Source organism: Arachis ipaensis, chromosome B8 (assembly GCF_059453495.1).
Source record: "Arachis ipaensis isolate K30076 ecotype BB chromosome B8, ASM5945349v1, whole genome shotgun sequence".
Classification (NCBI taxonomy): domain Eukaryota; kingdom Viridiplantae; phylum Streptophyta; class Magnoliopsida; order Fabales; family Fabaceae; genus Arachis; species Arachis ipaensis.
The window spans coordinates 262269-499333 of NC_142443.1; the positions used below are offsets into that span (position 1 = coordinate 262269).

The 237065-nt window shown below is 36.2% G+C and overlaps 38 protein-coding genes and 2 pseudogenes across 53 annotated transcripts; 17 read left to right on the plus strand and 23 right to left on the minus strand.

Annotated features, from left to right (window-relative positions):
• The first annotated feature begins 1435 nt into the window (after nt 1–1435).
• On the plus strand, nt 1436–5678 carry LOC107619242 (uncharacterized). Its single transcript, XM_016321498.3, has 5 exons — nt 1436–1964; nt 4168–4218; nt 4609–4671; nt 4762–4830; nt 4952–5678. The coding sequence occupies exons 1-5, from the start codon at nt 1662–1664 to the stop codon at nt 5216–5218; spliced, it is 753 nt and encodes a 250-aa protein (XP_016176984.1). The 5' UTR covers nt 1436–1661; the 3' UTR covers nt 5219–5678.
• Nucleotides 5679–7114: 1436 nt separating this feature from the next.
• On the minus strand, nt 7115–7817 carry LOC107614619 (ethylene-responsive transcription factor ERF084). Its single transcript, XM_016316761.3, has one exon. The coding sequence runs from the start codon at nt 7815–7817 to the stop codon at nt 7155–7157; it is 663 nt and encodes a 220-aa protein (XP_016172247.1). The 3' UTR covers nt 7115–7154.
• A 2877-nt stretch (nt 7818–10694) lies between these two features.
• Nucleotides 10695–12535, minus strand: LOC107619307 (RNI-like superfamily protein). Its single transcript, XM_016321561.3, has one exon. The coding sequence runs from the start codon at nt 12332–12334 to the stop codon at nt 10937–10939; it is 1398 nt and encodes a 465-aa protein (XP_016177047.1). The 5' UTR covers nt 12335–12535; the 3' UTR covers nt 10695–10936.
• Nucleotides 12536–13841: 1306 nt separating this feature from the next.
• Nucleotides 13842–15011, plus strand: LOC107618885 (transcription factor bHLH18). The gene is made up of 3 exons (XM_088496700.1): nt 13842–14342; nt 14414–14734; nt 14815–15011. Exons 1-3 carry the CDS (start codon nt 14157–14159, stop codon nt 14884–14886), a joined length of 579 nt encoding a protein of 192 aa, XP_088352826.1. The 5' UTR covers nt 13842–14156; the 3' UTR covers nt 14887–15011.
• A 6900-nt stretch (nt 15012–21911) lies between these two features.
• On the minus strand, nt 21912–24298 carry LOC107614618 (transcription factor bHLH18). Its single transcript, XM_088496699.1, is given in 4 exon segments — nt 21912–22068; nt 22070–22558; nt 23312–23836; nt 23966–24298. Coding segments are annotated over 4 exon segments (1080 nt in total). The 5' UTR covers nt 24002–24298; the 3' UTR covers nt 21912–22038.
• A 5092-nt stretch (nt 24299–29390) lies between these two features.
• On the plus strand, nt 29391–30420 carry LOC107614617 (transcription factor bHLH18-like). The gene is made up of 3 exons (XM_088496701.1): nt 29391–29666; nt 29751–30059; nt 30143–30420. Exons 1-3 carry the CDS (start codon nt 29391–29393, stop codon nt 30278–30280), a joined length of 723 nt encoding a protein of 240 aa, XP_088352827.1. The 3' UTR covers nt 30281–30420.
• Nucleotides 30421–31056: 636 nt separating this feature from the next.
• On the minus strand, nt 31057–36259 carry BRIZ2 (zinc finger (C3HC4-type RING finger) family protein). 2 transcript variants are annotated; one of them, XM_016320247.3, is made up of 12 exons: nt 35561–36259; nt 33763–34193; nt 33579–33687; nt 33388–33502; nt 33199–33296; nt 32855–32961; nt 32510–32756; nt 32374–32427; nt 32134–32277; nt 31940–32004; nt 31628–31682; nt 31057–31472 (listed from the first exon to the last, which is right to left on the minus strand). In XM_016320247.3, exons 2-12 carry the CDS (start codon nt 34080–34082, stop codon nt 31326–31328), a joined length of 1461 nt encoding a protein of 486 aa, XP_016175733.1. In that variant the 5' UTR covers nt 34083–34193; nt 35561–36259; the 3' UTR covers nt 31057–31325. The 2 variants fall into 2 exon arrangements, with proteins under 2 accessions (XP_016175733.1, XP_088352748.1); XM_088496622.1 differs by having other exon boundaries at nt 33763–34188; nt 35561–36029.
• Nucleotides 36260–37313: 1054 nt separating this feature from the next.
• Nucleotides 37314–40623, minus strand: LOC107618465 (3-isopropylmalate dehydrogenase 2, chloroplastic). Its single transcript, XM_088496597.1, has 10 exons — nt 40255–40623; nt 39917–40158; nt 39763–39838; nt 39572–39660; nt 38978–39064; nt 38538–38654; nt 38310–38417; nt 38111–38164; nt 37871–38023; nt 37314–37739 (listed from the first exon to the last, which is right to left on the minus strand). The coding sequence occupies exons 1-10, from the start codon at nt 40472–40474 to the stop codon at nt 37662–37664; spliced, it is 1224 nt and encodes a 407-aa protein (XP_088352723.1). The 5' UTR covers nt 40475–40623; the 3' UTR covers nt 37314–37661.
• Nucleotides 40624–42223: 1600 nt separating this feature from the next.
• LOC107614616 (uncharacterized) lies at nt 42224–43095 on the plus strand. The gene has a single exon (XM_016316758.3). The coding sequence runs from the start codon at nt 42342–42344 to the stop codon at nt 42957–42959; it is 618 nt and encodes a 205-aa protein (XP_016172244.1). The 5' UTR covers nt 42224–42341; the 3' UTR covers nt 42960–43095.
• Nucleotides 43096–43613: 518 nt separating this feature from the next.
• Nucleotides 43614–45658, plus strand: LOC107616851 (Major facilitator superfamily protein). The gene is made up of 2 exons (XM_088497326.1): nt 43614–44879; nt 44970–45658. Exons 1-2 carry the CDS (start codon nt 43690–43692, stop codon nt 45433–45435), a joined length of 1656 nt encoding a protein of 551 aa, XP_088353452.1. The 5' UTR covers nt 43614–43689; the 3' UTR covers nt 45436–45658.
• A 1862-nt stretch (nt 45659–47520) lies between these two features.
• On the plus strand, nt 47521–48362 carry LOC148546956 (uncharacterized). The gene is made up of 2 exons (XM_088497327.1): nt 47521–47700; nt 47772–48362. The coding sequence occupies exons 1-2, from the start codon at nt 47650–47652 to the stop codon at nt 48234–48236; spliced, it is 516 nt and encodes a 171-aa protein (XP_088353453.1). The 5' UTR covers nt 47521–47649; the 3' UTR covers nt 48237–48362.
• A 214-nt stretch (nt 48363–48576) lies between these two features.
• Nucleotides 48577–53664, minus strand: LOC148546957 (uncharacterized). Its single transcript, XM_088496816.1, has one exon. It carries the CDS (start codon nt 53662–53664, stop codon nt 48577–48579), a length of 5088 nt encoding a protein of 1695 aa, XP_088352942.1.
• A 706-nt stretch (nt 53665–54370) lies between these two features.
• On the minus strand, nt 54371–55702 carry LOC107619679 (Sterile alpha motif (SAM) domain-containing protein). Its single transcript, XM_016321975.3, has one exon. The coding sequence runs from the start codon at nt 55385–55387 to the stop codon at nt 54785–54787; it is 603 nt and encodes a 200-aa protein (XP_016177461.1). The 5' UTR covers nt 55388–55702; the 3' UTR covers nt 54371–54784.
• A 4487-nt stretch (nt 55703–60189) lies between these two features.
• Nucleotides 60190–62275, minus strand: LOC107619145 (Transmembrane amino acid transporter family protein). Its single transcript, XM_016321376.3, has one exon. It carries the CDS (start codon nt 62144–62146, stop codon nt 60686–60688), a length of 1461 nt encoding a protein of 486 aa, XP_016176862.1. The 5' UTR covers nt 62147–62275; the 3' UTR covers nt 60190–60685.
• A 14433-nt stretch (nt 62276–76708) lies between these two features.
• Nucleotides 76709–85571, plus strand: LOC107617485 (topless-related protein 1). Its single transcript, XM_088497150.1, has 26 exons — nt 76709–76973; nt 77450–77587; nt 77701–77880; nt 77963–78076; nt 78159–78317; nt 78629–78806; nt 78904–79048; nt 79165–79274; nt 79386–79551; nt 79670–79779; nt 79875–79944; nt 80047–80120; nt 80227–80322; nt 81609–81716; nt 81824–81951; nt 82066–82300; nt 82384–82545; nt 82624–82710; nt 82939–83085; nt 83376–83486; nt 83580–83759; nt 83845–83973; nt 84056–84151; nt 84330–84518; nt 84602–84768; nt 85088–85571. Exons 2-26 carry the CDS (start codon nt 77508–77510, stop codon nt 85296–85298), a joined length of 3432 nt encoding a protein of 1143 aa, XP_088353276.1. The 5' UTR covers nt 76709–76973; nt 77450–77507; the 3' UTR covers nt 85299–85571.
• A 20-nt stretch (nt 85572–85591) lies between these two features.
• Nucleotides 85592–89856, minus strand: LOC107617486 (uncharacterized). Its single transcript, XM_016319255.3, has 15 exons — nt 89533–89856; nt 89321–89449; nt 89108–89249; nt 88783–88929; nt 88281–88355; nt 88086–88157; nt 87834–87905; nt 87523–87594; nt 87324–87395; nt 87081–87152; nt 86797–86868; nt 86507–86650; nt 86345–86416; nt 86082–86228; nt 85592–85969 (listed from the first exon to the last, which is right to left on the minus strand). The coding sequence occupies exons 1-15, from the start codon at nt 89665–89667 to the stop codon at nt 85782–85784; spliced, it is 1611 nt and encodes a 536-aa protein (XP_016174741.1). The 5' UTR covers nt 89668–89856; the 3' UTR covers nt 85592–85781.
• Nucleotides 89857–90179: 323 nt separating this feature from the next.
• Nucleotides 90180–92475, plus strand: LOC107616762 (DEAD-box ATP-dependent RNA helicase 35). Its single transcript, XM_016318692.3, has one exon. The coding sequence runs from the start codon at nt 90278–90280 to the stop codon at nt 92048–92050; it is 1773 nt and encodes a 590-aa protein (XP_016174178.1). The 5' UTR covers nt 90180–90277; the 3' UTR covers nt 92051–92475.
• A 5304-nt stretch (nt 92476–97779) lies between these two features.
• Nucleotides 97780–98279, plus strand: LOC107617090 (VQ motif-containing protein 11). Its single transcript, XM_016318899.3, has one exon. It carries the CDS (start codon nt 97805–97807, stop codon nt 98240–98242), a length of 438 nt encoding a protein of 145 aa, XP_016174385.1. The 5' UTR covers nt 97780–97804; the 3' UTR covers nt 98243–98279.
• Nucleotides 98280–98848: 569 nt separating this feature from the next.
• LOC107618341 (protein REDUCED CHLOROPLAST COVERAGE 3) lies at nt 98849–106917 on the minus strand. Of its 2 annotated transcripts, none has more exons than XM_016320373.3 (22): nt 106539–106917; nt 106342–106409; nt 106156–106248; nt 106009–106081; nt 104993–105259; nt 104848–104912; nt 104625–104756; nt 104497–104538; nt 103946–104404; nt 103710–103864; nt 102986–103499; nt 102736–102798; nt 102550–102651; nt 102117–102437; nt 101946–102038; nt 101731–101832; nt 101543–101647; nt 101311–101444; nt 100908–101223; nt 100679–100791; nt 100508–100592; nt 98849–100353 (listed from the first exon to the last, which is right to left on the minus strand). In XM_016320373.3, the coding sequence occupies exons 1-22, from the start codon at nt 106606–106608 to the stop codon at nt 99139–99141; spliced, it is 4587 nt and encodes a 1528-aa protein (XP_016175859.1). In that variant the 5' UTR covers nt 106609–106917; the 3' UTR covers nt 98849–99138. The 2 variants fall into 2 exon arrangements, with proteins under 2 accessions (XP_016175859.1, XP_020968141.1); XM_021112482.2 differs by having other exon boundaries at nt 103013–103499; nt 106539–106903.
• A 1497-nt stretch (nt 106918–108414) lies between these two features.
• Nucleotides 108415–112177, plus strand: MMH-1 (MUTM homolog-1). 2 transcript variants are annotated; one of them, XM_016319132.3, is made up of 10 exons: nt 108415–108768; nt 108865–108916; nt 109248–109305; nt 109776–109844; nt 109930–110055; nt 110141–110191; nt 110715–110792; nt 110879–110978; nt 111401–111435; nt 111521–112177. In XM_016319132.3, the coding sequence occupies exons 1-10, from the start codon at nt 108540–108542 to the stop codon at nt 111893–111895; spliced, it is 1173 nt and encodes a 390-aa protein (XP_016174618.1). In that variant the 5' UTR covers nt 108415–108539; the 3' UTR covers nt 111896–112177. The 2 variants fall into 2 exon arrangements, with proteins under 2 accessions (XP_016174618.1, XP_016174617.1); XM_016319131.3 differs by lacking the exon at nt 110879–110978 and adding an exon at nt 111032–111134.
• Nucleotides 112178–112530: 353 nt separating this feature from the next.
• LOC107617370 (zinc finger BED domain-containing protein DAYSLEEPER pseudogene) lies at nt 112531–115487 on the minus strand (annotated as a pseudogene). 3 transcript variants are annotated; one of them, XR_015896529.1, is made up of 2 exons: nt 115245–115487; nt 112531–114770 (listed from the first exon to the last, which is right to left on the minus strand). The product of XR_015896529.1 is annotated as a zinc finger BED domain-containing protein DAYSLEEPER pseudogene, transcript variant X1 (transcript). The 3 variants fall into 3 exon arrangements; XR_015896531.1 differs by having other exon boundaries at nt 114973–115486; XR_015896530.1 differs by having other exon boundaries at nt 115227–115484.
• A 324-nt stretch (nt 115488–115811) lies between these two features.
• Nucleotides 115812–120032, plus strand: LOC107617369 (PX domain-containing protein EREX). 2 transcript variants are annotated; one of them, XM_016319126.3, is made up of 10 exons: nt 115812–116173; nt 116296–116406; nt 116641–116739; nt 116868–116954; nt 117025–117133; nt 117256–117941; nt 118442–118606; nt 118690–118932; nt 119165–119380; nt 119515–120032. In XM_016319126.3, the coding sequence occupies exons 1-10, from the start codon at nt 115955–115957 to the stop codon at nt 119791–119793; spliced, it is 2214 nt and encodes a 737-aa protein (XP_016174612.1). In that variant the 5' UTR covers nt 115812–115954; the 3' UTR covers nt 119794–120032. The 2 variants fall into 2 exon arrangements, with proteins under 2 accessions (XP_016174612.1, XP_016174613.1); XM_016319127.3 differs by having other exon boundaries at nt 115846–116173; nt 116649–116739.
• Nucleotides 120033–121532: 1500 nt separating this feature from the next.
• Nucleotides 121533–125304, minus strand: LOC107617368 (signal recognition particle subunit SRP54 2). The gene is made up of 9 exons (XM_016319125.3): nt 124806–125304; nt 124427–124526; nt 124087–124240; nt 123433–123583; nt 123202–123350; nt 122780–122880; nt 122469–122626; nt 122250–122364; nt 121533–122148 (listed from the first exon to the last, which is right to left on the minus strand). Exons 1-9 carry the CDS (start codon nt 125034–125036, stop codon nt 121823–121825), a joined length of 1485 nt encoding a protein of 494 aa, XP_016174611.1. The 5' UTR covers nt 125037–125304; the 3' UTR covers nt 121533–121822.
• A 2859-nt stretch (nt 125305–128163) lies between these two features.
• On the minus strand, nt 128164–133559 carry LOC107618490 (Molecular chaperone Hsp40/DnaJ family protein). The gene is made up of 11 exons (XM_016320585.3): nt 132922–133559; nt 132669–132737; nt 131906–131998; nt 131516–131637; nt 131196–131391; nt 130676–130851; nt 129838–129967; nt 129175–129335; nt 128978–129066; nt 128694–128814; nt 128164–128578 (listed from the first exon to the last, which is right to left on the minus strand). Exons 1-11 carry the CDS (start codon nt 133219–133221, stop codon nt 128533–128535), a joined length of 1503 nt encoding a protein of 500 aa, XP_016176071.1. The 5' UTR covers nt 133222–133559; the 3' UTR covers nt 128164–128532.
• A 420-nt stretch (nt 133560–133979) lies between these two features.
• LOC107618469 (uncharacterized) lies at nt 133980–136737 on the minus strand. The gene is made up of 5 exons (XM_016320559.2): nt 136125–136737; nt 135857–135989; nt 135392–135624; nt 135053–135226; nt 133980–134413 (listed from the first exon to the last, which is right to left on the minus strand). The coding sequence occupies exons 1-5, from the start codon at nt 136296–136298 to the stop codon at nt 134327–134329; spliced, it is 801 nt and encodes a 266-aa protein (XP_016176045.1). The 5' UTR covers nt 136299–136737; the 3' UTR covers nt 133980–134326.
• A 2386-nt stretch (nt 136738–139123) lies between these two features.
• SUS2 (Pre-mRNA-processing-splicing factor) lies at nt 139124–150137 on the plus strand. The gene is made up of 24 exons (XM_016318902.3): nt 139124–139663; nt 140170–140293; nt 140426–140518; nt 140598–140988; nt 141242–141728; nt 141855–142731; nt 142998–143180; nt 143319–143633; nt 143738–144042; nt 144113–144567; nt 144656–144782; nt 144951–145192; nt 145270–145393; nt 145475–145664; nt 145775–145882; nt 146010–146263; nt 146552–147168; nt 147248–147354; nt 147545–147799; nt 147923–148396; nt 148592–148753; nt 148854–149051; nt 149132–149653; nt 149745–150137. Exons 1-24 carry the CDS (start codon nt 139392–139394, stop codon nt 149937–149939), a joined length of 7077 nt encoding a protein of 2358 aa, XP_016174388.1. The 5' UTR covers nt 139124–139391; the 3' UTR covers nt 149940–150137.
• A 338-nt stretch (nt 150138–150475) lies between these two features.
• Nucleotides 150476–152958, minus strand: LOC107617102 (Protein kinase superfamily protein). Its single transcript, XM_016318903.3, has 5 exons — nt 152654–152958; nt 152312–152527; nt 151837–151984; nt 151380–151642; nt 150476–151304 (listed from the first exon to the last, which is right to left on the minus strand). The coding sequence occupies exons 2-5, from the start codon at nt 152353–152355 to the stop codon at nt 150674–150676; spliced, it is 1086 nt and encodes a 361-aa protein (XP_016174389.1). The 5' UTR covers nt 152356–152527; nt 152654–152958; the 3' UTR covers nt 150476–150673.
• A 1507-nt stretch (nt 152959–154465) lies between these two features.
• TMM (Leucine-rich repeat (LRR) family protein) lies at nt 154466–156264 on the minus strand. Its single transcript, XM_016318855.3, has one exon. It carries the CDS (start codon nt 156214–156216, stop codon nt 154759–154761), a length of 1458 nt encoding a protein of 485 aa, XP_016174341.2. The 5' UTR covers nt 156217–156264; the 3' UTR covers nt 154466–154758.
• A 767-nt stretch (nt 156265–157031) lies between these two features.
• Nucleotides 157032–158763, plus strand: LOC107619760 (SNF1-related protein kinase regulatory subunit gamma-like PV42a). The gene is made up of 2 exons (XM_016322050.3): nt 157032–157759; nt 157920–158763. The coding sequence occupies exons 1-2, from the start codon at nt 157209–157211 to the stop codon at nt 158635–158637; spliced, it is 1269 nt and encodes a 422-aa protein (XP_016177536.1). The 5' UTR covers nt 157032–157208; the 3' UTR covers nt 158638–158763.
• A 4872-nt stretch (nt 158764–163635) lies between these two features.
• Nucleotides 163636–164193, plus strand: LOC107617208 (pseudo histidine-containing phosphotransfer protein 6 pseudogene; annotated as a pseudogene).
• A 5689-nt stretch (nt 164194–169882) lies between these two features.
• On the plus strand, nt 169883–170980 carry LOC107619585 (protein LURP-one-related 5). Its single transcript, XM_088497066.1, has one exon. It carries the CDS (start codon nt 170060–170062, stop codon nt 170708–170710), a length of 651 nt encoding a protein of 216 aa, XP_088353192.1. The 5' UTR covers nt 169883–170059; the 3' UTR covers nt 170711–170980.
• A 2555-nt stretch (nt 170981–173535) lies between these two features.
• Nucleotides 173536–175270, minus strand: LOC107616791 (Glycosyl hydrolase superfamily protein). Its single transcript, XM_016318713.3, has 3 exons — nt 175076–175270; nt 173962–174989; nt 173536–173878 (listed from the first exon to the last, which is right to left on the minus strand). Exons 1-3 carry the CDS (start codon nt 175143–175145, stop codon nt 173810–173812), a joined length of 1167 nt encoding a protein of 388 aa, XP_016174199.1. The 5' UTR covers nt 175146–175270; the 3' UTR covers nt 173536–173809.
• A 447-nt stretch (nt 175271–175717) lies between these two features.
• Nucleotides 175718–179542, minus strand: LOC107617890 (uncharacterized). Its single transcript, XM_016319767.3, has 2 exons — nt 178964–179542; nt 175718–176894 (listed from the first exon to the last, which is right to left on the minus strand). Exons 1-2 carry the CDS (start codon nt 179273–179275, stop codon nt 176100–176102), a joined length of 1107 nt encoding a protein of 368 aa, XP_016175253.1. The 5' UTR covers nt 179276–179542; the 3' UTR covers nt 175718–176099.
• A 1933-nt stretch (nt 179543–181475) lies between these two features.
• LOC107619668 (G-type lectin S-receptor-like serine/threonine-protein kinase SD2-5) lies at nt 181476–184553 on the plus strand. Its single transcript, XM_088497233.1, has 2 exons — nt 181476–181758; nt 181871–184553. Exons 1-2 carry the CDS (start codon nt 181535–181537, stop codon nt 184272–184274), a joined length of 2628 nt encoding a protein of 875 aa, XP_088353359.1. The 5' UTR covers nt 181476–181534; the 3' UTR covers nt 184275–184553.
• A 694-nt stretch (nt 184554–185247) lies between these two features.
• LOC107619024 (uncharacterized) lies at nt 185248–186662 on the minus strand. Of its 2 annotated transcripts, XM_088497235.1 has the most exons (4): nt 186604–186662; nt 185951–186560; nt 185678–185850; nt 185248–185504 (listed from the first exon to the last, which is right to left on the minus strand). In XM_088497235.1, exons 1-4 carry the CDS (start codon nt 186660–186662, stop codon nt 185357–185359), a joined length of 990 nt encoding a protein of 329 aa, XP_088353361.1. In that variant the 3' UTR covers nt 185248–185356. The 2 variants fall into 2 exon arrangements, with proteins under 2 accessions (XP_088353361.1, XP_088353360.1); XM_088497234.1 differs by having other exon boundaries at nt 185248–185512; nt 185951–186639.
• Nucleotides 186663–189528: 2866 nt separating this feature from the next.
• Nucleotides 189529–190018, minus strand: LOC107614615 (EPIDERMAL PATTERNING FACTOR-like protein). The gene is made up of 2 exons (XM_021111354.2): nt 189937–190018; nt 189529–189821 (listed from the first exon to the last, which is right to left on the minus strand). Exons 1-2 carry the CDS (start codon nt 190016–190018, stop codon nt 189595–189597), a joined length of 309 nt encoding a protein of 102 aa, XP_020967013.1. The 3' UTR covers nt 189529–189594.
• A 2103-nt stretch (nt 190019–192121) lies between these two features.
• On the minus strand, nt 192122–195129 carry LOC107618876 (uncharacterized). Of its 6 annotated transcripts, none has more exons than XM_088497071.1 (7): nt 194923–195061; nt 194665–194803; nt 194279–194404; nt 193619–193854; nt 192794–192884; nt 192582–192648; nt 192122–192466 (listed from the first exon to the last, which is right to left on the minus strand). In XM_088497071.1, exons 4-7 carry the CDS (start codon nt 193716–193718, stop codon nt 192413–192415), a joined length of 312 nt encoding a protein of 103 aa, XP_088353197.1. In that variant the 5' UTR covers nt 193719–193854; nt 194279–194404; nt 194665–194803; nt 194923–195061; the 3' UTR covers nt 192122–192412. The 6 variants fall into 6 exon arrangements, with proteins under 6 accessions (XP_088353197.1, XP_088353196.1, XP_016176537.1 ...); XM_088497070.1 differs by having other exon boundaries at nt 193619–193859; XM_016321051.3 differs by lacking the exon at nt 194279–194404 and having other exon boundaries at nt 193619–193859; nt 194923–195129.
• A 592-nt stretch (nt 195130–195721) lies between these two features.
• On the plus strand, nt 195722–201048 carry LOC107618304 (diphthamide synthesis DPH2 family protein). 3 transcript variants are annotated; one of them, XM_088497067.1, is made up of 11 exons: nt 195722–196175; nt 197343–197472; nt 197716–197939; nt 198273–198381; nt 198616–198949; nt 199110–199179; nt 199269–199336; nt 199550–199665; nt 199749–199855; nt 200044–200189; nt 200548–201048. In XM_088497067.1, the coding sequence occupies exons 2-11, from the start codon at nt 197392–197394 to the stop codon at nt 200799–200801; spliced, it is 1509 nt and encodes a 502-aa protein (XP_088353193.1). In that variant the 5' UTR covers nt 195722–196175; nt 197343–197391; the 3' UTR covers nt 200802–201048. The 3 variants fall into 3 exon arrangements, with proteins under 3 accessions (XP_088353193.1, XP_088353195.1, XP_088353194.1); XM_088497069.1 differs by having other exon boundaries at nt 197348–197472; XM_088497068.1 differs by having other exon boundaries at nt 195774–196175; nt 197310–197472.
• A 1999-nt stretch (nt 201049–203047) lies between these two features.
• Nucleotides 203048–203952, minus strand: LOC107616553 (cytochrome P450 family protein). The gene is made up of 2 exons (XM_016318505.3): nt 203575–203952; nt 203048–203476 (listed from the first exon to the last, which is right to left on the minus strand). Exons 1-2 carry the CDS (start codon nt 203717–203719, stop codon nt 203247–203249), a joined length of 375 nt encoding a protein of 124 aa, XP_016173991.1. The 5' UTR covers nt 203720–203952; the 3' UTR covers nt 203048–203246.
• Nucleotides 203953–207269: 3317 nt separating this feature from the next.
• On the minus strand, nt 207270–211456 carry LOC107617626 (phospholipase D alpha 1). The gene is made up of 4 exons (XM_016319437.3): nt 211157–211456; nt 210867–210966; nt 208022–209921; nt 207270–207926 (listed from the first exon to the last, which is right to left on the minus strand). Exons 2-4 carry the CDS (start codon nt 210954–210956, stop codon nt 207493–207495), a joined length of 2424 nt encoding a protein of 807 aa, XP_016174923.3. The 5' UTR covers nt 210957–210966; nt 211157–211456; the 3' UTR covers nt 207270–207492.
• Between the last annotated feature and the right edge of the window lie 25609 nt (nt 211457–237065).

Consider the following 237065-nt stretch of genomic DNA (forward strand, 5'->3'; position numbering starts at 1 on the left):
GTATTAATTTGTAATAAATCGTGCGCCCGATGCTGAATGGGAAATAGGAATATATAATGAATAACTAATAATACAATTACAAATATATATATTTGCATAGAAATAATATTTAAAAATTATTCAATAATTTAATATATTTTTTGTTAAATTATTCAAAATACTCTATAATCAATTAAATTATACAACACAATCCATCTTTCTTTTTTTCTTATCTTTTTTTTTTTATATTGTCGTCACCACCACTATTTTTTTTCTCCTCTTTATTTTCTCATTTGATTTTTCTTAATTAAATATTACATAATTAGTTTAACAATAATATCCACATCATCTAGTTGGAAGTGATACATAATTTTTTTATGAATGACATAAAAATTTTTAGTAAATGACACCAAAATCTTTAACGGATGACACAAAAATATAAAATATATTTAAATGTGTTTTAAATTTAAATAACACATCAAATTATTACAAATAATATATATAAATGATTAAATCTCTTATATATTAGTTTAAACTATTAATTCGATAATACTAAAATACATCATTTAGTTAGAAATGACACGTACATTTTTGAAAAATGACACAATAAATCTCTAAAAAATTACAAATCCAAAATTTTAACTTACGCAACTAACAAAATATATTTAAATATGTTTTAGAATAATAAAATATATTCATTTATTGTAAACGAGATATAAATGACTAAACTTTTTATTTATGAATTCAATAGCATCCAATTAGTTTAATAATAAAAAAAAGTGCATCATTTAGTTAGAAATGATAAAATTAAAAAATTTATATGTTACGATTAATTTTTGGCGTTAAAATTAAGAAATTTTATATATCACAATTAAAAAGTTTCGGTGTTATTTTTTTGATAAATTTTACATAATTTAAAGCTTTTTCTCTTCTTCTTTCACATTTTTATAATTTTTGTTTCACTCTCTTAATAAAAATATATGTCATAATTAAAAAATTTTAATATCAAAATTAAAAAACTTCGTATGTTATATATAAAAAATTTTAGTATTATTTTTTAATAAATTCTCATCATTCAAAACTCTTTATGTGTGATTCATATGTTCGTTATGTGGGTTGTTTTTATTAAATTTAAGCAAATTTAATTGATTAAAATTTTAGATGTGTAATAGAATCGTAAATTATTTGTGTATAACAAATTATATAATAAATAATAAAAAAAATAAAAACTCACCTATAATTATTTAGCATCTAAGTCTTTAAGCAAAGAAAAAAAAAAGTAGTGGTTGAGGTTTGACACGTGTGCTAGAAGGTGGGACCAGAGACGCGATAGAAAATAGGGACGATCTACAGAATACAACATCTGTAAGGATAGACAATTACAAAGAGAAAGAAGAGCAAGAGGACATTTTGGGGTTTTCCTTTCATAAAAAAGATCATCCGTGTCTCTCCCCACACACACACTCCCTTGCTCATGTAAGAAGCACCGAGAGATGAGAGACCGAGGGAGGCACATCATTTCTCTTTAAACCTTCTAAAATCCACACCTCCTTTTTCCTTTATTTTATTTTTTATATATATATATATTTAACATTCCAACGACACCCACCCTCCCCATATCTCCCATAACACACACCACCTCTTGTCTCTTCCAATCAACCCTCTTCCACGCTCCACAAGACATGTGCCATGATAACTGGGTTAAGATCGCCATGGCCGACGATTCTCTCGTCGTCGACCTCCTTCTCCGACTCCACCAAGCCCAACAGCCGCCGCCACCTCCCTCTCTTAACCTGCAGTGGAGCGTGCGTCAGCGCCGTTCCAAGTGCGTTCCCCGCCACAATAAAGCGGAGACAACTAGAGCCAGTCCTACCACCCCTCTCTCTTGGAGCGCCACCACCTCAGCAAGCGGAGGAGGCGCCACTCTAGATAGCTACGAGGAGTCCAGCCGCCCGACCAGACACCTGCATACCTCGAGATCTAAGGTTCCACGCTTCATCTCTCTCTCTCTCTCTCTTCCTTTTTGTTAGTTTGAGTTCAGCCGTATTCCTTGTTATGTTTTTAATTCTGTGGGTATGCTGTGTGCATGAGGTGCTCGCTAAACGCAGTGCATAAGTTGAAGGGAAGGGAAGGGAAGGGAACTGACTTTGTCTCTGTTTCTTTTAAAAGTTTTCTTATTCTTTTACCATGTTGGCATCCAATTAAGTGCCACTCGCACTTTATATTTTTTTGAATCATGGATGGACGAAAATGCCATTCACCACTCATCAAGCTCAGCTCAGCCTTTGGTCCGATCGCGCCTCTTTGCCTTTTTTTTTTCAAATAAAACCATTTTCGGAGCTGCCTTTATTCACCTTATCATCTTCTCAACACAGATTTGAACCGGTGCCTCCCTACTCTCGCAGGACACGCCGTGTTATCATCTTCTTTACCTTTATTCCTCTCTCTCTCTCTCTTTCTTTCGTCAGGAAAGTTCAACCTATTACCCTTTTGTAACTGTTAATGTATTTTATATTTTATTTCTTAATTTTGGAAAGGAAAGGAGAGACTTTGATTCAACGCAAGGAGTCAGAGACTTGAATGACTCTTATTTTCACGTTTTTTCCTCGCCGCTCTTCATCTCAAATTACGCAAATGACCTTCCTTCTCGAGGGCATTTTCGTCTCTCGGGGATATGTTCTGGCCGTGTCCGGAGATGGTTAAAAAATAAAAAAGGTTTGTGGGATTGTGAAGTGTAAACTGGGATGTTATTGTTGCAGTGTGGCATTCGTGGTTTGATAGGGAGGTGGATAAATATTAAATTTATGAGGGGTATTTATGTAATATGAGGAGAGCAGCAGCACCACAAGTGCATTTTCGGTGGCGTGTTTTCGTGGGAAAGGCAAAATAGCTCTTGCGACTGCTGCTTGTTTTGTAGTGGTTGTGCACTTTGGAATGCTCTTGTGTATTAGGTTTGGAGCACTCATGTGGTGTCACCTCCCCTACTGTAGCTTTACCTGCGGCCGCACCTTCTCTACTTCATTTAGGGGTCTGCGTCGTCGTTTCACATACGAGAGACGTTTGTTAAGGTATCTGCATCACAGCTTGATCGGAACCCTATGTATTGTCAATTAAAAATATTATTAGTATTATGCATGGGCAAAAGTCAAAAGTAGCAAGTCCTTATTTTTTTGATTGGGAACTGTTATTCTATGAAGAAAACATGGTGGTATATTAGTCCTTTTATGCTTGGTGGGGTAAGGTCCAAAAGGGGAGAATCTGTGGTTTTTTGGGATCGAGACGAACATGTGGTTAACAAAATGAAATTATGACTTATCTCTTCTCTTCTCTCTCTAAATAAATGGGAAAAGAAAAAGAAAAAGATAAAGGAAGGTGGGGGAAAATAGTAACTTGCAAACCATTACAAAAGGAGGAGTAAGTTAAATTGGAGGAGAGGAGATAGGGATTTTGGTAGCTGAGAAACGAAGAGCGAGGGGGGGACCATAGTGTCACTGCCACCAACTAAGCTGGCTGGTTAGTTATTGGCGTTTATTAGTCACCGCTCACCGCTATCCATGGAATCCATCCTTTCATTTTTTATATTATTATAATGGATTATGGATATGCAATTATGCATTACGCCAATACCTTCATTTATTTTTTGTTTGTAGAGGCAGATTGTGAGCTCACATACTTTTCTTACACACCAAATCATCAATATATAACACAATACACACGCTCTCTCGGTCTCAATGTATGAACCTGTTTTCCTGCTCCACCACTCGGATGGAAATACGTGCTTGGCTGGCATGTACTCTATATTTACGTGATAGTAAGGAGCCACCATCACACTGGGGACTGTGGAGGGTGTCATTGACATTTTCATTCAATACCTCAGACCCAGTCTCTGTCTCAGTCTGCCACTTTGCACTTCACAGAAAGAGAGAAACAAATATGGCACGCTTACCCTCACTACTCCACCCTTTTTGGCTTTACTTTAACGCCATCTTTTCTATCTCCTTCCACTCTCTCCTTATTATTTATTATTATAATAAAAATCATCAATGTCGATTGCACAACTGCACCCTCCTATCCTACCTAAATCCTAAACATTGGTCCGCTGCCTCACTTCACTCCATTTTTTTTTCCTTTTCTGAGAATATGATACAATGTTTCAAGTCCCTAAATTCGGTATTTTATATATTGCAGGTTGCAAATCCAACCGAAACAGCTCTTACCAAAAAGTCACGAAGGAAAAAGGTAAATGTTGATACATATATATATATATATTCTCAGATCTTGTTTTAGTTTAAATGTGTCATGTACAAGAGGATCGAATGATACGAATATGAATTAAGGATTGGGCATAAGATATGATATTAATGAATAGAAGAGTGAAGAATTGGTTGCCCATGGCATTCCATCTAAAATACAAGTTGGTGAAGGATTAGGTGATCTACTTGGGAACTGGAAACTGCTGTCAAGTGTTAACCGAATAGAATAATAAGCTATTTTACATGTTTTCATTGAGTATATCGAAAGCAAAGTGCTAATGATTTCTATGTAAAATTGAGTTTGTTTGGGCCTCCAACCCAATAGAATAATGAGCTAGTTTACATTTTGACTTAGTATTTGTTGATTTGTTTGCAGACTTTAGCTGAACTAAAAGAGGAGGAGACTTTGTTGCTCAAAGAAAGGAGAAGCTTGAAAAATGTACGATTCAGGCGCATATTTGTCTACTCTTCTGATTGAAGATATACTTGTTATGGTTTGTTTATAAACGTTATTTCAATATTTGAACAGGAACTTGCATCGTTGCGTCTCACACTTGAGAAACATAGAGCCACAAATGAAAGCTTAAAGAGATTAAAGGTGACCTTCCCATGTTGTTCTGAATCACTTTTTCATCCATATTTGAAATCTTACAACATTTTTTAATGAGGACAAATGTAGCTAGATACATGTTAATTATGCACTTGATATTTTGCAACAGCTTGATTTGGAGTCGCAACGGAACTCTGAACCAACTAAAATCTGCGAGGAGTCTAAGAAAGGTGTGGTTGACCTACCTCAGTGCCATCCATCAACTTCTCTGTCCCCAAAAACTGTTACACATAAGGTTATTGATGGCCATTCATATGTTTGTCCACTAAATTCTCGTTCCAAATCACAAGAGATGAGTAAAAAAGAATCTACCTTGGTGCTTCCTGATCTAAATTTACCTGTGGATGTGGATTTGAGCTCCAATTGCATGGACTGAATCAGCTAATAAGAAACCGGGTCGCTGCAGAATAATATATGTACTATGATGCAGCCTAACAATTTAGGTTTGTGCTAATGTAATTGTTCTAGATGCTGAAGAGTAAACCATTCATGTTCGTTGGTCAACATTCACGTGGAAATTGTTTCCCAGGGTAGCTTAGAAATCCTAACAGATCAGGCTTAGTATTTCACTATTTTCATATTTTTTTCGTTCCATTGTTTTCTACAGCGTCCAAAAAAAAAACCCTGTATTCCTTCTCTTCATTTTTATAGAAAATATTTACTGATAAATGTAATTACGTGTTCTATAGATGATTCAATAACTTTGGTTAAAGGTTGTCCGTAACTGTATGATTTGGTTGTATCTTGGGTCTTACAAACCAGAAACACTCAGCATGGTTTTTTTTTTTTTTAATCAGATGAGATGGTATATTAATGTTATCCATCAAAAGCATTAAGCATCTCTTTTTTTTTTTGGACAGAAAGCATTTCTTTGACTGTGACTCCTATATATGTATGGGCTTTATTTTTTGGACATCTATTGGGCTCAAGCTCTCTACCCAACCCTTCATACAAAAAAGAATATTACTTGTAGTGCTTTTTATGATATATCTTTTGTTACCCTTTCTTAAAATAATCAACTCCCAATATTCAAAACGCTTTATTATTTCAATAGAAATAAATAAAGAGAATTAAATACTATTTAATATTAAATAAATATATTCTTTAGTAATCATCATTTAGAGCTAAATGTTGTTTATTATGTACCATTTAAATAAACAAAATTTAGTTCTCGATGAACATCAATCAACTAGTAAATATGAAGAAACAATGCATGCATTTTCTATATCTCTATATATTTTCCTTAGTGTTTTCTGTAGTCTTCGTCAAGCATCGTGCTACGTGGAAGATCTAAGAGTGCATTGCTTTCGTCACTATACTTGAACAAATGCATCATTGTATGTAGGCTGATGTGAAGAGAAGGAAGGAAGGAAGGATACACTGGAACATTGTTTTCTTTGCGGTAATATGGGTGTTGTGGTGGTGCTCACGAGCCTGAATGAGGTTCTTTTCTGGAATGCAAAGGTATGTTTTGATGATTTATTAAACAATTGCATGTTTAATATACAATTATGGAAGAAAGAAAATATGTATAAATTAAAGTTTAGATCGGAGAGACAAAAGCTATTTGAGTCATGATGAGGCTGTTGGTGTTAGTTGTTTCGATTCTGAGTCCTTTATTACTGCTGCTGATGGCTTGCCGAAACATGTAAGGTGTGAGGAACTTATGCTAACAATTTCTCCAACGCACATATGAACATAAAGTACTGCCAAAGATTCAATGCTGTCATTATCCTAGGATCTTCCCTTTCCAAGTCCTTATGTGTGTTAAGATATAACAAGATTCGCAGAATCTTGGGCCATCATTTTCCCTTGTGTAAAAAATAATTTCTGAAATCTGTTGAGTCACAATGATTAATACTCGATTAGACATCAATACAAGTTTTGGAATTAGACACCCACAAGTAGCTAGATTCATCTTAGATTAGTTAATGAAAATGTGCATTATATATTTTGAAGTCTCAAGTAGTTAAAAACTTAAAACTGATGAAAATAAGCCTCTCGGAATATATTTATTTAAAAACTGAAGCATCACATGACATATAAATATATATATTAGATTTACATGGAAAGGGAGTAGACAAATACATATTGATATAGATATAGTGATAGCTAGGGCCTAGGGTCAGCATTCAGCAAGCTCACTTAAACTATGGCGGATTTCCGGCTCCGTATTCACTATTGCTGTCTCATTCTCCCTGCACTCAATTACTATTCATTCAACATACATGGATTACATATTCTATTGTGTTCATCCCAATTGCATGCATGCACTGCTCTATCTAAGAATAATACTAATACTGATTCTAATACTAACCTACAGAACCATATATAACATCATCAGCAGCAATGCTCCCATTCTCACTCCTCACACCAAGCTTTAGCTCAAGCGCATCAGGCACCCCAGAACTGAACAATTGTGCAACCGAGGTAACCACCGAACACTTCCTATCGCCACCGCGCGCCCCTTTCCTCTTGCGGATTCCGCCACTGCTCGACGACGATGACGACGACGCCGAAACCGGCAACACCGACGGTATCTCGAAGTTGGTTCGAGCCTTGGACCCTCTCAGGCGCCTAGCCGCCGCATCGTAGGCACGCGCCGCCTCCTCCGCGGTGTCGAAAGTGCCAAGCCAGTGGCGGCACCTCCCAATACGGTCGCGTATCTCCGCCGACCACCTTCCCCAGGGCCTCTTCCTGACCCCTCTGTACCTCTTGGTGACCGGACCATTCTCCGTCTTGTTATGTTCCATCATTTTGTGGTGGGTGGGGTTACTGTCATTTTTTGTCCCAAAGAGGACGTGTTCTCCAACAATAGCAGCGATTCCTTCGAGTGTTTTTTCATGATTTCTGGTTTGTGGAGGGTTTTGAGTTTCAGACGAGAAGAAGCGGGTTATGCTTTGCGGATCCATGTTAACATGGAGGAGCCATTGGGGTGATTCTGATGGTGCTGGTTTGGGAAGGAAAGTGGCCATGCCTGATGCCTTGTGATTTTCTCACAAGTCACAAACATTATTTATACAAGAGTTTGATGGAGTAAAATATTGTATATTTATTGGTGAGATTTCATTAATATTATTAATGGAGATATGTGAAGATATTGGCGTCAAGTACAGTTGGACAAGACCGTAATCCCTCATACTTACACGCTTGTCTTTCCTTTGAGACTTGAGTTGAGATGAGAGGGATCAGGGCTTCAATCTCATTGCCTTTTTACCTACATCATTCAATCCCTACGTATTCATTCGTATAAAAATACTACCCACCTAGCTACTATACTATGTATATGACACTGCCCGTAATCAAGGGTGACTCAAGTACCGAGACACCATTGATGAGATGAGATCACATACTTCGTCGTCATGGATAAGATTGTTTCCTTTGACTACCATTTTCTTTTCCTTTCTATATGCATTCATCCTTTCATCTTCACATACCATACAATTAATCATATTTTTTAATTAACTTTCAAATTGAAATCCAAATCATTTCTCAAAATATAATAATTCATTCCATTTACTTTAACAATTACTACATACCTATATATTATTTCAAGTTAAACCATGGATATATACAAATAAATAAAACTGCATTGTATTCGCCTTCATTGATTACCCCCTATTCTCAAATCTAGCTCAATACACGTAGTACTCTACTAGTATTACTATTCACAAAATCTTATGTCACAAATACTCAGATGCGAACAAGATTTGATTGCGTTATGAATGATGACAGAGGTCTTTCTCAGGTCAAGAATTTAATACGCATACCTGATAGATTAGACAGCCCAACAAGCACCTCTCCCCTTCTTCCCTTGGGGTTCAAAGTTCAAACTAAAACTTCAATTCCTTTGCATCAAACACTCCCATTCCACAATGCCAACATTCCCTACTAAGTACTAACTATGCATTTTCTATATTATTGTTTTATTTATACTTTTTCCCCTAATAATCATATCATTGATTTTTTTTGGTTGAAACTGTGGCAATGGCCAGCTGGCTGGGCAGTGGATATACATATGCTGTTTTCCGCTTTTTTTTTTCTTTTTAATTTTTTTTTTAAAACGAAATGTTTTTGTGACATACATTTTGTTAAGAACCATTTTTTTTGGTTACTTAATTCCATTTATTAAATAATTGTTATACGAATATGCTATTAAGAAAAAAGTGAAACATAAAACATTTAATCTAGAATTCATATACTCTGCTTTTGTCTTTTCCTTCTTTTACTAATGCTAACCATTTGGAAAACTATTTTCTTAAAATAGTCAAAACAATTTTAAACGAAAATGTTTAGTGCTGCTTAGTATTAACTATTTTCTTAAAAACTATTTTCTTATTAGTCGATAATCAGCCAGTTGTGAAAATTGATTGTTTAGTTGTGTTAAGGCCATTGTATTAAGAAGGACATTGTATTAAGGCCCGGCCCTATGTATAATCTAATCCATATTTTAATTTACATATGTATAATCTAATCCAAATTGTGCAGGCACCGCCGTTGATCTCACAATCGCCACATATATCTTCTCATGTTATTAATTAATTAATTGTTAAGCTTTAATTTTGGTTTTGGACACACATACTTAGTAAACTTTAAACTAAAGTGCTTCAGTTTGAGAATTTTAATTTCTAATTTGGTATGTCCACAACTCGTGCCTCTCTCTAAGCTTACAAGTCAATGCTGTAAATTTAAAGAGTATAGAGGAAAGAGTGCATTCAAAGACGCACGCACAAAGATATAGATGATGTTAGAGCTACATGTGTAGGTAGCTAGTTTTGAACATTTTCCAATGCGAGGTGGCTTTGTTTGTAGCAAAGTCGTGTGTTTGTGTGATATTTGGAGAAACATTCCGTAACAAGAGCCACACCATGAAGAATGTCGGTCTATAAGCCCCAAGTAAACCCCTAAACACAAAACATTGGAGAGAGATTTAAGCGGTTTGGGAGAAAGAGAAGGGTGCGTTTGTTTTCCCAAGGGGAGAGACAGTGGGGGGAGGAGGAAGCACGCGAAGATTTTGGGGTTTGCACAGTGGTGCTCTCACTCTTTGGACCAAGAGATTTTATTTGTCTTGCTTTGCATTTTGCATGGAGAGAAGAGTAGGACCAAACAGACAAACAAAGTCTCCCTTAATCATATCTTTATCATTTTCCTACTCTATTCATGGATTTGTGGCAACTCTGAATCTTTTGCCTAAATAATGCAACCTTTTTGTGCCTTCTCTTTCCTTCTTTTGAATATTCTTTCGTATCCTTCTTTCCTTTTCATCAAAATGGCACTCGCTCTCTCTCACTCTGTTACCGAGAGATATGGGATTCGGACTTGGAAGAGTCTCAATTCAGTAAAGTTGATTGTGACCATCTCTCACTAACATGACACTCAATTCCTCTTGTACTTCCTCTAATGCTATTATGCTAATGCACTACACACTATTTACTTTTTATTTTTTGAGAGTTGAGTTCTTTCTCCATCCATCTTTCTTTTATTTATTTTAGGGCTAGAATAATTATTCATTGGTTGGAGTTGGACCAAAAATAAAAAAGTTATTAAGATAAGTAATTGGACAAGGATTTTTGGGTTCAACTTCCTCTACACTGGAAACCATTCCAGCCTTATTTGGAGAGAGCCCAAAACTAGTTTAAGTCCAATTACAATTTTTTGTTTGTTGCTTCCTTTTACTTGAATTTATAGATCGATGTTGGATATATGGAGATATACATTCCTGTTCAGATGGGAATTTCTTATGTATAATTGATTCTAATAAACCGGAAAAGTATAAGTAACTTTACAATATTAAAACCTAGTGTATTCGAAAACTGAAGCAGCACAAAATATAAATCACAATCACAATGAAGTAATGAACAAGAATATGGACTTTAGGTGAGATATCAGATATTGTTATTCATTATTGTGACTCTATCCACACGGTAATGAACATGGGAAAGCCTTGATAAAGAACCAGATGCTGCTGGGAGTTGATAACAGAATATATGTACACAATAAATACAGCAACATTAAGCTAAGTAAAACAAGATGTACAACAATAAATACAGCAACAGTAAGCTAAGGGTGGATGATGAGAGTGCAGAATTGAGATTCAGCACATCCAAGATAAGTCTAGCCTGTAAGACACAGACTTTGCTGCTCCTTGAACACCTCTTTCCGAAATCTGGGGACAATCTTCAACGGCCAAGAAATCCAACTTAAAGGATCCCACAAGTGGCTTTAGTCCATCATCTGAGATCCCCAAACACTTGCTTAAGCGCAAACGGCACAAACGGGGACACTGACTCACAAGCTGTAGACCCTCATCAGTTATCTCTTGGCATCTCACAAGTTCAAGGTTTTCAAGATATTGCGACAAGCAAAGAGTTTCCATTCCAATATCATTGAAGGAGTAAACATGGTCGAGAGCAAGCTGCCTAACGGGGCACTTGTCTAGTAAGCAAAGTATGCCCCTTAATGAGAAGGAGGTGGAGGAAGGGAACTCCCCATCCGAAAACGATATCCTAACTGATTCAAGCCTTGAGCAGTTGTGAGCCAAGGCTATCAGGCTTTGATCTGTTAATCTCGTTAGGGAAAAATCACAAGGAACTCTCAAGGAAACTGATTCGAGTTCAATTGATGTTTGGGATAAAGAAATAATGTCAATGTCCCTTACCCCAACACACATGTCCAAGTGAATTTTCTTCAAGTTGTTGCACCTGGGCAAGACGCAAGCAAGGCCTCTGCCAGGGCTGATGATGCAATTCACGAGGCTTAGTTCCACCATACTGTGGCAGGGGACATGTTGCTTCTGCCATGTATCCACGGATAGCCGGTCATACACCTTCATATAGCGGTAGTTAGCGTCCACCTCAAACTGCAGGGTCTTGAGGTTTTGCCAGCCAGGACCCAGCTTGATCAAGTCGCCTTCGCCGATGGCTCTGCAGTTTTTGATGGAGAGATGGTGGAGGGTGCCAAGCCTGCCGAGGTATTCAAGCCACTCAACGCTGCTGACATTGAGGCATCGAATGAGGTGGAGGGAGGAGAGGTTCTTGCAGCCCACAACAAGAGAGAGAATGCCGCAGCCGGTGATCCTGGGGGTGAAATTCAAGCTGAGGGAGGAGAGGTGGGAGCAGGAGGCCAAGTAGCGGAGGCCGACATCGGTGATGAATGTGCAGTAGCTGAATGAGAGATCTGAGAGGGAAGGGCAGTGGTGCGCCAGGATGAGGAGGCCGCTGTCATCCAACTGCTTTCCAAGCTTTGACATCCAACCGGAGTAGGTGATTTCCACTCGAGACAGATTCCCAAACCGCCTGCACAGAGATCTCAAACCCTGCTCCGCTGGGTTCATTCCGCACCCAACCTTCAGCGTATGCCTCTGCGCCATGTCCACTTCATAAAGCCGTTTACACGAAAGGGAAGCACAATTCCTGTCACTGCTTTTCTCTAACCTCCCCAATATCTCCCATATTATATGCTCCGGCACTTTATCCATCTCAATTACTCGCATCTCACGCCAATTTCAAGTTTCAACCTATCTTGCATGCTTTCCCACACATCTAATCACTGCAAACAAACATACACCAATACAATTACCTGCTCTCACGCCATCGCAATTTACATCCTCTCACCAACAATCCACATATTCTCATCGTTCACGTATTTCCCCCCTTCCTCCTTCTTCTTCTTCTGTAATCTTCTTCCTCTGGTATTTTTATTTTCTTTTATTTCTTTTTTTTGGCCTCAACTGTATTGTTATCAAAGTTAATCTGGCCCATAGTAGCAAGTGGCCCAAAAGAAAAGAGAGCTGTTTGGGCTATAATTTACGTTATTGTCAGACAAAAAAAAACAAATTGGCTGATTGGCAGAGTTCAGACTTCAGAGTTTTGGGGATAGGGTAACGCCAATGCCGTACCAAAAAGCTGCAACATTCCATTTACAAGTGGTGTGCATGGCATGCATATGATATGATCCGATATATCACTCAAAAGAATCCAAGCCCAAACAAGTGAACAACTTATTAATTTTGTCATGTATGGTTTTGGTTACGGGAATCCTCCCTTTTGGACATGAACAAATAAAAACACATGCATGATATCTGAAAACAGCATCAAGGGGGAACACTATCATCTTCATAAGGCATGCGGATTCCGGATGGCTAGGCCCTCCTTCTAGAATCTAGACAACTACACCAGTCCTCCACAAAAAAACATCTTATATTGCATTTTTATGAGGGCAACATTCACAACTTGGACCTTTCCCCATTTAAAGTTTTAAACTCCTACCTGACAGACAAACACGTGGTTTATGTTATATCTATATTGTCTTTACATATGTATTATTTATATCTTTTACTTTTGATATTAAAACTGATGTAAGTAAAAAATAAATAAATAAATAAAGATTACCTCAAATTTAGTCAATCCCTATTTTTTACATACACTTATTACTCAACTTTATAATAATAAATATATGTGAATTTTGTATATAAAGAGATAGCATATAAAAAGGATGCCAAAAATTTAAAAGTTAATAACACAGAAGAGGTTAGTATAATTAATAAATTGAAGAAAATAAATAAACTTTCTCCATAGGGTATATGAGTATAATATTATAGGGGCCAAAAGATGTATGTCTATAACAGTAGAGGTGAGGTCGAAGCAGGTCAAGTCTGGATCTACTGTGTGCGTAGTACATGCATTAACTAGCCAGATACATCATTGCTAAAGCAACGACAAAACGAATTAATGATATAGCCATCTCATACCCCAATCATTCAGAACCACAATATTGAAAGCATTTCCCGGCCCCCTCCTCTTTTGTATATGGATATAGTCATATAGACATAGTATTATATTTCTTTTACCGAAAATGCTAGCTGCACCTTTCATTGAATTAATAAAATAGATCGTCGGGTAAAATGTCTAGCTTTGCCTGATAGGGACAATATTTAATTATTGTTGGAAAAATAAGAAAAGAGATAGAGATATATCATATATATGTGGTTAACAAATATGAGTAGAAAACATCAGTGGTCCGTCTCTTAAATGTCTCAGAACTCAGAAGTCAGAAGTCATCACCACAGATTGATGGAAGAAGTTGAAATCCATGTATCCAACGGTGCAAACATGGTGGCATCTTTCAAATAGCTTTTTTACTTTGAGAAATTTTAACAATAATATTTCTATTGATTTAAGATTTAGAATTTGAAATTTAATTTATAAGTAGAAAATACATTTAGGAGTTGGTGTAATTGATGAGACAATGAGGCGGGCAATAATGGAGGTGGCGTGGTACAAGAAGTCGGAGAGAGATTGAGTCTCCCCAAACTGATGATGATGATGATGATGAGCAAGAGCAACAGTTCCAAGTCCATAGTCAATGGTGGTAATATCGCAAAGAAGGCAAGAAGAAGCTCTTCGGAGTGCTTAGACCACATCATGGCGGAGAGGAAGAGGAGGCAGGAGATCACCCAGAAATTCATAGCACTTTCTGCCACCATCCCTCACTTGAAAAAGGTCGCTCTACTGCATGCTTTCCTTCATTTGCTTTTATTATTTCAAGTTACATTAATTAATTTGTTGGATAGATTGACAAGGCGTCAATTCTTAGTGAAGCAATCGCTTATATCAAGCAACTCAAAGAGCAAGGGAAGAAGCTAGAGGAGGAAAGCAGAAAGAAGAACAGAACAGTAATAGAGTCGGTGTCGTTGGTGAACAAGAGGCATGGTGCATATGAACTAGTTGAAGCAAGGGCGTTGGAGAAGCAGGTGTTGATCCGGATCCACTGCCATGGCCACAAAGGCGTGCCCCAAGTATTCAACCATCTCACAAATCTTGATCTCTCCGTTGTAAGCACAAGTGTCTTACCCTTTGGGACCTGTGCCCTTGATATTACCATTGTTGCTCAGGTATGTACCACCGCACCTACCTCTACATTCAATTCCAATTTCAATTCTTACAGACTCTGATTCCATCCACTGCCTCGCAGATGGGTGAGAAATACAGCGCAAGCATGAAGGATCTAGTTCAAAGCTTGAGACTGGCGATACCACTCTGTTAATCAAAGGATTTCCACGCCATTCCATGCATCTTTGCTAGCTTGCTTTTTATACATCAATAAATTAAATTTGATGAAAAATAGTGTCTATATATACATAAATAATATTTTATGCAATTCTTCCGCCACTCTTGGAGCGTCACAATATTTTATTCCAATTATTTACTATTTAGCAAAGTATATATATATATATATAAACAACCAGCGCAGATGCATGCAATATATAATGAATGATGATCATTAAGTTTCAAAACCCTAGCTAACAATAACATGATCAACAAGGCCTCCAGGTAGGGATATATAACATTTTCATAAGTGATAGTTTCCTTCTATTTAATAGGCCAAATATGTAAGGGTAGATCGATGACAATAATGATTGGTCAATCAAGTCCAAAATTCATTCAGAGACTAGTAGTTCCCCAAAAGATTCCCAAAAGACTGGTATTGTAACTAAAATTAGTTAAAAAGCTGTTAGATCAGAGTAGGTTATTGTCACTTACCTCTCTTCTCTTCAATTCTCTTGTCATACAAAGAGCTGTTGTAAGGATATTTAGTAACCTGCAAACCTCTCCTCTCTTAACAATATCTTTACCGCAAAAAAAAAAATTACTAAACAGAATAGAAAAAAACTTTCATATACTCTTTAAGCATCTAAAAAATTAGTTATTAAATTACTTACTATATATTTATATAAATATATATATATATATAATTTAATTTATAATATATATTTTATATTAGTTACTAATTTTAGTGATTAATTTTAATATATTTTAAAAAAATTCTAATTATAGATTTCGTTAGAGTAATATTTGACTTGTAACATCCTTATTCGGTAAGAATATTTTAATTTTACCGATATCTTTATAGCAGTTATACTTCCATTGAATTATTTAATTTTTTATTCGTTCATAGTTTCAAATCTGTTTTGATGATTTTTCAAAATAAAATATTAATAATTGTTTTGTTAGGTAGATAATGAATTTTATAAATAATGTGAACAATGAGTTCTAAAATTGATCTATTAAAGTAAAAAAATATTCCACCTCCAAATTATCTTATAAATCTTAATATTATAATAATCATCTATACACCTAATAAATTGAATATCCAACTATTATTAACTATGTATTAATAAATCGAATCAAGAGAAATAATCATCCAATTAAAAACAATTAACATAATCATCTACATCCCTATTAAATTGAACATCCAATATATTTATTATTCACATTATTTAATATTCTTATTATCTACCTATATTAAAAATAAACATGCTAGAGTTAGTAATTAATAAGAAAAATTTCCCAACAAAGAATAACGCTACTACTGTAATACCCTTTTTTTTGTAATGAAATACAAACTATTAGAAGTTTATCTTTTAATTCCATATAACGTAACAAGTTTTAACTAATAAAATATAGTACATGCGTCAAATTTTGTAAAGATTCAAAGCATTGAAATTATATATTTTTTTAATAGATATGTGATAAATCAAATTGTATTGTCCGTAACAAGTATTATCTAGTTAACCTATTTTGTTGCTGGGTAAAACATGAATCACGCATCCTTATCCGCTTGATAACTAATGATTGGAGTTTGTTAGTAGATAATAATTTTGGTAAATAATGTGAATAATAGATTTTAAAATTGATTTAATAAAATAAAAATATACTACATTTTTAAATTATTTACCTAAATTTTAATATTAAAATAATTATCTACACATTTAATAAATTAAATATTCAATATATTCATTTTTTATTTAGTATTTTTATTGTCTACTCATACTTTTTTCCAATGATTATTGTTGCCCTTTTTCAACCAACAACGTTGGCTATTTTGGATTTGGGGAAAATAACGCAAGTCATTTTTGGACTTTGTCGTTGATTTATGCATTGCGAGACATCAATGAATTAGGAATATTTGCATGCATTTCGTATCGTTGATTATATTATTGGTTCCATCACATATCTGATGGCTGAATTTATGTATATTTTTAAGATATAGCATTCGAAATCTTTTTGGATATATAACTAAAAAATAGATAGAAATTAAAAGAGAGAGGGGTTGTGAATAGAAAATTAAACATAAGCTAGCATAAAATCTCCGAATGATATTGTTGTATTTTTTAAAAATGAAAAACAAAATAATGTTGATTATTACATATGTTTTGGCTTATTGCATTTTAATTTTAAAAAGCTACGCGTCTAATGTAAGTGATCCCATTTGACCTTTTCCACCTTGCAGTAGTTTTCCAGATCAAAGTGGGGACAGATTTGTAAAATAAAGAACAGTACAAAGACAACACAATCTATAGTTTTGTAGACCTTACATTTGGCATTTTATCTTGCGGTGGGAATCTCATACAAGATATATACGAGATTTGTCTTGCACCTGTAAAAATCGGCCAAAAAAATTTGGTACCAAGATATTTTTACGTTATGCCTCAACATGAAACTGGAGTGTTATGTCTCGTTATAGTGGGTCAGACTTTCTTACTAACTACGAAAAGGTTAAATATATATTTTTTAAATTAAAATAAAAGTTTCTCACATAGAGAGAGAGAGAGGAGATTTAAATTTTTTTTAAGAAATTCTGACAACTTTTATCACTAATAGTGAGAAAGCTTTTTTTAAAAAATAAATAAAAGCAATCTCCTTAGTTGGAGAAGTTTAAATTTTTTTCTCCGGTTAAAAAATGAATATGCATAGTGTGAGAAGAAAGTGATAGGATATTTTTTTAGCTATTCGAAAAAAAAGCAAAAAGTTCATTTTACCAGGATGATTTAACATATTTAATTTTTTGTTATAGGTCAAATAGTAATAGTTTAATATTATTTACATCTAAATTTACTGTTTTGTAGCGAAAAATAATTAAAATATTATTTTTTCTCTGTATAAAGGATTACACAGCAGAATGAAAAAACTAAGACACTTATACTTTCTTTTTTTTAGAATTGTATTTTATAGTATTTCTTTCTTTCTTTAACTTCAACGTTACAGAGATTTTTAGTTTAGATAAGTGTAATAATTTTTTTTGTAGGAGTAATACAAGGCAGAACTTTTTCTTTTTAATATTGTATTACTAGAAGTGAAATCCTTCATCATGAACCAAACTATGTGTTGAGCACAACTATGGCCATTTACAAAACGTCAGTGACGTTTTGTGTTTCTTCAATTAAAATAATATTTTTTATTACAAAACGTCAGCGACGTTTTGTTCTTTCATGATTAAAAAATTTTTTTTATCGCAAAACGTCAACGACGTTTTGTGTTACTACCACAACCGTGTAGAACACCAAAATGATCAAATATTTTTGTATTTCACATTAAAATTATTCATATATAAAAATTTTAGCCATACAAGGCAATGTGAATTTAGTGGTACATTTTGATAATGAAATTATATCATATACAACTAAAGGTGTCAAATTTAGTTTGGTGGCGGTGTTGGATAGTGTGCTAAATAATATAGTGGGAGAGGTGAATACTGTGACAATGACGGAGACGAATAATGCAAAAGATAGTCTTGTGGTGGAGGTAGATAGTGCAGTGGGTAGTGTGGTAATAGTTTAATTTGGGGCGAATAATGTTATTGTGGTGGTGGTTGTTGTGGCGAGGTTGGTTGTTGTGCATCAAACGGATTAACCTAAACTTTATCACATACAATCAAATGATTATCAAACTATCCTCTATACTAACCAGTGTATTTAGTAATGGGTGAATAAGAATCTGTATAAAAACTATCAATGATATAATGGTGTCGGTTGACACCTACTACCTTGTGATTCAGTCGCTATATATATAATATTTTCTCTGGTCGATGTTTTGTTCACCGTACAATCTTATGTTATGATCTTGCTTCAAATCTTTTGTCAGGCTTGATATATGTTGTGGATAGCCAAATTGCCGACGAACTTAAACAATTGATTCTATTCTATGATCTCAAAGTTGATCAAGGGGTCAACAACGATCCATATCTATCTCATGATGATCGTATATATATTATATATGACACTTCATATTGGATTGAATGTACGAAAGTCATAGAAACTACATTAGAATGTTACACTTAATAACTACACAAGGATATTAATTGTTATTATAATTCAATGTTCTTAGTTATTACCACACTAGATTGCATATCATCAAACATCTACCTTACACGTGCTACTTTCAATGCTCTATGATTCTGGTGTTGCCTCCAATTATTTCACCTGAAAATATTAAGCTCCCTAATTAGAAATATAAGAAAAAATTATTTAACATATAATATACAATTTATTGATAATAATTATATTTTTCACGTGAAAATACAATTTTACTTCCGTGCCAACAGAAAGACTCCACCTAGAAGAATGGGTGCGGGAATCAGAGCTAGTAATGACATTCGTTCCCATATACCCAGACACGCAATAATATTAGTGGGTCATCCATCTCCTTCGTATCATTTCGCGAGATCTGACGACAAGGACTTATATAGATATGCTAAACAGACCGATCTCCAATTATAAAACCTGATTTTCGAAAAATTCCTCAACAGGGAGCAAGTAGTATTTGCAACTCACCATTGACGTTGACTTGTCAAGAAACAAAATGATCCCAATCAGGCAAAATATGTGACATCGGACATATCATTGCATAGACTCTAGAGTGTGTAATGCCTCCGTATTACAGATTTGTCTGATTCATAATAGTTTGATCGCACTAAATACATGATTATTTTCGTCTAACGATATCCTAAAGTTGGCCACGTATTCGTCGACCAAGTAAACAAAATTATTGTTCGTTCTTCTACTTACAGTACAACCGTCGATCGAGAGACCAAAGATGTGTGCCGCATCTTCCTGTGTGATTGTGCATTCACTAACTAGAAGCTAAGATGAAATACGTGTCTCAGATTGCCATCTGTATATTAATGTTATTATTAGGGGTGATTTACATTTTACTATTTCTATTTGAGATAAGTAATAGAAATTGATTTTCTGTAATGCATCAGTCACCAAATAGTTATACCATTATGATGGAACCAATTTTCTCAATTTTAAAATTCTCGTCGCCTGGATATGAATCAAAATAAAAAAAATTAGACTAACATACAACGAAAATTATAGGAATTATATATTTATATATACTATTAATATTAATTTTATTATAATACTATATTCATATTTATATACGTAGTAAATTTTATATAACAATATATTTAGCATAAATATATTAATATAAGAGAAGTGTTACACATACAAGTTATTTTGGTTTATAAGTCATACAAGTTGGGCCAAACCCAACAAAAAAAACGCTCACCCATACGAGCGTGTCAACACGCGCGCTACTCAATGGTTTCCGTAGCGCGCTTCGCATTCTTCCTCCTCCTCCTCCTCCTCCTCTTCCTTCTTCTCCTCTTTCTTCTTTGTGTTTCTGCTCCTTTTTCTTCACGTGTTTCATCTTCATTCATCGTCGTTTTTTTACTACTGTTATTGTTGCTGTATTTTTTTCCCTTCTTCTCTTTCTATTGATTTTGCAATATTATGTTTTTTATTTTGTTTGATTTTTTCTCCCAAGAAGAATTATGAGAATATAAAATAAGAAGAAGAAGAAGAAGTAGCAGAAAATGAGAAAGCGGAAGAGAAAGAGTTTTGAATTATGCACAGAATAAAAATACATCCAAATATTCGTGCTACACCCAAATATCTTTGTGTTACACCTAAATTTGCTGCAAATACAGAAAAATATTTCTTTTAATGTTACATTTTTTTCTTCTGAGTTGAACCACACCTCAGCCACTTGATTGGATTCAAAGCAATAATCAAGTTCGTTCTAATCCAATTGATAATCTAAACTTGAATTATTCATTATCTTCAACAACGAGATAATTGATGATGGAGGAAAAAGAGAAAAAGAAAGGAGGAAAAAAAATTTTAATGAAAAAAGAAGGAAGAAGAGGAGGAAGAGGATGAGGACGATAACGAAAAAAAAAAGAAGTGCAGTAATAATAAGAAGAAGAACGTGTAATAACCATACAAAGTGCGTGAATATAACGGTTACAGGTAGAGAATAATTCTTAATATAAATATATTTTATTAGCATAAATATATAAAATATTTTAATATTAATGAATATAATAACTTTTATATTCGGTAACAGTTTAATATTGATTTAACATATGCATTAGTATTCAAAATTTATTATATTAATACTAATATCATATTTTTAACGATCATAATAATATATAATATTTAGATTATTACACATAATAATATTAATATAATTAATAATATTAATAATAGAAAAAAAATACTAGTGACATACTACAAAAAAGGACAAATATTTGAATTATATATATTACCTACTAATATTAATATTTAGGATACATGTAATTGGAAAATTATTCTAATAATATATATGGTTTCATAGTTAATTATTAGTATAATTTATTAACATTAACATTAAAAATAGTAATTTTTTTTTAAAATTTATCCAAAATATAATACAAGAATAAATATATACATGTCATTACTTACATTATATAAAAAATAAATCATTATAAAAACCAAATTATATTAATATTAATATGATATACAATAATGTTAGTTACTTAGAAAGAAAAAAAAAGTACATGCATAAAAATACATTGCTCATTGAGTCATAGAGTTATTAGGATATATTCTTCATGTTTTTATATGTCAATATGTCATACAAGCAAATGAGCAAGTTTTATGGGAGATGTGCGTGTCTAATGTCTGACATGATAAAATCACTAATTGGATTTACGAGGTGAAGTTGAGCATGATGGATGGTATATTATTGAGTGTATTCAAGTTGTTTATGTAAGTTATCTATTCAAGTTATGTCGAATGATACAATATAAAAGAATATTTATAGTGGCTAGAAGAATCGTAATAATAAAGACGTAATATTCTATAATAAATATTCAGATATACTAAATAATTCTAATTCATCCTAATTATATTCTAACAACACATATGCATACAAATAAATAGAATGCTTTATTTGAACGGCATGATCAGAAAATAAACATGGTACGTACTTATGGTGATTTTATTTGACAAATTAAGGGATTATTGTACTGATACAATAATTTAAAAAGAAAAACACGGAGCAGATACAAGTTGCAGGGTTTGATGATACACTAGTACGGATCAGTAGTGTTGTTGATCAATATTCAATAGCAGTTGGCGTAAATTTGTGAGGAGATCATGGAGTGTCATGGTGTAAGCATCTCCCATCTTGGCAATGATGGTAATACCCAGAGTCGAATTCCCAAATGGCAAAACGCTGCTCCCGGTCACACTCAGATGAAGATTTTCAAGCTGCTCCAATATCTTCACCTCAATTCCATTCTCCTTTTCGCAGTGGATCTCAATCAGCACCTCCTTCTCCTTCTCCAGCATTCTTGCTTCAACATCTGGGAGCACTTGTTTTTCCTCCTTGCTACGCCAATCCTCCACTTCTTCCTCCTCCTCCTCCTCCTCCTCCTCGCTGGTGCTGTCTTCGTTGTTCCGACACAACAGCTGAGTCTTGTTGAGGAATATGACTGGCTCTGTTGGGCCCCTCTTATTATCATTGTTCCGCTTTTCCAGCTCCCTCACACGTTCTTGAAGCTGTTTCACGTAATTGATGGCTTCCCCAAGTATAGAAGCCTTGTCCGTCTACACATACATATACATAGTGATCATGAGAAATTACTAGCTAGAACTAACACTACTTATCTATTGTTAAGTAAGGTGATCGAACAACGTAGCAACTACTAACTACTATCTAATATATTAATACAACATGATCTACTTAATTAGTCCGCTAATAACCTGTGATAGTATCTCTTTGGTACAATTTATTATATTATATTATAGGGCGTCATGTCGGGTTATGTTATCTGGCACATGTGATGTGATGATATTATTCTTACTTTTAATAATCCATTTTTGTTTTATTCTATCTCTACTCTCTAGATAGTACATTTTTAACATTTCTGCAACTGGTCTTTTGTTGAAAATAGCAAGACCCGCCGTCTTGATGCTTGTGAAGATCCAGAATATGAATTCCATTCTCTTATGGTGCAACTTATATGGAATTTTAAATTTTAATGATGCCATTTAATTTGAATTTGCGAGTTTTAATCAACTATATATATATACATCTAATAAACAATGATTATATAAAACAACTAAGATCTCGTATAGTATAGTAAAAGATTTGGATTCGTTCAATGCTGAGAGCTTAAGATAACAGGATCAAGTATATTTTATGATCTTTAAAATTTTTAGTGCAGTTTGGTTCTCTTTGTTTCCAATTTCGGTAAAACAATTAAGAGTGATGCATGTATATATATCCGATTTGATTTAGGCGAATTATAGGAATAGGTAGGTTGAAATTGAGTAAGTGATGGGATAGTTATTAGGTACCTTCTTCAAGCCAGGAATAGTGGCGGAGAGTGCTATGAACATCTGGGTGAGTTGCTGTCTTCTTTTTCTCTCAGCCATGATGTGATCCACAATCTGAGAGTCGTTTCGACTCTTCTTTGCTAGTCCTGGCTGGGGGTGGGGGACGGGGACGGGGACGGGGACGGGGACGGGGATCCTTGCTTGCTGCGGCTTCTGAGGAAGGTTCCGTTTCTTTGATAAGGAGGGCGAAGGGGTGGTAGTGGCAGCACCCGAACCCGCACCCGCACCCACCCCCACCGGTTGTTGTTGCTCTGCTATGGCAGGTATTATGGTTGAGTTATCGAAGGAGAGAATGAATGTTCTGGGCCTTTTTTCCTCCGTGCTCTCCGCCGTGCCGGTGGTGACGAGATCCACAGTAGAATGATTGTCACTAAAATCCGGTGGCATCTGCAGGATTTCTCTGAGGAAATCGTCATCATAATCAGGTGGCTTCTGGCACTGCTCCAATGATAAGAAGAAATCTCCATCATCATGGTGCTCTATTTCCTGTACGTATATATGTGCTTCTTATTAACAATTACTTTTAACAAATAATAAAACTATATAATACTAGCACTTTTCTCTTAGCTTATTATATTATACTATACTAGTTCTAGTTCAGTTGGTTGTAATTACCGTGTGTAGAGGCCAGTTCTCCCAACACTGCTCCATTCTTATTTTTAATTACAAGAAAGTGAGTGTGTTTGTTTTGTGGTATGAAGGGAAGAAGAAGAAGGATGTAAAGGAGGGTAGAGAGAATGAGGATGATATATGTGGAGAGGGAAGGGAGGGAAACTCGTTTATGATGCAGTATGATGAGGATGGATTCGGTGAAATGATTGAGGAAGGCAGGGGTCTGTGGTGGGGGACCATGCTTGTCATGTAAGAGGCACTTCATTTAATCAAAAACACATTAAGAGACCACATGGGACCTCTTCTTCCTCTACACACACCAACCACGCCCCCCTTTATTACTTTTCTATCTCACTCAGTAACTATTACTTTTCTTTTCTGAATCAAACACACACACACACTCTTTTTCTAGGGTACTTGCATCCAAGGATCGTTATTCTTGAAAATAAGCAACAAGTTACAAGGCTACAGTGGACCATCATTAATATGCACATCGCGGTGGACGAGCCTCACATGGGAGCATCCCTCTCCCAAAATGCTCTGTTTTAGTTTTGTCTCATTGGATATTTTTTTTATTTATATAAATAGAAAGCCAAAATGAGTAGCATTCACAGTTCTGTCAGAAATAAATAAATAACACAGGTGACCAAGTCCCGGAGTAGCATCTTGTAAAACCAGTATCCCTCTAACTATATATAAAATTCACTTCATTCATGAAAAGATTCACCGTTATGCCACGCACTGATGAAGTAATATTCTAAGTTTCTATTTCTATTTTAAACTTATGGTAAGGGCTAGTGCTTTTTATTAGTTGTGTATCTTCATGGACTACTAGTAATGAGTACATGTAGATATTCCTATATGGAAAAGTTTAACTTATCCATTCATTCAGATTAACACTCTCTCGTTCTCACAGTTATTGTAATCTAGCTGTAGCCATCTCTTGTTATACTTACGTTTTTACATGGTTAATTGGAAAACATCTTATTATGAGGCAGGAATATATATTGAAAACAGTAGTTTCTCATAAAAAAATATATATGTGAAAATGGTTGGTCACCACGAAAAAAATATGATTGAATTGGAATATATAATATATAGAGAACATATGTGAACAAATAAATGGAATAAAATCCACGCGGAAAAAACAAGGAAAGAGACGACGAGAAGAGTAGAAGGGACCAAACAATGAGATATGAGATAAAAGAAGATAGAAGTATATGTTTTGGTTAACAAGATTACAAGAACAAATAAAAAGACAAGAGAAGGTACTTATCTCCTTATTGACTCCTCAGTCCTCACCTCACAGGCTGTAAATATGCAGCCATTATTGAATATTTCTTTTTTTTTTCTTTTTTTTTTTTTTAGGTTTAATCACTACCTATATAGTGTATATATAATTATATACTAGCTAGCTATGATATTTTATTTGCTTTAATTTGTGACCATTATTACTCTTGTCTACAAATCAAACTTACCATGCAATTGTTGTTATTCGTACATAATGCAGACTTGCAGTATTTATTTATAATATATTAAACAGAACTTAAAGTAGTTTTTTAATCTATTTTTTAATTTTTTAATTTTTTATTATATTATGTCAATTTAAGTGGCTAATTATCATAATTTATTTATTACTTATGTAATTGAATTATTTTTGTTTTTAATTGAATTATTTTTAAACTTTTTTTTTAAATAAATACAATTGAAAACAATAAAAAATTTGTTAGTTCTCATAACATAATTTATCAAAAGACAATTAAAATCAACATAATTGTCTATTATATAATGAATCACTATAACCGATTACAAATAAATAATACAACCCATCACAACACAAATAATATAAATTTTAAATACAATTAATACCAACATAATTATCTATTATGTAATATTATAATGAATGATTTATAACGACTACAAATATCATAGAACAACATAAATATTTGTATACCTAAATAATGCATATTTTTAATTTTAAAATATCCACTCATATTCACAGTATAACTATTTTTAAAAAATTAAATTTTTATTTTTGTGATCTTATTACATAATATATTAAAAGAGATACCAAGAAAATTGAGAATTATTCTCAAACATTTAACTTTATTTCATATTTTTTCACAATCATAAGTTATAGTATAAAGAATGAACTATTACATTTTTATCTAAGATGGTTGGCATAGTCTAAATTCATTTTTTTATACTATAATTTAGGATTTTTTTATTTTTCTTCTCACTCTTAGGATATATTTTTTTAAGTTATTCAATAATTTTTATATTTTTTTATTCTTTATTTTTATATAGAATACTGTATGATTTTAATGTTAATATTATTTTTTTTAGTAAATATAAATTGAATAATAAAACATTTATCTTCTCCTTTTATATCCACTTTTTTTTTATATTTACTATATAAAATTATAATTTAGGGTTTTTCTTCATTTTTCTTCTTGCTCTCGACATCTATTTTTTTTTAGGTTACTCTATGCTTTTTTATATTCACTTACTCTTTATTTTTATATAAGATACTATATTCCTTCAATGTTAATATTATTTCGTTTTAATAGGTATAAATTAAGTAATAAAACATAATTTTTTTTTCATTTCATATTCACTCTACTTCTTATATTTACTATATAATTCACTTTACATTTTTTTTATTTTCTCTTTTTACATAATCTCATTTTTATTTATTTATTTATTTATTACCAAAAATAGAGAGATTCGAACTCGCGATCTCTTAGATGAGTATGTCATTTAAACTAACTCATATAATTTTATTCTTTTTTCTTTATTCTTACTAATAATATTTTACATAAGTATTTAAAGAATATAGTTGATGACTCTAACTCTTTTTTAGTTTGGTAAATGTGTATATTAAGTGCTAAATTCCTAAAACACTAGAATATATTGTCTCCTTTGTAGTTTTTTTTTTTTATTTTTAATCTAATTGTATTCATTAGATATATAATATATATTACTTTTTTTAACAATTCATATTTTTTAGTATTATTTAGTTATAATATTATTAAAATATATGATATTATTATGATTCATAAAAAATAAAATTAAAAAATTGAATATTAATTTTAACTATTGAAATATCATTTTGTATTTCATCTAAGAATTTTATGTTTGTATGGTAGTATTTAATAAAAATATTATTTATACACTAAAATTAATTATTAATATATTAATATATATATAAACACATTACACATGCAGTTTAATTTATTAAAAAAAATTATACCAAAAACAAAAAAGCTATACCAAAACAATATCTATTTTGCTTCTGCCCATCACGCGAGTCCAGATCTACTCATTGAATCATTTTACCCCGTACGTTTTGGAGATGGAAATCCTGATTTTCTCCACCCAAATAGTTTTGATTTTTGAAGATAAAAAGCAGTCAATTGAATGACAAGTGAGATAGCCTTGCACGGAATCTATATATATTATCTCACTCCTTCAATTAAAGTCGGTTTTGATAATACAAAAACGTCAAACTCTTTCAATTATTGCGGGACCATCTACTACTTAATCAATGAAACGGGGTACGGTTACAATAATTTACCATAACAGATGTCACACATTATAAATTTAAATTATTAAATCAATTGTTTTGTTTATGTGAGCAATAAGATACCCTTCACTAAAACACGCTCCGTTTTGCATAGAAGTACACTGTACACGTGCTGAATTTGTTTGGTTAGTTTAATTTGAGTGATGAAAAATTGTAAAAGCAGCTCTTAAATGTATCGTACTCGCGTTGTTCTACTTTTCAGCAATCATTGACCTCCTATGACAGTGATGTTCTTAAGTAAAACATTTATTAAATAAAGTAGCAACTTCAAGAAACATACATGCGTTGTACTTGAAATTTATTAGAGTGTGAATTAATGGTTGAAGTTAATAAGGTGAAAAGAATGTGAGCTATGTACCATGCACCCTTTCCCTGTCCCTAAAGTAAATTATAACTCAGCAAGTAGCAACTATGTAGAAATTGTTAGATTAAGAAAGCCATAAAGAGGAAGGGACAAACCGTTAATTATTGGCCATCGCAATTTCAATTTTTTTTTTCTTTTTTTTTTTGTGTCTTACATTACACACACTCATACAGACTAGAAGTAGAAAGATTTCTATATTCCATTGGGCTGCAATTCTAATTCTTCTTGAAGTTAGTTTATTTTGGACAATGGTTTGGGGTTGGGTTGTTACTCTGCCCAAATCTGAGCCACGTTAAATTCTTTGATCTGGGCCGACGGAGACGGCATTATATATTTTGTTTTTCTGTTTTAAAGTGATTGTGAGGGGAGGGCTAACATCCTGGCCACAAACCCACAAAACCCTTAAGCCAATTGTTCATCCATGTTACTAATGGACCACCTTTAATTAATTTGCTTTAAGCAATATAATAAGGAATGAAGTACAAAGCCATCGACCAAAAAAAAGAAAAAAAGGTACAAAGCCTGTTCCTATTAAGGAGCTAGCTAGCTTGGAATGAATGAAATACAAATACTCATGCTAAAGCAAGCTCTATCTTATCCAAGAGTCCATGACCAAAAAAAAAATCTTATCCAAGAGTGGAAGTTAATATATTTTTACACAGAATGGAGAAAGTTGATACAATTCGAATTAAGTTATTTATTAGCTTAACTAAAGAGGGATAAAATAATTAATAATCTAAGATCTACACTCTACATCAGTTAGTGTGTTGTGTATACAATAATCATTTGACATGTCTTGCATTACTCTGCATGCAAAGAAGGCCCGTTTTGGTGTGAATAATGAATGAGTATTGGGGCTGGCTCGCTGCTTCATGCCTTAATACAATTAGAAGAATGCTAGGGCCAGCAACTTTTGAGATTTATAACCATCAAATAGCTATCAATGAGGCTTTTAATGGTGTGAGATTAGTGTGAGATTTCATGCAATGGCTCACTATTCTTTGCTGGTTACATGCTGACCAGAATTTGATAAAGTTGCTGACTCCTAGATTTTTCCATACAATTATATTGCAGATGGCGGAAGCAAAGTCGATAGACGACAAGCGTTTTCATCCAAAGTAAAAGGAGGAAATTAAAGCGATGGAATCAATGAAAAAGTGATGTACGGGTTTTCAAACCCCTGTATATATCTAATATCTTCCTTTTCGTACCTCCTCTACAGTCACTTTTGGACCAATATATTGTATGATTTTCTTATCCCGTTTCATATCCTTAGAATGATGACGATATGTCGTTGCTTTTAAGTGCTGGAGAAGGACAGAAAACGAAAATGCAACATGTGTATATGTCCCTACTCCATTCATGGATCATGGATGGAATCCTGTAAAGTGTGAAATACTTGACATACACGCATCTCTAGTTAGCAATATAACAAACTTAACTTCGTTGCTTTTGGAATTTATATTATTTATTAGAAAATGGATGATGAAGTGAATGAATGCCTTTGCCGCACCAACAACTTTGATGAAGATTACCTCCTGAGAGATATCCTCCAGCAGCCGCAAGAAAGCAGCCAGACGGCCATCGGAAATAGGGCAACAAGTTCCTATATACTGTCTTTCGATAAATCGGCAAGTAAGAGGAGAAGAAGCGCTTCAGAGACGGCGGATCACATAATGTCAGAGAGGAACAGGAGACAGGAACTCTCTAGAAAGTTCATTGCACTTTCCGCAACTATACCTGGCTTGAAGAAGGTCACCTCTGATCTATCATCATCACTCTTCTAGTTATATCTATCAATGCACGCATGTAGTTGTGATTTATTTATTATTATGTAGACGGAGAAGGCGCACGTACTTGAAGAAGCCATAAAGTACGTGAAAGAACTAGAAGAGCGTGTGAAGGTGCTGGAAGAAGATGGCGAGATAAGCATAACGAGATCTCGTGTGTGCGGGTGCGGCGACGAGACACTTCCAGAAGTTGAAGCAAGAGTATTGGGGAAGCAACTGCTCATCAAAATTCATTGTGCCACTCAATGCGGCGTTCTCATCCAAATACTCTCCCAACTTCAACTCCTTCATCTTTCCATTTCCAGCAGTAACGTCTTGCCATTTGGGAACACTCTTGACATCACCATTATTGCTCACGTACGTAACCGATCCACAATTCTATATTCTCTTCTCTTCATTACTCACATTCACAACTACTCCATGTCTCCATCGTTCTACAGATGGGTCACAAATTCAGCTTCATAGTGAAGGATCTAGTCAAAACCCTGAGACAAGTGGCTATGCTCAAGGAAGAAGAAATCAGCACCTACCAAATATACCAGCCAAGTGCACTCATTAAGACTACATCTCATGTATGAATATTATTTTTAAGTTATTCAGTATAACTGAAATTCATATGCTTCGACTCTTGGAGTAACGTTACTCTTGTCTACATTCTTTGACCTCATAGCTGTATTACATGGACATGATATCCCTGTATACAAATAATAACATTACTTCCAACATTTTCTTTTCTTGTATTTGAGTCAACACTAATTAATATTTTATTTTTATTTACTAAAAGTGTTGATCTAATCCCCTAACATTTTACTCTTCTCTTCACAAATAACATCATGTCTTTTGTATACGATATGATATGACGGCGAATATTTTTCTTTACTCTCTAGCCAGTAGCAACAGTGTCAGAAAAAAAAAATAATAAATAAAGACAATAAAACATTTTGGAAAACAAGCTTCACTATTGGTCAAAAGGTGAACAAATCCATGTATCGTGAATGTATCATCTCGTTTTACTTAATTTATACGTAAAAGCTAATATATACAAATAGAACTGAATGCGATCCGAGTTGCTCGACTTACGAATAGCATTAACGTGTTCATGCATTACATAATACACTAAACTGTGATGGTAATCTCGAACGACATTTCTTCAATTGAATATTATATCTCCACTCAGCTTCGTCATTTCATGTGACTTGCTAGTTTTACATTTTATCCTTAGTAGTCAAGTCAAACAGTTACATAACATTGAACATTTGAACTCGATCAACAGTGTCAAATAATAATAATAAACTCATTAACTTAATCAACTAACGGTTAATCTTTTTTTTTTAATCAACTTGCGCAATATGTATCCGTCATAAAATTTATCTGCAATTTTATTGACTTTGCCATACCTTCGTTGACATGATTTGTCGTTTGTCTGCGTTTTTATGGCATCAATCCAATATTAGTACTCTCTATTTACAGAACTGAATAGATTCAAGATATACACCACAGTTCGAAACAACAAAAATTTCAGGTTGAAACATCTATACTAATGGATCCATATGCACAATTTTTATGAACATAACACGAATGATTCAAATCAGTGTGAGGACTTTAGCCGGATGATTCTTGTATTTATGGATTTTTGCCAACCTGAGAGTTATTAGTTGACGAGGATTCCTTTGATGAGGCAGACACAAGCCCATCTTTGATTTCGTTATGCTCAGGCAACTGTTGCTGTTCCGGCTTCACATCATCTAGACAAGTCATGAGATATCTAAGCTGCAGAGTTTAAGACAGTATCAAATAGCCGATCCATTTGGGTTGTATGATAAGCATAAGTATGTCACCCCTTATAAATATTAAATAACTACTGTACAAGTTTAACTCCCACATCAACCAATATAAAAATATATTAAGGAAAACGGTATTTTAACCTGCTCTTCCAGGTTTGCTACTCTCTCCTCCGACAGTTTTAAGAATTTTCTTTCCCTGGAAATAAGTCACACCATACAGATTTCAGACCTTTGGACCAAATTTCCAACCACTCAAGCTCAAGTAATAGGAATCAGTAGCACCAGAATTACATAATCGAAATTGCTAAAATTGCCAAACAAACATGAAAGCAGCAATTATGGACATTTGATTTAATCATGGAATCCTCATACTAAATAAGTAGTACATAAAGAGTAACTATTTTACAAAGAACAAATCAGGCCATAAGAAAGATATAAAAGATAAAACAATACCTCTCCTCAATCTCAAGCAACTTTGCTTTCCAAGCATCCTCATTTTTAACAAGATTCTCATTAAGCTGCAGACACAAAACACATAAACATTTGCAATACAATTTCCTGTCCTTATGATATATTAATGAGGTCCTGTGATTATGGAATGGGAATTTTTCATAAGAAATTCTTAACAATGGATTACAACTTATTACCTCCTCCAGAAATTTCTTCTCTTTGTTACATCTGTCAATCTTGGCCTGAATCTTCTGTTGTTTAAGACTGACAGCCTTCTGAACAGCTTTAGAGATTTTTGTCTCAGTTTCTTCTTTTACCTCTTGTAACAATGACTCAAAATACTACAATTAACACATAGAAAAGTGAGCAATTCGGGTATGTTGGACATGATGCAGCCTCAGCAGATTCACTGCAACTGACTACTAGAATCCACTTACAGATTTTTGGTTTTCAAGTTGAGTAGCAAGCAATTCATTGTACTCATTGACAATCTGCAAATGTAAAAAATAAAATTAAACTTACAGAAGAAGCCAAGATTTCAGAAAAATAATTTGACTAGTTTTGCAACATTACTGCTTCAACTTTACTATTAAGTAAAGCCTCGCTCATAGAATTATCTTCACAGCTGCAACTTCCACACCCATTCTCTGCATGAACACAGTGAGTGTTCAGCTCAACCAACTTCCCATCGGTTTTGGACTGAATAAGTCTATGAACATAGTTGTCTCCCGCAAAATCCCACACACGCTTAGTTTCCACATCTAGGGCATAGCAATGCTGTGTCTCTTTCCAGTGCATGATGGCATGTCCTGCTTTATATCTGAGACACCATTGTCTCGGGAATAAGATACATATGGCTGGGATACATTCAGCAAAGAAGCAGTATAAAAAACAAGGGTTGAAGACAAATTCCCTCACCTTCCACAGCCAACAAATCCGCATATAACACATATCCAAAGGTTCTCAGTGGTCCGACAAACAGAACATATCGATTTTTCAGCTTGCTGTTGGCAATAGCGGCACACCTGAATAAAATAGCGGGAAATTACTAAGCAGACAAGTACAGAGATTCAATAACTAGCACTACATCAAACTTATTTAGACATGCGAGCTAAATTAATGAAAAGTCCGAAAAGAACAATGAATTCAAACACCCAACCAGGCAAGCACGCAAAATAGTTCAAACAGCACAGTCAAGTGTACGCTATGTACATGTTAATGAATGTGACGCACAGAAAGGGATTGGCTCTGGAGGGACTTACAGGACAAGAAGAATCAGCCCATTTTGATATGCACGAACAATGAAAAGAATGATTACATATAGTGGTGAGAATTCCACTGGTGTCTTGATCTAACCGCTCTGCAGACAACACAAAACATGGATGGAGTCATAGATGATGGATAATATAATAGTGAGAGTGGGCAATGCATATCTAAAGGGGAGGTTGTACCAAGGCAAACTGGACATGTGGGCTGTTCAGTGGAGGTAGCATTGGATGGTTGGGCATGTTCAATGGAACCAGTGTACTGCACATCCAACGTGAAAAGAACACGGCAAACCTCAACCTACAATTGAAATAAGAAGAACAAGTAAGAGGCGGTGAGAGAGGCAGCTAATGGAGAAAAGAGAATGGAGAAGGACCTCCAGAGAGGAGAAACGGCGGCCATTGTAATGCTTGAAGAAGCTGTCGGTGGAGTCTTGATCGTCGAAGCGGATCAAAACGCTGTACTGATCTTCCGTTCCATCCATTCTGAAACAAGAAGGAAAGAAAGTGAGAGAGAGCAGTGAAGGGAAGAACAGAAGGGGGAAGGAGGGAGGGTAGTACCTGACAATGCGCATCTCAAGGATGTGGTGAAGGAAGGAACCACAGAACTGGCAGAAGTCGGCGTAGGTCATGTGATTGGGGACGCCGACGACGCAGACGAGGGGTTTGCGTCCAAAAGGGAGGGTAGAAGGGGGATCTTGGTCGGGGAAGAGATGCATGAGGCCGCGGGTCTCCTCGATCCTAGGGTTTCCGGAGGAGAAGTTGAAGACGGAGGTGGAGAATGATGAAGGCTCCTCGTTGGGGATTGGAATTGGAATTGGAATTGGAATTGGGATTGGCGGTGATGAAACGGCAGTGCTGGAACGCCAGCTAGTAGACATGGCTACACCTAATACTCAACCCTACGCGCGCACACACGTCTCTTAATCTTAATCACCTTTCCCTCCTGCTCCTGCTCCTGCTCCTCCCCTTCTCCTTCATTCCCCGCTTTCCTTAAAAGTAAATAATATACTCTTCAATTCACTATTCTACTACTCAATGTTTTCATAAATCATAATCCATTTCTTTTTCCTTTAAAAAATTTCAAAGGAAAATAAAGCCAATCTATATCTAATAACTGATTTTTGTTTTTTAAAAAAACTTTTTGAGTTTAAAATTTAAATAGTTCAGTTTCATAGTAATTTGTTGGATTAAGTAAGTTAGGTTATGAAAATTGAACCGGTCATTGAACTACTCTAATTACTGATTTATTGGTTTATTAATTTAATCGATTTAACCGTGGTTCAATAAAAAAACCGTTTATAAAAACACCTGATTCTGTAAAAATTCAATAAATAAAGTAACTGGTTCTATACTTCTATACACTCTTTTACTGCATTTTATTACTTCAAAAGGGGACATAAACAACTAGTTCTATGAATAAACAAACTACAATGATATGCAATGCCAAAAATAGGCCAATGATGAAATAATAAAGGATTTCTCTCTTCAATTCTATGTTCAAGCTTGTAGCAGACCAGAATTAGAGTAATACCTAGTCTTCCTTCTTAATTCTTATATACCTCAAAGAATTTTCTACAAAATGAAAATTAAACAAAATACACAGATTTAAAACAAAAACAAAACAACACTCAGAAATCAATCACGTCTTCCAAACACAGCCTTAAAACAAAACAGAACAACATTCAGAGTATGAGCATTGATCACAAAAAATTGATTTCTGAAACAAAACAAAAACAGCAGAACAACATTCAGAGTTTGAGCATTGATCACAAAATATTGATTTATGAAACAAAACAAAAACAGAAGAACATTCAGAGTTTGAGCATTGATAACAAAAAATTGATTTCTGAAACAAAACAAACACAGCAAAACCAGCAGAACAGCATTTAGAGTTTGAGCATTGATCACAAAAAATTGATTTCTGAAACAAAACAAACAATCAACAAAACAATGAAAACAGAATATTTTTTTCCTTCAGAAGAAGAAAACAATGAAAACATGAAACACATAATAAATCAATGATCACCAATTTCCAGAAAGAATCTCAAAGACAACAATAAATACACAACAATTTAGCAAATAAACAAGAACAAGACCTAAATAGAAAATCCAACAAATTAAATCGCAGAAACCTAACAATTTAGCAAATTAAAACAACAGCAGCCCAACAATTTAGCAAATTATCAGTCTATGAATTCAGTTTATTGTATACTTTAATTCAGTCTATGAAAAAAATCCAAACCACTACCAAATCAAATAGTTACTTATTGTAATAGAAATAAGAAGTTGCAGAGTTTGAAGCAGAGTATTGGTGTTGTGTGAGTGTATTGTCTGGTGGCGGGTTTAGGGAACTCACGGCGGCGACAAAAGAGAGCAGTTCGACGGCTAGGTGGAGCGCGCGCAGAGTTTGAAGCAGAGCAACGTGGCTTCCAGACGAACGCGAATGCGAACCCGAACGGTTAACGGCGAGTGAACGCGAACGGTGAACGCCGAGCAAACTTGAACGGCGAAGAACGCCAACGAAGACGACGGCTGAACGAAGACGCGAACGTGAACGGAAAACAAACGGCGGCGGAAGCGCGGCTGAGCAGACAAAGACGACGGACGCCGAGCTCGAGGAAGCAGCTGCGATCGGTGACAGCGAACAGGGGTTGAAGACTTGGAGCACGAGCTAAGCTAGATAGACGGACGGACGGCGGCAGTATGCCACTCCTTGCGGCGGTGGTGTAGGCTTACAGTGCTAGGGTTTTTTGGCCGAGTTTCTGGGAATGAAAGAAAGGGAGGGAGAAAGGGAGAAAGGGAGGGGGAGAAACGAAGGAGCTTCAGAACCAAGAATGAAAGTAAGCCAATTTTGACAAAAACGACACCGTTTCTTTTAAACCGGCCGGTTTACTGTCCGGTTCAACCGGCCGGAAACCATCCGATTCGGCGGTTCTTCTTCGATTTTTGGAGAAACGGTTTTGGGGCAAACAGGTCCGTGATTGCTGCAGGTTCGGCCGATTTTCAGATATTGAAGTTTTCAGCTAGAACAAAACCTGCGATTTTTCATTTCGGTGTTTATTATTACTTTTTAAATTGTTAAAAGTTATTGATTTTTCTTTGTGTTGTGGGACGCACGCCGACTTACTCAATATTTTGAGTTAAGACCGAGTCAAACTAATCTTTAATATTTAGTAACAAGGTTAAAAACACAATAGAAAATAAATTTGGGTGGAAAAAATATTTTATTTTTAATATTTTATACACTTACAACTCAAATTTTTACTCTTTATTTATAGCCATTCACCTCGATTAGGATTAAGATTTAATTTGGATAAATAGTTAACTAAATTTCTTTTAAAAAAATAGCTCAAACAATAAATACTTATATTAAAAGTAGTTTATAAATAAATTATTTTATATTTAATTTTTTAATTTTAAAAGTACGTATTTAAAAAAAATAATAAAAAAATTTTTATTATGAGAGAAATTATTTTTTTAACTTCTCTATAAATATTTAAATAACTTCTTAAAAAATTACAATTTAATAATTTACTAATTTTAAACTTCTCAAAGGCCTTAAATCTAACCAAGATCCAGATAGAGTGTCAAAAATATTCATTACAAATATCTAATATATTATATTTTATTGTTTTTGTAGATACTTCTAGATTATTTCACACTCTTCTTTATACTTTTATATACATTCACTCTCTTTTAGAATATCCTATGACTTTTCATAATCTTTCAGAATCTTCTAAAATATTTCAGGACCTTTTAAGATATTTTAAAACATTTTAAAAGAATATTATACAAATACAGTTAAATATAACATTTTAAAATTTATTGTGACATAATGCCTAAGAGAGTATGTCATCGCTTTTATATTCTACAAAGGGCCTAAACCAAAATTTTATCTTGTTTTAAAAAATATAAACAGATTGAATTTGAAAACCTTGTTAAAATAATTAATAAAAAAAAACTGAACTTTCATTCATTATTAGTTAATATAAAAAAACAATATAGGAGAAGTAGTGAGAAATGTTCCAGACGAATCGGCTACTGCTACTCTCTTACATTGATGAGAATTATCAATGGAGGTGCTGTAATTTATGATATCAACTATGGTATTTAAGAAATAAGATACTTTTAACTTTCGCATATTGTGCTTGTAATTGTTACAAGTAAATGAAGCCTCGGATTTCAAAAAAGAAAATAAAATACCGCTAGTTATTTCACCGTTACAAGCAGTTTCCAACGACTAATCATAATCCTGGGTAAAGAAAAAGGAAAATTGCCACTTTTCAACGATAAAGCACATATACGATGGGTAGGATATGAAACCAAAACATATAATGTAGGAGAAAGCCAAAACTCTGGAATAGGCAAATTCTTTCGGCTTTGAAAGTCATTTATCACCCACCAGAAAATAGAGATCTCCGAGCCAAAGCAGGTACTGAAATGAACTGGTCTACGTATCAAACTGCAGCAGCAGGAATGTGTGATTCTACTGACTTCAGTATCTCTTCACCAACTTGTTTGCATCCAACCAGCTTCTGCATAACACAATCCAAACATCAAGTTAGTCACCAAGGAGAAATTCCCTGGAGTGAAGTTTCATTTGCTTCCATGTCCATTTTCGTTATATAGTGTCAAGTGTTCAAAATAATAAAACAGAGATGCATACTGTTCCAGCAGAATATATGTCCGCAGTTCGAAATCCCCTGTTCAAAGTGTCCAGAACTGCTTTCTCTATTCTTTCAGCAGCCCTTTCTTCTCTAAGGCCATATTTCAAAAGCATAGCAGCACTAAGAACAGTAGCAAATGGGTTTGCCTTGTCCTGCATATAAATAATTATCGTGGTAGCAACTTAGTATCTGTGTTTACATGAAGGGAAATGAACAACATGAGTGTACCGGAAACCAACCTGTCCAGCAATATCAGGTGCAGAACCATGTATAGGTTCAAAAAGTCCAGGTCCCTGCTCCAACAAAAATCCAATAAACTCAAGTTGAAGTGGAAATGTTAACTTGCCCAAAAAATAGTCCAAAGAATTGCAGGATAAACTCAAGAAACATGCTCATCATCATCTATATTCTAATTCATTAAGAATACTCTTTTCATACCGAAGCACCAATGCTAGCAGAAGGAAGCATCCCAATGCTTCCAGTAATCATTGAAGCCTCATCCGATAATATATCGCCAAATATGTTGTTTGTTAAAACTGTGTCAAACTGCAAGATTCAGAGTGAGATATTATATCCCTTACATTTATACATATTTCTTTTGTAAATAGAAAATTGCATTACAAATAAATGAAATACAGATTATGCTAACTTGTTCCAGAAACATACCTGCTTTGGGTAGCGAACCAGTTGCATTGCGGCATTATCAACATACATGTGTGTGAGTTCGACATCAGGATATTCCAGTGCTAGTTCTGTAACTATTTTCCTCCAGAGCATTGATGCCTGAAGATTTAAAATATAATTATATTGTCAAATCTATCTCTTATGGCTTAGAACTATTAAATATACCATCAGAACTCAAGGCAAGTGACTTATACTTATTTGTCAAGGTTTCTGGGCCATATAACATAAACAGATTGTTAAAAGATGACAAATGATACAATCTTCCGGATTTCAAGTATAAGCAAGTTATGGCATGCAGCTTACCAATGAAAGAAAATGTAGATCATCTTAAAATATTCAGTATATCAAACCAGACTCAAGAAGCCGTGGACATTTCACAAAATTTCGCGGTAAGTGTTACGGCTAAAACCAGCACCACATACCTCTAATACATTGGCTTTGTCAACAGAACAAAGTTTTCCACGCCGCTTCCGAGCAATCTCAAATGCCAGACGAGCTATCCGATCAATCTGTCATATATATTGATGATCATGATCAGTAATTAATTAGAAGATCATAGATCCATTGAGAATGTACAAAATAGTTATAGAGACAAGAAAGGAACAACTTCTCACCATAAGAGAACTACAAGCTACTTCAGAGAAACCAAGAAAAAAAAAGTGCAAACTGTAAGCAACACATTAACTTAGATGTCCCTTCCACACAATCTTTTTTCCATCCTTCTTTATGAAAGAAACCCCTCCAACATAATCTCACATCAAACAATTGTGAAAGTTCTGAATCATTGGATATATTTTTCACAACATGTGTTGGCTCAATCGACTATTCTGAATCATTGTATAATAATAAAATCTGTAATCAAATAGTGCACATGAATTCTCTTCCACTTAAGTATTCAACCAAGGTCAACAACCTTGACAAATTCTATTGCAACCATAGCTTTTGTTTATATTTCACTCACAAATCACAAGCATGTTATAATTCATGCAGAGAAGCATGTCCAATTAGTAAGATACCTCATGAGCAGAGTAAATCTCAGTGTTAAATCCAGTCTCCTGGCCATTTTCATTGGTCCCAAAGCCCCTGGGTTTTCCAAAATATATACCTGAATAAGCAGAGAGCACGGACAAGAAGATTTAACCCTACGAATCAGGGGACAGCAACTAGAAATTCAGTATAATGAGTGGGGAACCGAAGGAGGACTGACCGCCAGTGAGTTCCCTCACAACAATGAGATCAACACCTTCGGCAACCTCTTTCTTAAGGGTTGAAGCATCCACCAACTAGAGGATAACCAGCACAAATTAAAAGGCATGCAGATTATTTCCATGTGAGAAGAAGCAGCAAGAGCTGATTAGTACCTGTGGGAAGACAGTGGCTGGTCTGAGATTTGCAAAAACTTGAAGGCCAGACCGGAGCTGAAGCAACCCAGTCTCTGGCTTCAGATGTTTCTCGTTTTTATCCCATTTATAGCCTCCAATGGCACCAAGAAGAACAGCATCGGATTGCTTCGAAACAGAAAGGGTCTCCTCGGGCATGGGGACTCCGGTGGCGTCCAATGCAGCGCCACCCAGAAGCATCTCTCGGAACTCGTATGTGATCCCTGACGCAATAAGGGGGGGGGGGGAGTTGGGAAATTGTGGGATTTTGAAGAGTAAAAGAGTGGATGAAGTTGGGAAAAGGGAAATGGGGAGGATACCTTCGAAGGAGCCGGCGAGGACAAGAACGTCTTTTGCGACGGAAATGACTTCGGTGCCGATGCCGTCGCCGGGGAGGAGGGTGATGGTGTAGGAGCGTTTGGAAGGAGGAGCGGCGGCTGCAGAACACCTTACGGAAACAGGCCTTGAGGAGGTGGATGAGAAGCGATTGAAGTGCGTGAGGGGCTTCGGAGGATGGAACAACTGCAGAGAAGGCGCCATTATTTTTCTGGGTTTCGAGCTCGACTCTTCTCCCACTCTCTTTAGTCTTTACTTCAGCTCATTGGACAATGGCCGACGCCTCCGCACTAACCTTTTCTTATTATCTTTTTTTTTTTATTATTCTTGCTAAAATTTTTTTTTGGTGTCTTAATGTTTTTAATTTTGTGGTTTATTATTTTTTTTTAAATTTTGGAGTGAGACTCGAATTCGCGACCTATAAATGGATATGGAAAAATTATTCCATTTGAATTATAGTTCGTTAGCTAATATTGACCATATTATATATATGTATATAAAATATAAATCAACAAATTAGTTATAGTATAAAAATAAATTAAATATTATATTATAGCTCAAATGGTATAGTCTTCTCGTACTTAATTAAGAGATTGCGGGTTTGAATCTCCTATCCTTAATAAAAAAATAAGTATATGAAGCCAATGAGTTATAACTCAAATGACATAGTCTCCCCATACTCAATGAAGAGGTTGCGAGTTCAAGTCTTCTATCTTTGGTAAAAAAAAAAAGATTAATTTATCAACAATAATACTTTGTGTATAAATATATATATTATTTTATATAACTTTGATGTTTTATATTTAAATCATCTAATTATTAAGCAATCTTTTTTAATGTAAAAAAAATTAAGATTTATAAATTATACCATTAAATACAATAGTCTCACTTTATTTATATCAGTCATAAATAAATCTTAGTCACACAAAACAGTCATACATAATCATTTCAAACTCCTAAAGATTTTCATAAATAGTGACATTTATCTAATCACAAATTCACAAGTTATTTTATCTTGACTGAAGCAAGAATTGGAGTGGTTTTGTGTGTGATTGTTTAGGTCCAGTTTGAAAAAATAGTTTAATTAAATTATTTTTAAAAAAATAATTTAAATAATAAATTATTATATTAAAAATAATTTATAAATAAGTTATTTTGTGTTTGAATTTTTAATTTTAAAAGTGTTTATTTTATAAAATATGATAAATGGTAATAATATTACGAGAGAAGTCATTTTTTTAATTTTTTTACCAACTTAAAAAGTGGAAATTAAATTTTAAAAATTACACCAGATATTAATACTACTACTTTTCATAAGTCAAAAACTCAGAGCTTGTTTAAAATGCTAAGAATTAAAATTCACTCAAAAATTGAATTCTTTTTCTTACTTTGGAATAACTAAAAATAAATGATTTGAATTACTTTAAGAATTCCAATTCTCATTTTTCTTTCGTTTGTAAATCAGAGATCTGATTTCTAAATCCACTCACACACTTTTTAAATTTGGATTCTATTCTATTAATATTCTATAGTCATTCCAAATTGAAATTGAGTTTCAAATAAAAATAAATTCTTTTTTTAAAAGAAATGGAATTCTTTTTCTCTTATTAAATAATTTCCAAACAAGCTCTCAAAAAATCTAAATGTCACACATTTTATAAGATAAAAAATAATTTTATATTTTTCAATCTTAAAAAATAAATTTGTCTTCGAATTAAAACATCAGAAATTTATTTATCCTTTTCTCGTATAAGTATATGTATACCTTTTTGTTTTATAAATTGAAAAAATAATAAAAGTATATATTGAACAGTATACCATGCCGCAAAAAACGTAATTCATTGTGTATAAAAGCTGAATTAAGGTTCTATCCGCAACTGATTCCCGTATACGACGCTCCCAAAAGATAACGAACTTAACAAACTTATAAGTTATAAATCCTAACAGGTATCTTTCTCTCTTCTCATTTCTCACTGCTAAATGCTCATGAAAAATCGCACACACTCTCTTTCTTTCTTTAGTTTCTTTCTTTACACCGTTTCAGCCACATCCAATTCGAATCAATTCAACAATGGCCGCTGTGGCTTCACCTTCCTCCAGAAACCAAACGCCGTCCTCCTCGCGCTCATTTTCCTACCCCTTCGCTTCATACACCTCCGCCAATTTCGCTCCCGGAGTCTCCCCCATCGTCCCCACGCGCTTCTCCTCCTCCTTTGGCCACCATCGGCGTTGTTCTTCCACCTCTTCGCCGCCGTGTCCAGCATCCGTGAGATTCTCCTCGGAGCAACCACCAGGTTCCCCCGGGCAACGCTCCACGGCGATAAACAAGAATCAGAGGAAAACCGACGCGATATCATCTTCGACGTCGAATCACCAGAGAAGGACGTGCATGTGTTCACCTACGACGCACCCTGGCTCCTTCCGCTGCTCCTACCACAAACGCCTCGCCGAACAGCAGCAGAAAACGGCGTTGCTTCATTGTGCTTCTTCTTCGAGTGGTAACACCCTAAATCTTCGAAGATTGGCGATGCAGAACTCGCTGGTGCGAATCGGAGGAGTGGAGGGCGAGCTGGTGAAGAAAGCTCTGTGTGCTCTGATCAGACCCTCCTCCCACAACCGTCGCCGCCGTGAAGCCTTTCAGCCAAGGCCGAGCCGCCTCTCCGTCATGTCCAAGGCAGAAGATTACTGACATTCTCTTCTTTTTGTTTCTTTGTTGATCAAATCATCCTTTTAATTTTTTTGCAAAAGGAGGATGCATTAAAAAGAAAAAAAAAAAGGTTCTATTGTGTGTGTTCTGAATCTGAGGCATATTGTTACTCTCTTGGAAGACTGGGAACCTTTATTTTTTTGGTACGCCCAGTGGAAAATTAGGACAGAGTTACCTGTAAAGTTAAGTTGAGTAGTGCCTGTGAATATTTTTTTTTGCCTTGTGATTGTGATGTTGAATTTGTGAATAGTATTTCTCTTTGAAAAGAAATAAGAAGGAAGACGTTCATGTTTCTAGTTTTTCTCTTTCAATTTTCGTTGAATAGATTATTTGTTTTATTTGTAGAAGGTAAGGCTGAGCGTGCAACGACAAGAGTGGATTATTGGGAATCTAGCATTGTAGTAGGTCAATTTGATTAGATAGATTAGATATATTATGATTATGATTTTGGATTTCATGTCCCACATTTACTTATGGAATGTACAGAATTCGACTTGAGTGATCCAAGTGTATGAAAATAGTAGGTGTTTTTGGACATCCAGAATCCTTGTCCTATAGGCCATTGCTACCAAGTTGTGAATGGCAATGGGGCTTGCAAAAGATTTATCTAAAAACCAAGAAGGTTAGGTTTGGACTGTTTGGTAAACTGAAATTCTTATCAAGACTGAGATTGAGATTGGTTGAAAGAAAGCAGTAACGAGAAGTAAGAAAAATGGTTGTGAAAGAGGGGAGCAGACCACCCTGGGTGGGTCTTGGCGCCGCTGCTTGGGTCCAAATAGCTGCGGGAAATGCCTACAACTTCCCGCTCTACTCCTCCGCCCTCAAATCCGTCTTGTCCCTCAACCAGCAGCAGCTCACCATCCTGGGCGTGGCCAACGACGTGGGCGAGAACGTGGGCATCCTCCCTGGCATTGCATGCAACTTCCTCCCTCCTTGGTCCCTCCTCCTCATTGGTGCTCTCCTCTGTTTCTTGGGCTATGGAGCTCTCTTCCTTGCTCTCACCGGAACTCTCTCTACCTTCCCCTATGTCCCCTTATGCCTTGCTCTATGTGTTGCCACCAACAGCAATGCATGGTTCGGGACTGCTGTTCTTGTTACCAACATGAGAAACTTCCCTCTCTCCCGAGGCACCATCTCCGGCATCCTCAAGGGCTATGTCGGGATCAGCGCCGCAGTCTACACTCTCATATACACCTTGTTGCTCAAACACTCTGCATCAAATCTTGTGCTCTTTCTCGCACTTGGAGTTCCCATTGCATGCTTGCTCATCATGTACTTCATTCGCCCCTGCACTCCTCCTTCTGGTGAAGACTCTTCTGTCCATTGCCATTTCCTCTTTGTTCAAGCCGCCAGTGTTTTACTTGCCACCTATCTTGTTACAACCACAATACTCTGCGACATCTTTTCTATCACTGGTGCTCTCTCTTATGTCCTAGCTGCTATAATGCTTCTGCTTCTCATGACTCCCCTTGCAATCCCTCTCAAGATGACACTATTCCCTTCCCATCCAAAGGCAAACAATGATGATCTTCATCCTGTTACCTCAAATCAAACCGATCCCTTGCTGGCACCATCTTCCTCGGCTGCCAGTCTTGTTGACGAGGATGCTTCAGATATTGAGACACTTCTTGCAGAGGGTGAGGGAGCTGTGACGGGTAACAAAAGGAGGCCCAAGAGGGGAGAAGACTTCAAGTTCAGAGAAGCCATAGTCAAGGCTGATTTCTGGCTTCTCTGGTTTGTTTACTTTTTTGGGGTTGGTTCAGGAGTAACGGTTCTCAACAATCTCGCTCAGATTGGAGTTGCTTTGGGAGCCAATGACACAACCATACTGCTCTCACTCTTCAGCTTTTGCAACTTTCTGGGTCGTCTTGGTGCCGGTGCTGTTTCTGAACACTTTGTTAGGTAAGACTAGCAGATTTTTGTGCAGTATTGTATACCTTTCGTTAGATTTTTAGCACAGCAACAGCGTCAAATTGTTGTAACATTTGACAGGTCCATAGCTCTGCCTCGAACAATTTGGATGACATGCACACAAATAATAATGATCATAGCATTTTGCCTCTATGCTTCAGCTCTTGACGGCACTCTCTATGCTGCAACGGCCTTGCTTGGGGTATGTTATGGGGTTCAGTACTCTATAATGGTTCCAACTGTGTCTGAGCTCTTTGGTCTCAAGAACTTTGGTATTACAAGTAACTTCATGATGCTAGGGAATCCAATTGGTGCCATTATTTTCTCTGCTTTGCTTGCTGGCACTGTGTATGATGCAGAAGCTGCTAAGCAAGGAAGCTCAACATGCTATGGTGCAAATTGCTTCAGGCTCACTTTTCTTATTCTTGCCGGTGTTGTTGGACTTGGTACCATCTTGAGTATCATTTTGACTCTCAGAATTCGCCCGGTCTATAAAATGCTCTATGCTGAGGGTTCATTTCGTCTCTCTCACACTTCAAGTCACTGAGGCTGCACAATCTTGCATAAAAAAGTTCCACTGCCATTCTTCAATAAGCATACAGCAACTACTACATCATGTTGCTACCCCAATCATCCTTTTTTTGTGTTACTTTGGCAAAAATTAGAGCATTAGGGTCCTTATTTTTGGATATGAGTTTCATGTATTCCACTTTATACGTATCAAATTAGCTTCCCTTTCCCCAAGGGGGGAAAAATATCGAATAGAATCTGTTCCGTCTGTGATGACCGAGGTTGATGATCTCCGGCCGAGCACTTGGATGCGTGGCTAGATTATATGTTGTCCTCGAGCAACGACGTGAGTTTAACCTCGGCCTTCTGAAACACGGCAGCGGGAGCACCTGCACAAAGCACTCCGACGCTCAAGTAAGTGGGAGAATAATTAATGAATAAAGAGTAAATAACTAGAAGTGAATGTGGAACCTGCCCCTTTCTGAATCAAGGGGTAAGATTTATAGGCTCCTCGAGTTTGCTGGTGAGCTCCTGTTAGTTCCGATATTCCTGGTCAAGTGCCGTTATGGATATCTTGTGAAGAGACGTGATTGAGTGGCGTATTCTGTTTCGGAGATAATTTATAAAGTTTGTTTGTTCAGTTCTGCTCGGTTCCGATTTTTAAGGTCAGTCTGCCACTGAACCTCCATGCCGATTATGGTGTGGTACGCATCATAGCCCCCCAGGTCGGCTAGCGTTCCGTATAGGTCGGTAGGCGAGCTTTTTGTTTTTCATACGTGGCTAGGTTTTGTTTTGAGAAAATTTGAAAAGGGTTTAACTTGTCTCTTCGCGAATCGTGTCATCTTTTATTGTCCATTATTGCCGTTTCGGTTTCCACGTTTGTTAGTGGGCATGAATTAATTTACCCACTTTGTTAGTGGGCTTGCAATAATAGTTATTTTCATTGTTTTGGAAATTACGCTGTGTTGCTCCTAGTCTTCAAGTCTGCGCTATGTCTTCGAAAGGTAAACGTTTTCTGACTCTTCTTTGACTGTTCGTTTCTGCATACTCTGTCATGGCGGGAGAGAAATTGAAAGAAAAATTGAAGGCTATTGAGGATAGGGAAGACGACCCATATCACTGGGTCCAAGATGATGTGAAGACACGTTCATCTTCCTTCATCAGCGTTGAATCCCTTTCTGATTTGAGGGGCATAGATTTCGTGAGGGGGGGTTCTGGCGTCGTTGTCGAGTTTCAGCCCTGTTCTAGTAGTGATAGGGTTTGTGAGAGGAGGGGTGACTGGGAGTATTTTTATATGTATACTCCATGCATGGTTGAACTTGGAGTGAAGTTTCCCTTTTCTTCTTTTGAGTGTGACGTCCTTACTCAGCTAAACTGTGCTCCGTCACAGTTGCACCCAAATTCTTGGGCGTTCCTTCGCGCATTTCAATGTCTGATGGAATTCCTCTCCTTCCCTTGTTCGCTGTCTTTATTCTTTTCCTTTTTTCAGGCAAAGGGGGTTCGTAAGGGGTTGTGGGTTTGTTTCAGTAGCTTTCCGGGTCGGTCTGTATTCCTTCTTTATAAGTCCTCTTTCAAGAACTTCAAATCTCTTTTTGTGAAAGTCCGCTCGGCCGAGTCTGAGTACCCTTTCTATTTGGATGGTGAGTTGAGCGAGAAATTTCCTCTCTACTGGTGTTCTGAACCGACTCAGATCCTCGAGGCTTCTGAGAGGAGTGAGGAAGAGGAGTTTGTGATGAACTTTATTGTGGAGAGTGTTGCTGCTGGGGAATGCTTGTCCATCCCTGAAATTTTGCGTTTATATGATTTGGGTGATAATGAGGGTCTTAGGGCTTACATAGGTAATGTTTTTTGGTGTTTTGTTATTAAGTATTGGACATTTGCCGAGTTTGTCTGACATTTGGTGGTTTTTTTAGGTGGCCGAGTTCCCTTGTTGGACCCGAACAAGCTGCAATCTTTCTTGAGTAAGAAAAAGGAGAAAGGGATTGGGAGTGCTGGTGATCGGAAGGATGCGGGCGAGCAGGCTTTCTCGTCTGTTGCGCATCCTGCGTCTTCATTTAAAAGGAAGAGAGACGATACTTCCTTAGAGGTTATTTCCGAAGGTGATCGTGAGGTTGTAGGTGGTGGCGGAGTTGCCTTTGATCGGCAGAAAAAGCTTCATGGCTTCATTGCTGGTTCTAGCTCGCACTCCCTTTGGAACGAACAGTTTAATTTCGCGGAGCTTTCTGATAGGGCCTCGCAGTATCCTGGGGACATGCTTATGACGCGCCGAGCTGGAATGGAAGCGCTCGGTAAATTTGTTCAGGTATGTTTTGTTTTGTGTTTCTTGTTTTTTTCAACCTTTTGTATTGTTCTCATGCTACGGGTGCTCGGTAGGTGGTTGCTTCTCGCTTACTCTGCGTTGGTCGGACTGTTGAGTGCGTTGGTGCTGATCAGCAAGAAGCTGTGAACAAGGTCTCTTCCATGGAGAAGTCATATACAGCTCGGATTGCTGATTTGGAGAAGGTTGTAAAGGAAAAGGAAGATGTTGCTACCAGTGCTGTGGCTAAAGCGAAAGAAGCTGAGGATGAGGTGGTTCGTTTAAGAGATCAAATCCGTTTGTTGCAAGCTGAAGTTATGGAGCACGACGTGGCCAAAGGTCGGCTTACTTCCCGTGTGCATGAGCTAGAGGAGGCTGGGATGGAGATGTTCTCTTATGGTTTTGATCGTGCTGTTAGTCAGATTGCCCTGTTAGCCCCTAATTTTGATTGTGATAAGCTCGATATTACAAAGATAGTTGTAGGTGGAAAGTTAGTTGTGGATGGTACTGTGGAGGAGCACGATGAGAATGCTCCTTCTTAGTTTGTTTGTATTTGTGGCTTTTGTTTTGACTGTCTGAGCTCTAGACTGTTAATTTTTTGGACTTTGTATGGTATTTGGCCGATGTTAGGCCGGTTTGACTATTAGGTGGTGGTATTTGGCCGACGTTTCAGGCCAGTTTGATAATATAATATATTTATAGTAAGTGTTTTTGCTTTGTTATATTTTGTCATTGTCAGGCTTTATTTGAAAAGAATTTATCGCTTTTATTTGGATTCGGGGGGCGTCCGGCCTCATTAAAACCCTCCTTAGGCAAAACCCTTTCGTTGGGAAAAAAGCTCTAAGGGGGAAAAAGAGTACCTTCATTCGCATTTTGTACAAACTATGACATATACATTTTGAGTGATGAGATGTTCCAGTTTCCTGGGATGGCATTGCCTTGTAATGTTTGGAGTTGATATGCCCCCTTGCCGAGTACTTGGGTAACACGGAAGGGGCCTTCCCAATTTGCGGCGAGTTTGCCATGAGCTGGAGGTCTTCTGGCTTCCTCTGTTCGCCTGAGCACAAGGTCACCTTTGTTGAATATCCTCGGAATCACCTTCCTGTTGTATTTTCTTTCCATTATTCTTTTCTGGGCCCTTTGTTTGATAGCGGCGATTTCCCTGTCCTCTTCGGCTAGGTCAAGCTCGGCGCTCCTGGCCCTTTGATTTTGTTGTTCGTCGTACAACTCGGCTCTTAACGTTGGTAATCCGACCTCAATGGGGATCAGTGCTTCTGAGCCATAGACCAACTTGAAGGGTGTTTCGCCTGTAGTGTTATGTATTGTGGTGTTGTAACTCCACAGTACTTCGGGAATGAGCTCGGCCCATTCTCCCTTTGCGTTGTCGAGCTTCTTCTTTATTGCCTGCAACACAACTCGGTTAGCAGCTTCGGCTTGCCCATTAGTTTGTGGGTGTTCTACCGAGCTAAAACGATGTTGAATATTGAAATTTTTTAGAAATAAACCGAGCTTATTGTCTGTGAATTGTCTACCATTGTCTGATATTATTTCTTTTGGTATCCCAAAGCGGCATATTATATTTCTCCAAATAAAAGATCGTACCTTTTCAGCTGTTATCTTTGCTAAAGGTTGCGCTTCTATCCATTTTGAGAAGTAGTCTATGGATACCAAAAGAAATTTTACCTGTCCTGGTGCTGTTGGGAAGGGGCCGAGGATGTCAAGCCCCCATCTGTAGAAAGGCCAGCTTACCTCCATGCTGTGCAGTACTTCGGCTGGCTTGGTTGAGATCGCCTCATGTTTCTGGCATTTGTCGCATGTTTTGACCTTAGCTATGCAATCTCTCTTTATGGTCGGCCAATAATATCCTGTTCGGATTATTTTTGCGGCGAGAGCTCGTCCTCCTATGTGGTTCCCACATACTCCTTCATGGACTTCATTCATTACTTCTTTGGCCTGGTTTTGGTCGAGGCATCTTAATAGTGGTTGTGAGAAACCTCGTCTGTATAGTTCTCCTGATATTTTTGTGTAGAAGCTTGCCTTACGTTTGAACTGTTGAGGATGGAGCTCGTCTCTGGGTAATGTACCTGTACATATGTATTCAAGAAAAGGTTTCCTCCAATCGTGGAGGTGGTTAATGTTTTCAATACATAATAATTCAATGCTCGGTTTTGTGAGTGTGTGCTGTGATAATGTTGATGTTTGTGTGTCCGCTCTGGTGGCGGCGAGTTTAGATAGTATATCTGCCCTGACGTTTTGCTCTCTATGCACATGTAATATGGTGAACGAACTGAAATTTGAAATTAGATCCTTTGCTATGAGCCAGTATTGTTCTAGCAAGGGATCTTTTACCTGGAATTCTCCTCGGATTTGTTGGACCACCAGGAGGGAATCGCAATGTGCCGTTAAGTTCGTTGCTTTGTGGCTTAGGGCGAGCTTTAATCCCGCTATGAGGGCTTCATATTCGGCCTGATTGTTGCTTGCCGAGAAGTGAAATTGGAGGGCTTGCTCGGCTACCACCTTATTTCCCTCCTTTAATATCATTCCGGCCCCGCTTCCTTCTCGACTTGATGCCCCATCTACGTGCAATTCCCATGTTTCAATGTGATCGTGTGGGGTCATCTCTGTGATGAAGTCGGTGAGAACTTGTGCCTTGAGGGCCGGCCTTGTTTGAAACTGAATGTCGAACTCTGAGAGTTCAATTGACCATTTGGTCAACCGTCCTGCCAGTTCTGGTTTTGTTAATATTTGTCTCAGTGGATGATTCGTCCTTACTATTATTGTGTGGCTTTGGAAGTAGTGCCTGAGTCTCCTTGCTGTTGTTATCAGTGCAAGGGCGAGTTGTTCTATCTTCGGATATCGTTGCTCGGTTGGTTGCATGACTCTGCTGACGAAGTATACTGGCTGTTGCGTTTTTCCTGTTTCGAGAATAAGGGCCGAGCTTATAGCATAGTTTGAAACAGATAAGTATAAATATAAAGGGTCACCGATTTCTGGTCTTTGTAGCACGGGTGGTGTTGCTAAGATCGCTTTGAGCTCGGAAAATGCTTTCTCGCCTTCCTCTGTCCAATGAAATTTTTTGTTCTTTGATATCGTTTGGAAGAGGTGATATGCTCGGCTTGATGCAGCGGGGAGGAATCGAGATAGTGCAGCTACCCTTCCTGCAAGTTGCTGTACCTCTTTTATCGTTTTAGGGCTTTCCATGTTGAGTATTGCTGAGCATTTTTCAGGGTTCGCCTCGATTCCTCGGGATGTGAGCATGAATCCGAGAAACTTTCCCCCCTTTACTCCGAAGGCGCATTTCTCGGGGTTCAGTCTCATATTGTAATTTCGTAGTTGGCCAAATATTTCCTTGAGGTCTTCACAGTGCGATTTTTCTCTCTTGGTTTTCGCGACCATGTCGTCCACATATATCTCCATGTTGCGTCCTATTTGGTGATGGAAGACTTTGTCCATCAAGCGTTGATAGGTCGCACCTGCATTCTTCAAGCCAAATGGCATTACACGATAACAAAAGTTTCCATGTTCGGTAATGAATGCTGTTTTGCTTTGATCTTCAGGATGCATTAGTATTTGATTATACCCCGAGTATGCATCCATGAAGCTCAAGCTTTCGAAACCTGAAGCGTTGTCTACAAGTTTATCAATGCATGGTAAAGGGTAGGCGTCTTTAGGACATGCTTTGTTCAAATCTGTAAAATCGACGCACATGCGCCATTTACCTGAGTTTTTTCTTACCATTACCACATTCGAGAGCCATGTGGTGAAGCGGATTTCTCTGATGAAGTCGGCTTGTAGGAGTTTACTGGTCTCTTCCAGGGCCGCCTTTGATTTCTCTGCTCCTAGGTTTCTTTTCTTCTGGGCTAAGGGTCGGCTCGAAGGATTGGTGGCGAGTTTGTGACAGATGATCTCCGGACTTATGCCCGGCATATCTGCTGGGGTCCAGGCGAATAAGTCTGCGTTGGCCCTTAGCAGCTTTACGAGATCCGACCTTTCTTGCCCTTGTAGTGCTTGACCTATGTATGTTACTTGCTCTGGTTTGGACGTTAGTTGAATTTTTTGGAGTTCGTCAGTTGGTTGTGGTCTCTCTTGTGTGTCTCCTCTGGGGTCGAGTTCGGCTAGGGAAAGGACTTCCTCTCTGGTTTGTACTGCTTTGATCTCATGTTGTCTTCCGCTGTTATCCGATCTTTTTAAGCAAGAGTTATAACACTGCCGAGCTTGTTGGCGGTCTGAGTGGATCGTTGCTATTTTTCCGTCCTGTGCCTGAAACTTAACACATAGGTGGAAAGTTGATATTACTGCTCTGAACATGTTCAGAGCAGGTCTCCCGAGGATAATGTTATAAGGACTATTGCAATCGACAATCAGGTATTGTATATCAAGTGTTCGGAATGACGCGTTTTCACCTATTGTCGTTTTAAGCCATATATAACCTTTTATGGGTACCCTTTCTCCGGAGAATCCTACCAGTTCTCCGGAGGAGGGTTGTATGAGTTTTTCAGATAAGTTCATTTTTAAAAATGTAGAATGAAAAAGTACGTCTGCGCTGCTACCTGGGTCCAAAAGGACCTTTCTTACCAGTAGGTCGCCTGTCTGGATAGAAATTACGACCGGGTCGTCCAGGTGTGGGGCGGCCGAGGACATATCCGCTTTATTGAAGGTGATCTCTAAATCTGGTGCGTCGCTCTTGTTTGGAGGTGAGGCTCCTTCTATGGCTAGCATGGCTCGGTAACTTCGTTTCCTGGCCGATGTTGTTTCGCCGCCTCCAGCGAATCCCCCGGAGATGCAGTTTATGACTGCCTTGGGCAGGTTGTTGTTCGGCCACTTTTCCTTGTTTACTGAAGTCGGTTGCCTTTCCTCCCTGCCCCGGTCGTCTTCCTTATGCTTCCTCGCCTCAATGTATTTGTCCAATAGGCCTTGCCGTGCAAGCCTTTCCAAAAGGTCTTTGGCTATTATGCATTCGTCGGTGGTGTGTCCGTATTTTTGATGGAAAGCACAATGTTTGGTTTTGTCTACGAACCTCTGGTCTTGGTAACTGCCTGCTCTTATTGGGGGTTTTATAATCTTGGCATTGAGTATTTCCTTGATTATCTTTTCCCTTCTTGTGTTGAATCTGGTGTAATTGTCAAACTTCGGAGTGAGCTTGAACGTTTTGCCGACCTCCTTGTTGTGGGTCGATCTCATTGATCGTTCCTCCTCCCTTATGGGTTTCCTTTCCGTTTTGTTGGCCTCGCGTAGTTCTTCAATTTCCATTTGTCCGGCTGCCCTTTCCCTGAACTCCTCCAGTGTCTTCGGTTTGGTGATGGCGATTGTTTCTCTGAATTTGCCAGGTCGGAGGCCGGCCTTAAGCGCATGGAGATGGACAGCCGGATCTAGGTCGGGTATTTCCATGGTCGCCTCTGCAAACCTGGTCAGGTAATCTTTTAGGCTCTCCTGTGGACCTTGGCGGATCGTGCCGAGGTAATCTGATCCGTGGACGTAAATTCTCGCTGCGGCGAAGTAATCAATGAAGGACTTCGCCAGTTCTTCAAATGATGAGATTGAACCTGCAGGTAGTTTTGAGAACCAAAGCAAAGCTGCTCCGTCAAGATATGTCGGGAATGCTCTGCAAAGCACAGGTTCATTGTTAGGACCGTTAAAAAACATCATAGATTGAAATTTCTTAATGTGAGCCCGGGGGTCACCAATCCCCTTATACGGCTCAAGTGAGGAGGGGAGTGTGAAATGTTTTGGCATTTGAAAATTTGTGATTTCTTCGGAAAAAGGGTTGTCCAAGGTCAGTCTCTCTTTCGGTGGGTCAGCGATCAGCAGGTCAGGCGCGCCCTGGGAAGATCTTTTGGAGCTTCCCTCGCCTATCTGGTTGGCGTTATTTCGTGCTGATAGTTCGGCTAGTCTTTTGACTTCCGCTTGAAGTTCCGCCATTTGGGCCATGAGTTCGGCCTGTGTGAATTGAGGAACTCCATTGTCAGCCATGACTGGGACCCGTGCTATCCTGCGAAGAAAAACTCAAGAGGTAGAAATATAATAGGGAATCGTGGGGTTAGTGTTATCGGGCCCCACGGTGGGCGCCAAATGTTCCGTCTGTGATGACCGAGGTTGATGATCTCCGGCCGAGCACTTGGATGCGTGGCTAGATTATATGTTGTCCTCGAGCAACGACGTGAGTTTAACCTCGGCCTTCTGAAACACGGCAGCGGGAGCACCTGCACAAAGCACTCCGACGCTCAAGTAAGTGGGAGAATAATTAATGAATAAAGAGTAAATAACTAGAAGTGAATGTGGAACCTGCCCCTTTCTGAATCAAGGGGTAAGATTTATAGGCTCCTCGAGTTTGCTGGTGAGCTCCTGTTAGTTCCGATATTCCTGGTCAAGTGCCGTTATGGATATCTTGTGAAGAGACGTGATTGAGTGGCGTATTCTGTTTCGGAGATAATTTATAAAGTTTGTTTGTTCAGTTCTGCTCGGTTCCGATTTTTAAGGTCAGTCTGCCACTGAACCTCCATGCCGATTATGGTGTGGTACGCATCAGAATCTTTTGTCAAAATTAGATGATTTAGGTTCGAGTATAAGAATCCTCTGAAATCTGCAGCTACTGATAAGATGATGTATTTCCATAATTTCTTCAAATTAAACGAAGTAACGTATGAATCATTTACCATTAAGGAGAGAAGCTCAGGAATTCAGAGGCAGAAATGCCAAATATTACAATAAACATCAAAATATACTCTGTTAATTATGTACTATGAGTGTGACGGTAAGGATTTTTAATAGTACAGTACAGTTCATAAACTCAGGCCAGGCACACTCTGACCCTAGCTACTTTTTGAGCTGACATGTAACTTACATTTATGAAAACAAGCACACAATCTCAATACTGAAACAGACATGAGCTAAAACTTACCATCTGATCTGGGTAACTAAGATTAAGAATGGAACGGCTGAAAGGAAAGGAAAGTAGGAAACCAACCTTATGCTACAAATCTCTCTGGTAGAAAAACCCAGAATACCCCCTCTCAGACTTATAATTTCCAGTGATGGATTGAGTAAAATCCCAGGGGAAAAATTAAGAGGAAAAAAAATGCAAAAATGTTACTCAGTTTGGCTTTAGATCTTGGAACATGGTATCCCATTTGATCTCTTCAACAGCAGCAGACCAGTAACCATCATCATCATTATCAACATCTCCAAGGTCCATCTTTTCCTCCTTCTGGAAATGGTAGACCACAGGACTAGAATACCCTTCAAGAGCAGGCAGCACGGTAGGACTTCCATTTGTGAGGAACAGTCTCTCTTGCTTCTTAGGAGGCATCATCTTCCTCCTCATCAAAGCACTCTTCCATCTTGTCCCTAAACCACCACTGCTAGGCCTTGGTGATGGCACCAACACAATTGCAGAGGAAGATTCTTGGCGTCGAACCAACGTTCGAATGGAATTGGCGAAGCTCTTCTTTGTCCTCTTGATGGCCAACATGAGCCTTGCCACTGGATGAGGACTACTCTTCCCTTTGTCCTTTCTTGCAATCTTGAGGATTTCTAGCCTGTGCTTGGCTATGGAGATGCCCATGCTTTGGAGGAACTCATGGTTCAAGTACATTATGTCTTCTTCTTCAAGCTCATTCTGAGCAAAGGCAAGGCCATACTCATACACTAGAGATGGCTCAAGGCTAGTCTTTGAGAGCCATGAGAACCAATCCATAGCTGCTCACTTCACACTCTGATTTTGTATTATTGTGATATCTCTTTGTAAGTTTGTATATAAGGGATGGATGCTGAATAAAAATTTAACAGCAAAAAACAAAAACTATAAAAGAAAAAAACTTAGCAAGTTTGAGGAGTGGCTTACACTTTGTGGGGGTTGTGCTATATATGCTTTTAGTTTTTAGAGAAATTGGGTATTGGATGAATCTTGAGTGTGACTATATTTTAAAGTTAGAACTTAGAACTTAGCAGTGGCATGGGCATGTGGGGCATGTCTAACCCATGTTCTTGTGTTTACTCACACAATAGTCCAATTTCTATTTTCTAATGCAATTTAATTACCGGCAATCAAGGCTAAAGAGGGAAGAGAGTAGTGTTATCCACACCCTATTACACTTTTGGTGTATGTAATTAGCATATAGTGTGTGATTAGTCGAAAAACATCACATAACATATTTTGTGGAACATTGATACTTTGATTGAGACATAGGTTAATTAAACGGTAAGCAAGGCATTCTATATATTCTTCTCTGCTACCAAAGGTTGTGAATAGTCTGAACTAGCTAGATATGGTTCGGTTGATCTTCCTTTACTTGTTGAATTTCTCAAAAGTATTACACTAGCTATTCCATTTATGGGTTGTGATGCACTTTCCAAAAGTGAATAACGCACCGGTTCATATCCACAACTTCCTCTCAAAATCTGAAAGATAATATTCTCTCTTACAATCCAGATGAACAAGCAGGTCCGGAAGTGGGTTGGTATTGGAGTGGGTCTGCTGCCAAAGTCTATGACTCACGCAATGGTTACTTGTGGTTGTGTAAGCAGCTGTTTGGTTGGGAGGAGAGGGAGAATTGGCTTTGGCTTTGGCGTCAGCTTGTTCCGGAAAAGCATAAGTTTTTGGCTTGGTTGTGTCTTAAGGAGTCTCTTCCTACTGCAAGTTTTCGCTTTAGAAGAGGGATGTCGTCATCGGATAGGTGTCCAAGATGTCTTTCTAGCCAGGAATCGGTTATACATTGTATTCGGGATTGTCCAAAAGCTCAGCTTGTCTGGTAAAGGTTGGATATTCCTTGTCATCCTTTGGATTTGAAGAACTGGTTCTTGTATCATAGCAGAGAGCACCCGTTCAAGTTCTTTTCGGGACTTTGGTGGATATGGCGAGCAAGGAATAACGACATCTTTAATCCCCATGAAACTTGGCCTCCGGAAAAAGTCATTTGTCTGGCATTAACTTCAGAAAAGGAGCTTAGAAATATTTTTGAATTACAACGTATGTCCCTTCCCTCTACTCTAAATGGTTTTTGGAATCCCCCATCCATTGGTACTTTTAAGATTAATTGTGATGCTAGTTATTTTGGTTCGGGTGATAGTGTTGGTTTTGCTTGTGTTATTAGAGATTGTAATGGGAGCTGGCAAAGGGGGTGTTTGGGAATGATTGAGAGTAATAGTATTCTTCAAGGAGAATTGTTTGCTATTTGGAGAGGATATCTCTTAGCTTGGGATGTGGGTCAACGAGATGTTATTTGTGAGACGGATTGTGTGGAAGCATTTAATCTTGTTACTCAAGATGGTTTTGGGTTTATTGATCCACTGGTGCTCAAAATAAGAGATATCATGCATTGGAATTGGCGTGTTGACTTTCGTTTGATTATGAGAGATGCAAACACGGTGGCAGATACTATGGCAAAGATGGCGATGAAGTTACAACTTTCGCATGTGGAGCTTCTTTCACCTTGGAAGGAGTTTAAGAGTAGTCTTAAACGGGACTGTCCCTCTATTTAAGCAGTTCCTTGTTTTGTTTCTTTTGTTTTTCTTTGTTTAATTTATTTCAGTCACCAAAAAAAATATCCACAACTTCCTCAACTTACAACTTCGACTTTTCCACTTGTGAAGATATTAATTGAACAAGTCAGAGAGAAGAAAACTTAGGACTTGTGACATAGCTAGACAACCTTTAAACAAGTCAAGTTGGGGGCAAAAAGAATTTTTTTTTTCTGGAACTATCAAGGAACCACTAACTATAGTCAATTTATTACTTTTATTAGTATATGTATATATCACTTCATTTTTGTTCAATCTCAACACAAGTGCAGATCAAGCTTTGTATCAATAATTTCAATTCGAAAAACAAATACGACTCCTCTTAAGAAGTGAGCTCGATGTGGGGCTTATTAATTTTATTGTCGATATAAACTTTACATATAGTGAATAAGTATTGAAATTCTTGTATTAATGATAATAGATTTGTACAAACAGATATTCAACAGAACAAAGATTAAAATAAAATCAAATATAATTAAAGTGCAACCAAGACAATCTAGAAGAAGAAAAAGAAATTGCTTAAACAAAATATTTGAACAAAAAATTAAATTGAATCGAAGAACTAAATCGGAAAAGAAATAATTAAAAGAAATAAACAGAATGAATTAACTCCTAATATTCACATGCACTTGAATTCTATGATTTTTCAATATGTCAGTGTGACTGAGAATTTGCAGATCTTTACTGTAATTTGTAGTGTTGAATTGAAGTGGTTTTACAATCTCCTGATTCTCCGATTTATAAAAGAAATCTTTGTTTTGCTGAGCTTTCCTTGACCATTATCATCTTTATCCAAGTTCTTGTTCTTACTTGCTCCTTAAGAACAACTACCCACGTTTTCTTACCACAACTTGAGAGTCAAGTAATATTCTCTAAGTTTATCAACTTTCACATTTTAAAAGATCTAAATTTCTGATATATTAATGTCGGTTCCAAAGTGCCGTGATGCTCATTTTCTGGTTTAATTAATTTGCTTTTTGCAAAATCATACAGTATTATTGATTAAGTTGCATATGATTTGATGCTGCTTTCTCCAAGATAAAATTGAAGCTGAAAGTAATAAGAACAAAAACGTAATCTATAACTTGTGGTAGCTGAATGACAAGTCACTTTTTTTCGCCAAATCGTTAGAGCTTAAACACTGTCCATTATTGTCTCCACTATTGTTGTTTTCATGTCCCAATTTTGCTTTTAATTAGGAACATGCTAGTGTGCTACTATCAATAAGAGTTTGGATCTATACAACTTCACGTGCACAAATAAAGAATAACTATTCCCATGTGTGTTACATTGAGTTGGGGCATAGGTGAGTTCTAGCCTTCTAGGTAGAGTAAGAGTATACTAAATTCACATGCTAATTAATTCCTTAATTTACACTCTTATTTTTGCAAATTACTTTATAATAAGAGGACACAGTTTGTTTAGATATTTCACATTGAGTACATCCCCGTATGAGACCATCACTATCCTTCGGCCTAGTTTTGGGTTGAACCACATATATGCCAATTATTGGAGTCGGATTTGGAGGTTTTGATGCAAACGAATGAGGGAAAAAATGATGCATGAACTACTAATCAAGTATGTAACCAAAATAAATTAGACACAAGACTCCATGTTCCTTATTTGTCGCTTGCTACCACCGATGAAAATAATGGATTGTCTGATTTATCTGCTTGGTTCGGAGTACCAAATCAATTAAAAACATCTTTGGCATCAACCTAACAGAAGTACTGAACAGTGAACACTCTTAGTGGCTTTCATGCTGTGGAAATGAGAATCTAGTTAGACAGGAATAAAAGAATCTTTAAAATGAACATTCTCAAATGTTCATCTCTTAGTAATTGTCTTATACTTTGTTTTGACAAAATATCATGAAAGAAATTAGCAATGGTTGTGGTAAAGGTGTGTTTGTGACTTTGTGGGTGTCGACATAATAATTGACTTTCAAAATCATATCCGATATTGCTTTAATAAAAAAATCCAGCAGGTTGGCACTTCATATATTATGAACAGAATGCCCATGCAAGTTGCAAAGGTGTAAATTATTACTACATTACCACTACTTCATATTTACTTAATAATTTCGTTACAAATTGAAAGAAAGATCTCAGCAAGAGCATTTATCATGTGGCTCTTAAATATGGATCATGTGAGTATGAGAATCCACCATTAAGAGTGGTTCTGTTTCCACCAAACAGAGAAATAAAATGATCTTCTGTGAAATTATGGAATTATTAAACTTGCATGAGATTTAGTGGGACAAACGCCATGTTACTGCATTAGAAAGAGAAACTAGATGTGTTCTCGATATTCGAATACCGTTCATAAGCTGTCCACTATAATATATCTATATCTCTATATTAAAATATTAACTCATTAAGCAGAAAGTCTTCTCCCTGCTTTTTATGGCAATTTGAAGTTATCTCGAAAAAGGAGGATACAGGATAGCATTTGAAGTCAACACACCTCCATGGATCCGTTATTGAGGATCCGTCCACACTCCAAATTTTATATACCTAAAGGGATAAAACCAAGAGGTTAAGATCAACTTCTGAAGGGTTACACCAAAGATGGATCCATTCTACACTTTAGAATCGCTTAAGAGGTTAAGAACAAACAATTAGTCAGAGTAGGAGGGCATGGGAATGTAACAGATCAGTGAATATACAACGAATGGAAATGGACATCATGTTTTTAAGACGTAATAATGATGCAATGATTTTGTTAAAGAGTATCGCAACTCAGACTACAATCTATTTCCAATGTGATACTGTTATAGTAGAAAAATTTACAGGTGTTTATAAGGGTCGAGTTTGATTCCCTTGGTCAATTATATTGCAATTCACAAAACCAAAACATTTATATAAAACTGTTGCCAAGAATAAGTTTCTGAACCATTGAAGACTTGAAGTTCATCAGTGAACAGAGATCAAATTAGGTTCAAATGTTTGACGTAGTTGAAAGAGTTAGAAGAGAAAATTGGTAAATGAAACCATTGGCAGCATACATTTTCTGCTTAAATATGATAACAGATCATGAAAGTATACCAATCTATTATTAACTGTTACAGCACTGTTCTTCCGTAAAACCAATGGCATAATTAAAAATGAAAAAATATATAAAAATAAAAAAGAAGAAACAGCAGAAAGAGCCAACAGAACTGTATACATAGCCATATCCATGGCAAACTAATCCGCCAGAAAATAATCCTCCCAATATGAATGAATCAGTCATCATTCCTCAAAGGCAAAGGCCTTTAGAGGCATATGTGCATCACATAGTCCAAATTAGCAAAGCCCAGGGTCTAAAAGGGAACAAAAATGTATGCCTTTCTCACCGTATAGAAGGATCCTACCTACTCTGCCTTCTCTTTTCGTTTCACATACGTAGCAGATCAGATGAATAAATCACCTCCCTCTGCCTTATACTCCAAATTCCCATTTGATTCCTATGAAAAGCAACAAAACCAAAAATGTCACTCAGACTTGCTCTGAATGCTATACACATTACCAATGACTCCAATTACGCTAACAACCACTGAAAGTACCAGCATAAACCATGATAGAATCCATTCTCCATGGCTCAAACCCCCCTGATGGCCTAATCTCAACACAATAATAGCGGGAAACATAAATCCCAATGTAAGAGCCGTCGTTGCCCCCGTGAACTTAAAAGCTGTCCAGATGTTTGGAATCATGGTAGATCCAATATATATGAGAACCAACAAAACTGCCGTCAGCCCCAAAGATCTCTTCCTGCTTTCTGATAGAGGAGGTGATCCCTCAAACAACAAAGCATCCACTGTTTGCCTCAGAGAGAAATGAATGACAGGAAAAACAAGTATCAAGTGGAGAATGTAGCCAACCCTGACTATGTAGTCTAAGGCTGCGCTATAACGAACTCCAAGATCCTCGTCAAAATTAGTCAACACGTCAGACTCTGTGTCTTTCCCAAATAGTAGAAAACCAGACATTGCTGTTGAGATATAAACTAGGACGCACAGTATTAAGGTGATCCTTCCCACTCGATTCATCTTCTGAGGAGACCGCCCGGCGAGCTCATTGTATATTGGCTGCACGTTAAAATGGCAGACAAATGCATTGGTCATGATTGGAATCACCACAAGCAAATCCAAGATGGCCGTCTTTGAGCTCAGATCAGGACCCAACCGTGGAGCCTCAATCCGTCCTTCAACAAGCTTAATGAACGCAACGGAAAAAGTAACTACGACAAACACGACGGCAAGAGCCACGGAGGCAGCCGAAGTCATGCTCAGCGAATCGATCTTGTCCAAGGAACAAAGTGGGGCAAGGAAAACCACCATGACAACAAGAATAACAAGCTTTCTCTGATCCCAGACACCATTCCCCATTAGCTGGTCAAAAACCCCCATATGGTGAACAGAACCAGACATAACATCCCCCATGATTATCAAGTAAACCACCAGAACACCGCCATTGTTGACTATGATGCAGATCTCAGACATAATCCTGGCAGTTTTTCCCATAGCATGTTGAACAACCTCCCCATAGGTGGATGCTTTAACCAAAACCGAATATCTAATCAACAATTCTACACTAATCTCCGATAAAATCCCTATAAGAATGATTAACACAATCCCCAAAACCACTCCAAGAACCTTCATGGTAGCAGGGAGGGCCATCATCCCTGCACCTATAATGGTGGTAGTCAAATTAAACACAGCTCCGGGCACCCCGGAACCATGGTTATGGCCAATGACAACAAGCGGGTAATTATCAATGTCGATTTCGAAATCATCGTCAGCGTCGCGGTCATGAACTGCAACCTTAGACCCCAAAAACTCGGTTTCATCATCAAAAGAGAACCTATGGAGGGATTGAGGGGAATCATTCTGAGGTTGCAATTCTAGATATGAGCTAACGGGTAACGAAGAATAATTAGTATCCTTAGACATGATATCGAAGATCAAAACAACAATGCTGCGGACAAGGGAAGAAGGATCTGAAGATCTGTGCGGAGGGGAAGTGAAATCTGGAAAATATTGAAATAATAAGAATCAAAGACGAGAAAACTTACAGATATTAGGGATGGAGGTGATTCAGGAATTTTGCAGAGTAAACCTAGATCCCGGGGTCAATGGATAATGTATTGGGATTCAATAACATTCATTTTCTCTCTCGGACTCAGTCTCTGCAGAGCTATGGAGATAATCAGAGGCACGCCAATTTTGAAGGAGAGAAAGGTCATTGGTTCTGCTCTTCTTATTTTTCCTACGTTTCCTTTTCCCTTTTTTTCCCCTATTCATTTAATAATTAGCACTTTGCCTCTTACTGGGGTCCTTAAAGTTAATTTTTCCCAAAGTAAATATCTCTCTTTTTTGTTTTCCGGAGGATCATTTCCAGTGTTTTTTCTTTTTGTAACGAGCCTATCCAAGTCCAAGTTCAAGTCCACAAACCTTAACCAACAAATGGACACATCAAGGCCCATCCATTCCAAATCTACATAATACTATCATTGGGATAAAAAAAAAAAAAAATTTGAATTTTGAAATGGAGAGTGGAGAGAGCGGGGGAGAGTCTTCGAGGGTGGCACATAGCGAGGCAGCCGGCCATGCCGGCGAGAGCAATAAGGGGGAGAGTGGAGGTGGGCATGCATCAGGTGAAAATGAGGGAATTAAAGGAGACAATAACAAGATTCAAGGTCAGCGGATATCGTTCAGAGATAAAGTTGTGGGTGCCTCAACAAGGAGAGCTTTGGAGGTTGCTGATTCTCTTGATGGAGATAAGATGGCTACAGTAGTTGGTAAGCAAGGCGATTCGGAGATACCAACTGTGACGTTCACTGAAGAAGCAAAGGAGATATTGGCAGAGCCCTACAAAGATGCCATCGTGATCAAAGTTCTTGGAAAAAACTTTAGCTATACGGCGATCACGCACAGGCTTAAAGGAGTCTGGAGAACCAAAGGAGGATATGAGGTACTAGATGTCGGTTTTGGCTATTTCTTAGTTAAATTTGATCTCTTGGAGGATAGAGAAAAAGTTCTCCTTGGAGGACCGTGGATGATTACTGGTAGTTATGTTGCGGTTAAACCTTGGAGTTCTTCATTCAGACCTTGTGAAAACACTTTTGGATCTACCATGGTTTGGATAAGAATTACAGGTTTAAACATTAACTATTATCAAGAGAAAGCCATGAAAATGATTGCGTCAGCTGTTGGTAAACCGATCCGCATCGATTTAGCCACCAAGTCTGCAGAGAGAGGAAAGTATGCAAGAGCATGTGTGCAAATTAACTTGGGACTTCCAGTCATAAAAAAGATTCAAGTTGATGGTCATATGTATGACATAGAATATGAGCACTTGAATTTAATTTGTGAAAAATGTAGCTGCTTTGGGCATGTAACAAGAGAATGTGCGAAAGAGAACAACAATGACATTGGGAAGGAAACCATGGTGAAGGAGAAAAATTTGCCGTCACTGTTTTCGGTGGATAATAATGAGAAAACGGCAGAAGGTAGTCAAATCCCAGTAAAAATTCAAAATTCAACTTTTGAATTTGGAATTAATGCCAAATCAATTCCAATTATGGAGAAGCATGGAGCAGCGGGTCTTGTGCATGATAATTTACAAGAATCACGCATGGATAGGGATACTCAAGCAAAAGAGGATGAATGGGTTACAGTTAGTAGAAAAGGCAAGGAAAAAGTGGGTAAAGGCCCCAATGTAGTGCCAAAAAAAGCCAATGTAGCAATATGCTCCAATTTGGGGAGTAAGAAATTTTCTTTTGGGTCTAATAAAATGCATGCTGGATCCTCATCAAATGCAAAGGTGAAGTCTTTATCAAATGCAAAGGTGGAGCCTAAGGAAAAGAAAGATCCTCCATCCACGCTTGGCTCTTTGGGAACAACTCAGGTGGCTTTCAAGGATCAAAGTACTCCTTTTTTTAAAGCAGGGCACAAAAGGCAGCGTCCTATTTCGCTTCAAATCTCACCTATTGAAGCATTGTCAACGGATTCTCGAGTACAAAAAGAGCTTGATAAAGCTAGTGTAACAACAAACTTGGAGAACCAACCTCAACAGAAGAATGATGGTTCTGCGACGCAAGTCCACCAGAAGACAATTGGAGACAGGGGTCCATCAACGTGAGGTAGAATGATTATAAATTCCAATTATTTAATTTATTTTTATGGATTGTGACCATTTAAATATTATTAGTTGGAATGTAAGGGGAGCGTCAAATAAGATGTCTCGGGTGCACTGTAAGGAGTTAGTACGAAAATTTCAACCAACTTTTTTTATTTTGGTGGAAACTCATATTGGGTTTGAAACTATGAAAGAATTTTGGGGGAGATTAGGCTATTATCCTGTAGGGATTGTAGATGCTGTTGGACATAAGGGAGGAATTTGGTTCCTCTCTGCTAATTTAAAATTTTCTTGTAAAATTCTTTGGGTTTTGAATCAATGTGTAACTTTGGAAATTGATGGTGGTGGGCGAAGATGGATTTGCAGTGCGGTTTATGGCAGCCCTCAAGCCACTAATAGAGTAGAATTATGGAGTCATCTGCTTGATATTGGTTTGTGCATTCAGGACCCATGGGTGGTGGTTGGGGATTTTAATGATATTTTGAGTGTTCATGAGGTGAAGGGGGGTAATTACTATTCGACTCGCAGTAGTGTCTTTGCAAGTACTCTAGATTCTTGTGGTCTTTTTGATCTGACAACCTCTGGAAGACGGTTTACTTGGTTCCGTAAAATTCAAGGAAACAGAGAAATTGCAAAGAGATTAGATAGAGCTTGCTGTACTGCAGAATGGCGTCTTCTTTTTCCAAAAGCTTTTGTTGAAGTTCTCAGCCGTTCCCACTCTGATCATTGTCCCCTACTTATCCGATGTCAAGGAGTTCCTATCAAGAAAGGAAACCGGCCTTTTAGATTCCAAGCGGCATGGGCAACGCATCCTGATTACAAGGCCATTGTTCAGAAATCTTGGAATAGTACAGACTTTGGCATCCATAGGAAGTTGTTGGGGGTTCAAGAAGCTTCGTTGGAATTCAACTCTACGGTCTTCGGCAATATTTTTATTAAAAAGAGGGAATTGGAGGCTTATTTGAATTGTATTCAACGAAAAATGGAGGCTGACGACGATCCGATTTTGAAGCACAAAGAAGAAGAATTGAGAGCTGAGTATAATCTAGTTTTGGCCCAGGAAGAATTGCTTTGGTACCAGAAGTCAAGAGATCAATGGGTTCGGTATGGTGATAGAAATACTAGCTTTTTCCATATGCAAACCATCATTAGAAGAAAATCTAACAAGGTTCATGGGTTGCTGGTCAGTGATGGGTCCTGGTCTGATGATCCGGAAGTTTTGCAAAGAGAGGTCGTTCATTTTTTCAAAAATATTTTTTACTCTACTGAGCCTGTTGAGGTTAATTGCATGGGAGAAATTCCTATGCCATCTCTTAGCCAGGATGCTTGTGATAATTTGTCTAAACCAGTAACAATGTTGGAGGTTAAAGAAGCTCTGGATAATATGAGCTCGTTCAAAGCTCCTGGGCCGGATGGTTTTCAAGTTTTTTTCTTCAAGGAATATTGGGATGTGGTGGGTCATGAGGTGTGGCGTACTATTCAGAAAGCATTCTTAGGGGAGACTTTAAGCCATTCTTTGTTAGAAACTTTGATTGTTCTTATCCCTAAATGCGACCCTCCAACTAGATTGAAGGATTTTCGGCCAATAAGCCTTTGTAATATAATTTATAAGCTAGTGACTAAAGTGCTGGTTAATAGATTACGACCTTTTTTGGATGAGATTGTTAGCCCAACTCAGGGAGGGTTTATACATGGTAGAGGAGCGCCTGATAATATTATTGTGGCCCAAGAAGTTCTTCACTTTCTTAAGCGGACAAAGTCTAGAAAAGGAGCTATGGCTTTTAAGATTGATTTAGAAAAGGCTTATGATAGAGTTGATTGGAATTTTCTTGAGCACACTCTTGAATCTTTTGGCTTTCCTTCTCTAATTATTCGGCTTGTAATGAATTGTGTTCAGGCTTCAAATCTTTCCATCCTTTGGAATGGGAATAGATTGGACAGCTTCCAACCTCGCAGAGGGCTCAGGCAAGGAGATCCAATTTCTCCTTATTTATTTGTTTTGTGCATGGAAAGATTGGCGTGCTTCATTTCCAAACAAGTTGACGAGGGTATTTGGGATGGTGTGGCTGTTTCTAGAGGAGGACCTAGAGTTTCTCACTTGATGTTTGCAGATAACCTCCTCCTTTTTTGTAAAGCAAAGAAAAATCAAGTTCGGAATGTTGTGCACACCTTGGAGTTGTTCTGCAAAGCTTCAGGTATGAAGGTTAACATTGAAAAATCTAAAGCTATTTGTTCTAGAAATATCTCTAATAGAAGGAAGGAAATGTTGTCTGGTGTTTCTCATATTCCTTTTACTAGTGACCTAGGCAAATACTTGGGGGTGAACCTTAATCATCCTCGAGTTGCTAGGTCTATTTTTGCGGACTCTTTAGAGAAGATCAAGAATAGGCTGGCTAGTTGGAAAGGTCGGCTCCTTAACAGAGCAGGCAGGCTTTGCTTAATTAAATCTGTTGCTTCTTCTCTTCCTATTTATCAGATGCAAGTGACTCTTTTTCCTACTTCAATTTGTCAAAAGATTGATTCTGTGCTTAGACAATTCTTGTGGAAGGGAAAGGTGGGGGAGCGATGCTTAAATTATGTCAAGTGGAGCAAAGTTGTCACTCCAAGAAAATATGGAGGCTTGGGAATTAGAGATACCCAGTGTGTAAATTTTGCTTTATTAGGAAAGCTTGTTTGGCAATTACTGCATAATAATGATAAGCTTTGGGTAAGAATTATGTTGGCAAAATATTTATCTGGGAGGTCTTGCTTTTCATCCAGTTTTTCTAATAATGTTTCAAGCACTTGGCGAGCGATTTATAAGACAATAGAAAAGCTTCGTGATGGTTTTGATTGGTGTACAGGCAGGATGTCTCAATCCTTTTGGTATCATGCTTGGCGACCATGTGGAACGCTAGCTCCTTTGGTTCCTTTTGTGCACATCTCTGATTCTCACTTGAAGCTAGAAGATGTCTGGTACCATGGACATTGGCGGTGGGATATTCTTTGCACAATGATTCCGGAAGAAGTTAAACTTGATTTGATGCTCTTTGATCCTATCAAGCAGGCAGGAGATAAAACAGGTTGGTTTTGGACAAACTCAAATACTCTCACCTACTCGACTAAAAGCGGGTATGAATGGCTATTGAAGAAGAAATTTGGCTGGAACGATAATGAAAATTGGCTTTGGCTTTGGCGCTTGAGAATACCGGAGAAGATAAAGTGTCTGCTCTGGCTTTGTCTCAACAACGGAGTTCCCACAGCTAGTTACCGATTTCAAAGAGGTCTTGCTACTTCTGATTTTTGTCAGCGATGTTATCTTGCTCTAGAGGATATTAACCACTGCTTTAGGACTTGCCAAAAAGCTCGTCAGATTTGGATTAGCTTAAATTTGGGAATGACCGCTGAGGACTCTAGTTTGGATTTTGTGTCTTGGATTCGTTCTAACCTCAACAAAAATGAGTTTCTCTTTGCAGCGGCCTTTTGGTGGATTTGGAGGGATAGGAACAATGACATCTTCCATCAAGATGATCCATGGAGTAAGGAGAAAATTGTTCACTTAGTTCAACATGCTGCTCGCGATTTCTCTAAGGTTGTTACTAACCAAAAACATATTATTCCTTCCTCTTTGCAATATAACTGGGAACCACCTCCAATGAATGTCTGTAAAGTGAACTGCGATGCAAGCGTTTTTGAAAATGGGCAATTAGCGGGCTTTGGATGTATTATTAGAAACAGCATGGGAATTTGGATGAAAAGTTGTTCTGCCAGTATACCTCTTTCTAGTGTTCTCTCTTGTGAGCTTCATGCTATTTGGAGAGGGCTTGTTATGGCTTGGGATTGCGAGTATAAAGAGGTCATATGTGAAACTGATAATCTTGATGCATTTCTTCTTGTTTCGCGAGGCACAACCAGCATGATTACGAATGACTCTGATCTGCTTGACAAAATCAAAGAGATGCTTCAGCGCAATTGGACAGCTACTTTAGTGCTCATCCAGCGTACAGCAAACAGAGCGGCTGATTTAATGGCTAAGACTGCTACTTTAAACAAGCAGGTGTACCTAGAATGGTTACAATCCCCTAATAATTTAGACATTATTATTAGAGAGGAGTACTACTCTTTCTCTTAGGTATTTTTTCTTTGTGTTATGTTCAGTCACAAAAAAAAAACCGTGATGTGTGATATGGTGATATCTCATGCCGTAAATTATATAGCTGAGGTTTTGATTCCTACCAATAAAAATATGTCACATTTCATCACCAGCCGATCTAGCTCTTTAAAAAACTCCTTTTGTTTAGTCCGGTTCCCTAAAGAAACCAAAAACAAAAATAAGACAGGACTCGCTAATGAGGACATGAATTATTCCCATGTTAGACATGAATTATTCTTTCAAACTCAGAGATATTTTGACATGAATAAGCTTGTGTTTAATTTGTTTACTTGAAAACAAAGTAACTTTAAGTAAACACACAGTAGTGATTGATAAACTTCCAAAAAAAAGTTTAACACCACTTTTTTGGAGAGAGAGAAATGGCAAGTTAACCTATTTAAGAAAAATAGAAAATAGAGAGTTGAGCTTAATTATTATATTTTATATTTTATTGAAAGAGAGAAGATAGGGTGATAGGGTGAAGAGTAATTGATTGAACAATGTGGTACACTTTCTTTATGTGCGACTGCCAGCTGAGAAAGCATTGTGCGTACGCCACACAAGAACAAAGAAACAACTAATACACTGCAGTCGGTGACGGTTTTCTCACTCATTCGTCTCGTCTCGTCTCACTTTTCGTGCTTCCCCTTCTCCACTCACTTTCACTTTAACGCCTTTTTATCGCGCTATTTTCAATTAATATATAATAAGAGTGACAAGGTTTCCTAGATGCATATTGTTAATCATATGGGAAAGTTTTGAAATGTATCTAAAACATGAGTGTTATAATAATTTTAACAGTTAATTTTAATTATTATATATTTTTTATAATTAAAATTAATTATTAAAATTATTTAAATATCGGTATATTTATATTTAATACACTTAAAATTTTTCCAATCATATATATATCATCACAACAAATTTGATAAAAAGAAGGGGATGGAAGAAAGCGACATCTAAGAACAAATCTAAAATGAAATAGGCTTTAAAAATAGTAATATGCAGTAAATAATACTTTTAATTCTACTTAATTAGATAATGAAAAAACTAGGAAATGGCGAAAAAAACAAACAATAAAAACATAAATTAATTCTTGCAACAAGTAGTTTATGTAACCTACTCTTTACATGCAACAGAAATACCGTCAATTCTTTTGATTCTTCATCTTGAACACACTCGACAACTTTTTAATAATTTCTCCAATTTGAATAAATAACTCCCACTTCTCCGTCTCAAGCCGAAACACACGAATTTGCAGTGACTCCACCGTCTCCATTACCTTACGAATTGTAACACTCTCTGCACAAAATCAGAAATGAATCCCTCAAGCCCAATAATATATAATGCACATAAATCTCATAGTCGATTCAAGTACAATGTTACCATCTCCGAACAGGTGCTGAAACTCCGGCTGGGTGGGTGGCGGCGGGTGCAAGCTGGAACCATGTTGCCACTCGAGACCACCGGGTGGGAATGGTGCCCTCGTCGTCATCTCCAAACGCGGGGGGTAGGGTGCGGGTAGGGTTCTCGTGCAGGTCGGGTAGGGTGCGGGTTGTGCCTTAACCCTACGACCAATCCGCACCCTATATATGTATATGTTATATACTTGTATAAAAATATGTTTTAAATGGATGTTGAACCAAAGACCTTTCACTAAATGCAAAAGATCTTTAGTCATTAAAAGAATATTATTAATTGATAATTTAATATTTTTTTTACATAAAAGTCAGTTTTATTTTAAATTATCATCAAGTTATATAATAATGTTGCATCTTTTTTTGTAACCCGCGGGTAGGGTCGGGTACCCGCAGGTTAAGAGCGGGTAGGGTTAGGGTTGAGATATTCTCAACCCGCGGATATGGTAGGGTTGAGTTGAGTTTATCTCAACCCGCAGATAGGGTTAGGGTTGGCACCAAACCCTACTCTATCCTATCCATTGCCACCCCTAAACACACAATGAAATATCTAAAATATGCACATAATGCATAAATATCTAAAATAAAAGAAAGTCCAATCAATTATAATGCATTGTAATTACATAATAATAATAATAATAATAATAATAATAATATAAAAGGATTTCGTCTACCAAAAGTTTAATAATTTAATTAATTAGTATTTTTACTTGTAACAATATTACATGAATATAAATCTTTTAAAATTATATTAGTTTTATCCTGATATTAAAGATTACAGTAGCAAAAAATTTATCAAATTAAATCACTTTTATAAGAAGTTAACATATACATTTTTACAGTTGATTAGATATTAAATTTGTTGTACAAATAAAAATAATTAATTTTTATCATTGCTATTTAAATTCCTTTTTAATCAAATAATTTTAAAAATAAACTGACCATCAAAAATAATATTTTCGTAAAATAAAGTTATTTAACTAAAAAATTTTTACTAAAAATAAAATTATTATGTTTACAATAATAATAATAATAATAATAATAATAATAATAATAATAATAATATATATATATTATTATTATTATTATTATTATTATTATGTAATAGTAAATTTTTGTTAACCATTTCAAAAAATAATTTAATTTAAACGGATTACATTCATTTATTTTTGAAAAAAGGGGACAGAAAAAAAGAGAGGATAATAAGAAGGAGCAGAAAAAAGAGGAAGAGAATGAAAAAAATGAAAATGAAAATAGATTGAGCAAATTTTGAGTTGTTTGATTCAAAAAATGAAAATGAAATTTTGAGTTTTTGAATGATGGGGAAGTCGCCTTTCTATTTCGACCGTCCCTTAAATCCTTCCTCTAATTCTTCAACGTGCCAATATTATGCTCACCTTAATCTTATCTTTCAATTCAGAATTTTTGTTTTCTAAAACAATTCCTTTAGTTAATAAAAAAACTTTAGCCAATAATAAATTAATAAGTATTATTGAATTACACCGTATATTAATTAATTATTATTAATTAGTAATAATTTAAATTATATTTTATAAAAATATAAAATTAATAATTAATAATTATTATTGTTTAAAATTGATTAATTAAAAATTATTTGTCTATACTTTAAGAGTTTACAACATAGGAATAGAGCTTACACAAAATTTATATTAGTATAATAGTACAATTGCGCATTCCTAACTAGTGAAATAGACAAAAAATTTATTTTCGTTCATGTAACCTGCACATAGTTGTCAAAATATGTCATTTTTCTAGTTGTGACTGCGGATTCGTAACAATATATAGCCAACTCAGATTCTAATAGATATTATATTTTTTATAAGTGACAAAAAAAATTATATTGAACAAACTATTTAATGGTTGTAATTGATGGATGATAAGTAGTGTTATTATGAGATTGAATAAGGTAAAAGGATTTGGATCGAGTGAGGCTAAGAAGAATTTTATTCATTGTATATAACCCTCGTCTTATGAGTGGAGATGTTCCACAAGGACATTATCTTCCACTTGGCTGTTAGTTTGCGAATATTCCACCGAGCTAAATCTCTGCGAGATTCCGAGTCATTCCAAAAATTTTTAAAAGCGTTTGTCTGCAAACTGGGTTTTGTTATCGAAAATTGCGATCTCAGGTATTCCGAATCGAGTTATGACTTGCTTCCAAAGGAATTTTCGACATTGGTTGGCTATGATTGTGGCCAACGATTCGGCTTCGATCCACTTGGTGTGGTAATCAATGATGATTATAAGATATCAGAGTTGCCCTATGCCGTGGAGAAGGGTCCGATGAGGTCGATTCTCCATATTCATGAAAAGACAATCCGCCGTTATTACGTCGAGCTGGTGTGCGGCTGTTTGGTGTAAGTTGGCATGTACTTGCCATTTCTTGCAGCTTTTTACCAACTGGAGAGAGTCTTTGATGATGGTGGGTCAGAAGTACCTATATCGGATAACTTTTGGAGTTAAGATTTTGCCCTTGACATGATGTCCATAGCAGTCTTCATGGAGTTTCCGAAGTACGTAGTATGCGTCACCAGGCTCTATGCGAGCGGCTGAGATATCCCTCGCTTTATATAATTGCCCTGCTATTGCATTATACTTCAGGGTTTTTCATTTAATTCGCTTCGCCTCTCTTGAGTTTTCGGGTAGGTTACTGTTGTTGAGGTATTGGAGCCTGAACCTTAATCGTGTTCTTGGGTTCGAATCTTATCTCGTATTAGGTATTAAGTCTATTGCACAAATATATTTAATTAATTTTTATTATTGCTATTTAAAAATAGTATTTTTTTTCTCAATTTGTATTAAAAAACATAATTACATATTAGTATAAATAAAATTATATTAATAGTTATAGAATTAACTCAAAATTAATTTTTTTAAAATAATTTAATCTTGATTCTAACTTTTAATAATAACATTAGTATTCTCAACAAATTATAATTTTAGAGACAGATATTTAATTTCAATTGCATCGGACTCATGTTACTACCAACTGTCATAATCACTTTTTGAATATGATTGATGGACTTCTCCATCAAAAAGTGCTGCTCCATAATCTATTTAAGCTAAAATCTCTTCATGGCTAATCCAATTTGCTAAATTATCTATTTTAATAATTATGTATTTCTTTAATTCAAAATCCCTTTTAAATTCTCGTACATAATTTTTCAGTAGTATAATTATTTTTAAATAATACATTTCAGTCTTTCGTATAATATATATATATATATTTGATTACTTATTATTCTTGCATTAATTCAGTGTTACAAAAATATATATAAAACAAAAGAATTTAAACCCTAAATCCTAAATACTAAAACTTAAAATCTACACACTAAACCTTAAAACCTAAATCTTAAATCCTAAACTCTAAACTATAATTTTTAATACTCTGATCCTTTCACCCTAAATCCTAAGCACAAACGATCATTTTTAATACTCTAACCTCTAACTCCTAACTCCTAACTCCTAAACCCTAAACCCCAAAATCTAAACCCTAAACTATCATTTCTAATCCTGTAAACCTTGTACCATAAATCCTAAATTCTAAACTCTAAACCTTAAACTGTTATTTCTAATACTCTAACCCTTGCACCCTAAACTCTAAACTATCATTTCTAATCATGTAATCCTTGTACCATAAACCCTAAACCCTACACTCTAAACCATAAACTCTAAACTATCATTTCTAATACTCTAATACTTATACCATAAACTCTAAACTCTAAACCTAAACTATCATTTTTAATACTCTAACCCCTAACCCCTAATCCCTAAATTCTAAATCCTAAACCATAAATTATCATTTTTAATATTCTAATTCTTGCACCTTAAATCCTAAACCCTAAAACCTAACCCCTAACCCTAAATCCTAAATTATCATTTCTATTCCTCTAATCCTTACACCTTAAATCCTAAATCCTACACTCCAAATCCTAAATCATAAACACTAAACTATCATTTCTAATAATCTAACTCTTGCACCACAAATCCTAAACCCTAGATGCTAAATCCTAAACTCTAAACTCTAAAATTTTAAAGACATAAAATCCTAAACACTAATCCCTAGATGCGATACTCAACCATAAATCCTAAACTATTAGCTATAAACCTTAAACCTTAAATATTAATTATAATATAAAAATATTTTAATATTTATAATAACATTAACATCTAATATTTTAAAATTTATTTATTTTTCTCATGATAATAAAATTATAACATACTAAATAAATTCTTTAAAATGATTATATTTTACATATCTTATTCACCAGTATGTTATATATATATATATATATTTGATTATTTATTATTCTTGCATTTATTCTATCTTACAAAAATATAAAAAAATATTTGTTCAAATTGATCAACTAAAAATGTATATTCGTGTAAACATTTTTTAAATACATAAATCATAAACGTTTAAATTTTAAATTGTAAACTCTAAATTTTAGTAACTACTACATATGTTATGAGTAATACAAATAATAAACACAAATTTTAGTAACAACATATATATATCATGAATAATACAAATAATAAAAATATAGTATTATTATTTAACTAATCTAATTATTATTTATAAAATTATATTAATTAAGTAAATATAGTCCAGCATTTAAATTTTTAATATATTTAAAAATAAAAATATTTAAATTTATTTTATAAGAAATATCAGATGAACAAATTATTTTTACAATCAAGTCTAATCAACTAAATTTTTTTATTATCAATTTTTAAGGTTGTGTTTGCCTACAGGCACATAACACTGAAATAGGGACATAAAGATACAAAATCGTATTTGGCAGATGATACATGAATAAAAATATTGTGTCTAGAGACACTTAATTAGTGTATTTTGTGCCACTCTGATAGGACACAGAGACATTAATAAGAGATACAACATATTTTTTATTTTTTTATTATTCTTGTTAATTTTTCATAACTATATTTTTTATTATTATATTTTTCTTCCCAAATATTTTAAATAAAAAATGATAATAATTTATATTTTTATAAATTGTGCTAGTTTATCACCGAATAAAATATAACAACACTAAATTTTGTGTCTCTATTTTTTGTATCTTGTTCTCAATGTCTTATCTTTTTATGTTTTCAAAACCAAACACAACTAAGCTATTAGACCAATTTATTTAAATTTAATTATCGAAATACCTTTGTTATATAATATCACTGTTAGATTAATATAATAAATAAAGACAATTGAACTACACATATATTATTTACAATCTAATTTTAATCATTTTAAAATTAAAAAAATAATATATTAATTTTTTAAAATTACATTTAAATTTGTCTATAATATAAATAAACATAACGAATCTTAAAACATACCCCTAAAATAATTATTATATGTTTTGGCTGAAATTAATGCTTTGATGATCACATAACGTTTAAGTGCGTTAACCAACCTGTATATTTTTATATGGAAAAGTCTAGGAGCCAGCAACTCTTTGTTAAATTCTGGCCAGCATGTAACTAGTAAAAAAAAAGTGAGTCATTGAATGAAATCTCACACTAATCTCACACCATTAAAATCATTATTGATGGCTATTTAATAGCTACAAATCACAAAAGTTGCTGCCCCTTAACATTCTTTTTTTTATATTGTCTAGTGGCTGCAACTATTTTAACTTGGAATCATGTTACTTGAAAAATAAAAATACTCCTATTTTATTTACTCAATTAATCGATCAATTACCATCTAATAATGTAATAGTAACGGTGATAACATAAATATTATCATATCCCATTGTATTGGTTTAAAATAAACACAAAAAAAAAATAAAAAATAAAATCCTAACTCATCCTTCTAAGTTCTAATTATCACATTCTATTTATACTAATTATTTCACTAATTATCTCATATCCAAATATTATTAGAAATAGGTAACAATGTACACCATTTCATTTTAATGGCATTGGTTTTTTCTTATTTATATGAATTGAAGAAAAAATATGTAGTTTGAACTTTGAAGTTTGAATTATGGAACTTTTTATAAGTGATAATTTGAACTGGACAATAATAAATAAATAATATATAATAGTATTTGGTTGCTAAAAGTTATAAGAAAGAATCTGGTTGAGCGTATTTGATGGCTACGTTGGAGAAGAAGATGCAGACGTACACACCTGACAGGCCCAATAGCCTACACAACCCTCTGACCACACATTTAATTCACTCCACTTGCATTATTAAATCACCATTTGGCCCCACTCTTTATCTCATCTCGTTATTATATCGTATCACAATCATCAACTCCATCACGTGATACAATAAGTTCTCTCCTCTTCTCTTCATGGCAAATTGGCAATGGCATTCACCGTAATATTCTCCAAACTTCGACACCAAACACTTTCGGGGACCCGTCTCAGAAACTTTGTCGTTACTCCGGGGATCTTAACCCAGTAAATATCGCTTTCCTAGCTCTTATCCTCTGCTTCTCCGCCCCACGCTCTTCCTTTCTCCTCACCCCTCGGATATCATCGATCTAAATCCAACAGCCATCGCTACACGACCACCGAGCCCTGATATACTACACAATCACAGCCCTCCTTCTGATCTTACTACGAGCTGAAGGACAGCTGTCAGCTCGAGATTCCTAGCCGGTTTGGTGGGCCCCTGTTTAACTGCACTTATGAAATAAGCGGAATTTCCTATCTCATAGCTTATCATGCATCCAATAGCCTATCACTGATAGTCAAGTGTGCTTATCATCTCCCTTCCCTGTCGCCTCGCATATAAAATACTTCTATTTCTGCAAGTTCAAGTGTCCTATTTATAAATATATAAACATAAACATAAATAAATAAATATGAATATATCTGTAGAGAGAGAAAGTGGTGTGTGTGAAGCAAGAGAGTGAGTATATAATAGGCCATTAGTTCCAAGAGAGAGAAAAGTCCAAATAGAAGCGAAGAGAGAGAAAGGTTTGGGGGTTTGGGGTTTGAGTTCTCGTGTGTGTGTGTTGGTGTTGGTGGTGGTGGTGCCTTTTGTTGGGTTCCATATTCGGGGTCCCTTTCTTCCCATGTGTGGAGCTCTGCACGAAGGTGAGAGCTTCTCAAACTTTCTCTCTCTCTTTCAGTTTTCCGAATCTGTTGCTTTAAACTTTAAAGTCTTTGTAGCTTTTTCCCGACGTAGTATTTTAATTTCGACTTTTTATTTTTTTGTTGGCTTGTTTTGTTTTTCCTTTTTGAACACTTTTATCAGCTGCATCTTGGATTCCCCTGTGAGATTAAAGCTGCTTTCCTTGTCTCCCTTTGATCCAAGAGTCAAATTGTTTTCTCTTTCATTTTCACCCCCAAAACTTGATTTACACTATCTTCCTGCTTTTACTCCATAAATGCTTTTCTGTTGCTACTTGAATGATTTCATTCTCGGTCTGGATTTTAGTTTATTTTTTATACACTTTTTTTAGACTGTTTGTAGCAGGTAGGTATGGAATTTCTCTAAGTTTTTTCTTTGTAAATTATTATCTTTTCTTATTTTACAATATTTTGATATAAAAATGGGATTTTTGTGGCAGATCTAGTTTAGAGTTGCTCATTTGGGTGCATATCTAATCGAAGGACGTGGCGGTTACGATGTCGTCCCTCAGTAGGGAGTTGGTGTTCCTGATCTTGCAGTTTCTGGACGAGGAAAAGTTCAAAGAGACTGTTCATAAGTGGGTTTTCTTGCATTATAGTTTCTTATTTGTTGTTGTTTTCGGTTATGTGCAATTTATTTATTTTTTTCACATTAGTTGATTAATCTTTTTGTTTTTATGGGGAAAAAAAGGCTTGAACAGGAGTCTGGGTTTTTCTTTAACATGAAGTATTTTGAGGATGAAGTGCACAATGGCAATTGGGATGAGGTTGAGAGGTATCTCTCTGGTTTCACTAAAGTAGATGATAATAGGTACTCTATGAAGATATTTTTCGAGATAAGGAAGCAGAAGTACCTGGAGGCATTGGATAAGTAAGTTCACTAAAGTTCACATTTGTATTCTGTTGACACAATAGAATGTGTATGTAACTTGAGCTGTTTTATGTTCTGTTAGGCATGATCGGTCCAAGGCTGTAGAGATATTGGTGAAGGATTTGAAGGTCTTTGCAACATTTAATGAAGAACTTTTTAAGGAAATCACACAGCTTTTGACATTGGAGAATTTCAGGTAAGAATATATATTTTTAGCTCTGGTTTTCGGGGTAAAACCTCTGTAAGATGATGCAGACATTGACTTTATGGTATCATAGGGAAAATGAACAATTGTCTAAATATGGCGATACGAAGTCTGCAAGAGCAATCATGTTGGTTGAGCTAAAAAAACTAATCGAAGCAAATCCTTTATTCCGTGACAAGTTGCAATTTCCCAACCTTAAAAACTCAAGGTTACGTACTCTCATCAATCAAAGGTAATTATCCGAAGTCCAATGTACTGGTTTGTCTATCAATGTTGAATAAGAACTAGAGCACTGAGTTAACCTTAGTGTTGATGGAGCTTATGTCCCATATTCATATATCATATTTCTTTTTTCTTGGCTTATGCATGCATCATTGTATTTTTCTTTGCTATTAAATGATAAATCATTCTTTTGAACTGAAGCTACCTCATATGCTTTGGCTCCGAAGAGTTTCTATATACAGCCGATTTGGTTATGTTGTTTTGTATTAATGGATAACTGGTTATGTTTTCTGTTTTCTTATTTCAAAAATAAAATTACAGCTTGAATTGGCAGCATCAACTTTGTAAGACTCCACGTCCAAATCCAGATATAAAAACACTTTTTGTGGATCACTCATGTGGACAACCCAACGGTGCAAGAGCTCCATCTCCTGCTAATAATCCACTACTAGGATCCTTGCCAAAGGCTGGAGGGTTTCCTCCTCTTGGTGCACATGGGGTGGGCTACTTTACTGATTTGGTTTCGTAGGCATTACATATTGTTATCTTTTGGTTCTTATTTTGGTGCTGGACTATTCTGTGGTTAATGTGTATAGCCTTTTCAACCTACTCCAGCACCTGTGCCAACACCCCTGGCTGGTTGGATGTCAAATCCTACCACTGTAGCACATGCTGCAGTTTCTGGAGGAGCCACTATAGGTCTTGGTACTGCTACAGGTCTTGGTGCACCATCAATCCCTGGTAATACATTTTCTTGCGGCCTGCTATTCTCGAGTTTGTAGTGGTTTTAACATCTAATTGGCTATGGTTCTAAATTCAATCTCTTACTTCTGACAAGTTTCATTGTCTTGTTTAAGCTGCTTTGAAGCACCCTAGGACCCCTCCGACTAATCCTTCTGTTGACTACCCATCTGGAGATTCAGATCATGTCTCTAAGAGAACAAGACCAATGGGAATGTCGGATGAGGTAATCTGATACCACTTAGGGAAAAAAAATCACTAGTGGTCTTGTAATTCTTATCTATACAAATTTTTACAACTCACATTTCTGGTATCAACTTTTCATCATGTTGTGCAGGTAAATCTTCCTGTCAATGTGTTGTCAGCCACGTTCCCAGGTCATGGTCATGGCCAGGCTTTTAATGCACCAGATGACTTGCCAAAGACTGTTATGCGGACTCTGAACCAGGGTTCATCTCCTATGAGCATGGACTTCCATCCAGTTCAACAGACTATACTTCTTGGTCTGCTGCCTTTCTAAGACCTTTCAATAGTGTTTTTCACTTGAGTTAATTGTGTGTATTTGATGTTATTGTTCTCAGCTAAACATAAGTTCTTCCTTCTTTTCATGCAATGTGTCAGTTGGTACAAATGTTGGGGACATTGCTTTGTGGGAAGTGGGTTCTAGGGAGCGGTTGGTCTTGAGGAATTTCAAAGTTTGGGATCTTAGTGCCTGTTCAATGCCATTTCAGGTTCCCCTTTTCTCCTTTATACATGCATTTTTATACCAAGCCCGGCTACTTGTAACTTATAGTTACTGAAATAAAGCTATATATGTGCAATTCAGGCTGCTCTTGTCAAAGATCCAGGTGTTTCTGTCAACCGTGTGATTTGGAGTCCAGATGGTGCTTTATTCGGTAAGTTGAAAGTTTTTAAATTATTCGTTTATGATATTCTCTAATGTATACTTTCTGAAGTCAACGCAACCAATCATTAATATGACTTTGTTCAACAAACAGGAGTTGCTTACTCAAGGCACATTGTTCAGATATACTCTTATCATGGTGGCGATGAAGTACGGCAGCACCTGGAGGTAGACACAAACATTTGCATGCATACACATTGGATAATTCTATCTTCTTACATTATATTTTACTTATAACCATTTGCAATGCTTACTTTTGAATCTCTTTTTGTAGATTGATGCTCATGTTGGTGGAGTAAATGACTTAGCATTTTCCCATCCAAATAAACAACTATGTGTGATAACTTGTGGTGATGATAAGACCATTAAGGTTGGTTTTTGTCAAAGCATGGACTTGGTTTTCTGAAGTGGAGATGACAACATATTTTGCTAACTAAGTTATTTAACTTTAGGTGTGGGCAGTGGCGGAACTTGAAACAAAATTTTGGGGGGGCCACATAGAAGATAATTCTCAAAATACTTTTGATATGGACCCATTTAAGATAAGCTCGTCTAATCTCATCTCTCTGGTTTAGGTGATATTGCCAAATTTAAAGCCATTTTTCAGGGTCTCGTTCTAAAAAATTAAGGTCAAACTCATCAGATGTAACTATTTGAACTTTTGAAGGTTGTATCTCACTTTTTTCGTGATTCATTAAAGTATAAGAACTATCTATAGGTATTGATATTGTAAAAATTATATGTTCTCCTTCTTAAATATTAGGCTTCCTCTTAAAAAATGCATCAATTCTTTGATTTTTTTTATTATTATTTTATATAAAAATTTGAATATATATCATGTAGAATATGTAAAAAAGAAGTTAGAAGGATAAATATTAAAATTTATAATATTTATTAAATTTTTTTGTATCAATTTATACAAATACAATAATATTAATACTTATTGAATATTCTATTATTTTTTATCATATAAAAAATTAAATTAAATAAATAGTAAAATATAAAATAATATTAAATTAAATAAATAAAAATATCTAATTTTTTATATTTGAACTTAAAGGTAGAGAGAGGGTTGCTTATTGAACTTGTTCCTTGCGAGATAAAGCTTTCGAAGTGTGATCGGCTACAAGCTCCGTCAGGGGCTCGGAAGTATTCTCCTCGGAACTGAAGACCTCGGCGTGGAACCTGCAAAAAGGACTCCGACACTCAAGTTAGTGCTCGGTAATATAAACTTCAACAAGCAAAAGTAAAAATAAGGAATTTGTAGGGTTTGGTGCTATGAAGTCGTTTTTCCTAGTAGCTTATGATCACTGTTTTTCACTTGCCCCAGACGAGGTTTGCTCGTCTGTTTAAATAGACCGCGTAGTAAAGGAAGGTGGACGTTTGAGTAGTGTTTGGCTTTTTAGGGTTTGTTACCGGAAATCGATGTATGAGTTTGTTGATGTGAGATTCTTGGCACTTGCGACGTGTTTGACCTGTTCTCGATTGTGAGTTTTGTTAGCCGAGGATATCAGTAAGGTACAGAATTTATTGGGTACTTTAAGTCATAGTAAAGTATTTAAACCAATTGAATTATTTTTTATCTTTTGAAAAAGTACTACTAATTTTTTTATAAAAAGTTTGGGGGGGCCATGGCCCCCCCTTGTCTGAACTAAGCTCCGCCACTGGGTGTGGGATGCTGCTACGGGTGCAAAGCAGTATACCTTTGAAGGTCACGAGGCTCCAGTTTATTCTGTCTGCCCACATTATAAAGAAAACATTCAGGTAGAACCGTAGAAGTTTAGATTCATATGTTTGGGAAAATTCACTCGAGTCTGTTTGTGCGATTCCTCTAGCTCCCTTTGCAGACTAACTCGGTTTTTATGTTGTAGTTCATCTTTTCAACAGCATTAGATGGAAAGATAAAAGCATGGTTGTATGACAATTTGGGATCTCGTGTTGATTATGATGCTCCTGGTCGTTGGTGCACCACCATGGCCTATAGCGCTGATGGTACAAGGTCCATATTCTCAACCTTGGATTCTTATGTTGATCTCAATCTTTTTATATGGTTGAAAATTATAGTACGTGTTTTTCACATTCATTGTTTCTGCTCTGAATATATATACTATAGGCTCTTTTCATGTGGGACAAGCAAGGATGGGGAATCCTCTATTGTTGAGTGGAATGAAAGCGAGGGAGCTGTTAAAAGGACCTATCAAGGATTTCGCAAACGATCTTTGGGTGTTGTACAATTTGATACAACCAAAAATCGATTTTTGGCTGCGGGTGATGATTTCTCCATTAAGTTCTGGGATATGGACAATATTCAGCTTTTGACACAAGTTGATGCTGATGGGGGTCTCCCTGTAAGTTTCATTATTTTATTTCAAATTGCAGAGCTGGTCTCTGCAAACACTAGTTGCTAATTATAACCTTACCTGAATTCTAGGCAAGTCCACGGATTCGTTTCAACAAGGATGGAGCTCTTTTAGCTGTCTCAGCAAATGAAAATGGAATTAAAATCTTAGCCAATGCAGATGGTATGCGCTTGTTGCGTTCATTAGAGAATTCTATGTATGATGCATCAAGAACGTCAGAAGCCATGGCGAAGGTAGACTTGTAGTCATTATACTTCTATTGGTTGTCATTAATAAGATATAGGCTAACATGAATTTTGTGGTTGTGGCAGCCTACAATAAATCCAATTTCCACAGCTGCTGCCAGTAGTGCTGCACTTTCAGAAAGGGTCCCATCTGTGGTAGCTATGGCTGGAATGGTCTGTTTTTCTTGCAGCTCCTCTTTTGAAATTTATTTATTTATATTTCTGTAGATGAATATACAAGTCTTATTTGTACCAGAGTGTATACTTTCTTCTGCCCCTTTCCTTCCCTTCCCTTCGAAAGGGGAGTGGCATTTTACTGTAGTTCTTATGATGTATTTATTATCATTGCCAGTGTTTTGGTGTTAGTATTAATTTAAGTACTTGTGGATTTCAACTCATCAGAATGGAGATGCCCGAAACTTGGGAGATGTTAAACCTAGAATAAGTGAAGAATCCAATGATAAGTCAAAGATATGGAAGCTTACTGAAATCAGTGAACCATCTCAGTGTAGATCCTTAAAGCTACCTGAGAATGTACGAGTAACCAAGGTATGTTGTTTACCTTACGCATACAATATTGAAAGTTTAGTGAAACTTAGTTGTTTTATAAATCATTTTAATACCTGGATATCTTTCTCTTTCTTATAAAAGAAATTTTAGTATGAAGAGAAGAAAGGAAAATTAAAAATAAAATAAACCTCACCTGCAATTTCCTGGATAAGTGCTACCTTTGGTAGTTTGGTGGATAATGTTAAGCCCTCCCTCGAGTTTCCTTCTTCTAACCTCCCTTACTCTCTTCAAACTAAGTAATCTGATAATCTCTATCCTTATTATGACAGATATCAAGGTTGATATACACTAATTCAGGCAATGCTATTCTGGCATTAGCTTCAAATGCCATTCATCTGCTTTGGAAGTGGCCGCGAAGTGACCGTAATTCTTCTGGCAAGGTGTGATAATATGTGAAGTTACTTATGCCAACTGATTACTTATGATTTGGTGACTTGGGAATGAATACATGATGTTTACATTTCTTTGTGTAGGCCACTGCCAGTGTGCCACCTCAGCTATGGCAACCTTCAAGTGGCATCCTGATGACAAATGACATTGGTGATAGCAATACTGAGGATGCTGTTCCTTGCTTTGCTCTTTCTAAAAATGATTCTTATGTAATGTCAGCATCAGGGGGGAAGATTTCTCTGTTCAATATGATGACTTTTAAGGTGAGCTATAAGTCCTAGTCATTATCATTATTCAAGACTGTATTTGGCTTGTAACTGATCAATTTCAATCTTGGCCCAAGTGCAGACAATGACTACTTTCATGCCTCCACCACCTGCTGCAACCTTTCTTGCTTTCCATCCTCAGGATAACAATATCATTGCTATAGGCATGGATGATTCTTCAATTCAGATATATAATGTCCGTGTAGATGAGGTATGATTGCTGTTCATAAACTGTTTCTGCTAACTTATGATTTGTGTAATTTGGTGTTTATGCATAACTTTCTTATTTGCAGGTTAAAAGTAAACTCAAAGGCCACACTAAAAGAATCACAGGTCTTGCTTTCTCTCATGTATTGAATGTCTTAGTTTCTTCTGGGGCAGATGCTCAGGTAATGGTCGTTCAGTGTAGATTTGCCTCCAGAATCTGTTTGATGATTAAATTGCATTAAAGGAACTAGTTTTGGAGATCCAAATAGTTCTCATCAATTAATGGCCTACTTTGAGCTTGATGTTGGCAATGCAATTGTCATTAGTTGTCATATGGGAATTTATTCATCTAATGTGCAGATTTGTGTGTGGAATACTGATGGATGGGAGAAACAGAAGACTAGATTCTTGCAACTTCCTGCTGGAAGGACTCAACCAGTGCAGGCAGATACACGTGTACAGTTTCATCAGGATCAGATACGCTTCTTGGTTGTACATGAAACGCAGCTTGCAATTTATGAAGCAACGAAACTAGAATGTCTAAAGCAGGCAAATTCATTTAGCTGAGTTTTATATTTACTGCACATTTTATTTAATTGGTCTTTTATCTGATAAATTATGCTAAATTGCAGTGGTTTCCACAAAGTTCTGCTGCACCTATATCGCATGCAACTTTCTCATGCGATAGTCAGCTCATATACGCCAGCTTCTTAGATGCAACAGTCTGTGTGTTTAGTGCTTCAAACCTCAGATTACGCTGTCGAGTCAATCCTTCTGCATATCTTTCTGCAGGTGTCAGGTAATGCCTTGTTTGATGGATGTTTTATCTAAGTTTGCAAGACATTTCTGTCCTTGAATTATTAAATTGTTTCTCAGTTATCATTTTGCAAATACAGAACATTTTATAGGTACACATTTCATGTAGATTTAATTTATAATTGTTATTCGTTCTCTATTGGAAGCAAGCAGCTTGATACTCTGCTTTGAAGTCCTTCAAAGTCCACAGTAGTTGTATTTTAACCTGTATTATCTGTTACCTCTTTTCAGTTATTCTGTTTTATGCTATAAATACGATCTGATTGAGGTCGGTAACATTTTACAATTGTTGTCTGTGCCAGCAGTTCTAATGTACAACCGCTTGTAATCGCTGCACATCCACAAGAACCAAATCAATTTGCAGTTGGACTTTCGGACGGTGGAGTGCATGTGTTTGAGCCCCTCGAGTCTGAAGGAAAATGGGGCGTGCCTCCACCCATCGAGAATGGGTCAGCAAGCAATGCAGCAGCTGTCTCAGTTGGTGCTTCTTCAGAAGAAGCTGCCCAGAGATGATCCAAAGTCACAGCCAAAGACAAGTTTCTTTTACATACTTGGCTTGCTGGCCCTTTCAAGAAGCAACCCACTAGTTTATGTACTGTACTTAAATGCAATTGCCAATACGCCTCAAATTCTTTTCTTTTCTTTAAGTTAAATGATGATATTTATAGATGTAGGATATGTTGAGTACTTCCGCCAAGTAACATTGGTTGGTCCATCTCCATCCTAACTTGTTCTTTTGTGTAGTCATGTTAAGTATAAACTACCGTCGCTTTCTAACTTGGCCAATCGTATCTTTATCTTCCTCATCGCCAACACTGATTTGATAATTTAGACATTGAATTAGTGTATATTTACACTTGCAAATCCAGATGAATTACAATGGTTCTACATGAAAATAAATAAAGATTTGCACCAAGCAGTGGCGACTCGAACAATAAGTCAACAAACATTGTAAAATGTACGTACAATCAGGACATAATAATCCTAAACTGGTCTTCACTCTTCAGGGCGAAAGCTTAGGAGATTCGGGAGATATTTTGATTTAAGTTCCTTAATGTCATTTGTTGTCACCTCACATGACTCCATTGACAAAGACCTCAACTTGTGTAGTGTTTTCAGATGCTGCAGCCCATCACGCGTGATCCTCGAATTTGAAACATTCAAAGAAACCAAACTAGTAAGCCCTGAAAAGAGGTGGAATCGCATGCATAATATGAGCACTAAAAATAGGACACTGATTACAGACCAAACAAGAACATGCTCATGATCATGTTTTTCTCAAACAGAACAATGTACCCGAAATTAAGTGGAGTGCAGTGTCTGTGAGGTTGGAGTTTTGTGATAAGTTCAAGAACATAAGAGACGAAAGATTTTTTATATTTTTCACACCATCATCAGTCAATCCTCCACCGCATATTTCCAGCGACTGCAAGCTCTTAAAGTCTGTTTTCCATACAAATTAAACAAAGTTAGTAAAGATATGATACAAAATCCAAATAATTCAAGCGGGATACATTCAAAGTATCAAAATCACTCTCAGAAATTAAAACAGTTGTTACTTTTGAGGTAGTTTGTTCCAAAATCTGTGATCTGTACCCCAAACAAATCCAGGTCAGTAAGCCCGGACAAACCTGCATGAGCATGGATGATGGAGATTATTGGTAACAACAGAAAGAGAGAGAAAAAAAAAAAGGAGAGAAAATCATTGCATAGAAACGTACTTGCAAGGGTAGCGAGTCCATAATCAGTAACACGGCGAGCATCCAAATTGAGTGACTTGAGAGATGACAGTCCACACAATTCACTTAAACCACTATCACTAATCATTGTGAATGACACATTTAGTTTCTCCAGACTATACATTCCTATACCAACAAAATATAAAATGAATAAATAGAATATCACTATAAAAAAATGTTCACAGAATTCTACTTACTCTGATATATAGCTCATGCATATATAAATATATTATATGATCAATTCAGAAAATAAACATGGCTGCATATTAAACCTGATAAATGTTGAAGTCCACTGCTTCCAATTTCTGTATCAGAGAGTTCCAGACATTTTAATTGCTGATGGCCTAAAATATAAAAGCATTCAAATTATTGTAAATTCATTAAGTAAGGAGCGGATATGTGAATTTTCAATGACAAAACACATGCATGCAAAATAACCTAATAGATGCTTGGTGCATACTGCTAAGGCTTTTTGGATTTTCTTTCCTTAAGTTTGTGGCAAATTACCATCCAAAGCATATTTATGTAATAAATTCAAACATAAGTAATTAAGTACCTGCCAGGTGGACCAATCCATCATCATCAATTCTGCATGAATCAAGGTTCAAGCTCTTCAACTTTGTCAGTCCTGCTTGATAAAAAAGGTACATAAATTGGTATTCAATTCAAACCTAGCAAATATGATGTTACTGAGTAGCGCTGTATCGGAAATGTTATGCATACGAAATTAATACTCAATGACTGCAAGCAAGAATACAAGATTATGGGTCAAATTCCGCAATATTTCAACAATCATCACCTTTCAAGTGTCCTAAACATGGATTTGATATTTCATTAAATCCCAAGTTTAACACTTCCAAATTTTCCAGTCCTGACAGAAATAAAGAAAACAAACAAAAGAAGCCAATAATACAAACTTAGTATTCACAACCAAAAAGTGAAACCCAATAAGTATATATTGAGTAGCTAGCTGTACAACTGACAAGTCTACAACTTACGTGAAAACATTTCACATCCATTGTTAGTAAAATTGCATCTACTGATATTCAAGTTCGAGAGGGCTGGAAGCTCTGGCAGAAAACAATCAATCACAATATTAACTTGTTGCTTGAATGATTCTTTAGTTAATCTTAAATCCAACAAAGAAAGTTCTCTAAAAAGTAACGTAAGTTGGTTCAACCTGAAACCTTCACTTTTTAAATGAATAAGAAGATACACCTAAAGCTCTTTGGCATAGATATTATCAAGATAAACTTATTCCTTCCCCCCACAAATAAATAAATAAATAAGGTCTGTGAAGTGATTCAACCTGCAAGAGTATCCAAGCATGCAGCTGTTACGAAGCAGCCTTCCAAATTTAACAGAGCAAGATTTTGTAGCCCTGAAATGAGGCAAGAAAAGAAGATGAGTATGAAATTATGAAATTCATTTTCTCTTAAATTGTTAATCAGAAACACTCGTACACAAGACATTTGGACGCCATTAACACAATATCAGTGCATTGTGGAAACAAATCTAGTGGCTATATGTTGGAACAGTTCTACAATGCAATGCACAATACCTTTTAGAAAACGGATGCCAATATCTGTGACTTTACTGGAGGAAATCTCAAGACTTTTCAGGTTTGTAAGCTCTGCAGGTAAATTCAATGAAAAATCTGTGCTGTTACTCATCTCACCATGTATGCTTGTGCAGTGAATGTAATAATTAGAATATTAGTGACTTTGCCTCACATACGGAAGAATATGAAACCAACCTGATAGAGGTTTCATATCGACATCTATTATGCAATTACACCACTTCAGATTCAGAGATTCCAACTTGGTTAAACCTGAAAAGTATGGACCATATCCTTGAATTGTGATGTGCAAACAAAACTTTGAACTGTACAACATTATGGTAAGGTATGAAACTCACTAACTTAACAACATTAACAATAAAAGAATTGAACCTCAATTTTTCTCAATTAGAATAACAAAAATGCTATTTGCACACCAAAATCATGTACTACAATCAACCACCATGTATTTATGTATAAATACATGTGTAGTTTAACTCATTTTTAATGTATATTTTGTATTCCAATGTTATTCTATCTTGGTGGCTAATTTTGGTATACACCTAGCATGGTTGTTAGAATAACTCAAACAATTATGTTCATTTTTTTTTTCTTTCATCCAATGACAAATGATTTGAACCAAAGCGTAAAATGATATTATCTCCTTCATGTTTTCCAAAAGTTGAATATATGAAACGACCTTGAAGATGAACAAGGCCTCCATGAATCCCAGGACATCTCTCCAAATTCAAGTTGACCAAGTTAACTAGACCAGAAAGGGCACTCATTCCTTCAGCAGAAATTGCATGGTTTCTTCCAAAACTCAAACTCGTCAAGTTTGTCAGGCCTGCAAGAGTTTTATGTCAGATGTAAACCTTGAGGGCATAAGAAGATTCTTATCCTTTATATGCAGATCAATAAAATTCAGAGCCACATAAATTGTAAGAATAGCATACCACAGATATAGAGCAGCCCATCTGAAATTGGGTCACAGGGATTAAGATTTAGAGAAATGATATGTTTACCTTGTTGCAGATAGCTAAGTCCATAGTCAGTGAGTTGAGACGCTGATAGATCCAGATGAAGCAGAGATGAACCCTGTGATGAGACGATATCCATCCAAGAATCATCCACAACATCAGCATCATATTCTCCCAAGTAAATATCCTGTCAAACAATAACATGATCATCCACAAGTACACAGTACACACAATTGTTGAGCTAATAATAGCTAATACCTGGAGGGTGCAATGTCGAAAAGCTTGGAGGGAAGGGAGCGTGAGACGACCAGAGAAAAGTAGGTTGTTGAAAATTTGCTGAGTTAAATCCGGTGGGAGTTCAGAAAAGGTATGATATTGAAGTATGTCCTGTAAAGGAAGGAAAGAATGAGTTAATGATCACCAAAGAGAAACAAAACGATAATGGTGGAAGGTGGAAGGTGGAGGAGCACCTGGGTGGCTGCGTGGATGCACAAATTGAGAAGTGATGGACAGTGTTGTCCCTTTTGTGGATGAGAAACCCAAGATTTGAAGAATTTGGAGCTGCAAAGACGCTTGTGTGCATCTCCTCTACCAGAAACCACCATCGGATTCTGATTCTGATTCTGATTCTGATTCTTAGCAGTTGACAGTTATGAGAAAGAATGGGGGCGAGTTTGGTATTATGGCAAAGGAGTTACCAAGTTGGAAGGGGATGGCGGATGGGAATGTGAATGGGACCCACGACGTCAACATGAACACTTGACATCTCAATTCAAAATAAGTAGTAGCTGTCCGTTACTTATACGGAATGCATTCATGAATAAGAAAAATATCAGTGACAGTGACAGGAGCCAGTTAAAGTTACGTATTTATCTTCCTTACCAAGTTACCTTTGAACCCCCGAAAGGTACCAAGCAAGCCACTTCATCAACCTGCTTTAGTTCAACATATTATTTTATTTCTGTTTCTGTTATTAATATACGTGATTTTTTTATTAATATACGTGATTTTTCGTTAACGCAAAACTGTCAAAGTCAAATGGGCCAATTTATTTTGGGCCCAACAGCCAAGCCTTCAAAGCCCAAATATTTGGCGGCGAAAAAAAACCTATGGCGGTTTGTTACGCATTTTCCCTGTTTCAGCAGTTGGTGCCACCTTGCAGTTCCGCTACTCTCTACTCGAATTGAGTAGTAAAGTTCACATTTGGTATCGAGGATGATGGAAGAAGATGATGATTACGTGGAGTACGTGCCTGTGGCGAAGCGCAGGGCCATGCAAGCACAGAACATCCTTCAACAAAAAGGGAAGTACTTTGTTTCTTCTTCCTCCTCCTCCTTCGTTGGCGATGATGGGAGCGAAGCGAAACCGAGCCTTCTGGTTAAGGCTTCGCAGCTGAAAAAGGAACAGCCGGAGATCAGTGCTACGGAGCAGATTCTTCAACAAGAGCAGGAGATGCTCGACAATTTGCCTGACAGAAAAACCCTTTTGTCCGTTCGTGAATTGGCGAAGGGAATCACTTACTCTGAGCCTCTGCCAACTGGGTGGAAACCACCTCTGCGCCTGAGAACCATGCCCAAAAGGGAAACTGATTTGATCCGGAAACAGTGGCATATCATTGTTCACGGTGAAGATGTCCCTTGCCCTGTTAAGAATTTCAAGGACATGAGGTTCCCTGATCCCATCTTAAACAAGCTGAGAGCAAAAGGGATAGTTCAACCGACTCCAATTCAGGTTCAGGGCCTTCCTGTCATTTTATCAGGAAGGGATATGATTGGCATTGCTTTTACCGGCTCTGGCAAGACTCTTGTCTTTGTGCTTCCAATGATCATGCTGGCATTGCAGGAGGAGATTATGATGCCTGTTGTTCCCGGAGAAGGCCCTTTTGGATTGGTTGTTTGCCCATCTAGGGAACTTGCAAGGCAGACTTATGAAGTGGTTGAGCAGTTCTTGAAGCCTTTGAGGGAAGCCGGTTATCCTGAGCTGAGGCCGTTGCTTTGTATTGGTGGGATAGACATGAGATCACAGGTGGATGTTGTGAAGAAGGGTGTTCACATTGTTGTTGCCACTCCTGGAAGATTGAAGGATTTGCTGGCAAAGAAGAAGATGAATCTTGACAGTTGTAGGTACTTGACTCTGGATGAGGCTGATAGGTTGGTGGATTTGGGGTTTGAGGATGACATTAGAGAAGTCTTTGATCACTTCAAAGCTCAGAGGCAGACCCTTCTGTTCTCTGCCACCATGCCAACCAAAATCCAGAACTTCTCAAGAAGCGCTTTGGTGAAGCCAGTTATAGTGAATGTGGGAAGGGCAGGGGCTGCAAATCTTGATGTGATTCAGGAGGTAGAGTATGTCAAGCAAGAGGCCAAAATAGTGTATCTCCTCGAGTGCCTCCAGAAAACCCCACCACCTGTTTTGGTGTTCTGCGAAAACAAGGCTGATGTGGATGACATTCATGAATATCTTCTAATGAAAGGAGTAGAGGCAGTTGCCGTTCATGGAGGCAAGGATCAAGAAGAGCGAGAGTATGCCATTGCGGCCTTTAAGTCTGGAAAGAAAGATGTGTTGGTTGCAACTGATATTGCGTCCAAGGGTCTGGATTTTCCTGATATTCAGCATGTCATCAATTATGACATGCCGGCTGAAATCGAGAATTATGTGCATAGAATTGGAAGGACTGGAAGATGTGGCAAGACTGGTATAGCAACCACTTTCATAAACAAGAACCAAAGTGAGACAACACTGCTTGATCTGAAACACCTTCTGCAAGAAGCTAAGCAGAGGATTCCTCCAGTTTTGGCAGATTTGATTGATCCCACGGAAGAAAATGATGAGATTACTGGCAAAACTGGTGTCAAGGGATGTGCATATTGTGGCGGTCTTGGTCATCGCATCCGTGATTGTCCTAAATTCGAGCATCAGAAGAGCATGGCGATTGCTAATACTAGGAAGGATTATTTTGGATCTGGTGGTTACAGGGGAGAAATTTGAAGGGTGTTACAATTCTACGGCTAGTTTTTAAACTTTAGTAAGTAGGATATAGTTTATAGCTTCTGTTTGATTCTATGGATTTTGATCCGTTTATGTAATCTAGGATGATCCGAACGTACACAAACATATTCAGTTAAGTCGTTGAGGGAACTGTTAGTGTATGCCATAAGCCCATAACAGAAAACCTAGAGAATGACGTAGATATTTTTCACATTTTCACTTTGAGGCAATACCACCCGAACCCGCGGTATCCATCCCGTCCCTACCTGCTCGGGGCGGGCGGGGACGGGTTTAGGTAATATCCGTCCCTACCGGCTCCGCTATATATATAATATATATAATTTTAATATATAATATGTATAATATATGTAAAATAATTAGTAAATGATTAATAATATTGTATCATATTTAAATTTTTATTTTAATTTATGTTATGTATGTGATGATGGTTATATAAATTTTGAAATTTAATTTTATTTATTGAATTTTAATAATTATAGAGGCGAGTAGGGGCAGTGGGTACCTGCAGGGACGAGTTAGGGTTCAACATTTTACTATCTGCGGATAAAAGCAGGACGGGTTCCATGCGAATTGTTGTACAGCGGGGCGGAGTCGGGTAGAGCAAAAATCCGCCCCGTTGCCACCCTGCTCTGAACGGTGTCTATACAGCTAGTAAATTCAAGGAGAAGTAACATTTAATTCTAGCATGTTAACTGCTCCGAACCCGGTGCAGCTTTGATGGGAGACCAACAAAACCACGTGCATGTGTTTTTCAGTGCCCTTTTATTGTGCCTCGTCCAAAGAAAAGTAAACATGAAAATAGATTTTTTTATCAATTTTATCATCAAAACATGCTGATAACTTTAATTAAGGATTGAAAATAGGATGTTATTCGTTAGTTTTATTGCAAGTTGATGAACACTTGCACAAAGTCTATGCATTATTATTTGGAAGTATCCACCATTTCAAGGGCGTGCAATGAAAGACTTGCTCATGTAACTATCGAAAAACTTAACAAGTTTTGTTTTGATTCTGGAACGGCTCACAATGTCTTAAATCAACTTCTTAATCAATCAGCTTCACTTCTTCACCTTCTTATATTCTTATTGGCTATTTCCAAGCCTGCTACAAAATATCTTCTTTCCCACGTTCAATCATTAAGGAGCTTGAAATTAATCTCTTATTCACTAATCACTTGCTTTGTTCGGATTCCACATGTACTAGCAACTTAGGATGGTAATTAGACATTAGAGTAGCATACTATCATATCCGATCTGAGCATTGAACATAATAAGGTATGTGTATGCGGCCCAATATAGAAGTGGAAGCACTAATATCAAAGCGTGTACAAGTACAAGAAATGGTGCTGAGTGGTGTGCAGACTTTGACTATGCTCTTAGATTTCAAACCATAGTTTATTATGAATAAATGTTTTTATGCCAATCCCTTTTTTGAATTAGAGTGGTTTTATTTATGCATGTTTGTACGAGGTGCACTACATCTTGCATGGTTATGCTTAGAATCTTTAAGAATCAAAATTCTCCATGTAACAGTTTTTCCATTTCACTTTAAGATATTACTAGAAGATCAAAATAAATTGTGCAAGTCATAACATTCAAAGTTCAAACATGTTGAAGTGAAAACTTGTTTACTTGGTTAGGGTGGGATTTGCTTCTATTTTCGTATGGAGGAATGTTAGGGAGCCAGCAATTTTGGTATTTTGTAACCATCAATTGGCCATTAATGATATTTTTAATGGTGTGAAATTACATCCAATGGTGAGAAATCACTCACTTTTCTTTTGATGGTTAAGAGCTGGTCAGAAAACACAAAAGTTGCTGACCCTCTAGACTTTTCCTTTGGTCTGATTTTGCTTTGGTTTTCACCTTTTTCTTTTTGCTCAAGGAACTTCAATTCTATCTCTTGGGCAATGGCAAAACAAAAACAAACCTCACTGTACAAGGCCAAATTTCAAGCAAGAAAGTAAAGTTAAGGCCCAATTTATTTGACCAAAATAAGGCCCTAATTGGAAGATGGGATACACTATAGTTTTACATTGTGAATCACTGATTTGTGACCAAGAAAATAAAAATAAAATGAAATAAGAAGATTTTCATTGTCACATCATATACTAAATTCAGTGAACTGAAGAATATATAATTACCCGGACGAAAAAAAATAAAGAATATGTAATTACATACTACTTACTACGGGTTTAGGTTTATCCAATTCAGGGCTTCACCTTAGACTTAAGAGAGAGATGCCTTGTATTCGTTTATGAGGGTTTTAAATATGAGTCATACACACACAAATCAGCACAAAAGTATATATTTTTATTGTCGACTTATCCTTAAAGGATAATCTTTCATTTGTTTAAAAGTCCTCTATAAAACCCAGACACCCAACACTTGTCCATCATATCCACTCAAAGCATATGCAACACAAAACATACACAAGAAACCAGTTCATCAAATTGGTCATAATTGTTTATATTGGATCAGATTCTGGTACGGTTAAAGCCACTTTAATCTGCTGGGTTGTCTGGCAATAACAAATTATTTTATTGAATTAGAGAACTCAGTCACAACTACTTCACAGTTTCCTTTATTTAGTTACCTTCTCTTATTTAATTTGCTGGCCATCATGATGCTCCCCACGTACGCCTCTCATCATTGAATTTTTTCTCCCATAGAAGATAAATCATAGATCACACTATTATGTGCACTTTGTTTTTTAAATAATAATCAGTTAATCACTACAAATATATATGTTGCTCCCTCAATTTACTGAGTGTTGTTGCCATAGCCCATAAGGTTGTCACTTGTCAAAATAGATCCATCTATTTATGATATATTAAATCTGAACTCAAAATAATCTTTTAATACATTTTGAATTTTTTATTTTTTTAATATTATACACCATCAATATAAATAGATAATTAGCATAATTTATTTATTATTTATTTAATTATTATTTTTTAATTTTTTAAATTTTAATTAAATTACTTTTAAATTTTTTGTTTTTATTTTTTATGTGTCTCATTATTATAGTTTAGAATTTTTTTTTTATTTTTTTACTCTCATGATATTTATTTTGTTTAGATTATTCTATATTTTTATTTTTTTATTATTTATTTTTATATAAGATACTATATGCATGCCTTCAATGTTAATATTAATTTTTTTTTATTAAATATAAACATAATTCATCTTTTTTTATATTCACTCTTTCTTTATGATTACTATATAGAATTATAACTTAAATTCTTCATTTTCCTTCTCACTTTTATAGTATTTATTTTTCTTTAGATTACTCTGTACTTTTATATTCTTACTCTTTACTTTTATATATATAAGATACTATATGGTTTTAATGTTATTGTTGTTTCTCTTTAATAAGTATTGAGTAATAAAATATAATTCATCATTTTTTTTATATTCACTCATTTTTATGTTTATTATATAAATCAACATTCACTTCATACCTTTTCTTTATTTCGTCTTTTCACAAAATCTCATAGTTCTTATTTTTTTTCTCCATTCTTATTAATATTTTGTATAAGTATTTGAAGAATTTTGTTAATTGCTACATTTTTTTTTAAATTGCTAAGCATATGTATTAGATAATAAGTTCCTAAAATACTAGACGTTTATAATTTTTTTATTTTTTTGTTTAATTTTATTTATTATATATATATATATATATATTTTTTTTAATAATTTATATTTTTTAATTTTATTTAATTATAATATATTAAAAATACATTATATTATCGCTCGTGAATCATGAAAAATAAAATTAAAAAAATTAAATATTAATTTCAATTATATATGATCTCTTTTACGAATTCTTTTTAGTTTTAGTCTAAATCTAGTTGTAATAATACAAGTGACATTAACGTACACGTGGTGGGTACTTGATGATTACCAATTGCTAGTAATTAGTTTAGCTTTAGCCTAGCTACTAGAAACACAAGACAGCTTATATATTCTCATATTCTTAGTTTTCTTTCTTCGATTGCATCACTAAATTTATGGAAGCATATGCTCTTGGACCTTGGTGCCTTATCCTCTTCCGTGCATAAAATGAAGTTGATTAGTGAAATCAAAAGTCTAATTCTGATTTTTTTTTTCCATCCCTTTTTGTGGGGCAAAGTGATGCATGATGGAATCTTAAAAGGGTGCCGCGGAATTAATCACGTTGAAAATACTGTATCTCCTCCTCCATTATTATTAGAGCTTACTAGCTAGCTTCTACGTGTTCTGATCATTTTGCCTCTCAAAAACTGGCCTATAAACTACAGAAGTACAGATAGCTCAAGTTTGCAATGAAAAATTAAATTAAAGAAACACATTATATAATTGATCAAGGTAAATAGATTAACTTATATATAAGTGCATAAAGTATGTTATCTTCATTCAAATAAAATTAAATCTAGAGATGGATATGAAGAGGTGGATAGGGTGTTGGCCTATATGGGCACACAATAGAAAGCATGTCAGAAATAAAATAAAGGAGAAGCAATTGGAAAAGAAAAGAAGGGTAAAGCAAATGAAGTGCAAAGAATAGAAGCAAAACCAAAAAGGAAGGCCTGAGACTGAGACAAGTACTACTTTTTTTTTCTCCTGAATTTCAAAGTGCAATCCCTCACGCAAACTCAGAAAAGAGAAAAAAGCTGCAACAAAATTTAACAAGCCACTGCAATGGCAATGGCAATGGGCATGCACTGAAATATTTATTTTTATTATTATAAAAATATGAATACTATTTTTGTTTATAAAAAAAAAAGAAAGAATCAGAAATCACATAAGTGAAGCCATAAGCTAAGGAGCTAAGGTGGTATCTGAGACAGTGACCTAACTATGAGAGTGTTGCAGTGCAAAATAGTGGTGGTTCCTTTCTGCTAGGTTCTCCAGTGACCCCCCTCTGGCCCCTGCTGTGGTGATTATTCAAAAATTCAGAGTGCTGGACCACCAATCCATTCATCCTCAGTCTCACTTATTCTTGTTTTCATTGCTTCCAGTAAGAAGTAAATATAAGTAGTGAAACCTCTTTTTGTCATTACTTCATTATTGCTAGCTATCCTATTAGCTACCACACTCACTACTACTTAACAAATAAATAGTAAAGTATATTCTGTTGAGTAATGCTGATCCAGTCACGAGGAAGTTGTGAAGTTAGCATTATCAGCATCACTTTTCGTTTTTACAAAGCAGCAGTAGCACTGTCACATTATTATTATTATTATTATATATATGCAGCCAAAATTCAGCGTTTCAGCGTCTCAATTTGCACTCCATGTGCAGTGCCCTCTGAACACAGTTATGATTACGATCGATTAAAAAAAAGTCAAAAGTGTCACCCAGACTTGTCTGCCTGCCCTCATTATTATTAATTAAACATTAAATAACAGGAAATGGAACAGTAAATCAGAAATTATGAAATTGAACTACATTATTAAAGAAAGGTATACCATATAGTAGTAGTAATTAATTGATGAATTTTTCTTTAGAGTGTCCCTTATCCTCTCTATTGCTTTTAACACTTTGAGAGAATAAAGTGTGATCTCTCAGATTTTCATCGAGAACAATAAAAGGTGAGATCCTACACCCCATCCAATTTTTTTTTTTTCACTAGAGAAGATCCACTACCGAGTGTCCCCTCCCTTGCTCGCTCGTCACCCTTAAATATAACATAACATACACATGACACACGACGTTTCATTCCTCATCAATTAGAAAGAGAGAGAGAAGCATGCATATACATAGAGGAAGCTCGTCCTACAGTTGGGATGCAGCAAGAATAGGGAACACGACGTTCGTGCAAGCAGATCCATCAAACTTCAGGGAAGTGGTGCAGAAACTCACCGGAGCACCGAAGAAGAAAGCAGCATCAGCAAGCTTCAAGCTACAGGAGAGGCGCCACGCCTACGCCGCCAAGAAGCTAGAGCTCACCATAGGCGGCCTCTCAGAAAGGCCACCTTTCTTCACCGACGCCACGACTCCATCATCATCATCCGTATCGTCGGCGTCCCCGGTGTCTCCTCTGCAAATGGAAATGGAAGACAGAGTCATAGCTCACAAAGGCTTCTACTTACTGCCTTCTCCTTCTTCTTCTCAACATTATCGTCACACCACTCCTCAGTTACTCTCCCTCTTTCCTTTGCATAATAACCAAACCAATTCTCACTAAACTACACCACCTTTCTTGATTTATTTAATTAATAATCTCTCCTAACTCTCTACTCTCTCTACACTTAATTTATCTTGCTTGTTAAATATTTCAGTTTCATTCTTCCATATTTGCAATTTGCCCGTTAATCATACTTGCGCGCGAAGCCAACGATATTTGTCAAGATAGAGAGAAAGAAAATCATTCAAAATTTATAAGTTTTAAAGGCCAATCTAAATGGTAGTGAGGAATAAAGAAGGTGCAATGTAAAACTCTTTTGCGTGATAATGGTAGTGTGACAATGCAACTGCATAAAATATACTGTATTTACAAAAAAAAGGCTCCTTATAAAATCTAAATGCCAAGATTTTGTTTGAGAGACATATATTTGCTTCCACTATCGAAAATTATGATTATTATTATTGAATTTCAGCAACTTTCTTTCTCACAACTTCTTAACAATCCACTTAATCATTACATCATATTAAGTTTGGTTAATAATTAACACATGAATTTTTGTATTCCAGCAACTTGAATGATGAGGATACTGGATATCTTACACTAAGTTTCTCTTTCTTGGTATTAACTTATTTAGATGTATCTTACACTAATACAGAAAATCGACAATGATAACAAAATCATAAATTTTCCCATCAAACGATTAACAAAGCCCAACACAAGAGGAACAAATTCATCAGTTGTGTCCACAAAATGAAAAAAAAAAAAAACCTCATTCACAGAAAGCTAAGGCAGTAAGACACGGTTTGTAGACATACGAATGCAAAAGGAGAACGTGTATATGACACAAATTCTTATCGATCCGACAGAAAAGAAAATTTTCTAGGACATGAATTTGTTATCCAAATGATATCCAGATTTTGGCGGGGACACGTTTCATGCTGATATGATCACATAATTCAAAGGACCGAAGCACATATGGGACTCTGCTGGCTATACAATCCATCTGTGAACTTGTTCCTGCTTCTTCTCCTCCTCTTCACAACTGTAAATCCTTCACCATCTCCATTGTTTTGCTTACTCATGTCAATTTCTTTTTCTTTCTCAGTGGAATGAGGCACCACCGCATTCTTTTCATCATTACATTCAGCAAAAGAATCATTATTTTGCTGAGCTGACTTGACAAGCAAGCTAAACAGTATCTGCCTTGCTATCTCTGCCTTACTGACATTAGCAGTGGTTTCCATTTGCATTGCATTTCTGGGAACAAACTCTGGTGCATGTGGATTCATGATTCTTCTTGTATCCCCGTATCCACTCCTGTCCCTGGTTTCCCCATGCATGCCTTGACTAGCATTGGCATCATGTAAGTTTGTCACAGAACCTGAATCTGAATGATCAAGTATGGACAGTGTTCCTGATGATGGATTGAATGGTTTGGCTGCAGCTGAAATCTTGCTAGCATTTTTTTGTGTATGTCTTGCATCATCAGAAGCAACGGAAACCTCCTCAGCTTCTGATGAAGACTTTTCGTGTTGGCTTTCACCTTGGCAATAATCTTCCTTTGTTACATTCTCGATATTTACTATAATTTTCTCTAACAAGGGCTTCAAAACTGTACCTGGAGGTGCCACAGCCACTTCTTTGTAAGATATGGACTTTGAAGCCATAAAGCTCAGAGACGTTGGGCTAGCAGAACTTTTGGACACTCTAGTAGGTTTGTTTGGACTTAGTTGACCGGCAGAATCTTTTTTGAAAGCTAAGTTTTCAAGCTCTGATTGCCTAGATGGAGATAATATTTTTGAGAGGACTCTTGAACTTGATTTCTGTGGACTTTCTCTGATAGCAGTAATGCTCAGCTTTGAGAGATGAGATCTTCTGCAGCCAAACTTGCGATTTGCTGTGTTCCCAGATCGCTTTTTTGAATTAGCTTCTTGCCAGCCTTCATCTGATGATGTCTCCTCCTGGTGAATAGATTCACTTGACACTGGTGGACTATACATAGGGACATTATTGCCATTTTCGTTCAGAACTTCATAATCCACCATGCCAGATCTTTCTTCTGTTTCGTTTTCTGCCATACCAGTAGCATATTCCAAGCCATTATAGACAACACCCACATTGCTTGGTGCATCTTCACGCTGAAGGTTTTGGTCACTTATTGGTAGAAGTATCTGAAAGATTAGAGATATAATTGACAACTATCAGTTGCATAATGAGGCAACACAACAGAAAATTTTACAAAACAAAGGTAGCAGCAGTTTATAATAATAAAGCAATTAATGTCAAATATATAAGGTAACACCATGTAAAAATTTGGCAGAGAACCTTCCCACGCTGCTGTTTTCTCTGAGCATGTTCATTTCCATTGGAATCAAGCTCGGGACTTATAAAATCCAGAAGATCTGACACACTGCATTAAAAGAGTCACAGTTTTTTGGTGCCCTGAAATACTGTGTTGTATCTGAAACAAATAACATGGAGATACCAAGCCAGTACCTAAGGTGACCTTTACTTGCAATGGATGCATCTGACTTTGAACTTCCACTTTTGCCAGCTTCTTGCTGCTCTAGAGCTTTTGATTGTAAAAATTCAAGACATGCAGCTGCTTCCTGCATTAGAGTGAACATATTATATATAAGCATATATACAGCAACATTTGTCATTACATCTACCAAATACCAAGTTGTAACATTCTTTTATATATACAGACAACAAAAGTCGCCACCTGTGTACGAATATCTTCTGATCCAAGCTTCTTTTGAAGTATCTCAAGATTGGTTTGCTCATGTTGCACACTAAGAGAATATGCTTCCATATAAGAAAGAGCTACGGCTATGGCATGATAGCATGTAGCAGTCTGTATATGATCTGGTCCTAATAATCTAATGTTGCATTTAAGAGCTTCATGTATGTACCGGAGTGCCAGATCATTATTTCCTATAGCCTCTTCCACCATAGCCACGTTTATATAAGCCGCTGCAGTGTTTGGATGAAACAGTCCACAGGTAAAATGAAGAAGGAATAAGGTACGATTTATATACCTGCGAAAAAAATACAACAATCAACAGAAATTCTTCATGGCATAGGCATTCTAAACCATTTTGAAGAGGAGAGTCATTGTAACCTACTTCAAAGCGAGCTCGTATTGTTGCATACGATAGTAAAAGACAGAAAGGTCCCCATAGCTTTTTATTGTGTCAGGATGATCAAGCCCAAGCTCCCTCTCATTTATATCAACCGCTTTTTGCTGATATATTGTGGCCTAAATAAGCAAAACTCAAACAAGTTCATTAGCAACAAAATGATGGAAAGACTCTACTTTCTACACTACATGAGAAGCAAATATGACAGAATCTTCACCTGATTACCATAACCGGCTTGGTAAAGAACCACAGCTAAAAGATTATAGGCACTTGCAGTAATTCGATGATAGGTACCGCAAACAGCCATCATCTTCACCAATGCCTGCAATTAAATAAACAAGTTGTGCATAGAAAATAACAGATCATGCTTAAGGCAGATAACAAACAAGATGATTATATTGTTACCTTTATTCCATAATGTACAGCTTCCACATTCTTTCCTTTATCGACAGCAATTTTGGCTGATTCTAACAAATTGCGTCCATCTACGGAGAAGCATGTTACATGCTGTAGAATCAAGTATGATACTTTTGGTATTTAGCTCAGTGATATGATAAAACTACTAGATCAAACATAGAATCCGCTTGGAGATTGACAAAAATCTAAATTCAGTATCCCACCTTGCAAACAGGAACCATGCTGATAATATCATATTTCTTGAAGGGCATGGGAGAATCCAAGTCATAATCCCTCGTAACCAACTCCAATCCAACCTGTACGAGAAAACCATAACATATTATAAACTCATCATCTGAAAATAATAGCACAAGCACAAGCCAAATTGATGATACCTTGTAACAGAGCCCTCTGAGAACTGATAATTTCCTCAACTGCTGAAACTCATCGTTTAATGTCCATCCATATTTTTTGGATATAACTACACGGAGCCACTCAATTCTGAGATAATGATCATCACTCAGATTTTGTTGGTCAGACGGCCTCATTTGGGAGCCTCCAAATAAGAAATTCAACGTTGATGCAATGACTGAAGATAAGTCTTCCACATAATCAACCGAGGCAATTACTGCTTTAAGTAAATGCTTGAAAGCTCGTGTAACCATCTCATGGATACAAAGTGATTGAATGTGTGGGAGATCCACTGCTAGTTTTACCTGATCCATAAAATGCATGACAAGATCAAACTGTAATACCAAACCAGTTTAAGTACAATAGCAGATTTTAAGCAGTGTAAGCAGGAGGGATCTGAGGGAATAGAACTCTCACCATTTCACCCAATGATGCCATCTGTATTCCTCTTAAATGCATAAAATCAGTTAGTGTGCGGCCATCAACCGGGGAAAGCTCAAGCGAACCAAACTCCATAACCTAACATTGTAAAGAATTCAGTTCTCAGACCATGTAATCATGTTATCCATAAAAATTATTATCTGTTGGAGAATCTGATGGTACCAGCTTTGGCAAAGCGATTTCATCATAATAATCGTGTGCCATGTTAATCAGCTCGTCAACTTTCTGTTGCAACAAGAAGCCGCATTAAGTGATAGAATTAAAAAAATTGAAATGTAAACATTGGCATGTTAAAAAAAAGGGGACAAAAAATTGAAAACATGGACAATTTCAAAGGAATGAAAGCCAAAGAAGAAGCAAGAGAAAGAATATATAAGTAGTTTGTAGCAAAAGTTTAAAATGAGTTTCAAACCTTTGAATGAAGACCAGTACCAGATACCTTAAGATGCAAAAATGCTGTGTGAGAAAGAAGTTTCTTCAACTCAGTAAAATTTTCTAAATCGTCAGTGATTGCTTCAACTTTATCAGATGACCCGTTCACATGCACAAGTTGGTAATCATTTGGCCCTGTCAAATCTGTATCACCTATACTGGTTTCTTCCTTTTCCCTCCTCTCCAATAATTTAAACTTCTTTCCAAGACCTTTAATATTTTGTGCAGTTTCATTGTCACTATCTTTTTTGGAAATATTATCTTTTGATATTTCCTGTTTCTGCAGATGCTGTATCCAACTGGAACCAAGTTCCCATCGAATGGACCTTTTAGGAACAACTGCCTCCTCCTTTAACTTTTCCAAGGATTCTTGAACCTTCTTCCGAACTAGATATTTAGAAGAATCAGAATCATCCAAATTTGATAGAGATGTCACAGACCCTTCCAATTGATCAGCCTCAACTGCAGACTGGTGATGAAGCAGGAGCCTCAAACTGTAAATATCTCAGATTCATTAAGATCAAATATTCATGCAGCCTATTACCAACATAAATGGCAATAATATATATATATATATTTTAGTTCTCCTGTATAATTTCCCCTTAGGAATTAGAAAGCACCAATAATGCCTCGACTAAAGAGATCGATCATAGTTGAAGAGAAGTTTCACATTTAGTATTGTATTAGATTAGATGTGCTCATACCTGTTGATATTGAGAGCATTAACCTCACCATCTTGCTGATCATCTATTTCAATATCTTGAGCTTCAGACTTGCTCATGTTGGTATCACCCACAACCCTCACCGTTGCAGTGTATCCGCAGTGCTGTACAACAACAACAGTCAACGAAGCAGTATCCTGCCACCAAAAAAAGAAAAAAAGCATGGGTCTTACATGTGAAAATTTAAGCTCTGAACACATGAACAAGTGACAACTTACATGCACAATTACATTCTCATCTGCAGTCAATCCTTTGAGTAAATTCTTCTGTGCTTGCTCCTCCTGGTTACTATCATCATGCCTAAGGATAGTGTCTGCAGCATCACGTTTGACTACAATGGATAGGTCCCCTACATAATCCTCATGCACGATTGAACCCGGAGAACACTTCAACTTGAATGTTATTACGTGGTTTATAGCCGCAACAGCCTTAGATATTGAGGTGTCAAGAAACAGATTGTGAAGCAGAAATGCTTTTCTATCTCTGACCTCTCTCTCCTCCTCAGTTTCACAAGGAAGACAAGCCAGTGTAGCAAACTCTTTAGCCCATGGCCTAAGATCATGTTGACCATTTCGCCCCTGACCGCCACAGTATTCATCCTCCTCATCAGGATAGTTCCAAGTAGATGGAGGGAGAAGCCATGTATTAGCTCGCAACCCAAGTGGAAGATTGCCAAACTGATGAACATGAAGGACCAAAATGGTAAGAAGAAACAAACATATACACATATATAATTTTGAACGATAAAACAAGAGAGTTTCAGTGGCACCTTATTGCGTGCAAGAAAAGCTTTCATGAGAGCGCCATATGCCTGCATTAAACATTGAACGTAACTGCGGCTCAATTATTATAGCTCGTGCTGCACAAACACAAAACAGAGTGCAAGTTCATACATACGTTAGCGAAAGCTCTGGTGAGGTGTTGGAGAAGATGAAGTAAAGAGTGGGTCCGAAGGGAGCGCTTTCCAAGAGAGTAGAATCCTTTCTCTGATGCAACCACCTCTACCACCTTCCCATTGCATATCTTAATCTACAAACCCATTTCAATTAAAAAATAATCATAATTAATTACTATGGACTCAGGATCCGTTACAGTTACAAAAGATGTCGAAAGCTGCAACCTGAAGTTCAAAGTAGTCTCCTTCGCGTCTTTCATCTGCATTCTTCAGCTCACACTTCTTCAAATCTGCACCAACACAATCCCATAACAATGTGCAATTTAAGCTAAGATTGCCACACAGCAACGAAGGAGGAAAAAATACGAACGTAAAATGGGAGGAGAGAGGTGAGAGAATGAGAAGAAGTCGTAGAATGTTGAGAGCATCGGCGCTGGGTGGAGGGCACCCCTGCCGCCGCCGTTGCCGCCGTCGGGTTTGTCCGGTGAGCTGGAAATGGTGTTGTTGTGTAGTTGGGCCTTTCCATTCTTCTTGGGCTTGTGGTTGGGTTTGGGCTTGGAAAACCTTGTTGTGCAGGACACGATATGCAATAGTCGGCGCACGTGTTCAACTGCTTGAGACTCCTCTCTATAATCCTCTGAAATATTTTGAGGGACCATACTAGATTAGACAAAAAATAAATTAATCTAAATACATAATACTCATTTTATTTTTCAAAGCTGGAAACTCAGTTGCAGTCGACTTTACATAAAGTTGATACTTGATAATCATTAAATAATTTGACTGATTTAATTAAATTTTCATTTAACGGTTATCAGATATCAACTTCACAACTTCACCTAAGTTTTTACCTTTTTCAAAACATATCTGTTATATTTCATATTTCAAAAAAATTACAAGACAATTTTATAATGGCCTGTCTAAGCTGGGATCTTTCAGAGGAAATGAATTTTTTCTATTTTTTTAATATTTGAGAGAATAAAGTGTGATTCTTCATTTTTAATTCTATAAATAGGACAAAATATAAATATGAGAGAGAATAATAAATGATAAGATTAAATTACCATCCAATTTTTTTTTTTTTTACTGGAGAGTATCCCTCCCCCTTTCACATTGCTCAAAGTCATAGTACATTCATAATTAAAAGATGGTACGTAAGTATTGAATGTGAGACGAATGTGGCCACGCGGAGGCCTTTCAATTATTTTGATTTTTGAGGCTGATGATCAAGGATAAGAGAAACGCTCTAGTGCTCTACCAATATAATATATTGTTTCTTAAAAGATTTATCTTGAAAAAATAATTATTTTATTTTAAATAATATCACGCAATTGGCATTCTACATATGGTTGAAGAATGGTGAAGGAGGAGTTTACACACACTTACCTTCAACCATTCTCAGAAAGCATGGCTTCAAAGTGACAACTTGTATTCTGTCATGCAGTCTCTGCCCCTTCACCTAAAGGAACACATTATTGGGTACTGGCTTAAATGCATTGCCGAAATGCATAGAAAAATGCAAAAGAATATAACCTGGTGTGATAGAGAATAATTGGTAAAGTGGCATGTCTCCACATTCTGAGCAAGCAGCCTTCTCACGTCAAGTATCTTATCAGTAGATACACCCTTCACCAAAGTTTCAATAGACACAGAAACCCTAATCAGAAATGTATATCAAGCCAAAACCACAATGCCAGTTCTGGAAATCAAAAACCGTACCTTGAGAACAACTTGTGAGTCATATGGGGTGACCACAATTATGTCAACTAAGGAAGGCTCTATTATTGCTGGAAAAGTAGTAAAAATTAAAAAAAGTAGTCGTGAAAACTGAAAAGGATAATATAGTTCAGTTGAATGTTATTTTGAAGTGAAAAGATGATGATACTGTTTCGCAGCAAATGGAGAGCTCTTATAACCTGTGTCTTCCTTTTTCTTCTTCGAGGCCTTAGCTTTGTTAGATTTCCCTTTCCCTGATCTCGGGGCCATTGACCTTTCCTTTTTGCCGTCACGGAATAAAGTGTGATTTTGACAATGAGAAACTTCTGAAATTCATCAGCAACGCCCCCAAAATGAGAGCTGAAAACACAAGAAAGGGTGTGAGGGTGTGAGAAGAAAAGAAAAATAGTGTGCTTTGTGGGCTCCACTTTGTGCTAATAACCAGGCTGGCTTTTCTCATGAAGAATGACGAACCACGTGTGTAATTTAACGCCGAAGGGACGAGCTGTGTGACCCTAGACTCTCATTCCAGAACGTATAAAACAAAAACAATGTCACGGTATCTGAGGAGGAATTCTTGTGTGTGCAGCTGATAACACGAGTTTTAAGTGGGATTATTTGCTTCATAAATTAAATTCAAAAGTTTTAAGTAGGACTATTTCTTGGTAGGTGAACTTTTTGTGCAGCACGTGTTACACGCCATCCTCTTTTGGATGGTGATATCTATCAAACAAATAGGTATTTCGTTTCTTGGCAAAGTTTCCGATGGAATTCTCAAGGAAATGCTTAAATATTTACAAATTTGTTTTAATTTATTTTTTTTGTATTTACCTGTTAGAAACAAAACTTCATATATTCTTTAACAGCCCCGCACATAATAATAAAAATCAATACCATTCCAAGCTAAAAACAATAAGAAATCTACGACCAGTTACAAGCAACAATACGCCGTGGATCAATCCCAAAATTTTTAACACATTTTTGTGGCTAATTTTTTTTTATATTGTATAAATATATGTGTAATACATTGTTATGGAAAAATTAGGTGTTTTTTTTTATATAGTATTTTATTCAAATCGGACGGTCCGATTTGTTTGGAAAAAAAAGTAAAGTACAAATCGGAAGGTCCGATTTGTTTGATAAAAAAAAAAAACTACAAATCGCATGGTCCGTTTTGTATTTTTTATTTATTTTTTTTTGAAATAAAAATCGGACGGTCCGATTTCAACAGTAAAAATTTTTTTATTTTTAAAAACACAAATCGGACCATCCAATTTGTGATTGTTGATTTTAAAAAATGAAACTTGTTCACACCATAGCAATAAAAAACTCATCTCTTCTCCCATCATTTTGAGATGCACTCAGCTCTCCCCCACAAAAAAAATAATAAGCGCATTTTTGTTGTCTTCATTTAGAATTAGAATTTTTAATTCAAATCAAGCCTCTCTGTTGCGATATTTACTTATTTAGGGAGTACTTTTAATGTATGGTCAAATTTGTCGCATCTACAAACAAACCTTGTGTTGGTGCATATCCTTATACCCTAGAGTCCTAGACCCCTCTCAGCAAGCAACACACAATCTTTATAAAGTGACGGGTGAATGCTAATGCAACGGATACAGCTACATCACGGATGAGGAGATCATGGTGGTTACTTTCAAATCCAAGTGTTTCGGACATTTTTGTTTTTAATCAAACCAATAGCCTGTCACTATCTTTCCGCTATGAAATTTCTTTTTTTTTGTCGATAGATTGGACAACCAATTGTAGATATCCCAATAAATTGGACAACTCTCAATCCTAGGTACACAATACACACCCATACGCTCCTCGTATATTTACCAATTTTTCCCACACAATACACAACCCACACACTGTGAATCTGTGACAAATGAATATTTTTACCATTTATTTTTAGTCAGGAATATTTTTACCATTGTTTTTGGACAACATTTTTCCCAAAAGCATCTGTGCTAATGGAGCCTTTTGGACTCAAAACAAGAAATAAACCTGGGCCCGAGCCCAAGCCCAAGAGGGAAGTAAGTATTGGGCCAGGATCCAAATGGCATACAGTCAGTGACAGCAACTCACGCGAACGAAAAGAGAAGTGATTGCATGTCTCTCGGAACAGGCGAACAGCCAGTAGTGAGAAACCAAAAAGGCGCGAAAACGTCATAGCAGAGTCAGCGTGAGAGAGTGGAATGCCGGAGCTTCCAGAAGTGGAGGCGGCCAGGAGGGCCGTCGAAGACAACTGCGTCGGAAAGAAGATAGTGAAATGCATTGTTGCTGATGATCCAAAAGTCATCGACGGTGTCTCTCCGTCGGAGCTCCAAGCTTCGGTGGTCGGCAAGACCATTGTCGCAGCTCGAAGAAAGGGAAAGAACATGTGGCTTCAGCTCGATTCACCTCCTTTCCCTTCCTTCCAATTCGGTATTCATCCTCCTTTTCTATGTTGCCTCGTCATTTCGTTGAACCCTAGCGAAAAGAGTGAGCTACTTAATGCATTTTTACTCGTTTGTATCTCAGGCATGGCTGGTGCTATATACATAAAAGGCGTTGCAGTTACTAAGTACAAAAGGTGAGGCTACTTCTTACTTGGACAGTGATTATTATGAGTTTTCAAGTTGATAAAAAAGGGTTTCTTTTTCTTATTGTTATAATTTCACATGCATATCTCTTTTATTGGTCCTCATTTCAAGAGGATATATCAGAGCCTTGTGTCAATTTCTTATTTTATTTTTTCAGCATCTATTTACAAATTTTATTTGATTTTTTGAGCTTATATAATTATTGTTATTTTTTTCTCCGTGTCTATAACTGCTTCAGCTTTGAATGTTACTTCCTGGCAGTGGTTCTGTTCTGCCCATGCAAGTCTATTGTTAGTTTACTGGGTGTAAACATGCATGCAGGTCTGCTGTAAATGACGAAGAGGAGTGGCCTTCCAAATATTCTAAGTTTTTTATTGAGGTAAATGTTGTCCCCGCATTGATCAGTGGAATGCTAGAATTATATCACTAGTTCACTACTTGGACCTGTGATCCCTTGGAATTAAACACCAATTTCATTTTATGCAAATTCAGCTGGGCTAAAAGATGAAAATGCATGTTCTAAAGTGTTTTTTTCCCCCCAACATCTCGTTCGCTTTTCTCGAAATGGAATTTGTTGTTGTGGACGCGCATATCTTTATTCAGTTGGAAGATGCAAGTTGATGTGATGTTAGAGTAGGCTAGGTTATAGTTCTGGCAAGTATGACATTTTATTCAATTAATTCGTCTATTTCCGTAAACTTGGTTTCATGCTGAGAAAATTAGTATTATCATCTCAATTTAGTGCTTGCGTTTTAATTATTAAAGGAACCTTACTGCAACTAGCTTTGTGTTCAAGTAAAATAATGAACTTTCTAGTTCATACCAATACTAACTAGATTATTGGCACAGCTAGGCGATGGCTTGGAGTTGTCTTTCACTGACAAAAGGCGATTTGCTAGAGTTCGCCTGCTTAAAGATGTATGGTGACTTCCACTTGCTATCCAAGCCTAATTTCCAAACAATTTTTATCAGTAACCTCACTTTTCTCCCCTCCTTGATATAGCCGACATCAGTGCCTCCCATATCTGAACTTGGTCCTGATGCACTTTTGGAACCCATGACACTTGAGGAGTTCACTGAATCTCTGCACAAGAAGAAAACTGAAATCAAACCTTTGTTACTTGATCAGGTATTAGGTGGCTACATTTATCATCACCTTTTAAAGATTATACATATTGTATTTATAGGAGATTTTAATTTTCCAATATCTGCAGAGCTTTATTTCAGGTATTGGAAATTGGGTTGCAGATGAAGTGCTATACCAAGTATGTACAAGCTTCACTTTCTTAATAATTTTGAATCTTTGAGACTCTCCAGTTATGTTTTTATTTTATTAATTTAGACTCTAAGAGTGATATTTAGACTTTTTATATTACATCTACAGGATGATCACTGGAAATCCAATTTTATTTAGGTAGAATTATGTTTGAAAGAATGCTCATTTGCATCCCTGTGTCTTATTACTATGAATATAAATTCTTATTTTTAACTTTCCATATTGCAAAAACACGGGGAGCCCCCTATCCCCATAGTCATTGTTGCAACTTAAACGCATCGTTAAGAAATGGCTATCCAGTGATATAATTCTTGTTACTGTATTCTAATAGTCTGATTTGGCACTGTTATTGGTTTGCATTAACCTCAAATTGTTTTGGAATGTATGCATTTCACAGTATTTAGCATCTGGCTTTGCATTCTTTTGTAGTTAGTAGTTAACATATTGTCCTTCTAGTGTTGGATAGAGATCAAACTATGAAATTGCTTGATACCTTATTTCCTTTTATCCAGGCAAGAATCCATCCTCGGCAAACAGCTACTAGCCTTTCGGATGAAAGTTGTGCAGCTTTGCACAAATCCATTAAAGAGGTGCAGAATGTTGTTTTCTTCTTTGGAATTTATAGTTTATCAAATTTATATACTTAATAAAAAAATATAGAGGATAAAATATGTAGGTTATTCAATATGCGGTTGAAGTTGATGCTGAATGTAGCTGTTTTCCTCTTGAATGGTTATTTCATTTTCGTTGGGGGAAAAAGACTGGAAAAATAAGTGGTGAGGCATACTTCTCTAATATGTATTAGTTAACAAATAGTTTCATTTTACAGGTCATTGAAAAAGCACTTGAAGTTGGAGCAGATAGTAGTCAGTTTCCTTCTAGTTGGATATTTCATTCACGTGAAAAAAAGCCTGGCAAGGCTTTTGTTGATGGTTTGCTTTCTTACTTTGTGTTGAAAATAAAATTAAGCATTTTGTTGGTACATGTAACATGGATTGTATCACACTGTTTCATTCATGCTGAAATTTCCAATCATCTATTTAAAAGAATATATTTACCTATAACATTTATTTCATTTGTAATAAATATAGTCTTTTCTTCTGCTTGCATTTTATATGAAATGTTCCATACTTCCCATTTCCCAAAAAAATAAAATGTAAACCATGCTAAACATTTATGAATTTTCATGCGATGGCAGGGAAACAAATTGACTTTATTACTGCTGGTGGCAGGGTATGCCAATCTGAACACTTTCCTTTATTGTCTTTTGTCATTGTGTTTTCTATTTTTCTGATCTGAAGATGCTCTTGGTCCCTAGACCACTGCGTATGTGCCAGAGTTGCAAAAGCCGAGTGGATCACAAGATGTGAAAGAAATTGGAAAATCTAGAAGGCAAACCTCAAAGAAAAAAAATATTGATGATGACGATGAAGATAATGAGAAACCAACAAATGGGGAAGAGGATGATTTGGGAAGTCTTAAATCAAAGAAGGGGAAAAAAGCAGGAGGTGGAGGTAGGAAGCCTTCCAAAAAGAAGTCTGAGGAAAGTGACTATGATAATGATGGCGATGCTAGTTCTGATGAGAATGATGATAATGATAATGTTGAGAAGAAGAAACCAGGAGGGAAGCAATCAAAGAAAAGAGTTCAAAGCAGTCAAAATAGTAGGAATGCTAGAAGGAAAGTTAAGTAGCCACTATTACGTAGCTTGCTAGCTGCTGTGCTATGCCCTCGTGAACAACAGAAGGATGGATTATTTTGTACCTGCAACTTAGATTAGCTATCTTATGTGTTCTCTGTTATCTATTGCCCGGTTGGGCTTCCTCAAATCAATCATGACTTATTTTAATTATTTCAACCAGAAAATTGGGATCAAGGGATCAGCCGACAGGTTTTGTACTTATTGTTAGTAGTTATGTCTTCCAAAAATCATGATTATAGTTGTTTCTGAAAATAGAATCGTTAGTTATGAAAATACAGGTCAATTTTCATTCTTCATTAGAGATTTAACTAATATAAATTCGATAACCATTTGTGTAAGGGTGATTGAGATAGGATTAGCTCATGCCTCATCACATCTCAATCAAGTTTTTACCATATTGTTGCGAAAGCATCAAGGTAATAAGTCATCATGACCCTAAAACAAATAAAAGCCTGATCTGTTCTGAAAATACATTGCCATAGTATTGGTACCCAAACGCTTTGTTTTGTTGCTGCCGAGAATCACAAATGAAATAAAAAATCGCAATTTCTTCTAAAGCATTAAATCGACATTTCAGAATACGGTAGGAATAAATTGCAGAAAAAATAAAAATAAGTGAAGCAAAAGGGAGGAACAGGTCTATGTGTTTTTTCATTGAAACTTAGAATCCAACTGATATATGGTGTCCAAGATATTGAAACCAAAATGAAGTTAGAATGTAATTCAAGCTATACTATAGACAACTGCAAACCCTAACAGCTAATCACAGTAGTATCAATACTTCAATACCTAAAAAGCTACTTGAGAATCTATCTAAACGAGGTATTTGTTCTAAGATTTCTTCTTCACAAGAGCATTTGAAACATGCATAGGAAATTATTCGTACTGGAACCAATCCTTGGTACATGTAATGGCTTCAAGAGTTAGAGAGCCCAACGAACACCTATAGCTATCCATTTCTCTAATTTGCATGTCAAAAGCAGAATCTGCAGAAAGAGTGGATACAGGTATAGACAAAATATCAGATGCCATTCTAGACAAAGTGGGGTACTTCCATTCCTTTCCTCTCCACCAGTTTAGAATATCAAATTCTTGTACTTGAGGCTCCAGAGGTTCTTCCAAATACTCACTCAATTCTGAATTAAATTGATGGTTACCAGTGAAGTCAGATATAAAAAGTTCAATATCAAAAAGCCCATCTTCAGCAAAGAGGGATCCATTAAGTGACTCTTCATGGCAGGGCTCAGGCTCAGGCTCAGGCTCAGGCTCAGGCTCAGGCTCTATAGTAGCCTCGTTCCCTTTATCACCATTTGTTGCTGAAGAAGGAAGCATTTGTATGATATATTCAACAAACAGTTCATGTAGACCATCCTCAACAATTCTTAGCCATGGTTCAGAATTCTGACCAAATATCCTCGCAAAAGTGGATTCTACAAGTTTCATTTTATACCTTGGGTCCATGGCTACAGCAGCTGCCAAGATGAGACAGCTTTCTCTCCAATACCGATCAAATTTCTCTTGCAAAGGCATAACCAGTGTACTGTAGAAAGGATCCTGGCTGAATGCTGCATGTGTCAACTCTAGCAAAAGGTTTGATGCTTCACAGAAAAACAAGTTTGCAGTTGGGTATGGTCGAATAGTTAAGATGTTAGCTGCATCGTACAAATACTTTAAACACATGCAGAGCTTTTCCACATGCTTCCAGTCGTCCATAGTAAGATTCATTTTATAATCAGGACCGAAGTCATCAAAGCAACCAAAGACTTCCTTTAATTCACAGGCAGCAGCAAGCATTCGATAAACTGTATCCCATTTATTTTGATCATCAACTAAGAGCTCCATCATAGTAGGGACTTGAAGCTGTCGCTTTAACGCAAAAAACTTCTCTTCATGAAATTCTGAAGATTTCACATACTTCACACTCTCGCGAATTCTACCAACAGTTTCTTTCATTGCCGACAGTGCATCTAATGCAAGGCAACTAAGCACACGGGCATAACAGTTCTGGCTTAATAACTGACCATCAAAGATCACAGGGTTCTTAACAGAGAGGAGACATCTGAGATTTCCCATCAAAGTCCCATTTGAGAATAACTTATCAAGTGTGATGGTGAATAGCCGACCCTCCAAATGCCAATCATTTATGCAAGAGAGTATAGTTTGATTCAAGGAATTGTCAGAATCAGGAAAAGGCACCATCATAACACTGAGAATGGGATGATGTAAGTTCCAATCACCACCAATGAAGTGTCCTCGAAGAAAAACATAGGCCAATGTCTGGTTTGAAGTCCAATAATCCACAGTAAGGTTGACTCGTCCAGGAATCCCATTGATGACATTTAAGAGGTTTTGCTTTTCTCTGAGGTACATTGCGATGCAATCCCCTTGAACATCTTTTAAGCTTAGTGGATTGTACTGAGGTTGAAGTAACCGCACAAAATCAATGAAACCCTGGTGTTCCACAATATGAAGTGGATAATCATGCAAAATGATCATCTTAGCTATGTTGTCATTGCATTGCTCCTGGTCAAATGGTACGTGGGCATCGTGAGGCATTGCTTTTGTGAAATGTTTCCTTGGCGGCTGAACATTATCTTCTCCAGAAGGGGTTTGGTGATTTTTCAGACAGATTCCTAATGAAATGTGCCTCTTGAGATGGCTTGTGCCAGATTGTTTCGAACCTGTCATGTAAGCAAATTCCTTATTGCATTGTTTACAGTAAGCCTTGGCACATCCAGGGCTAACAGTTTTCACAGTGAAGTACTCCCAGACAATAGATTTCTTTCGGTTTCGCATATCGGTTTATGTTTCTGAATCAGTGACAGGGGCTACAAGATTATTAACGTCCACCATAGCAGGAATAATCCTAGAAAAAAACAAACAAAAGAATTAAAAAATTAGAAAGGAGTACGAAGGGATTATCAGAAAATATAATTGCACATGAGTTACAACAAAGCAAGCGAAGAATGATCATTATCAAAAAAGATTAAAAGAACAATAGTTACAGCATACAATTAACAACTAACACGTCAAGTAGAAAATCAATCACTTAGATACCAAACCCTTACGTTCTTAAGACCCAATACATTTTGTCAAAAAGAAGGTCGTAACTTCTTCTTCCTCCCTTTTCGCGAATGGAGTGGTTGCGGTTTACAATGGGGGCTCAAAAGAAAGAAAGAAAGAAAAGAAGCGGGAAAGCATATAAACGCGCCACAAAGAAACCACAATAGGTGATCAATCAACGATGAGTCGAAGCAGTGCATTTGAAATTTGAACACCAAACAGACAAAGAGAAAGAAGAACTATATGTGATGATGATTACAGTTTAAAGTGATTGAACCTTCACGAAAATGCCGAGAGAACTGTGTAAACAGGGGCGGTTGTGGCGGCGGCGGTAGCGGGAGAGAAAAAGAGAGAGACGGCTGAGTTGTGTTGGCAGCAAAAAGGGATGTGCGTCGTTTCAGTTTCGGGAAAAGAAAACGAAGGCGGTTCTCAGTAGTCACCACTCACTCCGGAGTCCGTGCGGCTGAAGCAAAACCCAATTCCAATTTAAGGGTTCTCACTTCTCACTTCTCACTTCCCTAATACTTAATACACATCTTATTCTTTACTAATAAAATTTCAACATTAATTATTAATGATATAATGAACAACATTAATGTGATCATCATCATATATTTAAATATAGATATAGATATATATTATCATAAAATTATAAATTGATTGGCACTTGTGCCTGGTGTAAATTTTAAAAATAAATATTTTAATAAAAGAATTTATTGACCTATACAAATTTATGAGTAACAATTTCATTATAAAAACATATTTAAAAATATTTCTAATTTTTAAAACAAAAATCCCAAGTAGTAAAAAAAGTAAAAAAACTCTCAAAATTTTAATTTCCTTATTATTACACTTAGAGAAATGGTTCAAGTGTGTCTAAGACACTAAGCAGCTTGAAAAATATCGATAAAAGCAGGGTGGTGGTGAAGTTGGAAGTTGCAGAGCTGAGTGAGACAGAAACAGTTAAACAGAAACGGAAGAGAGACGATGCATCCGTACGTACACGACTTCTCTGTATTGGACCTCAATTTCAGCTGCGCTTACGCTGACACCGTCATAAACCCTTTCGCTTATCGTCGATCGCTGCTAAACGACGATTACTTTCTTCCCCAAAACAACGCCGCTTCGCTCTCTCCCAAGCATCGCCACGATGGAACCTCCCCTCTCCCTCTCGGCATGGATTGGAGCCCTCCCCCTCGCAAATGGGTATCTTTCTTCAATTTTAGCTGAATTTTCCCCCTTTTATGTTTCTCTACCCATTGCGTGTGTGTATTTTAACTATAATTCGACTTCTTCAAGTTATTGATTTGTTTCAAAATCGAATTCAGGATGGCCGCAACTCAGTTTGGCCTCATGATCCTCACACGGGTTGGAGTTTCTGTGTTACTGTTCCTTCCTGGGTTACTGTTCCCCAATCCGGTGGTTCTGAACCTGTTGTGGTAAAATCTTCTTCTTCTTCTTCTGAACTTATTAAGTTTTTATATTTCACTTCATCAACAATTTATATAAAAAAGTGTCATTTTTTGCTAATGAAATGCAACAAATTAACATTAGCTTGCATTCATAATTTGCTCCTGTTCAGTTGAGTTGGTCTTGCTCAACCAAAAAGTACTTTAAATTGCAATTGTGTTCTGTTTTACCCTTTTTTTTCTATTAACTTTCTTATGTTATAGTTTTACAGGGTTCTAGTTGGTATACAATCCCCGGAGGGAGTCACTAGTACGCGAGTGATATTGCGCAGATTTAGTGATTTTTTGAAGCTTTTTTCTGATGTAAGTGTGTTTTCTAACCATCTGTTGTTCTAGTCATGAATGAGCTATTTAATTGTCAATATTGAGGTGTTGATCAACTTCTTTTTTTTTTTTTCTCCCTTATTTCTTTTTTGGTTTCAATTTATCAGCTGAAGAAGGAATTTCCTATGAAAAACTTGCCTCCTGCTCCATCGAAAAAGGTTTTGAGAATTAAAAGCCATGCACTTTTGGAAGAGGTAGATAAGTTATCCATCATTTGTTTAGTTCTTTTATGCACTTCAACACTGATAAACTGATTATTTTCAGCGAAGGTGCTTATTAGCAGATTGGATGGAAAAACTGTTATCAGACATCGATGTATCAAGAAGTGTCCCAGCAGCCATGTTTCTTGAGCTAGAAGCTGCTGCTAGATCTGGTATGCTTTCCTTATCACTTCATATCAGCTTTGAAGCCGTTCCTCTTTATTCTAGTGAAAGAAAAATAAGACCTTCATGTTATTCCATAAAAATTTAATGCCTTTCTGTTGATATTTTTCAGCATTCCATGATGTGAATCAGCATATATCAGAGAAAACATCTGCTAGTGGTGCTACACCATCAATTATGTTCCGTGATAGCTCACATGGTTCTGTAAATGCTGATAATTCATTCATTACATCCGAGTCCGGTAATGATACCTCTTATGAGGTTTCTGAGCTGGGATCACCGAGGCATGGAAAAGATAAATGCTCTGGTCGTAGCATGGAGAATTCAACATTGGAACATAATTTGATTAATTCGACTCAAACTCATGATCGTGCTGCATCCAACAAAGGTTTTACTAAGGAGGATAGTAGTGTGGACAAGATCACTGCAAATACTACTGATGCTATAGCTCTTCGCCTGGATGGAACTGAGTTTCAACCTGGAACACAGAAGTCTAAGTTGAATGTTCATGTCAAGAGACTATCAACAGAGAGCATTGACAGTGGTTTTAGTTCTGTACAGAATAGTGAGACATCAAATTCAGCTGCGAACAGTTTGCTTCAGGATGCTTCTCATCATCATGAGAGCTGTGAACCATCCAGAAACTCATTGGTGACTTTACCACTGTATGAGCGACACAAGTTGAACAGAGTACTTACTACTCAGCAGCAAAGACTGGTCACAGCGAAAACGGATGTCGAGGATCTTCTAGCAAGGTTGAACCAAGAAATGGCTGCAAGACAGTATCTCATGACCAAGGTATCCAATATCCACTATATATTCAACGGTTTTCCTTTATTCTGAATTTTTAGATAGATATTATCATTGGTCACTTGCTTAATTCATTCCTCTGTGTGTTTAGGCTAGCTTATTTTGCATCTAACGTAGCTCATAATTGAAATCTCCCTGAGATAGCTTTTGAAAATTAAGCAATTACTCACCGAAATTTAATTGAAACATGTAAAGTGCTTTAAATTTATTTTTAGCATACAGCTATCTTCTAATTTTATAATGATATAAACTGTTACTTCTATTGAATATAATGTCATTATGCAATGCATGGGTGTGCATAGGCAACATTACATTAATTGAATTGCTTTAATTTTTATTAAAATGACTGGTCATTAAATAGAGATATAGTAATTAGTATTTACAATGAAATGACTTCAATTACAATGATGGAAAAGCGAAAACAAGTGATGATATCTTTTTGGACTATTTATGTTCATCTATTGAATGTTGCTTCATTTTACTTGTAGGTCAAAGATTTAGAAGTTGAACTTGAAACAACTCGATTGAACTGCAGAGAAAACATGCAGCAGGCTGTTTTGACTGAAAAGGAAAGATTTACGCAGATGCAGTGGGATATGGAGGAACTCCGGAGAAAGTGCCTGGAGTTGGAAATGAAATTGAAGTCTGAAGAGGTTTGGTTTTGATTATTGATTCTAATTATTACTTTATTTGATACCATCTTGGTGACCTATAATGAAAAGTTATAATGATCTAGGATGAAAGGGTGCTAGCAGAATCAACAAAAGAATCTGTTATCCAGGAGAAGCAACTATTGCAGCAAGAGCTAGATGCAGCTAGAGAACAACTTGAGCAGTTGCAGAAATATCATGACGAATTTGAGACAAAATCAAAGACAGATTCAAAGTTGCTAGTAAAGGAGGTCAAGTCACTGAGAAGCTCTCAGTTAGAACTGAAACAGCAGCTAAGTGACTTGATGAAGGAAAAGATAGATGTGGAGGTATGGTCCTTTCTTTGCTAGTATGAAGAGATGGAAATTGGATGCATTTAATCTAATTCTGTCTAGTGATTTGTATAACCTTATGGACGAGTATTTTTCTTATGATGCACTTGACATTTCTTAGTTGTGATGCTTTTTTAGCGAAAAGAATATTTGAATCTCTGTTTTGGTATCCTATTTGTCAGTAAACTCAATTAATTTCATCATATTTTTCATGCTGTATCTTGTTCAGAGAATTCTCCAGAAGGAAAGACAAAGAATGGAACTTTTACATAATGCTAATTCAAAGTTGCTGCATGAGTGTGGAATCCTTCAAAGGAGGCTTAAGGAGTGCAGTGTAAACTTCCTTGTTGAAGAGGAAGATAAACTGACTGTTGACGCTTCACCATCTGATGCTTTGGATTTATTAGCAACATCTGATAACCGAATTGGTCTTCTGCTTGCAGAGGTATTATGGTTACCTTGAACTAACTTTTGCCCTCGGATATTAACTCTTTGGGGCCTTTTACTTATTATTATTCGTTATGTACTGTTGCCTCTATTCACTGTTTTCATTACATGCTGTGTGCAAATTGGGAACAGGCACAACTATTAGCACAGGATGTAGAAAATGCTGGTGTTGCTCTGGATGAGTCACGTGATACAGCAAATTCAGGTGCGACAGGAACAACAACTCCTCATGATGAGTTGAGAAAGATGCTGGCAGATGTGTTTGTAGACAATGCCAGCTTAAGGAAACAAATAAATTCTGTCATTCGTTGTGCTCTAAATTCCAATATAAAATCAGGGGAGGGCGAGGAAGAGGAGGAGGAGGAGGTCCATTTGCAAAAAACCGTTCTAAGCAAGTTCTTGGAAAGATGACGTGTTTCTACTTTCTTACTGCATGTGTACCCAATGGCAACGCTCGAGTCTTTTTATGTTATAGGCTCTCATGATTATTAGCGTATTTAGAACGATGGTGATGCAGCAGGATGCTGTTAGAAAAAAACTAGGGTGAAATAGAAATTAAAGATAAAGATAAATATGGAGGACAAAAATTGTACTTATTCCTGGATTAGTTTTAAGGTGTTAGACCATAAAAACGTTTGTTCATTTGTTCATTTGTGGCGGCTTTGGACATGTTCATTTTGTTGGGGTTTTCGCATCCCCACTAATGTATAATTATTTAGTGTTTTTAAACCCAATATATATAAGGTTTGACTCTTAAACCCTAAAAAATGTTAGCTTTTTGGAAATTCTATCCAACTAATATATAATTCGGTAAAAATTTATATAAGATAGTTAAATTTTTTTAAATAATTTGATATGATTGATTAAATTATCTTTTAATAATTTTTAATTATTAGTTTCAAATAAAAACAACTATATATATAAGTCTTTATTTATTATTTTAAACACTAGATAACATAATTTAGTGCATTTGCGAGTGTTATTTAGGATATTAAATTTTAAAAGAATATGTTTATTTTACGGGAATTTTAAATTCTAATTACAATTAATAAATATTTTATGCCTTAATAATATATAAATTTGGAGTTTTAAATATTAAAATGCTTATATAAATTTTGAACTCTTATGACGTATTTATTATTTAGTGTTTCATATCCAATAAAATTACTCATTTTATGGGGTCTTCAACCCCACTAGTCGACTACCATTAGAAAAATTATTTAAACTCTTCAAAGTATATAAATTTGTAAAGGGTAAGGTATGTTTTTTTTTTTTTTTATTTTAAGGTTGGCAAAAGTTTTAAAAATATTCCTAAGTTTTATTTTATTTCAACTTTGTTCCAAAAGTTTTCGATTTGTATCAAATATACCCTCGACAACTAAATTTTCAAAAAATTTAAGCCCAATCTAACAATAATGCATAAAAATTATGATTGATTTGCTTGTGTTGAGAGTAGTTCTTATGAAATGGTTGTTAAATTGGTCTTCAACTTTTTGAAAAATTAGTCGTCCGGAGTATATTTAAACAAAATAAAACTGAGTGATATTTTTGAAACTTTTGTCAAACTTCAGAGACAAAAAATATACTTTGAGCTTGTTTGGGTGAGCTTCTAAGAAAAGATCTTTTTTCGAGTTATTTTTTTTTAAAAGATCTTATGAAAAAGCAAAAGTAATTTTATATTTAGATATCTCATACAAAAAAATCTTTTTATTTATCAATTATGTTTAGGTATAACGATATAAAAATACTTTTTATTTATTTATTACATAAAAAACATTTTTTTTTAAAAAAAAATATTTCAAAAAAAATATAAATTACAACTTCTCAAAAAAAAAATTTTTTATTTTTTTAATACTTTTACTTTTCTTAGTAAAATTTTGTCAAACACGCTAAAAAATTAAAAAAAAAATTTATCAAAATAATAGCACTCATTAAAGCACTTTACCCATTTAAGAATTTAAATCCTAAAGAGACACAAGGAGGTTTTAAACCTACAAGGCTACAACTACAAAATTATCCAGGATTTTAAACCAGAACATAATATCAATTTGAAATTTTAAACACTAAAATAATATGCTCATTGTGTCATTTTAAACCAATAATATATAACTTAATGGAAAAAAAAATCTGTTACAAACAAGAAAAAACCAAATCCAAAAGGCAGTACCGCTTTCGATTTCACTCGATTTTGAAAATTATGATTATTCATAAATGTATGGCTTTAGCTGCTATCTGAAAACTAAATAAATATACACAGAAAGGACAAGTGATTTTTGATGTTACAAATATGAACTCGCGCGCCCATTGGGGCTTCTGCGTAAAATGACAGCACAACTAACCAAAATCAACGTGAGGTGCATAACCGGACCGAGTCCAGTTCTAATGCATCGTTAGTTATGGTCAGAAACGATCCTCAGATCATAAGGCCAGGTTCATTAAACTAATTGCCACCACCAAACATTCCCATCATGTCTTTTGCAGATCCCATCTGCTTCATCAAGCTCTGTAGCCCGCCCATGCCACCTATTTGCTGCAGCATCTGAGGAGGGAGGACTTTGCCCATTTGTTGGGCATTCATATTTCGAGATAGGGCACTCATGTCACCCTTCTTTGGGAATTTAAGCCCTTTCATTTTGCTCCAGATTTTCGCAAGACGCTTGTATTCTTCCAACATCTCCATTACTTCCCTTACTTGACGACCAGAGCCCCGAGCAATTCGCATTATCCGAGATTCATTCATGATCTTTGGGTTTGAACTGTCCAACTCTGAAACATAGTACTAAAGGGTTAGGTTAGCATGTGAAAAATATAACAAACCGAATCCAGTACACAGTTTATATTTGCAACCACCAATTGATATTGCTTGCCTTCATTTGTCATTGAGTCCATCATTGTCATGTACCGCTTAATTTTTGCCTGGCTTTCTTTCTCACGGCCTTTTGGCATTAATTCAGCGCTAAATCCTGGAAGCATGGAAAACACCTACATAAACCAACCAAGAAATAAGTCAATAAAGACAGCAGCAATAATCACACAGGAACCAAAGCAAAAATAAATTCAATCATACTTCATATGGAGCTAATAACCTGGCTGATAGGGCCCATTTTAAGTATGTTTTGAAACTGCTCATACATAATCCTCAAGGTGAAGTTTCCTTCGGACAGCTTTTGAAGAAGTTCTGGCTGTTGATCCATAGGAACGACTTCATGAATTTTGTCCATAAACCCAGACCAATCACCCATGCCTAGTACAAAAGTCCAAAAGATTAAGCAAGAATGCTGGATGAGAAATATAATTGACAAATAAATAACTAACAGGATGAGGGGAAATAAAATGGAAAATTATGGGGCACGACAGAGAATTCATGAGCCAACGATGACAGCCCAAGAGCACATACCTAACAGTCGGCTTACAAAAGGTTTAACATCAAAAACTTCAAACTCATCCATGTGTTCTCCCGTTCCAATGAATATGACAGGACTCTTTGTTGCCGCAACACTGAACATATAGAATTAGTGACTAAGTTAGGTGTGCAAACCATATAATAAACGATGCATTATATTTAAACTTGTACACAAAATATACACACACATCCATTTCAGAGGCATATAACTGATCTTTTGAGATCATGCAATCATGCAAAATATAATATTATATAATGTAGAATTGAAATGCGGTTCATATTCAGTTGAAAATATTGTCAACTCTTTGAAACGTGGTTCATAATGAACTGCTAAATTCATTGGTCTGCAGTTTCACACTAGTAAAAGGTGATATTAATGATGATAAATTTGTTCTAGTCAAGTAGTTAACACTTACGCACTAAGAGCACCACCACCCTTTGCATGGCCATCCATTTTAGTAACAATTACAGCTCCAACTGCAACACTCTGCTTAAACGCTTGAGCCTGATCAAAAGCAGCCTGACCAATACTGCTATCCATAACAAATATGACAAGATCTGGTTTCTGAACAATGCAAAGAAAAGGCATTATTATTTATTGGAATGCAGTAGCTAATATCAGCGCACACAGCTTATATAGATAATACCGTTGCTTCTGAAACTTGACGCATTTCTTCAAAAAGAGCAGCTTCTTGTTTGTGCCGTCCACTGGTATCAACGATTATGAGATCACAGTTTTCTTTTTTGAATCTTTCTACACCATCCACAGCAATTTTCACAGGATCTGACTCCATGTAACTGTACAGTCATGGGGCACAACCCAATAGTTACTTGCACATTGAGATCATATGCAACTCATACAATAGCAGCCAAAGATAGATGATATTAAGGAATTATATGTTATAAAGATTGAATGTGATGCCAGAAAAGAAAAAAAAAAGGAAGGGGGGGGGGGGGGGGGTTGAAATCATAAGTTAATACTAAGTAGATACCCTCGGGCATAAAACAGAACAATGCTTTTCACAACATACTTCAAGTTTATCTTAATGAAATGACATGTACCAAAAGGCCTATGTCCTTAATTTCTTTGAACCAACAAAAAAGGAGAAACACAAGCAAAAATGGTATGACTTTTCAAACCATTAAAAATCCATGCACGGAAGTTTAGTAGTATGATTCAACACAGTGGACATGATAGAGTACATTAAATTCTAAGATGATAATCTGCCAATTATTTGACATGCTCCAGACTTAGTGTTGTTACATGGGATAATGTCCAAATCGCAAGTTGCAACAAGTACCTTCCATAGAAAGGGATCTTAGCTTTAGTGGCATTTTGCTTCAATTGATCAAATGCACCAGCTCTGAATGTATCTGCACATACGAGTGCTGGCTTCCAGCCCTTCTTCTGATGATAATACGCATACTTTGTACAAGTTGTGGTTTTTCCAGATCCTGAATTCATTCAAGAATCGTACAGGTATCAGTGCCATATTGCTTAGGAGTTAGGAATATGCGTAAACCAAATGTGTAAGGATGGCTAATTCACCTCCCAGGTTCCCAGTACCATTTGTGCCAAGTTGAACATAAAAACACATCATAAATAGTCAGAACTTTCAGCTTATTTAATAAGCAGCATACCTTGTAAACCAACAAACATGACGACACTTGGCTTCCCCTTTTTTGGAGTGAAAGAAGGCTTCCCAGCATCCAGCATTTTACATAGTTCGTTAAACACAGCCTAAACAATAGCAGAGAATGTAATGAGAGAGCAAAAACTACAAAGCACAAACCCACTCTGCTAAAGAATTCAGAAATTGACGAATAAAAGCGATGTTATGACACAGTGCACGAAACAAAAGAAAGTGACAAATCCAACAGGAAATAACTTAGCAATTCCATACATTCTAACTCTTTCTATGGCATCACACCACACTTCTTTCCAAAATTCGAAGGAGTATCATCATAACTAACATGAAATAAGTATTAATATGAATGTGATGAAGGAATATGACGTTACTTGTTGGATGATTTTGCGCTTGTTGTGACCAGCGGCGAGATCTTCGAGGTTGACAATCTTCTTGATGTTGGTCTGCATGTCGCGCACCAGCTTGAATTGAACATCGGCCTGGAGAAGAGCTCGCGTGATCTCGTTGAGGCACTCGTTCAGAACCTTCTCGTCGATCACCGTCGCATTGCTCATCTGCTGGAGAGCACGCGAGATGCTCCCTCCGAGCTGTGCGAGAACCATCTTCGCGTCTTCCGATCAAAAAACGCTCAAGCAGAATCTGAGGACCGTTCGATTAATCGATCAACCTATCGATTCAGAAATTGAGTTTAGAGATTTAGGGTTTGGGGAGCAAGGGTGGGAGGAAGAGGAAAATAGGGGTGAAAGAATGGATGAAGCTTTAGGGGAGCGTTTGTTTGTAAGAACAGTACAAGACAAGATATTGAGAACAGGACAAGATACTGATAGACAGAGACACAAAATTTTATGTTTTTGTATTTTGTTTGGTGATAAATTAGAACAAATTATGAAAATTTAATTTATTCTTATTTTTTTCATTCAAAAAATTTGAGATGAAAAATATAACAATAAAAAATATAATTATAAAAAAATTAACAAAAATAATAAAAAAATAAAAAATAAGTTGTATTTTTTATTAGTGTCTCCGTCAGAATCGACACAAAATACACTAATTCAGTATTTTTGAACATATTATCTCTATTTATGTCTATTCTGTCAAACATAATTTTATATTTTAGTGTCCCTATCTCAGTATCCTGTCTCTGCAAACAAACGAAGCCTAACAGATTGGTTTTTCTTTTCTTCCAGTTCACCGCCGGTTAAAAGAAGCGGGGGTATTATAGATTTATAGGAACCAAAAAAGAACTGTGTAGGCCTGTGTTGGGCTGAATTTAAATGGGCCAATGAATCTTTGAGGCCTGTGAAGGCCTTAAAAATAAAGAAAATAAAGATTTGTGTCTATTTTCGTAATTATGGCTTTTGTTTAAGTGGTGGTTGTGAAATGTGAACTGTGCTGCAGCATCTTATTTGTGGTAGCGAGTTGAGAGACAGAGAGATGGTAGTTTCAGTTGCAGAGGTAGTTGGTGGTTGGAGGTTGTTCTGTCGATCAGGGTGTTACCAGAATCGGCAAAAGCTTAACCAGCCAAAGACGCCGTTGTTCCTGCGAAACGCAATGCCAGTTCGTTTTACTTTAAATTCAAGGACGAGGTGGACTTCTTCTATTATTGCTCCTCGAGCTGAAGGCCCCCAAGCAGGAGATCAAAACCCCGAAACATCTTCTCAGGTAAAGAATCCTTACTCTCTATGTTTCTTTGTACTTTTCAACGGATATTGTTGGGTGCGAATGTGAATCAATGAAAGCTAATAGAGGTGTTTGTGAAAATAGGAGGACTTATGGTATGTGGGGAAACTGGTGGCGGGTTCAGTTGCCGGTGCGGCTGTAATAAAGTATGGCAGCGCTCTATTCCCTGAGATAACCACACCCAATATAGTGTTGGCTCTCCTTATCATCACAGCTCCTGTGCTTCTTGCTGTTGTTCTTTTGATCAAGGAAAGTCTCCTAAAGTCGTAACCACATTCATTATTCCTCTTATGGTAAAATCATGGTAGGATTATTGCATTGCTTCTCTTGTGCAATGGAGGTCGCTGCTTTTCAATGATACTACTTGTCATTAACAGATGACAATCTTGAGACGGTACAAGTTACTTTACAATTAATTGAACTTGTTTAGGATTAGAAATCTATTATCTATTTCATAAAATGGGATTTGTCTAAAATAATCCCACCTATCGTGGGCACATCTAACACGCCATAAAATCAAGAGAAAAATTTAAAACAGTCGCTAATAATTATCTCAAAAGACAACGAGGTTTTTGACAAAAAAAAAAAAAAATACTCAACCGATTCCTGAGCTTTATTTTTATGAGACTGATTAGCTCACCAAAAAAAAGTCAATGTTATTTTTTTTTTGTACAGGGCTAATCAGTCAAAAAAAAAAGATCAGGGCCGAGTTGAGTGTTTTTTTTCTTGGGGATCTCGTTATCTTTTCGTGATAATTGTCAGGGTCGAATAAGGTATTTACTCTAAAATCAAAATCATAGGATTGCATTTACAAAATATCTAACGGTTGAGATTCAATTAATTTAAAATTTCTTAAAAATTAGGCAAAAAGATATGACATTTATAAAGATTGGCAATGCCTACATTCTCTTTTTTTTTTTTTTTCTTTCTTGATCCATGAACATTTAGGAAGGCATTAGTTTGTTCATATTATTACTGGAACCTGAAAATTAGAACAAAATTACTTGTAAAGTGGAAAATTAGAATAAAATTACTTTTAAAGTTAAGCTGAGTAGTCTCTGAATTTTTTTTTTTGTCTTGCATGATTGTGATGCTGAATTTATGAATAGTATTTCGCTTTGAAAAGAAACAAGAATGAAGACGTTTTTTTCTTTTAATTTCGTTGAATAGATTATTAGTTTTATTTGTAGAAGGTAAGGGTGAACCTGCAACGAAAAGAGTGGATTATTGGGAATCTAGCATTGTAGCTAGTTGATTAGATAGATTAGATATACTCTCTAATATGATTATGATTTTGGATTTCATGTCCCACAGTTATTTACTTATGGAATGTACAGAATTCGACATGTCTAAGTTAGGGTAGACGAGAGTGATCCAAGGGTATGAAAATAGTAAAATCATGGTAGGATTATTGCATTGCTTCTCTTGTGCAATGGATGACGGGAAATGAATCCTCTTCATTTTCTTTTTTCATTTGAGAGAATAAAGTGTGATCTCTTACCTTTAATTCTATAAGTGAGACCAGAAATAAATAAGAGAGAGAATAATAAAAAAAGAGATTAAACACTAAATACCATCTATTTTTTTTTTTTTTTCTATAAGTAGATATTTGTAAGTTCGCGGCTTTTACAGTTAATTAAACTTTTTCCGCACAAAATAGCGGCTTTTCAACGACACTACTTGTCATTAACAGATGACAATCTTGAGATTCTGCGATACAAGTTACACGGATTTGAAATCAGGAGTTTTTAAGCTCTTCAAGCTCTTATTAATTGGAATTGGTAAGGCTTTATACATCAATTAAACGCATGAATCCGTAGTATACTATGCTAAAGGAAAACAAATCACCCGATGCAACTAACTACACATAATATATCATTAGCATCCAATAGTCAACTAAGTTAAATCAGCGCTTTAATATATGAGTTTCAAACTCAAAGGGTATTATGAAGGGCACTTGGTGGTTTTAACTTCGAAAAATAAAAATAAAGAAACCGAATTTGTAAACCTGAAATGGGAAAATGATCTACGAAGCTAAAACTACACCCATACTGAAAACAAGTATATTCACGTTGATCTTTAAAAACAACTAAGTAGGGTAATTCAATCAGAGCTTAGTCTTCCTATCAGATATACACTAGCAGACTAGCTTTCCTAGTGCAACCTGCTCATGAAGAAAACTTGAGAACCAGTTTTTCTGTATGAATGATTCTGTTGACAAAATTTACAAGTAAAACCAATCAAAGAATACGCATCAATTCTTTTTGGCTGTGCATCTAACAATGTTCAGTTAAAGCATTTGAAAGCAAAAATGTCCAGCGTACTTCCTTCCCTTGTAGCTATCGATGGAATGATTAAGACTCTAGCCCAAATCAGATAATTACATCCTTCAGACTCGGGACCACATAATCCATGGAACTAAAGATTATCTTTCAGCCACTTAAGGGCACCATTGGCCACTGACCTGCAATGAGTTAGTTTAACTAAAATTTAGAACATACACCATTGAAGCTGACGGCACACTCTACAAATTGATGAAAACAAATAAAGAAGAAAACTAAACAAGAGAATATTATTACCCAGCTAAGTCCTTCAATTTATTCCATAAATCATTTTGGTCTTCTGATTGTTCAGTTTTTTCTTCAACTGCTGCTGTTGAACTTTCGACCCTTTGAGCTGCAGGAGTTTCCCTACTTACTGCTGCAGAAGGTAAATGTCATAATTCAAAAGTCAAATACATTTATTGTATTAAAAGAACCCAGCCAAATGTAATAGGTCATGATAGATTCAAGACACCAAACTAAATGTTGAACAGATTTTTCGAAACAAAAGAAATATATATGAAAACAAAGAAGCCACCTACTGGAAGAATGGGTTCTAGAACGGGATTTTGAACGGCCACTTGTATCTCCTAGAGAAGCAAGTTCTTCAAGCAACTCACGCTCCTTTGTGCTGAAGATGCATAGCAGAGGTAATTCATAGCAGACAGAGACCATGAACAATGCATAGGAAGATGGGATGACAGAGAAAAAAGCAAAATCAAATTGTAACCCACATTACCTAATACGTTTTGGTATTGTAACTTTAACTGTAAATAAGTGGTCACCGCGTATAGATGGTTTGTTTAGTTTTGGAACACCTTTTCTTGCAAGAACAAGGACATCACCAGGTTGGGTGCCAGGAGGCATTTGTAGTTCAGAGGTGCCTTCAACCGTCTTGACCTATTTAGGTTCCAAAATTTCAGTGAAACAGGAGAGAATGTGGATATAATTTTGTATCAGTGCTTTAAAATCACAAGAGTACATTACAACACTTATTTGATATATCTAAAAATTGCTCAGAGACATCAATTCTGACTGTTTCACAATGTGACACTAGCAGGGGAACAAAAGCTTGCAGCTGTATGACAAACTATTGCATGTCTAACTATAATCAAAGGCCGCTCACCATATTTACCCCACAAAAACTCTTCCTCATTATTCTATCATGCCATATTGCCATAAATATCGTACCATAACCACTATATGGGCTGATATAGCATTATTAATGCCAAGGCCATAATGGAATATTAGGTACCATCATGCAAAGTGTGTTTATACAACGACAAAATAACATTATAACAAATTAAAATATATCAAAATCAAACTTCGCTGGAATCAAAAGGACCAAGAACGGAATTCAGCTTGTAAATGATGGAGAAAAATACCCGCTAAATTACTTTACCTTCACAACAGACCCTAATATAGCATCTAGGTAACTGACTGATATTGTTGAGCGGAGATTGATGTCATCTCTTTGGATTCCTGGTATCTCTTCCACATCTAGATATACATAAAGATCTCCTGGAGGACCCCTGCAACATTAAGAAGATCAAAACTGGCTCACCAATCATCTGATCAAGCAATCATAAAGACTAAATTGTTCCATTTTGATAAAGTGAACAAATTGTCAAGACTAATAAATACTTGTCCCCACCTCCTTTTCTCCATAATTCAAAAAGAGATAAATTCTCACTTAAGAACATAACAAAGAGAAAAAGGCAGCAATGATTTCATAACCAAACACATAAAACTTCCATTTCTCTTAATGATAGCATTGGTAGCATATGGGATACTTTTTAACATAGGAGGCCTATTTTTTGGCAGTGTTCTTGTACGCTACCCTTTGGTGTCAACTGTCATCTGCTGCAGCGCTCTTTGTATGCTACCCTTTGAAGGGACAATTCTCTCTAGACTTTGCTCTGGGAATTTTATGGCTTTTGAGAAAATATCCTTTATTCAGATGCACAGGGATTACAATGCACTTTCACATAAAGGTTTTTGTGTTGCCTATATTTCTGATATATAGTCCAATAAGGATGAATAATATAACTCTCCTTTTACTCTGCCATATCCTTCTTTGCTTTTGGGAAACTTAAACTCATACTTCTATCCCATAGTTGGCCAATGACTTTCACTGCATCATGTTGAACATACAACAAAGGGAATACATACAATTTTATAATATCTTCTATCCTTGGCTTTCAGAACCCCTATGGTAGATAAAAATATAAATGTCATACCCTCTTGGTCCAGCATCACCTTCCCCAGTAACTCTAAGAATACTGCCTGAGCTAACACCTGGAGGAACTTTAACTTTGATATTTTTCTTAACTCGAATACGTCCTTCACCACTGCAGTTGCGGCAATATTCAGATATGATTTCACCATCACCTCCACAGGTCGGGCAAACTGAAACCTAATATTGAAAAATGGGATTAGAAATATGTTTTCATGTACACATCATGTAAGAAAACCTGCATAAGAATAAAGAATAACTAACAAATTAATATAAGCAATTGATAAGAACATAACTAATTATTCTCAAAGGTGAAAATGAGGCAGGTATCAATAACTCAGGAGAAAATGCACATGCCAAATCAATGTAGAAACTTCTTTGGAAGACACAGGTCAATGCATCAATCAGACAACACATTATTAAGGGCTTCTTTTTATTTCTTTTACTTCATATCAGGCAGCAGGGCATACAAATCAAGAAAAAAAATGATGATACAGTCTCCCCTCAGACATATAACAAATTACCTGTGAGAACAATCCGAAAGGTGTTTGTTCAGTCCTCATCACCTGACCCCTCCCACCACAAGTTGAACATATTTTCATCTTAGAGCCAATCTTTGCTCCAGTACCACTACAGACTTCACATGTTTCCAAATGAGAAAGGTCAAATTCCTTCTCTGTTCCGAAAATTGCCTCAGAAAATGTCAAGGAGAAATCATACCTGTTGACATTTGAATCAAACTTTTAAACACGGATAACGTTTACCTTATCAAGCTATGTATAAAAATTATTGAACTGACTAACATGGGCACAAGAAATACCCTACTAAATACTGCATAACTCACCGGATGTCTTGACCCTTAGTAACAGTACTTCTACGTGTTCCAAATCCAGTAGGATCCATGCCACCACCAAAGCCACCCATACTTGGCCCAAAAAAAGTCTCAAATAAATCAAATGGATTGGTCTGCAAGAGAAAAGATTATTAGATATGAATTCCTAGAAAAGCAACTAAAAAATAAGTAAATAAAATAAAACACAACTTCAACTGCCATGCATTCCAACCCTTTTTCTCCAAAAGACTACATATGTGTATTGGGTTGGTGGCTTGAAGCTATTAGTTCATTAAGCAAGAATTTTCTTGACCAAAACTTTCTATTATCCTTTAATAGGTGCTGCTCCCTAAATGTACAGTCCTACACAGGAAATAAAAATACAAAATTCATTCAGAATACCGTATAGGCACTTGATCCTCCTCCAACGGTACTTTTAACTCCTGCCTCACCATATTGATCATACAAAGCCCGCTTTTTATCATCTGATAGCACCTGACAGTGTCATACTATAGAATTCAAATTCAAAAGCTAATATCGTATGTGTATTGGGAAGAAAAGGAACTACAAATTAAATAAGTTACAGGTTAATGGTGTTGTTCCAGAATAGAGCAACAGTTACTACTTATTATACATGTCCACCAACTCAGTTGCGAGTAACAACTACAACAGAGATTTGTTGAGTAAAAGTTTCAACCACAGTACTTGAAAAATAAATAAACAAGAGAAGTGGACACTACACTATAAGCACCTATGATTTTATGATATCACTTTTGCTTATCTACACATTAAAACATGACCCCTGCAGTAATTTATTCTGTCATCTTCCTTTAATTGAGGTATTATTTTTGAAGGCCCAAACATGTATCCATATAGATTGTCATATATAACATATGCTACTAGAAGTTGCCAGAAAATTATTAAAGATAATCTTGATGCAAGCATTGGTTGAATAAGAAACTCCCAAGGAGTTAAACGGAAGAAATTAACGAATCAATGGGTAAAATAAGGAGCAATGGCCAAATATTTTAACGTAAATTTTTGCACAAAAACTGAAAGGGGGGATATAGCACACATGTTGGGACCCTAAACCAAACACTTTATAAAATTAGACAATTGCATTTTAAGGCAAAATAACATTCAGTAGTGTACTTTTCATGCACACCTCATAAGCAGCACTGATCTCTTTGAATTTTTCAGTTGCTCCAGGTTCCTTGTTTACATCGGGATGGTACTGAACGGAAAACAATAAACATGGAATCAGAGGCTTAAGAAGGAATGCTTTCACATTTAGCTGCACAGTTCAAATTCCAACAAGTAGCCACGAAACTGTAACAATTTGTATTCAAAACCCGAAAACCTACTTGAAGAATTCCATTTCAAAATGTGTCATAGCGTGATTGAAAAGCGGATGATACCTGACGAGCTAACCTTCGATAAGCTGCTTTGATTTCCTTGCCGGTGGCGGATTTGGGGACACCAAGAGTAGCATAGTAGTCAGCGGAGGCAGAAACCACCGTGTGAAATCGCCGGCTAGAGCCGCCACCGCCGAAGAACTTGGAATTAGAAGCGAGAGAAGGAAAGGGAGAAGCAGAGTGAATGGAAAGGAAGCTTTTGTGGGAACGGAGAGGGATCCCCCCACAGAAGCACGAAGAAGACGAAGACGAAGAAGAAGGTGGGAGCAGAGAAGGGACAAGAGAGAAAGAAATAACGGCCATTGAATGTGGAACCAAGAAAAAAAGCGATTTAACTGTAGAATTTCTAATTTCTAAGTTCTAAGATGACAACAACGAAAAGAGGAGGTTGCTGCGCTTGTATTTGGTCATCGCTCTCGCTCTCTCTCTCTCTCTCTCCAACTCTATTGAGTACTATTCTACTGCGTTGGAAATTTAAAGAAAATAGAAAAAGGTTGAGCTTTTAGCTTTCATGGTTTAATGGGTAGAAAGGGAAGAGACTAGGTGAGACCCACAGGATAAGTTGTGGTACCCTGAGGGTGCACGTCTACTGGACACTAAACAAAAATGCTACTACTAATTCCGCCAGTGTCTTAGTCTGTAAATAGGAAAAATCCACGTGCAGATTTTTGAAGTAGGCAAGATAAAATCAAATCAAATAAGTAGCCACTTAGCACAAAATCCAATCTTCAAGCTTCCGAGAATTATTTTTAGTTGTAATTTGAAACCTAAATAGGAGAATAAAGAAAGATGATTTACAATTCGATGTTGATCCTGTCCGTGAAAATTTTGCACGGTGAGATAAACCAAGCGCATACTCTAGTACAGCCATTGTAATTATGTAGTTGCTGGCGGCATATTGGGTATATTCATTTAACCTGAGTTGTAATACTGGTTCGATTTTTCATCTTAATTAGTACCTGAAAATGTTTCATAATCTGACCCTTCTATTGGTACATTTGATAAATGATAAGCATGCAGTAAATAAACTCCAACGACCATTCAAGAGCTACAAAACATAATAAGAGCAACAAAACATAATTATAAGCAATCAGGTCTTGAACATTCTTGGTAGTACACTTGATGCCAAAAATACGATAGTCATACCACCGTGGGCAATAATAAATAATTGAATTAACTGAACGATTTATCTTACTTGTAGAGTTGTAATTTCAAATATTCTATAACAGATTGATATGATAGAAATCACCCCTGAACTAGGATCAGCTACAATTCCTTGACCTACAGGAGCTAGGCACACCGTAACAATAACGACATACTATTTTTTGGTACAAATCACCCAACATAATTTTAATTAAGCAGATGCAGCTCCCTTTGTGCGGCTGCAATTATACTATTCTTCTATGCATTAAAAGGCATCAGGAGGGAAACGCCCAGGAAAGGGGTTGTACTGTTGAGCCTGATTCAAATGCATTCGCAAGGCATAGTTATTCACCTGTCAACAAAAAGCCATGGATAAATATTCATCAGCATGTTTCAAAAGAATAAATAATACTAAGAGGAGAAGGAAGAGGAAAAACAATTAATACTAATACGATCATTTTAACGAAAGATTGTTATCTCATATTTTCATCCAACATTTCCTCAGTGATGCTCTGTCTAAAATTAAGCAGCTAACAGTTGACAAATTTTGACATAAAGGACCATCTTAGGTCAAGATCCAATGGACTGCACCTGCCACACAGAAGTACAGTTGGGAAGAAGGCAGGAAACTGGGATATGACCACAGAAGAAATTATTTTGCTACTCAGTGATTGATTTTAGATTGTGTATTAAATATCGAGTTTCAATCTCATTGGGAAGAGTACATGTCAGGGATGCAATGCCTTTCGAAACAGTTCCATAATTCTATGCATCTGTGTCCCAACCAAATTTGGATTCAGGGACTCGGACCATTAATTTCCATAATATCATTTGTCATCACTAAATCATTTCTGTTTTCATAATTTATGCACTCCCATCATTCCTTTGTTTCTAGCGTTGGTTTAATCTCCAAAATTACTATTTGAACTGTTATGAAATGATGGGTCAAGCAGTGAATTATGAACATAACAAGCACAAAGCTAGGTTTCACCTCGAGAGTTCTGATCTGTTCCTGGTATTGAGACACCAATTGCTTCAACTGTTGCAACTCTTGGCTTTTGACCTCATAGTCGGACAGCCTTTCATGCTGGATTCTGAAGGCACTTTTAAAACAATTTCTCTCCTTAGTCAAGGCTTCAATTTGCTCCTTCAGCATCAGGTTCTCCTGGAAAAATAAACGCTCTTGATGAACCATAACAATTACTATACATGTTCAACACTTTAATGTACATATTGTATATCAATGCATTTAAGTTGCCCCTTTCAAAGGATATTCACATAGCTAAAGCTAGATGTTAAAACATCATACAGCTTGTGAATGGTAGTGTACCTTGCGAAGTGCAATTGTTTCCTCGGAACTTGCAAGGGCACTGATTGATTTCTCTAGAACCTCCAGAAGTCTAGCAGCACGGGCTCTGGCATCATCGATGCTGGTAGCACACGTCATTTCTCTAACAAACAGGTCAATCCACTCTGCTCCATCAGAAGGAAAGTTGCTTGTAGCTGACTGGTTCCCAGAAGCAGAAGCAGAAGCATCCCCATTAATATTATCTTCCAATACACCTACAAGTTTCTCAAAACCCCATCAGATTGAAGTGTTTAACAAGAAAGCATCATTAACATCCAATTTTCATAAACCTAAGTATTTTGCCGAATTGGCAATTACTAAACACACACAGATAAAGCCCGTATTGAAGAATATGTCTCCCCATCTCTTAAAAAATGTGACATTCATCTAGAAATTATGATCAATAATCCCTAAAATTCTTTAGGGAGATTGAAAACACCGATCTACCTGTCTCCACGGCAGCATCTGGTTGCTCAAGGGTAGCAGAACTTTCATCTGCAGATCCCAAACAAAGGCCATGCAACCTCTTGATGGCAGCATCTAGATCATTTCCGCATTCTTGGAGCGCTCTCTCGAGAACCTGAAAATTAAGAGATAGATAAATAAATAAATAAATAAAAAGCATCACAATAATTTACATATTGATGCAACAGATTATCGTTATTAACCAAGGAAATGAAAATAAAAAAAGGGATAACAAAAATAAAAAGGGAACCTGGTCATCCATATGAGGGAAATGATGGCGAAGGTGATCGATGAGAGTGGGAAGGGAGAGACGAATTGGGGAAGAAGAGGAGCAGCGCAGCCTCTTGGAGACAGATGTTGGTGGCGAAGAAGGAGGAAGCTCTTCGAAGAAAGATCTCTTGCTTCCGCACACCGCAGCAGACATCGTTCAAATTACGGTGATCAAAAGCCTCCTCTTCTTCGTTTAGGTGTTCTTCTTCTTCGTCTTTCACGGATACCAATTCAATTCAATCCAATTATCCCCAAAACGACGAAGAGTTAGGGTTAGGGTTGCCGCTGGCAAATAATTAGATCTATGTATCTAAGTTGACGGTGATGTTCTTGGGGTTAGGTTGCTCTGCCATTCAATCAAATCAGAGTCACAAAGTATATATGTTTGCTTGTCTTGGATCGGTGAACTTCCTCAACAAAAATGATTTGAGGCTGTTGCAAAATGAAATGCCAGGATTTTATACCCTATACGGAAAGTTTCTGTTTTCTGACAGGAAACGTTTCCCATGAGAATTGCCTTTCATTTTAGGGTTAGCAAATTCCTTTTTTTTTTTTTTTTCCTTTTCAAAACAACTTTTCCTTTAAAGAATAAAAAACGATAATTTCAATTTCAATCAATGAAATTGTAGACAAATATCCTTAAAAATTGATATTTACATATTTTTTATATACTATTTCTTAATAAAAAATTGAAAATATGAAGAAAAAAAAAAAGAGTGCGTATAATATTCCTTATTCCATAGTATAGTTTAGGGGTGCACAAGACTTGGTCCGGCCCGAAGATTCGGACCGAACTCGATTATTTTGGGATTAATTTGGTCCGGTTTCGTTATGGCCTGGTTAAACCTGAGATTTCAATAGATGGTTTCGGTTATTTATTAAATCGGATTCGAACCAAGTCTCGAATCACTCGGCTCCGTCCTGTTGGACCCGTGTAGTTATTTGTTACTTAATATTTTGTTGTTATTGGTTGGTATGACACTATAAATTATTATTATTATATTAATCTTGTGTTGGTTGTTAACTTTGTTTTAATTGTCTTTTGAACTTTGAATGTTTAATGTGTAATTGATATAATTATTATTATGAAACTTTAAATTATTATTGTTAGATTCTAAATTATTATTATGTGAATGTTGCAATATCATGGAATAATTATTTTCCAAAATTTAGAGGTTCAAAAGATGTAGAATCTAATTTTTGGTGATGTTGTGATAAAGTTGATCAAGACTCGGACTTCACCCGGTCTAGACCCGGCTTAAGTGTGGCCCGAAAGTAACACGATTTCATCGGATCTAGGGTTGGATAAGGGTCTCATAAATAGACTCGGTCATTATTTAGGTAGTGTTTGTTTTGAGGTACTGAAACAGAGACTGAGAGACTGAGACTCAGTATCGTGTTTGTTAGTTCAGAGACTGGTACTAAAATTTCTGTCTCTGTCTCTAAAATTTCAGTATTTCAGTATTTCAGTACCTCCAAAAAGTAGGAACACAGGGGACTGAAACTTTAATAACATTTTATACCTAAAATACTTTCATTTCAATTAATTAATTCTAATTTTACCCTTTGTACAAATTAAATTAAAGTTTCATTCTTGTTTCAATTTCTATCTTCCATTTTGCACCAAACAGAATACTGAGATTTATTTCAATCCCTGTCTCGTAGTCTTTGTCTCTCAATCTCAGTCTTTCCGTCTCTGTCCCTCCACCAAATACTACCTTAGAGTCGGGTTCGGGTCACGGCAAACCCGGTTTCATCCGGCCACATGTGCACCTCTAGTATAGTTTGCCTTTCATTGTACAATTCTACAATAATACACATTATAAAATGTTAAGGGGAAAAGAAATGCCAAGCCTTGCAACAAAAGATCAATAAAATTTTCTCAATGTATCTTATTTTTATAGGTTGTATAAGTTTTGTTTTTTTAATATAAATGAAAAAAAAGACAAGAAATAAAAAAGAAAAAGAAATACAACCAAACTAATTGACTATAGACATGTCAAATTTAATAAGATGATAAAGATAATGTTACTATTGAAGTTATTTCACATATTATTTTGTTCTTGATGCTGAAATTTTAGTCATTTTACATGCTAAGTCTCAACTAATTCATATAGGCATGCGCGTTTTTTTTAATAACATTGTCAGCATCTTCTCCTCCTCCTCTTCCTTTTTCTTCTGCGCATTTTTTCTTCAACAACGTCGTCATTATTGTCATTATCATTTTTTTGTGCTTCTTCTTCAACAATATTGTCGTCATCATTTTTCTATTCTTCTATTTGTTTTTATTCAACATTGTCGTCTTTTTCTCCTTTTTTTCTCCTCATTCTATTTCATTATCGTCATTTTTCATCATCTTCTTCTTTTTTTATATATGTTCAAAAAATTAGAATTCAAAAAATTAATTTCACAGCACATAATTTTTTATGCATAACATAAAATTTTAAAGGACTATATGCTCAAGATATTAATACTCAACCAACAAAATACGTACAATACATAAATTTTGATGTGTGACATATTTTTTTAAAAGACTACATATCAAAAATATTAACACCCAATCAATAAAATACATATAACACACAAATTTTTAAAGGATCACAATTGATTTTTTTAACTAAGAAAATATATTTCTAACAAAAATTTATGTACTATAGATAAAATTTTATATATTATGTATAAAAATTTCTATATTATATGATAAATTTATCCTATATACAAATTTTTTTTGTGTTGTGTAAGAATTGATGTGTTTTCTCAAGAAGATTTTGTACTCTCTGCTAAAAAATTTTGTCTGAAAAGTGCAGAAAAAGAGAAATGGTGATGTAAACGTGTGTTTTTTTTTTTGTTGGACTTATTATAAAAACACTTAAAATAGCGCTTAGGCCTACAATATTAAGGTGTGTCTAAAAACTTGTAGATGGAAATGGGCCGAATCAGGCAGCCCAAGCAACAATAACCCAAACGGCACCCACGACCATGGCGGCACGTGCTACCGCCATAGCCATTCAATAAAAATGAATGAACATCTTCCTAGCGTTTTCTACTTCCACTCAGCTCACGCAGCTGTGTGTTCGTTTTCTTCCTCCGGATTCGCTAATAAACCCTAGAACCTCGCTCTAGAGCCATCCAAGGCTCTCCGTTCAACTCACAAAGAGCATGAACTGAAACTCTTACAAGAGCTCACTATCCATATTCATTCGTTGAATTGCCTAGGGTTTAAGCTCCGGCTACACTCCATTTCAACATGTGGAACAACGGCCAGATTGCCCCGCCCGGAACCACCGTTCCACCCATTCCTCCACCTCCTGCGCCTCAGCCTTCCTACACGGTGCTTCCGCCAGTGCCTCCAGCTCCTGCCCCACCGGAAACCGAGGCCGATGCGGAGGCACGGCTCGAGGAGAAGGCCAGGAAATGGCAGCAGTTGAATTCGAAGCGCTACAGCGACAAGAGGAAGTTCGGTTTTGTGGAGACGCAGAAAGAGGACATGCCTCCCGAACATGTCAGGAAAATCATCAGGCAAGTGTTCTTTATGCTAGCATCAGCTTAAATTTTCTTTTTCTGATTTGCTTCAATGGATAGTGTTTTCTTTAGAATTTGAGTTCTATGGGCGTGGATGAGCTTGTTTTATTGTACGGGAAAGCTATGAGATGATGTACTTGTCAGGATTGGTTAATTAGAATCCATGCTATTTTTGGGTTGATGTAAGCTATGGAAGGAATGATCTTGTTTCTGTATCATGTTCGTAGTTGGTATTTTCTGCTCTTTATTAGGAAGAAATGTCTTGTAACTAATATGACTATGGGCATAATTTTATAGGCTTTTGAGTTTTTTGTAAATGTTTGAACGGGGTTTAAGGTTGCCTGAAGAAAGGCGTAATAGAACACTGATGAAACCCTTTACATAAGGTGGCTGAGTACTGTGCGTGTAGTGTAGCATGATTTGCTCTCTTGGTCATCTCTATCTAATTATTCGGTTGTTTGATTGCTTAGAGAGGTAATTTTGGTTGCTATTTTTTATTTCAGGGATCATGGTGATATGTCTTCAAAGAAATATCGTCATGATAAACGTGTTTATCTTGGAGCACTCAAATTCATCCCGCATGCTGTTTACAAGCTCCTGGAAAACATGCCCATGCCGTGGGAGCAGGTCCTCTGCATTTTCCATTTTGTTGTATTTGGTTAATTTTACGAAGTTCAATTTCGTCTCTAGCCTTTTTTATTTAATTGAATGTGCGTTGGTCTTCTGAAACCATGTATAAATAAACTTCTATGATTTCAGGTCCGTGATGTAAGGGTCTTGTATCATATTTCTGGGGCTATCACGTTTGTCAATGAAATACCCTGGGTTGTGGAGCCTATATATCTGGCACAGGTATGTGGTTGCCGGCTGTTCCCAAAAGTTGTGTGTGTGATCATGACAGTTATTCTTAACTAAGAAATTTATTTTGCAGTGGGGTACAATGTGGATCATGATGAGAAGAGAGAAAAGGGATCGTCGCCATTTCAAGAGGATGCGGTTCCCCCCATTTGATGATGAGGAGCCTCCGTTAGACTATGCTGATAACATTTTAGATGTTGATCCTTTAGAGCCTATTCAGCTGGAGCTGGATGAAGAAGAAGATTCTGCTGTGTATACTTGGTTTTATGACCATAAGCCTCTTGTGAAAACAAAGCTCATTAATGGTCCTAGTTACCGGAGATGGCATCTTTCCCTTCCTATAATGGCAACACTGCATCGGCTGGCTGGGCAGCTTCTTTCTGATTTAATTGACCGCAACTATTTCTATTTATTTGACATGGAATCATTCTTCACGGCAAAGGCTTTGAACATGTGCATACCTGGTACTGGATTTCTTTCTTGGATTTATTACCCTCCATGTTTCCAAAGTGTTATTTGTTTTCTATGAATATATATTGAATTTTGGACATTGACAAGCTAGGTTTTGTCAATAATTATATATGAAATTAGTAGCAATGCAGTGTTTAATGAGCTTTAGAAGTTGTAGAAAATTATGTTTCTTTTAATATTAGGCAATAGTAGTCCAATGTTGAAATCTAAAAGACATGCATTTATTTTTGTTGATATCTTACACAGGTGGCCCTAAATTTGAGCCTCTCTATCGTGACATGGAGAAGGGAGATGAGGACTGGAACGAGTTCAATGACATCAATAAACTCATTATAAGGTCCCCTTTGCGGACAGAGTACAGAATCGCCTTTCCTCATCTTTATAACAATAGGCCTCGCAAAGTAAAACTTTGCGTGTATCATACTCCCATGGTGATGTACATAAAAACTGAAGATCCTGATCTACCTGCTTTCTATTATGACCCCTTAATACACCCAATAACAAGTGCCAACAAGGAACGGCGGGACAAGAGAATTTATGATGAGGATGAGGACGATGATTGGACATTGCCAGATGGTGTTGAACCTTTGCTTAAAGATACCCAACTTTATACAGATACCACTGCTGCTGGTATCTCCTTGCTGTTTGCTCCCCGTCCTTTTAACATGAGGTCTGGTCGGATGAGGAGAGCTGAGGATATTCCTCTTGTATCAGATTGGTACAAGGAGCACTGGTGAGTTGTATCCTTCCACCCTGTTAATTTTTTGGACCTAACATTTACAGGTTTACTATGCATATGCCATGTGTCTCATTTCTCCAATAGTCTAATACTAATGATTTCCTGTTTTTCTTTGGACAGTCCTCCATCTTATCCAGTTAAAGTTCGGGTTAGTTATCAGAAGTTGCTCAAGTGTTTTGTGTTGAATGAGCTGCATCATAGACCTCCTAAGGCTCAGAAAAAGAAACATTTATTCCGGTCTCTTCAAGCAACCAAGTTTTTTCAAACTACGGAACTGGATTGGGTTGAAGCGGGTCTACAAGTTTGTAGACAGGGGTATAACATGTTGAATCTCTTGATTCACAGGAAAAATTTGAACTACCTTCACCTGGACTATAATTTCAATCTTAAGCCTGTCAAAACCTTGACAACAAAGGAAAGGAAGAAGTCACGGTTTGGTAATGCCTTTCATCTTTGTCGTGAGATCCTTCGTTTGACGAAACTTGTGGTTGATGCCAATGTTCAGTTTCGCTTGGGTAATGTTGATGCTTTCCAGCTGGCAGATGGCCTCCAATATACTTTTTCACATGTTGGTCAATTGACTGGTATGTATCGATATAAGTATAGGCTTATGCGACAAATAAGAATGTGCAAGGACTTGAAGCATTTGATCTACTACCGCTTTAACACTGGGCCAGTTGGGAAGGGACCTGGTTGTGGATTTTGGGCCCCCATGTGGAGGGTATGGTTGTTCTTTCTTCGTGGTATTGTTCCCCTTCTTGAGAGATGGCTAGGCAATTTACTTGCACGGCAGTTTGAGGGTCGGCACTCAAAAGGTGTAGCGAAGACTGTCACCAAACAGCGTGTTGAGAGCCACTTTGACTTGGAGCTTCGAGCAGCCGTTATGCATGATGTGCTTGATGCCATGCCAGAAGGTATTAAACAAAATAAGGCAAGAACTATATTGCAACATTTGAGCGAGGCATGGCGTTGTTGGAAAGCAAATATTCCTTGGAAGGTAGGTGTCTATTTCGTATAATTTGATACCTTATGAAAAAGCATGCTTGGTGTTTTGGTAATTTTAGATGTCTAGTCTCTTTGTTTACTATAAGTCTCTGAACATAGTTCATCACAGTTAGTAATATAACTTATTTCCAGATTTGTCTGGAAATGAATTAGAATGCAAGTATAGATGGTCTAGTTGTATTCCATAGTGAAATTATTGTAATAATTTGGAATTGGTTGGTTCTTGGACGACTTGTTGATTTCCTATGCATTGTATAGGTTCCTGGTCTGCCTGTTCCTATAGAGAACATGATCCTTCGGTATGTGAAATCAAAAGCAGACTGGTGGACGAATGTTGCTCATTATAATCGTGAGCGTATAAGAAGAGGTGCAACTGTTGACAAGACTGTCTGTCGTAAGAATCTAGGAAGATTGACACGTCTCTGGCTTAAAGCAGAGCAGGTATGATCTATGTTGTGTTCTATATGTAATTTTTTGGCTTCATTATTTTCAAAGAATTATTGTTTGGGTTGAGACTCTACAGTTCTCATTTCATTATTATCTATGAAGTCTCTTCCTGATCATTCATCCCTCTTGTAGGAGCGACAACACAATTATTTGAAAGACGGTCCATATGTCACTCCAGAAGAAGCTGTTGCTATATATACAACAACAGTTCATTGGTTGGAATCACGGAAGTTCTCCCCTATTCCATTTCCACCTCTATCATACAAGCATGACACAAAGTTGCTCATTCTTGCACTTGAGAGGTTGAAAGAGTCCTATAGTGTTGCAGTGCGACTAAATCAGCTGCAAAGAGAGGAGTTGGGGCTCATTGAGCAAGCTTATGACAATCCTCATGAAGCTTTGTCACGAATCAAGCGACACCTTCTGACACAGCGTGCATTCAAAGAAGTATGCCAATATGATCTAAAATTAACTAGCTTATGATCTTCATCCCATCAAAGAACTAATAGTATATATATAATTTTTAATATTTAACATTTATTTTTTTTCAGGTTGGTATAGAGTTTATGGATTTATATAGCTACTTGATTCCAGTCTATGAGATAGAACCTCTGGAGAAGATCACAGATGCATATCTTGATCAGTACCTGTGGTACGAAGGTGACAAGCGTCATCTCTTTCCAAACTGGATCAAGCCAGCAGATTCAGAGCCACCACCTCTTTTGGTTTACAAATGGTGTCAGGGTATAAATAATTTGCAAGGTATATGGGACACCGGTGATGGTCAGTGTGTTGTGATGCTGCAAACCAAGTTTGAGAAGTTCTTTGAAAAGATTGATTTAACAATGCTAAACAGGTACACAATTTGGAAATCACTGTGTGAATATAATTTGTAATTTGAGCTAACTGAATTTCTGGTGTTGCAGACTTCTGCGACTGGTTCTGGACCATAATATTGCTGATTATGTCACTGCAAAGAACAATGTTGTGCTGTCATACAAGGATATGAGCCATACAAATTCATATGGTCTTATACGTGGTCTACAGTTTGCATCCTTTGTTGTCCAATATTATGGGTTGGTATTGGATCTATTGCTTCTTGGACTGACTCGTGCTAGTGAGATTGCTGGCCCACCACAAATGCCAAATGAATTTATCACTTACTGGGACACAAAAGTTGAGACAAGGCATCCCATTAGGCTGTATTCTCGGTACATAGATCGGGTTCATATATTATTTCGCTTCACCCATGAGGAGGCTCGAGATCTCATTCAGCGATATCTCACTGAACACCCTGATCCCAACAATGAGAATATGGTGGGCTACAATAATAAGAAGTGCTGGCCAAGAGATGCAAGAATGAGGCTTATGAAACATGATGGTATATATTTCTCTGTTAAATTTGTGTGTTTTTTTGTTCATCATTTATGTAATTAATTCTAATAAAATTTTCAATTTTGTGATTCCAGTTAATCTTGGGAGAAGTGTCTTTTGGGATATGAAGAATCGCCTTCCTCGTAGTATCACAACTTTAGAATGGGAGAATAGCTTTGTTTCTGTTTACAGCAAAGACAATCCGAACTTGCTCTTTAGCATGTATGTATTGATTTATTTTTAGATGTTTTATTGATGTCCATTTTTTTGGTTGTATAATGAACCACTCATATAGTCAGTAATAATCACGTGCTTGTTGGATGGTCCTGCTTTTTAGTTTTTGTATCATCCTTTGAAGTTTGAATTACTGGATACTTTCATGGCCTGCAGGTGCGGATTCGAAGTACGGATACTCCCAAAAATTAGAATGACACAAGAAGCATTTAGCAACACAAGAGATGGTGTCTGGAATCTACAGAATGAACAGACAAAAGAAAGGACAGCTGTGGCTTTCCTAAGGGTTGATGATGAGCACATGAAAGTGTTTGAGAACCGTGTTAGGCAGATTCTTATGTCTTCTGGTTCGACTACATTCACAAAAATTGTCAATAAGTGGAATACAGCTTTAATAGGTACGTGGATTTTGTATTTTAGGGGATCTCTGCCGAGGGAATTATTGGTTTTCTCATTTGTATTTGGTTTCTTTTAGGGCTCATGACCTACTTCCGAGAAGCCACTGTACATACTCAAGAGCTGTTAGATTTGCTTGTTAAATGTGAAAATAAAATTCAGACTCGTATTAAGATTGGGCTCAATTCAAAGATGCCTAGCAGGTATACTTGGTTATTGTTATTATTATTTCCTAATTTGGGAATTTAATTGCAAAATTCATATACTGCTGTAACTGTTATCAGGTTTCCACCTGTCATCTTCTATACTCCCAAAGAAATTGGAGGGCTTGGAATGTTGTCCATGGGTCATATTTTGATTCCACAAAGTGACCTCCGGTACAGCCAACAGACAGATGTTGGTGTAACCCACTTCAGGAGTGGGATGAGCCATGAGGAGGACCAGTTGATTCCCAATCTTTATCGCTATATACAGGTGACTCAATTCTTACCCATTATATGTAATGATTTGTGTGTATTTCACACATGATGTAGGTTCTATAGTCCTTCTAGTTCAACTTTTAACATTCTTGTGGATTATGACAGCCTTGGGAGAGTGAATTCATTGATTCTCAGCGAGTCTGGGCAGAATATGCATTGAAAAGGCAGGAAGCACAAGCACAAAACAGACGTCTGACCCTTGAAGATTTGGAAGTGAGTTTCTTCATGTCCCCTTGTTCTGAATATTTGGATTTTGGAGTTTATTGTGTTATTCCTTCAACAAAAGTATACTTATTTTCATGCAAGATGAACTAATATTCACTGTTGTTTTATTTGGCAGGATTCTTGGGATAGAGGAATACCACGTATTAACACACTGTTTCAGAAGGATAGACACACATTGGCTTATGATAAAGGATGGAGGGTGCGAACAGACTTCAAGCAATACCAAGTTCTGAAGCAAAATCCCTTTTGGTGGACACACCAAAGACATGATGGAAAGTTGTGGAACTTGAACAATTACCGAACCGATGTTATTCAAGCTCTTGGAGGTGTCGAAGGAATTCTCGAACATACTCTGTTCAAAGGAACATAGTAAGTTATATTTCCCTTTGAATCTCTTCTTTTTCTTTTCCAAAAAAATAAAAATAAAAATTTGGAGCTGAGTTCTTGGTTTGCCTTTCCTTACCTTAACCACTGTGTAAAGCCGTTTAGGACTTCGTTTGCAATCATTTTCTCATCTGTCTTTAGTTTTCGGCCTGTTATTCCCTAGATAGGGGGTCTAGCAAGCGTAAAATTCAGTTTCATTTTTTGTATTCAGCATTTAGTTCTTGCTTTTTATTGTGTGGTAGAAGTTGCAATTGACCCCTTTTTCGCTTCCAGTTTTCCCACTTGGGAAGGTCTCTTCTGGGAGAAGGCGTCAGGCTTCGAGGAATCTATGAAGTATAAGAAGCTCACCAATGCTCAGAGATCTGGTCTGAATCAAATTCCCAACCGTAGATTCACTCTTTGGTGGTCTCCCACCATAAATCGTGCCAATGTTTATGTGGGTTTCCAAGTGCAGCTAGATCTGACTGGTATTTTCATGCACGGGAAAATTCCTACCCTGAAGATCTCTCTTATTCAGATATTCAGAGCTCACTTGTGGCAGAAGATCCATGAAAGTGTTGTGATGGATCTCTGCCAGGTTTTGGATCAAGAGTTGGATGCTCTAGAGATTGAAACTGTCCAGAAGGAAACAATCCATCCAAGGAAGAGTTACAAAATGAACAGCTCTTGTGCAGACATTCTTCTTTTTGCTGCCCATAGGTGGCCAATGTCAAAGCCCAGTCTTGTGGCTGAATCTAAGGATGTCTTTGATCAGAAGGCAAGCAATAAGTACTGGATTGATGTCCAACTTCGATGGGGTGATTATGACTCTCATGATATTGAGCGTTACACTAGGGCCAAATTCATGGATTACACGACGGATAATATGTCTATATATCCATCGCCTACTGGTATGTTTCTTATCAATCTTGTGTTCACTTTTTATTTATTTTGATTATGGAGCTGACTGGATCATTTGTTTCAATTCAGGGGTAATGATTGGCATCGATTTGGCATATAACTTGCACTCTGCATTTGGGAACTGGTTCCCTGGGTCGAAACCACTGCTTCAGCAGGCCATGAATAAGATCATGAAGGTAACAAATTATCATGCATAATAAATCTGTTATAAATTATGAATCAAGAAGTTTTTGCCGAGTATGTATGACTTGTTCTTGCCTATATGCCCTTTGCACCAACCATTCTGGTTAATGTCAAATCAAATTTATATTATTTCTTCTATGCAACATAATTCTTCCTCTAATACTAATCTTGTGTTGGTACCAGTCTAATCCTGCACTGTATGTGCTGAGGGAACGTATCAGGAAAGGTCTGCAGTTGTACTCTTCTGAGCCCACTGAACCATATCTGTCTTCTCAAAACTATGGAGAGATATTCAGCAACCAAATAATATGGTTTGTTGATGACACTAATGTGTATCGTGTTACAATCCACAAAACCTTTGAAGGAAATCTTACAACAAAACCTATCAATGGTGCCATATTTATTTTCAATCCAAGGACTGGACAACTGTTTTTGAAGGTTTGTTGGCTTCCTTTCCCTCTTTCCTCCTTTCCTCTTTCCTCTTTCCTCTTTCCTCTTTCCTCTTCCCTTGGTCATCTCAAATCTGTCCAAATATTGATTTTCCACATTATACTTTCGCAGGTTATACATACAAGTGTATGGGCTGGTCAAAAGCGTCTTGGTCAGTTGGCAAAGTGGAAAACTGCTGAAGAAGTTGCTGCTCTTGTAAGGTCATTGCCAGTTGAAGAACAGCCTAAGCAAATCATAGTCACTCGTAAAGGAATGTTGGATCCATTGGAGGTTCATCTGCTGGACTTCCCCAACATTGTCATTAAAGGAAGTGAACTTCAGCTTCCTTTCCAGGCTTGTTTGAAGATTGAGAAATTTGGGGATCTTATTTTGAAGGCCACAGAACCGCAAATGGTTTTGTTCAACATTTATGATGACTGGCTGAAGAGTATATCGTCATATACTGCATTCTCCAGGCTGATTCTGATTCTGCGTGCTCTTCATGTGAATAATGAGAAGGCAAAAATGCTACTGAAACCTGACAAAACAATCATCACTGAACCTCATCATATCTGGCCGTCTCTAACTGATGACCAGTGGATGAAGGTAAGTTCAATTTGTGATTTTGTGATATTCTACTACTAGCTAAGTTTGAATTGTAAACTCTACACCATGTAGGGTTTGTTTGTTAAACTATTGTGTGAAACTTCTTGACAAAAGATTTAGGTATTTGTTGATTTTGCTGTTCTGTTCGATCTTGGTATTTACTATTTATAACTCGTATATATTATGTATTGACAGGTGGAGGTTGCATTAAGAGATCTCATACTCTCAGATTATGCTAAGAAAAATAATGTGAATACTTCAGCTCTGACTCAGTCTGAAATCCGGGATATTATACTTGGTGCTGAGATTACCCCACCTTCTCAACAGAGGCAACAGATTGCAGAGATTGAAAAACAGGTAATGAACTTAATGCTCTAATGCTTACAGACATCTAACTCAACTTCATTTTCTCTTCCCCATACTTTGCTTATGTTGTTCTGTATGTACTATTGTGCAGGCACATGAAGCAAACCAGGTTACAGCTGTAACAACGAAGACCACAAATGTTCATGGTGAAGAACTTATAGTGACCACTACTAGTCCATATGAGCAAGCTGCTTTTGGTTCCAAGACTGACTGGCGTGTTAGAGCAATATCAGCCACCAACTTATACCTTCGTGTAAACCATATATATGTGAACTCAGAGGACATAAAGGTTTGCCTATTAATTTCTGGTAATCCTTCATCTTACAACTTGAAACTGCTTTTATATGCTAATACCTGGTTGTAATGCAGGAAACTGGATACACATACATTATGCCAAAGAACATTTTGAAGAAGTTCATATGCATAGCAGATCTTCGGACACAAATTGCTGGGTATCTGTATGGCATAAGTCCTCCAGACAACCCTCAGGTTAAGGAAATTCGTTGTATTGTGATGCCACCACAGTGGGGGACTCATCAACAAGTCCATCTCCCGTCGGCTCTTCCAGAGCACGATTTCTTGAATGACTTGGAGCCGTTGGGATGGATGCATACTCAACCAAATGAACTTCCTCAGCTGTCGCCACAGGATCTTACCTCACATGCTAAGATCCTAGAGAGCAATAAGCAATGGGACGGGGAGAAATGTATTATCTTGACATGCAGTTTTACTCCAGGTTCCTGTTCTTTAACTGCATACAAGCTCACTCCATCTGGTTATGAATGGGGACGTGTCAACAAGGACACAGGAAGCAATCCTCACGGTTACCTTCCCACTCACTATGAGAAGGTTCAGATGCTCCTTAGTGACCGCTTTCTTGGTTTCTACATGGTAAGCTTGCCTACCTGCCCTGAGATGTAATTTTATTATTTGTGCACCTATTTGTTAATTGTATTGACTTTTTTTTTGTTGAATTGTTTAGACTCCTGATAATGGTCCATGGAATTACAATTTCATGGGGGTCAGACATGCATCCGGGATGAAGTATGGAGTGAAGCTTGGGACACCTAAGGAGTATTATCACGAGGACCACAGACCAACCCATTTCTTAGAGTTCAGTAATATGGAGGAAGGGGAGACAATTGCCGAGGGAGATCGAGAGGACACATTCTCTTAGTTTAAACTTGTCAGAGAATATATTGTATTTTTTTGTTGGATAATCATTCTAGTTTTTTCTTGTAGAAACGATGTAACAGATTTGTAAATATGTCAACATAATAGCCTGACAGATGTAATCGAGCCTTGTATTTGCTTTCACAATTAGGTTTGAGGTTTTGGATTTAAATACTAAGTTGAGATTTTTTCCAAGCAGAAACATCTACCTTAAATCAAAGCTTTTTATTAGTTTGAGGCTGGACAACATTTGATAACTTGTAGTACTGGATATTTGTGCGTTAATTTACACACTTCTCTTAGAAATGAAAATCATTTATAGAGGATACGTTGAACCGTTAGCCCGTTACAATGTGCTGTACATGGCTCGATCCCATTCCCAATAAAAGACTTATTTGGGATTGAAAGTGAATCATTACGCGAACAATGAGTTACACCTCCTATCTTATATGACAAGTATATATTTTGATTAATAAAACTGGTCCATGGGGATTAGCAAACTACAAACCCATGAAATCCCGAAATTTCCGAAAGTTACAATTTGTACTTAGAGGCATTCAATATACTTCCTGCACACTTTACAGCCACAACCATATATAATATTAAGAGGGTGTAGAAATACATGGCCCCCGCCGCAGCTCAAATAAATGGGCACCCAGTTTCCAATGCAATATTAGGAGGGGAAAAGAAAAAGAAAAGTCCTGATAACTTTGACAAATCAAAATCCATAATTGTCTCCTATGCACTTTTCATGTGTTCCAATTGATGTTTTGATTGGTTCTCCTCTGAAATGATGTCTGAACTGCTTCCATGGTCATGTCCAACAGTTACAGAGCTGATAAAGAGTTCATTGGCTTCCAACTGAGAAATCTTATCTTTGGAGTCACCCTTGAGTAGCTCCACCACCTCAAGCATGGTTGGTCTTTTCTCAGCTTGACTCTGAGCACATATAAGAGCAATCAAAACAACTCTTCTAAGTTCTTCCTCCACATAGTCCCCATTAAGTCTTGAATCTGCAATTTCCCTGAATTTCTTCTCACAAGCCAAAGGCAGTGCCCAATCACTGATGGTGCGCTTCACTGCATTACTGAGTTTCTCAAGTGGTTTTCTGCCACTGGCAAGTTCTAGAAGAAGAACACCGAAACTGTATACATCACAACTCTCATTTGCTTTACCTAACATAGCATACTCTGGTGCTAAGTAGCCAAGAGTGCCTTTAACTCTAGTAGTCACATGCGTTGCCCCATCCGGGATCAACTTGGCGAAACCAAAATCAGCAACCTGTGCTTGGAAATCTGAATCCAACAACACATTGCTTGCTTTGATATCTCTATGAATGATGTGTGGTGTTGCTTGGTGGTGAAGATACCTGAAAGGAAGTTTAATTATTATTACTACAATTACAGGAGATTAGTTCATAAGAAAAGGCCAGGTAAGTACTCACGCAATTCCCTCGGCAGCGCCAATTGCAATAATCATCCGTCGCTTCCAATCAAGAAGGCTTTCAGCCGAGTGCTGCCCATGAAGATGAGAGACTAGGCTCAAATTCGGCATGTAGTCATACACAATTAATCGTTCCTGACCTTCAGCGCAATAGCCACGCAGACTTAGAAGATTCTTGTGTCGAACCCTTGCCAATATCTCAACTTCAACAGCAAATTCCATGTCTGCTTTGCTGCTCCAAACTTTCAATCTTTTCACAGCAATCTGCATCTCACACATAGAATTGCATGGATCAGATGGCTATAATAATTGGCTACAAATCAGTACACAATATCATGTTAGGTTAAATTACCATTAAAAAAAATACATGAATCTAACAAAAGCTTTAGCAACCATTACCAGAGAAACTGATATGAAAAGATGAAACAGGGAATACAAAAGAGGTGGTATTATCCTACCTGTGATCCATCCCAAAGCTGACCCCAGTAGACACTCCCGAATCCGCCTTCGCCAAGCTTGTTATCATAGTTGAAATTATTGGTAGCTGAATGTAATTCCTTCAGAGAAAACACCCGCCATGGAGGTTGTTTCTTCCCCCGTGCCTTGCTGCAGAAGCAGCTCCAATATCAACTATCTGTTAATCAATTGGAACTAAAGTTCGAATCCAAAACTCTACTTCTACCTAAAGTCTCAAAGTATGGGATCAATAAAGTATGCACCTTAGTGTATTATGTTAATTAAGTGATCTTCCCTTTCTGTTTTTATAGTCTTCTAACAGTAACTTATAGCAGTTTCAGTTATACAAGAAAACTGAGCTAAACCCAGAATCTAAACCTTGCCTATTATTCATTTTTTCCTCCAATTGATATGATCCAAAAGACTAATAATACAACAAAGTAATAGAACTTGAGACTAATGAAGTGATTGTCGTACCGATCGGAAACATTTCCGCAACAAAACATGGGGCAAAACGCCATAACCTTCTCACCAATCAGAGAAACGTAAACAAAAATCCAAACTTGAAATCGACCCACAAAAGTGAATCAGGTGCTGTTGCTGTTCCTTCACTCCAAGAGCATCAACTTTAAGATATTCTCCTCTCTGCCTGGCTAGCTAGCAGTTCGTTTGAGCTTGGAGCCGAATGAAGAGCTGTAACCGACAGAATAAGAAAAACTGAAGGCATGTTTTTTGGGCGGTGTTGTTGCAAAGTTATGAACTCTGTTGAAATTAAAAATAGAAAAAGAAAAAGAAAAAGGGGTGTTGGAAGTTATTAACGTTATTCGATGGAGCAGATGACGTGTACTGTGTAAGCTAAGTCTTCTTCTCCCTCCTTTCTTCCTCCTCTTTAAACTGAAACTCCAGCTGTTTCCATTTTTTCAAAAGAAAAGAAAAAAAAGAAGAAAAACACACACCCACACGTGGGGTCCATTATCCTTTTTAATAATAAGAAAATGATAAAAAAAAATGTTTTTAGTTTTTGCTCCGTGGGAAATAAATTAATAAATACATGTCATGTGATAAGTAGTTGTGAATTGTGATGTTTCTTCACGCCAAATTAAAATGAAATCTCAAATCTGTAAAAGAATTAACAAATTGCTTCAAATGATATAGTAAAAGAAAGCTCCTTCTAGATCAGCAGACACGATAAAATCTCAAGAATCTATTGGTTAAGATTCTATTGTGTCAAAAGAATCTAGCAGATTAATAACTTAAATTTGCTTTCCATGAAGATGTCACTCAAGTGCAATGTATGTAAAATTAGAGTTAAAATATAACCATCGGTTTTGAATTTACTATATAAATAAATTTCCAAAAGATTTTGGTGTTTTCTTTCCTTTGAATTTACTTCACCGTCTGCATGTGCTGTGTACTGTTTTGCTGCTAAGTACAGACTTTCTATGCCAATCTAGCTTTTAAAGCGTCTGTTATATCTGTTTAAATCATTCTAGTACAAGTGTTAATAAGTACTCACTCATTGTTTGGTTACATATTGATTGATGCAGAGGGTAGGTAGTTCAAAATCAATTCGTTCTTAGCAGGGTTTCTCTTACTTCTTAGCCTACTTTTTTTTATATAATGGTTTCTTAGTTGCAACAATAATGTCTAAGCGAACAATCATTCCCTTGTAAACTTGTTGAAAATTTTCATAAAATAATAAGGTGAGGTGACGAATATATATATGGCGATGTTAGCTTTAAGATTAATTAATTATCACAAGTTGGAGAATAGACCATTGTGGTTTTCCACTATTGACTGGTGAAGTCAAGTGATATATGATTGTTTTGTTGTGTGTTTTCGTAAATATTCGTAAGCATAAAGAGACGGAAAATTATGGCAGCTTTATTAACTTCTTGCCACACTGTTTGTTAGTGAAAGAAAAGATAAACTAACATCTGTTTTGGACACACACTTTGGTTGAACAACATAGATTAACTTTTTCTGTCACATGCCACATGGACATGTATCTTCTTCGTAAACCCAAAAATACAATATAATAAAGTAAAAAGATAGAAAAATTCATTCCTAATACTCTCTGACTAGTTTTCATTTTTATGTATATGGTAATTCAGAAGAAAAGCAAATAGAGGACCACCTTAACTAAAAAGTTTGCAATTATTTGGAATACATCAGTATTTTAATTTCTAAAAGCCGGTGACAAGAAAAGTAGAAGTTTATCTGGTTAAAACGAAGTTTTGATTTGGTTATGTGGGTCTAGTGAAATTGGCATATTTTACTTGAGTATGATACAAAATTTCCTATTAGGTAGTACGGCTCTGACGACTCAATGATTGATGTCAGAAGAGACCAGAATCCTAGACTCCTAATAGTTTTTGTCCTTTTTAAGGCATATGCTACACTGAGCTGTTCTAAAATTCTTTCTGAGCTGTTTGCCTTGGCTTCTTATATAGAATCATTGCAACAAAAATAATTGTTATCTAAGGATTAGGATCCTGTTTTGTGTTCAATTTCTTCTAACACTTCGCTGTTTGGTATGGAAAAGGAACATCAAAATAAACAATTAACTTGGTCCTCTCTAAAAAAGGTTTTTACATATTAGGAAGACTATGGTCCTAATATTATGCTGACTACTAAGGAAAAATTTAGGGGCCAGCAATTTTTGTGTTTTTTGGTCAGCATTTAACCATCAAAATAAAAATAAGTGATTTTTTACAATTAGATGTAATCTCATACCATTAAAAACACTATTGATGACCAATTGATGGTTACAAAACACTAAAATTACTGGCTCCTTAGCATTCCTCGACTACTAAAGCGAGTAATTGATGACAAATCTGTAAGGCCTCTCTTATTTACTTGCGTTTATGAATAATATTTATATTAGATTTACATACCACTACTATAAAAAGAAAAATAATAAACTAAAGAAGAGAGAGTAATACAAAGACAACTAATCGCAATGTGGTTGTAAGTGGCAGAGCAGTGTTAGCAGCATCCGATAATTGCACATTATTATTCATAGTAGTTGGCATATGCTTCTCGTTGGTTGAAAGATGCTCCACGCTCTTATCCAAACCCGGACTCGAAATCTCACACAAACTAATACCAAAATCAAAGGTGGAATCCGCACAATCAGAATCACAACAAAGCCCCGAATTATTATAAAGCCTTAGCTTCCTTTTCATCCTCCAAATGATTTCCTTCCCAAATGGGACTTTCCCACTTAGCCTATTATCATTGAGCCTCATTTCACTAAGGTTTCTTAAATCTTTGAAGCTTTTGGGGATTGACCCATTAAGGTGGTTCCCATCAAGATGAACCACACGAAGGTTCGTTAATCTGCCTAGTGATTCTGGCACCGGACCATGCAAATTCATATTTGACATTATTAATATCATTAATCCAATCGTGCCTTCAAACACCTCATTGGGTATAATTGCTGGGCCCATTGGGTTTCCTTTCAAGATCAAGGCCTGAAGAGAAATCAGGCTTCTAAGTGAAACAGGAAATGGGCCTTGAATTCTATTGTAGCTCAAATCTAAAAGCATTAGATCTTTTAGGCCCTTGATTTTTTCCGGAATTGGGCCAACAAGCCTGTTTCGACTTAAATCCAATTTGATAATAGAGTGGCAGTCTCCAATAGTAGCAGGGATTGGGCCCATTAGAAGGTTCTGGCTGAGGTCCAAAACATTCAGACGGGGAAGAACTAAGCCTGGTATGGGACCGGTTAGTTTGTTGCCGCTCAAATCTAACGACCTCAGACCGGAGATCCGGCCCAATGAAACCGGAATAGAACCGTTGAGATTGTTTCTGTGAAGATCGAGGACTCTCAAACGGGTGAGGTTGCCCAAGTCGTTCGGTATTGGGCCGATATGGCCGTTGTCCCTGAGCACCAATGTTTGAAGGGATGGGCCCAATTGGCCCAAGAAGGAGGGAATGGGTTGGGGGTTGTAAATGAAACAACGGTAAAAGAAGAGGGTCCTGAGGTGAGGGAGGTTGGTGATGGAGGGGGAAATGGAAGAGTTGGTTGGGTCGCAGGTTGGGAAAGCGGTGTCGTCGGAGAGTGCGCCGAAGGAGAGGGAGACAACGTGGTAGACATTGTCCTTGTCGGGCATGCACTCAATGCCGTGCCAGCGGCCGCGGCACACGTCGGGGATGTCGGTGGCCCAGTGGTTTCCGGTGGCACGCATGATGTTGTAAACTGCCTCTTGTTCACGGGAATCGGTTCGGACAGCGTCTTGCTTCATGGAGAAGGCGGTTTGGGGGCCGTCTACTAGGGTTGATGGCACGCCAGAGTCAGACATGATGACTGTGTATGGCGTTGCATGTTGCAATAACAACAACATACACCATAGAAATAGAAGAAGATGGAGCTTCATTGTGAAGATGGAGCAAGTTTTTGGTTTGAAATTTGAATAATGATGGGGGTTGGGTTAATATAGCGGCTTGCATGCATTTAATGGATGGACCCATTTAGATTTAGTATTTGTTGTTGCTGCATGTGGGGATAGTCAGTGCACTGAAGCTTATTTATGTATGCTCACGAGAATGGCCGGATTTTTATTTATTAATTCGGAATTGTGAGCTGAGGGGACCGGAACACGCATTTTTGCGCATTTATTTCTATCACGGGATTTACACCCGGCGCTCTTTATCACTCATCTTTGGGCCACTCTCGCATGGGCTTTACTACTAACTTTCTTAACTATACTAAAGAAGGGAAACCCAAGATAAAAATACCAAGGACGACCAATGCCAAAAACACAAAAAAGGTTATTAATTTGATGAACAATTAGCTATTAATATTTAAAAACATAAATTAAAATATATTGTTAAACTTATTAAATTAAAAAATTTATTAAAAATAATAATAAAAAATAATAAATTCTCTTCTTTAAGAAATTAATATAGCCTTTTAATATAAATTCTGTAAGAAAAAGTTTAAAAGGTCAATAACTTTGTTAAATTTTGGTCAGCATGTAACCAGCAATAAAAAGTAAATCATTAGATAAAATCTCATACCAATTTCACACCATTAAAATCATCGTTAATAACTATTTAATGGCTACAAATCACAAAAATTGCTGCCCATTTTTCATTTTGCAAATAGATAAACATACAAGCATATTTTAATATTGAGTATGTATCCTGAAAAATGAAAGTAGAAATGGGGAATGGGGATGTTGCGCTAAGTGTCGCAGCACGGCGTGGTGTTTGGTGAGTCATCAGCTGCAGATAAACACGCTTGTAAAGAGAAGAACGTGGATGCACAATATGGCAACACGTACTGTAAAACAGGGCATACATACCCAAAGGAAAAAGAAAATAAAAAAAGATTGCGTACTATATCCTGATTAATAAATCGATTTTGATGCTAGCTCTGTATTTTCCAGCTACTAGTTGCAGCGGGAATAAGCACTTGTTAGTTTCATTGAGAGCAAGGAAATATATTCAAGTTGAAAAGATGAAGCAGCAATTCAAGTCCGGTGGAGGGGGAGCCAGCATGCAACGCAGCGAAAGCATGAGACTACAGGAGAGGAAGGTGAAGGATCTCATGGTGGATAAGAAGAGGCTGGTGGAGGTGCCATACACGGCGTCCCTGGCTGACACCATGAACACGCTGGTCGCAAACAGGGTGTTGGCTGTGCCAGTGGCAGCCCCGCCGGGACAGTGGATCGGCGCGGGGGGTTCGATGATCGTGGAGTCTGACAAGCAAACAGGAGTGGTGAGAAAGCACTACATCGGGATGGTGACGATGCTTGATATAGTGGCCCACATAGCCGGCAAGGACCACTTGGATTTGGGTGGCGGCGGCGATGAGATGACAAACGATCTCCATGAAAGGATGTCTGTCTCTGTTTCTTCCATCATTGGCCACTCTTTTGAAGGGCTTAGCCTGTGGACTCTTAATCCCTACACCAGGTATCTAACAGTGGAAAATTATTAGATGATTTAATATATATGACACATCACATAAGGTAACTTACATGTTACTCTAGAAAGAATAACTTATATGTTATTTTAACAAATTTTAGAGAGAGTAGGATAACATTTTTCTAATATTATTAGTATTATATTGTAGCCTGTTAGATTGCATGGAAGTGTTTAGCAAAGGAGTTCATCGTGCGATGGTGCCGGTGGACAGCCAGATGGAGAGTGGATGGTCACCAGGCGGTGGTGTTGAACTGGTGGAGTCTGCTTCCGGCTACCAAATGCTGACTCAGCTGGATGTTGTTAGGTTCTTGAGAGATCACGCATCTGACGAGTTACAGGCCATTCTGGCGCGCTCTGTTCAAGACTTGGCCGCCGACACGGAACAGATCTATGCCATCACTGACCGCACTATACTCTTGGATGCCATCAAGTGCTTAAAGTCTGCCATGTTGAACGCTGTACCTATTGTTCAATCCTCTGATGACGTCAACCCTGATGATCACAGGCAGCTCGTAAATGGGAGATTTAGGAAGCTTGTTGGGACATTCTCTGCAACTGATTTAAGGGGATGCTACATAAACACGCTCAAGTCATGGTTCGGGATAAGCGCACTTGCATTCACCCAACACATTTCGGCCAGTCCTTTGTTCGCGGCACCGGAATCACCCATCTCATGGAAGGAGCTTGTGACTTGTCATCTTGAATCTCCTTTGTCGGAGGTGATTCACAAGGCAGTTACCAAGCATGTGCATCGAGTGTGGGTGGTGAATCAGCAGTGTTTGCTCGTTGGTGTTGTGTCTCTCACCGATGTAATTAGAGTTATAAGGCTTGCTCTCATCTCTCCTCCCTCTTCTTCACACCAATGATATGCCACTAATTAAATTTCAGTTCAAGATAGGTGATAGCTCTCTAAGCATATGCATGTGTTTCATTTCATCATCATCATCATGTGTAAATGGGAATAATGTTTTATCTTTTTTTTTCCCTATCAAGTTTAAATCTCTACATTTCATTACTTTTAAGTGCAGGGAAGTGATAGGTAAATAATGACTATCTTAAATAACATAAACAATTATCAATCAAATAAAAATATGTTATTTAAAAAAATACGAAGAGCTAATAGAATATTTGTACAATATATACAATGGAAGTTTAGAGAGTATTAGAGATATAATCATTAGTAAGGTGAAATGCGCACTTGCAAACTACTAACAGTAGTTTTGGCGTTGGGAATACCAGCTTTATTCAATATTTATTAATGAAAAGTATCTATATATAGAGTATAGTAACCATGAAAAACCCAATAATGATAACCTCTTATTTGAAAATGAACACAGTATAATGGAAGAATAGGATGGCTTCTAGCTAGCCATGTGTAAACCACAAAGCTCCAATATACTAATCTAGAACCAAAAAAACTATTTTAGTATTACTTAGGAACTCATTGTATTCATCCCAGCCTTATCATTCGGAATTTCGAAGTCATACGAGGAGAAGACGAGAGAAATAAAGGCATTGTTTTTTGCAAAGGACGGAATGGAATAATGACACGGCCACCCACGATTTCGAACTCCTCAAATTTGTTTAATATAATGATAATAATTTCTTATATATATTAACCACATTGCAGAATTGGTGTGGTCATCCAAAAGTGTTTTGAGTTTATCTTGAAAAGTGCTTTCTTTCACATGCTTACGTCAATACAAAGCATGCTTCCTTTCTTTCTTTATTCTTTTGCTCTTTGCTCCGTCCCATTATAGAACACTGAACACACACTTGTTATTAATAAAATTAAACTTAGATGCACAGTCATAGGATTTTCACCAATAAAAAGAAATATATTAGTTTGTCAGTAATAGTTATTATCATCATATATATTGTTATATATAATTAACACTTTTAGCAATATAATTAAACAGTTTGCTTACGTCAGTATACTACTCTGTACAAAGCATGCCTTTGAAGCAAGGTTTTTAATTTAATTATTCACAAATTTAAAAATGCATGCTTCCCCTTTTTTTGAATAAAGTAGACTAAAGTATACATTAACCCATGCTGTTGGGTTTGCATATTCACTGTACGGTTTAAAATGCGCATTTTAACGCTTATATATTATTGAATGTGTGTCAGGTCAAAAAAAATTAACGACTACATGCAAGTGTGAGAATAATACACACATGAAAGTGTGCAATGCCTCTACCTCCGAGTGGATGATGGTGATGACTTAATTACCGGAGACGAGTGTGAATTTTTCTTCTTAAAGTCTCCTCTCCCCTTATCGCCTGATTTCATACCTCCTTTTTGTTTTCCTCTTTTCTGTTAATAAAATCATGCTCTAAAAAGCATGCATTTTTCGAAGAGCAATGTTAAGACCAGCAACTTTTGTGATTGGTAGCCATCAAATAGTAATCAATGATGATTTAATCAGTGGCGGAACTTGAAACAAAATTTTAGGGGGGCCAAATAGAAAATAATTGTCAAAATATTTTTTTATATGGACTTCATTTAAGATAAGTTCGTCTAATCTCATCTATCTGGTTTGGGTGATATTGCTAAATTTAAAGCCCTTTTTCAAGATCTCATTCCAAAAAGTTAAAGTTAAAGTCATCAGATATAACTTTTTGAACTTTTGAAGGTTATATCTCACTTTCTTCGTGATTCATTAAAGTAGAAGAACTATCTACATGTGTTGATATTGTAAAAGTTATATGTTCTCCTTCTTAAATATTAGCATTCCTCTTAAAAAATGTATCAATTCTTTGATTTTTCATTATTATTTTATATAAAAATTTGAATATATATCCTGTAAAATATATAAAGAAGAAGTTAGAAGGACAAATATATTAAATTTTTTTTATCAATTTATACAAATACAATAATATTAATACTTATTGAATATTCTATTATTTTTTATCATATAAAAAATTAAATTAAATAAATAGTAAAATATAAAATAATATTAAATTAAATAAATAAAAGATATCTAATTTTTTATATTTGAACCTAAAGATAGAGAAAGTGTTATTTATTGAACTTATTAGATACTTTAAGTCATAGTAAAGTATTTAAGTTAATTGAACTATTTTTTATCTTTTGAAAAAGTACTACTAAATTTTTTATAAAAAATTTGGGGGGCCATGGCCACCCCTTGTCTGAACTAAGCTCCACCACTGGATTTAATGGTGTGAGATTTCATCCAATGACTCACCTTTTTCTGTTGGTTACATGCTGGCCAAAATTCAACAAAACTGCTGGTCCTTTAGACTTTTCCTTTTTCGAATAGAGAAATGCTAGGGGCCAGCAACTTTTGTGATTTGTAGCCATTAAATAGCCATCAATGATGGTTTTAATGGTGTGAGATTGGTGTAAGATTTCATCCAATGACCCACTTTTCTTTGCTGGTTACATGTTGGCCAGAATTTAACAAAGTTATTGGGCTATAGACTTTTCCTTTCGGATATACTATAATATATATTGTGTAATAATATATACTGGCATATTCTCGCATGGGATACAGCCAAATTTTAATGTAGGAAGAAGCACTAGATAGCAAGAGGCCAATGAAATTTAATTAATACGTGTGGTCTTAAGTTTAGCGCTCAAAAGTGGGTGCTAAGTTTTAAGTGAGGAGTCCATTTTGTTGTTTGTGTCATTCTCAATAGAAAATGATACCCATCGTCACGTTCTGCAGTTTGTTTCTTGGTTTAAAATTGCACAAAGAGACAAATGAACAATCTCCTCGTATTTTGCCATACTCTAAAGTCTAACGTTTTCGTCACGGCCTGTTACTCAACTAACACTTGTCTTTTAAAAATATTGTTTCTATATATAATCATGTTATAATAATATATGTGAAAAGAAGAATGATCATAATAAATAAATATTTTAGGTTCATGCTTTCGTGCGTGCAGAATGTTTTTTGTTACAAGAGCATGTTGATAGTTAATTACGATGGAAAAGTCTAGGGCCAGCAACTTTGTTAAATTCTGGTCAGTATGTAACCAGCAAAAAAAAGTGAGCTATTGAATGAAATTTCGTACCAATCTCACACCATTAAAACTATCATTGATAGCTACAAATCACAAAAGTTGCTGCCTTGCTCTCCTCAATTATGATAAAATGAGATTACACTCAACTCTAAAACTAAATAGCGACAGTGGGAACATGAAAAAAGTTATTTCCTCACTCAAGGTTTGTTTAAGGAGAATTACCTTATATATTACCACAACCAGACTTCAATGCAGCATCAGAGTGAGTCCACATAGATGTTGGTTCGAGGGTTTTTTACCTTACCTATTTACTTTAATTTCCCCGAGAAAGTGAAAAGTTGACAGAAGACAGAGTAAAAAAATGGGGACTGAAAGAGAAGAGAAAGGTGAATAAGGGAATGCATTCGGTTGCCCTATAGCATAGCATACCCTAATAGAGTACTATATACTATACTACTATATGATATGAAATAGTTAGCTAAAAAGGAAGAAGTCAGGATATTTTAGAAAGAAAGATTTATATTAGCTAGCATGCCTGCCTTTTTAAAACACGTTTAGATTATTATTATTATTAAAATTTGTTAATAAATACATAATAAATATATTTTTTCTTGTATGAATACTTGGAGGGAGAGCTCGGTTCCTGAGAGTCGACACCGAGTTATTACCTTCGGTACCGTTTTTTGAGTTTTGCGAAAATTCGAGTTTTACTCCGAGAAGATGTCCAATTACGTGAAGCATGAGCAAGAAACAAGGGAGAGTGTACCTACAAAGACACTCCGAAACTTAAGTTAATACTGAAAATTCGAGGTGTGTTTAGGATAGGAGATCATACATTTTGTAGATGGAAATGTAACAGTCGGTTATGCTTCTACTTTATCGCCTGTATTAAAGAGCAATAATGTTGGACGTTTCACTTTTTGAAAAGTTAAGCTGAATTGTAATGTATGTTGCCAATTAATGACGTTAATTACCAATTAGTAATGTAAAGCCGATTAATAATGTAGCGCCCATTGTGATGCGTTCTACTGAGTTATGACTCATAATGCCGAGTTATGACTTGATATTTGTAACTATAGGATCAATATTAAAAACTAAATTTTATATCTTTTATAAAAAATTTTGTAATTAATAACTTTATTTTGTGTCATTAAACTGAATATTAGTTAAACTCTGAAAATATTAAGGTAAACTCTGAAAATAATAAGGTCAGATTTCAATTTTAGAAAAGAAGTTTACATTATTAACAAAGATTAACTAATCAAATCTTTTTTAATTTGTGGACTATGTTGGTTGACAAATTAACTGAGGTTATTACGTTGTATCAGTACAATATATATATACCAGTAAAAAGGACTAAAGGGAAGCATAGCTTAATTAAGATTGTAAATTTTTGGCATAAAAGGAATCACCTTTGCTACGAAAATATAATAAATGTTATATCTCATGAATTAAACTACGTGGCTACTTTGCTATACAAATAGCATTTTTGGAAAGCATATGAAGGGGAAAGTGTGAACCGTGGAAAAGGGGGCGAGGGGTGACTGACAAGTTACCGGGTGGAAGGAGTTGTCGGGGACGGGGATGAGGAAGGTGGAAAGGAGAGGCGCACGCGAAGTGACCGGGAACGGGAGGAAAAGGTGATGGCCTGGCCTGGGGGTATGTAGTAGGTCTCGCTAGCATGGTCCGGTAGATACCCCACATTGATCTCGGTATTCCCCCTTCAATTTGCACGCCTTCCATTCATGCACAAGAGGTAGGTATGGTGAAGCGGAATATATAGTATGCTCCCCCGTGAATATTAGAGGCCAAAACAAAAGACAAGAAAAGGAAGTTGTAATTAATTAAGAGCGAGTCAAAACGGGTGTGCCAGTGTGGATGCTTGGTCTGGGTGCGGACCTCTTGTGGGCCGACATGAACCGCCTACTGGGCTTCCTCTTCCACCAGGGAGTGCTGGACGAGCACTTCTTGCAGCTTCACCACCTCCAGGACGAGTCCTCCCCAAGCTTCGTCTCCGAGGTCCTCAACATCTACTTCCACGAGTCTGAGAAGCTTCTCAGCAATCTCAGATCATTGCTCATGGACAGGGACTTCTCCGACTACAACAAAATGGGAATCCATTTGAATCAATTCATGGGAAGCAGCTCCAGCATTGGCGCCAAGAGACTCACCACTGTCTGCCTTGCCTTTCGCGCCGCTACTCACCACAGTAACCGTCCTGGATGCCTGCGAGCCTTGGAGATGCTGGAACATGAATATTGCTATCTCAAGAACAAACTGCATGAACTATTCCAAGTAATTCAACTACTCTTCGTTATTACATTATTCATTATTACATCATCATCAATTCATCGTAATATAATGTTTGTGCAGATAGAGCAGCAACGTGCTTTGGCAGCAGCAGCCAGATACCCACTGCAGAATAACCAATAATAAAAATCCATCTCCATCCGCATGGATTATTTGTTTTAATATATTCCTAATTAAGCTGGCTGGCGGTCATCGCCATTTTGAATTCTAATACTTTTCCATTAATTAATGTACATATATAGAAGCCAGCGCTCATGCATGCTCGCTCGCGCTCTTCTAATTAACTCTCTATTTAATTCAATATAGTCTTCTTTCCAAGACAACTGCATGCCTGGGCATGGAACTCAGATTAACTATATGTATACTCTTGTCAATACCTTAATCACTTACACGATTTTAAAGCTAAGCTTTATGTTTCCAAATTCCATTAACTAAAAGAAAAACGCACCTAGGAAAAAAAGAATGAACCCGCTTGAAAATATTAGAATAGAAACAGTGATAAAGTTTGACTATGACTAAACCTTGCACAACAAGTCAGAAACATATATACATTGTTTATAGGACAATTTTCTTAAATAAATAAAATGGACATTGTTCTTCCGAGTTTTCCGTAGCTCCTCAATTTCGATCTGCCCTGTTGCTTTGTCTCGAAATTTTTTCAAGGTCTCTGGCTTCGTGACAGCTATGGCCTCCTGAAACTTTTTCGGTCGGAGGCCGCTCTTGATGGCGTGGAGCTGTACTTTGGGATTGAGGTCGGGGATTTCCATGACGGCTGTTGTAAAGCGTGTCATGTAGTCTTTCAGTCTTTTATGTTGTCCTTGTCTGATCGTGCTAAGGTAGTCCGAGTCCCTTACATAGATTTTTGAGGCTGCAAACTGATTGATGAACAACTTAGAGAAATTGTCAAAGCTGGTTATTGACCCTGCAGGTAATAATACGGCACCATCTAAAAAAGTGGGAAAAGATCGGCACAGAATGGGATTGGAATCACTATTCAGGAACATCATAGATTCAAATTTCATGACATGAATTTTAGGATCTCCGATCCCTTTGTACGGTGCCAAAGTCATAGGAAGTGTGAAATTTTGAGGCATTTTAAAACTCGTAATTTCTTCAGAAAAAGGGTTAGCTCGTCGTCTCCCTGTTTTCGGGGGTGTTTCCCCTGTTTTCGCATTGGATTCTGACTGATACTCTTCGTACTGTTCGGTATTTGCTATGACGTTCTTCCTTTCGCCACCATTTTGTAGCGTAGCTAACAGTTCGGCCATGCGCTGATTCTCCGCGAGTAAAACGGCGTTGGCCGCCATAAGATTAGCATTGGTCCGAGAATGTGGTTGGGTACCCGACTAATCCGTCATGCTTCGATTTCTGAAAGGAAAAACAGTGATCACAAGCTGCTAGGAAAAACGACTCCATAGCACCAAACCCTGCAAATTCCTTATTTTTACTTTTACTTGTTGAAGTTTATATTACCGAGCACTGACTTGAGCGTCGGAGTCCTTTTTGCAGGTTCTACGCCGAGGTCTTCAGTTCCGAGGAGAATACTTCCGAGCCCCCTGACGGATCTTGTAGTCGATCACACTTCGAAAGCTTTATCTCGCAAGGAACAAACATCAACTTTCTGATTAAACATTTTTAAAAACGAAGGCGCAAATGTATTTTTTATGAATCTATAGAAATTGCTATTTGCAGTAGCGAATTAGGAAAGAACGTAAACCGCTACTGACAGCTGCGGTCGCTATAGACAGCAACAGTTTCTGTAGAATGGTGTTGGCAGTAGTGGTTTATGTATATTGGATATTGAACGTAAACTGCTGGAGGTAGTAACGGTTTACTTTGAGTGTGTTACCAATGCCCAAGTGCCCAACTCCAAGAGTGTCTAGTATGTCAAGAGTTTCCAATTTGGAATGGGCGCTTCATTGTAATAACGCTCAAGTTTCTCTCATGAATCAAATATTCACGCTTCTATTTGGAATAACGCCCCTCATTTTAGACGTTAACGACGTCCATTTTGAGAAGAAAGTAGGCTCGCAGACATTACTCTTAGATAGCGCCTTTTGAGTTGGGCGTTACCAACGTCAAACTTTCTTTGCAGGAAATGGATCCTCTCCAGCTTTTTCAACAATTGAGGAAATGCAGTGTGATCTCTCACCGTTAACTTTATAAGTGGGGGCAAAATTAAATATGAGAGAGAGAGCAATGAAGGGTGAAATATCACAATTGACACCATCCAGTTTTTTCTTCACTGGAGAGGATCCATTCCCTTCTTTGCATGCTTTGCTATTTTCTTGAATAATATGTATTGCTTGCATGCTTCATTCTTTGATTCACACTATTAACATGCATATAAACTTTATGAATTAATGTTAGTGCGTTAATTCATGAAGCTTATATGCATCTTAATAGCGTGAATCAAAGAAAGTTTAGCGTTGATAACGCCCAACTCAAAGAGCGTCATCCAAGAGTAACACCTGCGAGCCTACCTTCTTCCTAAAATAGACGTTGTTAACCCTCAAAATGAGGGACGTTATTTCAAATAGAAGCGTGAATATTTGATTCATGAAAGAAACTTGAGCGTTACCACAATGAAGCGCTCATTTCAAATTGGAAGCTCTTGACATACTAGACACTCTTGGAGTTGGGTACTTGGACCTTGGTAACACAGTCAACTCAACGTAAACTGCTACTGCCTCCAACAATTTACGTTCATTATCCAATACACATAAATCGCTACTATCTGTAGCGATTTACGTTTTCCCCTAATCCACTATTGTCAGTAGCGATTTCTATAGATTCATAAAAAAATGTATTTACATATATATTCATTTTTTAAAATGTGTAATCAGGTCAAATTGATGTCTATTTTATTTATGAGGTAATGACCAAATCAGTATCCGAAAGATTCAAACGCTGATATTTTGGTACCTCACTATTGTTATTGACAAAATGGTCCTTAAAAGATTTTAAAATTTGACAAGCGTACCCACGAGTTCACCGGAGCACATTTCCGGCAAGCACAGTGCTGACATGGCCACTACGTTTTGATGACATGGCAAATACCCTTCCCCACCCTAATTCTTCTCCTTCTCCTTCCCCCTCCCCAACGCACTCCCCCCTTCCCCTTCCTGAATGCATTCTCCCCTCTCCCCAACCCTAATCCTTCACTCCCCCTCACTATCCTAATCCCCCATTTCCAACGCACTTCTCCCCTCCTCAATCCAAAATCCCCCTTTCTGAACCCTAATCCCCTTCCCTTACTCCTTTTAATAAATTCATCAATTTTTGCTAACCTTTCAAAATGATTTGCAGATTTCATTTAGCATTTCAGATTAAAACCATATATATTGAATAATTTTGTGATTTGGCATTTCACATTCCAAAATCAAACACTTCTTGCTCATGCAATTCTCAACGATGTTAACAATTTAATCAAGGAAAAAATCACACGATTTAGCACAGGGAAGAAGAGGGAATGATGAATGCAAGATGATTTTAACAATTTTTTTTAAAAAGAACAAAACCAGCAAATTCGCGAGAAGGAGAGAAGAGAATCTGAAGCAGGACGGCGAATGAAGTGGTTCCGAATGGCAATGGAGGAGGCAGTGTAAAGAGTGACGGGAACCACGGGAGAGAGCTACTTGCAAGAGAGGAAGCAGTGCCAGAAGTGAGACCTCGTCTTCGATACACGGAAGAATGGGAAAGGGGACGGGGGCTAGCAGCAAGCACATACAAGTAGTGAAGGCGACAGCAATGAAGGCGAAGGGGAGAAAGAGTTGAGAGTGTGAGACACTGTGTTGGGAAGTGGATTAGAATTCAAAGGGGTAAGGGAAGGGAATTAGGGTTCAGAAAGGGGGATTTTGGATTGAGGAGAGGGGAAGTGCGTTGGAGATGGGGGATTAGGATTAGGGAGGGGGAGAGAAGGATTAGGGTTGGGGAGAGGGGAGAATGCATTCAGGAAGGGGAAGGGGGGAGTGCGTTGGGGAGGGGGAAGGAGAAGGAGAAGAATTAGAGTGGGGAAGGGTATTTGCCATGTCATCAAAACGCAGTGGCTATATCAGCACTGTGCTTGCCGAAAATGTGCTCCGGTGAACTCGTGGATACGCTTGTCAAATTTTAAAATCTTTTAAGGACCATTTTGTTAATAACAATAGTGAGGTATCAAAATGTCAGCGTTTGAATCTTTCGAATACTGATTTAGTCATTACCTCTTTATTTATTTAAGAAAATTACCCTTGTTTATAATTATACGTATTTATGAACAAAATAACGTATAAACAAGGAAAGAGGCTTTTTGGCACCCAACAACGACCCAATAGGAAGTAGAAGTACGCCCATCTTTCACCAGCTACTCCGCGTTTGAATTTTATTTGGGTTCTGACTCTTTGGCACTTGCAGTTACCCCACCCAACCTTGCCAAAAATCATTATCGATGTATTACCAAAAAAAACAATCATTATCGATAAACCAGCATTCAACACTTAATCATGCCCCAAACAGTAATACCTATTGATGTGTCAAAACATCCTCCACAACATAGCACTATTATTATCCTTTGAAGCGGACCAATGTACATGTTCTCAATTAATTGAAATACAAAAGTTGGGTCATTCTGTCTTGTAAGGTAAGTTTGTGAAGAGATCGGTCTCCGGAGCCAGCATGGGCGGTGAGGGTGGGTCAAAATAAAAACAAAAAAAAGAAATCAAAGTCCGTTATCTACTCTATCCACACCAATATTATTATTGACTAATTTATCCTCAACCCCAAGTAGGCAAGTACAAGTAAACTATAACAATGCACTCAAGTCAAAGATTGAATTCATTATTATATTACTTAAACTAGAAGCTACTTTTCTTATCTCTCCTTAGTATCATCAAACTTTTTTCAATTAGACGTATATTTGCAGATGGGATTCTCGTGCGTTATATAGTTGTTGGAGTTGCACGAAATATGATGAGAATGAGATAGTGACACATTTGGTCAATTTGTGAGGTATGGTGCATGGTGGTAGGAAATTGATGACCTCTCCACATTTCGTGGTTTTTGACTTTTGCAAGTTTAATTTTTGTAGCCATACGTATACAAGGAGCCATATTCCATGATGGTATACTAATGTAGCTTCTATATATGTATGGAAGCATTTGAATTTGATTGGAACGGCAAGGTGGGGTCTAAATATAGAAAAAGTCTAAAAGACTAATATTTTTATTAAAATTTGACAACTATTTAATCAATAAATAATTTTGCACTATTAAATATAATTTTATATCATTAAAAATATTAATGACAACTAATTGATAAGTATAAATTACAAAATTCGCTACTACTCCTTCTAAATATATGGGAAGAGTCTGGCATGCAATCATGCATACAATAATCTTCCATTCCCCTTCCACTCCATTCCAGTTGCTCTCACTCATTTTAGCTGGCAACTTCCAACACTCTTACGGTTGTTATTAGTTATCATAATTTGATGATTTGGTTTTTAGTTTTGGAAAGTATGAGTTATTATTAGACAAATTCTGGGATGGGAGAATGGAGCCAAAACAAAAATAAATTGGGATATTTAATTTGTGGAGGAGATGGAGCAAGTGGCAGCGAAACCAAATCTGAACTCTGCCACACCCTGCAAACTTATATATTCCAAGTCATCCGATCCATAACCACACATGTATTTCACTAGTCATGAATAAGCCAAGTCTTTGAAGAAAAGTGATTGGCTACCATGTTTAGAAACTTTCGGCACAGATTTAAAGATTTTAAAAATAAAGTACCGTGAAAATGAATAATATATGGAGTCACATCAGGTCGCTAGATATTTTAATTTTAAATTGTTGGTGTAGAAAATAGAAACTATATATGTGATACCCCACAGGACAGGCGAGACACACTGACACCACCATCTAATACACACTGAATCTGTTCCTCCTCCCTTTACTTTCTTTCACATTATCAAGCTATCTAATCGCTCTCATCTCTCCAACTAACAATAATGAGCGACGTCGTCTTGAAGGAAGACACAGACACGGAGACGGAGACGCAGCTGACGGTGCTGAAGACGTCTCTGTTCTTCGCGGGAGATGGCTTCACCGTCTACGATTGCAAGGGTCAACTAGTCTTCCGCGTTGACTCTTACGGACCCGACGCCCGCGACAGAGACGAGCTCGTTCTTATGGATGCAAACGGCCGGTGTCTCCTCACAGTTCGCCGCAAGAGGCCCAGTCTGCATCAACGGTGGGAAGGATTCAAAGGGGAGAGAAGGGAGGGGGACAAGCCGATCTTCAGCGTGAAGAGATCATCCATCATCGGACGCTCAAGCGTGACGGTGGAGGTCTACGATAACCCAGGTGAGGAGTACCACATCGAGGGATGCTTCTCCCACCGCTCCTGCACCGTCTTCAACGCTTCGAAGGAACCAGTTGCCGAGATCAGACGCAAGGTGGACCCCACCACAAGCGTTATGCTTGGCAAGGAAGTCTTCTCCCTCTGCGTCAAACCTCTTTTTGATTCCGCTTTCGCCATGGCCTTTGTTCTCGTTCTCGATCAGATCAACGGCGACGATCACGACCTTCTTAACACTGCTCCTGCCGACCACCCTGCTGTGCACCCTCTCCCTGCTGCTACTACACAACACCAGCATTAATGAGGCACAAGCTTTTGTATTTTATGACCAGCACTTAATCATCAAAAGAAAAAAGAAAAGTGAGTGATTTTCTATTATTAGATGTAATCTCGCACTATTAAAAAGTTATAGCCTCTAGCACTCCTCTTAATTAATTGCTCCATCTTTGTTTATTAATTACTTAACCAAACATTAATCGTCCTTTAATTTGGGTGTCACCCTCCAAGGGAACCTCTGCCCCGTCTTTTATGCTCTAAGATTAATAATAATAACGTCTCTCTTTTATGTGCTTCTGTAAATTTTATATTATTATCATTCATAATATATAAATATCAGCGCTGAGTTGCTACGTACCTTTTGTTTATTTGTGGTTAATTCATTAAAGTCTCAGATTTGCGTTGCTAGCTGAATAATTCAATTTGTTCACAATATTCGACGTATGCTATGGTCTTCTGGATACGTCATGGCTATGTATCTATGGTGTCATTGCTACTTCGCTTTCAAAATGTTGATGTGTCTGGAAAAAAAAAAAGTAAAATCAACATGTATAATCTTGAGAAACCATGTTGATGATGCACATTTCATGTTTTAATATTTTAATTAAGACCATCGTTATTGAACCTTTTCCATATCATAATTACTAACCTTGTACTTTCCTTTAGATTTTTGGTGTTGATATAAGGTCATTGGTAATCTAACTTCCTTATGACCGTGAAATTCGTACTTGTGTAACAAGATAAGCTAAGATCCCAGCTAGTTCCTAGTCTTTAGTCTTTTACTATTTGCAACGGAATAAGGTTGATGTACGCACTATACATATTCAAATATTCAAAACGGTGTCGACCTCACATTTGGAACTTCAAATATTCTCTTGATGAGTTGTACTTCCGTCTCTCGTATTGCCATTTTTATGATCCAAAGATTCCATGAATAAATTCTGCAGAGACTATATGATTGCGTCCCACACCGTTTTGACCTCAAACAATCAATAAGGAATAGCTTGGTCATACTAATATATGTGGCCAAGAGTAAGGAATAACATCCAATATAAAGATACTAGCTAGGACAACACCGGGAAGCAAAAAAAAAATAAAAAAAAAAGCAACAAAAGAAAAAGTGGGAATTAAAAAAGGATGTGGAAAAGCTTTTTCACATGCATCAACCGTTGTTGCTGGCTCAATAAACTTAACTAGAATAATTATAAAGGGTATTAGAATTTATTATTTTTAGTTATTAATTAGTTATTAATGTTTAAAAGTGTGAGTTTAAATATGCTATTAATTATTAAACTAAAGAAATTGAGTTATGACTAAAAGTAATGGCAAAAAAATAATAAAATTTTAATAATTTTCTGACATTTTTTAAATAAAATGATGTGGGACCAAATTAAAGCGACAAAATAGAGAAAAAAAATACGATAATATCTTCTGAGTTCTGACAGCATGAACTAAATTACGACGGAATCGGATTCCACATTGCAAATCCTCATATTTAATTAAGCTGGGTGGACACTAAAAAATATTCAGCAATGTCTACAAATTAAAGCTTGGTTTTTAATTGTTGTATTTTACCTTTCTAATTTTCTATCGTGTCTAAATCATTGTCGTCGGTCACATAGATTATAATATAGCGATTAGGTTGAGCATTAGTTGGCAAAACTATCTTCATTTTGATTTTGACTGTTACCCGAATTCAACATCACATATATTAAATTTTTAATACTTACTCGTCATCATATTCATAAATGTCTCATATTCATGCAACAAAATTAGTTAAAGTTTATTCATCAAAAAAAAAAAAAAAATTTAAAGCTTATCAGCACTTTATCTATGTTAAAGAGTTTAGTTGAACCTTTCACTTTTGTCGTGTGCATATAATTTATTTATTTGAATGGTCATATAAAATTGATTTCGATTTGGCTTATTTTAGCACTACCTAGCTACAAAGTAGAAGCACTAGACAGAAATCCTAAAGAAGATTAATTGGGGACAATAACGAATACCAACTTAAGGTTTATATAAAGGATAGTGACTCAAAGATAATAGTCTAATTAAGGTGATTAAGAGCTTGTTTGGGTAGCTTCTAAAGAAAAAAAAATTTTTTGAGTTATTTTTTTTAAAAGATCTTATGAAAAAGTAAAAGTAATTTTATGTTTGGATATCTCATGCAAAAAATTTTTTTTATCTATTAATTATGTTTGGATATAACAATATAAAAGTACTTTTTTGTTTATTTATTACATGAAAAACATCTTTTTTTAAAGAGAAATAAAGATGTAAATTACAGCTTATCAAAAAAGATATTTTTTTATTTTTTTAGTACTTTTACTTTTACTATTAAAAATTTACCAAACACGCTAAAAAATAAAAAAGATCTTTTTTTTTATCAAAATAATAACACCCAAACAAGTACTAAGAGACATATATTGGGGCGAAAAGGAAAAAGCACGATGTAAAGAACCACGCATAAAGGTATGGAAAAGTCTAGGGGCAGCAATTTTATTGAATTTTGACCAGCATGTAACCAGCAGAGAAATGTGAGTCATTAGATGAAATCTCACACCAATCTCACACCATTAAATCATCATTGATGGCTATTTGATGGCTACCAACAAAAGTTACGGACTCCTAGCATTGCTCTAAAGGTATTAAGGGTCGTTAATATCATTATTGATCACTTAAAAAATCTGTACTCAAAGTATTGTCTCTTTTGTAGGACAAGAATTTTTAATAATGTGAACACTTATTTATTAAAAAAAATAGCTTGATTTCGAAAAATGAACGAGTTCTAGATTCTGAGTATGTAACACTACCACTCCATCATATAGTGACAATATACAAATCCTGGAAGGAAGAAGTTGCTCTGTTTTTACATATATATTCTCACATACATGTTGCACAAAACATGCTTTACACTGCTGAAACGTTGACAAAAACAACAAGTCAACAGCAATATATAGACAAGATTCAATGCCTAATCATCAAGCATATGACACATTTGTTGAGTGTTAATATAAGAAGAATACAAGGTTAAGTAGTCAGCTAGAGATTTCTTCTTGTGATGGGTGTGTGTAGTGAAAACTGTTAGAGGATCCAAAGAATGGCCGAATTTGCATGTCAATCACAATGCTAGAAGAAGAAGAATAGCAGCACAAGTTGTGAAAACCATTACGAAGGAAGATCCAATACCCTGCATGACATCATAGTTAGTTAGAAACATGGAAATGGAATAAAGATTACAAGGAAAGCATGATGATGAAGATCCATATATACCTTATGTAAAGAAGTTGCGGAAGAAGGTTTGAGTCCGGTAAAGCCAATATCATATGCAATGCTTCCATCAGGCTTAAACAAGCCAAAGTTTCTCTCAGAGGTTGGGCCAGGCTTCAAATTCTCGTTGAACAAAGCAAATATATAAGCCCTCACCACCATCTTTGGCCTATAAGGAGTCCCCTTTTTCTTGAGCAGGCGCTTCCGCAAATTCTTGTTGTAAGTCCTGGCATTCTTCAGCGTTGCACCAGCCTCGTTCTCGTCGCCACGAGAAGCCCAGCCGGTCTCAGAAACAATGACCTCCATCTTGGTATAGCCAACCTTCTCCAAAGCAGCATAAGCCGCATCAACTTGAGCATCAAACATGTTATCATAGTGCAGCTTTGTCTTAGCATCATAAATTCCGGGGCTCTTTTGGAATAGAGCATAGTTGATATCAATATGCTGAGGATCATTCTTGTAGGCCAAGAAAGGGTATGCATTTATGAAGAATGGGGAACCAATCTGCGAGAAGAATTGCAAGAGAGGCCTCATATATGGCATCACATCATCCTTGAAAGTGCAAGAAGATGGAGGGTATGAATTTGCAAACACTGCTTCTGAGTGTGGACTTGAAACTTGAATGTCTTTGGCTAAACCAAGCTTTTGAAGGGCACTATACACATTTCTAGCTGCTGGAAGCAGAGCTTCCCAGAGCTCAATATCTGTGCCTCCAAGGATTTCATTTCCCACCGCTATTCCACGGATTTTAGTCCCCGGAATGAATGGCTCTACATTTTCTTTGATCCAACTCATGGCGCGATCCTCGGCCACGCTCATGTCTTTCAGGAACTCATTGGGAAGTCCAACCACGATTTCAATTCCGGAACCTTTGAATGCCATGAGGACTTGATGATCAGAATCATATATCCTTATGTTCTTGATCTTGGCGGCTTTCAGCAGCGTGACTACACTCTCCGGGGGAGGCAGATTGTCTGCTATCCTACCGTAGTTCACTCCGTATGTTCCTGTAAATGCTTTATCCGCTAATGCTGCATCAAAATTAATTAACACACTGTCAAAACTTGCTAAGAAATTCAACATAACAATGCATGTTTTGGAAAGAGATATACATTACCATGGGAAAATAATACACATGACAAGAGTAGCAGCCAAAGAAAGAATGGTGAAGAGAACTTGGTGATCATATTTAGAAAGATGAAGGGATTCCAATTGTAGAAAAAACATGTAGGTGGATCCTTGTATTATATAATAACTGAATAAGGGAAACGAGGAATAGGGAAAAACCACAAAACTCCTGGGGATGATTCAAAACTTTTCCCGCAGGCATTGCCATAAACACGAGATTCTTGGCCTTAAACCAAAGATGATTGGGGGCAGAGGTTGTTTTCCCCAGATAAGAATAGATTCTTCCTTTTCCTCATTCTTAAAGTAATCTTTTGCACTTCATGTTTTATGGTTTTCACTTGCTCTATGTATGTCATTGTCTCTTGTCTCTATAGAGTTACGTGAAATATGTTATTGGTAATACCTTACGTGTCATCATAGGTAAGTGTGTTCAGAAACCTTGAGTCACAGTCACACAACCAGGGAATGAAAAATGCTCCTCACTTTTTGGCCCCCAAAGGCAGCTTCATTAACCTTTTACTCGTAATTTTTTACAAGATAAAACGAATAAATTTGTTAAATTTGCAAGGAATCTTGCCTAAGGTTTTGTAATGAAAAAATTCACGTTTTGTAACCGTGGCTTGAGGAAGGATTTGAGTAAAAGGGTACAATAATATTGACTTTAATCCTACAAGAATTTCAGAAATACGGAGCAATGTAGAATTTAACCGACTACTAACACGATTTCGAGACAAGAGTCTACAATAATCTACATACTACTAAAACGAAGTAGAGACTAGAGTAGAGACTAGAGTCTACAATAATCTACATGGATGAACTAGGGAAAATAATAAGTCCTAATCTAAGATTAAAGATAGTTCTCCTAAATAGCTACCACCAAATCATATATAGAATACTACAGTCATCCATTGAGGTCACAAAATAACTAAACAACTTCGACAGTATCACAGAAGTCACGGTCGCCTAAGGCAAAATAATACACAACATTTCAGCAGCGAATATGAATGGTTGCTTCACTGTGCACAGCTCCAAATAACATTTCCATTGTCAACTAGCTCACCCTCCTTCTTCAGTTGCTCCTCGGCTTGAACGGGGTTACTTCTTTCATCAGTTACCGCGATATCTTGCTTTGCATTATTGATCTCTTCAGCAGATGCAGGTGGCACAGCAATCGGATCCTCCTCTTTCTCGGCACTGCCATTTGCATCAAGAATCACAGCATCTGATTTATCCTGCTTATTCTCAGTTGCACCATTTTCTTGGGATGCTTCAGTAACCATTTCTTGGTTTTGACCTACTTCAACTGGAGGCTTGTCAGCAGTTACATTTCCACCTTCCGCATGACTATTCCCAATCTTCTCTGCATCATTCTTATTGTTCAGACCAGTCTCTTCCTTATCTACCTCTGCATCCTTGGTTTGTTCATTTTTTTCATTCTCATCTCCATTCTCAAGTTCCTTTTCTCCTTTAGCTTCTGGATCCTGGGGTTCTTCAGTAGTTACCTTCCCCTTGCCTTCCTCTGAAGCAGGTTCAGTTTCTTTGTTCTCCTTCTTTGATCCTGAAGATTTTCTAGATCTTTTCTTTGCAGGCTCGCTGTCTGTAGGTGGACTTGATTTCACCTTTTCGCTAATCCTTGCTGATCGTCGGGGGGTCTCACCAGTTCCCCAGTCAAACTCAGAGATTGCAGGGTTGCCTGGATGTGCCTTAAGGTATTGTTCCAATTGTTTTCTAGAACTGATCTCCTCCCCAGTTGGTGCAATGAATACAATTTCGCTTTTTCTTGGTGAGCCCACTTTCTTAGGGAAGTACTGTCCAATGGAACAAAAAATGGATTAGAGCAGTTTCCAAGCAGCACACAAGCAATCCACCGAGATTTGTTGTACAGCTCAGCAATGTAAGGTGGGTCATAGAGAAAGGAAATGGAGGCTACATGATAATAAAGTCTTGTAGAATAGTCTATTGATAATAACACAAAGGCCCACTTCGTCAATAAACCGTTAAGCATTAAGATACAATAGTTTAAAAAACAAGTATCTGTGTGCAAGTGTGCGTGTTTTTTTGTGTGTGTGTGTGTTGTGGGGGGGGGGGGGGGTGTATGAGAGAGAGAGAGAGAGAGAGAGAGAGAGAGAGAGAGAATAAAACAAAGACCCACATCATCAATAAACCATTAAGCATTTTGGAACAGAACTGTGAAAACCCCTAGTGAAATTATATTGGTTTGCATATCATGCCAATCCACTAGCTCATTTCTATTACAAATAGTCTGCAACTTCGGCAGAGGTAGAACAGCAAATGGCAAATCAAATCCATAGCTCAAATTATTCAAACAATGTTCTTCCGTTGCAGCTATTCCAAATTTCACCCTATACAGTGACTATAAACTCAACAAGGCAAACAAAAAGGAAAAGAATGCAACAACTCAAGACAAGATAGACAAAGGAAGGTAGTCCTGTTTGCAACATATATAATAGATATAACAACCATAAATATTAACAGCATATAGTTCATTTGGTACATCCATAAATACATTCATAACTTGCACAGAATTTAATGTTAGGTGTGTATGGGTTTGGTTTTGGACGATTTTAGAGGGGAGGGGAACAATAATGTTAGGGAGACAATAAAAATTCAGCCAAAACAGCCCAAACTTGCCTTATTTATATTTTTTGTCTTCCTAGCATTACCGAGAGAGAAAGGCTTAGAGGGTTAAATCCTATTCACAAGTTTTATTATTAGAAAGTGCAAGGGTTTTGAAGGTTTGTGTTAATCTTTCAAACCCCTCATTTTCAAGTTCCCTCAAATTGGGAGTTTTATGAAATTAAAATTTAAATTACCTTTTTATCCCTAATAAACTATTGTATTACAAGTTATTAGCATTTACTTTTTCTATTCCTAATAGTATAGTAAAACATAAAATCGCAAAAATAGATAATAAGACCTCCAAAGCCCCATTCCTCTCTTTCTTATTTCAAACTCAGAGAACACTGAACAAGATTATCTTAGGCCCTTCCTTCCCTTCTCTCCCCCTCCAAAACCTTCCCTTTCCTTTCCCTCCCTCCCAACTTGCGAACACACCTAAAGACTAAAGTCTAACTAATTTTCTTTCATTCCTTGAATATTTCCAACCCTAAAAACTGCAGAGTAAGCCAGAGTTTCCTACTAGTGAACTCCATTTCTACTACAATGAACAAAGTTCTCCCCCTCTTTTCACAGTCAAGCACCAATGAAGAACAACCATTTATTGCAGAAATTCTTTCCGCATAAACATAACCTTCAGTTTTTAGCTGGTTATATCAAGTTGTAAATCACCTAGAGTCAAAGTCCTATAAAAAAATGTTAGCAGATAGTAAACAAAGAGAAGCTATCAATTCATTAAATTGTATCATCCCTAATACCGATACGCATTTCACATGCACGAACGATAAACCAAAGCCTGAAAGATTCCACAATAGTCGGTTGAAGAACTGATAATCATAACATACTAAGGATTTGGTGCGAAAGATTGCACCATTGCAACACGCTATGCAGATTAAGGACTAAGAAGCTTGTATGATGCAAAGAGCATAAAATTGAAATAATTTTGCAGAAACAGTGTCCAAAAACTGCATTTAGTGGGCTGAAAAACCTAATGAAGCCAGACAATCATCAAAGGAAGTGGAAAAATGGGAAACTGAAACCATACAAAAACCCTAGAAAGGAATTGAGCAGTAAAGGAAGCAGAAGAAGAAAATTGGTATTGTAACAGAAATACAGTAGGAGACATAAACAAGGGTAAGGTATCCTGTAAATTTAATTGTACAAGTAATTAACATATAACATAAGATAAGATATCGTAGATAAGAGAAGATAAGAAATAAGATAAGGAGAAGAAAGAGACCAGCTTGTTCCAAGAAGGGGGAGCTGGAAGCTCAACGGAGACAACCTCCTCCTGCAACTCCTTGGAAGCGTTGTTGTTGGTGTCCATGAGTATGTTGTTGAAAAGAAGTTCCACCGACTCGGAAGGGGAAAGAAAACCGTTGGTGCTGTGTTGTTTCTCTTTTGTCTCAAGTCTCTCAAACTCGACCCTCCACAGAGAATTTAAGTTGGGGGGGAAGTGGGATGTGATAAACTCACCTACCAATGACCCACCCTCAAGCTGCCACTTGTCCGTTAAACCCACACGACTCACACGACTTATCACCACTTCCATTTTAAAATCTAAATCCGAAATATCTTATCTTTATTTTATTGATACAACAACAAGTACGTCTATGTGAAGCATTTTATCCAGTTAAAATAGGCACGTGCGACATGGAGATGCATCGGCGATCCGCCAATGGTGGCCTTCCTACTCCTAGTAACCACTATAGTAATTTGTTAGGTTAGTGGTGCTAATACCGAGGCATGATTAGTGATTAGTGTCAATTAAGGTAAATGGAATCCAAGTCCATGGGAATACGGTAGAGGCGCTCCATCCATGGACCATGGGGATGGGAAAGGACTCTTTGGGGTTGAGTGAGACTTCAGACACAGAGCGCCACCTGTCGCTCACAGGTATAAAGTTACTGGATAACGTTCCGTTTATAATTAACTGGATTTAAATCTGAGTTTCGGGTCCGATCCATGACCCTCACCGCTGCCCAACGCTCCCCCTATGTCTTCTAACTTTCAACTGTACTATTGTATACTAATCGGTTTGGAAATTAATTTTTATTTCCTTTTTTCTTTTTTTTTTGTTATCAATTGTTTTTATTTTAAGCACCTTATTAATGAACATCTTAAATATATTTATCATAAAAATATTTAATTAAAAGTTAAAGTTCGACCATATAAGATGGGGGTTATGATTTTCTAGTCCTCTAGCTAAACCATGTGGGATAGCAAAGTTACATGCTTTATTTTAAGGAGTTCAAAGTTCAAACACTATTATCTTTAAGTCCAGATTCCATCCAGTCATCTCTTTTTGGTTTTTTTTTTTTTTTTTTTTTATTGCTTCACGGTGTTCACGCATGTGTGAAGTCATACTGAAGAGTCGTGTCACGTGTGCACTGCCCTTGAGAGGAATGGATTTCTATACACCCAATAGTTATGGGCTTTTTGAATCAAAACTGGCCAGAAGCATATGGGCTGAATTGGATCATAAACACCCAAACATATGCAGAAAGTTTCAAATTTGTACCAGGCCCGTTTTAATGCCCAACAGAAAAAGAATATTTGCTTGCGTGTGCAGAGCAAGCGATGGTAATTGGCTAATTGCACTAATGTTTGACCTTGAACTCCTTTTGGAGCTTATTCACATTTATAGTACCTGTTTTCACATTACTTTTTGCAGATTTGAAAAGTTTTCATGAACTCCACGCTGGCGCATTCATGGATACAAATAAATGGATACAAATAAATAAGCCATGACTAATGCTTCACCGTATGTGTGTATTAATCAGCGCTTGTGCTCGCTGAATTCATGTGTCACTTCCCACCTTTTGCCTAACTTTACTTCTCGCCAGAATCTTCCAAGTTTCCACACTACCTTAACCAACTTTAATTTGTCTAATATGTCCAGTCAATTGCTAAAAATAACAAGTCAATAAAGGATTCCAATATTTTGATTTCTTCTTTTCTGAGATAAAAACTAAAAAGACAACAGGAGCGGCTTCAAGTCACCATTAGTCCATAACTTTAGTGGTTATGACTTTATATCAAACGTTGACTTCCCGTCCCCCCACTCCGTTTATGAATAATGATATTTGCTTTCCTTCTTGTTTGAGTTAGTTGTGTGTAGTAAATAAAATAGTAATTGTATCAGTGTAAAATCTAAAATGTACTATACTGTAGTCCGTAGTCTGTAGTAGTAATTGAGAATGGGAGTAATTGATAATAAATATAGTTGGTGGAAAAAGGAAACTATTGTGACAGCTAGCATGATGAGAACCCCATATATAATGTCTGACTCAGACTTTTCTTTTCTTCCAGATTGGTAACTAGGTATAAATTTCTTCACAAAGGTTAAATGGGAGAGGGGAGAGTCGAACCATTTTTTACTTACCACATGCTTCTTCAAATTATAATATAACAGATTTTCACTGTGTTTATATTTTATTTGTTCATTTGTTGGAATGGAGAGCTCTCAACGATAGACTTAGGAAAACAACACATCTAACTCAAAACTTTTAAGATAGTAAATTAATGGGTCTCTCATCTTATAAACTCTTCACTCTTTCTTATTTTATTTGATGTGGGACTAACTTCAACACTCCTCACACTTGCAATACTAACACGAATTAGTACATAGGAAGCAATGGTTATGAGTGAATTTGCTACACATAAGTGGACTTTAAAAGGAAGTTAATAAGACCCGAAAGAGACATGTTAATGTTAGTTACTTTGATTTTACCTCAAAAGCAGGGAAATTAAAGTCCAGCACCGTAATGCAACTATAGCGACCCTACTATCTTGATGACCATCACCTCACATGAAGTCTCGTTCTTCTTCACAAACATATCAAGTCAATATACAACTTGTTCGGTCTCCTCCTTACAACTTCCATAACCTGTCAAGATCCACAAACCTTTCTTCCTTCATCCCCTTTGGTTTCATCCTGCTACAACAACTCTTCATAATTATTACTCATTTTTTATATAGTCTTAAGGTACAGCATGCCTGCTTCATCGTTTCTGCCAGCTACTGCAAAATAAGGTTTGTCTTAGTCTCTCATACTCGTACTCATATCTATCTAGCCAATGTAACGTGTCTATGGTTTCCTGGATTGTTGTAGTGATTAAATTAAAACTAGTGTTGATTATTGCAGCGATCAAATCATGGGGCTGTTGAGATGTGGAGCCTTGTTTTTGTGTGTGCTGCTTCTGTCCACAACCTGCTTGGGTAAAGAACAGCACATTCAGAAGATATATCCTGGCTTCAGTGCATCTAAGCTGGATTGGGACGATTATAATGGAATGTTCTTGCTATCCAACAACTCGGCTTTCGCCTTCGGATTCTTTGGTACCCTTGATGTTTCCTTGTTTGTTCTAGTAGTCCTTCACCTGAGTAGCTACAAAGTGGTTTGGACTGCCAACAGAGGCTTACTTGTTAGGAATTCTAATAGATTTGTGTTAGAACATAGCGGGAATGCATATTTGGAGGGTGGGAACGGTGTGGTTTGGTCAACAAACACAACAGGACAAAGAGTAAGATCCATGGAGTTGCAGGATTCAGGGAATTTGGTGTTGATTGGGGAAAATGGGACATCCATTTGGCAGAGTTTTGACCATCCCACTGATACTCTTTTGCCTGGTCAAGCCTTTGTGGAAGGAATGACACTAAAAACCTTTCCCAACCGCAACAACTTGTTCCATTTTCTTGCTTATAAGGCAGGTGATTTGGTTCTCTATGCAGGATTTGAGCCCCCGCAACAATACTGGTCAAGCCAAAAGAATTTCAGTGGCAAGATTCATTCTGCTTCTCTGGTGTCCAATTCATGGAATTTCTATGACAAGAACGGGGATTTGCTGGGGAGAACTGTTTTCTCTGACCATTCAGATCCTGACTCATTTTGGGTTGCTATTTTGGACCCTACAGGTGCCATCTCTTTCTATGATCTTAGCAAAGGGAAGGGTGCTACACCTGAGGCAACAAAAATACCACAAGACCCTTGTGGCATTCCTGAGCCTTGTGATCCTTACAATGTTTGTTTCTTTGAGAACTGGTGTGAATGCCCTGCACTTCTCAAATCTCGCTTTAACTGCAAGCCACCTAATATCTCAACTTGTTCTAGGACTTCTACGGAACTTCTATATGTTGGTGAGAAGCTTGACTATTTTGCACTTGATTATGTTGCACCGGTTTCAAAATCAAACCTGAATGCCTGCAAAGAAGCTTGTTTGGGAAACTGCTCTTGCCTTGTGCTTTTCTTTGAAAACACCACCGGGAGATGCTTTCATTTTGATCAGACCGGAAGCTTCCAACGATTCAAGGGGGGTCCCGGCGGTTTTACTTCATATATGAAGGTGGCCATTGATGACGGAAATGACCACAAAAAGCAAAAGAATGGGATACTGCTAATTGTTGCCATAGTAGTCTTCACAGTTCTGGTCATTGTTAGTCTTGTGGCAGGGTTCTGGTACTATAACAAGAAGATGAATCTTGTTAAGCATGAACAAGACACATTGGAGGAGGATGATTTCTTGGATGGTCTCTCCGGAATGCCTACTCGGTTTACTTATGGTGCTCTCTCTACGGTGACAAAGAACTTCTCCACGAAAATTGGTGAAGGAGGTTTTGGCTCTGTGTATCTTGGTGTGCTTGAAGATGGAACTCAGTTGGCCGTGAAAAAATTGGAAGGTCTTGGACAAGGGACAAAAGAGTTCAAGGCTGAAGTGTCTATAATTGGAAGCATTCATCATGTTCATCTGGTCAAGCTTAAAGGCTTCTGCGCTGAGGGTTCTCATCGCCTTCTCGTCTATGAATACATGGGGAGGGGATCTCTGGACAAATGGATCTTCAAGAACAGTGAAAACACTTTCTTGTTGACTTGGGATACAAGGTTCAACATTGCAATAGGCACAGCCAAGGGATTGGCCTATCTTCATGAGGAGTGTGAGGTGAAGATTGTCCATTGTGATATTAAGCCGCAGAATGTTCTTCTTGATGATAATTTCACTGCTAAAGTTTCAGATTTCGGACTGGCTAAGCTAATGAACCGCGAACAAAGCCATGTGGTTACAACTCTAAGGGGCACAAGAGGGTATCTAGCACCAGAATGGATCACTAACTATGCAATTTCTGAGAAGAGTGATGTGTTCAGCTATGGCATGGTCTTGCTGGAGATTATTGGAGGAAGGAAGAACTATGATCAGTGGGAAGGCCCAGAGAAAGTGCATTTTCCTTCTTATGTCTTCAGAATGATGGAGGAAGGGAGACTGAGAGAAGTTATTGACAAAAGGATAGACATTGATGATAAGGATGAAAGGGCTATGATTGCTCTCAAAGTTGCTCTATGGTGTATACAAGATGATGTCAGTTTGAGACCTTCCATGACAAAGGTAGTTCAAATGCTTGAAGGTCTCTCCCCTGTACCTGATCCACCGTTATCTCAGTCTAGTTCTTTCACAGCCTTCCTGAAAATGAGTAGTGGAGAAGCTTCTTCTTCAGGACAGGGAAGCTTCTATAGTAACGTGCCACTTTCTTGTGTTCAATTATCTGGACCAAGATGATGATAAAGATGAGATGAATAGATATACTTTTCTTTTCTTTTTTGGTAACACCATCATATTCAACTTGCACTTTTGCTTGTTACTTTTGGCCTAGTAAAATTAGCATGGGTAACATCTTTTATGATGACAATGTTATTATATTGTAGCTTGGATTGCCAAAGCCATCAATTTTGTTAAACTAGAATGCATTTTGTTGTATATAGACTATTGTGTTGCTTATTTCCTGCTTCGGATGAGAAATTTATTTGAGACAGAAACACAAATCTCAGTCTTGTTAGTTACAAACGTTGTTCTGCTTTGTTCTGTACTATTAGTGTCCTCAAGATTTTTTGTCTTATGGAGCATGTGTTTTTTTTTTTTTTTTTTTGTGTGGTCAGAAAGAAAACAATATCATATATGCCAGAAAAAGAAGGAAAATGAATAATGAAGGTGCAGATACACTAAAAGATCACAAATGGAAAGAGACAAAATCAGAGAGTAGTGTTGGAATCAGCATAGATTGCCGGCATTGAACAAATTGTAGCTGAATAATGAATTGTGAATGATACTATTTCTCATCACGTCCATGCCAAATGGTGAGAATAGACATTCTGAAAAGGACTCAGTCTCAAACAAGATGTCACCTCACCTTATCATTTTATCAATGAGCCTGACATGTGAAATAATACTAACAATGATAAAAAGGAAATTATGGAGGACTATTATTCATTAAACAAGCACCTAATACATTTGGAGCCGTTGGTTTATGCCATTATTAAAACCTGTCACCTATATTAGAAGATTATCTTGTTGACTATTATGTTTCTTTGTTTCCCTTTCTTTAGTTTTATCACTTGTTTTCATAGAATCAGACCAATGGATGTTCTTGATCAAAAGAACATTCGCCATGGGCTGTTCTTTATTCCTTAGCATCTACCAAAATTTCATATTACCAAAGGATACAAATTACAACAGTGCAAGCCTCATTGTCACATACACATAAAAAGTTGCCTTCTCTTATTTATGCCATAAGGTATTTACAACCAGACACTCATCTCAGCAAAGTCAACCCCACTTAGGTACTACATAGTATAACAGGAACATCACTCAGAGACAGAGAGGTATGCATTAAAATGAGGCTGGCCATTAGCTCCGTGAAAGACATTGCTGTGATCAGTTTGATGTTGGTGGTCTTTACCTTCCTCCTCTTCAGCGTCCCAAAGGAATTTAGCATAAGAAGCCAGGACATAGCTGAAAAACTTAACGTTTACACATCAGATTCATCAACATATAAGAAATATCAGCATAAAAATGAAAACTATATAATATCTAACACTTTGCTAACAAAAGAAACAAAAACCAAATCTTGATCTGAGGAATTAGAAGAAAAACCATGATCCATGAATATATATTATATATCTTACCAATCATCAGGGGCGCTTTTAACAGCTTGATCAAAATAGCCCTCAGCACGATCAGCATCCTTCTCTATTTGCCAAATTAAATCGGCATAGAGTGACAAAACAGTTGCATCACCAGGATTAGCCAAAATGGCTCTTTCAAGATACTCCTCGGCTTTAGGATAATCTCTACGAACCTATATTTGCAAATTGAATATCAGTGAACCATTCATAGACAGAGCACAATAGTTTTCTTAGATCTTCCATGTATTGATAAGTTTCAAAAACAAGCTTTACCTCTTTTAAGAACTTAGCATAATTTCCAAGCAGAAGCGCATTGTTGGGGTTAGCTTGAATCATGGTTTGGTAATAAGCATCAGTCTTATCTGATTCCCAGCCACTTCCACTGCCACCACATATCTTGCCACCATCACTCCCCATCCCACCACCAACAACTAAAGTCTGCAATCCCCTATTACCTCTCTTCTTCTCTTCACCACCATCTTCATCATATTCTACTAGGACTTGCCTATCTAAACCTGAGACTGAGAAGAGTTCTCTGATTGAAGGTTTCCCTTTTGTTGTGTGAATCACTTGGTCACTTTCTTTGATCTTGGTACCATGCTGACTCTTGAGCACGTTACTACGTGGTATGCAACTCTTGTTGTCGTGCTTTGTTGGGCTTTGATGATCTGATGAGTCAGGCAAGTTTTGTCTTGGACTGGCAAACGATCTTGTTCTAGAAAATTGAAGAACCCTTTCTGCTTCAGGGGAGGATGGTTCCCTAGAATGGGGTATGAACGAGGTTGGTATTGGTGCGGAGGAGCTTCTTAGTAACATTGTTTTGCTGTTTAGAGAAACAAACACAGAAGACAATGAGAGAAAGAAGTAGTTCAAGGTATATAATAAGATCTGTTAGGCAGTGTGGAATGGTAGGTACTGAAATAAGTGAGAAGAGTGGAAGTGAGTGACAGAAATGAAGCACTACAATAGCAGAATGATGCAGCATATATATTATTAGCATAGGACAATACTAGTTGGAGATCACAAGCCTGTAAGAGAAGAACACGTTGAGGGCAAGTTGTTGGGACCCTGTTCCCGTGTAGTGTGTTTTGTTTGTAGGCTGCTGAATTCTACGGCCAAGAATTGTTGTTGCATGTGACAGAAATGGAGTCAACATCATCATTCTATTCTTTCCAATAGTGAATAACCATGCGGCAAAGCCTGCTTGGCTATGCTCAATTAACTGCATATATTTTGGTGCCGAAATTGCCGAAGTTGTTTTTTATAGTAAGTTTTAAATATTAAAAAATTGTATACTTTTATATTTTTTAAATTTTTATCTTTTTTTAATAAATTAGGCAAGTGTATATAGGTACCGTAGCATACACCATATTTTGTTTGTATACGGCATTTGCTTATGATTGCAACATTCCACAGCTACACTGGAGTGGCAAAGTGGAAACAGACACATGCGATATTTTTATATCTTATATATTGTTGTCTTGTCACTACTCACTAAGCGTGAATGCACGATCAACTCAGACTCAATGATAATAAATCCATGATTCTCTAGTTTGTATTGTTCATAATTCTGCATTGATGAATAAAGTAACACAATAACAATTCATTGTGTTGGGATTGAGTATTGATGGACACACTTCAACATTATTACACTGGAGCCGAGTTATGATTATGATAACGATGAGTAATGAAAGAAAAGATAAGATCACAAGAACAGAACAAAACAAAAATTAGAGGACAAAAGAAGCATCTGGAGAAAAATAACGCGACAGAGACAGAGGCGTGGCACTAGCAAGTAAAATAAATATCTCAAGAGCAACATGGTGAGTTACCCACGTCAACCCCATAACGATGCTTTTAATTACCAAAAATAAATATGATATTTTAGTTCCCATGTCATGTGACAGTTCCAGGTGACATCGTATAAATCCTTGTGTTCATGTGTTGGAGCAGTACTGTCTAAGAGAAAAAAAGGTGAGTGGTATATTCATTGATAGGAATTGGTAGCTCCTGAGAGAAGTGACAGCCATGAAAAAGATGGACTTCGAAATGGGAACCGCTCTCTTGCTTGGCACTCTCTCCCATCCTTATTTCTTCTTGAAATCGTGAATGTTTTTTCACCAAACCAAAAATATCATTCCGATCCTTACAGTTTCAAAGGCCAGACAATACATAAACAAATAAAAGTTCGTACTAAACTATTCACTAATAAGAAAGAGACTTTTGACTGTCCATAAACAACTAGATCTAGAAAATCATAAGCAATTCTGTTAGAAACTAAGAGGGTTCAGCCAACTCCTGCCAACTTTTTAATGAATTGGATCTCAAAACTCATCTTAAAAAAAAAAAGTTAATATATATGGATATTTCTTCTACTAAGTATCGGAATGTTTCTTTTTCATACCGAATGGATGTTCTTTTATATATTTTTCTAATTTTTTTGTATTGTAAATATGAATGTCTCTATTTCTTTAAGAATTTCATAATTTTTTTTAATTTTATAGATATCTAATTATTTTTGCTAAAATATAACTGAATATTTCTTTTGTTAAGCATTAAGATATTTTTTTTCTATTAAATGAATGTTTTTTTTTATATTTCTGTAATTGTTCAAAGACAATTCGTGCTCCACCACTATTTTCTTAAACAATTTCTGACGTTGAGTCAAGTGCAAGGCTGAGACCAATTTTAAGGGTACCTACTTGATCTACAAAGCTAAAGAAGCTTATATGCATGGCATTTAAACTCTCATACACATTCTAACCACTGATAACGTTTTTGAAATGGGTTCCTACGATCTCATCACTGAAAACTGGGCTCATCTTCAACAAACCAAGTCCCTCTTTGGATCTACGATCTCATCACTGAAAACTGGGCTCACCTTCAACAAACCAAGTCCCTCTTTGGATCGCAACATCAGCAACTCAATGCATTACTGTGTCACTTTTAGTCTGAGAAGTTGCAGAGCCTTAGATGAGAACAGAGACGGAGAGAACTTGGACGGTAAAAGAGAGATCTGTGTGTAGTTGTTGGACAGGTAAGTTAATGTGAGAGAGAAAAACCTCTTTGGTTCATATAGTTTTCGAAATCCTAAATACCAAATGTGGTTCATGCATGGATCAAAATCGACACGTGAGACTCCACTAAATGGGTTCACCGAACCCAAGTTTATAATTGGGCCTCCATTAGCTATCCATCTAGCCCAATATCAAGTAAAAAGTGAAAAGAAAAAAGATGATTCAGACGAAAAATTTTTTGCGTGTTCTTTTGGATTAAATAAGTATCCTTGTCCTGTATTATTTTTTATTCTATTTTAATGATATGAACTAATTTGAGATTAATTTTTATTTTATTAATTTTTAAATATAAATTAAAAATAACAATAAATTTAAAATAAAAACTGCTTAATGGATCAGGAAAAAAAAACCTCATATACTCATAACACCTGAGAAATTTCTGGATTCTGACAATAGATAGTGGCATAAGAGGTATCACTGCATCATTAAGTATGGACTCACTCGGAATTGGATCAAACTCTATTCTCGATATGTAAATTAAATCATTAGTCTCAAATACAATTAAATCAAATAAACCTCCCAAATTACATCTAATCTAGACTTGAAACAGTGATGCAACATGCATGCATGCGAGTGTGGAAAGGAGACTAGCTGAATCAGCTAGCTGGAATCAAGATACAGAAAACTAAGTAGCGCAGCATGAGTAACAAAGTGGTGCAATTAGTTGACTAATCAAAATCATCATCACATTAATTTAATTGATTATATGGTCATGATATTCATATACACACACACAAGACATGAGAAAGCTAACGAATAGAGAGATGGATGAAGTGTGCGTAAGCAAAGCACTAGTCATATGTATATTATATAGAATGAAGGTGCAGGAAATGGGGATTATTAAGGGTGAAAGAGCTTATTGCCGCATGTGCATCGCCATGAAAGGAGGTAATAGCTGTCATCCTTATCGTCGTGTTTGAAGAGACCCTTACTCCTTCTGTGGTTGGGAACGATGACCGTAGCCATGCATGGCCTGCACTTCATGCACTTGTCTACACATGCCGGAGGCCTTGACCCTATCACCGCCTTATTATTGCTTTCCTCCCCTCCCAACAATGATCTACCTCCTGCATCACCTGAATCAATGTAGAGACGCATGCACTAATATACATAATCATCAAATCAAAGGCTAGCTAGTTACATTCCATATATGGGTAGCTGGCTTTGAGGGAGGTTTTTTACCTGATATGGGAAGTAGAAGAGTGAGGGAAAGAATGAAAGCCACAGTGAAGAATATTGCAAGTTTGAATCCATGTGGAGCCATGTATTATGGAAGGGAATTGAAGGGAAGACTGAGGGATTTGGTTTGGAGTGAGTGAGTGAGTGAGTGATGTAAGTCACAGTGGAAGGAGTATAGTGTGTGTGTATTTTAATTTGTGAATGTATGTATGTGTTTGAGAAAGGAATAGAAAGTGATTCCTTTGGTTGAAAATAATAATAATTTTGGGGAGGGGCTTACTAGTATTAGGAGAGATGTTTCCTGTGAGAGAGACAATGATCTGCCTTCATAGCTTGTCAAACCAATAAAAATGGAATTCCACACACACAGTGAAATATGTGCTATTTTCTTTTCTTTGCTTTCATTTTGGGGAATTGGTGAATCTGACTTTGGATTGTTGGTGAATAGTAGTGGTTCTGAGTTCTGACTAGGGACACACCAAACCAGGGTATGTGATCCCAACCATCCCTATTTCCTTGGGAATCTCAGCCATTGCCCATCTTTAACTTTCCCTTTGCTTAATTAATTGCTGCATTCAATGCTTACAAACCCTCTTTTCATTTTTGCTTTGCTCCGGTCAAATGAAGCCCAACATTTTACCATTTTATAGTACTGTACTTTGTTAGCAAAATTCTGCACTCTGTAGCTAAATGTATAACTTCCATAATAATTCATCTTTCTCTATAATTGCATATCTATATCCTTGTTTTAGAAGATTTCTAATTCTCATCTTTGACTTTTATTCCCTTCACTGCACTAATAATTTTTTCCAATAAATATTTATGAAACATAAGATATCATTTAATTAATTTTTAAACAAAAATAAAATTAAAAAAGGAACAGTCAATTTAAAGCACGATCCACAGAAATATAATCAATCATATATGATATAATGTGTCAGTGGATCATTAATTAAGTGCATGAAGAAGAGAATGGTGATTTAGATCCAAATAAATAAAAATGAATGATGCAACAAGCAATTTGCATGTGCTTAGTTAAATATGAGAATAGTTTGATAGTAATAGAAAATGTGCTTCTAGATGTAACATGGTGATGAGATTCACTGTTGATCTGCGCTGACACAGGAAGGCTTTTCAGCAGATTAAGCCTTCAAAGTTAGCTTACTCTACGCCATAACGCCAAGCCGAAAAAATTGAATCCATTTGCAGTTTTTAACTTCAACTTTTACCCGCATCAACGTAACTTACCTAATTTCTCTTTATCAGCACATGGGAAGGACATGCATCAGCAGCACTCTTTTAGTCTTTTATTTTGTAGGTTTTTGGCTAAATGTTAATTTTAAATATAATTAGAGAAATTGCATTACAATATGATGTTATGAGATGTATACTATTTTTGAATTTGGAGAATGTAGCAAAAGAGGGAGAGGGGGCCAGTGTGACTGTGGTTTTCACCTTGGAGAGTTGATTACTATTTTGGTGAGATGCAAGATGCGCATGCATGGGGGGATGTACGGGCAAATAGAAATGGGCAATGATAAGACGTTAGCTTGGATTAGGAGAGAAAAGAGAGTGCAGAGGAACGTAACTGTTTATATCATTACGGCAACGTCATCTGAGCCGTACACTTTTCAGATCTGAGATTGTCACTGATCTTCTCATTGTCCAGTCCATTTCCCCACCACCTACTGATAGTAAGTAGATCGAGTCTCATTCATATCTCTCACAACGAGGCCGCTGTCTACCTTAGTGGGTCCCTTCCTTGTAAACTTTGCAAACAGTACACTCCACCTCTCATGTGGACAAACCCAACCTTTATTATCAATTGGGACAAACACTTTTACTATACGTATTTAAATACAAGTTCTAATACTTCCTCTCCTTCTCAACACTTGTAACTGCTATCTCCAATCAATGTTAGAATCATCTTATAGCCTTAAATCATTTCATTATACGTGCTCCTACGTTTAACTAACACATTTGAACCATAATTTTGGTTGAACCAAACAACTACTAACGTGCGATTATTTTGCCGCTTAGCCAATAATATATTTCAAGAAGGTATTAAATATAAGCGAAAAAAAGAAGGCGGTATTTTCCCATTGAATAAATAATCGATAATAACCCGACAAGGCTTTGTTGTAGTACTTCTCTAAGCATGATTGAAATGAATGATCATACCCAAACATACGTGAAATCCCAAGTTTCATCATTAATCAAGAAAAATAAAATAAAATTTGGCAAAACTAGCTTCTAGAGAGAAAGGGCCATCAATAAAATAAAATAAAATTATAATACAATTATGTCAAGGCTAGGCCTGCCGAGAGAAACTTTTCCTTCATTGTCAAGTGACAGATAACGTTATAAATGATATACAAAGTGCAGTATGCCCAATCTTCTTCCTCTTACCAGAGAAGCAAGAACTAAAATTATTTCCGGTATCTAAGCAAATAGCAATCCTTCATCAACCTTGTAGGGATCAGTCATAGAGGCCCTCTTGTTCCCAAATGTCCACAAGAAAATCTACCATTTCCTAACAACATTTTTTTAATATAAACAAATAATCAGATAACATGTTTTTCATCCGGACATGATCATATAACCATTTTTCGCTTCAACTTTGTGATGACCAGGAACTAAATGCTTACCGCAAGAGGGATAGGCTGGGGGAATGGCTTGTTACTCCCCAATAAACTTTCATACGTTGCATTCCAACTGTAACCCATGAATGGATATTCTCATCAGCAACAGATGGAAATGTATTGATCAGTTGATCAAACTCTACTAGTTTTCAGTCTAAAGAACCAAGATAAGAAGAAAACAAGCCTTGGACAAAAACTAATCAAACAAGATAATTTACCTCAATTTGGGTTCTCGCAATTGTTGTGCTTGGTTCTCAGATTTCTTATTTCCAATCCAACGTTGTCGAGTCTGATTCCAGAGAATAAGACCTGCCAAAATATTTCTCATATTAATTTCTTTTTCTTTCCCTTCTTAGCCAATTTGAGAATCACAGCTCCCACATCTTTCAAAATCCGATGTACTACAACTTAATATAGGGACTAGGGAGATGGAAAATCAAAATGACAGAAACCCAATGAAAAACTGGCCAAAATATCCATGAAGACCAGTTGCAGATGCAAAGACGACCCATCTATACCAGATAGAAGATTGGATTACCCAAAAGAATTGCATAGAGAACATGCATAGAACCAGAAATCTGAGAAATTACTACAAAATTAAGTAAAAAATGTGTTATCTAACAATAAAATCCCCAAAAAGAAAGCAACCAAGGCATCTCAATAAAGTCAGAACAAGGAAAAAGCTCAATTGAATCACCATGAGCCCTGGTACTCAAAATGGCTCATATATTAGCTTCAAGATGGAGCAGATACAACTTGGCAACACCAAGGAGTATCAGCAAAATATAACAAAAAAGTGAGAAGTATGCAGTAGCTACTTACAGAGACATCAGTTTTATATTACCATCATTATAGCCCCCATAAAGAGAGAATCACCCCTAAAATTATGTCTTGTTGTAAAGAAGGCCAATCAATCAACCCAGAGATGCTTTAATTTTTATTGTCGAAAGTCATATTATTCGTCTTAAATTTCAAATTCATATTTAATCCAAAAAAAGTTTTCTGTTAATTATCCAAATACACAGTTTAAAAATAGAAGATACCATGATTCACAAAATCAGCAGGGTTGCCAGGATCTGCAGCTTGGTTTGTTACACTGGTTGATGAGATGCTTCCTTGTGACTGAACAGCACTGTTGTCCATATCATACGTGCTGGTGGTCCAGAAATCTTCTGATGTGCTAGGTTTCTTCACCGGCTTACCTTGCTTTGTCAATCCTTTTGGTGGCACATCCACAGAACTGATTAATGTGGGCTGCTTATATCGTCCAAGACAAGCACTGCTCTGTTACAATCGCATTAAATTCGATTATGCATCACAATATAATCATATGATTGTTAAACCAGCAACCGTGGATTCATATACAACAAATCAGTACCAACAAATAGATTGACGCACACTTCAGCTGTAAGTTTTTGTTACATGATTAATTGGTTATCACACAATTTCTCCCCGACAGATAAGCAACACAAACTACGGATATATCCAAGCAAACAAAAATGAAGTAACAATATTTTCCACTCGTAACATCAATTGCTATGCAATAATTAAATGAATCAGCCATGGACCCTTTTGATGTATTCCTCACTCCACTCCAGCAGAAAACTATGATTTCTAAATTTCAACAAATGACACAAAGTAGTTTCGTTGTCACAACACTAGCAGAAAGTAGCTCAAAGTGAGAAATGGCAGAAGAGCGTCACCTCAATTTAGAAGATTAAGATAGTTGTATAATGATCGAATCTATTGGGGTAAAGAAAAGGAATATGAAGCGCTCCTCCTATGCAACCTCACGGATATAGTAATGCTGAGCTCAGTCCTAGTTATTCCTTTTTATCAATTTTTGCAGAAAACAATTTAGTATGAAACAAATACAAATCACTGGGAAAAAGAAAGAAAGAAAGAAAGCTCAAAATCGTTAATTTCAATATTATCCTAAGTCCCAAACTATCACCATACATGATTATGACTTATCGGTCCAAAAAGCGAAATTATCGATACCGATAAAAGAATAAATCGCAAATATGCTAAAAAGTTAGAAATAGAAGGAGCTAAATTTCAGTGGATAGGATTGGATTCAGAAACATACCCCATATGCGTGCAGTGTCTTAAAGACCCCTCAAAAACCCTAGTGAGATCAGCTCAGCTGTGAAGAATTCGGGGGGAAATGGAGAAGTCGAACCCGAATTCCTTTCAGGTAGCGAAAATCCGGAGAGCGATACTGAAAACTACGAAGGCAAAAGGTAAAACTAATATTAAAAAGAACGATCAACGATGAGGTAGATAAGTAGAGGTAGAATCAAAGCAAGAGTGAAGAGAGAGAGAGAGAGAAGAAAAAGAATTGAACCTTTTTTTGTTTTGGTATATGTGTTCCCTTGTTTGCTGAAACTGATAGCCTCCTTTTCTGAAGTGGCGATTGGCGAAGGCGATAGCGTTTTGGATTCTTCTTTCTTCTCTCTTCTCTGCCAACGACGAAGAATTATTTGCCCATGCTCCGTCATTATTTATCCACCACCATCTAATAATTTTCAATTACTTCAATTTTCTTTTCCTTATTTTTTGTTGTTTAATATTTTTTTTACTTGTATCATCTGTTTTACAGTTCCTAGCTTCCTTGCTTTTCTTTTCTTTTTGGGATGAAAATTTCTTTTGGTTATTTACTCTTTTTTTTAACAGTAGAGTATTCTTTTAAGCTAATGGATGTTAATTAATAATTATGATTCCACTTGACAAGTTGTGATCTAATTTCTGATTTTATTAGGTACAAGGCTTATAGGTGCTTATTTTGGGTATATCTGTTATTCTCAGAATTAAGTCAATTATTCTAGTTTTTATTAAGTTCCTAATATTATAGCATAGCATGAATATGCATGATTACGTGTCACTTAGTAATTAGTAGAATGAACTAATAAATCACATTAAAAAAAGCAGCCGAAAAAAAAATTGATTAGCTAAGAGACTTGCCTGCTTCAAAGATGAGTAGGTAAGTCAAAATTGGTATGAAGATTATCTTATAAAAGTCAAAACTAAAGAAAATTTTGGGAACCTTGTGAATTTTTTATGTTCAGTAGATTTGGGCTTTGGTTTATACGGCCCATTGTAGCAACAGGGATTTAAAAGCCCATGATGCCTAATCAATATGAAATGGGCCCATCAAACCCGACCCAATATTTCTCATCCCTTCTTTTCGGGTCTACCACCACAGCCGGTCTACCACCACCTCCTTTGCCCTCGAAGAAGCAGTTGCCCTCGACGTCGTTCTAGTAAAAGGAAAGCCAAAACCCTAATCTGCTTAGTGAACGTCTCTTTCCTCTTCCTCTCGTCACGCTCTCACTGTCGCTCTCGCACTCAAGCTCTCTCGTCTCCGGTCTCGCGCTCAAGCTCGTCGTCGCTCTGTCTCGTCACCATCTCGCAGTCAGCGCGCGCCTTCCCTGCTCTCGTCGTCGCCGGCGGCAGAAGCAGCAGGTCCTGGGGCACTCAGTCGCGTGCTTCGCCGGTGGAAGAAGCAGCACGTTCCGGGGCTGGTCGTCGTTGTCGTCTTCTTGCTTCGAGTCTCGCGATCAGCTTCCTCCTCGACGTCAGCAGCTGGTCCCCGATTTGGTGAGTTACAACAAACTCCATGTTCTTTCTTGCTCAATTTTGTTCTGTAATTCATCTCTGCACCTTGATTTTGTTGCTGAAAGTTGAATTTGTTGCCGAAAATATTAATTAGCTAATTTTTTTTTGTTGCTGAAAATCCTCACTGAGCTGAATTGTTTACTGACTATAACCTTGAATCTGTTGCTGGCTTGTTGAAAAAATCACCTAGCTAAATTTTTTGTTGCTGTAATTCATCACTGCACCTTGATTTTGTTGCTAAGAGTTGAATTTGTTGCTGAAAATATCACTGAACTAATTCTTTTGTTGCTGAAAATCATCAGGATTGAATTTGTTACTGATTATCATCACCGGAGTTTGAATCTGTTGTTGTCTTGCTGAAATAATCACTTAGCAAAATTTTTTGTTGCTGTGTATATCTGTAAATCATCTTTTGAGCTAAATCTTTTGTTGCTAAAAATTATCATTGTTGAATTTGTTGTTGAACATGAGGTTCATGTTCCCTGTTCAGTTAAATTGTTGTTCCCATGCTCTTTTTTTTTTGTTTTGCTAGAATTTTAAAGATGTTTTTATCACAACTCAGTTGCTATTATGAATTATTCTTGGTATTGATTTGTGAAAAATAGACAAATGTAGATATAGATGCAAATCAAAATGAAGGAAATGTTGGTCAAGCTTCAAATTTGTCCTAGGAAGATATAGATACCGACTTTGAGATCACCCCTTGAATTTGATTTACTGATTGTGTTATTTTTTGCTCTCTCTCTTGTTCATTTAAATTGAGAAAGTATTTTGTACTAGTGACTAGTTTATTATCTCTTTTTGCATTATTAGTTATGTCTAAAAATTGATACTTGATTATTATTAATGTTTGTGAAGACATGCATTTTAAGTTTGAACTTTTGATTTTAATTTTATTTTTATAATTTTATATTTTTATTTAATTATGATCGGGTCAAGTGGGTGAATCAGTAATCCACTAGTTGAACCAATGACCTGATTGACCGAGGCAATTACCAGTTCGGTTCTGATAGCTATGGTTATAGAGCTAACAAAATCAGCTCATTCATTCACTACACGAATTTCCACAAATCCAACACAAAACCTAAAAGAGTTGCTTTTTGGCATATTTTGTAGCGGTTAGTGCCTCAATTATTAATTCTGTTGCAGAGCAGGAAAGGTAAGAGCTTGTTATTTGGGTTGTTTTGGTGTGTAAGCCATGGATTTTGAATCCAAGTATGATATTGCTGCCACTGCCAACTTCATTCACATTCACAACTTCACCAGAGTTGCTTTACAAGTAAGATTCTCTTCCTGACTTTTTCACTTCCTTTGAGTTTCTTTTATACTTTTAGAGTTTAGACTCCACAACTGAGAAACTGGAAAATAGCACAATTATTTGAGTAGCTATAAAATTCAAAAGTTACTATGTAGTTTTCCATGTCTGTTTGGTCTTCGGCTATTTATGAAAACTAACCCGCTCCCCATCAACAGAATTTGAAGTTTTATGTGTAACTGACTAACAGTCCTTTATAAACTTTAGTTTCCAGATCATCTCCTAAAAGATTCAACAAAAGTGGTCGCGGCTCTACGCAAGAGACTACAATCGTTGACCCAACCTAGTGTCACAGGAAATTGGAATGAGACAAACATTGGACTGTTTGTGATGGCAGATACCACCTATGGCAGCTGTTGTGTTGATGAAGTCGGAGCATCACACATCAACGCTGATGTTGTCATACATTATGGACATACATGTTTTAGTCCGTGAGTACTTCTAAAACAGGCTTTTTGAAAGGAAAAAGAATTGGGCATGTTACATGAATCCTTTATATTTTTTCATCTTTAATTGTAGTGATGAATCTGATATGATTACAAGTTTAAAACCATTTTTTATGATACATCCAAGTCATCTAATCTGATATACAGAGTGTTATGCCAAATGCATAATTCCCAGTTGCTATGTTTCTCTGATTCAAAATGTTTCTTGAGTACTTATGGTCACTATAGCAAGGGGTTTCATAATTTAATTCTTCATGCTGCTATAAAGATTGAGATTCTACTTGTGTGCTTCCATTTAATTCCTACTTTTTTCTGCAGGACAACAACTTTACCAGCATATTTTGTTTATGGAAAGGCTTCCATTTCCACAGCTGATTGTGCTGAAAGTATTTCAAAATATGCCATGACCAATAGCAAGCCTGTCTTGGTATAAGTAATTGTTTAACATTTATGGTTTCTTTCACTAAAAAAAGTAAATAAATAAGAAAAGAAAAAGAGAGAGAATAACTGATTTGTAATGTATGGAAAATGAAATAGATGTAAACTTGCTCCAATGATATATGATCATTTATAAGTTGGACTTCCAGTATAATTTCTTCCAGAATAACTTTCAGACATTTATACATATGCATTTAACCATTTTGTCCCATTTGAATTACAGGTTCTATATGGGCTTGAATATGCACATTCAATACAACAGATAAGACAGTCACTGGAAGAATCATCAATTTTAAAAGTTCACTTTGCAGATGTTCCATCTTCTTTTATGCTTCCATCAAAAGATATTACAAAAATAAATGGGGTCTTGGAACCAGCTAGTGATTGTAGTAATACCTCTACAATCAGTGGGGCTAGTGGGACTACATATAGCATGGGAGGATTGATTTGGAAACTACCTGATGGACAAAGCATAGATGACTACTTGCTCTTTTGGATTGGAATTGATAATTCAGCTTTTGCAAATATTGTGCTCACGTTCAATGTCTGTGAAATAGGTAAATAACTTACCCTATCACGCATCTAGCTTGCATAAAATTTGAATCCAGCTTGACTTCTTGTCTACTAATAAGTTCTTGGGCTTCTTCCCCCCCCCCCCCCCCCTATTCCTCTCTCTCTCTCTCTCTCTCTCTCTAAGTGTCATGCTATTGTTTTTAGTCAGATATGATGCAACAGAAAACCAAGTGATGACAGACTTGTCACAACAAAGGAGGATTCTTAAGCGTAGGTATGTATCTCAACATAAACAAACCAGTCATTTGGGTATACCTCCTTGAGTCTTTCAAAAGTTACCAAGTTCACGTGATGACCATGCAGATACTACCTGGTTGAGAGGTCTAAGGATGCTAATATTGTTGGGATTTTGGTTGGAACTCTTGCTGTTGGTATGTTTACTGTTTAAACTTTGGTTTTTCTTGCATGGTTATTGCTAATATGATTGGATAGAAGAGTAATATATTTGTATCTAGTTAAGATAGAAGATTAATATATTTGTATCTAGTTAAGTAAAATTCCAAATTGTCAAGTAAACCTTGAATAAAATGAGAAGAATATGATCCTGCATTGAGTTACATTATTTTTCTTGAATATTGATGCAGCTGGCTATCTACACATAATAAATCAGATGATGGAGCTCATTACTGGGGCAGGAAAAAGGGCCTATACTTTGGTTATGGGAAGACCAAACCCTGCCAAACTAGCCAACTTTCCTGAGGTGAAGTTTGATTCACTATTACCATGTACTCCAGTCTGACTTTTTGGCTCAGAACTTGCTAACAGAGCTTGAAATTTTTTCAGTGTGATGTTTTCGTATACGTCTCTTGTGCTCAAACGGCTCTGCTGGATAGCAAAGAGTATCTAGCACCAGTTATTACTCCATTCGAAGCAACGATAGCTTTCAGCAGGTAGCCCCATCATCGTATATCTTAATCCGCTTAAATATCAGAAATTCCCACTAAAAAAGAAAAAAGATATCACTCATTTTACAATCCACTTATATTGATCGATGCATATTAATGTTATTTTTCTTCAAGCTTTACGTGTATGACTTACATTTCTTATTTTTTATGTTACTGTGTTATTCTGTTTTCAGGGGAAGTCAGTGGACAGGAGCTTATGTGATGGAATTTGGCAATCTGATTAATTTGCCTCACGTAGAAGTCCAAAACCAAGAGAAAGAAGAAGAGGCACGATTTTCATTCTTTCAGGGTGGCTACGTGGAAGATTTGGATAATCAAGGTAGTTTTTATTCCTTATTACATCTAAGCACCTTGGGATTGCTGTGGTTTCATGACATTCGAATTATCATCTTCCATCCATAGCCCACTGATGATAACACAAATCCAGCTGCTTGATTGTACACACTAATGTCTTGTTTGAAAATTTGCTTATAATTTAAAACTCCAAGCTGGTAAAGTGGCTCATGTTTTCTACTTCCAATGAGGAGAGAAAAAATGTAGAAGTTTTATGGGTTTTTTTCATTTTTCATATTCTCTTTTTTGGTTTGCATTATGTTGGTAAGTTAGAAAAGTAATTTTCAGACTAGACCCTACATGCTCATTTTTTTTCCCCTAACCATCCAATGTTATTTCACTAGAACATGTTGAGGAAGAAAGAGAAAGAGAGGCTCTTGCTTTAGTCAATTCGACTGAGAAGGCGCTGCAATTGCGGGATAATTGTAATTCTCTAGTCCATAGTGGTGCTAGATCAGGGGCAGAGTTTTTAGCAAAGCGATCATATCAGGGTTTGAATATGCCCAATGAGAACACCTCCCCAGAAGCATTTGTAATAGGACGAAGGGGAAGGGCATCTGTGTACGAGGATGAGAAGAACAAACGTGAACTTCTGTGACATTCAAAATTTTGTTACAACCTGCTAATAGTGAATGTAAAGGCACGAATATGGTAGGAATGGCTGAGGGGATTTTGTCATATGCATTAGATTATTGTAAGCAGGGTAGAGAGTCACCTAAACTCCTGGAGCTTGGGAAAAGTTGAATTGTAAAACTCAACCCTGTAGACACAAACAATTGTAACAACTTGTGAATTAACTTACAGTTTGATCATTTTGAATTGATTCATGCTGAATCTTGACCAAATATTGAGGGAAAAGAAATGCTGAAGTATTTTTATTTGCAAGTGTTAACGATATTATTGATATAATAATAGTTCACACTTCACAATAATATTATATGAATTCCTTTTGACGTCTTGAGCATAACTTAGTTTGCAAGTTGTAGTTGTATGGATCAGAAACTCGAGACTTCCATGGATCTGTTCAACACGTTAATATGGTCGACTGAGTCATAAGTCCAAAAAAGGTATATATTTATGGCTGCATCACGCATGGAAACAGCTGTAGACTGAGAAACAATCCAGTTTGCAAGTTTGACAAAATCAAAGGCCATAACCATAAGCAAAACATGAAATTTCATTAGGAATAGGATTGTCTGATTTAGGAGCTTCTAATTAAGTTCTTAATTGTATGTTTAGAATCTTATATTACCTGTTTGATATATTTAAAAAAAAAAACTTTACATGATATTGTATATTTTAGTATTTTATGTGTAGGTGGCCTTGATATTTATTCTTATATTATTATTGTTGAAGGACTCTAAATATAAAATTCAATAGTCAACCACGTTGATTTTCATTTTCTTTTTTTTTTCTTTAGGTTAGACGTTTGATCATTCTAGAATTTTTACATGCAATTAGAAGACATAGTCAGTCTTAAAATTCAAATAAAGTAGTAGCATCTATTTGCAAAGTATAAGGTCTAAAAGTTTAATAAATGTGTCATAAAAACTCAGTAATAAATGGAGAATCTGAATGCAAGAAAATCTTGAGGATGATATTTCAGAAATGGGATTGTGCTTTTGTTAATTTATATCATGAGAATGTCCCCACTATTTTTAAATCTTTCCCTGAATTGCTGTAATGCTACTTGTATTGTGCTTGTTTCCTCCTTAAATTATGCATTGGTTGGGCTCCGAAACTAAGTGTCAAGTATTTTCTTTCATATTTGTGGTTTTGGTTCTTATTACATTGATTAGGACTAAGGCACACTCAAATTATTCAGAGTGGATCATCTCCAGTGAAAAAAAATTGGATGGTGTCCAGTGTTTAATCTCATCTTTCATTGCTCTCTCTTTCCTCTTTATTTTTGGTTCCACTTGTAGAATTTAAGGTGAGAGATCACATTTTATTCTCTCAAGTGTTAAAAAAAACTAGAGAGTATGCATTTCCCAAATTATCCCTGTCCACTTTCATAGTTTCATTGATGCACTTAACTTGTTATGTACTTATGTTATATGGCCCATTTCTTTCCTTTGGTTCATCTACCTCCATGTGAAAAAAATAATATTGTGAATCATGAGTCAATTAAATATATTTAATTAAATATGTTAAATCATTTTATAATTTACAATATCATTTTTAGAAGATGTCATTATGGAAATTAAAAAAAAGGGAAAATTTTTGTAGCACCATGCGACTACACGTGCATGGAAGGTTAAATTAATTAATGACATTTCTCATAATCTACTTTGTTCTTTAACAATCCAAAAAGTGTTGCTTTATGAGTTTATACATATGACTCATCTCACTTTTTTTCACATTATCAGCTTCTTTTTTGACACAGCTGTAATTGAAATCTGTTTCACATTACCATTTTCAATTTAACGGTGAAACAGTAAAAGATGGATAATGAAAATGACTCATTTTGGAGCATTGAACTGAAATATTTAAAGGCGGAAAAGTAATGAATGGCCCCACACTTCCACACAGAAAAATAGTAAGAATGGACAAAACAACGAGTTCTAATTACTATAATAAATAAAAAAAAATGAACAATCTTAATCTATAAACAGATTTCGCCTCAAACTATTTGATTCATTTGTCTACTAAGTGCCATCTAAGAAAATTGTTGTATTAATATTTTATATAGAAACAAAGGTATAAATTGTAAGCTACTCATAAGTAATCATATTTATCTTTTACGTTTAATAAACATTAGAATGAAATAACAAAAAGTAGAAATAGAATTAATTTAGAACTCATTGTAAAACAGAGTTGGTGAAAGTCCAGTATGTATCTACAGCCACAAGAATACCCCAGATTTTTTTTAATATAACTCCTTTGACGTTAACACCCTCACCACAAAACTAAAATAAGGGGAAAAAAAAAAGATAAAAGAAAACAGAGGAGGGGCAGAGTAATAGGCATGTTAGTACAATTTTGGTGAATAATTTCAAAATTCCATCATAAATGTACAAGATTGTTCTTGAATCTAGAAGCATCAGTAAGAACATTCCATTCTGTGAACTCTGTCCCTCAGAATTCCATTATACAAAGCGATTCTGTTAGCTGGCATTTCACGAACGTTTCTGCAGTTGCTTGATCTTGATGATACTCTGTTCTGCTTCCTCTGTTCTTCTTCACTCTTTCCTATTCTCTCTTTGACGTTCTCAGCAAATTGAACTCTCTTCTTCTTCTTCTTGCTCAGCTTCCTCTCCCTCTTCTTTTCTTCTGGAAATTAAACAAAGAGAGCAAAATCATGTGAGTGGATGACTTGAGAAGAAGGAAGTGAAGAAGAGAAGCAGGGGAAGTGAATGATTGTAATTTACCTGAAGACAAGCAAGAGCGTAAGATTTGGTTGTTGGATTGAGGAGAATGATGATGAATCTTGTGGCGGGAGAAAGCAAGGTAAAGCACAGTGCTAGAGAGAACCATAGCTGTGGTGAAAACAATACCCTGTGAGATAGAAGCCATGGATGATGTAGGACTTGTGTGTTGACCAGAGCAAGGGGAAGAAGGGTTGATGCTGTTGACAATAAATAGAAAGAGAGAGAGAGAGAGAAGGAGGTGGTTGAGACTATGAATATGATTGTGAAGGTGTAGAAGAAGCTTCACGGGTAGATGGTGCCAAATAATATAAAAAAATGAGAAAAGAAAAGAAAAAAGGAAGTGGAAATTAAATGTTGGGATTGTGGTCAATATAAGAAAAAGGAATGGCAGTAGTTAATTGGTTGATAGAGATGAGAGTATCTAGATTTCTCTCATCAGAAATGAAGAGAAAGAGAAAGAAAAGAGGAGGAAATTTCAGGTTTGGTCGGGCGGAGCGGTGTGACTCTAACTTGTAATTGCCTCTCTGCTCTGTCTTTGGCTTTTTCTTTGCTTTTATCCAAATCAGACATCACAATTTTTTTTTTTTTATCAAAGATAGAAGACTCGAACTCGCAACTTCTTTATTGAATATGAAGAGACTATGTCATTTGAGTTATAACTCATTACAAATTTTACTCCTATTCAAATAAAAAAAATATTTATCACCTAATATACTCTATATAATATCAACCAAATTAGCTAAAAACTGTATTTATTAAGAAAATATAACAAAAAAAAAACTTTTTTTTTATCAAAATTTAATAGTAATTTTCAAGACATTTATTAGTAAGACTAATTAAGAACAAAATTGGAGATAAATTCATAAAACGGAGAGGATGCTAAAATGCGGTTGCGGTTTGCGTTGGGTCCTTGTGTTCCTCAGGTGGGGTCACTCCTCCACAAACTTCTCCTTCAACAGAATTGAGATTTGACTGCTAAAAAGACATCAAATTTTTCTTCTAAATTGAATGGAGTCTCGGTAGGGAGACAGTGGATTATTTGTATAATATGTACAATGAACTATTGAGTTATAAAATGAACATCTCTTATACTATTTAAAATAACCATCTAAGTACTAGGAATAATAAACATCTTCCCAGAAGCTTAAACTGATTTTGGGGTTCACCAAAGGTCGAACTCTTGACCTTTCGAATCTATGGTCTAATACCATGTCATGATACCACTCATCCCAAAAACTTCAGCTAATGGATAAAGATAACACTAATGGTTATATTTCTAATACTCCCTAAATCTCCATTATACACATTGTACAAATATTCTATTGGCTCCTTATACTTTTCCAATTAAATATCAATTAAGAATAGTTTAACAACCATGTTAGTTATAAGCTTTATCTCACCTAATACTTATAATTATTAGTGTTTAAAGTGAAAGTTATACATAATCTTATCCTACAAAAAATGAAGTGATAAGTTTTATGCAAGTATATAAAAATTAAATAAAAATGACAAAAATATTTCTCTACTCTTGATGTAAACATAACAAATTTATCTACTTTAAGTAAAGAAAAGAAATCTATCACACTATTGTCCTGTCATATATTTCCTACACATAGACATAACGTTTTGTCTTTGATGAAAATCAATCTCTCTTAGTTTGACATTTGTTGATTGTTCTCTCCATTTATTTCTATTTTGTTTGTGTTCAGATATTTCATTCACGCGGCACTTGCGTGACTTGTTTCGCAAATGATGTTAACATTCTTCAGAAAAGAATCGTAACGGACCTGGAAACAACGAACGCCTTCAGTTCTAACACCGTATTTATTTCCATTCACCAATTGATCGATACGTAAATTTAAATATTTATTACACTGTGAATCATAAATTGAGTTGTCCCACGTGAGGGAGTGTGAACTTGTTACATGTGTGAGGTGTGATTCCAATTCAATCTATATAAGCATGCAATGCCATTCAGCGCTTTCATCATCATCATTCATCGGATTCATACTCCATAATCCATACTTCAATCTAGTCTAATCTATACGATAGTGGCAGCACTTCGGTTGGATGATTTGTGACCTGTTACGTTTGACGCGTGTTGTGCTCTGCAATTATTCATCAACAACAGATTATCTCAACTGTACAACCGACTGTAACACGTGTCCGTCTTAGGATCATCACATATCCAAGATATAATAAGTCTTGCAAATTGATTGGATCAGCTTCGTGAGCGGTTAAGGTCAGTGAAGCTGTCATCTGTAAACGAAGATAATGTGGTGTAGAAGTTTAATAATAAAGAGGCCTTTTTTACTAAATCTTTTATGCGAACGAGGATAACGTAGTGTAAAAGTTTAATAATAAAGGAATCTTTTTTATTAAATTTTTTATGCAGGTCATACAATTGGAGACGCTGTCGGACGAGATCACAAACTATAGTTTTACAAGGGTATAATTTGAAGAGGCTTGGTATTCCCAAGAATTGAATTTTTTGGATGATTTGTGCTAATTGGTAGAATTAATACTAAGCAGAAGTTGACTAGATTAGGAGTTGTTATTAATAATAATAATATTTGTGTCCTGTGTAACAAGGGGATAGAATCTGTTGAGCATTTATTTCTTTTTTGTAAAGTAACTTGGCAGGTGTGGTGCTATTAGTTGAGGTCCTTAGGTAAAAAGTGGATAATTCATAGAATTATTAAAGAACTTCTTATGTTTTTTTTTTTTTGTGTGTCATGTTCCACTTTAATGTGTTGAGTTTGGTGTGTTTCAAAAAAAAAATTATAAATTTATTGGTTATAAGCTCTTTTTAGCGTTGTGCAGCAGTGAATTACGATAAGAGTAACAGTTATCTTACAAATAATATAGTTGGTTTAAATGAACTATTATTCATGTACAGTTGAGGATTAAAATATAAAAAAAATAGGGATAAAATAAGAGTCATTTTAAGGAGAAAAAAGAAAAGAAAAGAAAAGGAAAACATATTTCAAGTACACGTGCTGAGCTGCTAGTATATTCTTTTAGTTTGGATTAGGTGCAAGCCAATGAAAAGAGTCCACTTAGATTGGTAGTAGAGTTAATTTGGAATTCTCTGAAACCCTTCTTGCCATCTCACCACCAAGGTGGACTTGGGGTAACCATATATAATCCATAGCATCAACTCAAGGTTGCTTTACTCATCACTCATCACTTCACTGGAATTTTATCAATTTAATTGAAGGGATATTTTTCATTGTCTACAGAAATTGTGAGTTATATGAAATGCAACTCACCTCTTTGTATTTAATTTCAACAAGTGAAATATAAGTATTCTAAAAGAGACGGATTGAATTGTGTTAAAATATTTATTCGTAGTAATTACTAATTATTTTGTGTCCATTGTTTATATTTTGTATTTTAATATATATTTTATATAAATAATTAATTTAATATTAATTTTTGACGTATTATTTGTTAGAAGTTTTAAGGGGAAAATGGTAAACGGTAATAGCTGCATCTCACTACGTTCTAGAGCATTTATTTACGAATAACCTGCTTGCATTCTCATTTTCAGTGCATAGAGCAGTTGTCATATGACAACAAATTGAGCTCCCATTTTCAATGTCAAACACTTCGTCGATAGAATAGGTGAAACCATGTACCATAAATGGACCATTGTTACGCAAAAACCAAATATGGGAACAAAAGAAACCCTGTTTAAGAAAACCAGAAACATTACATCTCACATTATATAACTGAAGTCATACAAGCCGACAACAACCATAACATCAGATGGTTAACATCTAGCAATCCATCTCTAAAAGACATTAAAATTATTCCTCACTTAAATTAAAAAACCACAAGTACTAAAAAAGTACTACATAATATAATATAATGTAACATAGTATATGAACAAATCAAAGTACAAAATGAAATCAGTTAAGTAGTAAGGATAGGGGGCAAGTAATCAGTTTTGGTTCCAAGAACACGACCCTTTGTGTCAGGGAAGAACTCAAATCCTGGAAGCTCGGTGATAGTTCCATCACCGGCAACGCCAACGGGGTAGCGCAGAAGGTGGCCGGGGAGGTCATGCTCAAGGGACTCACTGGAATACAGATCCCAATACTTGTCAGCAACCTGATTCACCATCTTGACACATTCTTCACTCTCAGGTTGGAGGAAGGATTCTCTGATCATGCCAAGGTGCTCATACCACAGCGCAATGCGGAAACCATGGATCTGTCCCCTTGCTAGCTCCCTTGCACTCAAATAGTATGGCTGATAAGCTCCCATGGCTATTTCCGAGTCTCTTGCACCATCCATTGATCTCTGGTTGATGTTTGCGGATCCAATGATTATGTATTCATCATCAACTGCACAAAGAATATAACAAAACAAAAGAGTTTCCATCACTCACTCAAACCTTTTACCATCAAAAGAAATGTAGATGATTCCAAATGTATGTTACCTATCATCATCTTGGCATGGACATAAATCATGAATCGACGGTTCTCCTGGGCTTTTATGTAATCAGAATCAGGGTCTGGTCTCTCTGAAGGCTCATATTCTCCTGGCTTCTTGACTTCCCGGTTGCCAAGGCAGAAGAATGTCAAATAGTTTCTGGGATCTTCCACAATTCCCTTGGCATTGAGTGCCTCAACTATATCCTTGTACATCATCTCCATTGTCCTCCTCTGCCAATCCAATATGGCTTGAACTGAACCACTCTCTGGGAACCCCTCTGGCCACATTGGAACCACAATGTACACAGTGAACCTCTCCCCGGCTTCGATTTTGCTTACAATCTTAAGTGAAAGCTCCTTTGGAATTAGATGCAAAGCACCAATGTCCTCAGGCTTAATGCCATCAGGGTTCCATCCAAAACAGCTTCCCAGGAAATACTGATTCTCGATATAGATGAAATTCTTTGCGCGCCTAATTGCATGGATATAAGCATCTTGGATGCTACGGTCTATGATGTTATCCTTTCCACTAACAAGGCCAGCTCTGGCAGCATCTTCAGGAGTCTCTGGGAAGCCAAAAGCAGCTCCACCATCAATTGATCTGAATAACTGAACATTCCATGTCTCGGGATCTTCCGCGAATGTTACTGGGGATGGCGGGATGATGACATCTTCAAGCTCTCTCAGTGGAATGAGTAAGTCCTTTCCACCTTGCTTCCTCCATCTCTGCTCGAAGTTGAACAGAACATCCCATGCAATAGGCCCTTCGAGGCGAGAGTGGATGTCATGCCAAGGCTCCCTAGGACCACCTTTCATGATGGAAGCACCGGCAAAGTTTGGCTGATGAAAGTCATCATGGTGTGCGGTGTCCAAGGTTCTGAAAAGTGAGTGGAATTGAGTGTCATATCTTCCATCACAGAGATCAATACCCCCAACAAAGCTCACTATCCTTCTCTTACCCGAATCTCCACTAGGCATATCACTATCCACCACCACAATCTTCTGGTGATGAGTAAACATTGTAGAGATTTGCAAATCCTGAATAATGCTTCCACCATCATCAGGATTCCGAGGGCACAAAATACAATGCACTTCAGTTCCTTGGAAGTACTTCTCAGTTTCTTCATCATGAGTAGCCATCAACCCATCTTTTTTCAACAATGGAACAGATGTTCTGTCATCCCAAACAAGCATCAAGACTCTGACACCCTCATTCGCCTTCTTCTTGAGAAGCTCACCAATCGTTAAGTCTCCACCAGGCTTTGGCCTCCTTGTATCCCTCACCAATGTTATCTCAGTGTAAACAGACCAACCGGTTATGTATATCAAGTGCCTCGCTTTTTCGATTGCATCAAACACATCCTCCCAGCACCTATGAGGCTGGTAAGTCTGGCCTCCAGCAAGGGGTATTTTGGGGACAAAATTATCAGGGACATGAGCATCCTGGTAAAGAGAAACCTTGCAGCCTCTTCTTTGCGAGAAGAAGGTGTAAGGAACACCAGGGAATTTAGCACTCCTAACACCACGTGCCCAGTTCTTGTCTTTTGTGACATCAAAGTATTGCAGCTTCACATGAATCTTTGAGTTCCCATGAATTGGGTTCTTATCCTCATCCAATATCTCAACCCATCTATCTACTTCCTCACCATCCAAGACATCCTCAACAGGCACGTATGCTCTTCCGATTAAGGTTGCTCCAATGGGATTGTCATCTTTCACAGTGAATATGATGTTTGATGCCATGTGGGCACAGTAAATGTGAAAAGATTCGTACCATCTGGGATTACTATGGTCTTTTTCTATAATCCTGGTTCTTCCAACTCGTGCTTTTTCCAGATCAATGGTTGCATACAGTTTGGTAACTCCTTTTCCAAAACCAACTGTCTCCTCGATGTTTTGCACCAGCTGAATCAGAGCAATGGATATGCAATTAGCATTACAATTTATATGAGTCTCCAGCATTCTTGAGTTTTACGTTTCTCCTTTTTGGATAAAATACAGCATGTGTGAAATAAAGGATAGAGGATCATAATAAAGTAACAGTTATTGGGGTTGGAAAAATAAAAATAGCAGAATCAACAAAATGTCAGTATTTTTATTCATGCTAAGGAACCGATTAAATTACAATTTGAGAATTCTCTCAAAGCAGGATCATTGACTGTAACAACCATCCATTCAAACCTTACAATCAACAAATCAACATTTTGGAGTAGCAAAATATTGTATAGAATTTATTCTGTGGGACTGAATAATAAAGTATCAAAATGAGGCCTTAAGAGAAATTAGGAACTCTGCTATACGCATATACCCGAACAAGTCGCATCGTCAATAGAATCTGTTTTTATTTTCCATTTTTTTAAGACTATGTGCATAAGCAAACCTACATATAATTGGACGTACTACATAGATCACAGTTGGTTTAACGGTCGATTGCAACGAGTAGTGTTATAAACTTATAATCACAATATCTTTCCCCAACAAAACTGATGAATGAACAATTGGCATCGTGTTTGTCTAGTTGATCCAAAATTCTAAAGATCGCAATCGCATTATTATTTAATAATCTTCGATTGTATTTTTTTCTAACCAAAAATTAATATACCTCCGTGGATAACGTCGTGATGTGTATATATAGTATTTTTGGTTGAAAAAAGAAAGAAAATATCAGAATTCACACGTCATCCGCAAAATCTAAGTAACACTGAGAACTTTAGCCGAAACATGTGGCATGGCTTTATCCTACAAGACTACAACAAAACCTCCTTCCGCTTCTTCTTTATTTGTGAAGGCAATTAAAGAAATGGTTTATGAAATCAATGAGAGGCTCAACCGAGGGAGAAGATTAGATACCTTGGTGAAAACATTGCCACCACTTGTCTTGAGCTTATCGACCTCATAGATGGTGACATGGAGAGTCCCGTGCAGTAGAATTTGCGCCATCACACTCAACCTGCAATCACAGATCAGATCAGATCAGATTAGATCAGATCACAGTCACAGTGAAGATCGAAAACCAGTTGAAAGCAGGTGTGCTTAATTAGCAGAGTAGATTGAGTTGAAATGAAAGAGTAAGAGTAGATCGTAGATTAAACACCGAATCTAAGCACGAAGAAGAAGAATAGGAGGGAAAAGAGACTAACCGGTATCAGTGCAGAAGAGAGGAGAGAAAGTGAAGAGAGAGATGTTGGGGAAAAGAAGAAGAAAAGCAGTCACTATATAAATATTAAATGTAAATTAAATAATTAATAATTTGATTATAATAGTAGCTTGCATTGATGTGGGCAATGAGAGGGTGATGGGCTCCATCCCTTGATGTTTCTGCCAATTGTCAATTGCCATGTGCCTCCCTCTCATTCTCATTTCAACAAGGCTGATTAAAATTAAAAAATAAAAAATAAAAAATTAATTGGTATTAAGAGAGTTAAATCTATTACTCTTTCATATTTTAGACAGAAATTGGAGCCATTTAATTTAGAGACTAAAGGTCTTTGTTGTAGATGGACGTGGCTGTCGGCACAGCACATCTGCTCGGAAAAATGAAGTAAGATGGGATGACTCCCTAACACGCAAATGCTCCCATTAATTATTTATTTATTCTTTATATTCATCTAATCTCAACACGTTACGCCGTGGATTCCTAATCATAAGCCAAGTGTATCCCTCATTTTAAGGTCAATTTTTATAAACTACAATAGATAATGGACAAGTTTTAATTTAGCCTATATAATTTATTAAAGATTCTAACTATTTTATATCTTTGGTAATAGGAAGATATCATACTATTTACACCTTGTTGGTTTATAAACTTAGGGGGAAAATCGTTTCCCAAAAGAGAAATCGCCGATATGATAATAAGATGCATATACACGTGTTGCTTTACTTTATCTATCAATTAGAATAGCACCGACCATACAGACATAAGATTCCTTGATCCAAGATTATTGAAACTGTATATAATTTTAATCTTTTTTAACTAATAATCTTCTCTCAATACTATTGTAGACTGCTGTGGTATTGGTGCAATTATGTATGCAGTGCACAAAGAGTGGTGGGTTAATATGAGATGATGCAGAATTGACAGCACTAATAAGCAATAATAGCATGTATTGTAACACTTTAATTTTCTCAATCGTACATCGGGTAATTAGAACTATATATATGAGTGAGCCTATCTCTATAGATATGTAAACGCGAGGTATTCAAATTGTGTATATAGAAAAAAAAAAAATCTAAAGTTAGCCATGGTAAGTAGTAACTTTGGAAGTACGGGATAAGATAAGCTTTATATCCTCTTCTTGTTTAATGGTTGGTGATATTGGTGGGGTCATCATAGGGCCATTTACCCGCGATTCATGATCTTAAAAAGAATTCAACATGATTGCATATGCCATCATCATGTCACTTGAATATGATCTTTTTCTGTTTTACTAGACTGAATTAGACGTGTTGATTATTATAATTATTTACATATAACATGCAATTTTCTAAACTAAGATTCTCCATTCATTATTCATTTATTTATTCTGGTATTTTGTTGTTAAACTATTAAAAAGTTTTAAGTATACCAGTATACCAATATTTTAGTGATTTTAAATCATGAATCTTGATTATATATAATATATATTTTTTATAATTAAAATTAACAATTAAAATTATTAAAATATTAGTATACCATTACATTTAAAAAAAATTTTAAACTATTATATGTATATTTTTTTTTCTTTTTTTTTGTCACGACAAAATGTCCAATATTAAACAGATTGCTAACATGTAGGTCAACAAATGTTTTTTATAAAAAAAACCTTTTAAAAAGGTTATATATAAATTAATTTATTTTTAATATTATTTTATATTTTAATATATATTTTATATTAATAATTAATTTAGTGAACATTTAACAATTTTTTATAATTTATGACACAAGAATTATGAGAGTAATAAAGAAACGCCTAACAAAATTTTCTCTGCGCTGTTGGGGCGGAGCAGCCACACAGGCACTGCCCATTATGCTTTTTAATTTTTGGTATTCAAAGCCTCTAGAAGGATATGATGGACCCCAAAAATACATATATATGACCGCATACAACCTTTACGGAGACAAATTACATATATAAATTAGAGTATATAGGCGGTTTGATTCTTAAAGAATTTTAGATTAGATATTTTAGTTTTTAACTAAAATTAATTATTTGATTGATTCTTAATAATTAATTTTATTAGTCACTTAGATTTTTGCTTACGTCAACTCTAACGAAAGATAAAATGGTCTCTAACAATTTTAACAAGGGACAAAATGATCTGTGACAACTCTAACAAGGGACAAAATGATCCATAATTCCTTTATTCGAAAACGACAATGTTTTTCCCCAATTTTCATATCTCGCATAACCTTAACATTCATACTTTTCTTCTTCACATTCACAGTCTTTTTTTTTTTCATCTTTTTCTTTCTATTCTTCAACTTCAAGATCAAGCCATGATATAACTGCCACGTGTGTTGCACCTACTTCAATATGTCATGGACTACACACTTCTTAAATCTCTGTGATTGGTACACCCACTTCCTCTGCACTTCACCTACCAGAAGCTTCCACTTCCACGTCCTTCATAACAGCATCACCTCCAACCCCAATAACGTCCACCACATCCTCAAGACCAAGTTCCATAACTACCCTAATGGCATGCCTTTCTCCACTCTCCGACAAGTAATATAGATTGTTGGATATTAGGACATCATGAAAAAAATTTTCTTCGACGTTATATGCAAATTCTCATTTGAAATAGACACAAAGTGTTCCTTCTTTCCCAGAGTCCAAGTTGGCAGACAGTTTTGACCTCACATCAAAGCTATCCGTACAACGAGTAATGTCGCCATTGCCGCTCATACGGAAACTGAAGCGATTACTGAACATTAGTTCGGAGAAGAAGCTGAAGGAAGCGATCGAAGTGGTGGACAATGTGGTCATGGAGATGATAGGGTAAACAAGGAGGGAGATGGCAACGATGACGACGGGTCTTGACTAATCAGACTTGCTGTCTAGATTCGTGAGATCCATCGAAGACGACAAGTACTTGAGAGACATAGTTATTAGTTTCTTGAGTATGAATTGGTTGAGAACAAGTTGAGGATTTTTTTTCGTGTGAACATTAAAGTTGCAGAGTGTGCATTGTGTAGCTTGAAGTTACAGTGTTAGACTGTTAGTGTTATGCAATATATGATGAAAAATGGGAGAGAACAGTGTCGTCTCCGAATAGAGGAGGTCAGGAATCATTTTGTTCCCTGTTAGAATTGTCAAGGACCATTTTGTCTTCCGTTAGAGTTAACGGAGCCAAGGACCTAAGTGACTGACAGAATTAATTGTTAAGGACCAATCAAGTAATTAATTTTAGTTATAGACTAAAGTGACTGGTCCAAAATTTTTTGATGATCAAAATGGGTATATACTTTATAAATTATTTAGAAACTAAATTTATCAAATTATAAGTTTTAATACAGTAAATAAAATTGTAATTTTTTTATGTTCATAAAAATCATTATAGAATATAATAGTTTTGAATTGAACATAATTTATTACAAAGTATACTGATTTATATGGATTTTGTGTTGAGTAAAAATTACTGTAGAGTATAATAGTTTGTGAACAAATTTTACTGACCAGAAACTGCGAGTAGCTATAACGATTTTTCAAGGAATTGTCACGATCCAAAATGAGCTATGATTGATACTTAAAGAAATAAACCCCTAACAAATTTAATAGATTTAAATATGAGATAAATAAAAAAGTTACAAGTGTTTTTTTTTTAATAAATTTACAAGTTTTAAAATGAATAGTTACATATTTTTAACAAAAGATAAAATAAATAAATATGAACGGATACTGTCTTTGACATATAGAGCATATAACATCTAGGAACTCGACAAAAAATATGTACTCATTACAGATCGTTACTCTTGAATAAAAAGTCTTGCATAGTTAAGTATTTGTTCTTAAAAAATATTTTTAGAAAAAAGGGGTGAGTTTTGTAACTCAGTGACTAGATAATACACCTATAATCGATATGAGACCATATAAATATTATTATCAAAAAAATTTTAATTACAAAATAGTAGTTGATAATAATAAGTGAATCAATAAAAAAATTCTCATACAGAAATCAAATTAAAAGTCCACACTTTGGCAGCTCTACATCTATGGGTAGCCCTTTGCTCTTGTGTGTCCTAAAAGAATAACAGATCTAACGTATGGCCTACACATTAGGCTAGCAACCCCTGCTAGCTAGAGTCTGAGTCAGATGCATCTAAGTTAACGTCTACGATTTTTTAATACGGGCCTCCCAAACCAATTCAAAACATATAATTTCAAATATAACAAATCTTTGATCTTTTAGATATATAAGGTATCGAATCAAATCAAATCAAATCAGATAATACTTTTTCATCAAAAATCTTTTTCAATCATAAAAATATTCAAACATATTTCATAATTTTAAAGTAAGTGAAGACCAACAAATACTTCAATACTTTAAAAGTATATATTCGAGTAAAATCAAATATTCTAAAATAATATAAAACTTCATCAAAAATATATATATTCTCATATAAAATTTTTATGGTATGAACTTCGTAAAAATAATTATTCAACTATAATAAATCAATTATTCCAATCAAATCAAAATTTTTCAACAATAGTTTTATAAATATAATAAAAAACTTAAAATAGCATAAACCAAAAAGTTAACGATTAAAAATGTAAAGTCTACTCATAAATTGGCCATAAGGGACCGACGAGACCAAACTCGGAGTACCGAATTAAATGGTGAGGATGGTTAAAATAAAATGGAACGAAAGAGCGCAGAATTTAAACCAAGACAGCGACAGCTCAGACAGACAGAACAGCTAACCGGGAGTCCAGGACACAAATGAGCAGAAGTGACAAACCAGTGACACGCAACAACAGCAGCTAAACGACAGCATCATCAATGGCAGCGGTAAAACAATGACAAGAACAAAACAGAACAAGCAATCACTAACCAGGTTAGAATGGTGGTGAAACGGAACTGACAAAGGTGCGAAGTGATTCTTGCGGTATTTTTAAAAGGAAAAGAGCAGTGGCGGAAGGCTCCGGTGAGGGAAGAATAAATGACAAAGTTAGGGCAAACTGGCAGAGGCTCCAACGGTGGTTTTTTTCGGCAACAACAGCACCACGCAGCTCGACGGCGGCCTCCTTCCCAATAACGACAATAGTGGCGACAACACTCGCTACCACCACCATCATCTGCCTTCCGGGGAACAAGTGTAAGAACCAGGCTATCGGTAAACAGATTTTTCTAGCAAAAAAAAAAAAGAAAAATTAAAAAGAAAAAGAGAGTTACAAGGTCAAACTTGGCTTTATAAGAGTAATTAATCCCTCTAAGTCAATCTTTGACTAATGGATATTAAATGCTATGCTTTTCTGTTTTTTTTTTTTTTGTATTAACTGCTTAATTTACAATTATTCCGATATGCACGACTAGATACACGATTCTCGACTAGCGCTACAGGCTCATATGTATACACTTAATATATGGTCTAAAGTATCTAAAGTCAGCTAAATAGTAGCGGCTGGATGCTAGCCTTGGTCATGACAGCCTAGAAGTTGGGTCGTTACAACAAGCTCCGTCGCGTTCTCCTTTCCCTTTCTTGAAATCTCTCTCTGGGTTCTTCGGCGACGACGACGATGACAGCGACGGCTTAGTGGCGGCAGAGGCAGCACCTCCTCCCTCTTCTACGTCGTGGTCTCCCTATCTGTCTTAAGCCATCGCTCTTTCTCTCGCACGTGCATCACTTATAGTCCTCCCTCCACCGGCGCTGTCTTCCCCTCTCTTTTGTCTCCTCTCATTCCTCTTCTCTCTTTTGTTCTCTCCGTGCATGGGTGTTTGTGTATGAGAGAGTATAGGTGGGTTTAATTTGAGGATTATAGTTATGGTTTGGTAAAAAAAAGAGAATAATGTAGGAATTTTGATAAAATTAGAGGGTAAAGTAGTAATAAAAGAAATCAAATGTAAAATGTTTTAAAAAAAATTCAGGACATTACATGAATACTGTCTTGCATAAACTGTGACACATGGTTTATGCATAGGACTATTAGAATTTTATTGTATTTGTGGTCCAATTTGTTAATATAGAAATTAGTTTGTGTGGTATTATAATTGTTAAAAAATTATACTAATTTGATATGTCCAAACATGCAACTTTTCAACTCATTGAAGGCTACATTGGGGTATAATGATGACATTATTTTGTAGTGTTTAATTTATTCAAGCAAATTAAGTCTAGAATAATATGTAATAAGGGTCAATGATCTTCATATTTTTGTTCATAGAATTACTTATCCCAAAAGTTTAAGCTAATTCATCAATACTAATGGTTATATCTCTAATACTCTATAAATCACTGTATAAATATTTCATTGACTTCCTATACTTTCCCTTTAAATTATGATTAAAGATTATTTTACATAGACTATCAAGTAGTATAAAAGAAATAATATAAAGTCAAAATTATGATTCCATTACCACCGCTTCTCTCTCTCACTTGAAAAGGATTAATGAACTAATTATTAAGCCAACTCAACTTAATTGATATTCTAAGTTTTCAATTTTAGTGTGCACAAGTGAACCCCTCAAGTGATAGGAAGCAAAAGCAGAAGTAGTTAGAAGAGTTGTTAATTTGCTAAATGACAGCTCATCAATTGTTAAGCAATTCAGTTACCTAGTTATGCTGTTAGTTACACTGACTAATTGTTACACTATGAACGTCACACACTATAAGTACCTGCTCTATAGTCTGTGATAGATCAATTTCTAATCCTTCTAGCAATTCAATCACGATAATACAGTTTTCACTCTCTCTGAACCCTAAAGAACTCTCTATTCCTCTCCTTCTCTATGTTCGCACTTTTCTCTTCTCGCCTCAAGATCTGATACCTTACCTTCAATGGCTATCTCCATGATATGGTTGTTTTTTTGTCTTTCTTTTTTTGATATGAAATTATATTTTAAATTTAATTATTTTATTTAAATTATGATTAAAGATGGTTTCACATAAAATGGCAGTGTAAAAAAAATAATATAAAATAAAAATATTTAACTTAATAACAAGTTTTATGATAATTACATATTTAACTTAATCCTGAATAAGCTCTAAATTAAAGAATTAATCTATTTTATTTTTGTAAGCATTATATTTTCTTACAATTTAATATAAAAAATAAAAAATAAAAGAATATTAATTTGATTGTTATATCAAAATAAAATCATTTAAAAAGTTTATACAATTTTTTTATCAAAATAAAAGTTTATACTAAAATAAAATTATTTATAAAAGAGATCATTGTACTACTTTTACAGAAATTCTTTTATGTTTTATCTCTCTATTTTTATTATTAAATTTGCATTTAACATTGTGTATTATGTAGTATAAAATCTCAATTTTAATTATATTTTTTTTACACATGATTTTGTTTTTATATAGCTTGTTACTTTTCTTTTAATAGTATAACTAGTTTTAGACCCTAATAAATTAAAAGAGGAGCAAAAATTAAAAATACTAATAAAATATACATGACACACATTTAATATTTGTTTTCTATTTTTACCTATTATATCATACATAATAAATTACTAAACACTAACTATACAATAATTATTTTAACATTGCCATCAAAATTATTATAAATTAAAATTTTATTAAAAGGTATTTATTATCATCATTATTTAAATATCTATCTTTTGTGTAAAAAAATTATATTTTTTAAGTCATTTATGCATATAGACAATTCCTTATGCATAAACAGCAAGACAGTATTTCTTCAGAAATCGTTATAGCTATAGCCATTCACACTTTTTGTTTAGCAAAATTTTTTCAAAAAAAGCTGTACCCTATAACGACTGCTACACCCTGTAACGATTTCTATATATCACACTTTTTTGTAATGGATTATGTTTAATTAAAAACCACTATACAATATACACCCTGTAGCTATTTTTATAAATATAAAAAAGTTATAATTTTATTTATTATATTAAAAAGTTGTAATTTAATCAATTTAATTTCCAAACAATTCAACTGATTGACCTATTATTTTTCTTTTTCATATTTGGGTCATTTGGTCATAATAACAACTATTTGTGGTTGCCAATAATGAATGCATCATGAAGTTATGGGCCTTTAGGCCCAAAGTGGAAATGGAAACTCAAAAGCCCAAATTGACCTTTGGAAATAGGGCATTGACGGTTACTTTGCAGGTTGACCAAGTGCATATGATTGACTAGGACTATGATTATTCTATGAAAACAAGGAAGACCATTTCATCAAGTCTTTTAATTAAATTCTGTAGAGATCTTAGCTTGTTTACCACCTTTATGTTAGGTTACCTTTAACTAATAGAAAGTGATAGATATACTGAGGGGCAATGAAAAAAAAAAAAATTTGCATGATTTTTAATGGAGGAGTCATTTGAATTCATAATCATACATTAAGCATTATATTCCGGACATTGAGTATGCCATTCCTTCATTACTTTCCGTATCCTTATTGGTTGATCAATTAAATATCATACCCATTATCTAGCATTCCTGGTTGATCATTGTAGTGATAAGCAGTCCACCATTTACATACCACTCATTCAACTACTCATTCAAAATTTCATGATCTTTTTGGTATTATATTTTGTATAAATTTGTATTATAACGTTACTCTTACTAGCAGAATAAATATATTTATTTTATTTATTTATAAAAAATCCTAGCAGAATAAAATATTTTACATAAAAAATATAAATAAATAGATGATAACAAACCAATATTTGAACTAATTAACTAAAGATCTAAAGCAATCCTATTTATTCTTGAATAGTTTCTCTTTCATATTTATTATTGGTCCTACCTATGAAATCAATCGTGAGAGATCACACTTTACTCTCTAAAGTGAAATTCAAACTTTAAAGAATCTAAATCCAAAATATAAATAAATAGATGGTAATAACAACTAACAAACCTATATTTGAACTAACTAAAGGTGTAAAGCAGATCCTATTTATCCTATATCTCGATCTCGTTCGGGCACTCCGCCGTAGACGCAGTGGGCCGCCACCTCGCCGTGAAGGCAGTGGGAGGAAGCCAGCTGTGAACATTGAAAAGATTATGGAACAGACAGCCAGTACAGCACAAGCAATGTCAGCCACTGGTTCAGTAGCAACTACTGCGTGAGAAGCAGCTGCCAATCGCACACCGATAACCACTGGATATATGGCAAACAACAAGGCTAAAACAGGAATATCGAATGCCAAATGATCTACCTCATCCCGATGACGGGGAACCCTTCTATGGGCGTTGTCAACAAGAGCTACCATAGAGAAAGAGGAAATCATTGTCGCACTGGCAAAGAAGTTCTGTATTGCAAAGTGGGCTAGTGGGGCAGTGGCAGAGACCGTTGGTGGTTCAAGTGCAGCGGCACCAATCAGAGTGGCTAGGGAAATTGAATGAGTGAATAAGAAAATAGCTCTCCAAAGAAGAGAATTGGCGAGTCTGTTGATTCGTAAAAGTTGAAGCATGTAATCGGCCACTTGGAAGACGATGATAGCGAAGAGCACATAAAAGACACATATAAACCATAGAATGTGAGATGGTGGCGAAGCATATGCTGGCTTGTGGAGCCATAGCCACCAACAAGTCGCCATGCTAATAATGGCAATCAGCAGGAACAAATGAATGGAGTGTATAACGGGACGCCAACCCCATTCCATGATAACTAGCTAGCTAACAAGAGAACCACTGTCTCTGTATATATATATATGATGAATAATTTAAGTGAGTAAACGGTGTAGAACTGCTTTTTTTTTTTTTTTTGAATAAATTAGAAGGGTTTAAGAGAAAAAATATATATGGTTTTTAGTTGAGCATCACTGCATGTTAATATATATGGTCAAAACTCGAGATTTTTAGGAGTTTTTTGGATCAGCTTCTAAAAAAATCTTTTTTTTTAATTATCTTTTTTTAAAATATTTTATATAAGTAAAAGTAATTTTATGTTGGGATATCTCATGTAAAAAGATTTTTTTATCTATTAATTATGTTTGGGTATAACAATATAAAAGTACTTTTTTATTTATTTATTATATAAAAAATATCTTTTTTTTAAAGAAAAAAGATCTTTTAAAAAAAAGATATAAATTACAGTTTCTCAAAAAAGATATTTTTTATTTTTTTAGTGTTTTTACTTTTACTACTAAAAATTTGCCAAACACACTAAAAAATATAAAAAGATCTTTTTTCATTGAAAAAAGATACTTTTTTTATCAAAATAATAACACCCGAACAAGCACTATATTTGGGTATATAAAAGTATTTTTTATTTATTTATTACATGACAAACATTTTTTTTAAAAAAAAAAGATCTTTTAAAAGAAGATGTAAATTACAGCTTTTTAAAAAAAGATCTTTTTTATTTTTTCAGTGTTTTTACTTTTTACTACTAGAAAATTTGCCAAACACGCTAAAAATTTTTTTTTTCATTAAAAAATATCTTTTTTATCAAAATAATGACGTCCAAATAAACACTAAGCGATGTAGAAGTGCTTTTTTTTTTGAATAAATTAAAAGGGTTTAAGAGAAAAAATAATTAAACTTATTTAGTAGAACTGCTTTTTTGCATTATAAACTAATTTGATTTTATTTTATTTTCGAATTTTATCTAGGTCAAATTATAACTAAAAAAATTATAACTAAAAATTTAAATCTGTTTGTTTCGTTCTTTTAAAATTAAATTTTAAGATTTTGGTATTAAAAATAGGATCATTTTAGAAGTGAATTTCTACATATTCTTGCAATCAATTTGAGTCAGGTTATAAATATACAGTCTTTTAATTTATCTGATAATCCTACTTATTTTTTAAGAGTAATTTTTTATTCAGCTTTTTAATTTAATAATATTATTTAATTAAATCACTTTTTTTTTTTTAAGGAATCAACTCATAAAAAAACCGCGCCATTGCCAACGCCGCACAGCGGCCGTCCGCTTAGAGTGGCAGAATGTAAACACTTGACTTAGGTGTGATTTAGTGATCCTGTTTTTTTATTGAGTCAAATATAACAAAATTGTCCATTATTATAAGTTTATAACTAACACATTAGTTTTGATTTTGATACACATTTAAAATTCGTTTTAACATATTTAAAATAATAAAATAATATATTTAAAATTATATTTTTAATATAAATAATTTTAACATATCTAAAATAATAAGATAACACATAAAATAGTTTTAGTATATATTCAAATTTCATTTAAATTTGCGTTTATAATTTTTCAACATAAATAATTTTTAAAAATATCTAAAATTACGAGATTGCTCACTAAATCATTTCTCAACCATTCAAAACTCATGCAAAAGTAATTTTTCATTATATACCAGATTTATCAAAAAATTAATTTTGATAGTATTATTTTAATTTTAAACTGGTTAGAGTTTAATTTTGATTTGTTATTTTTATTTTATTAAGTTTATAATTAGAGAATAAAACTTTTCTTGCTGCATTATTTATAACAATATATCTATAATCTATAATATTTAATACTTGATATTACTCAAATTTAAAATAGATAATATATTTATAATACTAATAATAATAATTGTAATAAAGTTAATTGGTGACATGTTTGTGAAGTCAAAGAATTGATCATGGCTGTGACGAGTTAGGGACTCGGAGATAAATGAGAAAATTATTGAATATTGAGAGTGATCACTAAGGACCATTGCTATATACTGTTGTACACTGATATTGTTGAGACGCTATGCGCCTGGTAGGGACGGTAGGTTGATCCCGCCTGTCGAGGTCACAGCGCCGGCGTAAGGACGATGGTTAATCCTACTTACATTGAGATGTGAAGGCTGAGGTAGTGTCCCTCTCACATAACCTTTTCTGCCGCAGGAGTGTGCATGACACTATATCCCTAGCGTGGCAGGAAAGCTACATCCGGGAGGATGTGTCGGGTTAACATTTATGGACCAACAAGTGATATCACGAGCCAATAGGACAGGCATTCATCATATGCATCTTCTATCTGTTTGTTTGCTTTTCTTAATCTCAGTTATGCCTAAATGAATCACTTGTCTACTTGCTACCTGTTTTACTTGTTGTATATGTATATTACTTGTGCTTTACTTGATTGTATTACTTGTGCTTTCTTTTGGGATATATGAGGCTCGGTAGGCGATGACGATGGGATCGCATGGAGGTTAGGCTGGCGAAAGCTGTGGGACAGCGGTGTTATGTTAGTTAAAAGTCCCCTAAGATAGAATACCCTATTTAAGGTTTATATTTTGTATTTCGTTAAGCTTGAATATCTGTATCGGTGTGAAGTTCTAGGATTGTCTTTGGCATCTTGGAACCTTACATCTTATATATTGGGCACTGTTACCATACTGAAAACCTCCGGTTCTCATACCATAAGTTGTAGTTTTTTAGATACAGATTGTAACCCACCTCGATGAGTTGTAGGATGGTGACAGAGCGGAGGATCTCTTGTTATCTTATTATGTATATTTTGGTTATTATGTTGTAGTAACTCTCACTTTTGTATTCTGTATCTTAATTGCCTTAGAGGCTAAACTTGAGAGACAGGTTAGTTGTTTATGTCTGTACCTTTATAAAAATTCTGTTATGTTTGTATATCACTAGGCGACCTAAACTCCGCGGGCTGCGGCTAGTAATCTCTTGGATATATATATATATACCTTGAAGTCTTGTATCCTTATCATGTTGTATCTTGTGCCTTTACGCTTGTAGTTATCGTGTGAACGCTTTGCACTTTTTTTTTCTGAGCTGTATTTTTTCATCGGACTTCTCGTATTATTATTCCTTTATATATATATATATATATTACATTTAGTGGTATTAGAGCGATTTGTCCAAGGCAAAGAGGTCTCTGCCATGTATGGTTGATCCTAAAAAAGTGAACCTTTTTGGATCGTTAGTTAAGTCAGCCTTCATTAGTTCTTTGTTTGGTGTAGGTCGGTCTTGGAGTTCAGCGCAGGGGTCCATCGAGGGAGGTCAATGGATTTGTGGGCAGCATTAACTTGTGTTCCTCTATCTCTGTTTGGCAGCTTCAGACTGATGTTATAACAATGCCAAGCTTCTCGGTGGTCACTGTGAACTGTAGCAACAAGATTGTGCTGCACATGAAATTTGACACAAAGATGAATTGTAGATATAATTGCACTGAATTTATTCAAAAAAGGTCTGCCAAGTATCAGATTATATGGACTGAAACAATCGACCACAAGATATTTGACATCTTAGGATTTAGATAGAGGATGCTCACTGAGTGTGGTTTGTTGTAACACCCTACCACACAGAGCCTTACGCTTAAGTCGTAAAGCAAAGGTGGCAAGGTATTACGACCTCTAAAAGAAAAGGATATGTACATGAATATAGTTGGATGAAATCATATCTAGGAGCCTTAAAGGATAAGCTAAACAAAAACGATACACAGAAAATCGTATCACACTCGCATGGATATTCGTACAACGGATAAGTAAGATCGAAAGAAAGCTGAAAATATATATACATATCAGAGTTCCAAAACTCAGATAGCAAGTTTCAGACTCGACCTGCGAAGCTAAGGCCGGCCAGAGTATATAATTATATATATATACAACCCAAAATAAAACTCAAACTACAAAATAAACACCTGTATCTCTAAGTCAACCTCTAGGAGGGACAAAATACAAAATGTACATGCGGAGATTCTATAAACACATATACATAGCCCAAAATTAAAATATGACAGTCCAAAAGGTAGTTCTTCGCTTGTAAGGAGGGTCTCTAGATGCTCAACGAGGTGCCTCTCGACCTGCATCTGAAAAACAACAAAATATATATGGAATGAGAATCGGAGGTTCTTAGCATAGTAAAGGTGCCCGCATAGTTAATATAAAAGGTCCCGGGAGAGCCAGAGGCATTCCTAGAACTTCGACACTCAGATTTCAGCTTAAGGATTCAATTAAACCAGAAATTAGGTAAGTTATCTAAGGTATTAAAGTTCTAAATCTAACTTTAACTTAACACTTCACTTTCTGACTCCTCCAATTTTCCAAGACACTGGTGGAACAACCCCCTCCCCTCACACCTCCATCAAGAGGAATTTCTCAGAAATGATACACATACAATTCAAGTAAGGAAAACACAGATAGAGAAGCATTTATAGCAAGTAAAACAAGTAGCGGATAAGCAGAATCAAACAATTAAGCAAACCAAAACAATGCACACTCAAGAAAACATATTTATAATAAAATGATTTCTAAAAATAGGGAACTCCAATTTATAAAATAAATTATAACATATTTATATTTATATTTTTTTAAAATTGAGGGTCGCTACATTTGTAACCACAGTGAACCTAGCACGGGTACCCGTTCGCCTGAGAATCCGACGAGCTCGCCAGTTGATGGTTGGAGTATGTTGTCACTCAACTTCATCTTCTGAAATGTAGAATAAAACAGGATATCGGCACCGCTTCTGGAGTCTAGTAGCACCTTCCGAACTATTAGATCTCCCAGTTGAAGGGAGATAACAACTGGGTCGTCTGAATTAAGCTCTGTTGAATTAAAATCGGATGGTCGGAAAGTCATTTCTGATAAGATCGACACTGTTTGATGATTAATGGGTGTTCTGTCCACTGCGAGCATGGCTCGGTATGTGCGCTTGCGAGCGGAGTTTGATTGTCCACCTCTGGCGAAGCCTCTGGATATGCAGTTGATCACTCCACGGGGTTGATTAAGTTGAGCTGTATGAGCTTTGTCTTTGTCCCGAGAAGATTGACCCGCAGAAGATAAGTCAAAGTTCTGGGTGTTTCGTTTTTGGATGTGGCCTCCGATGTACTTAACCAAATGCCCCTGCCAAGCTAGACATTCGAGCAAATCTTTGGCTGTGACACACTCATTAGATGTATGTCCGTGCTTCTTGTGGAAGGTACAATACTTGGTTTTATCGACGTTCTTTGTATCTCAGTAGGTTCCGGCCTTCCGAGGAGGTTTAATTAATTTTAAGTTCAGTATTTCTTTGATGATGTCTTCCTTTTTAGTATTGAACTGGCTATATGAATCGTATCGCGGCACTAATCAGGAAGACTTCTTGTTGTCTTGACCTTTATCATCTTCTTTATTGGTTGGATTTTTGTCAAATTTTCTAGCTTGTCTTAATTCCTCAATTTTCATTTGGCCTTTAGCCTTCTCTCAAAACTCGGCCAAGGTTTTTGGTTTGGAAACTGTGATGGTTTCTTAGAATTTTTCGAGACGTAGTTCGCTTTTTATGGCATGTAGGTGTACCTCGGGGTGGAGGTCTGGAATGGTCATCGCAACTGTGGTGAAACGAGTAATGTAGTCTTTCAAACTTTCATACTGTCCTTGCTTAATAGTGTTCACATAGTCGGAATTGTGGAGATAGATTAAAGATGTAGCAAACTGATCTTCGAATTGCTTGGCGAGCTCCTAAAAGCGCGAAATAAAATCTGAAAGCAAAAAAGAAAACCAATCAAGTGCAGGACCATATAAAAAGGTAGGGAAACAACGACATAAAAAAAGGATCAGAGGCACCATTAACAATCATCATAGATCAGAATTTCTTGATGTGCTTTTTCGGATCTCGCATGCCGTCGTAGGGAGTCAGCGTGAGTGGCAAGGTGAAGTTCCTAGGCAATCTGAAATTCATAACGTTGGCTGTAAAGGGGCCTACAGCGTTGTCCAGCTCGTCGCCATCATCATTGCACGGATTTTCTTCTAGATGCTGAGTTTCAGAAACATGTGTTGGATCAGAGTTGTCCTCTTCATCCTCTGGTTGCTCGTTGTGACCGTCGTTATGCTCAGTCCGAGCATTAGTTAGCTCGACTATTTGATTTTCCATTCGCTGATTTTCTTCCACCATGCACTGATTGGCATGTTGCAGCTCGGTTACCATTCAAAGAAGTTCGGAGGGTGAGGGAGGAGGTTGGTCAGCCATGGTCAAAAAAGGGAATTTTGGGGCCAATGAGAAAAGGGGTTGTTATTTCGTGGCCTCACGGTGGGCGCCAATTGTTCTTTCCGGGTTCTGTTGATGTATAGCCCGTCCTCTGATGAATGCTTGCAAGCTCTTTTCACCAAGATGAGGTATACATCGAAAATGAGAAAAACAAGGAGTGAGTATCTGCAAAAGGCATTCCGACACTCAAGTAAGTAAGTAAGTAATAAGTTCTTTCTCAAATGTCATAATACGAACAAACTTCTTACCATTCCCTTTTATTAAAAGGTGAGAAATAATCGTTGTGATTCCGAAAAATTGTATTTTGATTGGGGAGTAAAACCATACTTGACGTTTTGGTGCGGTTTTTAATGACCGATCTGTAATACTTGTGGCCGAGTTATAGCTTTTATGACCAAGTTATAGCTCTGTAATCGATGTATAATAGTCATACCAGGCCTAAAGTGAACAAAGAGGATGTAGTGGTCATAAAAAAAATTAGACTACCAAAGAGATTGTATAGTTCTTAAATTTTAGTGGCACGTATTAAAAGTTGAAACGTATTAAAAGGATGTTGTTGTTGTTAGCCGTAAGTTTTGTTTTGATCTTATTATAGCTTATAATTATGAGTACGTCCTTAATAGAAGGGTTGGGTTAATAGTCATTGAGTGATTGAGCATGTTATTCCTTCATTCTTTTCCGTATCCTTATTGTTTATTAGATTCTCGTCAAGTTGGATAAAATGGAATATATTAAGAGTATATATAACTTAAATATATAAGTGTTTCATCCCTTTGAATAATGTTTCAATACAATGCAAAGAAAACTTTTACCTCCATTTTATCATAAATAAATATTCTTTCCGTTAGTGTTATATGTAGAATATGGTCATTATTACTAGTGTATTAATAGGCATGTTTTATATTTTTATAAATTAAACATAAATAACTATAATTAATAAAGTTTACTATAAAAAAATGTTGAGTATCGTCAAATTTACTGTTAAATTTAGCGTTGGATTTTAGCGATATAATTTCTGTCAAATTTACCGTCGGATTAGGTAATAAATTCGTAACGGTGAAACATTACCGCTGGAACATAATTTTCAACGGTAATGTCAACAGTAATATTTGGAGGAAAAATAAACTTTTTTGGCACGCCCGCGATTGTCGAATTTATCGTCGGAATAATTCGACGATAATGTTGTTTACTGGAACGTTGCGTTTTGGACACACAGAAAACGATAGTGCGAATGCCTTCTCCCCCATTTTCGAACTTCACACTCTCCCTCTTCATCTCCATCATCTCTCTCTCATCACCTCCACCGCCTCCGTTTCCTGCCTCCTCCCGTTGCCACCCCTTCTCCGTCGTCGCCATCCCCTCTTTCTTCTCCTTCTTCCCCTGTCCCTCTCTCTCTCCTTCGTCGTCACCACCATCTACCGCCGCCACAGCACACCATTGCAACATTCATATATATCTTCCATTATTTTTGTTGTTCTTTGTTATAGGTACAATGAACAACTCTTTTTCAATTCATTTATGTTTAGTTTAATGTAGTTTAGGTTTGAGTAGAATTTCAATTTTAATTTTGAATCGATTTGAAAGTTTAGTTTAATGTGGTTTAGGTTTGATAATTATTTAATTTTAGTAGTTTAATTTAGTTTAGGTTTGAGTAGAATTAGAATTTTAATTTTGAATCAGTTTCAAAGTTAGTTAAGTTTAATTTTTTAATCTGAATGTATTCGGGTTGATTGAGTTATGTTTGATTCAATACATTACATTTTGAATATTTGAAGTGTTTGAAATTGTAATTGATGTTAATTCTTGCGTTAATGACTGTTTTGCTCAGATTGCTTGATAATTATTTAATATTAGTTGAATTTAGTTTAGATTTTAATAGAATTAGAATTTTAATTTTGAACCAGTTTTGAAGGTAGCTAAGTTTAGTTTTATAATCTTAGTAGATTTAGGTTGATTAAGTTAGGTTAGATTCAATATATTAGAATTTGAATGCTTGAAGTGTTTGGAACTGCCTAGTTAGGTTAATTGCTGCGTTGATGACGGTTTTATTGATTATTTGTTGCTGAGATTGTTTGATTATTTGATATATGCAGACAAAATGACCGGAAGATGTGCTTCTAATCAGGCTGCTGGTGGTGGTCGCAATTGTGGTCGGGGTAGAGGGAAGGTTTCCTCGGTCGATACCCCGGGGACTTCTGGATCCTCCCCCGCTACGCCGACCACCCCGGTCATGCCATACATTGCAGGGTTAGCGGACCAGTTGTTTATCATAGTCCCTAACCACAACTATGTTCCTCCATCCACGGCTGTGATGCCACCTCCGTCCGCTTAGCAGCCCGCATCCAAGGCGATGCCGCCTGCAATGACGGATGCCGTGGTTCTAAAGTCCAACCATAAAAGCGAGGCAGTAGCTGATGCCCCTCCACCACCTCCCATCATACGGTTGCACATTTGACCTGATGGCGACATGAGGTAAGTAACACGTTCAATGCTTATGTATTTCCTATGTATTATTTTCTAGTTTAATGGGTATTAGTGTGTGGGCCTTCGGCCCAAGTGTGGCTCAGGTCTATTTTTTGTACGTTTGGCCAAATTTTGGGCCAAAACCTTTAAGATTAGTGTTTTAGTTTGTGTCCTAAATATTTTTATTTTTCCAAATTATAAATTTTAATTTCTTAACCCTCTTCACTCGCAGTACCGGATAGATTTAAACCGGTATAGCTAATTGCACTGCCGGTACATATTTTTCCCAAAATAAGTATATTTTTACGCTAAATTTAATTTTCTTAATTCAATTTTCATCGTTAAAATTCTAAGTTATAGATCCTAATATTTTTACATTGAATAAATGACCATTTGTACCCATGAAAGATGAAAACGCAGACATTTGTACCCATGATAGCCTGAAACTAAAGTTATACCCATGATAGATGTCCTCCGTGTGACAAAAGTGCCCTGACTTGGATCTGAGCTTGGTTCGTGGGAATCCGATCCTAGATGGCACTCCCTCCCTTATCTTCAACCTCTCTCTCTCTCTCTCTCTAACAATGGCTATTGATTCTCACCTATTTACTGAGTCAACTTAGCCAGCCACAACTCACACAGCTTTAACTAAGTCTTCACTTCGACTTTCCCTTCTCCACCATTCACGCCTCCGCACTCTTCACTCTCCAAACCCCACTCTGGCCCCTTCTTCCTTAACACTCGCTCCCTCACCATCCACTCTGCCCTTCACGCCGACGAAGCCATCCTCTTCTCCCTCCCCACCACCTCTGACCCCATCAAGGACACCCTCCTCACTCTCATGCTTTCCAACCACTCTTCCTTCATCCTCACCTTCTCCACCTCCCCTTCCTCTTCTGCACTCCAACGGCTCTTTCCTCCACAAATCTGTAATAAAACCCACCCTTACGTCTACACTCAGTGCCTAGCCATCCATGCGCGCTCTATCTTTCCCTCCCACAACATTTCTGCCCGAACGATTTGTTACTCTACCATCCTCAGCATCCCTTCCGAGCTCTCCGTAGTCATGGCTGCAAACTGCGTGATGACAACGCCCTCCACGTGACGACAACACTGCTGCCCTCTCCTCATTAAGCTTGAACTGGTGCAGCCAAGACCGCGTGGTGGATGAGTTTGTGATGGAGCAGCCGGTGTCTCGTTATCTCTTTGCCTTCGCGGTTGGGATCTAGACTAGGGTTTATGCGGAGGAGGGTTCGACGGTGCTGGACTCAACGGCGAAAGAGTTCGAGGGAAGAGAGGATATGATTGGGGAAGAAGAGAAGCTCTTCGGAAAATATGACTAGGAAAGGTTTGATCTTTTGGTGCTGTCGCCGAGTTTCCCTTACGGCGGAATGGAGAATCCAAAGATGGTTGTCACAGGGTTTTGGAGGTGAACCAGTGAGGAGCAAGATTTGAGCTTTACCTCTCACGAAATTAGGGTATTCAGGGTTTTGCTGGAGCCATTGTTGGCGTTGTTGATCTTAATCGGAGATCTTGGGGTCTAGGGAGAAGGCGGCAGTGGCGTTGGGACTGAAAGGGGTGTCGTTGTCATCGGGGTCAGAGTCGGAGCGAATCTCAGCGAGAATGCGGTTGGTCTCCTCGATGAGGCTCTAGTTGACGGCATCAGCGTCGGAGGAGGAGAGGTTGACGCCGATGGTGCCGCGAAGGACAAGGATGGTGACGAAACCGCAGAGGATGGTCTTGATGTTGTTGAAGGTATTCTGGATCTGGCGGCCATGGGGGTTTGGAATACCCTAAGATGGACAACTAAGATATGGATTTTGGGGTTTGGAGTGCCACCTAGGATCGGATTCCCACGAACCAAGCTCAGACCCAAGTCAGGGCACTTTTGTCACACGGAGGGCATTTATCATGAGTATAACTTTAGTTTCAGGCTATTATAGGTACAAATGTCAGTGTTTTCATCTTTCATAAGTACAAATGGTCATTTATTCTTTTTACATATTTCAGGAGTCTTAATCCCAATTAACGAGATTTTAATTAATTTAATTTACTCGTTGATTTTCCCATATCTTACAAGGCGAGATTTGTTGATCAGCGGTCTCTTGACCATTATGTGAGTAAACGTACATCTTATTATTTTCTGCTACGAAATTATTAGAGATTAACTATATATCTGTCTTACTAATCACAGTAACTTGTGTTCAATGCACATGAGGCCTACACACAAAGAGTAGAGGCCGCAACTCAGTAGCCTCAACAAAGTGGGGAGGACGCCCCTGATGGACTTGCGGCCTCAGTCGTCGACCCAAATGCGGTTTGGCGCGAGACCGCCTCAGCCCCGTACAAGAACCGCGTATATGGGATGGGGTCGTTCTTCACGAACAGCCTTTGCACCTCGACGTTGAGGCCGTCGTCAGGCACTACCATCAGTCGAGCCGTCTAGTCCGAGGAAGGCGTGGATTTTAGAGTCCAGGTGTAGGAGCTCCAACGTAACCTCCATCAGCAGATTCAGGAGCTCAGTGATTATCGGGAGAGGTATCAGGAGATCCTCACCCGTGTACAGTCTACGGATGAGCTCAAGCTGGAGTGAAGGGAATCGCTGGAGCGGATGCAGCATATGGAGGTGTACCAGGCTCAGATGTACGCCGCTGGCATCGACTCTACTGGTGGCACACTGACATTGTCACCGGCTCCTGCACCGTCGACCGAGGGCCACAGGGCTGATGACGATGCCGACTACCTGGATTTGTAAATATTAGGTTTTTATTTTATTGTTTCATACATTTATTTGGTATAGCTGACTTTTATTTAATTTGCTCATTATATTATTTATTTATTTTAAATAAAAAATATTCATTGTTTATGAATTCACTACTAATTGTGTTAAAAAAAATTAAATTTAAAATATAAATTGACCATTTATTTTAAATTAAAAAAGGACATTATTGTCGGAATTACTGTTAGAATAATCCGACGGTAACACGGGACGAAACAACATGGTTTGACGCCAACATTATCTTCGAAAATATCCGTCAATAACCAATTCGTCCCTTTAACTATTAATTCGTGCAAAATCTGACGGTAATTACCGTCAAACGAAATAAATATTTTTTTTGCGAGGTCTATACTGATTAAATTCGACGGTATATCAGACAGTAACTTAATTACCGTTGGATATATTTGACGAATTCGACAATAATTCTAACAATACTCAATGTCTTTTTTGTAGTATTTAATATTAATCAAGATAGTAAATATATTATATTGAAATTAAAAGGTCATTATGAGTTCTAGCTTTTAAAATTAATAAAATAATTTGTTATAGATTATATACGATGAAAGATATTTTAAGAAAGAAAATTTGTATAACTCTCTCCTATATCTAGTTATATATAGTATACACATAGATATTAATATATCGGTTGCATTGCGAGGATAAGACATCAACACCATGGAGTGAAGTTGGGCCTGAAAGTGATATTCCAAATACTAATTAAGTATTGACTACTAATCAAATTATTGTTTCATAAAAAAAAAAAAGAATATTGTTGTTATATGTCAATATCTATTTAGAGTGTAAAGCAACGACAGACCCACACGAATTCCTCAAGGTTGCATTATGCTTCGTCAACCCAGTTTTGGTGAGAAGAATATACAAAATATAGATTCCTTTGCTTGGACCGGTTCATTAGAACTATGGCTAATTAATTAAATGGTAGTTTAGAGATTCGATCAGAAATGGAGTGGACATTATACCACTACTCCAAGTTTGGGACTCTATTGCAACGTAATAAATTAATAAGAATTCCGCTAGAGAGACAATAGACTATTTGTACAATGTGTACAATGGATTATTGAGTTACAAAATGAACATCCTTCATACTATCTAGAATAACCATCCGAGTACTAGCGATATTAAACATCTTCCCAAATCAAAAGTTTAAACTGATTTTGGGATTCACCAAAGATCTAACTCTTGACCTTTCGGATCTAGTGTTCTAATACCATGTTATGATACCGCTCATCCCAAATGATGAGAAAATGTAACACTAATGATTATATTTCTAATACTCCCTAAACTTCCATTGTACACATTGTATAAATATTTCATTGGCTCCTCGTACTTTTCCAATTAATAATTACCAAAGATTGAAGCTAGAACGCTAGTAGTAGTAGAGAGGGGAGTGGGTAATAATTAATAAAAGATTAAAAGAGAAGTGGTTATTCTTATTCAGTATTCTGATCCGAGATTGATGATGATAAAGATAAAAAACAAAAAAATAAAAAAAATGTGGGAGATAGCTGTTAGAATCACATATCAAAATTTAGACAAGGCACAGTGTTAGGCAAAGATTGTCCAACCAAGGGAATGACCCTGAGGATTGAATATAATCCCTTAGTTGCATCTCTGAGTTGTTCATGATATTAATAAAAATGACAACGTGGTGGTTGATGAGGGGAACGTGCGTGAAGCACTCTCCCCTTATAAAGGCTAGTTAAGAGGTACCACAAGAAATAATAATAACAATAACAATATTAATAATAATAATAACAATAATAATGCTACCATATGGTAAATGTCTTTGTACTATATAACACTCTCACATTACACCAGCTGAGCTGTTGGACCGTTAATTTTTCTATTACGATGAAAACATTCACGCAATGCCTTCCTTTGATTTAGGTAGCTACTACTTTTGGTCCACTCACCTTATAAACAAAAAACGTGTCTATTTAAGTAACGTGCACAATTCTCAGTAACTTCTTCTACGACAACACATCTGAAAATATTCAAGACCGTGCACTAAGTAAAAATTTATTTACTTTCCTTTGTTTTTTTCGTTATCGATCAGACTTTGCTACATTGACGTATGTATACTGTTGTTGATAAGAGTGAAAACGCACAGGAGACACACAACGTAACCCTATTCTATTAACGTTGATACTTAGAGTGAGTAATGGAGGGCAATTAATTTGATGATCAACTTTTTATGATTGAACATACAATTAATTATATCCAACATTATTGTGATCTTAAATTAAAATATTTTTAGGCATTCATAAGGGTTCAGTTCATGTACTCTGACCTATATATAGGCATGCCTCTCTTGGAGGTATATATATGCAAAATAAAGCACCCTACTATATATATCGACTATACTACGTGTACACTAGAATCAGTTATTAAAATTAGTCACTAATATAAAATACATATTAAAAATAAATTAAATTACACATATATTTATATACAAATATATTAATGACTAATTTTAATAATTAATTTTATTATACAAATAGTATATATATATGATAATAATTGTATGGGTGTATTAAATAGAAATTAAATTTACCTCTTCTTTTATACTAATCCTTTCCTTTTTATTGTGCTCCTTCTTTTGAAGGTTAATTACAAGCGTTAGGGGATAAAATTCACGATTAATTATTGTTTTAATTATTATTACATGAAGACTTGTTTGGGTGTCATTTTAAAAAAGTTTTTTGTTAAATGATATTCTTTTAAAAAAAAATTTATTAAAGTAAAAGTAATTTTATGTTTGGATATCTCATGTAAAAAAATCTTTTTATCTATCAATTATATTTGGATAAAAGAAGATAAAAGTACTTTTTTGTTCATTTATTATGTGAAAAATATTTTTTAAAAAAAAATCTTTTAAAAAAAGATGTAAATTGTAACTTAAAAAAAAAATATTTTTTTCTAGTACTTTTATTTTTATTATTAAAAATTTGTCAAATATATTAAAAAATAAAAAAAATCATTAAATTTTTTTTTTACCAATTTAATTACGTCCAAACAAGTACAAAATCTTGTAAAAGAAGCTATTATATAGTCTTTAATGAATAATAATCGCAACAACTTCTTTAATTTAATTATTGGCTATTCTACTAATGAGCTATATAATGACCATGCAACTCCTTTTGAATAATAATCGCAACAACTTTAATTTAATTATTGGCTATTCTACTAATGAGCTATATAATGATCATGCAACTCCTTTTAAATTAAAGAGAACATCTCCTAATACATAGGAATTGAAGGTTATCCATTTTTATTGGAAAATTTTCAAATATACCGATATACCGATGTTTCAATAATTTTTAACCGTTAATTTTAATTATATATATTATATATATTTTTATAATTAAGATCAACAATTAAAAATTATTAAAATAGCGATACACTTGAAAAATTTTCATCTTTATTTATTTCTTTGCTTGTGTTACATGTGTAGAGGATTAGAGGAAGAATGGACCTCTTTGGGTAGAGAATTTAATTTAATTATTTGTTTATTAACAGATTATTTTTCTTTTCGAGAAAGTCTACGGGACAGCGTTTTTATTAAAATTTGGTCCGCACTTAACTATAAAAAAAAAAATTTATATCATTAGATATCATTTCACACCATATAAAAATACTAATAATAATTAATTGATAACTATATATCACAAATTCTACTGACTCCTTAACATTCTTTTTTTTACCAGAATCACATCAACTCTCTTCTTTTTTAACACATATAGTGGTTCCGCGCAATTAGTTTCAACATTCTGTAAAATTAGCACCTTTTACCCAAGAAAAAGAAACATATCTTCTTACTTTTCGAGACTTCATTATTTTTCCTCCATAATAATGAAGAAACATTTGTACTTAAAAGGTGGAATTTTATTAATTTAGCTTAGGTAGCTAGAACTTGGACTAGTATGGAGGTTGGAATATATATAGACATAATAACAGAAAATAGTACAAAATTCTAAAGCAAGGCGAAGGTTGAGTTATTTATAATAATTAAGTGAAGCATGCTATATATGTTCATACTTAGAAAAATCTCCGATCTACTATTTTTCTACCTGTACAAACACAGCTAGCATTTCAAATTAGTACACTGACACCATGTTCTGACAAATCTCATTTAATTTAAACTCAATCTGTTAATAGTACCAAGAATTGGGATATACATATTTACATACTTAGTTTAATTTTATGTTTTGGCTACTACATATGAGTATTAACATTGTGTTTTTTCCTCATTAAGAAACCAGAAGAAAATAAATAATCATTGGAAAAGCATATGGAACTAAGAAGTAAACAATTTAATTAATTTATAATTATATTTACCCTAAATTAAAATTTTGAATGATACGTTGGAGAAATAGGGGCGGGGATCACAGAACTTTCAACAATTCTGATTATATAAAAAAATTTATAAAATATATAAAAAAACATCCATTTAGTATGAAAAAGAAATATTCTAATACTTAGTAGAAGAAACATTCTAATGCCTAGTATAAGCACCATCTACGTAAAGATTTTGGATTTACCTAGAAACATTTGGCTGATTTTTTGATAGTACCCTCTTTATTCCCTAGCATTGTTAATAATCATTTAGTGGTTGGATTAAGGTTTATTGGGAGTGGCTATATTGTAATTCAATGTTTTTACCTCAAAGGGGAAGGTCATAAATTAACGAGAAATGGTTGCTTTGATATATATACATGCATGTAGAGGAT

Coding starts and splice junctions, on each gene's coding strand:
- LOC107619760 (XM_016322050.3), top strand. CDS start 157,209: ATGCTAGCTCTGTATTTTCCAGCTACTAGTTGCAGCGGGAATAAGCAC. Junction 157,760..157,919: donor ACTCTTAATCCCTACACCAG/GTATCTAACAGT, acceptor ATTATATTGTAG/CCTGTTAGATTGCATGGAAG.
- LOC107618885 (XM_088496700.1), top strand. CDS start 14,157: ATGATGATGATGATGATGAGCAAGAGCAACAGTTCCAAGTCCATAGTC. Junction 14,343..14,413: donor CCATCCCTCACTTGAAAAAG/GTCGCTCTACTG, acceptor TTTGTTGGATAG/ATTGACAAGGCGTCAATTCT. Junction 14,735..14,814: donor ATATTACCATTGTTGCTCAG/GTATGTACCACC, acceptor ACTGCCTCGCAG/ATGGGTGAGAAATACAGCGC.
- LOC107619668 (XM_088497233.1), top strand. CDS start 181,535: ATGAAGTCTCGTTCTTCTTCACAAACATATCAAGTCAATATACAACTT. Junction 181,759..181,870: donor GCCAGCTACTGCAAAATAAG/GTTTGTCTTAGT, acceptor TGATTATTGCAG/CGATCAAATCATGGGGCTGT.
- LOC107618876 (XM_016321050.3), bottom strand. Junction 192,885..193,618: donor TGCTGATTTTGTGAATCATG/GTATCTTCTATT, acceptor ATATTTTGGCAG/GTCTTATTCTCTGGAATCAG. Junction 192,467..192,581: donor CCCAGCCTATCCCTCTTGCG/GTAAGCATTTAG, acceptor AAATGTTGTTAG/GAAATGGTAGATTTTCTTGT.
- LOC107617486 (XM_016319255.3), bottom strand. CDS start 89,667: ATGGTGGTTTCTGGTAGAGGAGATGCACACAAGCGTCTTTGCAGCTCC. Junction 89,250..89,320: donor TTCGACATTGCACCCTCCAG/GTATTAGCTATT, acceptor ATTGTTTGACAG/GATATTTACTTGGGAGAATA. Junction 87,153..87,323: donor ATGTTTAGGACACTTGAAAG/GTGATGATTGTT, acceptor TTTATCAAGCAG/GACTGACAAAGTTGAAGAGC.
- LOC107619585 (XM_088497066.1), top strand. CDS start 170,060: ATGAGCGACGTCGTCTTGAAGGAAGACACAGACACGGAGACGGAGACG.
- LOC107619679 (XM_016321975.3), bottom strand. CDS start 55,387: ATGGATTGGTTCTCATGGCTCTCAAAGACTAGCCTTGAGCCATCTCTA.
- LOC148546957 (XM_088496816.1), bottom strand. CDS start 53,664: ATGGCTGACAATGGAGTTCCTCAATTCACACAGGCCGAACTCATGGCC.
- LOC107619242 (XM_016321498.3), top strand. CDS start 1,662: ATGTGCCATGATAACTGGGTTAAGATCGCCATGGCCGACGATTCTCTC. Junction 1,965..4,167: donor TGCATACCTCGAGATCTAAG/GTTCCACGCTTC, acceptor TATATATTGCAG/GTTGCAAATCCAACCGAAAC. Junction 4,672..4,761: donor AAAGGAGAAGCTTGAAAAAT/GTACGATTCAGG, acceptor ATATTTGAACAG/GAACTTGCATCGTTGCGTCT.
- LOC107618341 (XM_016320373.3), bottom strand. CDS start 106,608: ATGGCCCCGAGATCAGGGAAAGGGAAATCTAACAAAGCTAAGGCCTCG. Junction 106,082..106,155: donor ATTATTCTCTATCACACCAG/GTTATATTCTTT, acceptor GTGTTCCTTTAG/GTGAAGGGGCAGAGACTGCA. Junction 101,648..101,730: donor CTGTACATTATGGAATAAAG/GTAACAATATAA, acceptor ATTTAATTGCAG/GCATTGGTGAAGATGATGGC.
- LOC107618490 (XM_016320585.3), bottom strand. CDS start 133,221: ATGGCCGTTATTTCTTTCTCTCTTGTCCCTTCTCTGCTCCCACCTTCT. Junction 131,638..131,905: donor GAGGATCAAGTGCCTATACG/GTATTCTGAATG, acceptor TTTCTCTTGCAG/ACCAATCCATTTGATTTATT. Junction 129,067..129,174: donor ACAATACCAAAACGTATTAG/GTAATGTGGGTT, acceptor ATGCATCTTCAG/CACAAAGGAGCGTGAGTTGC.
- LOC107616851 (XM_088497326.1), top strand. CDS start 43,690: ATGGTTGTGAAAGAGGGGAGCAGACCACCCTGGGTGGGTCTTGGCGCC. Junction 44,880..44,969: donor GTTTCTGAACACTTTGTTAG/GTAAGACTAGCA, acceptor AACATTTGACAG/GTCCATAGCTCTGCCTCGAA.
- SUS2 (XM_016318902.3), top strand. CDS start 139,392: ATGTGGAACAACGGCCAGATTGCCCCGCCCGGAACCACCGTTCCACCC. Junction 147,169..147,247: donor TATATATCCATCGCCTACTG/GTATGTTTCTTA, acceptor GTTTCAATTCAG/GGGTAATGATTGGCATCGAT. Junction 147,355..147,544: donor CCATGAATAAGATCATGAAG/GTAACAAATTAT, acceptor TGTTGGTACCAG/TCTAATCCTGCACTGTATGT.
- LOC107614619 (XM_016316761.3), bottom strand. CDS start 7,817: ATGGCCACTTTCCTTCCCAAACCAGCACCATCAGAATCACCCCAATGG.
- LOC107617368 (XM_016319125.3), bottom strand. CDS start 125,036: ATGGTTCTCGCACAGCTCGGAGGGAGCATCTCGCGTGCTCTCCAGCAG. Junction 122,627..122,779: donor TTTTGTAAGCCGACTGTTAG/GTATGTGCTCTT, acceptor CTTTTGTACTAG/GCATGGGTGATTGGTCTGGG. Junction 122,365..122,468: donor AAATGGGCCCTATCAGCCAG/GTTATTAGCTCC, acceptor TGGTTTATGTAG/GTGTTTTCCATGCTTCCAGG.
- LOC107616553 (XM_016318505.3), bottom strand. CDS start 203,719: ATGGCTTCTATCTCACAGGGTATTGTTTTCACCACAGCTATGGTTCTC. Junction 203,477..203,574: donor ACGCTCTTGCTTGTCTTCAG/GTAAATTACAAT, acceptor TTTAATTTCCAG/AAGAAAAGAAGAGGGAGAGG.
- LOC107616762 (XM_016318692.3), top strand. CDS start 90,278: ATGATGGAAGAAGATGATGATTACGTGGAGTACGTGCCTGTGGCGAAG.
- TMM (XM_016318855.3), bottom strand. CDS start 156,216: ATGAAGCTCCATCTTCTTCTATTTCTATGGTGTATGTTGTTGTTATTG.
- LOC107618304 (XM_088497067.1), top strand. CDS start 197,392: ATGGATTTTGAATCCAAGTATGATATTGCTGCCACTGCCAACTTCATT. Junction 199,180..199,268: donor AGGAGGATTCTTAAGCGTAG/GTATGTATCTCA, acceptor ATGACCATGCAG/ATACTACCTGGTTGAGAGGT. Junction 200,190..200,547: donor GGAAGATTTGGATAATCAAG/GTAGTTTTTATT, acceptor TTATTTCACTAG/AACATGTTGAGGAAGAAAGA.
- LOC107614615 (XM_021111354.2), bottom strand. CDS start 190,018: ATGGCTCCACATGGATTCAAACTTGCAATATTCTTCACTGTGGCTTTC. Junction 189,822..189,936: donor TCTTCTACTTCCCATATCAG/GTAAAAAACCTC, acceptor CAGGTGATGCAG/GAGGTAGATCATTGTTGGGA.
- LOC107617090 (XM_016318899.3), top strand. CDS start 97,805: ATGCATATACATAGAGGAAGCTCGTCCTACAGTTGGGATGCAGCAAGA.
- LOC107617890 (XM_016319767.3), bottom strand. CDS start 179,275: ATGGAAGTGGTGATAAGTCGTGTGAGTCGTGTGGGTTTAACGGACAAG. Junction 176,895..178,963: donor CCCCTTCTTGGAACAAGCTG/GTCTCTTTCTTC, acceptor TCCATTGGACAG/TACTTCCCTAAGAAAGTGGG.
- LOC107618465 (XM_088496597.1), bottom strand. CDS start 40,474: ATGGCGCCTTCTCTGCAGTTGTTCCATCCTCCGAAGCCCCTCACGCAC. Junction 39,839..39,916: donor CAGCCACTGTCTTCCCACAG/GTACTAATCAGC, acceptor GTTATCCTCTAG/TTGGTGGATGCTTCAACCCT. Junction 39,065..39,571: donor AGATTTACTCTGCTCATGAG/GTATCTTACTAA, acceptor TATATATGACAG/ATTGATCGGATAGCTCGTCT.
- BRIZ2 (XM_016320247.3), bottom strand. CDS start 34,082: ATGTCTACTAGCTGGCGTTCCAGCACTGCCGTTTCATCACCGCCAATC. Junction 33,297..33,387: donor CACATGTCCAGTTTGCCTTG/GTACAACCTCCC, acceptor TGTTGTCTGCAG/AGCGGTTAGATCAAGACACC. Junction 32,278..32,373: donor AACTTGAAAACCAAAAATCT/GTAAGTGGATTC, acceptor TGTTAATTGTAG/TATTTTGAGTCATTGTTACA.
- LOC107619145 (XM_016321376.3), bottom strand. CDS start 62,146: ATGTCTAAGGATACTAATTATTCTTCGTTACCCGTTAGCTCATATCTA.
- MMH-1 (XM_016319131.3), top strand. CDS start 108,540: ATGCCGGAGCTTCCAGAAGTGGAGGCGGCCAGGAGGGCCGTCGAAGAC. Junction 110,793..111,031: donor TGCACAAATCCATTAAAGAG/GTGCAGAATGTT, acceptor TTCATTTTACAG/GTCATTGAAAAAGCACTTGA. Junction 111,135..111,400: donor TGGCAAGGCTTTTGTTGATG/GTTTGCTTTCTT, acceptor ATGCGATGGCAG/GGAAACAAATTGACTTTATT.
- LOC107614617 (XM_088496701.1), top strand. CDS start 29,391: ATGGATGATGAAGTGAATGAATGCCTTTGCCGCACCAACAACTTTGAT. Junction 29,667..29,750: donor CTATACCTGGCTTGAAGAAG/GTCACCTCTGAT, acceptor ATTATTATGTAG/ACGGAGAAGGCGCACGTACT. Junction 30,060..30,142: donor ACATCACCATTATTGCTCAC/GTACGTAACCGA, acceptor ATCGTTCTACAG/ATGGGTCACAAATTCAGCTT.
- LOC148546956 (XM_088497327.1), top strand. CDS start 47,650: ATGCTTATGACGCGCCGAGCTGGAATGGAAGCGCTCGGTAAATTTGTT. Junction 47,701..47,771: donor CGCTCGGTAAATTTGTTCAG/GTATGTTTTGTT, acceptor GGTGCTCGGTAG/GTGGTTGCTTCTCGCTTACT.
- LOC107617102 (XM_016318903.3), bottom strand. CDS start 152,355: ATGGCGTTTTGCCCCATGTTTTGTTGCGGAAATGTTTCCGATCG. Junction 151,643..151,836: donor AGCTTTGGGATGGATCACAG/GTAGGATAATAC, acceptor TGTGAGATGCAG/ATTGCTGTGAAAAGATTGAA. Junction 151,305..151,379: donor GGCGCTGCCGAGGGAATTGC/GTGAGTACTTAC, acceptor ACTTCCTTTCAG/GTATCTTCACCACCAAGCAA.
- LOC107618469 (XM_016320559.2), bottom strand. CDS start 136,298: ATGTCTGCTGCGGTGTGCGGAAGCAAGAGATCTTTCTTCGAAGAGCTT. Junction 135,227..135,391: donor AAACAATTGCACTTCGCAAG/GTACACTACCAT, acceptor TTATTTTTCCAG/GAGAACCTGATGCTGAAGGA. Junction 134,414..135,052: donor AACAGATCAGAACTCTCGAG/GTGAAACCTAGC, acceptor TTTTGTTGACAG/GTGAATAACTATGCCTTGCG.
- LOC107617369 (XM_016319126.3), top strand. CDS start 115,955: ATGCATCCGTACGTACACGACTTCTCTGTATTGGACCTCAATTTCAGC. Junction 117,134..117,255: donor AGAAGCTGCTGCTAGATCTG/GTATGCTTTCCT, acceptor GATATTTTTCAG/CATTCCATGATGTGAATCAG. Junction 118,607..118,689: donor TGAAATTGAAGTCTGAAGAG/GTTTGGTTTTGA, acceptor ATAATGATCTAG/GATGAAAGGGTGCTAGCAGA.
- LOC107614616 (XM_016316758.3), top strand. CDS start 42,342: ATGGCCGCTGTGGCTTCACCTTCCTCCAGAAACCAAACGCCGTCCTCC.
- LOC107616791 (XM_016318713.3), bottom strand. CDS start 175,145: ATGATCACCAAGTTCTCTTCACCATTCTTTCTTTGGCTGCTACTCTTG. Junction 174,990..175,075: donor ATGTGTATTATTTTCCCATG/GTAATGTATATC, acceptor ATTTTGATGCAG/CATTAGCGGATAAAGCATTT. Junction 173,879..173,961: donor CCGCAACTTCTTTACATAAG/GTATATATGGAT, acceptor GATGTCATGCAG/GGTATTGGATCTTCCTTCGT.
- LOC107619307 (XM_016321561.3), bottom strand. CDS start 12,334: ATGCGAGTAATTGAGATGGATAAAGTGCCGGAGCATATAATATGGGAG.
- LOC107617485 (XM_088497150.1), top strand. CDS start 77,508: ATGTCGTCCCTCAGTAGGGAGTTGGTGTTCCTGATCTTGCAGTTTCTG. Junction 81,717..81,823: donor ATTATAAAGAAAACATTCAG/GTAGAACCGTAG, acceptor TTTATGTTGTAG/TTCATCTTTTCAACAGCATT. Junction 84,769..85,087: donor TATCTTTCTGCAGGTGTCAG/GTAATGCCTTGT, acceptor TGTCTGTGCCAG/CAGTTCTAATGTACAACCGC.
- LOC107619024 (XM_088497235.1), bottom strand. CDS start 186,662: ATGCTGCATCATTCTGCTATTGTAGTGCTTCATTTCTGTCACTCACTT. Junction 185,851..185,950: donor ATGCTAAGTTCTTAAAAGAG/GTAAAGCTTGTT, acceptor TTGCAAATATAG/GTTCGTAGAGATTATCCTAA. Junction 185,505..185,677: donor AAAAGCGCCCCTGATGATTG/GTAAGATATATA, acceptor TAAGTTTTTCAG/CTATGTCCTGGCTTCTTATG.
- LOC107617626 (XM_016319437.3), bottom strand. CDS start 210,956: ATGGCGCAAATTCTACTGCACGGGACTCTCCATGTCACCATCTATGAG. Junction 209,922..210,866: donor GTGGCAATGTTTTCACCAAG/GTATCTAATCTT, acceptor GCTCTGATTCAG/CTGGTGCAAAACATCGAGGA. Junction 207,927..208,021: donor CCATGCCAAGATGATGATAG/GTAACATACATT, acceptor TTCTTTGTGCAG/TTGATGATGAATACATAATC.